Source organism: Hypanus sabinus, chromosome 4, assembly GCF_030144855.1.
Source record: "Hypanus sabinus isolate sHypSab1 chromosome 4, sHypSab1.hap1, whole genome shotgun sequence".
Classification (NCBI taxonomy): domain Eukaryota; kingdom Metazoa; phylum Chordata; class Chondrichthyes; order Myliobatiformes; family Dasyatidae; genus Hypanus; species Hypanus sabinus.
In genome coordinates, this window is record NC_082709.1 from 24,771,710 (window position 1) to 25,060,067 (window position 288,358).

Genomic DNA, 288,358 nt, shown 5'->3' on the forward strand with positions numbered 1-288,358 from the left:
GCAGCACACTGTGGTATTAACACCTGCAAACTAGTAGGTGGATTGTAGATGGAGTTAGAGCAGAATCTGGCCATGCCGTCAGGAGTATACAGGGAGTTGAGTCGGGGGGCTGAGGATGCAACCTTTGGGAGCACCAGTGTTTAGAATAATCATGGCAGAGATGTTGCTGCCTATCCTGACTGATTGCGGTCTGTTGGTCAGGAAGTCAAGAATCCAGTTGCAGGGGGAGGCATTGACTCTGAAAGTCTGGAGTTTTGTGATGAGTTTGCTTGTGACAGTATTATTGAAGGCAGAACTGTGGTCAATAAACAATAGTCTGTCATGGGTGTCTTTACTGTCCAGATGCTCCAAGGATGAGTGTAGGGCCAAGGAGACTCATCAACAGGGCATCTCAAAACACGGCATTCAGTAGCCTCTATGGATGCACCATAATTGGTAATACCATGGCTTGATGTATCCGTTAAACTACATTACTATTGTGACATAAGATCAATTTGAATTCAGTGCAAAACAGCATACCAAGAGCCAGGCCAGGCACTTAAATGCTTCAGCTTTGTGAAGCTGCAACAGATGACCACGTGTGCTTAATATCAAAACAGCATGCAATAGGGACAGCTGAGTGACCTCATAACTAGCAGATCAGATTGTGGCTCTTCAGTCCCACATCTGGTTATGAATGGTGGTAGCTAGTTAAACATCTAATAGGAGCAGGCCTCACAAATGTCCCCCCCTACCCCCCACCACTTCAAGAATGGAAAGGCCAGCACTCCAGCACTAGAGACAAGGCTGTTTGATGAGATGTGCCAAGTAGATGACCAATCACAGACTTCTTCCTGAGATCGCCACCACAGAAGCCATTTTTCAATCATTTTGACTCAATCTATTTATAAGAATAGAATAGTGGTGTAGTGGCATGCACACTAGACTTCGAGGTGAGTGGTCCCGGGTTCGAATCTGGCTGGTTTCTTGCACGCTTTCCATCTGTGCTGGGTTCTGCATCGAGCAAATGCCAAAGGTCGCTGCCTGATGTTCCACAAGGCATGGAGAGAAGCAACAAACATTAATAGAGAGCTTGGATACAACAAAGAATACGGGTAAAATTCTAGCTGTTGTACTAGAGAATGTGGAAAATTTACAGAAAACATAAGTCTAATCTAACTATCATCCAATCAATCTAGTCCCAATTATCAGCAAAGTACTAGAAGGTGTCAATACCAGTGCTAGATGGTGTATACTCAACAATAACCTTGATCAATAATCAGATGCCCTGTCTAGATTTCCTCATAAATAAAGAGTTAAATCCAGAAGTGAGGTGAAACTGACATTGAAGGAGAATTGGGATGGACTGTGGCACTAAGGAGTTCTGGTGGAACTGAAATCAAAGATCATCAAGCAGAAAGTACTCTCATGGTTGGGTTCACACATTTCACAAAGGAGTGCTGTGGTTATTGAAGGGGCATCATCCCACTCTGTAGGAGCTCCTTAGGACAGTATCCCAGGCTCAGCAATTGTTAATCCATTATATGGTCAGAAGCAGTTTATGCTGATAGTTGCACCATGTTCAATTCTACTAAAACCTGAAGCAAATTATGCAATCCACATACATATACAATGGGGTGATACATTATGTTACATTGGCATCATAATCTTGCCAGATAATTTTCAATGAGATAGTCTAACCACCTACTGTTGATATTTATTGTCACCCATCGAGATCATAACCAGCCACATAAATATTCTCAGAGACTGAGTGAATAACTCATGTCCTGACACCCCAAAATCCTTCCACCATCTGAGAGTCAGGATGGTAATGGGAAACACTTCTATGAATGAATGCAGTTCCGATCACTCTCAAGAATCTTGACGTCACCTTGGACAAAACAACTCATCCAAATGGCAACCCATCAACGTACACCCCCTTCACGTCCTGCTACAAAATGTCTGCTGCGTGTGTGATCTACATTGTGCACTTCAATTATATGCCAAGACTATTCTGAGTACATCCATAAAATTCTGCAAATTCTACCATCACCATGGGTTGCAGGAATCCAGGAACATCATTACTATTCTAATATAGAAATAGATTGCTACATCTTCATTGTCATGGAGTCGAAGTTCTAGATTGCCACATCTTAATTGTCATGGAGTTGAAGTTCTAGAACTTGTGCCCAAGTGTATTTTGTAGGAGTGCCTTTACCCGAAGGACAGTAACAGGTCAATTTAGCAGTTCACCACTATCTTCCCAGGGCCCATTGAGGACAGCACCATCTATATCCTGGAAAATGAATAAGTAAAAGCTAATGTAAATATCAGATAAGTACACCCAAGATGTTAGGGTAATTTAGCAGGTCAAGCAGCATCTATGGAAATGAATAAACAGTTGACATTTCAGGCCAAGATCCTTCATCAGTACTGGAAAGGAAAGGGGGAAGATGACATAATAAAGTAGGGGGACAGAATGAGGACAAGCTAGAAGGTGAAAGCTGAAGCCAAGTGAGATGAAGTAAGAAGCATTAAGTAAGAGGTGATAGTGGAGAAGGCACTGGGCTGGAGAAGGAGAGTGGGCCATGGAAGAAAAGGATGAAGGAAAGACACCAGGAGGGGGTGATAGGCAGGTGAGGAGAAGAGATAAGAGGCCAGAGTGGAGAAATGAAGGGGTAGTGGAAAAATACTGAAAATTGAAGAAATCAGTGTTCAAGCCATCAGGTTGGAGACTGCCAAGGCAGAATATTAAGTGCAACACACACACCATGCTGGAGGAACTCGGCAGACCGGGTAGCATATTTGGAAAAGAGTGAACAGTCGACATTCCAAGCCAAAAGCCTTCAGCAAGATTGAAAGGGGGAGGAGTCTGACTAAGAAGACGGGAGGACGAGAGGAAGAAGTACAAAGTGTCGGTTGCCAGGTGGAACTGGGAGAGTAGGAGGGCGTGAACTAAAGAGCTGGGAAGCTGATAGGTAAAAGAGATAAAGGGCTGGAGAAGGGGAAATCTGATAGCAGGAGACAGAAGACCATGGAAGAAAGAAAAATGGGAAGAGCACCGGATGATGAGTAGGTAAGGAGATGGGAGTGATCGAAAGTTCGAGAAATTGAGTGTTCGGAAGCACCGGACACAGTATGACCCCAACACACTCACGGGTGAAGTGTCGCCTCACCCGAGGGATTGTTTGGGACCCTGAATGGTAGTGAGGAAGAGGTGTAGAAACAGGTATGACAATTGTTCGCTTGCAAGGATAAATGCCAAGAGGGAGATCGGTGGGATGGGACGAGTGGACAAGGGAGTCGTGTAAGAAGTGATCTCTGCGGAAAGCAGAAAGTGGGGAGAGGAAGATGTGTTCGGTGGTGGGATCCCATTGGAGATTGCAGAACTTACGGAGAATTATGTGCTGGGAGTGAGCCGGGCGCAGAGTGTAGGGCCTGGGAGTGAGCCGGGCGCAGAGTGTAGGGCTTGGGAGTGAGCCGGGCACAGAGTGTAGGGCTTGGGAGTGAGCCGGGCGCAGAGTGTAGCGCTTGGGAGTGAGCCGGGCGCAGAGTGTAGGGCTTGGGCTCAGAGGGCTTAGGTGGAAGAGGGCACAGTAGGCTTATCTTTTAGTTCTTGTATTTTCAGTTATTTGGGAGGTATGAGTGTGAGGGCAGCTTGTTGTTCTCGGTGTCGGATGTGGGAGATCCTGGAGTCTCCGAGCCTCCCGGACGTCCACATCTGCGCCAGGTGCGCCGAACTGCAGCTCCTGAGGGACCGAGTTAGGGAACTGGAGCTACAGCTCGATGACCTTCGCCTGGTCAGGGAGAGTGAGGAGGTGATAGAGAGGAGTTACAGGCAGGTGGTCACTCCGGGACCACGGGAGGCAGATAGGTGGGTTACAGTCAGGAAGGGGAAGAGGCAGGTACTAGAGAGTACCCCAGTGGCTGTACCCCTTGACAATAAGTACTCATGTTTGAGTACTGTTGGGGGGGACAGCCTACCTGGTAGGAGTGACAGTGGCCGAGCCTCCGGCACAGAGGACGGCCCTGTAGCTCAGACGGGTAGGGTTAGAAGAAAGAGGTCCATAGTAATAGGGGACTCAATAGTCAGGGGCTCAGACAGGCTTTTCTGTGGAGGTGACCGGGAGTCCCGGATGGTAATTTGCCTCCCTGGTGCCAGGGTTCGGGACGTTTCTGATCGCGTCCAAGATATCCTGAAGTGGGAGGGTGAAGAGCCAGAGGTCGTGGTACATGTAGGTACCAATGACATAGGAAGGAAAGGGGAAGAGGTCCTGAAACGAGAGTATAGGGAGTTAGGAAGGCAGTTAAGAAGAAGGACCGCAAAGGTAGTAATCTCGGGATTACTGCCTGTGCCACGCAACAGTGAGAGTAGGAATAGGATTAGGTGGAGGATGAATGCGTGGCTGTGGGACTGGAGCAGGGGGCAGGGATTCAAGTTTCTGGATCATTGGGACCTCTTCTGGGGCAGGAGTGACCTGTTCAAGAAGGACGGGTTACACTTGAATCGTGGGGGGACCAATATCCTAGCGGGGAGGTTTGCTAGGGCTACAGGGCGGACTTTAAACTAGTAAGATGGGGGGGCGGGAGACTATTTGAGGAGACTGTGGGAGAGGAGGTTAGTTCACCAGTGGAGCAAGTAAATAGACAGTGTGTTAGGGAGGAAAGGCAGGTGATGGAGAAGGGATGCGCTCAGCCCGAAGATGTAGGGGAGAAGAAAGAAAAGGATAATAAATTTGAATGCATTGTTAGGGATGGAAAGAGAGGAGGAGATGGAGAGTATCTTAAATGTATCTATTTTAATGCTAGGAGCATTGTAAGAAAGGTGGATGAGCTTAAAGCGTGGATTGATACCTGGAATTATGATGTTGTAGCTATTAGTGAAACATGGTTGCAGGAAGGGTGTGATTGGCAACTAAATATTCCTGGATTTAGTTGCTTCAGGTGTGATAGAGTAGGAGGGGCCAGAGGAGGAGGTGTTGCATTGCTTGTCCGAGAAAATCTTATGGCGGTGCTTTGGAAGGATAGATTAGAGAGCTCCTCCAGGGAGACCATTTGGGTGGAATTGAAGAATGGGAAAGGTGCAGTAACACTGATAGGAGAGTATTATAGGCCACCTAATGGGGCGCGTGAGTTGGAAGAGCAAATGTGTAAGGAGATAGCAGATATTTGTAGTAAACACAAGGTGGTGATTGTGGGAGATTTTAATTTTCCACACGTAGACTGGGAAGCTCATTCTGTAAAAGGGCTGGATGGTTTAGAGTTTGTGAAATGTGTGCAGGATAGTTTTTTGCAACAATACATAGAAATACCGACTAGAGATGGGGCAGTGTTGGATCTCCTGTTAGGGAATGCGATAGGTCAGCTGACAGATGTATGTGTTGGGGAGCACTTCGGGTCCAGTGATCACAATAGCATTAGCTTCAATATAATTATGGAGAAGGACAGGACTGGACCTAGAGTTGAGATTTTTGATTGGAGAAAGGCTAACTTTGAGGGGATGCGAAGGGATTTGGAGAGAGTGGATTGGGTCAAGTTGTTTTATGGGAAGGATGTAATAGAGAAATGGAGGTCATTTAAGGGTGAAATTATGAGGGTACAGAATCTTTATGTTCCTGTTAGGGTGAAAGGAAAGGTTAAAGGTTTGAGGGCACCATGGTTTTCAAGGGATATTAGAAATTTGGTTCAGAAAAAGAGGGATGTCTACAATAGATATAGGCAGCATGGAGTAAAGGAATTGCTCAAGGAATATAAAGAATGTAAAAGGAATCTTAAGAAAGAGATTAGAAAAGCTAAAAGAAGATACGAGGTTGGTTTGGCAAATAAGGTGAAAGTAAATCCGAAAGGTTTCTACAGTTATATTAAAAGCAAGAGGATAGTGAGGGATAAAATTGGCCCCTTAGAGAATCAGAGTGGTCAGCTATGTGTGGAACCGAAGGAGATGGGAGAGATTTTGAATGATTTCTTCTCTTCGGTATTCACTAAGGAGAAGGATATTGAATTGTCTAAGGTGTGGGAAACAAGTAAGGAAGTTATGGAACCTATGACAATTAAAGAGGTGGAGGTACTGGCGCTTTTAAGAAATTTAAAAGTGGATAAATCTCCGGGTCCTGACAGGATATTCCCCAGGACCTTGAGGGAAGTTTGTGTAGAAATAGCAGGAGCTCTGACGGAGATCTTTAATATGTCATTAGAAACGGGGATTGTGCCGGAGGATTGGCGTATTGCTCATGTGGTTCCATTGTTTAAAAAGGGTTCTAGAAGGAAGCCTAGCAATTATAGACCTGTCAGTTTGACATCAGTGGTGGGTAAATTAATGGAAAGTATTCTTAGAGATAGTATTTATAATTATCTGGATAGACGGGATCTGATTAGAAGTAGCCAGCATGGATTTGTGCGTGGAAGGTCATGTTTGACAAACCTTATTGAATTTTTTGAAGAAGTTACGAGGAATGTTGACGAGGGTAAGGCAGTGGATGTAGTCTATATGGACTTCAGCAAAGCCTTTGACAAAGTTCCACATGGAAGGTTAGTTAAGAAGGTTCAGTCGTTAGGTATTAATGCTGGAGTAATAAAATGGATTCAACAGTGGCTAGATGGGAGATGCCAGAGAGTAGTGGTGGATAATTGTTTATCGGGATGGAGGCCGGTGACTAGCGGGGTGCCTCAGGGATCTGTTTTGGGCCCAATGTTGTTTGTAATATACATAAATGATCTGGATTAGTAAGTATGCCGATGATACTAAGGTAGGAGGTGTTGTGGATAATGAGGTGGGTTTTCAAAGCTTGCAGGGAGATTTATGCCGGTTAGAAGAATGGGCTGAACGTTGGCAGATGGAGTTTAATGCTGAGAAGTGTGAGGTTCTACATTTTGGCAGGAATAATCCAAATAGAACATACAGGGTAAATGGTAGGGCATTGAGGAATGCAGTGGAACAGAGAGATCTAGGAATAACAGTGCATAGTTCCCTGAAGGTGGAGTCTCATGTAGATAAGGTGGTGAAGAGGGCTTTTGGAACGCTGGCCTTTATAAATCAAAGCATTGAGTACAGAAGTTGGGATGTAATACTAAAGTTGTACAAGGCATTGGTAAGGCCAAATTTGGAATATTGTGTGCAGTTCTGGTCACCGAATTATAGGAAAGATATCAATAAATTAGAGAGAGTGCAGAGACGATTTACTAGGATGTTGTTACCTGGGTTTCAGCAATTAAGTTACAGAGAAAGGTTGAACAAGTTAGGTCTCTATTCATTGGAGCGTAGAAGGTTGAGGGGGGATTTGATCGAGGTATTTAAAATTTTGAGAGGGATAGATAGAGTTGACGTGAATAGGCTGTTTCCATTGAGAGTAGGGGAGATTCAAACTAGAGGACATGATTTGAGAGTTAGGGGGCAGAAGTTTAAGGGAAACACGAGGGGGTATTTCTTTACTCAAAGAGTGATAGCTGTGTGGAATGAGCTTCCTGTAGAAGTAGTAGAGGCCAGTTCAGTTGTGTCATTTAAGGTAAAATTGGATAGGTATATGGACAGGAAAGGAGTGGAGGGTTATGGGCTGAGTGCGGGTAGGTGGGACTAGGTGAGATTAAGGGTTTGGCACGGACTAGGAGGGCCAAGATGGCCTGTTTCCGTGCTGTGATTGTTATATGGTTATATATATGTGAAGGTTGGTGGGATGCTAAGCGCGGACAAGAGGAACCCTATTCCTGATGTGGTGTCGGGAGGATGGGGTGAGGGCCGATGTGCGTGAAATAGAAGGGAGGCGAGCGAGGGCAGCGTTGATGGTGGAGGAAGGGAAGCCCCTTTCTTTGCAGAAAGATATCTCAGTTGTTCTGGGATGAAAAAGCCTTATCCTGAGAGCAGGTGCGGCGGAGACGGAGGAACCGAGAAGGGAGTGACATTTTTACAATTGACAGGGTGGGAAAGAAATGTAGTCCATATAGCCGTGACAGTCAGTGGGTTTATAAAAAGATATCAGTATCTCCAAAGATGGAAACGGAGATCGAGAAAGGGGAGAGGAGTGTCGGAAATGGACCGAGTAAATCTGAGGCAGGGTGAAAGTTAGAGGCAAAGTTGCAATCGAGGAGCTCAGCATGGGTGCCGCAAGCAGCACCAATGCAGTCGTCGATGTAGCCTGGGAAGAGTTGGGGAGCGATACCGGTGTAGTCTTGGAACAGCGGACGAAAAGGCAGGCTGGAGTGCCGTGGGAGTGCCCTTCGGTTCCAAGGAAGGGGTGGGGGGGGGGGGGGGAAGAGAAGTTGTTGAGGGTGAAAACCAGTTCCGCCAGACGGAGGAGAGTGGTGGAGCAGGGAAACCGGTTGGGTCTGTCATCCAGAAAGAAGCGGAGAGCTTTCAGGCCCTCCTGGTGGTGGGGGGGGGGGGCATCCATAGTGAAAATGAGACAATCGGGGCCACGGAACGCAGTCATTGAAAAGAAGTGTCACGGACGTAGATAGGACGGGATTATCAGGAGTTGCTCCTTCAATTTGAGAATGGCCTCATTGTATTTCACTACAGATGTGTTCCTGAAAGTATCAGATAGCTTTGTTTCCTTGTGAGCATTCTATAATTTGTACCTTTTGTCTCGATTCGGATAGCTATCTGTGTAAATCTTCATTTGTTGGCAGTGTCTTTGGTGATCCAGATTGGAAGTGACCATCCGTCTGCCGGGGCAGCTCGAGCGTCGAACCCGGGTCCTGCGCAGGCGCGGGCGCGGGCGCGGGCGCACGGTCAGCTGGGCGGAAGTTGCGCGCGGCTCCATCTTACGTCAGTCAGAGCGGTGACTGGAACGCGTCGGGGCTCGCAGGTCAGTCAGGCGCTGGCGAACAGTTCAGATTAAAACCGCTGGTCGGTATCGCTGCCTTTCCCCAACCGGCCCCGAGCTATTCTGTGGGCCAGCGAGGTCAGGACGAGGCTCAGCGGGCCGTGTGCGCGGGAGCGCGCGCGCGCGCGCGCGACGCCGACAGGCCGGGGTGTGGCGAGCAGGGCGTCGGTTCCTGCACAATAATCCCGGTTTCCTTGTGGAAACTAATGCTTACTTCAGGGTCTTGTGTATGCCATTGCAACTACTTTCCTTTGCATGTTAGATGCTCGTTTATTCCATTTCGCAGAATTGTACGGTAGCTATTCTGATAACACCATCTGTTATCTACACCAGGCTGCGTTGGCCTTTTACACTGCTCCAGATCATCAGTTGGTTCCGTTCTGTTCCCTAGATCTTTAAGGCTTAAAGGATTCCTTGCAGCAATTTGAGGGGCATGGAAACCGTGGCTTGGTACAGTCTTTTTTCCCCCCGTAAGGGGGTCAAAACCTTGACATAGGTACAAGGAGCGAGGGGAAAGATTTAAAGGGGATACAAGAAAAAACTTTTTCAGGTAGACGGCTGGAAAGACGGAGCTGCCAGTGGAAGTGGGTGCAATTACAACATGCAAAAGACAGTCGGGCAGATACTCGGATAGGAGTGATTTAGAGAAGAATCAGGTGTAAATGGGACTAGTTCAGGTAGGCAGCGTGGTTGCATTGATGAATTGGGCTGTAGGGTCGATTTCCATGATCTGATAAAGGAAATTCAAAAGTCACTTCACAATGTACAAATAAAAAGTTATTTTATCCAAAGACATCCCCACTATTAGGAAGTAGTTGTACTTTACACTCTTTTAGAATGAATTTGTGAATGAAAATTAATATAAGAATGCGGATGTTAATGGAGTGCATCTATTTTAGAAAAGTGTGTGTCGGGGCGGGCAGTGAATGATGATGTGGATCACTTTGCTAATCATCTAAGGACGAAATACTGCCGTCTACATTTAAAACATTGGTTCTGTGGAATGCACCAGTGTAGACACATCACATGAGGCTAATGAGTGGAGGAATGGTTTGCTTATCCATCAAATTCCATACAAAGCCTGATTATTAGAATCAAAGAATGCTACAGCACATAAACTGCCCTTCAGACCATCTTGTCTATGCCGAACTGCCTAGTCCCATTGACCAGCATGTGGACCATAGCCCTCCATACCCCTCTCAGCTATGTACCTATCCAGATTTATCTTAAGTGTTGATATTAAACTCACATCTACCATTTTAGCGGATAGCTTGTTGCTCACCCTCTGAGTGTAAAAAATGACTCCTCATGTTCCCCTTAAACATTTCACTTATCACCCTTAACCAATGACCTCTAGCTCTAATTTCACCCAACCTCAGTAGAAAAGCTTGCTCACAGTTAGCCTATCTATTCCCCCCCCTCCCGAATTTTGTACACCTCTATCAAATCTCTCCTCATCCTTCTACACTAGGGAATGAAGTCCAAACCTATTCAAGCTTCCCTTTTAATTAGGTCTTCAAGTCATGACAATATCCTTATAAATTTTCTCTGCACTCTTTCAATCATATTGACATCTTACCAAAGCTGCACATAATACTTCCAAATTAGGCCTCACCATTGTTGTATACAATTTCAACATGACATTCTAACTCTTGTACTTAGGTTTATGAAGGCCAATGTGCCAGAAGCTACCTTTACAACATTATTATCACAGACAGATGGTGCGAAACTTGTTTTGTGGCAGCATACAGTGCAAGCATAAAAATTACCAAAAGTTGCAACATAAATAGTGCAAAAGATGAAAAATAAGGTACTGTTCAGAAATCTGATGGCAGAAAGGAACAAATTGTTTTTGAAATGATGAATATGGGTTTTCAGGCTCCTGTATCTCGTTTCAGATGGTAGTAATGCAAAGAGAGCAAGTCCTGGATGGTGAGGGTCTTTAATGATCAATGCTGCCTTCTTAAGAATGTCCTCGGTGGTAGGGAGGATTGTGCCTGTAATGGAACTGGCTAAGAGTATAACCCTCTGCAGCCTCTTATGATCCTGTGCATTGAAGACTTTGTGGTGTCTGGCTGTGGTGCAACCAGTCAGAATGCTCTGCACTATACATCTGTGGAAATTCGCAAGTGTTGGTGACATACCAAATCTCCTCAAGCTTTAGTAGAGCTGCCTGCATGCTCCTGGCATCCACGGCAAGTTATCAGCTTTTACTCCTACTGTATATAGTGAATTACCAAAACAAATGTTTCTTTGTTTCTCACTGGAATTTAGAAGATTGAAGGGGGATCTTATTGAAATGTATAAAATTCTAAAGGGATTGGACAGGCTAGATGCAGGAAGATTGTTTCCGATGTTGGGGAAGTCCAGAATGAGGGGGTCACAGTTTAAGGATAAAGGGGAAGCCTTTTAGGACCAAGATGAGGAAAAACTTCACACAGAGAGTGGTGAATCTGTGGAATTCTCTGCCACAGAAAACAGTTGAGGCCGGTTCATTGGCTATATTTAAGAGGAAGTTAGATATGGCCCTTGTGGCTAAAGGGATCAGGGGGTATGGAGGGAAAGCAGATACAGGGTTCTGAGTTGGATGATCAGCCACGATCATGAATCATGAATGGCGGTGCAGGCTCGAAGGGCCGAATGGCCTACTCCTGCACCTATTTTCTATGTTTTGCACCACCCAGAGTGTAGCTATCTTGGTATACCACACCATTTGCATGTAAATAATGAAATAGGATTCCTTTTATTTTTATGTGTCTTTCAGTTGTTTGTTTCTTGCACTTTTTTTAGGCATTGTATTTATTTAATTTTTAAATCAGGATTTGAAGAAATTGTCGTACATACTTTTTCCTTCTGTTGTGCTGATTTTCCCTTGTTAAGCTTTCAGTTTGTGTCACTGCTGAGAATGATCACACCTTTAAGACTGTAAAGCATGCTGTCTAATCCTTAATTACTAACTTGCTTTCCAGGTGTTCGCTTCTCAAGCTATCTCATCCCTGCTCTTCCAGTTCTCAATGCACATGATTTATTTTCTCTTGCTCTCAACACTGTTTTACAATCTAGGTAATCTTGATGTAACTCCATGGTCTTGTTTATATTGTATTTATATTGCTTTCTTTCAACCTTTTACACTAATAACCGTGCCCTCCTGTGCTTTTATCTAAAACCACATTTGTTTATTTAGGTTCCCTTGAGTCCATCTGTACACTTTACGCCAAATACTCCCTATTCTATAGTGAGTGCTACTCTTTGATTCTGAAGTAAATATTTTTATTCAGTTCATTATTTATTAATGGTTAGCTTGTAATGATGATCCCTTGTTCTAATCTTAACAGCAAAAAATAGAAGCATGATAAGGCCAACCAGACCTTTTAACCTGATCTTAATCTGCTCATTAAGATCACCTCAATGCCATTTTATAGAATTATCCCCATAACCTTTGATTCCCTTAATGTCCAGAAATCTATGTTTTGAATCAACAAATAGCTTCACCCTTCACAATCCAACTAGGTTCAGCAGTGCCCTCTGAGTGGGATAAAATACATTTCTCAGTCTTAAATGGTCTACCCCAATCTTAAACTGTGTCTCCTAAGCCACAAGAAACACCTTCCCTGCCTCTAAGCAGTCAGGATATTGAAAGTATTTTGTATGTTTCAATGAGATTTCACTGCATTCCCTCTAAGAGAAGTACATTATCTTTTTACATAAGGACCAAAACTACTCATTACTCTGGGTGTGTTCCCACCAAGGCCTGGTATGATTGCAATTGGACTTCCTTATTCCTGTATGGAAATCTTTTCATAATAGAAGCTAACATACAATTTACCAAGTGTAACCATTTCAACAATTTCATCAAATTCTTTCAGAATTTAGAGTTCTATAAAATAAGTTCTCAGTCTTTTCTAGAGAAAGCTATCATTTTCTAGAGAAACATGGTTGGTTGCATAAATAAACTTGGAAATTAGACCATAAATAACATGTGAAATTCAGTACAGAAAAATAAGTGTTTCATTTCAAGATTAAAGGAATTCAAGATTGGTTAACTGTTTTAGTAGAGTAGTACTAAATTGAAACAATTACATTTCCTTTTACAGTAAGTGAAACAAAACAGGTGTTTGGGGTGTGTTAAAGGAATCGGAATCAGGTTTAATATCACTGGCATATGTCATGAAGTTTGTTTTTTGCAGCTGTACAGTGTAATACTTAATACAAAAATGATTAATAGCGTGAAGATATATACACACAATCACAGTACTGTGCAAAATACCTCGGTACATTTACAGCTAGGGTTCCTAAGACTTTTGCACAGTATTGCATTCGTCAGTGTGGAGCAGAGGGCGAGTTTATAAATCTGGCAGGAGCAAAGGATGTTGAGAATGGCAAGGGTGGAGCAGAATGTGGAACAGGTGGCAGAAAAGGAGTGCCAGTGTAGGGGCTGGCGTGGATGCAGACAGACCTAGCCCTGAGAAACTAGGCAAGGTAATTTGACTTCAAACAATTTGTTTGATCATTACAGAATATGTCTCTGATGCAACCTGCTCTCTTCCCTCTCCCTTCCCCTTTACCTAACCATGATTCCCCTCTCTCCACCCTCTTCCCACTCTCAGTCCACAAGAGACCCATATCAGAATCAGGTTTATCAAAACCTCAAACACGAGGAAATCTGCAGATGCTGGAAATTCAAGCAACACACACAAAATGCTGTTGGAATGCAGCAGGCCAGGCAGCATCTACAGGGAGAAGCGCTGTTGACATTTCGGGCCAAGACCCTTTGTTAGGACTAACTGAAAGGAAAGATTGTAAAAGATTTGAAAGTAGGAGGGGGAGGGGAAAATGCAAAAAGATAGGAGAAGACCGGAGGGGGTGGGGTGTGTTGTGGTTTCTTGTGCCCCACAAACGACCAGGAAACGCCAGAAGATTCTTCAAGGAGTATTAAACTTTAATTTGCAAATCAAAGCTGAGACAGTCATTGAGCTAGTCGCTGATTGCCCACCGATCCTTGTACATAGCATTTTTTATAGCGATCTCCTGGTTTAGTTGCATTAGCATATCCAATCGGTCTATAGTTGCGTATCATAAGTACATCTGCCACTATTGACTTTAATTCTGTTCTAATCTACATCTCTTAGCTACCTCTCATTAACACACCATTGTCTACATCCTTCAGATTTCATTCTCCTGCTAAATTAGATACATGCATAGCAAATAGCAAGTTTCAAAGCTGACTGCATAGTTTTGGTTACACAGCAAACAATTTCAAATTTTATACTCCAATATATCCCCCCTTTGAGACCCAGAGGGTCTCACACAAAGAAAGAAGACTACGAGTCCGCGCACAAAAGCCCCAATAAACTCAAGCATTTATTCCCAAATCTCGGGTTAAACTATAATTTTCTGTGCCAAAACCTCAAAGTATTCTCTCCCTGTTACCCTGGGCCACTGAGCCAAAAACCTGTCCCTCTGTACCTGAGACAGGGAAAAAGACTCAGAAGCCCTTACAATCTACTCCCACACTGTCGTTTTGCTCTTGTTCATCCTGCAGGTGTTGTAGGCTGTAACGATATATTTTCAGTGTTTCTTTCTCCACTAAGCTTGCTTCAGTAATTGTCACGAGCATCAGAAATTGTTTGGTTGCAGCATGCACTACAAGAGACTTGAGACAAGGAAGAAAACAGCATAGCACAAGCGCATAGCTCAACAATACAATATTGACAGTAATTGCCATTTTAGTCAGCCATGCTCCCCATCCTCTGAGTCTACTTTCTAACCAGTCAAATAACTGATGTCCGAATCCTGCATTCTGTTTGACCTCCGTCCACAGATTCTTTAATTTATTCATTGCTCTGGTGAAAGACCCTTCTGGGCTAGTATTGTTCAGTATGAAAGTGCAGCATTGTTCTCCAAACATTACACACACACACCCTTTTTCTGCCAAAAGCCAATCCAGTACCTGTCTGTTTTGCCACGCCATCCTGCTAGTTGCATCCAGCTGTTGCCCTAAGGCCTCCATTGCATCATTGGTGTAGTTGATGAATCTCTGTTGATTGTAGTATATATAGTTTATCCATTCAACATTTTTGCTTACCCCTATCACAGGTATGATAGCTTCCCAGCCTGCAGCAATCTCATTCCGTGCCTTGAATTCGTTAGGTATACCTCTCGGCTATCCTATACTGTCAATCCGGATTGTCGGGTCAGGTTCATATTTTCTCTTCTGCCGTAGCAGTATCCGCTGCTCAGGGAAGTTAGCGTTGGACTGTACTTCAGGGGACAGTATAACTTCCTGAAGCAGCATGACACGCGTACATGTTCCTTCCCACCTGAGGGGGAGCGTAGATCTCAGACCTCCTTCCTGTCCACACAGCCACCAAGTGTCTGCTAATGGGATAGTCTGAGAGTCCATTGCACCCTCAGGAGGAGGAGAACCCGTTAAGTGTCTTTTACCTGGGGTTACATCCCACGTCTGAGTGCAGTTGCCTCGGAAGTGGCCAACCGGATGAGTGCCCACCTGCGTGAAACATTCATAATTCAGATGGTCCTGCATTATAAGCTATTGCAGTGTAGGTGTCTGGTTTCTTTTATTTATAGCCCGTGGTCTGCTGTAATTGCATTCAGAGGCAAGTTTGCTTTGATCAAACTGCGAGGAAGCCTGATATAGCATACACCAATAGGGGCACATTGGTGCATTGTTCATGCAGTTTTGATAGCAGGGATCTGCTTTAACGCAAATCCTCATGAAACAAGCCCTAACTGGACCTGGACACCGTCATTCGCATTGTTCCCTGTGCTCTCTTCGCCACCGCGTGCAGGTGGAGGAGTTATAAGGCATGGGAACTACATGGCTGAGTGGGGCTTTCCCTTGAGCACAGGTAACAATTCTGTCTCTTCATCATTCCTGCCGTGTAAGTTGCCCATTGATACCACTGATTAGTATGTGTCTGTAACCATGGCGAGGAGGTAAGTGTTGTGCTCCTCTTAATACTTTTCTGTAGGTTCTATGGGGACTTACCAGTCCCATTCCATATCTGCCACACTAATGGTTTCCAAGTCTGCACTGGAGTATGTGGGTGCTTTGTCCCCAGGGGCACGACTGGTCGTTCCGAGCTCATCCCCATTATCTGAAGAAGCCCGACTATCCACCACCACATCCTGAGGGTCTTCAGGCCCGTCCTCAGAATCAAAAATTTCCCTTACTAATTGATCAAACTCCTGCGGTGCAGTGTCAGCTTCTTGTTCCTCCTGTCTGTCTCCTGCTAACTGCTCTTCCACATTACTTACCTCAGACACCTCACCTGATTGCCCTTGCGGGACTGCTCTCGTGCAGTGGTTTAGATGGTACCAGGTGGAGCGTCCTTCTACCTGAACTGCGGTGGGTGATGCCTTGGTCACTGTAAAGGGTCCTTCCCTTCTTGGCTCATTCCACTTTTTCCTAAAAACTCGCACGTAAACCTGGTCTCCTGGTTTGATCGGTCTTTCCCCTTGTATGGTTTCCGGCTCTTTCTGTTTTTCCTGTGCATAAATAGACCTATGTATCATAGTTAGCTGCTGCATGTATTGTTTCAATTCTATTTCCAATTGTTCCAAACTAGGTCCTTTCTTTCTTTCTAAATCTTTTTATTAATATTAGTAATATGGACAGAATACAGATGATATATTGATAAAGAAATTACCAACATACACATTCCATTACATATGAAAAAAAACATACATAATAGTTACAATATAAATGAGTTTACCAAGACATAAGCCATAAGATATATGTATGGACATAGTAAATCTAAATATTTCATAATGTATAATATAAAAAAACAGAAAAAAGAAAGAAAAAAAACAAAAAAAAATTTATATAATGCAGAACTAGCTAATCTAATCTAATAACTATAACTAATAAGTAATATAAAAGAAAAAAAAACAAAAGAGAAGGAAAAAAAAGCGGGCTGTTTATAATATCTCACAAAAATAAGTATTCATCAATGCCGTCACTTCCGGTCCTCTCAAAATACATAACCTAAAAGCTGGGAAATCAAATGAACTTGGCACAGGGTCATATTACATCATATAAAAATGTTGAATAAATGGTCTCCATAACTTTTCAAATTTAATAGAAGTCTCAAAAGTACCACTTCTAATTTTTTCTAAATTTAAACATAACATAGTTTGAGAGAACCAATTAAATACAGTGGGAGGATCAATTTCTTTCCAATTCAACAATATAGATCTTCTAGCCATCAGAGTTAGAAATGCAATCATTCGACGGGCTGAAGAAGATAAATGCAGTGAGTCTAACACTGGTAAACCAAAAATTGCGGTAATAGGATGAGGTTGTAAATCGATATTCAAAACCGCAGAAATAATATCAAAAATATCTTTCCAATATTTCTCCAAAAATGAACACGACCAAAACATGTGAGTTAAAGACGCAATTTCAGAATGACATCTATCACAAATAGGACTTATATGAGAGTAAAAATGAGCTAATTTATCCTTGGACATATGGGCCCTATGTACGACCTTAAATTGTATTAGTGAATGTTTGGCACATAACGATGATGTATTAACTAATTGAAGAATTCTATCCCAATTCTCACTAGAAATACTAAAACTAAGCTCTCTTTCCCAATCCTGTTTAGTCTTATAAAGAGGCTCTGAACGTATCTTCATAATTATATTATAAAGTTTTGAAATAAGCCCTTTTTGAAAAGGGTCTAATTCAAATAAACTCTCCAAAGTATCTGAAGGCACAAAATTTGGAAACGTAGAGAGTACAGAACTTAAAAAATGTCTAATCTGTAAATATCTAAAAAAATGAAATCTCGGCAAGTTATATTTGTTGGATAATTGTTCAAAAGACATGAAACAATTATCTAAAAATAAATCAGAAAATTTTAGTAATCCCTTAGTTTTCCAAGCTGAATAAGCTTGATCTATAATGGAAGGGTGAAAAAAACAATTAGATACAATAAGACTATTTAAAACGAATTGAGTCAACCCAAAAAATCTCCGAAATTGAAACCATATACGCAATGTATGTTTAACTATCGGGTTGTCAATTCGTTTCGGCAATTTAGAAAGAGCAAAAGGGAGAGAAGTCCCTAAAATAGAACCTAAAGCATAAGCTGATACCGATTTAGTTTCTAAACTCACCCAACAAGGGCCAAAAGATCCACCCCCATCTTTCAACCAACATAACAAATATCTAATATTAACTGCCCAATAGTAAAATCTGAAATTAGGTAATGCTAACCCGCCTTCCTTTTTTGTCTTCTGTAAATATGTTTTACCTAACCTGGGATTTTTATTCTGCCATATATATGAAGAAATTTTAGAGTCAACATTAGTAAAAAAAGATTTCGGGATAAAAATTGGTATCGCTTGAAAAATATATAAAAACTTAGGTAAAATAACCATCTTAATAGCATTAATCCTACCTATTAGGGATAGAGACAAAGGTGACCACTTAGTAAACAAACCTTTAATCTGATCAATTAAGGGTAAAAAATTAAATCTAAATAAATCTTTATGGTTTTTTGTGATTTTGATCCCTAAATAAGTAAAAAAGTCATTAACTAATTTAAAGGGTAAATTTCCATAAATTGGGACCCGTTTATTCAATGGAAACAATTCACTTTTATTAAGATTTAACTTATACCCAGAAAACTCACTAAATTGAGCCAATAATGATAAAACTGCTGGAATGGATTTCTCCGGGTTAGAAATGAATAGTAATAAATCATCTGCATACAAAGATAACTTATGAATATCTGTCCCACGATTAATACCCAAAATATCCTGTGATTGTCTGATGGCAATTGCCAAAGGTTCTAAGGCAATGTTAAATAGTAATGGACTAAGAGGACATCCCTGTCTAGTGCCCCGAAATAGGCGAAAAAAAGATCTTTGATTATTGGTAACCACTGAGGCTACTGGAGTATGATAAATCAATTTAATCCATGATATAAATATCGGACTAAAATTAAACTTCTCCAACACATTAAATAAGTAAGGCCATTCAACTCTGTCAAATGCTTTCTCCGCATCTAATGAAATCACGCATTCTGAAGTATCATGTGAGGGAGTATAAACAATATTCAACAATCTCCTAATGTTAAAAAAAGAATAACGATTTTTAATAAAGCCAGTTTGATCATCTGAAATAATTTTGGGTAATACCTTCTCCAATCTAGATGCCAGTAACTTAGAAAAAATCTTGGAGTCTACATTCAATAAAGATATAGGTCTATAAGAAGCACAATTAGTAGGGTCTTTATCTTTCTTCAATATTAGAGAAATGGAAGCTCTATAAAAAGATTGTGGCAAATTCCCTAATCTAATGGCCTCCTCAAAAACCTTACCTAACCAAGGGGAAAGAGTAGCAGAAAAAAATTTAAAAAATTCAACTGTATAACCATCTGGACCCGGTGCTTTCCCAGAATTCATTGAGGAAATAGCCCCCTTAATTTCTACATCCGTAATAGGAGTATCCAATATCAAAAGATCATCAGATGATAACCTTGGAAAATTTAATTTTCCAAGAAAATCAGACATGGTATTATAATCTTGAGGAAATTCAGATTGATACAGGGAGGTGTAGAAATCTTGAAATGCCTTATTTATCTCATCATGATTCTGTCAGATTCCTATTCTGCTGACCAATCTTAGTGATTTGACGTTTAACCAGAGCATTCTTCAATTGACTAGCTAACAGTTTACCAGATTTATCACTATGTATATAAAAATCAGATTTAGTTTTCATTAATTGATTTTCAATCGAGGATGTAAGTAATAAACTATGTTCCATTTGAAGTTCAACCCTTTGTTTGTAAAGCTCCTTACTAGGAGCAATCGAATATTTCTTATCAATCTCTTTAATTTTATCAACCAATAAAAGAGTTTCCATCTTGATACGTTTCCTCAAACCAACAGAATAAGAAATAATCTGTCCACGTATATAAGCTTTAAAAGTGTCCCAAAGTGTTCCGCAGGAAATATCATCTGTAGAATTAGTTGAGAAGAAGAAGTCGATCTGCTCCTCCATAAATTTTATAAAGTCAGAGTCTTGCAACAAGGTAGAGTCAAATCGCCATTGTCTAGCATTAGAAGCTGTATCCGTAAATTTCATAGAAAGTAATAACGGAGCATGATCAGAGATAGCTATAATATCATAGTTACAACCGATTACCAATGGAATAAAACAAGAGTCTACAAAAAAATAATCAATTCTTGAATAAGAGTGATAAACATGTGAGAAAAAAGAAAACTCTTTGTCATTAGGATACCGGAATCTCCAAATATCAAAAACTCCATTGTCAGTCAAAAAAGAGTTAATACAAGTGGCCGACTTATTAGGTAAAGTCTGAATAGATAAAGATTTATCCATCAGAGGATTTAAACAACAATTAAAGTCACCACCCATTATTAACTTATATTCGTTTAGATTGGGTAAAGAAGTAAATAAAGACTTAAAAAAAGTCAGGACAATCCACATTTGGAGCATAAACATTAACCAAAGCAACCTTTTTATTACAAAGTAAACCCGTAATTAACAAAAATCTGCCATTCGGATCCGAAAAAATATCATGTTGAACAAATGAAATAGAGGAGTCAATAAAAATTGAAACTCCTTTTACTTTAGCATTCGAATTTGCGTGATACTGTTGACCCCGCCAAAATCTAAAAAAACAAAATTTGTCCTCCCTCCTCACATGAGTTTCTTGTACAAAAATGATATGAGCATTAAGTCTTTGGAATACTTTGAAAATCTTCTTTCGTTTAATTGGATGATTTAAACCATTAGTATTCCAAGACACAAAATTAATGGTCTGAGCCATAATTCTTTAATCAACCCTTTGGTATAGAAAGGGTTAACCAACTTATAAACTCATGCACCCGGAAGAGGAACAAAAGTAGTGAGAAGACCCGGAAGTGACGACAACACAGACATATTTGAAGTTCAAAAACAGCCCGAATAAAAAAACTAACACATACTGGTACAAAAAAAATAGAATTAGAAAACAGACCATCCCCCCACCCCCCGAGAAAAAGAGAAAAAGCCAAAATATGACTTAAAAAGAGAAAAAGTAAGACTAATCCTACCCCCATGTCAGCTGAAGAACACTCCATATAAAAAGGGTATATATAAAAGAATCACCCCAACTTTAAAAATAAAATCGCTCTAATAAAAACCATATTTCTAAGTATAGTTGTAAAAAGAATAAAAATATAATCACTAAAAAACAATTATAACTCGGGCTGTGGCCCAGACAAAACAAAAAATATTTAAGCTAAGATAAGCGATGCATTGTACGGAAGAAACGCGAAAAATATAAACATAATGCCATCTTAAGCAAAACCAAAAATCTTTTCCAAAAAACCACCATCTTAATCAAGGAAAAATTTACCTTCAAAGAATTAAAAATATACCTTCGAAGGAACAAAGTTAATAGACAAGTATGTAGTTAAATGATTAAAGTGTGTAAGACAAAACAATTAACATGACGCAAACACACTTTAACTTAAGTATAAAGTGTAGGATGAACCTACACCAATAACCAGATTTTAATTCTGGTTTAAGAGATCGAGAACCATCTTACACGATCAGAATCATTCATTTATTAAAGACTGGTGTCTGTAGCAGTAGGGAAGTTCTCCTCCAGATATTTTCTCGCTTCTGAAGTTGAAAGGAAAACCTGTCGTGGAGCATTCGACGGAGAAATTCGAAGCTTCGCAGGGTATAGAAGCGCAGGTTTCAGATTTTTCTCATAACATTCAGCCATCAACGGTTTAAAAAGAAGCCTTCTTTTTAAAAGATCTGGACTAAAATCTTCGATCAGGCGGAAGCAAAAATCTTTGATTTTAATCATTCCTACCCGACAAGCTGCTCTTATAGCTTGTTCTTTGTCATGTACATAATGGAACCGGACAATTACCACCGAAGGTTTGTCTGTAACACTCGGTGATCGACGCCGAATTCTATGTGCCCGATCCAATAAAGGGGGGTTATTCGGGAAAATCGTCGGAAACGCTTCTTTTAAAAGTTGAGCAAAATATTTCGAAGGGTCATCTTTTTCTATGCCGTCTGGAAGACCAAGTATACGTAAGTTCTGTCTTCTGGACCGATTCTCAAAATCGTCACTCTTGGCTTTAAGGGCTTCCATCAGCTTAATGGTCGAAATTAAATCCTGTTGCAGTTTTCCAATAGTCAAATCTCGCTTCCGAGCTTCTTCTTGCAGAGACGCAATAAGAGCTTGTTGCTGTTTAATTACTAAATCCGTCTTAACCATGTACTCTTGAAAAGCCTTTATATCTTCTTTAAAAAATTGTTGTAGTTCAGCAAATTTTTTATCCAAAACCTCCATAAACAATTCAAAAGTTAATTGTGTTTGTTGTGTCGGAGCCTGCTTTTTTCCGTTACCGTTTGGATTACGTCCGGGATCCCGTCCCTTAGACCTGAGAGACATTTCTGTTTGCATATCTTCAAAAGTTCACAACAAACTCTTGGCAGTAAATCCAAAAAAGAAGAATAAAGAAACTTTCGGTATAGGTAAAAATTAGCTGAATAAGGGTGATCAAAGGTTAAAAAAAGTAAAGGTTATGGAGCGAATCCAAAACGGTACTCACTCCATGAGCGTCTCCAGCTGACTCCTAGGTCCTTTATACGGCCCTCTCCACTGGGGCACTGGCATGGGCCTCCCAGTGAGCATCTCATGCAGTGTCAGGCATGTCATTGGATTAGTTTGCATGCGGTAACTCATCAATGCTAACGGTAAAGCATCGACCCAATTAAGTTTAGTGTCTGCAAAAATTTTGTTCAGTTTGGTTTTCAGGGTTCCATTAATTCTCTCTACCATGCCCTGCGACTGAGGGTGGTATAGGTATACACATCCAAATCTTTGCTTTATCCTCAGCGCTTGTAGTACCAATTTGACCACTTTCTGGATAAAAGCTGAACCATTGTCTGAGCTAATTTCTGTAGGTATTCCAAACCTTGGGATCACTTCATTTGTCAGAAATTTTACCACTGTCTTTGCCCCTTGAAGGTACCGCCTCCACCCATCTGCTAAATCGATCAGTTACTACCAGCATGTATCTTTTCCCTCTCACTGTCTTTATCATGTCTACGTAATCGATCACTAGATGTTTAAATGGTCCTTCAGGTAGGGGAATGTGACCAATTGGGGTTGTAATTCCCTTCCGAACATTATTCTGTGCGCATTCCTCGCACTGTGACAAGACAAAGTCCACTGAAGCCTGTAAATAAGGTGACCAAAAACCATCCTTCTTTACTTTCTTTATCACTTTCCCCCTTGCACAATGGTCAATCCCATGCGCTTCTGAAATCAGGATCATCAGTAGAGGGGTGTGTGCTACCAACAAACCGTCTTCCGTGCTCCACAAGCCTTCCGGGTTCTGCTTGGCCCCCCTTCGTCTCCACATTGTCTGTTCTGCCAAAGTTGCCTTACCTTGTATTTCAATTAGGTCCTCTACGTCAGGTTCTGGAGCTAGGCTTACCTGGGGGGCAATGACAGCTGATGTACACCCGGACGCTTTTCTGGCTGCCTCGTCCGCAGCTTGATTTCCCTTTGTTATTACATCATTTCCCTTTTTATGTGCCTGGCATTTTACTATAGCCAATGCTTTAGGTTTCATCATGGCTTTTATTGTGTAGAATTTGCTGACAATGTTGTATGGGATCTCCACTACTTTTTTTAAAACCTCTCTACTTCCACACTGCCCCAAACAAATGGCATACTCCATGAGCATATGCCGAATCAGTATAGATGTCTACTTTCTCCCCTTCCATCATTTCACACACAGCTGTCAGGGCTTTGATTTCCGCTAGTTGGGCGGAACACAGTTGGGGATAGGACTCCAACCTAATAATCTTATAGCTTGACTGATCCTGCTGCACTACTGAGAACCCTGCATGATTTCCATCATAATCCCTATAACAAGAGCCATCTACGAACAGAACCTTTTTATCTGCATCCTCTCGTGGTTCTGACTGTAAATCTGCTCTCAATTTGGCAAATGCCATCGTCTTCCCTACACAATCATGGGGTTCAAGGTGAAGGAGGCCCGGGAAGGAGGGAAGATATATAAAGAACGCCGCCTTAAGAAGCGGGCAGCGGAGTGAGCCAGGCGCAGATTGTAGGGCTTGGGCTCAGACGGCTTAGGCGGAAGAGGGCACAGTAGGCTTATCTTTTAGTTCTTGTATTTTCAGTTATTTGGGAGGTATGAGTGTGAGGGCAGCTTGTTGTTCTCGGTGTCGGATGTGGGAGATCCTGGAGTCTCCGAGCCTCCCGGACGTCCACATCTGCGCCAGGTGCGCCGAACTGCAGCTCCTGAGGGACCGAGTTAGGGAACTGGAGCTGCAGCTCGATGACCTTCGCCTGGTCAGGGAGAGTGAGGAGGTGATAGAGAGGAGTTACAGGCAGGTGGTCACTCCGGGACCACGGGAGGCAGATAGGTGGGTTACAGTCAGGAAGGGGAAGAGGCAGGTACTAGAGAGTACCCCAGTGGCTGTACCCCTTGACAATAAGTACTCATGTTTGAGTACTGTTGGGGGGGACAGCCTACCTGGTAGGAGTGACAGTGGCCGAGCCTCCGGCACAGAGGACGGCCCTGTAGCTCAGAAGGGTAGGGTTAGAAGAAAGAGGTCCATAGTAATAGGGGACTCAATAGTCAGGGGCTCAGACAGGCGTTTCTGTGGAGGTGACCGGGAGTCCCGGATGGTAATTTGCCTCCCTGGTGCCAGAGTTCGGGACGTTTCTGATCGCGTCCAAGATATCCTGAAGTGGGAGGGTGAAGAGCCAGAGGTCATGGTACATGTAGGTACCAATGATATAGGAAGGAAAGGGGAAGAGGTCCTGAAACGAGAGTATAGGGAGTTAGGAAGGCAGTTAAGAAGAAGGACCGCAAAGGTAGTAATTTCGGGATTACTGCCTGTGCCACGCGACAGAGAGAGTAGGAATAGGATTAGGTGGAGGATGAATGCGTGGCTGTGGGATTGGAGCAGGGGGCAGGGATTCAAGTTTCTGGATCATTGGGACCTCTTCTGGGGCAGGAGTGACCTGTTCAAGAAGGACGGGTTACACTTGAATCGTGGGGGGACCAATATCCTAGCGGGGAGGTTTGCTAGGGCTACAGGGCGGACTTTAAACTAGTAAGATGGGGGGGCGGGAGACTATTTGAGGAGACTATGGGAGAGGAGGTTAGTTCACCAGTGGAGCAAGTAAATAGTGTGTGAGGAAGGAAAGGCAGGTGATGGAGATGGGATGCGCTCAGCCCGAAGATGTAGGGGAGAAGAAAGAAAAGGATAATAAATTTGAATGCATTGTTAGGGATGGAAAGAGAGGAGGAGATGGAGAGTATCTTAAATGTATCTATGTTAATGCTAGGAGCATTGTAAGAAAGGTGGATGAGCTTAAAGCGTGGATTGATACCTGGAATTATGATGTTGTAGCTATTAGTGAAACATGGTTGCAGGAAGGGTGTGATTGGCAACTAAATATTCCTGGATTTAGTTGCTTCAGGTGTGATAGAGTAGGAGGGGCCAGAGGAGGAGGTGTTGCATTGCTTGTCCGAGAAAATCTTATGGCGGTGCTTTGGAAGGATAGATTAGAGAGCTCCTCTAGGGAGGCCATTTGGGTGGAATTGAAGAATGGGAAAGGTGCAGTAACACTGATAGGAGTGTATTATAGGCCACCTAATGGGGCGCGTGAGTTGGAAGAGCAAATGTGTAAGGAGATAGCAGATATTTGTAGTAAACACAAGGTGGTGATTGTGGGAGATTTTAATTTTCCACACGTAGACTGGGAAGCTCATTCTGTAAAAGGGCTGGATGGTTTAGAGTTTGTGAAATGTGTGCAGGATAGTTTTTTGCAACAATACATAGAAATACCGACTAGAGATGGGGCAGTGTTGGATCTCCTGTTAGGGAATGCGATAGGTCAGCTGACAGATGTATGTGCTGGGGAGCACTTCGGGTCCAGTGATCACAATAGCATTAGCTTCAATATAATTATGGAGAAGGACAGGACTGGACCTAGAGTTGAGATTTTTGATTGGAGAAAGGCTAACCTTGAGGGGATGCGAAGGGATTTGGAGAGAGTGGATTGGGTCAAGTTGTTTTATGGGAAGGATGTAATAGAGAAATGGAGGTCATTTAAGGGTGAAATTATGAGGGTACAGAATCTTTATGTTCCTGTTAGGGTGAAAGGAAAGGTTAAAGGTTTGAGGGCACCATGGTTTTCAAGGGATATTAGAAATTTGGTTCAGAAAAAGAGGGATGTCTACAATAGATACAGGCAGCATGGAGTAAAGGAATTGCTCAAGGAATATAAAGAATGTAAAAGGAATCTTAAGAAAGAGATTAGAAAAGCTAAAAGAAGATACGAGGTTGGTTTGGCAAATAAGGTGAAAGTAAATCCGAAAGGTTTCTACAGTTATATTAAAAGCAAGAGGATAGTGAGGGATAAAATTGGCCCCTTAGAGAATCAGAGTGGTCAGCTATGTGTGGAACCGAAGGAGATGGGAGAGATTTTGAATGATTTCTTCTCTTCGGTATTCACTAAGGAGAAGGATATTGAATTGTCTAAGGTGTGGGAAACAAGTAAGGAAGTTATGGAACCTATGACAATTAAAGAGGTGGAGGTACTGGCGCTTTTAAGAAATTTAAAAGTGGATAAATCTCTGGGTCCTGACAGGATATTCCCCAGGACCTTGAGGGAAGTTTGTGTAGAAATAGCAGGAGCTCTGACGGAGATCTTTAATATGTCATTAGAAACGGGGATTGTGCCGGAGGATTGGCGTATTGCTCATGTGGTTCCATTGTTTAAAAAGGGTTCTAGAAGGAAGCCTAGCAATTATAGACCTGTCAGTTTGACATCAGTGGTGGGTAAATTAATGGAAAGTATTCTTAGAGATAGTATTTATAATTATCTGGATAGACGGGATCTGATTAGAAGTAGCCAGCATGGATTTGTGCGTGGAAGGTCATGTTTGACAAACCTTATTGAATTTTTTGAAGAAGTTACGAGGAATGTTGACGAGGGTAAGGCAGTGGATGTAGTCTATATGGACTTCAGCAAAGCCTTTGACAAAGTTCCACATGGAAGGTTAGTTAAGAAGGTTCAGTCGTTAGGTATTAATGCTGGAGTAATAAAATGGATTCAACAGTGGCTAGATGGGAGATGCCAGAGAGTAGTGGTGGATAATTGTTTATCGGGATGGAGGCCGGTGACTAGCGGGGTGCCTCAGGGATCTGTTTTGGGCCCAATGTTGTTTGTAATATACATAAATGATCTGGATGATGGGGTGGTAAATTGGATTAGTAAGTATGCCGATGGTACTAAGGTAGGAGGTGTTGTGGATAATGAGGTGGATTTTCAAAGCTTGCAGGGAGATTTATGCCGGTTAGAAGAATGGGCTGAACGTTGGCAGATGGAGTTTAATGCTGAGAAGTGTGAGGTTCTACATTTTGGCAGGAATAATCCAAATAGAACATACAAGGTAAATGGTAGGGCATTGAGGAATGCAGTGGAACAGAGAGATCTAGGAATAACTGTGCATAGTTCCCTGAAAGTGGAGTCTCATGTAGATAGGGTGGTGAAGAGGGCTTTTGGAACGCTGGCCTTTATAAATCAAAGCATTGAGTACAGAAGTTGGGATGTAATACTAAAGTTGTACAAGGCATTGGTAAGGCCAAATTTGGAATATTGTGTGCAGTTCTGGTCACCGAATTATAGGAAAGATATCAATAAATTAGAGAGAGTGCAGAGACAATTTACTAGGATGTTGTTACCTGGGTTTCAGCAATTAAGTTACAGAGAAAGGTTGAACAAGTTAGGTCTCTATTCATTGGAGCGTAGAAGGTTGAGGGGGGATTTGATCGAGGTATTTAAAATTTTGAGAGGGATAGATAGAGTTGACGTGAACAGGCTGTTTCCATTGAGAGTAGGGGAGATTCAAACTAGAGGACATGATTTGAGAGTTAGGGGGCAGAAGTTTAAGGGAAACACGAGGGGGTATTTCTTTACTCAGAGAGTGATAGCTGTGTGGAATGAGCTTCCTGTAGAAGTAGTAGAGGCCAGTTCAGTTGTGTCATTTAAGGTAAAATTGGATAGGTATATGGACAGGAAAGGAGTGGAGGGTTATGGGCTGAGTGCGGGTAGGTGGGACTAGGTGAGATTAAGGGTTCGGCACGGATTAGGAGGGCCAAGATGGCCTGTTTCCGTGCTGTGATTGTTATATGGTTATATATATGGTTCTCCTTCATAGTCCAAAGGGAGAAAATCGGCTATATTACTGGTAGTGCATCTCTATATAGTTATGTCAGGAAATGTCAATAGCATCTGATACGCTGCTATCCTAGCTGGCGTCAGCACAAATTTCCCTCTTTCCAGCAATTCTGCTACTTTGTGGTGTGTGTACAGTCACAGGATAGCCCAGGGTTACAGATGATGCCTTTTCATATGCATAGTACAGCGCCGCCAATCCCTGATAACGGGTGGATACCCCTGAGCCACCTCATCTAGTCTCGTACTGTAGTATGCTATCGGCTGCTTTGCTTTACCTGTGCTTGTCTCTTGTGTTAGAACCGCTGTGACATAACCCTCCTGTCAGTTGGATACATACAAATGAAAAACCTCGTAGTCAGGCAAAGCTAATGCTGGTGCTGACTGCAATTCCTGCTTAATAGTATTGAAAGCTATCTCCACCTCTTCATTCCACTGTAAGCCGTTCTTCAAATTTGTATGTCCTGCTTCTTTCATTATCTTTCTCAAAGGTACCACAATCTCAGTATATTCTCCTATCCAATCTGAGCTGTACCCTGCCATTCCTAAAAACGTCGTCATCTGCCCTACAGTCTGGGGTTGTGGGGCCTTAGTTATTGCCTCAATCTGATCTGGTGCTATCGCCTTCACTCCCTTGGATATTACCCTGCCTAAGTATTCCACTTGCTGCGTGCAAAATTGCATTTTCTTTTCGGATACTTTATGTCCTCCGTGCGCCAGCTTCTCTAACAGAGTTATGGTGTCCTGCTCACACTGTTCCTTATTGTGGGAGCAAATCAACAAGTCATCCACATACTGTATCAATGTTCTTTCCAATGGTATGCCCTCTAGGTCTGCCTTCAACACCTGATTAAAAACGTGGTGAATGTTGAAACCATTGCAACATTCTGGTATAGGTATACCGAGCACCTCTGTAAGTAAATGCAAACAGATACTGACACTGGCCGGCCAGAGGAACGCTGAAGAAAGCCAAACACAAATCAATCACTGAAAAGTAATTTGCTTCTGGTGGAACATTAGTCAAAAGTGTGTGTGGGTTGGGGACTACCTCTACCACATTGTTTACCGCTCGCAAATCATGCACCAATCTCCACTTAGATTTATCTGCTTTTAAGACTGGCAGCAACGGGGTATTGCATGGACTGTTTGTTCTTTTAAGCATTCCTATTTCAAGCAAGCCCTGCACTGTTGATGCTATTCTCTCTTCTGCTTCTGGTCTTAGAGGGTATTGTGGTCTCCTGGGTGGAATTGCTCCTTTTTTCAGCCTTATTTCCACCGGACTAGCTGTTTTTATTTTCCCTATGTCAGTGTCATGCTGTGACCACAGAAGAGATGGCAACTCATCTAACCTATCTTTCTGCTGGCCTCTTTCCTTTCCAGCAATGGCATGTGTGGTTGGGGAGTTATTTCGACCTCTCTTACTGTCCCTACCATACCTACACTTAACATTATTTTATCTTTCTTTTTAAATCTTTTTATTCATTTTTAAGCAAACATAAATGAAACGTGAATACAAAGTGTTTGAGAGTACATAATTACTAGTTTAAGTAGACATTCAAATATATAATAATCAATATATATATAGCCTCCCAAACTCATAGTATTTATAAACAAAAGAAATAAAAAGAAAAAAAAACCCCAAAAAAATAGTTAGATATTGTAGGGCATGATAAAATAAACTTATTCAAACCAAAAAAAATTACGAAATTGAAACCAGATTCGCGATGTATATTTGACTATGGGATTAGTTATTTGTTTATTCAATTTAGCTAAAGAAAAAGGAAGTGAATATCCTAAAATTGAAAACAATGAAAAGTTTTGTACAGATTTACATTCCAAATTTACCCATTGTGGGCAAGCAGCTGTAGTCGATTCTTGTGTCCAAAATATTAAATATCATATATTAACTGCTCAATAGTAAAATCTCAAGTTTGGCAAAGCCAAACCGCCCTCCTTAGGCTTCTGTAAATATTTTTTGCCTAGTCTAGGATTTTTATTCTGCCACAGATAAGATATTTTGGAGTCAATAATATCAAAAAAAGATTTAGGAATAAAAATTGGTAATGCTTGAAATAAATATAAGAATTTGGGTATTACCATCATCTTAATAGCATTAATTCAACCAACCAATGATAAAGATAATGGAGACCACCTGGTAACAAGTTGCTTAATTTGGTCAATTAAGGGTAAAAAAATTAGCTTTAAATAAATCATTATGTTTTTTAGTAATTTTAATACCTAAATAAGTAAAATAATCTGTAACAACTTTAAATGGTAAATGTTTATAAATTGGAACTTGCATATTTAATGGAAATAATTCACTCTTATTAAAATTCAATTTATAACCAGAAAAGTTACTAAACTGAGCAAGCAAGGACGAAATAGCAGGAATAGATCTCTCAGGGTCAGATATGTATAGTAACAAATCATCAGCATATAATGATAACTTATATGTCCCCTCCCCACGAGTAATACCCAAAATATTAGGTGATTCACGAATGACTATAGCCAAAGGTTCTAAAGCGATGTCAAATAGTAAAGGACTTAAAGGACAACCTCGTCTTGTACCACGGAATAACTGAAAAAAAGATCTTTGATTATTGGTAAAAACCAAAGCCAAGGGTTTATAGTATATTAATTTAATCCATGATATAAATTTTGAACTAAAATTAAAATGCTGCAACGTATTAAATAAATATGGCCATTCAACTCTATCAAATGCTTTTTCAGCATCTAAAGAAATGACACATTCTGGTATTTTGGGTGAAGGAGTATAAATAATAATTAATTTTCTAATGTTAAAAGATGAATAGCGATTTTTAATAAATCCAGTCTGATCTTCAGAAATGATTCGATGTAATATATTTTCTAATCTAGTAGCCAAAATTTTACTAAAAATCTTAAAATCCATATTCACCAAGGATATAGGCCAATAGGATGCACATTCAATAGGGTCTTTATCTTTTTTAAGAATTAAAGAAATGGAGGCTTCATAAAAAGATTGTGGCAATTTGCCTATAATTAACGCATCTTTAAAAATTTTACAAAGCCAAGGAGAAGGTATAGAGGAAAAGGATTTTAAACATTCTGCAGTATAACCATCTGGACCAGAAGCTTTACCGGAATTCATTGAAAAAATAGCCTTTTTTATTTCGGCTTCCGTAATAGGTGTATCTAAGATCCTCTACTGTTAATTTTGGAATATTCAATTTCCTTAAAAATTCATCTATTATAGAAGAATCCTCAGCAAATTCTGATTGATATAAGGAATTATAAAAATCTTGAAAGGCTTTATTTATTTCTTTATGGTCGATCATCAGAGTGGCATCTTGTTTACGAATCCTAGTAATCTATCGTTTAACCGAAGCAGTTTTCAATTGATTAGCCAAAAATTTGCCAGACTTATCTCCATGTACATAAAACTGAGTTCTAGATTCACTTACCATTATTTTAATGCAATTTTTGTCTTCTGATATTCACACCTGTAGCGTGATTTTCCTCCACACTGTTATGGTTTCAGCACTCTTAACTAAGGGTCCTAAGTCTTTAGACTGATATCCCTTGTTTACCAACAACGTTACGTGGGGCGCAGCCTCCGATATCCTGTACCATTTTTCTAAAAAGGTGTTCCACTTAACTTGTAAAGCTGCCCCTTGCTTTCCAATTATCACAGCCTCCCCTTCCAGGTGCTGTTGGGTACATGCCTCCAGGTGCCATCTCTCCTCTAACTCCCTGTTCTGTCTCATCAAAAATCACTGTACAATGTAGCTCAGATTTGGGCATTACAGCCCTGGGTAATATAGCCTGCACGCCCTTTTTCCATTTTTCCCAGGTTTCCTGAATCTGATCTGCGATGTCTCCTATCCAAAAGACATTAGCCTTCTTGTCTTCTCGCACCATCAATTGAGCCCCTGCTCTTTCCACACTCAGCCCATTTCTGGTGCATTCTAATTTTAATTCCAGTTTCAATAAGGCATCTCTGCCTAACAAATTAATCGGAGTTCCTTTAAATACTAGCACCGGCAAAACAATTCCTTTATTTCCCATTCCCAACTGCACTGGAGCCGTGCACTGTCAACTGCGTTTTCCCCGAGAACCCTACCGTCTTAATAAACTTTCCTGACATGGGAAGGTGAAGGGCATACTGTGGCTGTACACAAGTGTACGTGGCTCCAGTATCTATCATCATTGGTGTCAGTTGCACTTCTAAAATAACCTGAACAATGGGTTCTTCGTCTGCCTCCCTTGTTATCATTGGGTAATGTCCCCAGTCGAGTTCTCGGGGCACCCCTAATACCTCGCATAAGGGTTCACAGGTCCGCTTGGGCCTGTGGGGGCCTGTCCTTGGCTAAACTTTAGTTCCCTTCTTATCGGTTCCTGCTGGTGTGTGACAGGCCATGGTGTAAACGGACAATCTCTTCTCATGTGACCTGGCTGATTACATCCCCAGCACAGTCTCTCTACCTCTCTTTCCCCCGTTTCCTCACTGGTCCCCTCTGCCCATAGCTCCCCTGTCCCCCTCCTTGGGACTTCCAGTCCTGTCTGGGCTGTTTGAATTTAGTCTGTTCCTGATAAGGCATTTGTGGGAATGCTCCCCAAAGACGTTGATTATTGGAATGGGGTTTTCCGGCCCTTGTCTTACAGTATGATCGGTTCCTCCATATAGCGGTGCTTCCTCCAGTTTGATGGCTGTACTCGGACTGGTGGTTCCTGGCAGCATCTTTTTGCTTTTCTCTTTTTCCTTCTTTGAGCTGCATTTGTATTAACGTTCTTTGCACCTCTTCCTGCTGCTCAGCCAACCTTCGTTTGTCTTTCCGGTATTTCTCAACCACATGGACTACGTGGTCTCTAAATTCTTGTGGGGTCATTGACGCCAGCCCAGCCACTTCCTCCAGTTTGGATTTTACTTGCGGAGGCATTACATCCAAAATGCTATGTTGGAACAGTGTGGTGATAAATAAACTATTTTCCACCTCTTGCTCAGTCTCCAGTCTCCACCTTTTCAACTGGTTTTCTACGTAGGCTGCTGGGTTTTCAGTGCCTTCCAGTGGATCCCCCTTTAAGGCTTTGGGGTCCACTTTGGGTGGATAAAGCTTCCTGTGGCCTGCCATACCCTCTGCCTCATTCTGTCAAACCTGTCTCCATCAGTTCTCGGGTCATTCGAGTTTACTATACCAGCCATTTCCATTAGTTCGTTAAATTTGGAGGTTCCCATCAACCTTATCAATAGTGCCTTCAAATCTCCCATAGCCAATAATCGTTCAGCCGTTTCTTCTTCAAAAGCTCTAATCCATTTCCCTGCTCCTTCATGTAGATTTGGCAGTGTTTTTCAGCCCTTCTAGATCCTGGGATCCCCAAGGGATATACTGCACTTGTCCTGATCCTTTAACTAACAACGGCATCATTCTTCCTCCTCCTTCCCACCTGCCCTGGCTCTCCTCCTCGCCTGACTCCCCATCTGTCTCAGGGTATGTCTTTACTGCCTCCCACACAAATTTCTCCGGGGTCCTCTTCTTCCCTCAGTCTCCCTGTGGAGTCCTTCCTTTCTGTCCTGATTCAATACTTGGTTGGCCCCTGGAGTATTTTTTGCATCTCCTCTGGCAATCCCCTCTCAATAACTTATCTGGCTCTCTCTCTCTACTTCCGCAAGTCGCTCCCCTACCGCCTCCTTCTGCTCTTCTAGGCTTCTGCCTCCTACCTCTTACCCACAAATTCTCGCATCCTCTCTCTCTCCACTTAACTCTTGCTCCTCCAATGAGTCACCTTCTCTTTCTTCCTGTTCGTGTCTGTACACCTGTGGCAGGGACTCCTCTTGATCCTTACTCGTGCTTGATTCCCTTCTCTCTTGTGTTTCTCCAAGACTCTCATCTCCTAACTTTTTTCCACTTCCTCTTGAATGCCTCATCTCTTCCTGCCCTGATGAGCCATTTTCTTTTCTAGTCTGTTTATTTCTATGGTATAACCGATACTCCTCATACTGCTTTCCCTCTCTCAAGTATTTCATCCGTTCAATCTCTTCTTTCATTTCTCGCTTTGCCTGTTCCACCTTTATCCTTTCTGCCTGTATCTCCTTCCATATCGCCGCTTTTTCCTTCTTGTATTGTCTTTTTTCCTCCTCATTATCCCAAACCTGTACTTCTCCCTGCATGTTTACTGTTCCCGTCAGCAGGGGGCACTGCTTAGGGGTTGCTTCCTCATTATAGGGAGGGGGCTTTACTGTTTCTTTCACATCCGGGTACGGAGCTGAAGCCAGCTTCTCACTGTACCTTCCCCTCTCTCTAACAGGCTGTTTCTCCAGTACCTTAGTGTCTTCCTCGCTTGTAATCAATATTCTACCTGTCCTCCTCAGCCTTTCTCCCTCCGTTCTGAAGAGTTAGCACTTCCATTTCTCGTTCTCTTTTTTGCCCTCTTTTCTTAGATTTATCTTTTGGTTTGTAATTTTTAATTAGTGCCTCCATTTCTTTGCACAAGCTTACATCAAACGTTCCTTCTCTTGGCCATTTTGTGACCAGGTTTTGGTTCTCTTTTCCCATTTTTCTGAAGTTTTTGTGATCTCATATTTATTTACCGGGATTTTTTTGCTCAGAATCTCTACTGCCGTTCCTTTAGCTGTAATGTTGTTCTGTCTTTTTAAGGTATTTCAGAGATTAACAGTTCATTTACTGGATATTATTATTTACTCTAATTCTATGCCTAGTCTATGATCTATCTACCAGCGCTTTAAACTATATTGGACTGTCCTTGTTTCCTATTGTAGCGGTGTGCTACAAGCAGCGCTAAAATTACGACACGGAGTCGGTAACTGCATTCGAAGGAAAAACTTTATTCGAAAACTTCAGCCTCACTTTTAAGCCTCTGTCAACCGGCCCCCCATGGCGAAGAGGCTCCAAAGCTCTGTGCTCGCAAACCCCCGTAGGCTATCTAATTGTGAGTCGGTTCGGATACGCTAGGAAATGAGGCGCTACATAACCCCCCCCCAGAACCGGCGATACACCCCCCAATGTCCACAGCCTGGGCCAGAACCTGCTTGGGAGGTCGGCCTCTGCGCCGAGGCACCGGAAACTCGGCCGGTTGCGCCAGGTCCACATGGGCCGGCTTGAGGCGGTCCACCGTGAAAACCTCCTCCTTCCCCCCAACGTCCAGCACGAACGTGGACCCGTTGTTCCGGAGCACCGTAAACGGCCCCTCGTATGGCCGCTGCAGCGGTGGCCGATGCCCGCCCCTTCGTACAAACACAAACTTACAGTTCCGTAGGTCTTTGGGTACGCAGGTCAGGTGCCGCCCATGCTGTGAAGTGGGTATGGGGGCCAGGTTACCGAGCTTCTCGCGAAGTCTGCCCAGGACTGCAGCGGGTTCTTCCTCTTGCCCCCTCGGGGCTGGTAGGAACTCCCCGGGGACGGCCAGGGGCGCGCCGTATACCAACTCGGCCGACGAGGCGTGCAGGTCGTCCTTGGGCGCTGTGCGGATGCCGAGAAGGACCCAGGGAAGCTCGTCCGCCCAGTTGGCTCCTCGCAGGCGGGCCATGAGGGCCGACTTCAGGTGACGGTGGAAACGCTCCACTAGCCCGTTCGACTGTGGGTGGTAGGCAGTGGTGTGGTGCAGCTGAGTCCCCAAAAGGCTGGCCATAGCTGACCACAGGCTGGAGGTGAACTGGGCGCCTCTGTCGGAGGTAATGTGGGCTGGTACACCAAAGCGGGATATCCAGGTGGCGAGCAGGGCTCGGGCGCAAGATTCGGAGGTGGTGTCGGTGAGCGGGACCGCCTCTGGCCATCTTGTGAACCGGTCCACGATAGTCAGGAGGTAACGCGCTCCGCGCGACACTGGCAGGGGGCCCACGATATCCACATGAATGTGGTCGAAACGCCGGTGGGCGGGATGGAACTGCTGCGGTGGGGCTTTGGTGTGCCGCTGAACCTTGGCCGTCTGGCAGTGCATGCACGTTCTGGCCCATTCACTGACCTGTTTGCGGAGACCGTGCCAAACGAACCTGCTGGAAACCAGCCGGACAGTTGTCCGGATGGAGGGATGCGCCAAGTTATGAATGGAGTCGAAAACACGTCGCCGCCAGGCTGCGGGGACGACCGGACGGGGCTGGTCGGTGGCGACGTCACAGAGTAGGGTCCTCTCACCTGGGCCCACGGGGAGGTCCTGGAGCTGCAAACCAGAGACTGCAGTCCTGTAACTCGGAATCTCCTCATCTACCTGCTGTGCCTCTGCCAGTGCCTCAAAGTCTACCCCTTGGGAAAGGGCATGAACGGTAGGGCGAGAGAGCGCATCCGCCACGACATTGTCCTTACCCGAGACGTGCCGGACATCCGTTGTGTATTCAGAGATGTAGGACAGGTGGCGTTGCTGGCGGGATGACCAGGGGTCGGATGCTTTCGTAAACGCAAAGGTAAGCGGTTTGTGGTCCGTGAACGCGGTGAAGGGCCGACCTTCTAGGAAGTACCTGAAATGCCGGATTGCCAGGTAGAGCGCCAACAGTTCCCAGTCAAAAGCACTGTACTTGAGCTCGGGTGGCCGCAGGTGTTTGCTGAAAAACGCCAGGGGTTGCCAGCGACCTGCGATGAGCTGCTCCAGCACCCCACCGACTGCCGTGTTTGATGCGTCCACTGTGAGGGCGGTAGGGGTGTCCATTCTGGGATGTACTAGCATTGCGGCGTCAGCCAAAGCTTCCTTCGTTTGAACGAAAGCGGCGGCGGACTCCTCGTCCCAGGTAATGTCCTTGCTCGGACCCGACATCAGGGCGAACAGGGGGCGCATGATCCGGGCAGCTGAAGGGAGGAAGCGGTGGTAGAAATTGACCATACCTACGAATTCCTGAAGGCCTTTGATCGTGGTGGGTCGGGGGAAGTGGCGGACCGCATCTACCTTAGCGGGCAGAGGGGCTGCCCCGTCTTTAGTAATCCTGTGGCCCAGGAAGTCAATGGTATCAAGTCCGAACTGGCATTTGGCAGGGTTGATTGTAAGACCGTACTCACTCAGTCGGGCGCAGAGTTGACGGAGGTGGGACAGATGCTCCTGACGACTGCCGCTGGCTATGAGGATGTCATCCAATAGATGAACGCGAAGTCCAGGTCCCGTCCCACCGCGTCCATTAACCGCTGGAACGTCTGTGCGGCATTCTTCAGGCCGAACGGCATGCGGAGGAACTCGAAGAGGCCAAACGGGGTGATGAGAGCCGTTTTGGGGACGTCGTCAGGATGCATCGGGATTTGATGGTACCCTCGGACAAGGTCGACCTTGGAGAAGATCCGGGCGCCGTGCAGGTTTGCCGCAAAGTCCTGAATGTGTGGCACAGGGTAGCGGTCCGGTGTGGTAGCCTCGTTCAGCCTGCGGTAGTCGCCGCACGGTCTCCAGCCCCCCGTCGCTTTGGGCACCATGTGCAGGGGGGAAGCCCAGGGGCTGTCGGACCGCCGGATGATCCCCAATTCCTCCATTCTCTGGAACTCCTCCTTCGCCAGTCGGAGCTTGTCCGGGGGAAGCCGCCGAGCACGGGCATGAAGGGGTGGTCCCTGTGTCGGGATGTGGTGCTGTACGCCGTGCCTGGGCATGGCTGCTGTGAACTGCGGTGCCAGAACCGATGGGAACTCCGCCAGGACCCTGGTGAAGTCGTTGTCGGACAGCGTGATGGAGCCGAGGTGAGGGGCTGGCAACTGGGCCGCGCCCAGGGAGAACGTCTGAAAGGTCTCGGCGTGTACCAGTCTCCTCCTGGGCAGGTCAACCAGCAGGCTGTGAGCTCGCAAAAAATCCGCACCCAGAAGCGGTTGGGCTACGGCGGCCAGTGTGAAGTCCCACGTGAACTGGCTGGGGCCGAACAGTAGCTGCACCTGACGGGTGCCATAGGTCCCTGCTGCCCTGCTGCGGGTGTCGTAACTCGTCGGAGGTAAAACGCTGATCTCAGCCCCAGTATCGACCAAAAACCGGCGTCCCGACCTGCTATCCCACACATACAGGAGGCTATCCCGATGGCCAGCCGCCGTAGCCATCAGCGGCGGCTGGCCCTGGCGTTTCCCGGGAACTTGCAGGGCGGGCGGCAACGGCGGGCTTCTGCGCCCCACCGCTGGTGGTAGAAGTACCAGTGGTCATTGGGCCGGGGGTTAGTGGGCTCTGCGGCCGGGCCTGGACTGGTTTGCTGCCGGGAGCGTGGCTGGGAGATCTGTGCGATGGACGCCCCGCTCACCTTTTTGGCGTTCCACAGCAAGTCCGCCCGGGCTGCCACCTTCCGGGGGTCACTGAAATCCGCGTCGGACAGCAGCAGGCGTATGTCCTCGGGCAGCTGCTCCAGGAATGCCTGCTCAAACATGAGGCCTGTGTGTCCCTTGGCCAGAGACAACATCTCATTCATTAAAGCCGATGGAGGTCTGTCTCCCAAGCCATCCAGGTGCAGTAAACGGGCAGCCCGCTCGCGCCGTGAGAGCCCGAAAGTCCTGAGGAGCAGGGCTTTGAATTCCGTGTACTTGCCGTCTGCCGGGGGCGACTGTACGAACTCCGCGACCTGGGCAGCTGTGTCCTGGTCGAGGGAGCCCACCACGTAGTAGTAGCGGGTGTCTTCTGAGGTGATCCGGCGAACGTGGAATTGGGCTTCGGCTTGCTGGAACCATAGGTCCGGGCGCTGTGTCCAGAAACCCGGCAGTTTCAACGAAACCGCATGAACAGAGGCGGCGTCGGTCATTTCTGGTCCAAAAATCGTTTGGACCGTCGGGGTCACCAATTGTAGCGGTGTGCTACAAGCAGCGCTAAAATTACGACACGGAGTCGGTAACTGCATTCGAAGGAAAAACTTTATTCGAAAACTTCAGCCTCACTTTTAAGCCTCTGTCAACCGGCCCCCCATGGCGAAGAGGCTCCAAAGCTCTGTGCTCGCAAACCCCCGTAGGCTATCTAATTGTGAGTCGGTTCGGATACGCTAGGAAATGAGGCGCTACAGTTTCCTATTCTGTTCTGCCCGCACAGACCTCTATTCAGAGTGGTATCCACAGAACTTTCTCTTTGTACCTCGTCTATTCAGACCCTTATCTCTTAATCCACGAGGATTTTCTCTATTTTCCTTTCCCTGCCCGTTCAGACCTTCGTTTCATACAAAGCGGTATCCACAGGGACTTACCAACATCACGTGGAATTTTTCTTCACTTCTTATTAGCTTATTTGTACTTACCCTCACTGCAGTGTTCTTGATCAATCCTCTGAGCCTCCTGTTAACCCCCAATTCTGCCAGATTCTTTGGACCGGAGACCCTTCGGCAGTGGTTCCACACTTCTGAGACTCCCAAGACCTCCCCAAAACCAACAAAATATTAGTCCAAATTGTCGCCAAAAGTGCTTACCTTTTGTTTGGGTGCACCCTTAATTCTGTTAGCCTTGTGGGGGTCCCTAGAGGACTGGGAAGCATCCCCAATCTGCCATTTCCTTTCCCCGGTTCTCTTTCCGGTCCTGTCACGGTCGCCAATTTTGTCGTGGTTTCTCGTGTCCCACAAACGACCAGGAGACGCAGAAGATTCTTCAAGAAGTATTAAACTTTAATTTGCAAATCAAAGCTGAGACAGTCATTGAGCTAGTCACTGATTGCCCACTGATCCTTGTACATAGCATTTTTTATAGCGATCTCCTGGTTTAGTTGCATTAGCATATCCAATCTGGTCTATAGTTGCGTATCACAAGTACATCTGCCACTATTGTTTTTACCTATTGACTTTAATCATGTTCTAATCTACATTTCTTAGCTACCTCTCATTAACACACCATTGTCTTCTACATTCTTAAGATTTCATTCTCCTACTAAATTGGATACATGCATAGCAAATAGCAAACTCAGACACCTTTCATTAACACACCATTGTCTTCTACATTCTTAAGATTTCATTCTCCTACTAAATTGGATACATGCATAGCAAATAGGAAACTCAGACTGCATAATCTACATCAAAGCTGACTGCATAGTTTTGGTACACAACAAACAATGCAACTTTTATATTCCAATAGGTGAAGCTGAGAGCCAGACAGGTGATTGGCAAAAGGGATACTGAGCTAGAGAAGGGAAAGGATCATGGGACAGGAGGCTTAGGTAGAAAGAAAGGGGGAGGGGAGCACCAGAGGGAGATGGAGAATGGGCAGAGAGAGAAAAAAAACTAAATATATCAGGGATGGGGTAAGAAGGGGAGGGGCGTTAACGGAAGTTAGAAAAGTCAGTGGTCATGCCATCAGGTTGGAGGCTACCCAGCCGGTATGGGAATGGGATGTGGAATTAAAATGTGTGGCCACTGGGAGATCCTGCTTTCTCTGGTGGAGAGAGAGTAGGTGTTCAGCGAAATGGTCTCCCATGTCCGATTCCCATTCTGATATGTCTATCCATGGCCTTCTGTACTGTCAAGATGAAGCCACACTCAGGTTGGAGGAACAACACCTTATATACTGGCTGGGTAGCCTCCAACCTGATGGCATGAACATTGACTTCTCTATCTTCCATTAATGCCCCTCCCCTTGTCACCCCATCCCAATATATTTAGTTTTTTCTCTCTTTCTGCCCGTTTTCCATCTCCCTCTGGTGCTGCCCTCCCCCTTTCTTTCTCCCTAAGCCTCCTGTCCCATGATCCTTTCCCTTCTCTAGCTCAGTATCCCTTTTGCCAATCACCTTTTTGGCTCTCAGCTTCACCCCACCCCCTCCGGTCTTCTATCATTTCACATTTCCCCTCCTCCTACTTTCAAATCTCTTACTACCTTTCCTTTCAGTTAGTCCTGACGAAGGGTCTCGGCCCGAAACGTTGACGGCACTTCTCCCTTTAGATGCTGCCTGGCCTGCTGCATTCCACCAGCATTTTGTGTGTGTTGCTGATCGAAACCTCAAATGTGATGAAATTTGTTTTTTTTTGTTTGGCAGCAGTACTGTGTAATACATAAAATTACTATGGAACCCTAGCTATGTGTGTGTGTCTAAGACTTTTGCACAACACACACACACCATATAATTAAACAAAGAAAGTAGTGCAAAAAGAAATAGTTCGTGCACATGGGTTCATTGTGTATTCAGAAATCTAATCGTGGAAGGGGAAGAATACTAAAACACTGAGGTTTAGGAACCTGTACCTTCAGGTTCCTGTATCTCCTCTTTAATGCAGCAATGAGAAGACGGCATGTCCTGGGTAATGGCGGTCCTTCATGATGGATGCTACCTTTTTGAGGCATCGCCTTTCGCAGATGTCCTCGATGTTAGGGAGGCTGGTGCCCATGATGGAGCTGACTGAGTTTGCAACTTTCTGCAGCTTTTCCCAATCCTGTACAGTGGCCTTCCATACCAAATGGTGATGCAGCCAGATTGAATGCTGTCCATGGTACATCTGCAGAAATTTTGCACGAGTGTTTGGAGCCATACCAAATCTCCACAAACTCCTAATGAAATATTACCACTGTTGTGTCTTTGTAATTGCTTCAATAAGTTGGGCCTAGTATAGATCTCCAATGTTGTTGATACATTGAAACTTGAAATTGCTCACCCTTTTCACTGTAGACCCCTAGATAAGGACTGGTGTTTGTTCCCTTGACTTCCCCTTCCTGAAGTCCACAATCAATTGCTTAGTCTTACTGAGGAATGTTGAGTGTAAGGTTGTTTTGACACCGCTCAAGCAGCTTATCTTTCTCACTCCTATACACCTCCTCATCTCTATCTGAAATTCTGCCTATGATAGTTGTGCCATCCCAAATTTTCAGATGGCATTTGAGCTGTTCCTAGCCACACAGTCGTGTATAGAGTAGAGCAGTGGGTATTCATGAGGTCTCCAGTGTTGACAGAGAGATGTTATTTCTGATCTGCACTAACTGTTGTTTTGCTGATGAGGAAGTCAAGGATCCAGTTGCAGAGGGATGTACAGATGCCAAGGATTTGGTGCTAGTTGATTAGTACTGAAGGTATAAGGGTGTTGAAAGCTGAGCTGTCATCAATAAACAGCAGCCTGATGTAGGTACTGCTGTTGGCCATGTGGTCCAAAGCTGAGCATAGAGCCAGTGAGATTGTATCGCTATAGACCAATTGTAGTGGTAGGCAAATTGCAGTAGGTCTAGGTCCTTGCTTAGGGAAGAGTTGATTCTGGCATCAGCAACCTCTGATTGCACTTTGTCACTCTAGATGTGAGTGAAACTGGTGGTAGTCGTTGATCAACATGACCCAAAAATAATGTAGTAATTTTGATGTTTTATATATTATTGATGCAAACCACATTTAAACTAAATAAGTAAGTGCTGTATGAAAAGAAGATAGCAACATTGAAGAGGTACAGATAGGGAAAGATAATTGTATTTTAAGAACTAATTAGTGCATTATAGAAAGTTAAGAGGTGATGTAACAGCTGTTTTTTTCAGATTGTAAAGGGACTAAATGAAATAAGTTGCATCACTGCTTCTATGATGGTGGAGTAGGAGAATGCTGCTTAATATGATCGAGAAATTAATGATGTTAAAATAGTATTTCAGCAGATGGTCACTTTATGAACCAGTTCCCCAAGCATGATTGCAGTTAAAATTGATTAAATAGAAGTTAAGTGATTCTCTTTTTAAAAAATGTACAATGAGCTGCAGTATAGTGCGGGAAACTCATGAAAAATGGATTATTTGGACCTTAAGTCTCAAAATCCTTAAGCAGATCTCAATATTTTTTTCATGTAGTACGTCTGGATTGTTAGAGATTTACCAAAGAGTTGATCATTGCAATTATTCAGTAGTTCTGTTATCGTGTGAGTACCGGGATGGTTTTACATGAATAAGCTGGACCCCTATCAGTTTTTATCCAGTTCTTTTGTGACACTTTGATTGGCACTTGTGAAAAGTGCATAACTGCCATTGACAGATGAACTGATATCACATATTGAAAATAAATTGAATTTCATAATATGAACTATATTAAACATCTCTCCTGGAACGTTACATGAGGGTTTTTCTTCTGCATAGGCACACAAATTTCTTTATACCAGCTTTTGAAATATTGATAATATATAGAACTAACCAGCAATGTTAATCCTCAGATTAGAAGCAAAATTAATTTTGATATATCATTTGAATTCATGCACCTGAATACCTTGGTTACTGAACACCAAAAGTGAACTAAGAGTGCAAAAAAAAATCTTTTTACTTTTGGTAGTAACTAGGTACTGAAGTAACAGTAAGTGTGAACTATCCATTACTGTTCACTTTGAGAGGGCCAGTTGCCTGCCTTCCTTCACCTGCAGCCATTGTGGAAGACTGCCACTGCCGAGTGGGACTCCTCAGCCATCCTAGGAAGTACACCACCATGAGCTGTCTACCCCACTGTCTTTCGAGCCAACAACTACCAACTACACTTTGAATGATAAAATGACAAGGATTCATTTGTAATTTTTCATAAAGAACAATTGTATTTTGTTAACCTTGTTGACATCACCCTTGTATTCCTTATTCTGGGCCAAACATTTTTCTGCTATATACCAATTGCCTTTTCTGGTGATTCGCATGACATGATACTTCTGTTCTTGAGAATGTTTGAAACATTGAGGGCAAAACATAGTGAAGCCAATGAAATGAGCAGGTAAATGAATGATATTTAACACAGGTAGGAATCAATTGATATTGATAATTAAAGTGAATTTAAATAGTGCTATTTTAAATAGTATGCAAGAATAGAGGCATATTCTTGAGGATTAGCCATTTTGAGGAAGCTATTTATAACGGCATTTGGGATTTCTGAGCAGAAAGGTAAGAGGAGAGAAGCAAAGAATTTGTACTGAAGGCTCAGCTGGACATTTAAGGTCAATTCTAGGCATCAAATTTTAGATGTATACTCAAAGTACACTGCTGATGCTGTGGTCAAATCAACACGTACAAACAAGCTGGATGAACTCAGTGGGTCGGGCAGCATCTGTTGTAATGAACAGTCAACGTTTCGGGCCGAGACCCTTCGTCAGGAATTTTAGATGTACAAGGGCTGGGAATGCTGGGATTTTCTAGAATGCACATAATTCCACAATTCCTCAGATATATGGAGCAAATAGACAAATGATTTTCATCTGTCTAGGATAGAGGGGATAAGGAGAGATTTGATAGAGGTATTCAAAGGTTTTGCTAAAGTAAACAAAGATTTCATTCCTAGAAAATTCAATAACTAGACGTAGGTTTAAAGTGGATAGCAAAATTAACAAGAGATGAGAGAGAGTTTTTAAACACTCATGATGTTAACATAAGTCATTAATGACTTGGAATGGCAGTGGAAGTTGACTTATTTATAACCGAAAGGAACCTAAAAAGGAGAAATTGAAGTACTGCAGGCACAAAGTAGAGAATTAATTCCAATTCGAAGGCTCTTTCACATACTAGACATATGCACAGAGGACAAGATGGCAGCTGCTTGTGCTCTGCCCTTTATATTTTATGTATCTCTTTGATGACTATGTAAATATATACAAGACTTTTACCTGTATTCTTCCCCTTAAAGCCATTTGTATTATAAATTGTTGAAAGAAAAGCTGATTAATGTGTGCCAAGGGTAAGAGGATATCTGGAAATTTTTGAATTATGAACCAACAAAATGTCTTCTTCACCAAATGTGATTTAAGGATTGGGAGGTGAACATTAGAAAGACTAGGGAGGAAGAGTCAAAGTTAGTGAATTACTTGACCCGATCACCTGACCCAGTGGCTGGCAGTTAGTTTTTCTAAGCACAGTAATTAATAAATTTACATTTAGTTTTTGTTTAATTAATAATCCTTTTTAAGCTTCTACAGTCCATTTTTGCCTTTATTATTGTGTGGCCTTTTATAATCTGGCAAAAATATTAATCCAGCAAGGCTCAGAAACCAAGGATGCCAGAAATTCGGTGGTCAACCTGTAGTTTATAACTATTGAGCATTTTTCTTACCATAGAGTTAAACGTGCTTTGGTAGCAACTGATTTTCTCTTGTAAACTACTAAAAATTTAGCAAGTACTGCGCATAGATCAGCATTTTAAAGTTTTTTCTTAATTTAGGCTGTGAGGTACATTAATAAAAATATATTGTACTTTTGAATATGAAATACAAATACAAAAGTGCTATTTATGATATTCTGCTGATCTCTTTTTGTTTATAAACAGAGCTACAGTCATGTCAGACAAAGATAAAAGTGAGCTTAAAGCAGAATTAGAGCGTAAAAAACAGCGGTTGGCTCAAATCAGAGAGGAAAAGAAAAGGAAAGAAGAGGAGAGAAAGAAAAAGGAAGTAAGTCGTAAATTTAACCTGTACATGCATTTCTTCTATTGATGTATTCTCTATGTACATCCATGATTTGAATTATTTTTGTATTATCTATTTCCTGTGCTACAATCCAATTTATTTTTGTGTGATTTTATGGAGAATACCCATTTACCTGCTTTTTAAGAATAGCTTATGTATTTCAAAACAAATGGGAGTTAAACAGAACATACAGCCCCAGAAAACAAGAACTGGAGAAAGCTATTCTTCTCTTTGAGATTGCACTGACATTCTGTTAATCATCTAATTTCAGAACCCTGTTCCAGCCTTTTCTGTGCAGTCAATGAACAATTTGCTAGAGCAGTGTTTCCCAAAGTCAGTGATGGGAGTTTGTAAGGGGGATGATAAAGATAAAGGGGAGGTTGTTAAGAATATAGGAAGTGTAGGAAGGTGCTTAAAAAGTAAATTAGAGAGGAATGGAGGGGTCATGAGAAGTTGATGACAGACAGGATTAAGATAAATCTGGAGACATGTATATTAAGGGTATAAGAATAACCAAGGAAATGTAGGGCCCATTAGAGACAACAGAGGCAACCTGTGTGTAGAGCCTGGAGGTATAGATCTAAAATGAATATTTTTCAGCAGTATTCCCGAAGGAGACTGCAGTTAGAAAATTCATTGAAGGGGTAGATGGAAGTAGAAATCCCCAGGACCAAATGGAATTGAGCCTTGAGATTGCCTGTACTTTGGGTAAGATTTTAATATCTTCAGTGGCCACAAGTGAGGTACCAGGTGACTGGAAGCAGCAAACATGGTCCTCCTTTTCAAGATAGGTTCCAGGAAAAGCATGATAACTATAGACGTGTAAGCCTAACTTGGGGTAGGGAGAGGACCAATGATCACATGGAAAGACAAGGATGACTTAGAGTTTGCCAACATGGCTTTGTTAGGAGCTGATCCTATCTGAGCAATTTGATTAAAATTCAGTGAAGAGGTAGCACCAGTAATCACCAATCAGGGTTTAATTTCCATTGCTGTCTGTAAGGAATTTGTAGATTCTCCGTGTGACCGCGTGGGTTTCTTCCAGGTACTCCAGCTTCCTCACACAGTTAGTGAGTTGTGGGCATGCTTCATTGGCACTGTAAGCACAGCAACACTTGTGGGCTGCCCCCAGAACAATCTTTGAAGTGTGTTGGTTGTTGACATAAAGCAATACATTTTACTGTATGTTTCAACGTACATGTGAAAAATAAAGCAGCTCTTTTCACAAGTAGATGTAATTTACATGGACTTCAGTAATTCCTCTACCTGTCACACATGGGCAACTGGTCTAAAAGGTTAGGGCCCATTGAATCCACGGACAAATTGGCAAACTTTATAGAAGTCAGAGCAATGTCAAGTATCCCATCATGTTTTGGAAGGATGCTGTACTGGCTAGAAAGAGATGTTGGGAACCACAGAACAAAAGTGAACAGTGAAAGAAGGTCATGTAATTGACACCTGGTCAGTATCAATTGACAGATTAGCTGAGATAGGTGTACTGCCCTGTGAACTATCCCATTGTAAACCATGCCGGTGCAAGCTATCGGGAGGTAAATGGGAACTTTTTAGGAGAGGACAATGTGATAAATTACAAGAAGCTCAAACAAACACTCTGATAATAATTTCTGTACCAGCAGAAATTTCAATAATTGAAGAAACACACATGAGGATTAGGATTGGAATTGCAATTATATCAGTGCTGGAAAATATATATAAAGGTTGATCAGCAGCAGTCACTTGAGAGACCATACACTGACAAAAAAGACCTTAGGTCAGAGACTCAGAGAAAAGCTTGCCAAAATCGAATCCCAGCTGGGTTCACCAAGAGTAGGTGACATCAAAGTGTAAGTAGTGAATATTGGAAATTGCAAGAGTTATGAACAGTTAATGAAACTTGTTTGAAGCTAAATAGTGAACCTTTGAGCTATTTGAATTAATTGGGATTAAGAAAGAAGTGTAGCTGTTAGGCAAAGTTATTGCTTGATTTGTTTTATTGTGTACTGCATTTAATTGGCAAAAAAGTATAAGACTTGGCTCTATCAACTCACATTTGTCTAGGAGAAACTGCCGTCTGCCCACCAAACTGTGTCTCACGTTTGAGTAGATGCTGTGTAATACACCCCGGTACAAACCCACAATGTAAAACAGCAGACAGTACACAATATCTGATTGAATTATTACACTTTATAACTCTTATTTTGTACTGTGGTTAGTAGAAAAGCAAAATAGTAAAGAAAAGAGTGACACTTCAGTTGATTTTAACCTGTCTGTCCACAAGTAAATTCATTGGAGCTCACGGAACCAGGTCTCCTTTCCACCAATCGATCTCCTCCGAACTCCGGCGACTCTCGGCTGGGACCACAGGGGTGGTCTACCAGAGTGCTCCACACGCGTCCTTCCTCATCTCCTCGACGCAAGCCCATGCACTAACTCCGGTTCCCACACATACAAGATAGAACAACATGACTTCCATTGGCTAGTTCCCCGTTATTCGTAGTTATAACTCAAACATTGCAGCTACAGAGAAATATTAACTCATCAGTTAACGATACAGAGAAGCCATTTCATTATAGCACTACAGAGAAGCCATTTTATAACCTTAGCAGTTAACATTACTGAGAAACCGCCCCCCTCACTTAGAAGTAGATCCAAAATTGGCTTTGCAATAGGAGATGGGAGGTGATGGTAGCGATTTTGCAACTGGATGTCTATGACTAATGGTAATCCATTTGGATTGGGGCAAGAATCCTTTTTGATATATTTATGTATGACTTGAATGTTCCTGTGGAAGTCAAGATCTGTAAGTTTATGATGGACATGAAGATTGTTGGAGTTGTTGATTGTATGGAAAGTTCCTTTTTAAACTGCAGAGTGATGTTGGCATTGATAAATTGGGAGTGAAACATGGTAGGTGGGATTTCGTCCCAGCAAATTAGTATTTTAGGATCACTAATGAGGTTAGGACATGCATCATGAATGATTCGCTGGGTTCCTCCAGCATCTTGTTTGTTGCCGTAGAATCCAGTATCTGCACATTTGTGTCTGCACATCTCTCTTTTTATTACGTCCGTGCTGACCATCAATCACTATTTTCACTACTCCTACACTAATTAAATTGTATTCTCTCTACATTCCCATCGATTCCCCTCAGACTCTACCACTCACTTTCACTCTGGGGGCAATTTGCAGCTGTCAATTGGCCTGCCAACCTGCATGTTTTAGGATGTTGGAGAGACCTTGGGAAATGTTTGCAGGGAGGGTGTGCAAGCTCCACACAGACAGCATCACTCTTTGTGTTCACTTTTGGGATCTGTGAGTCATCAGGTTCAAGTTCATTTTTGTTGTTGCCATAGGCATACATAACCAGGGTGTGGATGCAATGGGGGTTGACTTTTTACAGCAGCACATTATGTTACAAATATCACAAACATCAGATAACAAACTTTAACTTATGGACATATACATTGTCTAATATATGCTATCGTTTGAGAGGGTAGTGGATGATAGGAGCCTGAAGATCCACGCTTGGTAATTCAAAACAACTTATTCTTGTCCATCACAACCACCTCCTTATTCCCTTTTTTTGCATTATTTATTGATTAGGTAATTTATAAGCTTGTCTTTGCACTGCACTGCTGGTGGAAAAATAACAAATTTCATTTCCTATAAGAAAGTGACAATAAACCTGATTCTGAATCTGACTTTTGTGTACTGCATGAGGAGTTGTGAATAGAATTAATTATCTCCACTAATGAAATTTGGAAGGAAGATTATTGATAAAGCAGTTGAAAAATGGTTGGGACTAAGGTACCTACCCAAGAAACAACCCTGAGGAATAAGGAAAGATGTGATGGGCCAGAGGAAGCTCACAAAATAGTCCTGGGAATAGGGCGTCGAGCACCTCCACTCCATCTGCCACAACAGACAGGATCTCCTGGTTTCCATGACTCCAAACAGTCCTTCCAGGTGAGGCAACACTTCACTTGTGAGTCTGTTGGGGTCATTTATTGCTCATTATTATTGGCCCATACTGCTTCAAGCTTCCTCCCTCCATATAACACTTCAATTGCTTCTTAAATCCCATCTAGTCACTACACTCTGCATGGGAAGGTCCCTCTGTGCAGCTTCTCCCTTTCGTCCTAAACCAATGCCCTGCAGTTTTGGTCTCTGCTGCCCTAGGGAAAAGGCAGTTACCATCCACCTTACCTGTCTCTTATGATTTTAAACATTTCTGTAATGTCGCTCCTTATTCTCCTGAGTTCCAAGGAATTAACTTAATAGATGAGCTTGCCTAGCCAACCTCTACCTGTGACCCAGGCCCTATGGTCCTGGCAGCATCTTCACAAATCTTTTCTGCACTCTCCAGTTAAACCCCATCTTTCCTATAACAGAGTGACCAAAACTGTATGTAGTCCTCCAACTCCAGGTTCACCAATGACTTAGACAACTGCAACAAAAACGTCCCATCTCCCATGCCCAATGCCCCGGCCAATGAAAGCCAGCATGCACAATGCCCCCTTCACTACCCTGTCTACCTGTGATACACTTTCAATGTACTTTGTGTTTATACTCCTCAGTCATTCTCTTTCATTACTCTCTAGTGCCTTACCTCTCACAATATGAAGACCTTTCTTTGTATTCTTACCCTTTTTCTGACTCCATTGATCAGAGGACTGATACAACTTACTCCCATGGTAACGTAATTTTATCACACATACTCACTTTATCCTATCCATCCCCTCCAGCTCCATCTTCATTCTCCCTCATAGCCTTTTGTGCAATTTAAAACTAACTTTTCTATCTTTCCTTTTTCTGTTGAAGAGTTTTCAATCCGAAGTATTAACTGACGATTTTGATCCACAAAGGGAGAAATAGCTGATAAAATTCTATATTTGGGCAAACCTGATTACCATATGATGTGATTACAAATAACCATCATAAATTTGCTAATGCATTAGACATCAGTGGATCATAAAAAAATGTTCAGAAAAGTATATGATAATGAACCAGATCATACCCCAAAAGAGAAAAGATGCTTAAAAGAGTCAAAAGCAACAATTGAGGTATTGGGAAAATGTTAAGAGTAAAGGAAAAGACAGATAAAAAGGATGCAGTTGTGTTAAACCACAAGCACAGATTTTGAAGGCTGAGGCAGATACGCAGATACCCAAATCAATGGTGATAAAACAAAACACATGCTTAGAGCCACAAGAGAGGAAAAATGATAAAATCAAAGGATATAAACATTTAACTACAAACATATTTACTAAATTACAAACTAACAGGTTGCCAGCAGTGATATTAGGCTCCATAAACTGAAAGGCAAGGATAGAATTGAAAATAAGGAGAAGATAGATATGATGAATAATGATGAAACCTGCAGACCCCACTCGGTATGGATTGGCAACACCATCTCCTTCATAATCACCATCAGCATGGGTACACCACAAGACTCTGTGTTTAGCCCCTTGCTCTACTCACTTTATATCCTTGGCTGTGTGTCTAAGTACAACTCTGATGGCATATTTAAGTTTGCTGATGGCTGAATTGGTCACCGGCTGTGTTAAAGATGGTGTTGATCCGGAATATAGGAGGAGGATTAAAAATCTGGTGAATGGTGCCACAACAACATCAGCAAAACCAAAGAGCTGATTATTGACTACAGGAAGAAGAAACTGGAGGCTAATGAGCCTGTCCTCATTAGGGAATAGAAGGTGGAGAGGGTCAGTGGCTTTAAATTTGTTGGTATTATCATATCAGAGCATCTGTCCTGGGACCAGTACATAAATGCCATCACAAGGAAGGCACCACAGTGCCTCTACTTTCTTAGAAGTTTGCACAGAATTGGCATGTCATCCAAAATTTTGATAAACTTTTGTAGATATATAATGGATAATATCCTGACTAGTTGCATCATGGCCTGGTATGGAAACACCAATGCCCAGGAACAGAAAGGCTTATAAAAAATGGTGAATGCAGCCTAGTCCATTGCAGGCAAAGCCTTATTCAGCATTGAACATATCTATAAGGAGCACTGTCACAGAAAAGCAGCTTCCATCATCCATAGCCCTGACCATCCAAGCCATGCTCTCTTCTTGCTGCTGCCATCATGCAGAAGGTTTGGGTCCCACAGCACCAGGTTCACGAACAGTTTGACCATCAAGCTCCTGAACCAGTGTGGGTAACTTCAAAGTTCAAAGTAAATTTTGTTACCAAAGTACAAAGCGATAGATAGATACTTTATTGATCCCAAAGGAAATTACAGTGTCACAAGTGCATAGATATAAATATTAGAAGAGAAATAGAAAGAATAAAAAGTAAGTTACCTCAAACAGACTAACAGGAGGGGGTCATCACTTTCCTGGTTATCATTATAGAGCCTAATGACCGAGGGTATGAATTATCTCAGTCTGTTACTAAAAGTGTTCCCCTGTTCATCAAGGTGGCATGCAGTAGGTGAGAAATGTTGTTCAGAATTACCAGGATTTTCTGTAGGGGCCTTCATTCTACCACAGTCTCCAGTGTGTCCAGTTTAACTCCTATAACAGAGCCAGTCTTTCTAATCAGATTATTAAATCTGCTGGCATTACCTATGTTGATTCCATTGCCCCAGCACACCACCACATAGAAGATTGTACAGACGACAGCAGACTGGAAGAGCGTGTGAAGGAGAGGCCTGCATACTCCAAAGGAGCTCAGTCTCCTCAGGAAGTAGAGGCAACTCTGGCCCTTCTAGTACACAGCCTCTTTGTTGGTACTCCACTCAAGTCTGTCATGTAGGTGCATGGTTAGTATTCCTGAACTCGGTCATTGCCATCTCCTTTGTCTTACTAATGTTGAGCTGCAGATGATTCAGCTTGCACCGTTTGACAAAGTCCTTCAGCAGTCTTCCAGTCCTTCATCCTTCCATCCTCCTTTTATACACCCAACTGTTGCTGAGTCATCAGAGGATTTTTGCAAATAATATGACAATATTGTATCTAAGGTCCGAGGTATAGAGGGTAAACAGGAAGGGAGCCAATATAGTCCCCTGTGGATGGGGCCCCAGTGTTGCTCGTTGCCATGTCTGACACACAGCTCTGAAGCCGCACAAACTTGGCTGCCAGTCAGGTAGTTGATTATCCAGGATACAATGGAAGTGCTGATCTGCATTGAACAGAGCTTCTCCCCCAGCAATGAGGGCTGTATGGTAGTGAAGGCACTTGAGAAATCAAAACATATGATCCTCACAGTGCTGCCCTGCTTATTTAAATAGGAGTAGTCTCTGTTTCACAGGTAGATGACAGCATCGTCGACTCCAGTGTGCTTCTGGTAGGCAAGCTGCAGGGGATTGAGAGATGGTCTGACCAGGGTTCGGAGGTGAGCCAGGACCGGCCTCTCTTTGGTCTTCATGATGTGTGAGTTCAGGACCATGGGACAATAGTCATTTAAGGCTTTCTGTTGGCCCTTCTTAGGTACTGGGACCACACATGATGTTTTCCACACAGTCGGGATCCTTTCCAGGCTGAGACTCAGATTGACAATGTGCTGAAGAACATACAACTGCTCAGCACACTCCTTCAGGACTTTGGGGTTCACACTATCTGGTCCCAGTTCTTGGCCATGTCTGAGTTTCCCCAGAGCCTTTCTCACTTGCACAGTAGTGAAAGTCAATCCATGATGACTGGGGAGTTGCTGGAAGGTGGGGGCTGATGGAGGTGAAGATTGGGATGATAGCAGTTGGAATGTGGAGGTGCGGATGCTAGGTCTAAGGCAAATAAGGGATGTTGACGGTGGTAGCCTGTGTGGTTCATTCACATGTAGAATTGGAGGAGGGAGGAGAGGAGGCATTGGTACCGAGGGAGTATTGCCTGCTCCCATATTCAGTGTCACCATATACAACTCTTGAGATTCATTTTTTCAAGTCAAGTCACTTTTATTGTCATTTCGACCATAACTGCTGGTACAGTACATAGTAAAAATGAGACAACGCTTTTTCAGGATCATGGTGTTACATGACACAGTACAAAAACTAGACTGAACTACGTAAAAAAACAACACAGAAAAAAACTACACTAGACTACAGACCTACCCAGGACTGCATAAAGTGCACAAAAGAGTGCAGGCTTTACAATAAATAATAAACAAGACAATAGGGCAGTAAGGTGGGCATACTCAATAAGTCTATAGAATAATAACCATAACAGAGTCAATGAAAGACTGCCCAACTAGGGCATTCAACAAGAGTGCTGAAAGCAATAAACTGCAAATACAAAAAGAAGAAAATATAATAATAAATAATTAAGCAATAAATATCGAGAACGTGAGATGAAGAGTCTTTCAAAGTGAGTCCATTGATTGTGGGGACATTTCAATGATGGGGCAAGTGAAGTTGAGTGACATTATCCCCTTTGGTTCAATGATTGAGGGGTAGTAACTGTTCCTGACCCTGGTGGTGTGTGTTCTAAAGCTCCTGTACCACCATCCTTTTAGTCACACACTTCAACTGTGAATTGATTCTATAACTTAAAGACTCACTTTCAAGGGGTCTACTGTGATCAGTTTGGTTTGTTTGTTTGTTTATTACACATTTTGTTTTTTTGTGCATATTGCTTATTTGTCAGTCTTTGTACATAGTATTTCTTTGTTTTACTGTGAAAGCCTACAAGAATTTGAATCTCAGGTAACATGGTGACACATACATACTTTGAAAATAAATTGACAATACTTTGGACTTTTAGTACATTTATACATTTGTATCAGAATAAAATCTTGGGCATGGTGAGAGAACTAATTCAGAGTCATTGGCAAAGACAGACCAAGATTAGCATATGGAAATTAATGGTAATTAGAAAATAGTTCAAAATACATTTATTATCAAAGTGTGTATGCTATATACAACCTTGATATTCATCTCCTTACAGACAGCCACAAAACAAAGCAACCCAGTAGATCCCAATAATAAAGACCATCAAAACACCCAATGTGTAGAAGAAATAACAAATGGTGCATACAATAAAAGGAAGCAAATAATATTCAGAACTGAAGTTCACTAAAGTGTCCACAGCCATGAAGCCAGTTGCAGCAGATCCAGGTGCCTTTTAGTTGCAGAAGTCTCAGTTCAGCTCAGAGACAATAAACCTCACAGAGCAGGGAGTTGAACACCAGCCTGTCCTTTTCCTCTGGTGCTGATACTCTGACCTTTTCTATTTGGCCCAGCACTTAAATTGGCCAAACAGCACGCTGTTCCTTGCTGTCAGACCCTGCCCTGCCACTTCAATATGCTCTTGGGCCCAGGACCTGCCACCTCAATTCAGCCCATAAATATCCTTTCCAATTTGGCGCAGTGCTTAAATTGGTCAAACATTGGCTTGTTCTTCACTGTGGGACATAGGCCTTGTTGCCTCAATTCTGTCTCGCCTCAGTTCTGTCACTATAAATCGGCTACAAGTCTGCTCCAGCAATGTTCAAACATCGGCTCATTCTCCACTCTTGTGCCCAGACCCTGCAGCCCCAATTTGGCCTGTACTCGCCATGCCACACCACAACTGTTCTGCACCTTCATGACTTTTGTTCAGACTGCAAAAATGCCAGGTCATGCAGGCAGTTCGAAAGCTCAACTCCGAAGGGGAAGTTACAGGCTATTGCTTGCAGTGAGCATTTTCCAGAAAAAGTATGATTAACAAAGTAGTTGGTAGTTTTGTTTGCTGCCAGCAAGTTGTCACTGAGCTTGACCAGCACCATCTTAAATCACAAGGTGCTGTTTGAGAAAGATGAAACCGCAGGATCAGATGGTTTAGCTTTCAGGTTTTAGAATGAAGCAGGTGAGAGAAATGTAAACCCTAGTAATATAATTTTGTGAAGTTCTTCTGACTTGGGTACTATTCTTCTATAAGATGATCTGTTCATGTCTGTACTCTAAATAAGAAAAGTAGTGGGATGTACGAGGTGGGTGATGTCCAGAGAATTATAGAGGAGTCAGTTTAACATCTGTGTCAGAATTTACAACTCTAGAATCTACAATTAAGGTAGAATGACAAGAATTTTTTTCAGCTGGACTGAGAGCCAGGGTAAATTTGTGATGGTATGTTAAGGCTGAGAATTTTCTTGAGGTCAGATAGCAAAATGCCAATTAAAGAACTTCCAGAAAGTTATAATAAAGTTTCTCATGCGGGACTGTTTGCTTAAGTTGAATCTCATTGAGCTGAGGTTGAATTATTGACTTGTGTAGGGAAGGGAATAGGAATATTTGGGCAGAGGCACACTTAAGTTGTCAGGATGCATTATGATGTACAGAGTGTGTTTAAATATCACTTTTAAATGTACTGATGAAATTAAGTGGCATTGGTATAAAGTAATAACAAGCAAAAAGACAAAAGCAGGCAAATGAAAAGTGATTCACCTTAGACCTAAAAATGACTGAACAATAATGGACTTTCAAAATGATGAAAAGCTGAAGCTAATGAAGGTTGTAAGAAATTTGGGGATTCAGGTAAATAGATTATTAAAATAACAATTGCTGAAAATAATTTTAAAAACTACAGAAAGCTAGCCTGCCTTTTCTAGAAAACTGACTATGAGGAGGTTATAAACTGTTTGAGCAGATCTATGTCCAACATTTGAATATTGGCTTCTGAGGGAGGTAGTGCATATTTACCAATATAACACTGAGCTTCAAAGAATAAATTACAAAGAGAGGTTAAAGAAACTTGGGTTGTATTTCCTGAAATTTGATTTGATTGAAGCTGTTAAGATGAAAATCATAATTGGTAAGATAGATAAGCTATTTCCATTGATTGGCAAGTCTTAGAATTGGGGTGAATTGGAGCCAAGCTTCTCAGGGGTGGTTAGTCTGGTAGATATTTGGAACTCTCTTCTACACATAACAATTGAAGATTAATCTGTTGTTGATTTAATAGTTCAATTGTGAGCAACTACTGTCCAAGAATGTATGGAATCAACTGAATTATATTCTATCTTCTTTAAGAAAGACACAAAAAATTAATTAAAAGCAATAATATTGATAACATGACTTCTAATACAGTAATTATAGATCAAAAATAATGTAATCATGTAATCCTATTCGGTGTTTTTTTTTCTAATGTTATATTTTGTTTTAGGCTGATCAGAAGAAGGAATTGCCACAGAATGAAGAAACTGATATTGAGAAGAAACGAAGGGAAGCTGAAGCCTTGCTCCAGAGCATGGGCATTACATCTGAGCCCTCTGTTGGTATGTATGTGGATTTATTTTACAAGGTATGTTTCTGTTAAAAGTATAATTTGAGTCACTGCAGTTTTGTTTTATTTCTTTGAGGCTATGCTGAGAGACATGCAGCAGTTGCAACCCATTCTCCACAACACCTCCAGAGCCTGATGGATTGCTTCTACCAGGCCTACAAGGAATTTGGTTGAACTGTCAGCCTGAAAAATACAAATGTCTTGGGACAAGATGTGGAGGCACCATCAGTCATTACCATTGATAACTACAAACTGGATGTTATTCATCCGTTCACATACCTAGGGTCCATCATCAGTGAAACCTTTCCTTGAGCACAGAAATCGACAAGTGCATCAGGAAGGCTGCACCAGCTCTTCCCTGCTTCACCACACAAGCTCTCAGTCAAAACAAAAATGGTGGTGTACAACACTTGTGTCATTAGCACACTGTTGTACAGCAGCAAGACCTGGACAACATATGCTAAGCAGGAGAAAAGGCTCATTACCTTCCATTTAAGTGATTTTGTTGCATCTAGGGCATCTTCTGAAAAAAACAGAGTACGGTGCTGAGGTTCTCTTTCATGCCGACCTCCCTAGTGTGTACACCCTGCTCCAGCAGCATAGCCATATCGGGCCTTGTCTGCCACATGCAGAATAGCTGCATCCCAAAAGATCCTCTACGGTAAGCTGGCTTCAGACAAGAGAACCACTGGTTGCCTGCAACCGCACTACAAGGATGTCTGCAAGCAGGACATGAAAGAGTTGGACATAAATATTGAGTTCTGGGAGGAACTTGCCAGGTGCACCCTGAAACACCACCTTAAATCAGGCGAGGAAAAATTCCTGAAAGCAACAGAAAACAAATGGACCCACAGAAGTAAACACTGCATCTTGCACAGACTGCCACTCTCATTAGCCACACCAACAACATAGGTAGCTGGACACAACAATCATGGTCGATCTCAACCAACTGAGGGCCACATTGAGGCCAGTTCAAAATGCAAGTTGAATTTGGATTGTAATGGGGATGAAACTGTTATTTAAAATACACAAAGGGTATAGCAAGGTTTGTTGCATTTCACCGATTCTGCAGTTAGGATATGCTTCTTTGCTTGAATTGTTGAAAGACAACAGAAATTATGTTTTAGATCAGCACAGATGAATTTTATCTCAGGTTTCTTTGATGTAACTGGCCAACCATGTGAAGTGTTCATTGAAGTGAAAACTTTTCCTTTTTTTCTTTTTATTTTATTCCTTTCTTAAAATTTGTCAATTTTTCAGGCATTAAAATTTCAAAACCCTTTATTTTCTAATAATTCTAGGGTATCAGTAGAGGGCAGTAGAGCATCATTATGTTTATCTTGTCTCAGTACAGAATTTGTTCTGGGGAAAAAAAGTGCTTTTGTAAAGTCCAGCTAGAGAACTTGTAGCAAAAATAGAAAACATTATCTTGTGATATTTCATTTAACTTTATCAAGTAGCAATTTATTGTGAGTTAAACCACAAACTTAGCAATTGTTTGAGTTGATTGTGTTAATTGAGTTTGATAGTGATATAGATTTATTTTTGTATTGGTTGCTACAAAGACATGAAGTGATACATGCTTGTTGCTCATGGTGAGTCAGATTTCATGCTATTTTTAAAGAAAGGTTGTGAACAGTTTGACAGCAAAATATTATTTTTACAATATAGAAGATTTCCAGTGGTCTTAAGGAAGTAGTGATATGTGTTTAAGTAAATCCCTTGTACTGCCCCATCTTTGGCAGATAGTGCACACCTTTTTCAGATTAGTTCTACTTCCATCACCTGCAGTCCGTTGTTGCCTCCATCAATCACCTTCCAGCATCTGTCACTACTTCTACTCTTTTCTCTTCCATCTGCTTATCACCCCTCCTTGCCTGGATCTTGCTCACCCCCTTCCCCTCATTTATTTATACTGGCTATTTCCCCTCTATCTTTCAGTTCAATTGAAGAGTCCTCCTGAAACATTGTTGTTCATTTAACCATACCCCCCCCCCCCCCAACCCTGATAATATGAGTTACAGAGTTCCTTCAGCAGTTTGGTTTTATTTTGCTCTTTTTCTACTTGCTTTTCAATTTCAGATGAGTAATTGGACTCTTGATTATGGATAAGAAGGAAATCAGATTCAAACTGCAAAATTTGCAGGCTGTAGCCAACTGTGTGGTTTTCTTCTTGTTCTTATGTCACAACTTCCATAATAATCCATTCATTAATTTTTTAGCAGTCCTTTTTCTTTATATTGATACCTTTATCAAATATCATTTTTATTTTTGAATCTTGCCCCTTTTCTCTACACTCCACTGTATTTCTGTATCAATTTAACTTTTCCATTTATACTCTCTTGCTTCTCAATTACTCTATTGGCAATTCTGTCCGAAAAATTGCCCCGAACCTCTATCTCAACTTTTCCATCTATTTGTTAACTCTCCATTCACTTATTATTCCACTCATTAGCCTTTTCACTTAACTCACTGTTCTTTTCTCTGCTTTATAACCATATAACAATCACAGCACGGAAACAGGCCATCTCGGCTCTCCTAGTCCATGCTGAACTCTTAATCTCACCTAGTCCCACCTACCTGCACTCAGCCCATAACCCTCCATTCCTTTCCTGTCCATATACCTATCCAATTTTACCTTAAATTACACAACTGAACTGGCCTCTACTACTTCTACAGGAAGCTCATTCCACACAGCTATCTCGCTCTGAGTAAAGAAATACCCCCTCGTGTTTCCCTGAAACTTTTGCCCCCAACTCTCAAATCATGTCCTCTTGTTTGAATCTCCCCTACTCTCAATGGAAACAGCCTATTCACGTCAACTCTATCTATCCCTCTCAAAATTTTAAATACCTCAATCAAATCCCCCCCTCACCCTTCTACGCTCCAATGAATAGAGACCTAACTTGTTCAACCTTTCTCTGTAACTTAAGTGCTGAAACCCAGGTAACATCCTAGTAAATCGTCTCTGCACTCTCTCTAATTTATTGATATCTTTCCTATAATTCGGTGACTAGAACTGTACACAATATTCCAAATTTGGCCTTACCAATGCCTTGTACAATTTTAACATTACATCCCAACTTCTGTACTCAATGCTCTGATTTATAAAGGCCAGCGTTCCAAAAGCCTTCTTCACCACCCTATCTACATGAGACTCCACCTTCAGGGAACTATGCACTGTTATTCCTAGATCTCTCTGTTCCACTGCATTCCTCAATGCCCTACCATTTACCCTGTATGTTCTATTTGGATTATTCCTGCCAAAATGTAGAACCTCACACTTCTCAGCATTAAACTCCATCTGCCAACGTTCAGCCCGGCATAAATCTCCCTGCAAGCTTTGAAAACCCACCTCATTATCCACAACACTTCCTACCTTAGTATCATCGGCTTTGTCCATGCTTTTAACAGGAAATGTTATTGCTTGAACAAAGCCATCTCATCTATGTCCTCTACGTGTACAGTTCCCTCCTCTCATCCTCTATGTTCTTTGCTCCTCACACTTGCATTCCTTGTTATTTTTAAACTTGCCCCAGCACACTCCATATTCTCTGCAGCATGCTTTACTCTGGTCATTCCAATTGATAACATGCTGCACCTTCATTGAAAAGTAATGTGCAGGGGAGATTAGTCAGGAAGGCAAACAGTATGCTAGTCTTTGTAACAAGAGTATTTGAGTGCAATAGCAAATACATCTTAGTCCAATTATTTAGATCACTAGTAATACCTAGAATGTGTTCAAGATTGGTCTTAAAGATGTAGGGAGTATAATGAAAATTCAGTAGATTAATTCCTGGTAAGAGGAGAGATTAAGCAGACTAAGTATATACCCTAGAAGAATGTCAATTATATTTGCAAGATTCTGATGGAACATTGACATCTTAGAAACATAGAAAACCTGTAGTGCAATACAGGCCCTTTGGCCCACAATGCTTACCTGAACATGTACTTTCTTTAGAAATTACCTAGGGTTACCCATAGCCCTCTATTTTTCTAAGCTCCATTTTAGATATAGAGGTATATTTTTTCCTTCCATTAATATGCCTAGAATTTGGAGTTTATAACCTTAAGACAAGGGGTCAGTCATTCAAGATTGAGTTGTAAAGAAATTTCTTCACCAGAGGGTAGTAGGTCTTTGGTTTTCTCAGCCCTAGAAGGCTTTGGAGGTTCAGTCACCAAATAAATTTAAGACAGTGATTTGACCATTTTTTACATATTGAGGGAATAAGGGGATATGGAGTTAGCTATATTACAGTTCAGTAGTTGTGCAAACACGAGGGGCTGAACGACTTGCATTTGCTTCCATTTCTTATTTTCATATGACCTTGTGTTCTTTCTCAACATGAGAAATGTTGTGGCTCCTATCAAAATACCCTTTCTCCTTGTCAAACTCTACTACATTAACAAAGCTAACTAACCAGGAGTAAGCTGAAAATCATTAAATGGTGCACATAATGCTAGAGCGTTTAACAGGCCGTTTGTTCCCAGCTTTATCTTTAGGAAGATTTGAAGAAAATTAGCAAACACTTTTGAGGAAATTGAACACAGTGACCTTAAGACTTATTAGAAAGTAAAATTAGCAGGTCAAGGGAGCTAAAATGGAGCAGCAGCAGCACAATATGAGACAATTGATTGATGATAGTGGAACAAAGAGCTACTTTTATAAATTAACTTTAATGTAAGAAAATGTCCTAGGGTAGTTTATGTTGGGTTTGGACAAAATTGATACCAAGCCAGAGAAACATACTAGAATGGTTGGTCAAAATTATAATCAGAGACATGGAGGTTAAAAGAAGGAAAAATCTGTAAAGGCACAATGAGGTTATAAGAGGGAATTTAAGTGCATTGTGTCTATACTGCTGAAAGCACAATTGTGAGCTGAAGGGAATATTGATAGTGTGGGGAAAACAAAGAGTTCTTGAGGTTGCAGGGCTGAAGGCAGGGGAAATGTGAGCTGAGGCCTTCAGAAGGTTTGAATGAGTGAATGAAAATTAAAAATGTAAGATGTTGGTGAACTTGGAGCTAGTTTGGGCCCGTGGGCATGAATGTATTTATGAGATGGAAACTGCAGGTTAGAAGTGTGAACAGTAAAATTTTCATCTGGAACTTAGAGATTGAAAGATGGAAGTATAAATAGGAGAGCATTGGCATAACTGATACTGGAGATCACAAAATCATGGATAGGTTTCAGCAGTGGTTATATACTCCTAATAGCAAAACTATATGGTAATAAGCTCTGCTGATGGCCATAGAGGGCTTTGAAATTGCAAGTAGTTTTAAGAGAATGACAAAGAAAGAGAACAGTATGCAAAGTGAAGAGTGTGTGAGATTTAGGCTGAAGAATGTGTTTTAGCTCACCTTACATTTAATTGGAGGAATTTAAGGTTTTATCCAAAGGTGAATGTGAAATAAATGTGTAAATAACTCGCTGTGGAAGGATTCAGAGCTGATAATGAGATAGATCATAATACCTTTTTGTTAACATCTGTAGTCTTATTTTATGTGTATCTATGAAGTTGTTGAACAGCAGTGAGCAGATAAGAGGAGAAAGGACAGTGATCCATCTCATTATCAGCTCTTAATCCTCCCACCGTGAGTTATTAACACATTTATTTCACATTCACTTTTGGATAAACAGGTGCAATCATGTCAGTGTCCAAGAAAAATAGGGTGAGCTGCCCCAATGACTTTCCAGTGGCACTCACATCTACTGTGATGAAGTGCTTTGATGGGTTTGTCATGCGGACCAACTGCAATTTGCCTATTGCCACAATAGGTCTAGAGCGGGTGCACTCTCTCTGGCCCATACTTGGCCTTGGTTCACCTGGACAACAGTAATAGCTACATCAGGCAGCTGTTTATTGACTACGCTTCACATTCAACACCATCAGTCCAACACCCAGTTCTAATCAACAAGCTCCAAAACTTGGGCCTTTATCTCCTTCTGCAACTGGGTCCTTGACTTTCTCACCAGGAGATCAGACTGTGCAGATCAGAAATAATATCTCCTCCTTACTGACAAGCAACACTGGCGCACCTCAGTAATGTGTGCTTAGGCCACTGCTCTACTCTACACCCACGATTATGTAGCTAGGCACAGCTTGAATGCCATCTATAAATTTGCTGAGGACACACTATTTTTAGCAGAATTTTATTTGGTGATGAGGAGGCATACAGGAGCAAGCTAGATAGTTGTAAACTTAGCCAGCTCCATCATGGGCACTAGCCTCCTTAGTATGGAGTGCACCTTCAAAACGCTATGCCTCAAAAAGATGAAATTTTTTTTAAGTACAGTTGCAAGATTGATATCTGTTTGACTATGTGGAAACCTGCCATTCACCCTATTAAGTAAATGCAAGACAAATCCAATTTAGCCAACAAATGCCCAATCAGGTACCTATATCAGGAAAATGATGGAAAATGTCCATGTAGTTCTGTCCAGTGGCATAGTCTTGGTTAGCCTGATCACCATTTCTGTATCTGGGATTTATCTCCAGAATCTGAATTCCAAGGAGGGGCATGATTGTCCTTGACGTCAAAGTAGCATTTTACTGAGTATAGCTCAGTGAGGCATGAAACCATAAGACACAGAAGTAAAATTAAGTCATTGGGACCATTGAGTCTGCTCTGTCACTCAATCATAGCTGATTTTTTAAACCTCATTCTCCAGCCTTCTTGCTGTAACCCTTAACCCCCTTACCAATCAGGAACTCATCAATATCTGTCTTAAATGTACTCAGTGCTACTTGGTCTCCTAAGCCCTCTGTAGCTATAAATTCCACAGATTCACCATCCTCTAACTGAAGAAATTCAGCCTCATTTTAGTTTAAAAAGGATATCCCATTATTATGAGGCTTTGCCTTTGGATCTGTGACAACTATACTATTGGAAACATCCTCTCAGCATCTATTCTATCCAGGCCTTTCAGTATCTAGTAGGTTTCAATGAAATTTACACCACTCCCATCTTTCTGAACTCAATCCTGTACAAGCCAAAGCAACCTTTTGATCCTTGTGCATTAAACCCTGGTAAAACTAAATGTCAAAGGGAAATCACTCCCAACAGTTGGAATTGAATCTTGCACAGAAAGAATCTTGCAAAGGAAGATGGATGTTTAAAAAAGAACAGAAAGTGCAGGAAACACTCGTTAGGTTAGGCAACATCTGTGAGAGGGTGGGAGAGCGAGCAAACTGATTCAAATTGCTAAAAGAATGTAGTGGCGCATGTGGAAGTCAGTTATTTTAGCCCTAGGATATATCGACTTGATTTTTTTTAAATACAGTGTTTGAATTTGAATTATTTCTCATTGCTTCATTAATAACCTTAGTCATAACATTTGAATTGGAATGTCCACTAATAATTGCAGAATGTTCAGGTCCATTACCATCTCCTCAGCAAATGTGGTATTCCACAACTGCATGCAACAAGGTGTAAATGATATTCAGGCACAGGCTGATAAGTGGCGATTAACATTTGGTAAGCAGAAGTGCCATGCAGTGACCATTTCCAATTGAATTGTGTTTAGCCACTTTCCCACCTTTGATATTTCATGGCACGTTGCCAAGTGGTTAAGGCATTCGTCTAGTTATCTGAAGGTCACTAGTTCGAGCCTTGCGTGTGTGTCCTTCAGCAAAGCACTGAATCACACATTGCTCTGCAATGACACCGGTGCCAAGCTGTATGGGTCCTAATGCCTTTCCCTTGGACAACATTGGTGGCGTGGAGAGGGGAGACTTGCAGCTTGGGCGACTGCCGATCTTCCATAAAAAAAAAACCTTGCCCAGGTTTGTGCCCTGAAAACTTTCCAAGGTACAAATCCATGGTCTATTGAGACTAACGGAGGCCTACATTATCACTAATGGAACCCTCACTACTAACATCTTGGCTAAAAATTCAACTAGATCAATCACAGAAACACTGTGACCAAAGATGCAGGCTGAAAACTATGTAACTCACCTGCTAATACTCTGGTGTCATTTCACCATTTACAAGGGATATCAGAAATGTTTTGGAATAATTTAAACTTGTGGGGATGAGTGTAGATTCAGCAATACTCAGTGATAAACTTGATATTGTTTAGGATAAAGTAGCCAGTTTTGCACCCCTCCACCATCCTAAATATTTATTCCCATCGCTGGCATACCTTGTCTGTAGTACATAACATCATTTCATCTTCACTTTCCAAGCCCACAATTTCTATTTCCAAGAAAGAATACCACTACTTGCAGGTTCCCTTCTAAATTACACATCCTGCTAACTTGCAAGTATCATATATCATGATTTTTTAAAAATATACTGCTGTGCTGAAATTCTGCAATTCCAATAGGAATACTGTGAGCAGAAAAAACTGTTCATTCAAGATAATGGCTCACCACCAATTTTTTAAATATCCCCATAAAATCCTTTACTGTTGGACTTGCTCCTCTTTTCATCCAGTTTACCATGAGCAAAGATATGAGCCCTAATTATATCAGAGTCACAGCAAAATAATTTGTCTGGCATGTATAAACTTTTAGCTGGAAATTCTGTGGAGAATTATCAGCTAGCAGCCAGGGATATGTCAGCTCGTCTATAATCTGCGCGTGTGTCATGGAAGTTGGGTGAGCTGAAAATCAGACCATACTTCATCTGATTTCCCATTCTGGAAAGTTCCTCACCTGAGGGACCGATGCATTTAGTTTATTATTTTATAGTGTTTTAATGTATTTCAAAATAAATTTATTTTTAATATCTTTCTGATAAAATATTTCCATCTATAACAAGTGTTATGAGTATGTGACACACAATTCAAGCACATGAGTTCATTGGTGTAACTTTACGTAAGATATTCATTTGGCAAGAAAATATAATGAAAAAATTAAATTCTTGTATGATCTGGAAGCCTACTAATTGCATGTAATTTGTGTATAATTTTTGTATATGTCATCACTTTCTATATTAATATGTTATTCATGATGATGAAGATAGGATTTTCTGTGAGTTGTTCTATTTTACACATTTTACATTTATTCTCCAATCTGTAAGCAAAACCTTTTGTCACCTTTGTAATACCTGTTTTTGAATTCACCTGATTGGCAAAAGCATGTTAACAGAACAAAACAAACTTTATCCCTTTTCTCTGACTGCATTTGAAGCATTTGGTTTTTAAAAGGAAATATTGCATACTTCATAAAGATATTCATAGGTAATGCACAATATTTAATTCTGTGAATTGGCAAATTAATACAATATCTAGTCTGAACATTATTTTTCTTATAAAGTAAAATGCTTAAGAATATGGCAGTATTAGTTTTTGATTTGTCCACAACTGTATGTCAGCAAAAGGGATACTACTTTTATTAGGCCTTTCAAATGACCAGTGGCAATACACCTTTCCCATATTCAATAAAAGCATGACTAAAGTACAGAATTCGGGTTTCTCATCCACCAACTGAATGCTTACATTGTATTGTGCATGGAAATTCAGCATGGAATTTAACTGTGGCTTTTCCTTTCTCTCTCTTAAATTTCATTTCATTCATGTATTTTTCTTTAATGCCATCACATTTTTGTTCAATACTTCATGTAAATTAATTTTGAAACATCATTACCAGTGCATCCACTACGGGTAGTAACAGCGGATACCTGTCTGTTTCACTATTTAGTCCCTCCTACGTCTCCTCCCTCAAAATCGGTGAGTACACCAAGTGAGGCTGGAAGCCAGGATTCTGCTGATTGCACTCTTGGACCAAGGTATGTCAGCATACTGTATATTTACCCTTTGTATTCTTAAGTACTAGTAAAATGTGTGATTCATACTGTTTGTATTCTCCATTATTGTTCCATTCTCCTGATGTGAATGCTGCTGTTTGATATACAGCAAGCCTCCTGAAATTTGTATGCTCCCATAATTTTACTCCAAGTGCAATTCTCAGAGGTCTCTTGTGATTTATAAGTGATTATGAATGCCGTTCTTCACACTGCTGCTAGATGATATGGAATGTGAGCCTGATGGTAACTTTCTTGTTTGTATTTATTTTCCTTTTTTTGAGAGGTACCTTTCTGCAGTATTAAGAAAGTTGGAGCTTAAAGCAACTAAGTTTGTGAATAATCCTTCATATTTATTTTAATTTAGGGTTCCTTGGTGACATATTTCCCATAAATATTTTATATAGCTATTCTTCACATATAAATGCTGGGGACCAAAATAAAATAATTTGTTGTTCTGTTATATGCATATTATTTTTGACCTCTTCCTTAATCTGATGCTTAGAAATAAAATCATGGACAATTGGTGAACTAGATTTACCATCTTTCACAATTGGTCATGTTAAATTAAAGCAGGAATAAACATTGAGATCAATTTTGGTTTGTAAAATCACATCATTGCTTTCAACTTGTGACATAACTATGATGGGGCTCTTACACTTAGGGTATAATCCAGGTAGATGTCATGTCAGCTGGTGCATTAGATATTTGGAACAGGGAATGGTAGATTTGCATTATCATAGCTTAGCACGATAATGAATGCTCCCTCTATCAGACTAGAGTCTAATTAATCCAGTAAGGTTACCATGTTGTACAGATAGTGTCTGTTCTATCAACATTTCCTGCAGTAGAAAATACAACGGACAGTTCAAGAAATATGATTTGATGGATCCTAGAAGCAAAATGTTCACCTCTCCAAGAAACTTGATCCTTCTGCCTTTCATCAAGATTAAAAAGGAGGCACATATGTATTTAGTGTCACCATTTTTCATGATCTCTCAAGTCAACTAAGAGGTGCAAATAAAGAAAAGCTAAAACTATTAGCAGGATGCAAAGCTGATTTTGTAAGCTGTGGATCTCTTAACATTCAATGAGCACAAGATCCTACTTCTATTTATGATAAAAGGAGGATCATGTGTTAAAGCTGACTGTTCTGCTTGAACCAGAACATTTTAGTTGAGAGGCTGGTAATTGAAATGCAATGACTTAGGGTGAAATGTCACTTTGTAAAGTGCGTGTATTTCTGTAAAGTGCTTTGCATTAAGTGCAATGTAATTTTCAGAAGTCAGAACACATCTAGCAATTTATTTCTTGTGATACGAAGACACAAGAGAATTGATGACAAAGCAGCTTCAACCTGGATGGTTAGATCCTTTCTGCAATGCTGCTATATTTCAGGGAAGCTGCTCCAAGTCTAGTTCTTGAGAATCTTGATTAACTTTTCAATTATAGTATTAGAAAGCCTATTACCATGCTGTTTTGAAACAGAGGAAGACTGAAATTGGTGGACCACCCAGTATTGACCTTGTTACCAAATTCAGATGAGCAAACTTGCTCCCAGATTATTTGACTTTGCAAAATTCTCATCACAAAACATCTGGGCATTTTGTCTAAGTTGGAAGCAACATCCCACGTATTACTCAGGCAGTAGCCTGACATGATTATCCTCACACAAATTAAGAAATGGAGAAAAGCAACATAATTTTGAGAATTATTAAGTAACGTTGGTTTGATTTTATTTCTGAATCTGTTGTAGTTACTGGATTTATTGTCTCTTTAGTCATATTGTGTTGTAATCTCCTTGAGAACAGTTAAATAAAGATGAGAGATCTCTTCCTTCCATCCCCTTCAGTGTCATTGGGCTACCTCCTCAGGCTCTGCAGGGCCTTAGGAGTTTATTGTAAATTAGGTACAAACAATGCACATCATTTAGTCCCAGGTCAGAAAAAAATTGGTGACTCTGAAGCCAGGTGCAATGCTGCATAGATTCCTAGAATTACAGATCATAATGCAGCATTACATTTCTGCAATATTATGAAAATATATTGAACTTGTGGTAGTGCATAATTTCTCCCAGGGCAAGAATATCAATCACATGACAATATTCTTGATATAAACAAGTTGAAGGTCAACAGCAAATGCCACGTTTTGGCTTTTCACTCAACCCTGGAATACCTGTGTAGCAAAGATCAGGATGCACTTCATTGACTGCAGCTTAGCATTCAATACTATCATCCTTTCAAAACTCATCAATATGCTTCAAGACTTAAGCCATAATACTTGCTTGTGAAACTGGATTCTCAGTTTCTTCACTTGTAGACCCCAGTCAATTTGGATTGGCAACAATATTTCCACAATCTCTATCAGCACAGGTGTACCACAAGTCTGTGTGCTTAGCCCCTTGCTCTACTTGCTTTATACTTATGAGTGTGAGGCGAAGCACAACTCCAATGCGGTATTTAAGTTTGCAGATGATACTGCTGTCGTTGGCCGAATCAAAAGAGGTGACAAATCAGCATATAGGAGGGAGATTGAAAATCTGTCTGGGTGGTACCACAGCAACATCTCACTCAAAGTCAGCAAGACCAAGGAGATGATTATTGACTTAATTGAATTGATAAGTAATAATTGACTTATTGATGATTGAGAGTCAGCAACTTTAAATTCCTCAGTGTTATAATTTTGAGATTTGTCCTGAGTCCTGTAAGTACCCTTACAAAGAAAGGACAGCAGTGTTTCAACTTTCTTAGAAGTTTGTGAAGATTCAGCAGGTCATCTAAAATTTTGACAAATTATTACAAATGGACTGGTTGCATCATGGCCTGGTATGGAAACACCAGTGCCTTTGTATGGAAAAGTCTACAAAAAGTAGTGGATAGGCCCAGTCCATCATTGGTAAAGCCCTCCTCACCAATGAGCACGTCTACATGGAGCATTACCCTGAGAAAGCAGGATCCATCATCAAAGATCCCCATCTTCCAGTCCGTGCTCTCGTCTTGCTGCTGCCATCAGGAAGAAGTGCAGGAGCTTCAGGACCCACACCACCAGTTAAAGATTAGTTATTACCCAACATTCATCAGGTCTTGAACCAGAGTGGATAATGTCAAGCAAATTGACTTGTCCCATCACTGAACTGTTCGTTCAATCTATGGCACCACTTTCAAGGACTCTACAACTCATTTTCTTGATATTTGTTTCTTATTTATTTATTATTGTTATTTTGTTTCCTCATTGTTGTCTGTGGTATTGGAGGCAGTCTTTCATTGATTCTGTTGTGTTTCTTACATTTACTGTGAATGCCCATAAGAAAATGAATGTCAGGGCTATGTATGGTAACATGTATGTACTTTGATAATAAATTTACTTTACTTTGATCGTTGAACTTTGAATCTAATTTATCATGTGTAAAGGAGATGGCTTCATTTTAGATAACTTATTTTTGGTCCATCAGATTTTGAAATGTGTACTGAAGGTTTGTATTAAAACACTTTCTGCAGACCTGAATATTTACATTACTTAACAAGAAGTTAACTTTTTTTTTATAAATACTGGATAATTTTGTAGTAAGTATAAAATATAGTGAATAACATTGCTTCATTTTAAAATAAACATAACTGAACATTATTGGCATAATATATATTTTATGTAAGGGTTAAGACTTTTAAGTGCTAATTTGTGTGAGAAGTTCTTAAATATTCTTGAAAGTAAAATTCTGGTTGATACTTTGTACCATCTATATAAGTTCTATATCGATGATGGAAATACAGTAATCAGTTTTTGGTCTGCCAAGAAAATTAAAAAAGACATAATTGTAAAAGCAAAGTATTTAAATTTACCAATCAGGACTAAAACTATTGGAAGAGTATTATTAACTTGCATCCTGGTTGCATATCTTTTAATTATTTAGATAACTTTCATTGGAAAACCTAGATTCTACAGAGTACTTTAACATTTAGAAGGGAACCTTGGCAAGAGTGCAAAAGCACAGACATTTCTGCTAATGCCTGGGGCTATAGTTAACCTATAATTACACCAGTGTCACGACTTGGCAACTGTTAACATATTTTCAAAAGCCAGTCAAGTCTCAGAGATGCTCTTTACCTGTGGGGTTACTTGTTAACCCAGTTCCTGTACAAATGTTACAATTTCCTGTAAGCATTTTTAAAAATGGAAACAATCTGTTAATTCCGAAGAAGATAGAATGCATTTTTCGCTGGGACTGAGAAGTTAATTTAGATATAGGTCCATTTTAAATGCACACTTTTCAAAGCTTAAGTATAAAGTATTCAGAAGAGAGTTTTAATCAGTTTTAGCAACTTTAAATAAATACAGCAGTCAATTGTGGCTGACCATTTTAACGAAAACCACATGTTAATTTTATGAATATTTCAGCATACGTGGATGGAGAAATTCAGCATTGTGTTTTAAAATGTGAAACAAAGCAATATATTTACCAAATTATAAAATAGCAATAATGTCCAGAGAGTATATAGAAGTATTTTCTGGAATTAGCAGACTATGTATACATTTTAAGATTCTTATAAGGGTTTATTTTTCTGAATCTTCATCTAAGTTCATGCGGTGGCACAATGAATGTAGGAAAGTCAAATGTTGGAGAAAGTGCCTGCCTGATTCTTCTTTCAATTAAAATTGAAGGAAAATGTTTATGCTGCAACCTATTTAATTTTTTGATATTCGTTGTCTGAAGATACACGTGTCAAAGATTCTAATTGCTTAACCTCTTGTTCACTCATTGGCATGGCAAAATAACTTATAAATGTCACATATACATTTGCAAATTATTGGTATTCAGTGTCATACTTTATTTACTGATTGAAATTATAGTACAGTGCTCATTTGTTGTTCCTTTCCGCGCCTTGTGGCCTATCGGGTAGCAACCTTGCTGTTTCGTTAGTATTATTGTCTAATTTTTACAAGGACGAGTTGCTAGCTTGATGCTCACCCCAGTATGGATGGAAACGTGCAAGCAGCTGGCCTGATTCAAAGCTGGGACCATTCGCCTCGATGCCCAGAACTGATGCCAGTGCCACACCAGCTGGTGCACAATAGTTCTAGATGTCTGAAAGATGAGCTATGTAGTTTCCAAACAAGTTTGAACAGTCAATCCAGTTAGGATGCTGTAGTACCTTCATTCTAAGACAACCACAGAGAAGCATAAATCACTAGACTGGACTAAAATACACGGTGAGATTCAAGATGATACAGTGATGAGCTCACCGAAAGTAGTTCCTACTTTGGTGAAAATTAGAGACAGGGCAGTATAATTGTTGCACAGATTGCTGAACAAATTATAACAGTAACTATCATACATTACTTCAGTATCAGCTTTTAATCTAGCCCAATGTATTGCTACCACAACTTGCAAGTTTAGTGGTAAATTTCACCTAATGAAATAGCCAAAATGTCTTAGCAAAATATAATTAGAAACTGAACAATAGTGGGTAAGAAGATAACAGATATTAACTGAAGGAAAGATTAGAGGAATTTTTGAGGATAATATTGAAGTTGAGAGAAGGCAGTTTTGTAGTGAAAATGCAGCTTTGGTGCATGCTGATTGTATGAATAAGCCATCAATTGGAGATGAATACACAAGGGAGACTGATGCTGGATAGATGAAAGGCAGATACTTGAATAAATGCCAGTGCTAGATGTCTGGATAGGTTTAAACTTGTGCAGGATTATTCTGAAATTACTCTGAAATTTGTGTCAACTGTCTGTCGGTAAAGAACTAGGGCAGCAGTAAGTTGTCAAAAGGCCATCAAAACCTTGCTGGCTCCACACCACACAAAGTTATTTAATCTACCAAAAGGCATTTTTGTTTAATGATTCAGCACTTTGCATGTTAGTGAGATTAGAATATTGTTAGGTGTTACCTTTCTACACTTTTGCTAACCTGAAATATAGTATGGGTGAATTTCTAGGAACTCCCTGGTTATGTAAGTGCTTTATTTTAAAAATTAGCTGGTTTGGTAACACATACCTTTAGCTTATTTGAGTTTGATTCTGCTTTGCATTGAATTTGCATATGCTATTTGTGACCGTGATTCTTTATTTCCTACTATATCATAAAGAAGTACTGGTGGGCTAATTGGTTACTGTGAGTTACCATTAGTGTAAGTAGGAGTGAAATGGGGGGGGGGGGTGATGGGCACATTACAAAGAATAGGTTACAGGGAAATATGTGGAGAGATGGGAATGCTCTGGTAACTAGTATTTATTTGGTAGGTGTCATGGCAGCCTCCTTTGCCTTGAGGTAATAAGATATGATCCATTGATATAGTTTGTTCAAACCATTACACTGTGATTGGTATTGGTAAATGGAGGAAAAAGTTGGGGAAAGTCTGTATCTTAACTTTTTGGGTGTGGCCAATGCATACCTTTTGAATTAATCATCTAGATTTTGGCCAAAAAAAAATCCTGTTTTTTTGTCAAATGGAATTTCTTTAATTTTAATAGGTGTTCAGTTGTTAAAATTAATAATTGGTTAAAAACTCATAAGGAAGCTTCTTTTAAGTCATGAGAACTTAATATTTTAATGAAACAGATTATCCCTTAGTATTTAACAAAAGTGTGACAGTAAAAAGTGTTTGAAGTTAGCTGCAGGAAATTGTATCTGGGTTAGTTATCTGTAAGTTCAGTAAAAGAAGTTTGAATAAAAATCTTATTATTGGATTAAAAGAAGGAGAGGGTCAATGAATTTCAAACCTAGTGCCCCAGTTGAAATGTCGCACTGGGAAATTTTATTTGTATATTAGTATCTCTCTTTCCATATGTGCCAGAGCTGATCATTCACAACTAAAGGACGCAATTCAAAACCTTTAAAAAAAAATTTCAATTTGCTGCATACCATATTGGATAGCCCTTTATTGAGGCTTATTTTAATCTATCATTGAATATTTCTTAACCTACTTGACCTAATAATTTTCACATTCCATGCTGCTTTAACTCTGCTACTTTTTGAAGCTAGTCTTTTAAGTTCTTTTCTCTGATGGTTAAGAATTTATCTGTTAGTTTTGTTTTTCTTTTAGTTGATTTTATCTTAATTTTTGATACAAATTCCTTAGATTATTATTTCTTCCTGTATAGCTTGGAAGTTTTAACATTATTGATTGCTGTAACATGTATTTGTGTGAATGTACATTAGCAAATATAATATTCAATTTGTAATTGTCTGTAATATGTTCATCAATACTAACATCATTAATTTAAACTCTTTTTGATAATGCTGCATGGTTGACTTGTCAATCAATTAGGACCTTTCATTGGGATACCGATCCTTCAGTTCTGCAGCTTCAAGCTGAATCTGATCTTGGGTATTGCTTACTCATTCTATTTTTTCTACTTTTTAAGAATTAGTTAACAAATATTTCTGATTTCATTTGTGCTACTTTATGAAAAACTTGAATATAACAGCTACAAATTGTACATTTTAAAATTTTAATCTGCACTCTTACTGATGTTTTGTTAAATCTTCAAAATGCTCACATGATTATTTTACAACATAAATTTCATTTCCTATCCTGAACATTTGTTGACAGGCGTGGAGCAATCAAATTGGAGATGGCAAAGATCACACAGGTAGATTTTCTTCCACGGGAGATTGTCAGTTATACAAAGGGAACACAAACTCCAGTTATTGCACAGAAAGCTGAAGGTATGTTGATATTTAAAATAAAAATACTAATTTTAGATATTACTGAAGAACTATAAAATAAAAAATACTTTTCCTTTTTAAAAATATTGTTTTTCAGTAATGTGGCAGATAAGGTTTGTTGTAATATTTTTCAAAATCATATTCTTGCATTTTTTTTTACAAATGATATATGCTCATAAGAAGTAAAATATTCCAGATCATGATATTACTGTACTAAAGTGCAATTTACAGCAAAATCCACAGAAGTTAGATTAGTTTAATATAATAAAGCACATAGTGGCTGCACAGTGGAGCTGCAAGTAGTGCAGCTGTCTCATAGCTTTGGTGATTTCAATATATTCCATTTATCTCAGTAATAGTCCTCACATCACATTGCCACTAATGGTGAATTTGGTAATAGCCATGACTTTATGCATGTTACTTTCTGTAGTTTTGTAGTTTGCCATACACAGTTGCACTTTATTTGAATAGGTGAACTATATTTAACTATATTTCATAATGTAATGTAAGCCAGTTGATGCCCCATGTTCTTTTTGAATTGTCTGTAACTAGATGTGGTAAGACTATAGAGGTTCAGTTTAATCTGATTCATTGGTTGTGTTCCTGTTTATTTCTTGCTACTTTTGCTGTTTAGTAAGTGTTCTGTATTGCACTTTCACCAAGTTGGCAGACCTTTTTTGTTTAAGTATGTCAGATGCTGCTCCAGTAAACCCTTTTGCAGTCTTCACTAAACCTTTCTACTGCAGATTATTCAAACTGCAGATGGATGCTTGCTTTTGAGCTGCTAGATCTACTTTGAATCTATACCACTTAGCACAATTGTATCGCCTTACAACAGAATGGAGGGGGTGCAGGTGTGACGAGCTTCACAATGTTTTTGCAGTGGACGCTTCCATTAATGCTGTCATGGACATGTGCACCAACAACAGGTAGATCTGTGAGGATGAAGCCAAGTTGATTTGTCCCTCATGTTGAACAGACAATCTGTTTTGGACGAAAAGGAATTGTTATTGTTTCAGATCACATCTTGCATCTGGGTTGAAAGTGACAGGGGAGATGGCCAGTATAAAGAGGAGTAGGGGAGTGGAGACACAAGAGTTCAAAGTGATTGATGAACTGAGGAGGGGTGAGGGATCAAAGGCAGGAGAGGTCAGGTAGCGGAGGGCAGAGGAAAAGAAAGGAGTGGCAGATGGAGCAAGGTGGAGGGGAGAAGGGAGGGTGAAGTTGGAGATAACTGCTGGAGGGAGATAAACAGGAATGCAGAAGATTAGATTAGATTCAACTTTATTGTCATTGTGCCAAGTACAGATACAAAGCCAATTAAATGCAATTAGCATCTAACCAGAAGTGTAAAAGAATAGTGTTATTTACAAAATAACTGCAAATAAAAAGTAAGTGCTACAGCATACCAACTATAAAAGTACTGAGACAGTACAATATGGGTGCAGTACTGCTTAGTGCTGTGATGTGAGGTTCAGCAGGGTCACAGCTGTAGGGAAGAAGCTCTTCCTGTGCCTGCTGGTGCAGGAGCAGAGTTTCCTGAAGCACCTACCGGATGGGAGGAGAGTAAAAAGTCCATGGTTAGGGTGAGATGTATCCATGATAGCTTTAGGCCCTGCCCAGGCAGCATTTATGGTAGATGTTCTCAATGGTGGGCAATTGGGTAATGATAATCCACTGGGCAGTTCTCGTCACCCGCTGGAGTGCTTTGCGGTCCGTTTCCGGACAATTGCCATACCACACTGAGATGCAGTTGGTGAGTTTGCTGTCAGTGGTACAACAGTAAAAGTCCGTCAGTATCCTGGGACAGAGGTGAGCTTTCTTGATGCTTCGTAGGAAATAAAGGTGCTGTTGCACCTCTTTGATCAGGATGGAGGAGTTCAGGGACCAGGTGAGATCATCGGAAATGTGGACACCAGTAATTTGAAGCTTGATACACACTCCACTACAGCTCTGTTGATATAGATGGGGATGTGAGTGTGGCTCCTAGCATGCCTGAAGTCCACAATGATCTCCTTGTCTTTTGGGTGTTAAGGGCCAGGTTGTTGTCGGCGCACCATGTGGTCAGGTGCTGGACCTCGTCCCTGTAGGCCGTCTCGTCATCCCCTCTGATCAGGCCAACCACCGTGGTGTTGTCGGTGAACTTGATTATGGAGTTAGAATCATGTACAGGAAAGCAGTCATAGGTGAAAAGTGAGTACAGAAGAGGGCTCAGCACACAGCTTTGAGGCACACCGATATTCAAGGTGAGAATTGAGGAGGAGAGGTTTTCTAATTTAACAGATTGTGGTCTGTTGGTCAGAAAGCTACTAATGTTGGAATCTGATAAGTAAGGGAGGTGATAATGTGAAACATGAGGAGAGAGGTGAATGACAGATGGAAACAGATCCAGGTGGGAGCTTCTGGTGGATCCTGTGGGTGAACTGTGTACTAAATAGATGGAGCCAGAAAGAGTAGTAGGTTAACAATGGGTACATGGGCCAGGGGTGGAGTGAGGTGGAAGGAATAAAAATGGGAGGATGGACAAGGATCGGAAGGAGAGGGGTGTGGAGGAGCAAGAGGAAGAAAGTTGCTTAGTTCATGCTGAAACTCAATATGGGAGCCATGTTCTTCAATCAGCTATGTCAATGATAGTACTGCTAAACTGTTTCTGGTGATGAGCATTTAAGTCCTCCATATATTAGTATCCAGGTTTTCTTTCCTGGATCTACAAGTTTCCTCTAAAGTTGCAAAAGATCTTCTTTGTGCATGCATACTTTTTCATGTTTATGATGTCCTCAGTAATGTCATTTGACAGCACTGTATTCTACTTCTTACTACCTGTTTTGACTCTTCCATTGTCTCCAAATTATAAGACCATAAACTTGAATTCCCATCATCATCAATGGTAGAACATAGCATGTATGTGCTAAAGGGAAGGCTGAGACAACAATGATTGTTCAAGGAGAACGATGAACAAATGATCCATCTTGACTTACTCCTGAACTCATTTGCTCTTTGTAAAAATGAAGAAATCTTATCTGATTTAGTTTATTGATATCCTAACAATCCTCACCAAAATATAATATCTTCTTCCTTTTGATATTTTATATCATCAACTAACTTGTTCACCATTTGTTGAATTTTTAAAATATTTTATGGAGATTCTTTGTAATTCTGAACATTCTATCAAATCTTGCCTTGAATTTCTCTGCTATATAAAAGTTTCCAGTGCCTCCAGTGTCGTCTTAAAACCAAAACCTTAACCATCTGATCATCTTGGTTAACATTGTTTGGACTTTATCACCTAACTAGAATAAGTTGCCCAAAACTGTATGAATATTTCAGCCTAAGCTAATAGTGAATTGATTTATCATTGGCTTTATTTTTGTACATGGCACTCTTATTCAACGGAATGTAGAACTTCCACACTTTGGCAAACAACTTTATAAACTTGGCCTTTTAATTTTATGTATTTTTGAATTATAAATTAATGCACTTTTGCTTGGGGCTACATTTTCTCCTGTTAGCATGTATTTGCATTGCTTATTCTTCCTCTCAGAATGTTTCTTCTTTTCTCTGTATTAAATGCTAATTGACATTAATCTTTTCAAGTTCCTAGATGATTTGTAACCATACATTCCTAGTCTGAATATTTCATGGATTACAAAATCAAATCCTAAAATTGAGATGTATTTGTTAACTGTTGTAATTAGGGGGTTTTATCTACAGAAGAAGAAACCAAATTAGCTCATAATGGAGACTCTTCAATGTTGCAGTGTTGATTAATGCTTTGAATCTTGTGTGCTCTTTACTTTTTAATCCACCTACTGTACTTCAGCTGTACCCAAAAGCAATTGCTTTCGATGGTTCTGCTAACTAGATCTGTTGGCTTTGGAAACCTGATACAATGACTAAACTGTCATATAGTTCCCAAAAGTAAAGAACACCTCCAGTCATTGAACTCATCTCAAATCTGAAAGACCAGGCCTAACTTTGATATTTACAAAGCTCCATGGACTGTGAGCTCAAGGCACGTTATGGTGATCACTCATCTTAATGACTGTGTTCTGGATCAATGTTGATATAAATGGAATTGACGAAATTATTGTGGCTTACCTTCCTCCTCCTGCTACTTGAGAAGAATCAGGTTTACTATTTCTGATGTATGTTGTGAAATGTGGTGTCTTGCAGCAGCATTACAGTGCAATACATTAAAAAAACTACAAATTACAATAAGAAGAACAATAATAAGAATAAGTCCTTGTGGTCGCGTTGCTGGTGGCCGTTGGCAGGGGTGTTGCAGTGTGCTTGGAAAAGGATGGTGCTCAGAGAGGCTGTGCCGGAGGGGATAGATGGAGGCTCAAAGGTTCGACAGACTCGGAGTCCGCTGTGATCATGGTGCTTTCATTGTGTGCTGCGGCTGCAAGGCTGGGTCCGACGGTGCCTTGGAAGTCCATAGTGGGGGTATTCCCTTGTGCCGCCTGCATGAGATGATCAGAATATTGGGACCCTAAGGACGTGTGGAAACTGTGTGGTGGTTTCTTTTGAACTTGTAGTCTTTTAACATCTTTGGACTATTTTTACTGTGCCCATGGTCTGTTTTTTTTTATCAGTTATGGTATTGTCTGCACTGTTGTAACTATATGTTAACTATAACTATATGTAACTATGTGGTTTTGTGTAGGTCTTGTAGCTTTAGTTTTTGGTTTGTTGGGTGGTAGACTTGGTCTCCTGACTTGATGTGTCTGGGTAGTCTTGTTTTGTCTGGTGGATTTGGAGCTCCTTTCTGGGGGATGCGCTAAGATGGTAGCGAGATATTAATATGCAGCAGCCTCTCTGGACTCTGGATTTGGGGATTACCAAACGTTATGTGGATTTTCTGGTGTAGTCTGTTTTGTCGTGTGGTTTTGTGATTTTATTCTGGAGGAACGTTGTCTCATTTTTTAACTACATTACATTTGTGGTTTCTAAATGACAATAAAGTGAAACTGAACTGAATATTATAAAGATAGAATTTGTTCCTGAAACATTGAGTATGCATCTTCAGGCTCTTGTACCTCCTCCCTTATGGTAGTAATAAGAAGAGAGCACATCAGGTATTGTGGGGGTCCTTAATGATGAAAGCTGCCATTTTTAGACATCGCATTTTGAAGATATCTTCATTGCTTGGGAGGCCAGTGTCCATGGTGGAGCTTGGAAATGTGAGATGATTAAAGCTGCATTTTATCAGAACTGGTTTTTGTAGTTTAGGATGTGACTGTGAATAGTGCTGTAAGATTTTCAATTACCACTTGAACTTGTAAGCAGACAAGTAGGCCCTCAATTTAAAGCTCACCTGAAATAATTAAGGTTAAATGCCGATTACATAAAGTCTTGGAACTACAACCCAGTTTCCTAAATGAAGCATTATAAACATTACAAGTTTACACACTTAAACTGAAAGATGCTCTTTCCAATAATAAGTTTTAATTTATGATTTTGAACTGCATTTATAATTAATTTCTCAGCTAAAATCATTCAGTGCTGCAAAAATTTGTATGTTTGATTGTGTTGTGATTGTAGGAAATAAATTGAGCCAAATGCCTTATGCCTAGAAGGGCACAAGGACTTATGAGTTAACAAAACAACTATTTCACAGATGATTTAACTTTGATTAACCCACTCCATAGAAGCTCATCATCTAGACAGCTGTAACTTCAACTCCTGGTTATTGTTAGATGCACTCTAATTTACAGCCATACTTTTCTTTCCACCTCAATGCAATACATCACAATTTTGATGTTAAGACAGAGTTAAAACTCAGTGGTTGATTAACCCTGTGTTCAGTGTTCATTGACGACAGTTGATCACTTTGGTAGTAACTGCTATTTCAGTACAGAATCTTTATTGTAAAGTCTGCTGGAGGTAAATCTGTTGATGAAAGCTAGACTGCAGTAAATCTAAAAGCAAGTGGCATTTTATTTTAGAATTGACAATATGGCACAAAACTGCTTTGATGGTAGCTGCCCTCTTGTACTCTAAATTTGTTAGGTATGTTATTATTTCAGAAAAGGAAATATTTTCTTCAGCTCCTGCAATATGGTATTTTCATGTACTTTTCTGTGCAAAAGACTGAAATTGTGAATATTCAGCAGCAACCAATATTAATGTTGAACTGATTATCATAGCTAATTACTGAAAGCTCTCAAAACAGAATTTGAATGTTTGCAATTTTGTAATGTTTTAATTTGAAAGTTAGTGTACAAAATAGAAGTTTAAAAAATGGCTGTCTGCATGGTTCTGAAATTAAACACCTCTTCTGTGATTAGAAACATGAAAATAGAATTTGTTGAGGGATTGAATAACAAAATCAAAAGAATGGAATTAGATTTTTAAAAAAGTAAAATAAAATTATTTCATTACTTGGCACAGTATTTGCATATGAATAGTGACTATAGAAATACTGTCAAAAATATACCTAAGTACATTCAATTTTCTCTTAACACCAGTAAAACTATTGACAATATATCTCATTATATCATCAATAGTTTTTGTTTTGTTTTTGCTTTTCCAAGAATTATGGCTTCCCTGTGCTGTGGTTGACAGAGCCCGCTCTTGCATCATCTTTGTTTCTCATACTTTTCTCACCACGCCTCTTTCCAGACAGAATAGAGATATATCCCTTGTCTTTACCTTTCACCCTATGAACCAGGATATCATCCTTCACTGCTATTAACTGCAATGAAAACCACATCACCAGCTACATCCTGACTCTGGTTCTCATCCCTCACTGAACCATGTCACTTTCCCTTGCCATTGCTGTAAGTCTAACCCTTGTCCTCCCTCTCCACCTTCCAGGTTGCTTAATCAGCCATTCCAGGTGAGACAGAGGTTCATATGCACCTCCTCCAACCTCAACTACTCCATTCAGTGCTCCTGTGGCCTCCTCCACATCATTGAGATCAAGTGCAAACTATGCATCAGTTCCGCAGAGCACTAACAATTGGAATCACACTGCCCAGCTTGAGCTCCATTGCATGTCATTTAAATTCCCTTTCCCAATCTCTCACTGCTGTGACCATCCTTAGCCTTCTCTACTGCCAGGATGTGGTCCAAGCTGGAGGAACAGCACCTCATATTCCACTTGAACAGCTGACACCCCAACTGCATGAATGTTGAGTTACTTTTTCATTTCTAGGTAACTTTCTCCTCTGGTATGTTTTTTTACTTATCCCCCTCCACTGTTGCCCCACCCATTGATCCTCCTGCAGTCCTCTCGTTTTTTGTTGTCTTTACCTCATGACTCACCAACCCCACTTCATCCATCTTTGTCCTGTCCCTTTCCTGTTTCCATCCACCCACTACGTACGTACTGTTCACCTACAGTTGCCCCACCCTTTCAACTGGTTCCATCTGCCATTCATATCTCTCAGAATGGTTTCCATTCTCAGCACCTTATCAGAGTTCAGCACGTAGCCCTTTGTGTCACTGTTTATTTCCTTCCAATGGGCTGCTTCCAGTCTCACATTCCATTCCCCTCACCTTGCTCCATCTGCTTTTCCTTTTTCCACATTCCTCTCTTTATTTGCCTCAATTTGTTATTCACCTGCTGCTATTTTCCAACTCTACCTCTGCTCCCCTCCCCTAACTGACACAACCTGCCTGTTATCGAACTCCGCTTTTCAATCCACCAATCATCTCACACTCCTTTTCCGCCACTCCCCTTTTCCTCATTATCCTGTTTATCTCACCTCTCCACTCTCTCTTGATGCTGGGTTTTGACTCAAAATGTTAATAATTCCTTTCTTCCTGCAGATAATGTTTGACCTGCTGAGTTCCTCCAGTAGATTTTTGACTGGTGAAAAAGCTTGAAAGTTAAAATTTCTTGAGCCGCTTACTGTTTTCAGTATTATTTTGACCCCTTGCAATCTGCTTCCTATTTGGATTAAAGTCATAGTGTCTATCGCACGGAAAAAGGCTCTTTGGTCCACCTTTTCCATAACCCTCGAAAACTCTCTTCTCCAAGTACTTGTCTAGGTTTCTTTTAACTGTTGCAGAAGTCCACCTCAACCACTATTTCTTTCAAAATAGGCACCACTTTTTGCTTGAAGAAGCTGCTCCTGATTTTCCTTTTAAATCTATCGCCTCTGATCTTAAAACCATGTCCTCTCGTTTATTGCATCCCATTCCTGGGGAAAACACTGTGGCCTTTCACCCTCAAAATCTTCTGTATCTCTGTCAGGTCACCCCTTCACTCCAGTCTCAAATTAAAGGGAATAAAGTCCTAGTCTACACAACCTCTTCTTGTAACTCAGGCCCCCAAGGCACCATCCTAGTAAATCTTTTCAACACTCTTTCTAGTTTAATAACATCTTTCCCATGAGAAGGCAACCAAAACTGTACACAATACTCCGATACTTCACTAGCATCCCATTTAACTGCAACATAAGTTCCCAGTTCCAATGATGAAGGCCAGCATGCCAAATGCTTTCTTTACTACCCTATCTGCCTGCGATGCTTCTTTCAGCCATCTTTGCACTTGGACTCCTCGGTCCCTCTGCTCTAAAGCACTCCTGGAGCCCTACCATTCATTGTATAATTCCTATGCTGGTTTGTTTTCCCAAATTGCAAGTACCTCACATTTGTCTGGATCGGAAAATATTTGCCAATCCTCAGTCCACATACTAAGCTATTTGAGATCCCCCTGCAATTTTTCATACATTGTACACTGTCTGCAACACCATCTATTTGAAAACTTACAAACCACATCCAGATCATTTATATGTGGCATAGCATTAGACACCAGTGTGAATAACCGTTGTTCATTGCCTGCTGCTGTTTCATATCTCTTATTTCTTTAACCAAAACTCAGGATTACAAAAGTTGCCTTTGCCAATATTAGGATTTCAGAATTTGTTCAGGTAATTGGTCAGTAATTGAAAGATCAGATTTCAACCCTATGAAATCTGATCTTTCAACCCAGGAATTTCACAGCAAAATTGACCCATTTGACCTGATGTTTCTGTGCTGGTACTAAGAGGAAATCCCTTCCTACAGCTTGTGATCCATTACACTGCAGATCACATCCAGTAGTACTAAAATGTGAGTGGTGTTTCTACCTCTACCACCACTTCAGATCATGAGTTCCAAAGCTCTCCAATTTTTGGAGTCAAAAAATTATTTTCCTCATTTCAGTCTACACAGTCTATACTGCCACCTATTTTGGTATTCATAGACTTAGTAACTATGTCTTGTATATTCACATCCAAATAGCAAAGTTTTCAGTACCAGCTACATGGCACAGCACTAGACATAGGTCTCTAATCCAAGAACAACCCTCAACCATCAACCCCTGAACCAATTATGAATCCAGTTTGCTATCTTCCCCCGAGATCCCATGCAATCTGACTTTCCAGACTAGTCTGCCATGACTGAGCTTGTCAAAGGCCTTGCTAAAGTGTTCTCTGAAAGTGGCCTAATGTGCTTTAGAATTCCCTGTGCTGTAGTCATTAGTGTTTCATGTGTCAAGTTAGCACAGAAAAACAAACTTGCCATAAAAACAGAAAATGCTGGAAACCCCCAACAGGTGTCTCTGACCTGAAACCTGTTCTTTCCACAGATATTGTTCAGGCATGCTGAGTTTTTCCAGCACTTTTTTAATTTCAGATTTACAGCATTTTTAGTTTTTTTTTAGATTTTTTTCCTGTAACTTTACTGTATACAATGTGCACTACTGAAAATAGTATTTTTGGTTGTTTGTTCAACAAATCATTCACAGTTATGTGTTCTTGCATTTTATGATTGTTGTCCTTTCAGATCTCTTATAATAATAAAATAACTTTCTCTTTCAGATTAACTTCAGAATTAAATTGGCTTTGCTTTATGTAATTTCAAATATGTATTCTATTATTAGAAACAGATATTTTATGATGATGTGTACAGAAATTTTGAAGTGTCACTGGTCAGTTTCAACAGAGATACCACTATTACAGGGTAATATTGACTTAAGGTAATCATTCTGTCTCTGTGTATATATTATTTTTCAATAAATGTATCTGTATTTCCACTTTAAGATGATTCCATGTGATGTAAAATATAGTTATTATAGTATAGAGTTTCTGGTCTTGAGAAAATGTTCATTTTAAAATTATGTAATGTTAAGGTTTTGGCTTTGATTTTATGTAAAGCTGTCAACAAAGTGACATGGGGTGGCAAGCACACCTGCAGAGATTATTTTAATCTTTGGTGTCGCGTTTCTAGTTTTGTGCTTGAACAGCTTTGGACCCCTACTATGACAGACTGCTTTCAGATTAATAGATTGTTCAGTGTATAAGTGATTTCTGTGAAAGGATGTGCGTCTTCTGTGTCTCAGTGTGATTATTTTTGAAAAAAAAGCTTTCATTTTTAAGTAGCACAAAAGCTATAATTGGTACACTTTGTACGGAAGTGTCAGTGTATGAGAGATTGGAATCACTATGAATTCTTTTTAAGCATTTCTTCCCCTCTGCACCACCGCCTCCTCAGTGGGGTCATGCAGATCACTAGCTTCTCCTGAAATGGCCATTTTCTCTGGCAGGTGTATTATACCCTGTGTTTTCAGATTGTTTTTTCTTTCTGAATGGATTGCAGGTTGATTGCTCTGGCTACATTCTCAGAGAAAGGGCTGACAAATGCAGCAGTGCTTGCTCAAAAGGCAGTGATTACTGTTTTCCTTTGCAGCTGATTGAAGCCCTTGAAAGGAAAAATTTTAACTTTCCAATTTGGTTGCAAGTATGAGCATATCTGCAGGATATTGAAATTGTTCATGTTATCAACCCATTTCTGTAAACTTGTCAGAATGGTAGGCAAATTCAATTTATATTTACTGTTAAATTTACACATACGATTATCATTTTTATAAAGCAAAAGTTAATACCGTAGTGTGCATTTCACCACTATTTTTCTAAACTCTGAGGGTGGCTTAATTACATTTATTGTCTGCATAAATGTGTTTGTTGTAAGGACACGAAAATCCTTATAACAAACACATTTGTGTTAGTGTGGCTTGGCAGCTGTTGTCGCCTTCATGATGTATTTTATTCAGTCTTCAGCCTGAATAGTTGCCTTTAACTCCCCTGGTGGGCCAGTAATTACAGTCTTGCTGTTGGAGAAAATGTGATTGGAGGCAGTCAGGCAGAAAATTTTGTGCCATCCCAGTGCCACTTTGTACTGGAGAACATAATCTCAGTAGTACCATCTGTTCTTTGTTGTCTAGTCATCTGGACTAGCTGCTGAGACCTGATTTGGGCAGCTGGTTCCCATTCTTAGACCAACTCATTTCATGTAGCCCTCAGTAATAAACTGACTTGTCAAACCAATAGCTTCCAAAAATCTTTGTATTCAGTTTCTTTAAGTATAGGAAACCTTCTAGGAGGTAGGAGCAATGAGAAACACATAATGAACTAGTGTGGAATTTGAAATTTAAACCACATGAATCAAGGCAACAGAAGGAGGATGGCAAAAGTAGAGCTAAATTTTAATAATAATAAAATTTGGTCATCTGGATTGATTATATGATTATCAAGATTGTCCAATAGAGACTCATTTTCTGCTTGCTTTTTGCTTAACAATGCAATGAATTCCATAATTCCCACGATCAAGGACAATAAAAGCATCAAATGGAAAACTTTTGCTTCCAAATTGTGCTTGTGAAATTATAGCTTCATTTTGGCTTGTTGCAAATTCTAAAATTCTTTATCAGTGTTATGAGAATATTATCAACACAAGAATTGCAGCTCTTAATAAGAGGTTATATATTCCCAGTGTCACTAAGAATGTTTTGCATTACACTCATTTGCAAGGGATTACTAAGACAATATTAGTAGAGGGATTCATTCGTTTTGGTTCAGATTTAATTCCTTTAAATCTACCAAGTGATCATGGTAAATTTTGAGAAGTTGCATGCTTTAACAGGCCCTGAGGCATTTTGTAATCACATTGAAGAAAGTTTGACATGGATGCTGTGTTCTGTGGATTTCCAGTTAAGTGCCAGTATTCCTGGAACACCAAAGCAGGAACTGTACTAAAAGAGTCTTTGGACTCCCAAATTAGAAGCAGACTTCAACTGAAGGACTCTGATCTCAAAGACAAAGATCTCAAGAGAATTGAATAAAGTGATAGGATACTTCTGTGGCAGTTGGTCAAAGAAATGGCAGCATTACGACAAGCTTTCACCCCTCTTCCCATTGAATGATCGAATACTTTTATTTCATTCTGTGGAGTTTGCTTCAGAGAACCATGTGGAAATTTGAGATGGAAAGCAGATTGTTTTAATTATGGATAGCCGATGCAAATTTTTACCTTGTATTGATTGACAATGATTTCTCCTCCAATTTTTGCTATTCTAAATTGACCTAGTTATTGCCTTTTCTAATAAAACTAGAACTTGTTTTATCAACCAGATTTCAATCAATTAACCAAGTTCTTTTTAGAACATCAGCTCCAGAACACAATTAAGTAGAATGTGCTGTTCAGAAGGGATACCCTACTAGAAAGTCTCCTTATTGGTGATAAAATTATTTTTTTTTAAATTGTAAGTTGAATCCTGGAACACCATTTTATAAAGAGTAAAAGCTGCCCCTGATGTTCTACAACATACCATGACCTGCTTTCATTTGGTTAGTATAAATCAGAACTAGGTCACGAGACTTAATCTTGAGTATGGGTAGAGGGCTGTTGTTTAAAGCATTAAACATTATCATGTGCTTATACCTTATTTTATATTAAATGAGAGGTAATGTTTGACTGTCTTTAACTGAAAGCTGAAGCTTCTGCTTGTTGATTTTGATATAAAAGGTTTTAAGAAATCTAATAAAGCAGAATATAAGAATAGAGAAATATTGAGGTTCTGAAAGATACCGCACATCTGGAAAATCTTTGCTCAGTCTGTCAACCCCAGTATTATTGGGTGGGGGGGGAGCTGATGGCTAGGTGCTATATTCATAAGGAAAGGTACTTTTCATTACTTTCCTCAGTATGAATCTGTGTCATTTGCTCGTGTCGAGAAATGTAAATTGATAATACATAAAATTTGTGTTTAAAACATTCCTCGAAGCTGAATTTTACAAAGTTTCAAATTTTTGGGTAAGATTTGTAAATTCTATAAGGTAGAATTTCTGTTATCCAAACAGCCGTATGCAGAATTTTTGAAGAGTTTCAAAAGGCTTGTTGAATATTGTTTGTTAAAGCATTACCTGGCAATAAGTGCTTTTATCCCAATACTGAAATGACTGGATCCAGCTCCATTACGAGTGCCACCCTCCACACCATCGAGCTCATCTTCAAGAGACAATCCCTCAAGGAGGTGGCATCCATTACAAGGGTCACTCAGCATTTAGAAGATGGCCTCTTCTTGTTATTAACATGAGGGAAGAGGTACAAGAGCCTGAAGCCTCATACTCAACGATTTAATAACAGCTTTTTGCCCTCTGCTGTCATATTTCTGAGTCATCCATGAACACTACCTTGTTAGTTTTATGTATTTTTTATAATTTATAGCAATTTTAAGTTATTGTTGCTACCGAAAAAAAAAACACACCATTTATATCAGTAGTAATAAAACTGATTCAGATTCTGAAAGGATAAGAATTGTCAATGTGCATGTTGTTTGACATATTTTTCTTCTGACAATTTCCTCTTTCCTCTTATCAGTACTTCTTTCCTATTGTATTTGTTTATGGTGCTGCAATGATAACTCATGTCTATAGAATGATAAAATGATAGAAGTTCAAAAGCCATGTTTGAAATTCTGAAGTATTTTAACTTATGGTACCATCAGAAAATTGAACATATTCAGATTGGCTTCTTTGGTGTTTTTTACATATCGTAAATGGAGTCCAAGTGTATGGTGAAACATACTTTTTCCCAATTTTCAAATCTATTTGACTTACAGCTAATAAGCTGTGAACAAGATAAAAAGCTGCTAAGTGTCAGTACATCTGACAATAGAAACGTCAAATGAAGTGATTGTCATGCCATTTTCAAGATAGAATGAAGCTATTAGATAGTTCATTGCCTTGACATTGATGGCCTGAAGATTATGAGTAATCATGTAGCTCTTCAGACAGTTGCAATTTATCTTTCTCCATTTTTAATAATGATCTTAGAAATATTTCTTGAGATAATCAAAATTTACATGATATTAACTTCAGAAAAGGCACATTTAATATGAAAACTTCAGGACAATATCAAAACAATGTAATGGGAGATGAGGTGTTTCAGGATGTCTGAAGGGCTACAGTATTGAATTTCATGATTGTTATGTTTCAGCAGAAGAGGAGGAGGAGGAAATTGTACCCAAGCAAGTAGTTGAACCAGAACCAGCACAAGTACAGAAAGAAGAAGATAAAGAAGGTATTTTGGGGTGAAAATTGTTTTGAAATGTTCTTTAAAATTGAAATTTGTTTTAAATGCTTTGGGTGCTTAGTCCATAAAAGCTTTATACCTAATGATGACCATGTACCATCTGTTGCTAATAGTAAATATTTTATACAAAACTAGAGCTCTCAACAATGAAAGAATATTTTTTGCCTCAAGATTATCCTTGGTTGATATTATTTTCCTTTAGATCTTGTGTAGCAATTCTGTTTATCCTTTAAATTGTACCGAATTACAATTTTGTGTTAAATGGTTTCATTTCACATTAATACTGGCTTTCTCCATTTTACCTTTGGTGCCAAAGCCAGTTAGGAAACTCAGTCAGTCCTATGACTGATCAGGTGACTCAGTGCCGATAAAAGCCAGACTCTTATAATTACAGGGCATGATGAGGAGAAGATGATCTTTTTCTGTTTTTCTTACCTAATCTCTGAACTATAGATGTAATCCATTGCAACGCATACAAAATGCTAGAGGAACTCGGCAGCATGAATGGAAATGAATGCGAATGAATGCACAAACTGATGATTCGGGGTTGTCTGGAAAGGAAGGGGACGAAGCCAGAATAAGAAGGTGGTGAGAGGGGAAATAGTCCAAGCTAGAAGGTGACAGGTGAAGCTGTGGGTGAGGGGAATTATTGGAAGTTGGAGAAATTGATGTTCATGCAATCAAGTTGAAGGCTACCCAGCAGAATATGAAGTGTTTCTCCTCCAACCTGAGAGTGGGATCATTCATTCATTCATCACTTTATTTCATCCTTCCTTCCCTCCCTCCTTCCTTCCTCCTCCCTCCCTCCCTTTATTTATCTATCTATCGCTCTTTATTTATCCATCAATTAATTAATTAATTGATGAATTACTTTTTTATTGTTGCCAAATAATTGAAATTCACATTAGGCAGAAAATGGTGTTGGGTAGACTGATGGGACTGAAGGCTGATAAATCCCCAGGGCCTGATGGTCTGCATCCCAGGGTACTTAAGGAGGTGGCTCTAGAAATCGTAGACGCATTAGTAATCATTTTCCAATATTCTGTAGATTCAGGATCAGTTCCTGAGGATTGGAGGATAGCTAATGTTATCCCACTTTTTCAGAAAGGAAGGAGAGAGCAACAAGGGAATTATAGACCAGTTAGCCTGACATCAGTGGTAGGGAAGATGCTGGAGTCAATTATAAAAGATGGAATAGCGGCACATTTGGATAGCGGTAACAGGATCAGTCCGAGTCAGCATGGATTTACGGAGGGGAAATCATGCTTGACTAATCTTCTGGAATTTTTTGAGGACGTAACTATGAAAATGGACAAGGGAGAGCCAGTGGATCTAGTGTACCCGGACTTTCAGAAAGCCTTTGATAAGGTCCCACATAGGAGATTAGTGGGTAAAATTAGAGCACATGGTATTGGGGGTAGGGTAATAACATGGATAGAAAATTGGTTGGCTTAACGGGTCCTTTTCAGAATGGCAGGCAGTGACTAGTGGGGAAAAGAAGCTAGACTGCACAAGCGCATGACGCAGCGCGCCTAGGTTTAAAAGAAAGACCGCCATATACAGCGGCCATCATCGGAGTGGACTGAGTCAGAGTGGGAAGGCTTCGGCGAGAAACAGGCAGAGGTGAGGGTAGGTTCCGGTAAGTTTCTGTTTTCCTTTATTTTGGTTCAGACTAGAGAATACGCCAGGCAGGATGTTGCAATGCTCCTCTTGCAGGATGTGAGAAGTCAGACAGACATCTGGTGTCCCTGACAATGATACCTGCAAGAAGTGCATCCAGCTGAAGCTCCTAATAAACTGCGTTAGGTAGCTGGAGCTGGATGACCTCCGGATCATTCGGGAGACTGAGCAGTTTATAGATAGTAGCTTCCAGGAGGTAGTTACACCTAAGAAACAGGGCACAGGTAATTGGGTTACCATCAGGCGAGGGAAGGGGAAAGGGCAGGAAGTGCAGGGTTCCCTGTGGTCATTCCCCTCCAAAACAGGCATACCGATTTGGATACTGTTGGTGGGGATGGCTTACCTGGAACAAGCTGCTGCAGCCAGATCTCTGGCACTGCGTCTGGTTCTGCAGTGCAGAAGGGAGGGAGGAAGAAGAGGAGAGCGGTAGTGATAGGGGACTCCATAGTCAGGGGTACAGACAGGAGATTCTGTGGTCGTGACAGAGACTCCTGGATGGTTTATTGCCTCCTGGGTGCCAGGGTCAGGGATGTCTCTGATCGTGTGCACAGTATTCTAAAGTGGGAGGGAGATCAGCCGGCTGTCATGATACTCATCGGTACCAATGACATAGGTAGAAGGAGTCAGGAGGTCCTGAAGAGTGAGTACAGAGAGCTTGGTAGGAAATTGAAAAACAGGACCTCAAGGGTAGTAATCTCTGGATTGCTGCCAGTGCCACGTGCCAGTGAAGTTAAGAGTGGGATGCTGTGGCAGATGAACACGTGGCTGATAAACTGGTGTAGGGAGCAGGGTTTCAGATTTCTAGATCATTGGGACCTCTTCTGGGGCAGGTGGGACCTGTACAAGAGAGACGGGTTGCACCTGAACTACAGGGGGACCAATATCCTTACAGGGAGGTTTGCTAGTGTTATTGGGGAGGGTTTAAACTAGATATGCAGGGGGATGGGAACCCTCTTCCCAACGGGGGTAAAAGTAAATGATGTTAGTAATTCATGTAATGTCACATATCATAAGGTTGTGTGTGGTGGTAATAATCTTCTGAGGTGTGTATATTTTAATGCAAGGAGTATTGTGGGAAAGGCAGACGGGCTGAGGGCCTGGAGTGACCTGTGGAATTATGACATCATAGCCATTACTGAAACTTGGGTACAGGAGGTACAGGACTGGCAGTTCAATGTTCCAGGGTTCCAATGTTTCAGACGTGATAGAGGCAGAGGGATGAAGGGTGGGGGGTAGCTTTTCTAGTCAGGGAAAATATTACAGCAGGGCTTCGGCAGGACAGATTAGAGGGCTTGCCTACTGAGGCCATATAGGTGGAACTGAAAAACAGGAAAGGTATGACCACATTAATAGAGTTGTATTATAGACCACCCAATAGTCAGCGAGAATTGGAGGAGCAAATCTGCAGAGAGATAACAGACAGAAAGTTGTGATTGGAGGGGATTTTAAATTTCCACACATTGATTGGGACTCCCATACAGTTAAAGGTCTAGATGGGTTAGAGTTTGTGAAGTGTGTTCAGGAAAGTTTTCTAAATCAATAGATGTACCAACTAGGGAGGATGCAATATTAGATCTCCTATTAGGAAATGAGTTAGGGCAGGTGATGGAAGTGTGTGCAGGGGAACACTTTGGTTCCAGTGATCATAATGTCATTAGTTTCAACTTGATCATGGATAAAGATAGATCTGGTCCTCGGGTTGAAGTACTAAACTGGAAAAAGACCAAATTTGAAGAAATGAGAAAGGATCTGAAAAATGTAGATTGGGACAGGTCATTCTCTGGCAAGAATGTGATTGGTAATTGGGAGGCCTTCAAAGGAGAAATTTTGAGAGTGCAGAGTTTGTATGTTCCTGTCAGGGTTAAAGGTAAAATGAATAAGAATAAGGAACCTTGGTTCTCGAGGGATATTGGAACTCTGATGAAGAAGAAGAGAGAGATATATAACATGTATAGGAACTGGGAGGAAATAAGATGCTTGAAGAGTATAAAAAGAGTAAGAAAATACTTAAGAAAGAAATCAGGAAAGCTAAAAGAAGACATGAGGTTGCTTTGGCAGTAAGGGTGAAGGATAATCCTATGAGCTTCTACAGGTATGTTAAGAGCAAAAGGATAGTAAGGGATAAAATTGGTCCTCGTGAAGATCAGAGTGGTCGGCTATGTACGGAACCAAAAGAAATGGGAGAGATATTAAATGGGTTTTTTGCAACTGTATTTACTAAGGAAACTGGAATGGAGTCTATAGAAACAAGGCAAACAAGTAGGGAGGTCATGGAATTTATACAGATTAAAGAGGAGGAGGAGGTGCTTGCTGTCTTGAAGCAAATCAGAGTAGATAAATCCCCAGGACCTGACAAGGTATTCCCTCAGACCTTGAAGGAGACTAGTGTTGAAATTGCAAGGGCCCTGGCAGAAATATTTAAAATGTCGATATCAACGGGTCAGGTGCCAGAGGATTGGAGGATAGCTCATGTAGTTCCATTGTTTAAAAAAGGCTCAAAAACGTAGGCCGGGAAATTATAGGCCGGTAAGTTTGACATCGGTAGTAGGTACATTATTGGAAGGAATACTAAGAGATAGGATCTACAAGTATTTGGTTAGACAGGGACTTATTAGAAAAAGTCATCATGGCTTTGTGCGTGTTAGGTCATGTTTAACCAATCTGTAAGAGTTTTTTGAGGAAGTTACCAGGAAAGTGGATGAAGGGAATGCAGTGGATGTTGTATACATGGACTTTAGTAAGGCCTTTGACAAGGTCCTGCATGGGAGGTCAGTTAGGAAGATTCAGTTGCTAGGTATACATGGAGAGGTAATAAATTGGATTAGACATTGGCTCAATGGGAGAAGTCAGAGAGTGGTAGTGGAGGATTGCTACTCTTTAGTGGAGGCCTGTGACTAGTGGTGCGCCACAAGGATCAGTGCTGGGTCCATTGTTATTTGTCATCTATATCAATGATCTGGATGATAATGTGGTAAATTGGATCAGCAAATTTGCTGATGATACAAAGATTGGAGGTGAGGACAGTGAGGAAGGTTTTCAAAGCTTGCAGAGGGATTTGGACCAGTTGGAGAAATGGGCTGAAAAATGGCAGGTGGAGTTTAATGCGGACAAGTGTGAGGTATTGCACTTCGGAAGGTCAAACCAAGATAGAACATACAAGGTAAATGGTAAGACACTGAGGAGTGCAGTAGAACAGAGGGATCTGGGAGTACAGATACATAATTCCCTAAAAGTGGTGTCACAGGTGGATAGGGTCGTAAAGAGAGCTTTTGGTACATTGGCCTTTATAAACCAAAGTATTGAGTATAAGAGTTGGAATGTAATGGTGAGTTGTATAAGACATTGGTGAGACTGAACTTGGAATATTGTGTGCAGTTTTAGTCACCTAATTACAGGAAGGATATTAATAAGGTTGAAAGTGCAGAGAAGGTTTACAAGGATGTTACCGGGACTTGAGAAACTGAGTTACAGAGAAAGGTTGAATAGGTTAGGACTTTAATGATGGAGGAATGGAAACCCAGTCCTTTTAAGAAGGAGGGCATCTCTAATGTCCTGGAAAGGAAAGCCTCGAGCTGGGAACACTTGTGGAGATGAAGGTGCTGAGAACAGGGACAGCGGTATAGTCAAGGTAGCAATGGGAGTTGATAGATTTATTAAAGATACTGGTAGACAGTTTGTCTTCAGAAATGGCTGATAAATTTCCCCCTTCCTCTACCCTCCTCTTTAATTCCCACTCTGGCTCCTTTCTGCTTATTCTCTTCTCCTTGTCTGCCTATCAATTCTCCTGGTGTCTGTTCTCTTTCCCTTTCTTCCAGGGTTCACACTTCTGTCAGATTCCTTCTTCTCCAGCCCTTTACCTTATCTACCTATCACCTCCCAGCTTCTTACTTCATCCCCCCCTCCCACCCCACCTGGCCTCATCTATCACCTTCTAGTTTGTATTCCTCCCCCCTCCCCCAACTTCATATTCTGGCTTCTTGTCCCTTCTGTTCCAGTCCTGATGAAGGACCTTGACTTGAAAAGTTGACTATTAATTCATTTCCATAGATGCCGCTTGACCTGCTGAGTTCCTCCAGTATTTTATAAGCGTTGCTTTGGATTTCCAGCATCTGCAGAATCTCTTGTGTTTACGATGTAATGGAAAGGATGGTTCCTGATTTCTTGGTATTTGCTATTGTGCCCCAAAGCATTATGTTTATGTCGGCAGAAAAATCCTTTATAAATCAGGCAAGCAAAAATATTGCAAATAATGAGTATTTATTAGCTGGGTTTGAGGTTCTTAAATTCATCCTGGGGAAGACAGATTTTGAAATTTTGCAAAATAATGTCAGGAGTTAGAACGGCCATTTTTCTGATTGAACCTTATCCAAGTAGTATTCTCCCATGAGATTGGGTTTAAGTGACCCCAGTATATTTGCAAAGCATCTTATAATTTCCCAAGAGATCATATATTCCCTGATTTGTTGTTTGGAAAATTATTTGATACTGATTTCCTTTTAGTTTGTATTTCCTTGGTCTACTTAATTTGACTTTTTTATTAGTTGAGATCATATTTGTTGTTCTTATATCTTTGCATTAAAAAATGTTATATTTCAGTTAAGCTATTTTAAATGTCTCAGCAAAAAATCCATAGATTTCCAGTTGAATGCAATATTGCATTAACAAAGGCTGCATTAAACATTTTGTGCTGTTACTGAAATTAAGCAATGTTTATCTTTTGAGTTTTAACATTCCCTGTTCCTCCTTTTAATTTCCATCAATATTTTGTGATATGGTGTGCTTTCATTGTTGCCAGTTGTTGCATTACGCAGTAGCGTAGTGGTTGCCACAGTACTTTACAATACAGGTGACCTGGGTTCAATTCCTGCTGCTATCTGTAAGGAGTTTATACATTTTCCCTCTGTCTGTGTGGGTTTCCTCTGGGTGCACTGGTTTCCTTCCACAGTCCAAAGATGTACCAGTTGACAGAGCTCAATAACTAAATAAATTAGTCTAAGTGGCAATTCAAAGCTTGGAAAGGACATGAAGAATGACTTGGGAGTACAGACCAGATTAGAGATTGGATGAAAATTCTAATTGAATCTAATCTTATCTTTTCCTTGATATTCACAAGTTTAATTGCTAAGGCTTTGTAAGGCATTGGTCAGACTGCATTTGGAGTATTGTGAACAATTTTGGGGCCCTTATCTGAGAAAGGATTTATTGATATTGGAGAGGGTCCTGAATAGGTTCACGAGAATGACCCCAGGAATGAAAGGAGTGTTTGATGGCTGTGGGCTTGTACTCATTGGAGTTTAGAAGAATGACAGGAGATTTTGTTGAAACCTATCAAATACTGAAAAATCTAGATTGAGTGAATGTGGAGAGTATGTTCTCAATAGTGGGGGAGTCTAGGACCAGGGCACAGCCTCAGAATATAAAGGACATCCCTATAGAACAGAGATGAGAAGGAATTTCTTTAGCCAGAGGTTGGTAAATCTGTAGAAGTCATTGTCACAGATGGCTGCAAGGGCCAAGTTATTGGGTATATTTAAATGGAGGTTGATAAATTCTTGATTAGTAAAGGTATCAATGATAATGGGGTTGAGAGGGAAAATAATCAGCCATGATGGAATAGTGTGGGCTGAATGGCCAAAATCTGCTCCTGAGTCTTATAGTCTAATTTTTAGGGCTGGTCAATAAATTTTAAAATAGCTTTAATTCGGTACTTCCTTGGTAACTTCTTAAAGTTCCGCAGCCTTGAGATTGCACACACCATCAATACTTTCCTTTGCCTCCTGCCGTTGGCTTGGGACCATGTTGCCCGTCATCAGATAGGTTTCTTCATTCATTGCTGTTTTGTCATAAATCAATATTGCAAAAGGAGAGAAGCAAGGATGTTGCAGAGCGGTGTCAGGATTTGAATAAGAGGCAAGCTTGAGAGTTAATGAGATCATGTTGGATGAGGGTGTACAGAAAGAGAGAGAAAATGAGGAGGAGAGAGTGAAGGTAGGAGAGAGCCTACTTTCTTCCATCTGTTCACCCACTGTGTTTGTCTGCCCTTCTTTCCCTTCTTTCTCACTTCACCTGCCCATCAGTATCGAACTACGTATTTCTACTATATTGCAGGTTCTAAAGGTTCATCCTTGTTGTGCACCATCACATGGAGACACTTATGTAAGGACACTTTTGGCTAATTAGTATGGAATAACACAACGATTAAGTTCCTGGGTCCATCAAGACTTGAATTTAAAATCCGCGGTGGCAGCTATGGCTTTCAACCTGGCAATTAATCTGAATTTTTATTAAATGCAGTTTGCCTTATAGTTAATTATTATAAAATAACTAGATCATCATAAAAAATCCACGTAGTTCAGTAACGCAATTCGGGGGGGGAGAACTGTCATCTGGTTTTTAAGATATATTCCTGACTGTTAAAATTTTGGTAAGATTAAGATGCTAAATAGATTTAATAATTATATAATGAAAACTGTTATGAGATTCTGAAGGAGGAAAAAAGCTTTTTTTACCTCATTTTATAGGTGTACCTCATGAACTTACAGAAGAAGAAAAACAGCAGATAATTCATTCTGATGAATTCCTCACATTCTTTGATCACAGCACTAGAATAATTGAACGAGCTCTTGCAGAGCATAAAGACTTGTTTTTTGACTACAGTGGCAAGGATTTAGAAGAAAAAGAAGGGTAATATTTAAATCCTTTACTGCATTTCTAGTGTATACAGTGTTTCTGATCAACTAATCAATGGTTTTGACTGCATTTTGTTTCCTAATAGAGAACTCCAAGGTGGAGCTAAACTATCTTTAAATAGAGAGTTTTCTGATGAACGCTGGTCAAAACATCGTGTTGTTACATGCATGGACTGGTCACCTCAGGTAAATTGAAGATTTTTTCATGCATTTGAATTGTACAAAATATCTTTTAAAAGTGGGTCATTTTTGAAAAGTCTTATTTTTATTGTTGATCCAGAGAAGTTTTAGTATTTATTATTTTGGATAAAAATGTCAAGATAACTAAAGTCTAGTCCCAAAAAAACTTTTAAATTGACATTATTTCACATTGCTTAAGTAATCCAACATGATCCTAAATTTAAAAAATGTGTGAAACCAACTTTTTGCATTACACCTGTCTGGAATCCTGTTTTATGTTTTTCTTATTGTTAAAAATTAACCATTGCTTGGAACTCTGATTGTTTAACTGAAGTTAAACAAAAACCAGCAATGAATCAATCTGGAGACCCTTTTTGCAGGTACTAGTTAAAGTCAAATTGATCGACTATCATTAGAAGTAATATTCCGTCTGGTTTTGATTCTGTTGTTGATTTGACATAAAGCACAGAATTAAATAAAATAACACAATTATTTCTATTTTAATATAGCTTAAATCCATGTTCAGTATAAGAATTTTAGAGCTTGTATGTCAAAGTGGAATTTCCACTTTCTGGTATAGAAATTGGTGATTATAAAAACTCAGTTTTGCACATTTGCTGCCATCATATCAATTAAGAGCTCTATTATCTAGATAAAATTAAGTTTAATCTTTCATAGACTGTGGGATTGACTTGTCTGAACAAAAAGAATAAACATTAATGGACTGAGTAGACTTTGTCCAACTGAAAAAGAATTTTTGTGCTTTTAGATAGGTTTCATAGACAGAGAACATTACAGTACAGGTCCTTCAGCTCACGAGGCTGTGCTGAACTAATTAAACTAATGATGCCTAATTTCACTAATCCCTTCTACCAACACATGGTCTGTATCCCTCCATTCTCTGCATATTTATATGTCCATGTAAGTGCCTCTTAAATATCTGCCTATCTAATCATATCTGCCTCTACCTGGCAGCACATTCCAGACTCCTACCTGGATTCTGTTTCAATATTACTCATTTGTTCAAGAAAAAAAAGGAAGAATTTCAAAGTTCTGGTTGGTTATGGGTTGACAGTGCTCATTTGTAGGGGCAAAAAGATGCATCAAATACAAATGCCTGAGAAAATAACAAATATGAAATAAATTTATTGTACTAATGTCATTTATATAGATTTTCTAATAACATTTTTTTTAATCACAATACTTGTGCATTAAGGGTAAATTTGTAAAAGGTGAAAAACAGTTTGATGATTAACAATATCATTTGAATGGGGCTTGCAAGCAGTTTAGTTTCAAGGTTAGTGTTAACCATCTTGAATATAGAGCAGTGCAGTATAGGAAAAGGCACTTCAGTCCACAGTGTCTGTACAGAATGATGCCACATTGAGCCAACTCTCTTCCGGCTGTATGTGATCCTTCATTTCCTGTATATTCATGTGTCTTATCTAACAGTCTCTTAAAATATGACTATTGTATCTGTTTCCATTACCACTCTAGCAGCCTGTCCAGACACCTACATCATCTTGGCAAAATGAGAGCTTGCTCAATGCTTCTTCGTTTTGCATTTCTTCCCTCACGTTAAATGCATATCCTCCAGTACATGATATTTCTACCCTGGGAAGCAGATTCTGACTCTTTGCCTTTGCCTCTCATGAATTTTATAAACTTCTGTCAGTTCTGTCCTCAGCCTTTGCCACTACATAAAAACAACATAAGTTTGCCCAAACTCCCCTTGTAGCTCATACCCTGAAATCCAGGTAACATCCTGGTAACTCTCTTCCCCTTTCCAAAACCTCCACATCCTCTCTGTAACAGGGCTACCGAGAATTACATGCAATACTCCAAGCATGGCCCAACCAAAGCATTATATAGCTACCACATGATTTCCTGGTTGTTAAACTTAGTGCTTCAATTAATGAAGGTAAATATACCATATATTTTCTTTACCACCCTATCTGTTTACATGGCCACTTTAAGTGAGCTATGGACCTGAATCCAAAGACCCATCTGTATATTAGTGCAGCTAAGTGACTACTTTCCCCTTATATTAGATCTCCTAAAATGCACATCTCCCACACTTGTTCAGATTAAGCTCCCAACAACCATTTCACCACCTATATATTCTGCTGTAACCTTGCTGCTTTGAATGTTTTTAGAAACATATAGAATCTGCAGCACAATATAGGCCCTTTGGCCCACAAAGCTGTGCCCAACATGTCCTTACCGTAGAAATTACTTAGGGTTACCCATAGCCCTCTATTGATGAAGGCCAATACACCGTATGCCTTCTTAACCACACAGTCAACCTGCGCAGTAGCTTTGAGTGTCCTATGGACTCGGACCCCAAGATCCCTCTGATCCTCCACACTGCCAGGAGTGTTACCATTAATACTATGTTCTGCCATCGTACTTGACCTACCAAAATGAACCACCTCAGACCTATCTGGATTGAACTCCATCTGCCACCTCTCAGCCCAGTTTTGCATCCTATCAATGTCCCACTGTAACCTCTGACAGCCCTCCACACAATCCACAACACCCCCAACCTTTGTGTCATCAGCTTGTTTATTAACCCATCCCTCCACTTCCTCATCCAGGTCATTTATAAAAAGCACGAAGAGTAGGGGTCCCAGAACAGATCCCCGAGGCTTACCACTTGTCACCAACCTCCATGCAGAATATTTAATTTGTGCAGCAAATTGTATTAGAAATGATATATTTTTTAAAAAAGTTAAGTGAGATTGAGATTAGGTAAAAGGATGTAAAGACACTTCAAGGAGATAATCACAAGATGAGTGAGTCAGCAAGAACACGGCAGATACAATTTGCTGTGTAATTTCCAACTGTAATTCCTATTGGGAATCCAGATGGCTTGGCATCAGAAATATCAGGCAATATTTGCTGCACTCCCTTGACACTATAGGATCAGCTTCCTGTGCTCCCCTCAAATTTGTCAGGACCCCATTTCCTTGTTCTCTTTCAACAGTGGATTCATTTGAGAATGTATTATAATGCTGCACAAATTAAAGATGTGTTGGGTTAGGGTTAATCCAGGCTATTGGATATTATTCCTGTCAGAGGGCTTCATCTGATGAAGTAGCTTTCAAAGTCTAGCAGACATCAGACAGCATATTCTGAGGCGCTATCCCTGGAACACTCTGATTACTTTAGTGGCTTAGTAGCAGAGAAAAGATTTTGATGCATTTAGAAACTATTTACAGATATTTAATCACGAAAAATTTAATTTCGTAAACATCCAACATACTCTGGCATTATCTTTGCAAAAAGGATAGGCTATAAAATGTAAATGGTGGTTTTGTACTGATAGCCACATCATGGATGACTTTAAAAAATGTCCCAATTATGATCTAACACTCAATATCGGCCTAGATTCAGATTTTAAACTTCTAAAGTGCTTTGTTCTTTATTGGTGAAAGCAATAACAAAACCTAAACCATAGTGTAAACTGTAGTTGTAATTCTAGCAACTGAAGATCACATGCTAAATTTTCAGCTTTAATGTTTATGAATTTCATGATTATCTTTAGCAATAAACAATTATTTTATATTTCTTATGACTCAACATGAATTCTTTGAATTCCTCAAATGTTTTCTTTTGCTCATTTTAATATTTGCAGCAGACTTCAGCTACATCTGTTTGAAAGTGATGCACAACAAAGTTTTAACTACCATTCAGAGTACTCTCTCTATGACTGAAGCAGTTCAGCTTTCCAGACATCCATGCTTACCCCATCTTCCCGTTGCCTTAACAGGGAAAGAATGCCTTTTGGCCTCACCAACCACCCATGGACCTCTGCATCCAACACATCATTCTCTGCAACTTCCACCATCTCAATGGGGCCCTGCCACTAGAGATATCTTTACTTCACTGTGTTCTACAGGGATGCTCCTTCTGTGATGCCCTTGTCCACTTGTCCTGCCTTATAACAGAAATGCTACACCTGCTCATTCACTTCCTCTCTCACTTTCATTCAGGGCCCCAAACATCCCTTCCAAGCGCGGCAACAATTCAGTTGCGAATCTATTGGACTTGTCTATTGTATCCAGTGCTCCTGATGCAGCCTCCTCTACATAAGACAGAAGAGCAGAATTAGGCCATTCAGTTCAAAGTGTGCTCTGCTATTCTATCTTAGCTGATTTATTATCACTCTCAACTCCATTCTCTTGCCTTCTTCCTGTAACCTTTGACACCCTGACTAATGGAGAACCTATCAATCTCTGCTTTAAATATACTCAATCACTTGGCCTCCACAGCCGCTTGTGGCAATAAATTTTACAGATTAACTCCCCTCTGGCTAAAGAAATTCCTTTTCATCTCTGTTCTAAATGGATGTCCCTCTATAGTCTGAAGCTGTGCCCTTTGGTCCTAGACTCACCCACAAGAGGAAACATGCTTCTTACATCTACTCTGTACAGACCTTTCAATATTTAAAAGGTTTCAAGGAGATTTTTTCTCCCCCCCCCCCCCATTGTTCTAAATTCCAGTGGGTACAGGCTCACATTCATCAAAGGCTTATCATATGTTAACCCTTTCATTCCCAGAATCATTCTTGTGAATCCCCTATGAATCCTCTTCAATGCCAGCACATCTTAACTGCTCACAATAGCCAAGTGCAGTCTGACTGATGCCGTATAAAGCCTCAGCATTGCATCCTTGCTCTTATATTCTAGTCTCTCAAAATGAACGCTAACATTGCATTTGTCTTCCTTACCACTGATTCAACCTGCAAATTAATCCTTAGGGAATCCTGCACAAGGACTCCCAAGTCTCTTTGCACTTCTGATTTTTTGAATTTTCTTCCCATTTAGAAAACAAGCCTACACCTTTATTCATTTACCAAAGTGCATGACCATACACTTAACTACACTATATTCCATCTCCCATTTCTTTGCCCATTCTCCTGATCAGTCTTAAGTCCTTCTGCAGCCTCCCTGCCTTCTCAACACTACTGCCCTTCCACATCTTTGTATCGTTTGCTAACTTGCCCAGAAAGGCATCAGTTACATCATGCAAATCACTCACATATAATATGAAAAGAAGCAGTTGCAACATTAATCCTTGCGGAACACCACAAGATACCGGCTGTCAACCAGATAAGACCTTATTTATTCTCACCGTTTGCCTCCTATCAGACAGCGGATCTTCTACCCATGCTAGTATCTTTCCTACAATACCATAGGCTGTTAAGTAGACTCACGTGCAGTACCTTGTCAAAGACATTCTGAAAATCCAAGTAAACAAGATCCACTGATTCTGTTATGTCCTGAAAGAGGAAATATGCGGTAATGAATTCCACAGATTCACCATCGTCTGGCTAAAGAAATTCCATCTCATTTAAAATGATGTCCTTCTGTTCTGAGGTTGTGTCCTCTAATCCTATTTTGCTTATTATTTCCTCAAAGAATTCCAACAGATTTGTCAGACAAGATTTCCCCTTTAAGGAAACCATGCTGACTTTGGCCTATTTTATCATGCACCTCCAAGTACCCTGAAACTTCCCCCTTAATAATAGACTCCAACATCTTCTTAACCAGTTAGGCTAACTGGCCTGTAATTTCCTCCTACTCCCTCCCTCCCTCTCTTTGTAAAGAGTGGAGAAGTATTCCAGAATCTCATGGTTCTTGAAAGATGATTACTCATGTCTCCACAATCTCTTTAGCTACCTCTTTCAGAACCTGGGATGTAGTCCATCTCTAGCTAGCAATTTATCTACCTCCAGAACTTTCATCTTCCCAAGCACTTTCTCCTTAAGAGCATCAACATATACTTCTGTATCAACCGCCACCCCCCCCCCCCCCCCGGCACTCCTAATTTTTGGTGCACTGCATAATATAATCTCTGCTTCCCAAGGGTTGCTTTACCTTAAGCTCCCTAATCAATTTGATTCATTACACAACACCCAGTCCAAATTTGTTTTTCCCCTAGTGGGCTCAACCAGAAGCTGCTCCAAAAAGCCATCTCGTAGCATTCTACAAATTCCGTCTCTTGTAATCCAGCACCAACCTGATTTTCCCAACCTACCTTCATATTGAAATCCACCATGACTATCATACATTGCTCTTTTTACATTCCTTTTTTGTCCCCCATTGTAATTTATATCCCACATCCCGGTTACTACTTGGAGACTTATATACAACTCCCATCAGGATCTTACATTGCAGTTTCTTACATTGGTGAGACCCAACGTGAATTGGGGGATCTCCGTGCTTTGTTGAGCACCTCTGCTTCATCTGTAAAGAATGGAATTTCCCGGTGGCCAATTATTTAATTCCTATTTGCATTCCCATTCCGAAAGTTAGGTTTGTGATCTCCTTTTTGCCACGATGAGGCCACTTCAGGGTGGAGGAGTAACACTACATATTCCATCTAGGTAGCTTCCAACCTGATGGCATGAACATCGATTTCTCCTTCTCATATTTTTTTCTTTTCCCTTCCCTCTTCTTCTATTCCCCACTCTTACCTCTTCTCCGCACCTGCCTGTCACCTCAGCCTCATATCCTCCTTCTTCCCTTTTTCCCATAGTCCACCTTCCTCTCCGGTCAGATTCCTTCCTCTCCAGCCCTTTACCTTTCCCACCCAGATGGCTTCACCTGTTACCTTCTAGATTGTCCTCCTTTCTCCACCCCCCCCCCCCCCCACCTGTTTATTCTGGCACCTTCCCCCTTTCTTTCTAGTCTTGATGAAGGGTCTCAGTCACAGTCAACTGTTTATCATTTCCATAGATGCTGCCTAACATGCTGAGTTTTGCCAGCAATTTGTGTGGATTTCCAACATCTGCAGGATCTTATGTTTAGCGTTTAAGTTAATTTTCCTTTTCTTTCTTGGTTTCACTATCAATAGTACCCAGAACTCCTTGTTGCTTCGTACAACAATAATGAGGATGCTCCCCATGAACCAGATGGTGTAGCTCTTGTATGGAACATGAAATTTAAGAAAGCAACTCCAGAGTATGTCTTCCACTGCCAGGTATAGTACATCTTGTCTGGGTATGGTGTCCTTTGAAGAAAAACTGGAATTTTGCTGGATAGCTTTTAAAGAAGACTGGACTGTTGCATGAGATTCTTGAATGATTGTCAATGTCATTTCATCAGTATAGCATGGTAATTTTTAACACTTAAACATTTTAGTATATCTATTAGGAATGTTTATCAACATGCAAGACTTTATCAGACTTTAATAGCAATGAAAATAGATCAGATTGATGGACGTACAGATAATATTAGACATTCTAATGTTAATGACATTATCAGGACTAAGCATGCAGATTATAGTGTCACTTTTCCATTGTTGCTTCGTAGTGAATGTAGAAAGATTACCCAATGACAGCAGTTTAGATCTTAGACTTGCATTATAAATTTACTGGTGTTAGTTGAGAAGTGCTCAATGTTGTTAACCTGTTTCCAACCACCAACAGAGTATAATTGTAGCCTTAGAGATCCATTAGTTGACTAAAAATCTAGAGACTAAATGGTAATTTAATGATGTTCATAAAAAGATAAAGCAATTAATGTTTTATGCATAATATATATTACTATTTTCTACAGATAAATAGGTAAAAATAAAATTAAATACTTCGTTGTTCATAAAAATACATTTTTTTAAATGATTTGATTTCAAAATAGCAAGTGCAAGCGAGATGATGTTTGGCCAATGAGCAATTACTTCAATTTTCCGTGTCAGTGTTTTAAACTTGTTAAGATTTTTAAACTGTAGAAGTCTGAATTTTCCCTTGTGTTGTTTTACTTACATCCCTAATTTTCTTTCTGAGGAATAGGTAAATGTTGCCTTTAAAGTATTGGGACTCTGATTAATTTGGCATGATTGTTTTTTAATAGAATTCACAGGTTACACAAATAAGTTTTGCAATGTAGCCAATAGAATTTCCAAAATATGAACATCTATTTTACTAAAATTAGAAATAACCAGTTGCAATCGAAGAATACTTTCAATTCCCAGCTGGCAAAGAATGAATATGAAAGAATGAAAGTTTCTTTTTTCTCTTCCATTCTGCTATTCTCATTAAATGGCTCCAGAAAGTTGGTTATACCACAAAAAAAGGATCACACTGACCAAAACATCACCTTTAGGGTCTTCAGAAAAACTATAAGTTTTAAGTATATTCAGTTCTTGAAAATTGTAATATTTTTACAATTTTACATAGAAGACCATGGACCAAATGCAGGAGGTGGAATGTGGAAGACTGGTATGGACAAGTTGAGCTTAATGGCAGATTCTGTGATTCAAAGAGCAAATTACTGGAATATGTTTTATAAAGGGAATGAATGTTGGTGGAACAAAATGTAACCTAATAAATTTTAACAGGCTGTTTTTATGCATTAGATGGGACATTGAATGAGTTGTAAGGAAATCATATTAGTGAACAACAGGTTCTAATTATTGTATCTACCAATCACATGATATTGAAAAATACTGTTGCTGATATAAAACTAATTTTGTTTTTCAACAGTCATCTGTAATGTCAGCTTCTTTTGCACGATTTCATCCAAATCTGGTCGTTGGAGGAACATATTCTGGTCAGATTGTGCTATGGGATAATCGCAGTAACAAAAGGACACCAGTCCAGAGAACACCACTCTCTGCTGCTGCTCATACGGTACAGTTTAGAACATTCAAGCATTGAAAACTGCTCTTTGCATTCTGAAGTATAATTATAATTTTAAAAGTCACAGATTAAAATGTATTTTGGAAAAACTGATGAAGTAGATCTTCTGATGCTTTACTTTGTAAAATGAATCAATAATGAAACAAAGTGTTGGATCTTAGAAGTCAGGCAGCGTCTGTTCAGGAAGAAATGGAGTTAACATTTCAGGTGAATAATGTTTCGTTGGAAAATGAACATAACTTAAGATGCAGCAAAGGGAAGTGAAGAACAAAGTGAATGTCTGACAACGTGAAGACCAAGAGTATTCAAATGTGTTGTTGGTGTTGTCTGAAAGGTGAAAGAGAAAGTTGATAAATCTTATCCAATCTGTCTGGGAATGTTGTAAATAGAAGGAAATGATGACAAAGTAAGAGAAGAAAACGTTTGCTGGAATTCTCAGGTGTAGCATATGCCCATTGCTGGAAATCTAAAATAAAACAAAACATATGAAAGACTCAGTTGGGCAGGTAAAAAACTGAGAAACACAAGCAAAAATGCTGAAGGAACTCAGCAGGTCAGGCAGCACCTATGGAAAGGAAAAAAATAGTCGATGCTTCAGACTAAATTCTTTAGGCTTTTGGAAATATTTTTCAAAGTGGGATGGAAGCAGAGGCTTGGAATGCTTATAAAGGCAGAGTTAGCTAGATTCTCGATGTGCAATAGATTAATGAGTAGCCTGGAATGTGGAGTTAAGGTCACAGCCTTATCAGCCATGATCTTAATAAATGAAGGAGCAGCTTGAGAGACTGAGTGCCCTACTGCTGCTTCTAATGCATATATACATAACTTTTGGGAACTGCAATGGATACGGTTAAGGACCTGTCTGCTGTGGTAGAGAGGAAACCACTTATAAAGAAAAAGATAGTCCAGAAGTAGTAGAGTGGAAAGTGTCATCAGCTGATGAGACTTGATGGAGCAGGGGGTATTGGGAGAACAGAACAGAAATCTTTGTAGGTAGCAAGTTAGTCAAGATAGCTCTGTGAGTTTGTTGGCTTGTAATGGTTATTAATATCTAGTCCATCCTTTTAAATGAAGGTAGGTGAGTTAAAAGGAAGGGAAAATCAAATGAGGACCATGTAAAAGTGAGATTAGAGCAGAAAGCAAGCTATCATCTTGTTAGACACACAGCAGCTCTTGGGGACTCGATATTGAATTCAGCAGTTTCAGATACTGTTTTTGTTAGAACTGGCCAGTTCAGATACCAGTCCATCAATATGTAAATTCACTTAATTTGTCTTTCTCTGCAGAGCTATCTGAGCTGCTGAGTTTTTCCAGAATTCTATTTTATCTCAATATCCTTGTTCATCACCATCTAAGTACAGTTGCTCCAGAATGATCAGCTATAGTTAGACATCTTTCATCTCCTCTTTCAGATAACCAATACAGGCGTCCCCCGTTTTTCGAACGTTTGCTTTACATCAGTTCGCTGTTATGAAAGACATTAATTACCTGTTTTCGCTAACAGAAGGCGTTTTCACTGTTACGAAAAAAAGCAGCGCGCGCTGAGCAGCATTCTAGCTGGCATTGCTTAAACACGTGCCTGTGAGCATTGTGCTTTATGTCGATTTATTTTGTGCATCTGTTAGCAAGATGAGTTCTAAGATATCGGAAAAGCCTAAAAGAGCGCATAAGGGTGTTACACTTAGCGTAAAACTAGACATAAAAAAGCGTTTCAATCGTGGTGAACGAAGTAAGGACATAGTGAGTTTGGCTAAGGGTTTGTGGAAGTTGACGAAGATGATGTTGAAGCGGTTTTGGCATCCCATGACCAAGAACTGAGAGATGAAGAGCTGATGAAGAGGAAAGGATAACAATTGAAACAATGCTGTAGTGAACGGCCCGAAAGTCAAGTCGTCCAGGAACTGAACGGGAAGCAATTGCGTGAGATTTTCGCTGGAATTGACAACGCTGCAATGATTGCAGCAAAGTATGACTTCAAATTTTAAAGGGTACGTAGGTTTAGGGCGTATTTGCAGTATTGTTTGGGTGCTTACAAAGAGCTGTATGGTAGAAAAATACACGAGGCTAAGCAGTCAAGCATACTGTCGTTTTTCAAGCCTTCCACTTCAGCCATAGCCAACGATGAAACGCGACCTTCGACATTGAGGCAGGCAGACATAGAAGAAGATGACCTGCCTGCCCTGATGACACCCCAGTCTCCTCTACCTCCCACCACCCAACCTCCGACGACTCAGCCTAACACACCATCATCAGTCTGCTCACTGTCTTCCCGATTCCAATAAAGTAGACTGGGCGTACATTATTTCTACTTTATATTGGCCGTGTATTTTTATGTGTTATTTGGTAGCTTCATAGCTTAAAGGTTACTGGAAAGAGTGCTTGCGCTGTGTGTTTTTGCCGCGAGTGCTGCCAAGAGCGCTTGCGTGAGATTTTCGCTGTGGTGGGCAGTGCTGCAATAATTGTAGAAAAGTATTCTTACATTATATATATAGGCTGTGTATTTATCAGACCATTCCTGCTTTTAATGTATGTTACTGTTAGGTTTTATGTGTTATTTGGCATAATTTGGTAGGTTATTTTTTGGGTCTGCAAACGCTCACAGATTTTTCCCATATAAATAAATGGTAATTTACTTTACGACATTCCAGCTTATGAACCATTTCATAGGAACGCTCTACCTTCAGATAGTGGGGGAAACCTGTATCTGTATCACTTAGATTCTTGTGACCATTCAGGAAGTTCCTTAGTTCTCTCCATCCCTCTTCTCTTCAACTTAAGCATGCCTATTCTCAGTACTGAAAAGTAATCAATCTGAAATGTTTTCTGTTTCCCTCTCCACAAATGTTGCGTGCCTTCTGTTATACTTAAGGATTTTCAGCATCAGTTGTTTTTTTTTGAATCATTGAATGATTTTGCACTAATCAGATTTTTAAAATTATTAAACTTAATAATAATCTTCTGCAGCATCCTGTCTACTGTGTGAATGTGGTTGGTTCTCAAAATGCCCATAACCTGATCAGTGTTTCCACTGATGGGAAGATCTGTTCCTGGAGTCTGGATATGCTTTCACAACCACAGGTAATGTAAATAAATTAATTAAAAGCAGATGGTGTTAACTTTTAGTCGGTTTATTTATTTCTGTATATAATCCTTTATTACATACACTCCTAAGCATTTTTAGGATTAAGAAAAATATTTGGAAAATCACTAAAGCTAAAAAGGCTGAAATGATTCACAAAGTTAGTCTTGTATAAAGTAATTAATATTAAAACAGTAAGAAATATGTGTATTTTTCTGCCTATTTACTTTGGTTATAAAAAAAGACAGGTCTCTTCCTGAGGCACACATCTGTTATTTAACAGCTTTTGCTGATGGAAGGGTTGCAATCATAAATTCTCAGGATGAGATCTATAGATGTGATGCTGTGTTCTGTTTCCTTCTGATAAAATGCACTGAAACACTAATTTATTGTGCCTTTATTCTGAGAAAATATTTCCCTTTGTGCTAATTTGTAGAACTAGGGGGCACTGTTGTTTCAGAATAACGAATTACCCGTTTAAAATGGAGATGAAGAGAGGAATTCATACTTTTGGTCATGATACTTTGGATTCTGTACTAGACAACTGTGGAGGTAGTTATCAAATATATTTAAGGAGGAGAGTCATGTTTGAACTACAAGGGAATCAAGGAATATGGGAAGAGTGGGGAAATTTTATCACGGCAAAGATTGGATCAGCCGTGATTTTGTTAAATGGTGTGGCAAGCTGAAAGGACTTTGTGTTACTTTTGCTTTTTTTTCTTGTTTATGCTGCTTTCAGTTATTCAATACTAAATGAAAATCTTTCCTTTTTAGCAGATAACTGAAATTTAAATTCAAGATCAATTTTTCACTGTGCTAAGTGGCTTCAGCGGACTGCAATTTTCATTAGTATTGTTTAGATAGTTTATTGTGGAAATTGTAGACCATTGGACTCAGTGTACATTACGCTGATTACAAGGCAAACCACTTAACCCCCTTTTCAGCTTCTAAACTGTAGACATTCTATCGGCAAGTCACCCTACTTCTTCCTCTGGAATTTCCCTATCTACATTCCTGCTTCATTTCATCTATTGCTGAAACTGTCCTTGGCATTATATCAATAATTTCAGTTCTCTGTTAGATGACTTCCATAAATTCAAGTTTACTTAAAACTGCAGTTCATACCCTAATCAGAATCAGGTTATTATCACCAGCATGTGACATGAAATTTGTTAACTTAGCAGCAGCAGTTCAATGCAATACATAATGTAGCAGAGAAAAAATAAAATTAAAAAGTAAAATCAATTAGTGTATGTATATTGAATAGATTTTAAAAAACATGTGAAAACAGAAATACTGTATATTAAAAAATAGTGAGGTAGTGTCCAAAGATTCAATGCCCATTTAGGAATTGGATGGCAGAGGGGAAGAAGCTGGTCTTGAATCACTGAGTGTGTGCCTTTAGACTTCTGTACCTCCTGCCTGATGGTAATAGTGAGAAAAGGGCATGCCCTGGGTGTTGGAGATCCTTAACAATGGACACTGCCTTTCCGAGATACCACTCCCTGAAGATGTCCTGTGTACTTTGTAGGCTAGTGCTCAAGATGAAGCTGACTAGATTTATAACCACCTGCATCTTCCTTCAGTCCTGTGCAGTACACCCTCCATACCAGACAGTGATGCAGCCTGTCAGAATGCTCTCCACAGTACAACTATATGTTTTTGAGTGTATTTGTTGACATGCCAAATCTCTTCAAACGCCTATAAAGTATAGCTGCTGTCTTGCCTTCTTTATAACTACATCTATAACTTGCATTAGATTCTAGTCATTCATCAACCATATATTTGCTTGCTGACTGGTGTTGGCTCCTGAATAGATCTTGCCATCATTTGTAAATTTTCATCTTTCGAACTCTTCCTAACCACCAACCAATATCTCCATCACCCTATGATATCCTCATTTCTGAATTTCCATACATATTTAGCATTACTATTGGGCAGTATTGCAGGCTTTGCCAGCAAACAACTTACTCTATAAATGAGAACATTTTCTAACCTTTTCTGATTGAATCACACGAGGAATGAAATGTTTCCCTCTATGTTTGAATTTAACTAGCTTACAAGAACTTTCTGTATTGTTTGACACTTTTCTAAGAGAGACATAGCAAAATTTATGTGTATTGCTCACTCTTTGTAATCCAGTAAAATCAAGAATGATGGAATTGGGTTAAAACCTTTTTGCTTTCCAAAGACTATGGGAAGGTGAGGATGGGCATATGAGAAGACCAGTGGTGTGGGTCTGGGAGATGGACTGATGAAGATCATGCAATCCCAGATGCCGTTTCCTACTGGAGTTGGTTAATTACCCAAAAAGTAAGCCTGGTACTGTGGCACAATCAGTGATGTTAGAAAGGCAGAGTAGACTCAATGGACAGAATGACCTAATTCTTCTCCAATGTCTTGAGGTCTTATAGAATGCATTGAAATAGCTAGTATGGTCAAACCATAATTCACATATTCTAATAATGAAACAACTTGGTATTGGCTCCATAGAAAATTGTGATCTAGTTTACCTAACTTGTATAAATATAAACTCTTTTGTGATTAATCAACTCAGTATTGTCCCTTGTAGCAAAATTCCTGAGTAGAAAGACAACATTTGAAAACTTTGGACAGAAATGTGAATGAAGTAGTTGAGAATCAGGAATCACATAATTGAATCAGATTATGTCTGTAAGGGGACACTAAGTTTTGGTACCTCTGGGTTTTATATATACTTAAGTTGTGCTTTTCTCTCACTTTTGTGATTCCTAACCCCCCCCCCCCCCACCACCACCCAATCCCCCAACTTCCCCCTCACATTTTGTCTCAACAACAGCTTGGAATTCAGTAAAAAAAAAACTTCTATTTCATTTGAATTCATGATTCTGGAACAACAAATGAAACAAAATGTTGTATCTACAAATTCTTTTTTTTTGCAGGATAGCATGGAATTGATGCATAAGCAGTCAAAGGCAGTAGCTGCTACTTGTATGTCCTTCCCATTGGGTGACGTCAACAATTTTGTAGTTGGCAGTGAGGAAGGCTCTATATACACTGCATGCCGTCATGGAAGGTAAGGTGCAAGTGGTGTTTAAAAAAACTTATAAAATATTTCTAATATTTCCTCGCAATGGCTATTTGGCTGACTCCCAGACTGATTCCCATCAGTCTCACATCCACAGCCCTTTCCAGTAATCTGTTCTCTCTGATGTCCGTCATCTCTGTTTCTCCTGCCATCTGCCTTTATTAGGGGCAATCAACAATAGCTATTTAACCTGTCTCTGTTTGGAATGTGGGAGGATACCAGAGCAAAGGAGTACACCCATGAAGGCACCCAAAATGTGTATATTCCACACAGACGGTTCTTCAGTTCAGAATTGAGCTGGATCACTGGAGTAGTGACAGCAATACTAATTCCTGTGCCAATGTGTTACCTTTATTTTCCCATACCATTTCATAATAAAATGGTGTGCAGATTAGGGTTGATCACATTATGATGTAAAATAAGTTTCATACAGAAATACTACAAATACCAGATATTGTACCAGAATTTTATGATTTTTAAAATTTGAATCTTATAAAATTAAATGAATAAAAGCTGTCATTAAATAATTGTTTAATTTTTAATTTCCTCAATCCTTGCCCACCCTCCTCTTTCCAAATGGAAAACACAAATCTCTGTGTTGATTGTGTTGCCTAAATTTGCTGGTATATTCATTGAATGCAGGCATAACAGCACTTCGCAAAGGACACCATTTGTGGTTACACACTTTGGAACATTGCAGGTCAAGAAAATGTCTATATAAATGCTATTATGATCTGATAGTCATTATAAAAGCACAACTGCAGGTTGAGGAGGTTTGGGACTGAATATTCAAGGATGCATGACAGGAAGCTAGGAAAAGGAGGGGGTGTGTCTTTGTTAATTAATGATCTTTGTGCAAAAGAAAGATGAACTTAGTTCAGGAAACCAATGTAGTGTATATACACAGTTGGGTTGAAATGAGAAAGACAGACAAGAAGTCACTTGTGCAAGTAGTTTGGGATCCCCTAACATAAACCAGACTCTGGAACAGGCAAGAAGTGATGGGAGCTTGTGGAAAGAATACAGTAATAATTGTGGGAGATCATAATCAACACGGGGTTTGGGAAAGTTAGATAGGCAAAAATAGCCTAGATGACTGATTAATCGAATATTCTCAGGTTAGTTGAAACCAAACAGCAGGTTATATGAGACTCAGTATTGTCAATGAGATGTGATTAAAAGATGATCTTGTATAGGTGGCAATGACTATAAAGCGTTTGAAGTTTACTTTGAGGAATTAGCCAAAAATTATTAAATGAAAGCAGAGCTAGCTAAAATGTGCTGACAGCTTCTTTAATGAAACCTATCTAAACTTTTCCTTCCTAACCCACAATCTGATTTGCTATTGAAATTGATGAAGTCTTGGATCCTGCATTTAGTCTGAGCTGGAAGATGTACTAAATCTGAGTCTGGGATTTGTTTCTGGCAGTGAATATACAAAAATTCTCTATTTATTTATTTTGCATCTTTGAGTAAGGATTGCGCAATCTTTGCTTTCCATGACAGACTAACAAGTCCATCATTTAGTTGATAATTTTTTCAGTACAAGAGCAACACAAGTTGTTTACCACTGCACTGTTTATATTATTACATTAATGTAATCGTACTGTTTACTTTTTAGAACTTTTATGGATCAGAGATCTTAAGTTCACAAGTGTGATCAATTCATTAATTATCTCCCTCCTTTCATCTTGATTCTTTTAATCACTAATGTTGCCATGTCCATGTTAATTTTCCTGGTAACTAATTATAATTATGCATATTTCATCATATCACTGCTATTAGTGAGGTCATCTTGTCTCTTTAGTAGTCATGTAATTTGTTTTCAGAATACATTTTTATATTCAATAATATAATTTTGTTTATCAGCTTTTCTGTTACTTTTACTTGTTTCTAACCTCGCTGCACTTCCTAATGCTACTGTGTCCATAGCTATGTACTTGGTCTATTGCTGTTCCTTTAAAATTATTCTGCCTGTACCTGGACAAAGAAGGTTGTTATTTGTAATTTTAAGAATATAGTGATTTCAGGCAGATGCGACTTGATGGGTCATCTAGGAGAAGGACCATTCTGGACTCAAATGTCTGCTGCTTTGCACTATACCCACTCATAGGGAAGGCTTCGGAGTAAACCTGAATGAAAACTCCTGAATTGGGAGTCCCTTGGGCAGTCTTAAAATTGAGTTCAATGCTGACTGGCAACACTTGTGACGCCACTGGTCTCAAACTGTGTTGGTCTCTGCCGTTCTTTTGGATTCATCAGCTGCATGGAGGGGGAGATCTTGCTGCATGGTCAGCAGCTTGCTTTCCATATCATAGTGACTTGTGTATTATTGACTGATCATAGACAGCTAGTGTACAACATCCATGGTTGACCAGACCAACGGAGGCCTCTCTATACAGTGATTTTTTTTTAAACAACAAAATTGATCAGTTGGGGTACATATCAATACAATCATAGCATTTTATAGTGCAGAAAGAAGCCAGCTATTCACCCTTTACAACAGCTATCCAATTCATTTCCAGTCGGAGAATTTTTCCACCCATGTCATGCAGATTTCAAGTCTTTCAGGTTTGTGTCCAATTCCAAAATTCATTTGGAATCTAGTTTATTTCTAATCTATTTTTTTCTAATTTAATTTCTTAATGGCTCCCAGGATAACCATATTCACGAACTGTAAATTTATATTCTCTGATTGTCTAAGGAAAGTTTTACTCTACCTAATATAGAAAGCCATTTATAATTTTGTATATGTAGATATATCTATACATGCCTTCTGATACAATGAGAAAGATGCAATTATTTTCCAACTTCCCTGCATGAGGGTGCTCCCATTTCAGTGGATCATTGCAATAATGACCTCTGTATCTGCACACGTTGACATTTTTCTTCAAAATGGGTGTCAATTATACCAACTATTTCAGCCGAGGCCTTGCCAGATTTGTAAAAGCACAAAGTTCTGTTTTTTTGTATTAATCTGTCATATTTACACAAAGTATCATATCCTATCTTAATGACTTGTTCCTCTGCTGCTTGAGATTAGTGAACATACATCTTGAGTCAGTTCCTGTAGCAACCTTGGAATAGTTCCATATTTCAAATGTTCCCTCACACTCCTCTCATATTTAATTACGTATACCCCGTGTCAGTCCATTTCAAACCTCATGTCCTTGTGAAATGTGCTCATATGATTTGGTGTCAGTTTGATTTACATAATTGACTTTCTACCTTTTGCAGCAAAGCTGGAATTAGTGAGATTTTTGATGGTCATCAAGGACCAATCACAGGTATTCATTATCACACTGCAGCTGGTCCAGCTGACTTCTCTCATCTTTTTGTAACCTCCTCCTTTGATTGGACAGTCAAATTATGGACAACCAAGGTAGGTGTATATTACTGTTCATATTACTAAACTGAATGAGAACTTGGCTAACGAGAATCTTGTGCTTAGTTCATTAAAAATATTTGTCTTTGGTTTGGGCTAGTACTTTATCCAGGTTGGTTTTGACACATGGTGCCATCATGGATTAGAGTGTAGAATTGTTAATTTTTCTTGTAATCTAACTTTTCTATGTTTGCTTATAGTTTGTATATAATCATCTGTATGTGTATAATTGTGCAGTGAATTTTCATTAATTGTAGTATAGCTGATTATGTACTTTTTTTAGAAGTTTCCCTGCACCCTGTGTTAGACCACTGAATCTATTTCATAGGTTATTTATCACTAGAGAGGTAACAAGAAACTCCAGTCTGGACTAATTTTCAGCACAAGGTGACAACAACCATTTTGTATTTTCTCTTTCACTTCTTTCTCCCTTACAGTAGAGCGAATTGATTACTGTAGAGCACCAACGAAGCTTTTGGCCCATATAGTCTTCACCAGCCTGGTCTTTATCTACCTGCACCCAGACCATAAACCATCATGTGCTTGTCATCCATGTACTTAATTCAAATTGAATTTCCATCTAACACTTCCGTTAGCAGCTCTTTCCACTCTTGCACTACCCTCTGAGTACAGTGTTCTCCCTCAGATTCCCCTTAAGTATTTCTCCATTGACCCTAAGCCTAATTTCTGGGTCTAGGCTCACCCAACCTGAGGGGAGCCTGCAAGCATTCGCCCTATCTATAACCCCTCATGATTTTGCATACCTCTATAAGATCTCCCCACATTCTCTTGCACTCCAGTGAATAAAGTCCTTACCTATTCAATGTTTCCCTATAACTTAGCTCCTCAAGTACCAGGAACATCCCTGTAAACTTTCACTGCATTCTTTCAAGCTTATTGACATCTTTCCTGCAAGTAGTTGATCAGAACTGCACACAGTGCTCCAAATTTGGGTTCACCAACATCCTATGCAACTTCAACATAACATCCCAACTTCCCTACCCAATGCCCTGATTCATGAAGACAATGTGCCAAAACACTATCTATGTGTGATGCCACTTTCAAGGAGCTATGAATTTGTATTGCGATATCCCTACAATTCATTATGTAAGTCTTAACAATGGTTTGTCCTCCCAAAGTGCAACACCTCACACTTGTTTGCATTAAAATCCATCTGCTATTTACCAACTGGTCCAAGATTAGATTAAATGTGATCTATTTTGACCTTACAAAACCCTTTGACCCTCAGTCAAGAGGGGGTGTAGAATATGACTGTCCTCTGATATAAATTGCCACAAAACTTGGTTCCATTTTACAGCTGCAGCAGAATGACAATATGGGCCAGAATTTTAAATCAGTGTGAACCAGTGTCGAGCAATGCCCTATAGTTTTCTTAATTGTTCCCATTATATTGATGCAGTTAATCTACAAATTACTGCTGATATGAACCTTGAAGATGTTTTCCATGTGGGCTTGAAGTGCCTTTTTCATCTCAGGAAGGGAATAATATGATTCTAGCATGGGCTGGAGTTAGATTTTAATTTTGTGTCCAAGAAGACTTTGGTTGTACAACAATGTTCTATGGTTATATTTTATATGCAGTATTTTACATTAACATCAGGTGGTGCAAGGAACACAAGCTAAAACTGTATAAATTGCATGTAGGTAGACGAGTTTGCAGTGTACCTTTACTTTGAACTGGTTATCTTTTTTTTGTTTTGAGAACAATATAATTTAGTTTCTAACTGATGTCAAAACTTTTTCAGAATAACAAGCCTCTGTATTCCTTTGAAGACAATGCTGATTATGTTTATGATGTTATGTGGTCTCCCACCCATCCTGCAATGTTTGCATGTGTTGATGGAATGGGAAGACTTGATTTATGGAATCTAAATAATGATACAGAGGTAAGTAAAATCTATTAGTTCATGCCATCAAAACTATTTTTTCGACTTGTATGAATGTGATTTCAGATATAGCTGCAAAGATTAAACAAAATCAGTGTGAAATAAAAGCATTTTTCAACACTTTTCCTGGTACATTTTGTGAAACCTTATTGTATTTCAAGCATTAATTTCTAATCTACTTCTCTAGGTACCAACAGCAAGTATAACAGTGGACAAAAATCCTGCACTGAACCGAGTGAAATGGACTCAAACTGGAAGAGAAATTGCTGTGGGTAACTCAGAAGGGCAAATACTAATTTATGATGTAGGAGAGGTGAGTATCTCATTCTTGCTATTAGATTGTATATATAACACAGCAATGCAGAATAGGTTGAATTTGGTCGGTAAAGGTAGACACGTATGTGAGATTCTGCAAAAAGAGTAGGTAGGAAATTGTTAGCAATGATATTATAAGCAGCTTTTTCACTTTGAACTCTCTTCATTCTGGGGGGAGAAATTAAATCATCTGTTTATAAAGGATAGTCCTTTATTTTGAGACTGTGACCATTGATTTTTCAGATAAGTGAAACATTATCTTTAATGCCTCTTAAGAATTTTGTACAATTCGGCAAAGTTACATCTCATTCTTTTAGATTTGAGAATATTAGTGCTAACTAATAGAATAAACCTATCATAGCAGAAGTCAAGTGAATCTTTACTGCACTCTCTCTTGCAAGTATATCCTTCCTCAGGTAGGGTATCAAGACTTGTACATTATATTTTGGATGCAGCCCCACTAGGTTCCTTGATAATTGGAGTAAAATTTGTCTACTATTGTACTCAATCCTCATGCAACAGAAGCTATTATAGTTAGACTGCCCTCCTAACTGTTGCTCTCCATGTTAACTTGTGATTTCTATACAGATACTCTTAGGTTCCTCTGAATACGAAAACCTTTCAAACTCTCTTCATTTAAAAAAGTTCTTTTTCTCTTGGTATTGCAGCTGCCCATTCATTTAATCTGTTTATATCTTCCTGAAGCCTCTCCCTATCCTGCTTTCTGGCTCACTGCAACATGCTTCCAATACAAAGAAGACCCTTTACTTCCTACTCACTTTTTCTGTCCATTAACAAAACCCTCATTCAAGGTCAGGACATCACTCATCATACCAAGGCTGTACATTTGTTCAGTAGTCTCAAAGACTTCTTTTGCAAGTCCAAATCATCACATTTTCTGCATTGCTTCATTTTTTAGTTACTTCAATTAAAAAAACATTGAGTAATTTGTAAAACATTTTATTTTAATAAATCCATGGTGACTCTGCCTAGTACTATTATTTGTTTATATAATTCCGTGTTCTCCCACCCTTCTTTATTTAACAATGAGTTTACATTTGCTACCTTATAATCTGTGCAAAAAACTTGGTTATTGATGGAATTTTGAAAAATGACAACCTTATGCATCCATTGTTTCCTTACCTGCCACCTTCTTCAAAGTCCACAATGCAGGTTATCATGTCCTGGGGATTTACTATTACTCAATCTCATTGATTTCTTTGACCTTTCCATTCCCACAAAACTGATAGATCTATTATTTCCTGAGTGACTTTTTGTGAAGATACACATGTTTGGCTAGTTTCTCTACTGATTACTCCAATATAATTTCTTTAATCTACATGGGATATTAATGTTAGCAAATCTTTTCATTTTTACATATTTACAGACTTTTTTGTTTCTCAGCGGACTACCCTTGTTTTCTGCTTGGTCTTTTGGTGAATTCTGAAATCCTCCCAGTCCTCACACTTGCTTCATTTTTTGGCAGCAGAATAAGCCGTCCTTTTTAATTCAATAACTACCTTTGAATTTAGGTAGTCACAGTTGGAGCCTGGTCCATGTTGCAATCTGGCAGTATGACCTCCTTCATTCGCTTAAAATGACTAATTTTTATCTCTTAAGAACCATTTCTTCCCCCCCCCCCCCAAACTTTCTCATTCCCCTCTATTCAATTTAAAGTTTTATTGAAAACTTGGAGCTATTTAATTCAAATGTAGTCCTTCCCAATGGAACAGACTGCTCATCAGTGAAATTGCCAATATCTTATGAATTGAAATCCATTTCTTTCATACATATTGAACTCTTACATCATAGTTAATCTGTATCAATTTCAACCCTTCACTGCTCATGTCCTTTCAGTAAAAGTTCTTTTCTATTCATACCATTGGTCCCCCACAAATCATTACAGCTGGATTATACTTCCATTATCCAGCCTCAAGAAGACACTCTTAACCCTAACACAAGGCACTGGCACTTATCACTGTAGAGAACAGTATTTGTTCTCTCAAAAGTGCAGCATTATCATTATACCTTTTCAGTCTTTCAACTTGAATTACTCCCTGTACTAATGATTTGTTTAAATTGGCTCATAGTTTACTAGGACAGGCTACATTTGGGATCCCTTTACCTGCCTCATTTTTAATTACACTTTCTGTCTGTCTTGGAAGACCAGTTCCATTGTACTTTAATCTAACAAGAATGACTGCCTCCTGAGCAAAGAATATTACCCTGGGCTGTCTTACAATACTTACTGTATTTATTTAAGTCTGTCTCTTTCACCTGACTTCATTTATCCAGTTCCAGCTGATTTGTCATTTGCCTAGGAGATGTAAGGCTACATTTTTTACCACTATATATCAGTAGACTTTAAAATTACATGGTTTAGATCACTTGCCTGTGAACCTTCATTGGCTCCTTGTTAATTCACCAGAAGTGCATTATTTTCACAATTAAACAGGTCAATGAGTTCATAACTTTGCTACCATACAGTCTCTTTTGAGTAGGAATGCTAATGGGCAATTAATCTGATATGTAGTAAAGGATGATTTATCTATGGTGGGCTAACTGTTCATTTGAGTTAGCTCATCATAATGAGATTTCATTTGAATGGTAGAGTACAGGAAATCATTCAGCCAATTGTGCCTCAAGCTTTATTACCAAAGGCATCATAAAATTGTAATTCACTCAAGTAACTGGATGTATTTCAAATTATACCATTAGAATTTAACATTTCTAGACACTTCCTTTGTTGGAAGATGATACCTTGTCTATTCTTGACTGTTGGTTCTGTCATTTTAAATTGTCCACATACCCATCTAACTGAAGGATGTGAGAATTTAAAACTTTCCTTTCTTTCTGAACAGCAAATAGCAGTTCCTCGAAGTGATGAATGGACACGCTTCGCTCGAACTTTGGCAGAAATAAATGCCAACAGAGCTGATGCAGAGGAAGAAATTGCAGCATGAATAGCAGATCAGAATTCAAGCCAAGACCTGTATGTAGAGTAGGAAACAGCAATTCAATTAAGTGTCCAATTAAATTTTGTATCTTGGTTGGTAACAATGAAATGGCACAGGAACTTGTGCAACAAATTTCTTAAATTTCATTTTCCCCATATTTCAGTGAAATAACCCCATCACAAAAGTCGAATAAATATTTAAAGTGTCACCAATATGTGCAACGGCAGGTGATAGGGAAGAATTCTTAGCAGTTTTATAAACATTCATACTTCGGGAACTAATTATAGCTGTTGTATTTTTGACAGCTACAACTATAAAAATTGTACTTTCCTGTATTAGATTTGTAATTTTTAAGGCAATAGGAGCAGAATTAGGCCATTTGGGCCCATCAAGTCTGCTTCGTCATTTCATCTTAGCTGATCTATTTCCCATCTCAACTGCATTCTCCTCATAATCTTTCAAGCTCTGAATAATCAAGAATTTATCAACCTCCACCTTAAATGCATCCAATGACCTGGCCTCCACAGCCACCTGTGGGCAATGAATTCCACAGATTTATTATCCTCTGGTTAAAGAAATTTCTCCTCACCTCCATTCAAAGTGGAGATCTCTCTATTTTGAGACTGCTCTTTGGTCTGAAAATCCCCCACTATAGGTATCATTTTCTCCACATCCACTCTAACTATTCTTTCCACAGCCTCCATCTGTACACCAAATTTATCCCATTGCATGTAGACTGCAGGAGTTGGCCACAAAAGCAAGTGTCATTGTGGGAAGTTTGTTCTCCTGTAGTTTTGGAAATATCACTTATGCATATTGGTCTTGTAATTAATGTCATTTTAAAAATTATTTTGATCTAATGTGGTTTTAACAATAGTTACAAAAATTATGTAAAATTAGCATTAAAATTGCTACAAATAATAAATATACAGGAAAGTAAATATCTGATGTGATGTTTTATATTGAACTGCACAAGCATTTACACACATATACTATCCTTTTCATGGTGTAACTTGATCAGTTACCCCACCGAGTTTGTTGTTTTAGCATCAGATGAGAGTATATGTGCTCATTTTGTAAAGTAATTTATGGCTCTCCTTGATGCCATGAGTTTTTTGTACTATTACATGGTACCTTTAAATGGAATTTAGAGTACAATAAACAATATTTTTCAACAGGCAATATCAAATTTACTGTTAATATATTTGAGTTTACTACAGAAACATCAAAAATGCAACTGGTTTTATCTGCCATATATACAGTTTAATTGTAGAAATGTCACATTAGGTGTATTCCTTCTCACACAGGTAAACTGCTGGTGGTTAATGTACATACTTGAATAGTGCCCAAGGAAACAATCTGTACATAGTTCAAATGTAACTTCGTATCATTGAGAAACTCCCAATTACAAAATTAAAGAATTTTTTTCAGCAAATATGCTGAAGTATACATAATAATAAAAAGCAAATTTTTGGGCTTTGCTGATGTCCTAAAATTAGCTTAGTCAGATCGAGTTTTCCTTGCAATTCAGACACCAAATATAGCACATTTTCATAAAACAAATCAATGCAGTAAAAATAATTCTTTAAAACAGTAATATGGTAACAGTTTATAGTTTAAATGCCATGATTTAACAAAACAATCTGTACAATATTTTTCAGCAACCCTTTAACTCAAGCATATTGCCCCAGTGTCAGGTGATCTATTCTGTCTTCTATGATGTGTCTGTACAGATGTACAATATGTACAGGTTTATTAAGTGCAAGCTGTGCAAAGCAAAGACTAAAGTAACGCCGCAGATATTTTAAATTAAAGATCATACATGGATAATAATTTTATTTAAAATCAGCTATAAAGGTAAACACAAAGAATAATATCAATTTATTTATTTATCTTGCAATTACTGGCTTTAATAGACTTGAAGTGACCAACTTTTCTACTATGATGGGTATACTTTTCCACCAAAGACAATACCCTTGATGAATGCCATAAGTCACAACATCTTGAACCTGAATATTTCTACCTTCCTCTTAGAGTAACAAATCAGTATTATTATTATTACCTCTGCCTCATAGTGTAATTACCACAAGGTCCATGAATTGGAATCCTCCTTAAACCTAGCATGAAGATCATGCTTTCACTGTATGTCAAACATGCAGATTTTGTGCAAAATCCTAGAAGTAGGCAACTCTATTACACAGGATAAGGTGAAGAGCGTAAAAAAGTTAATGGCAAAATATTTTGCTGCAACTGTTCTTTGTGAAATGCCATAACTCATTGCCAATAATTGGAGAGTGTTCTTTAATCGTGATCCATAACTGAGCTGGAATCTTGATATCTAAAACAACATAACCAACCTGCCACATTCACAGTTTATTGTTCTTATTCACAGTTTCAAGAAAGCAGGTGGATTTCAATTTTGTAGGTATTTTTCTTAGATCCAGTCATATTACTGTGAAACTATTTTTATAACTTTGTATACCACAATTTTAATAAACAGAAAATAAGCCATTGAGACAACAAAATAAGATGTGCATTAGTCTTTGTAACATTAGATATTTTTTCATGAATACCAAGTTTAATATAGTACTGTTCTCAACAAGTACTGTTTTGAACTATTTCTGATGCATCAATAAGCAACAGAGGAAAATGACTGACCAAGGAAAAGCACATCAATAATTTTTTGTTTAAAGTGATCATGAGTTAGCATAACAGAAGAATTAACTCTTCAAACCAGAATCACCGACTGTATACACTGCTTTCTGAAACAATCATTACTTAATTTGTTTTAAGTATTTCTAGCTGCATTAACTTTCCTTGTTTTTGTCTTTTATGATTTCTAAAATTATACAAATAATGTCTGATGACAATTTTCTGCAATGCAAACAATTCAGACATATTAATACAAAAATTTAATTAGGAAATACATGATTTCAATCAAATTTGAACTGACCTCCACCAATATGCAGCTATTATTTTCAACATTGCTCCATGTTACTTGATTGCACCTCATAAAAGAGATCTCCTAAGACTTTGGAGAAACAGCCAATACCTGTGGATGGTCTGAAGATCTAAATTTAGGCAGGTAAAGCCCAAACTTGTTTTCAATACCAGCAAAAGTAGCAGCAGCTAGTTTGTATCCTCCAATGTGATTAGGAGAGACTGGAGGAAGGTCAGAAATCCTAGATTTTGGTGTAGGCTCAGAACCAACTGGTTTGCTGTTAAGTAAATATGTAACAGATTTTAGTAAATAGCTCTTAGCAAAACAGGTCCATTCAATAGATTGATCTAATTAACAATATTTTTTTTTGCGAAGAGAATGGCATCAGACTCAGCTATGCAAATTAACATTAGCAGGGAAAATGCTACAGTGAAACAGGAATAGTGAACCTCTTCCCCATAATGAAACAAAGAGTACATTGGTACATTGTCTCTTCAAAGCATTAAACTGTAAATATTTTAGTCACACCTTTCATAATTGCATTTCTTCCACTGCTGGTCATACACAAAGTTGCAGTTATATTGTTCAGCTGAATTACTCTCAAGATCAATTTCCCCAGATGAGGGGAACTGTCAGCTTAAATAATAGTTAAAATGTATTGATTAATGCAAACCACAATACTTGTTGAGAAAAACCAATGTGTTCATCAACACTTTCAGGTCTGGGATTTGAGCTTTGGAGAGAATGGAATTCTTATAAAACTGTCAACTGATGGTCCTTGACATTAAAATAAGTGATATGACATAGGCCAAACTTATCCATGAAAATGCACCAATTTAACCGGTTTTTCATCATTTTTGCCTCTAGTGAATTTGTACTATACCCTTGTCCTCAGTTTTTATATAATTCAAGATTAAACCAAAATAATAAGATTTTAGTTAGAATTAATTAAAAACCTGCTGTAAACAGTTTCTAGCTTTAATAAAAATTCTGTTTCAACATTTGTGGCCTTAGTTACTTGTGTGCTCCTGTATAAATATATTGCAAAGTATGATGTTTTGTTTATAGATGGCGCTGAGTTAGGATCAAACACAGCTATCTTAATGAACTTTTATATCTATGTATCTTCTGGTTCAAACTTCCAAAACATTATTGTCAGAGAGATGAATTGGAATTCTACTGTCACATGTACTGATACAGTGAAAAGCTTGTCTTAAGTACTATTCATAGAAATCAAATCAATATACAGTGCAAAGAGGTAACACAAGGTAAAACAATATTAATGTGGAATAAAGTGCAACAGCTGCAGAGGAATTGCAGTACAGGTAAACAAGGTGCAATGTCAACAAGGTAAATTGTGAAGGCGAGAGTCTATCTTCTTGTACTAGGGAACTACTTAATAGTCTCAACAGTCAGATAAATGGTATTCTTGAGCCTGGAGGTATGTGTTTTAAGGCTTGATGGATCAGGGAAAAGGAGAGAATGCCTAGGGTGGGTGGGAACTTTGATGCTCGCTGCTTTACTGCTGGATGAAGCGAGAAGTATAGACCACAAAGGAGAGGCTGATTTCCATGAAGTGCTGAGCTGTGTTCACAACTCTGCAGTTTCTTGTAGCCACATATTGAAGTAGGAAGTGGTTAAAAATGTCTGCCAATACCGCTGTGCCAGGTGATCTGTGAAGGATTTAAGGACACGCCCAGAGCCATCTGAACCGATGTTTTTCACATGTTCACTCTATGGAATGACTAGTTAAACTCAAATCCCCTACACAGTAATTTGCTCATTTTGTAATTCAATTATATTTTGCAGTCCCTCAGGATCAAGGATGTCTTGCTGTCATTCACATTCTGGGGTGTTTGAGAGACAATTGAGATTTAGATATTTCGGAATCAGATTTAATATCACCAGCATATGTCATGAAATTTGTTAACTTTATGGCAGAAGTACAAAGAAATAGATGATAAATATAGAGGGAAAAAATCGGGTTACATTAAGTATACATGCCTATTAGTTAAGTTAAAATAAGTAGTGCAAAATAACAAATACAAAAAGCAGTGAGGTAGTGTTCAGGGGTTCACTGCCCCTTTAGAAATCAAATGGCAGAGGGGAAGAGCTGTCCCTGAATTGCTGAGTTTGTGCCTTCAGGCTTCCTGATCGGAACAGTGTTGAAGAGGGCATGTCCTGGGTGGTGGGGATCCTTAATGATGGATGCCGCCTTCTTAAGGTACCACCCCTTGAAGATGTCTTTGATACTACAGAGGCTAGTACACATGATAGAGCTGACTATTACAAGTTTCTGCAACTTATTTCGATTTTGTGCAATAGCCCTCCCCACACAGTACATTTGTAGAAGTTTTAAAGTATTTTAGTTGACAAAAAATCTCTTTGAACTCTTAATGAAATATAGCCACTATCTTGTCTTCTTTATAGCTGCATCAGTATGTTATGTCCAGGTTAGGTTCTCGGAGATATTCTGGGTTGAGTGGCCCAGTTGGCATTTTGGAGCTGGTCCATTCTATCTGCCATTTAAGTTTCTGGGTGTTCCCCTCCAAAAACAAAAGGTTCTCAATGCCATCCTCTCTGCATTTTTGAGTAAACACTGTCTAGAATTCTCATAAATATTGTCAATACATTTTCACAAAAGAGCCTTTGAGGATATCCCTGAATCATTTTGCACAGCTGGAGATCTCTTGCTGGTGCTGGACATCTAAACAATATGCTTTGTCCTTTGGAGTCGACTCTAATTTAGACTTCAAAGCTGAAGTTTTAGTGCGGTTTAAGGACATTATGGAAGCAGTATTGGTGGTATCCGGTGCTTAGATGCACCTGTTATAGGTAGACAACAACTCATAACATAAGTTTTAGAAAGGATCACTGCTACTCAATAGACCTAAACAAAGGTGGCAATAGAAATGTTGCTGCATGGAATGCAAAATTAATGGTCTCAACATTCCAGTATAGCTCTTCTCAGATGGCAGCTAATAGACAACTTCATGACCTCAACTAACTGGACACATTCTGTCTCCATGAGGACTGGGCTGTCTCAACATTGGTCATCTTGCTTCGCCACTAGAAAACACCATGAATTATCCGATGAGATTAAGTGAGCCAAGTGCTAATTAACTAATGTAAACTGGACAAAAGGTCAAGGTATGACCTATAGAAGAATATTTTAAGGGTGAAAAACAATTCCAGTTGAAGTTAGAGACGGAAATGAATGCACTTAAGCTCAGACAGGGTTTGCAGGCCATTATTCCTACAAGCAATACTCAACTTCATGAAGAGCTGTGATGTTTCAGTCCTAGATGAGCTTAATGTCTGTTATGTGCATTTTGAAAGGGAGAATAAAACTACACCTGAGCAAATCCCAGCAGCATCTGATGACACTGTGAACTCTGTCCTGGGGGCTGGCATCAGAACATCTTTCAAGTTGATGAACCCTTGCAAGGAGTGAGGCCTGATGGTGTTCCTGGTATGATTCTGAAAACCTGTGCCAACCAACTGGCGGGAGTGTTCAAGGACGTCTTCAATCTCTCACCATTGCAGTTGGAGGTTCCCATCTGCTTCAAAAGGGGGACGATCATACCAGTGTATAATTGCAGAGTGAGCTGCCTCAATGACTATTGCCCAGCAGCATTCGCATCTTCGGTGATAAGTGCTTTGAGAGGTTAGAATCAACTGCTGCCTAAACAAAGACCTGGACCCACTGCAATTTGCCTATAGCCACAATAGGTCTACAGCTGATGCAATCTCACTTTGCCTTGGATCACCTGGATTAAAGTAATACCCATGTTAGGGTGCTATTAATTGACCACCACTTAGCATTCAACATAATCATACTCTCAGCTCTAATCAACAAGCTCCAAAATCCTCCCTCTGCAACTGGTTACATGACTTCCTCACCAGAAGATCACACTGTGCAGATTGGAAATATCATCTCCTCACTGACAATCAACACTGGTGCACCTCAAGGATGCTTGCTTAGCCCACTGCCATACTCTCTCTACACCCATGATTTTGTGAATATGCATAGCTCAAATGCATTCTATATATTTACTGATGAGACAACTATTGTTAGCAGAATTTCAGATGGTGACGAGATGGTGTACAGGAGCAAGACAGGCCAGCTGGCTGAGTGGTGTCACAACAACAACCTTGTACTCAGTGTCAGTAAGACCCCGGAACAGATTGTGGAATTCAGGAGGGGAAATTCAAGGGAACACACACCTCATTGAAGGAAGGACAGTGGGAAGGGTGAGTAGTTTCAAGTTCCTGGTTGTCAACATATTTGAGGATATTTTTTGAGCTCAACATATTGATGTAATTACAAAGAAGGAACGGCAGTGGATGTATTTCATTAAGAGTTTGCAGAAAATTGGAATGTCACCAAAGTCATACACATTTCTAAAGATGTACCATGGAGAGCATTCTGACTGGTTGCATTACTGTCTGGTATGGAGAGGCCATTGCAAAGGATTGGAAAAAGCTGCAAAATGTTGTAAACTTAGCCAGCTTCATTGTGGATACTAGCCTTCCCTGTGTTCAGGACATCTTCAAATAGCAATGCCTCAAAAAAAAGCAACATCCATGATCCAAGACATGCCCTCTTCTCATTCCTACTGTCATATTCTAAATTTGCTTCCTCCATTTCCAAGCCTTTTTCTGGATTGGAAAATGCACAATGCTTTAAGGTGGACAAACAAGTTTCAAAAGGACCAAAAGGCATAGGTATAACAGATTACTTGTGACCAAAATAATAGATTGTGTTCATTCTCTGTGCTGGAGGTCCAGCAACTTGTTAATAGCCATGACCTCATACATCTTAAGGTTATTGCTCCCAACAGCTCATTATCCTGAGGGAGACAGGCACCTTCTTCAAAGAATTCCTCAACCTTGATTCATTTATAACAGCTCAGTAAACTGTTCTGACAAGATGCAACCAGTCCTAACTACCATCAAATATAAACCCTCAGGAGCAAATGTTATCCCTGCTGAAGTTGCAAGTTCCTGGCAGAGAAGAACTTCATACATTAAGAAGCAATGAAAACATGTTACAATTCTGTTTTATGTTATAATGCAAGGCAAGTACATTTTATCCAGAAATTTATTTTAAAGATTAGAAATTAAGAAATGGCAAATACTGTATTTTGTGAAGTGGATTCAAAGCATACTTACATTCCCCCGAAGTCAATATTAAGCCATCTTTGCAAAAGTTCATATGTCAATAGAGTTACACCAAACTGAGGAGAAGACCGACAGACTCGGGCTATGAGAAAAAATGAAAAAGCAATTATAGTTGGCTGTTTGACTAATATATAGGTAGATGTTTACTATTTCAAGACTTGCTTAATTATTTTGATAGCGTATGTATACCTCCTGCTCCCTTCCAAAATGCTCTAGGACCTTCTTCTCTAAAGATCTTTCGGAAACAATCAATAACACCACTGTAGGTAGTTTGCCCAGCACGAGCTGCTACTTGAAGTCTTGTTTTGATGACATCTGCAGGAGTTACTAATGAAGCAGCTGGAACACCTAAAGTAAAATAGAATAACCATGTTATACATACATAGAAACCCTACAGCGCAATACAGGCCCTTCGGCCCATAATGCTGTGCTGAACATGTACTTTAGAAATTACCTTGGGTTACCCATAGGCCTCCATAGCCCTCTATTTTTCTAAGCTCCATGTACTTAACCAGGAGTCTCTTAAAAGACCCTGTTGTATCCTATTGTTATAGTGTGTTAATTAACTATGCTCAGTTTTAGTATCTATTTTAATACTAAAATCTAATTATAAAATGTAGACAAAACAAATTCTTAAGCTGACATTATTCAGGTTGACCAAGTAAGATGTGATAGCCTTGTGGGACTAATGCCACTGATAACTATATAAATGAAAATGTTTTGAATGTTTCCCCATTTACAAAGGAAAGAACTAGCATTTCAAAAGAACATCATTTGGTTTGAAAAACACCAAAGTACTTCAATAATGTAGTGTCACTACTGGAATTTTTTTACATGGCAGGGGTACCATCCGATAAATGACCTGGCAACATATTTTAATGATGTTGACAAGAAAAACTGTTGGCTAGGCTAAGGAGGACTCAAATAGCCTGGAATCAAAAATTGTTAAGCAAATACTGACAAATTTTAATTTAGCAGCAATATTAATCTTGAGTTATCATATTCACTATAAAAAGTCTGAAACACATAGTACATTCTCAAGTTGCTAAACTAAAATGAAAGGTTAAGTACCTGATATTAACAAGTACAATGCAATTCTGATACAGAATACAGAAATGTAATATTAACTCCCAACCTAATTTGAGGTTTGTAGTAGTCTGACATTCTTACCTGCAATAGCACCAGCTGCAAGAAGTTGCAATGGACCCAACCTACCCTGCTCATCTGCAAAGGATAGCTTAGTGTGAGCATAAACAGGAAAGTAGATTGCAGAGAATGGGATATCACGAAGGAAACACGCTTTAGCACCCTACCATAAACAAACAAAAAAAAAATCAAGATTTAGGCACAAGCTGCCACTTCTTAGCAAACAAGTAATCGTCAACTAAACATGTTCAAATAAAAATGTTAACCCAATATTAAATGCTAACTTAAATTTCTGGTCTTTAAACCCATGACAACCTGAATTCACAATTAAACAGTATATTTGTATGGTTACAACAGGCCATGCCCAAATTGACTATCAACCAGGGAAACTCTAGTTACACTCACTGGCCCCTTGCGTTCATAGCTTTGGATTTATTTTCACCATTCATTTATCCAATTACCTCTTAAAACTACAATGGAACATCTGCAGGCAGTGCATTCCTGATTCCAACCCTATACTGTGCCTTAGATTTTCCTCATGTCACTCTTAATTATCCATTCTATAAACTTAAACAAAACTTAGCTTTATCAGAACACTTAAAGAGGTTCTTACTTCCATATAGGATCACAGTTCCAGAATAGGTGAAGATTGCATCAACAGCACAAATTTTAAATATTGGAGAATAAAATGACAAACTTAGGAGGACATGATTAAGAAGTAATTTATATATTAATAAATGAGAGCTTAATACTTTTGGAATGAACAAACAAATGAGAGCATGGAAAAGTAGCAAATAGAGAAATATGTGCATCCAAATATTGCAGGTAGATGAAGCCGAAATATGCAGATTAAAAGGCTAACATGGGTTTTATATTTCTTCACTCATGGAGACCTAATGAACATTGGTAAGGACAATGCCCTTTTTGGGAAATTTTGAACCTCCTTTAATGTAAAAAAAAGCCACTAAAAACAACAATGATGTACAAATAGAAGACTGATTAAGTTGAAAAACTTGAAATACAGAGATGAATTCCACTAAACCAGAAATCCTAGTGGAGAATTAATGAAAACTTTATTTGCAAGTTTGTGTCACCAACTGAAACCTATCAAAAAATGATTTTTAAATATCCATTACTTAAAAGATATACAAGTGATACTGATGTAGTTTAGTGCACTGACCTATACCTTGCAGAGATGAGATGGCAGCTCTCGACATTTCCTCACACCCTGTCTTGGAGCATGACAGACACCAGCCCACCATCTCCTGGACCATTACAGATCTTATCAAATCAAGAGATCTACCCTGTACAGCTTCCAATCCGACAGTGCCCCAATCCTGCACTGTACATTTCTATGTCTTACTCAAGATCCACAAAGGTACTGCCCTGGTAGATCCATTGTTCCTGCTTGCCCCGCTCAACTCTTCATAGCTAGTCCCTCTCCTGTCTCCCCTTGTCCAATCCTTTCCTACCTATATCTAGGACACCTTTTAGGCTCGCCACCATTTTGAGAACTTGCAAAACATTGAATTTGTCAATTTCAGGTAACCCACTCCCCACTGTTCCTTTTGCACCCCCACCAATCCGCCAAGGTCTCTGTTATCTTTTCCATCTCCTCACCTTGTTGATGAGACCCATCACCACCCAATATACCTACTTACCTGTTTTTTTCATCCTCAGTTTACCTCTCCATCCCCTCATCTATCTAGTTTCATCTGCTCATCATCACTCCCTTATGGATTCCACTCACACACCAGCTGTTAACTCAACACACACTTCCCACAGCTGGCTCCATCTACCCATCATCACCATCACCTCCCTCTCATCTGGTTCCACCCATCACCTACCAGCCTCTATCTCACACCTTCCTCCCAGCCACCTCTTTACGCTAGTTACCTTCACTTTAATCCTTTACACTGATGTGGGGTATTGACACAAAGTTGGCCACCCCTTTATCCCTCTCATCTGGTTCCACCCATCACCTACCAGCCTCTATCTCACACCTTCCTCCCAGCCACCTCTTTACGCTAGTTATCTTCACTTTAACCCTTTACACTGATGTGGGGTATTGACACAAAGTTGGCCACCCCTTTACCTCCAGAGATGCTGCTTCACCCAGAGTTCTTACAGCAATATACCAAAAATGCGGCAGAAACTCAGCGAGTCAGGCAGCATCTATGGAGACAAATGAACAGACATTTTGGACTGAGAAGGAGCTGTGCTGGCAGATGATAGATAAATCCATCAAGAGGGTGAAGGTAGGTAGATGGGGATATGGTATGAGAAGCTAGGAAGAGGTAAAGGGTTGAAATAGAAAGGATCTTATATGAGAGGACAGTAAATCCTGGAATAAAGGGAAAGAAGAGGTGAGGGAGGAAGGTGTACCGTAGATTCCGGACTACAGAGCGCACCTGATTAAAAGCCGCACGCTCTAATTTTAGAAAATCAATTTTGTACTTGTACAGGCCGCACCAGATTTTAAGCCACAGGTGTCCCACGTTGTAATATGAGATATTTACACAGAAAGATATTACACGTGAGGATTTTTTAACTTTTAATTAAATCTGCATGGTAACATAAACAAATACATATTGCAAATGCTTTTTTTTTTGAACAGTGCCTGTAACACAGCTACTTTTAAATATACATACGTATATGTATATTTATATTTCGGTAACACACAAATTACGTTGCGTATACTTTTTTACTGAACAGTGCACGAACAACATTCCAATATCTCCTAACGACTGGTAAAAAAAATATATATACTGCAGCCTACCAGGAAAAGTTATTGATCGCCTTCTTCATCTTCCTCCTGCGCACTAAAACCATCAAAGTCTTCTTCTTCAGTGTCCGAATTGAACAACCTCAGGATCTCGTCACTCACTTCAGTCTCTTTGTTGTCGCTCTCACTTGAGCGCACGCGGTCCTCTTCATCACGCAGCAGTCCAGCCTTTCGAAACCCGTTGGTGATGGTGGATGTTGTGACACGGCTCCACGCATTTAGGATCCACTGGCAGACTTGAGTTAAAGATGCTCTTCGCATGCATCCTGGTTTGGTAAAGGATTTCTCGCCACTCGTCATCCAAGCCTCCCACTCAACGCGCAGCGCCGTTTTTTTCTGTGAAAAAAATCCCCCTGGTCGCTTGGCGTAGCACTCTCTCAGCCAATCCTTCATTAGACTCTCCATCATCCAACCTTTCTTATTGACTTTCACCATGATTTCTTTTGGGAATTTTTCCTTTGGCATTGTCAGCCGCTTAAAAATCACCATCGGTGGAAGCTTTAGCCCGGATGCTGTGCAGCTCAGAACACAAGTAAAATGCGTTCTCTCATGGCCACTTGTTTTCAGTGTGATGGACGAGTCACCTTTTTTATTAACAGTCCGAGTGAGAGGCAGGTCAAACGTCAAAGGTACTTCATCCATATTTATGATATCATCTGGCCCGATGGAATTCTCCGCTATCTTTGTTTGAGTGAATGTGCAGAAGTTAGTAAGTTTTTCCTCGTGGTCGGGAGGGAGCTGCTTACACAGAGTCGTGCGTACCCTGACGGACAGGCCTTTTCGTCTCATAATTCTAAAACACCACGATGGCCCACCTCTAAAATCTTCAATTTTCATTTTGGTGGCGATTGCTTTAGCCTTCAGTCTGATCTGCACGGTGGAAACACCACGGCCGTCTGCTCTCTGTGTGTTAACCCAGTCTTCAAGAAAGTTTTCAAGTTCGGGCCATCTGCTATGATTACCTCCGAAAGGTTTTGTCGTCTTTTTGCATTGACTCAGTTCTTCACGCTGGCGTCTCCACCGTCTCACCATCGATTCATTTATGCCAAGATTATGTGCAGCAGCTCGATTTCCTTCTTCAACCGCCAGATTGATCGCCTTTAACTTAAAAGCTGCATCATATGCTTTTCTTCGAGTGTTTTCCATGTTGATGAGGGTGAGTATAAATGACTGATTTACAATAATTTAATTGTGAAAGTGCGCTTGATTTATCGTACAATTTCATTGGACCTCTGTGAACTACTCATCAATTTTATTGGTCTACTGTTATGAGGCAAAATGTTTTTGGCGGCATGAAAAAAAAAACATGCATTAGCCGCACCGTAGTATAGGCCGCAGTGTTCAAAGCATGGGAAAAAAGTAGTGGCTTATAGTCCGGAATTTACGGTAGTTGATGGACAGGTTATGAGGTTAGAGAGGGGAAAAAAGAAGAGGCGAAGGGGCCAGAGGGACTAAGGAAAATCCTCGCAGACTACCAAGGCAGAATGTGGTGTTGTTCCTCCAATTTGTATCTAGCTTCAACTCAGCTGTGAACAGACATGCCAGTGTAAGAATGGGAAATGGAACTAAAATACCAGGAGATCTTGGCTATTATGGCAATCAGAGAGAAGGTGCTCAATAAGGTGATCCCCCAATTTGCATCAGATCTCACTAATGTAAAGGAGGCCACATGGGGAGTACCAGATACAATAAATGAAAGAGAGATTCACCTGCAAGGGCTGTTTGGGGCCCTGAATGGTGGTGAAGGAGGAAGTGTAGGGACAGGTGTTAACACTCAGTGGAGTTGCAGGGATAAGAGTCAAGAGAGGTATTGTTTGGGATGGACAAGCAGATGAGGGAGTAGTAGAGAAAGTGACTTCTACGGAACGGGGAGGGGAAGATGTGCCTGGTGATGGGATCACACTGAAGATGTCGAAAGTTGCAGGGAGTAATTACATAGGTTTAAAACCAACAAAAATTCACTCCTGCCACCACCACACTCTAAACCAGAACCAGATCCATTTATTGGACTTATTTTCTGTACACACAATGCCTTGGGGTCTAGCCCCTTCCACTATTTTGATGTTGAAACCCTATGGTTTTTACCTAGCATATTGCTATCCATGTAAAGGCTGCCAAGTTTCTAGCTTTGCAAGCCTTTCCATCTGGATTGCAATTTCCCCACACTGGTACTATGTGTAAAATCAGCAGCTCACTATTCTGTGGACTCCAATCATTCAAAATTTAAGTTACTAAAAATGTGAGAATGGGACAGTGAATTTTATCCTCTGGATTTCACAGAAACATTAAATGAAACTCACAATGAAAGAAATGCAACATTAATTACCAAAAATCTCTCTGTTGGAAGATAAAAAAAATATTTTGATGACCAAAGATAGAAAGGAACAGAAATTTAAAAATGAAATAAAAGCAAACTGAAGAGTAACTCAAACATCAGCAGATGAATTCCAAAATAATCTAATACTTCAAAGCAGATAGTTTTCTGGTTTACTGACAATAGCAGGAAAATGGCTGAAAGTATCAAAGAAGGCAACAGTTTGCACATAATGTGGGTAAAGCTGATGCTATTCCAGTAGGAAGAACAGAAAACAGTAAAAAAAAGTATAGTGATGTCTGGGGGGAGCTGGATGTAAAGATGCAAAAAAAGTGTATAGCAATCAATTAGAAATGCAAATGATGTACTGTATTTTACAAAGGACTTGGAATTCAAAAGGTAAGAAAATCTGGATGCAATTATGCAATTACCATGAATAGTGCATATAGCTTTGATCACACAGATTAGGGTGCAGCATCAATTCATTAGAATTACAGAATGAAGAGTTTATGCTATTGGAAAAACATACTGTACATCTGCAGTCTCCACAGGACAGACTTCAGTAGGATGGGACTACAATCAGTAAACTTCATAAGATTCAGAAACCCTTAAGATTCTGAGAGGGGCTGGCAAGACGGATGTTAAAATAGTGTTTCCAATGGCTTCTGAGCCTAGAATTAAGATCAGACGCTCCAGACAAAGAAAAATGTGGATCTTTGAAGTTCTCTTTTCAGAGAAATGTGAATGCTCAGTTTATTCAAGCTGAACTTCAGCACACTTTAGGCTATTTAGAGAATCAAGAGAGATGGGAATTAGCTAGAAAATCAACAAGATAGAAGATTAGCACTGATGAAACTAAGCAGCAGAACATATCTGAGGAGCAATGTAAAAGGATTTTAAATGTGTGTTGACTGAATGTTGTGTGCTGGTGAGATATCATCCAATAAATATGTAATAAATAAATTCACAAGTGATAATAAACACTTCAGCTATTACTCTCCAAGTAACCAATAAATTTAAATGTTCGTCCACTTGCATGAGGACAGCTATGTTATCACAAAGAACCACCCACCTTGTATAAACCCAGAAATCCAAGGTCACGCATTACAGAAAGTGCACTGACTCTAGGACCAGTGGTAATCTCTCCTGCAACTTGCAATCGAATTTTCACTATTTCCAATGGATTTGTAAAGATTACTTGAGAGCCTCCAGCCTGAGAAAATTAGAAAAAGAATTAGATGTTAAAGCTTGCATTTTACTTTGATTCATTCCAGTTTCCCCATGTTTTATCTTATTAATATATAATTTTACTTAATATATTTTATGACATCCTACTAAACAATATGGAGATAAAATGGTAGAGTTGCCAGAGCAGTAGTCAATGCATCATTAATCTTCCCTGTGATTAGATTTCACAAAATGGTGACCAAGAATAAAAGAAAAAAAATCTTCATAACACATCCATTTGAAATGAATCATACCAAAAACAATGAGAACTGTAAGATAAACATATTCCAACCAAAGAAGACCCTAGGAGTTGCTGACATCCATTGTTACAACTGAAACTCGTCTTTCAACAGTAATTCAAAGTAAATCTGTGACAATGAAATAACACAATCTTAACAGGAAGAATTTATTAGATCAGGCAACAGTAGCTGAGCAGAAATTTTCAAAACAGCTAATAAACATATAAGGGCAGCAGAGGACAAAAGATCAGTAAGTTGTTTTGCAATCATCACCAACAGTACCTCTAATATTGGACCAAGCATAATTCAAGAAATCAAAGAGATACTGGATAACATAATCAAGAGAGACTAGAGGTACACTGGACTAGTAAAAAAGAGGCGTATTAATTCACAGTATGTATACACGATGGATTTCTACATCAACACATTGAGCAACCAGATGGGAAACGGCTATATTAGAACTCAAATTGTGTACTGAGAAAGTATGATAAAATTTTACAATGTGTATGAAATCAACACCATACTAAGGTCGTAATCTGAACACAAGCGGAATTATGAAAGTATGACCAGAGAATTGTGTGTGGCTAAATGAGTCAAACGTTTGACAGTTGACTGAAAATGGCCGTTTAAATAAATAACATATTTTGTAAAATAAAACATATTCCTTAAAAGAATAGAATTCAAAGCAGTACAGTGGCTCATGGCAACAGAACTAAAAGACAGTATTCAAATTTAGAGCCATATAGAATGCCGGAAAAATCAGTAACCTAGAGGATTGGCAGCATTTTAGAACTCAGCTAAAGGAAACTAAGTAATTAACTTAAAATCATATGGCAAAAAACAGAATGTGAAAATAAACTGGCAATTAAAAAAAGACCTTCCCTAGGTATGTAAAAGGAAGTCTATTGAGGGTAAATGTGGCTCCCTTATGCAGGAGAATTTAGCATAATAAATAAGGAAACTACACAGGAATTAAGCAAACACTTTGTTTCTGTTTTTGTGGAAAACACAAACCTGCCAGAAATATAGTAGAAACAGGAGTCTAGCAAGGTTGAAAATCTGAAGGAATAAATAGTTAAAAAGACTAAAAGCTGAAGAACGTGATGAACTGCAGCCTAGAGCTTTCAAAGAGGTGCTAAACATTCTGGTTATAATCCTCCAAAGTCTGATAAATTCTGGAAATATTCCAGCAGACTGAAGAGCAGATACATATCCTATTTCAGAGAGAGAAACCTTAATGTCAGTGGTGGGAAAGTGCCGGAATAGAAATTAAAGGATGTAATAACAGAACACCTTGCAAAGAATAATAATATTAGAACACAGAATAGTACAGCACAGTACAAGCCCTTCAGCCCAGGAAGTGGTGCCACCCTTTTAACCTACTCCAAGATCAATCTAACACTGCCCTCCCACAGAGCTCTCCATTTTTCATCCGTATGCCTAAGAGTCTCTTAAATGTCCCTAATGTATCTGCCCCTGAGGAGCTTGCCATACATTCACCACTTTGTGTAAAAAAAACACCTCTGAAATTCCCCCTATGCTTTCCTCTAATCACCATAAAATTATACCCTCTTGTATTAGCCTTTTCCACACTAGGAAAAAGATGTTGGTCAGCCATTCTATCAAAGCCTCTTATCATCTTATACATCTCTATCAAGTCACCTTTCCTCCTCCTTTGCTCCGAAGAAAAAAAAACTCTAGATTGCTCAACCTTTTCTCATATTACATCTGCTCTAATCCAGGCAGTATCATGGTAAAATTACTTTGCATCCTCTCTGAAGATTCCTTATCTTTTCTATAATGAGGTAACCAGAACCAAACATGATACTCACAAAGTGTGGTATAGCCAGAGTTTTATGAAGCTGCATCATTACCTCATGGCTTTTGAACTCAATCCCCCGACTAGTGAAGGTCAACACACCATACACCTTTTTAACCACTTGATCAACTTGTGCGGCAACTTTAAGGGACATGGACCCAAAAATCCCTCTGTTCCTCCACACTGCTAAGAATCCTGCCATTAACTCTGTATTCTGTCTTCCAAGATGTAGCTCTTCAGTTTTCCATAAGACACAGGAGCAGAACTAGACCATTCAGCCCATCAAGCCAATTCCACCATCCTATCATGGATGACCTATCCCTATCGTCTCCATTCTCCTGCATTCTCCCTGTAACCTTTGACACCCTGACTAATCAAGAACCTATCAACCTCCACTTTAACTATAACTAATGACTTGGCCTACACAATGGGTCGTGGAATGGATTCCACAGATTCACTCACCTCTGGCTAAAGAAATTCCTCATCTCTGTTCTAATTGAACAGCCTTCTATTCTGTGCTCAACCCTTAGGTCCTAGACTCACCCACCATAGGAAACATCTGCTCAACATCCACCTTATCTAGGCCATTCAATATTCGATAGGTTTACCTTCGTATCATCAGTAAACTCGGCCACAAACCATCAATTGCAAATTGAATGCCATCTGTCAATTTTCTGCCCAGTTCCAATTCCTATGTCCCACTGTAACCTACAACAACCTCTAAACTATCCATAACATTAAAAACCTTGTGTCATTTATAATCTTACTAACCCACCCTTCCACTTCCTCATTCAAGTCATTTATAAAAATCACCAAGAGCAGAGGTCTCAGAACAGATTGAGCAGTCAACATGGATTTATTAAGCAAAAATTATTTGACTTACCTACTGCAATTTTTTTTTGGGGGGGAGGGTGGTGAGGGGGGAATCGAGGGGGGGCATAAAGAATTTGTAGGCATGCTGGAAGGTTGGCCTTACATGTGTCATGCAAAATTTGAGTAAGTGCAGTGTTATATTTGGTGTAGGAAAATAAAAACTGGATATATCTAACAACTAGTAATTTATATGACTAGTGCACATCAAGACTGGAGGTAACAATTGCTGCTGAAAACATTTCTTCCATCAAATTGTTTTTTCAAGTCTATTCAGGAAGTAATGGTTTGAGCACACAGGTGTATCTTCTTGGCACAGATGATATAGTTCTCAAACTATCTAACCTTTTATTATTTAGAGCAGCAATTCTCTCTATCAGTGAGAGTTTAAATTCATCTCTAATGAAAGTGTTTGACTTTTCTTCACAGCTACCATTTATATGTGTGAGGGAATGTTTTCTTGAGTACTTCCTTTAAGATCAAGCAAAACAGAAGATTGGATGGCAGAATTTATTTGTGTAGCCCTGGCAACAGTCAAATCCACGAGTAAAAAAAAGTCAGTTTGCACACTGACCACTCCGTGAATTTGTCCTCAAGGAAGATCTTGATTATTAAGCATTACTGATACTATCAGTGAGATAATGGAGATAAATGAAGCAAAATACACTCAGTGGCCACTTTATTAGGTACCTCCTAAAAGTAGCAACAAAGCTAGACAGGCTGACGAAGAAAGGCACGTGGTGTGTTTGCCTCCATTAGCCAAGGCTTTAAATACGAGAATTGTAACATCATGTTACACAATATGGCTGGCTGCAGGTTACCGGCGGAGTTCCACAGGGGTTGGTGTTGGGACCGCTGCTTTTTACAATGTATGTCAATGATCTGGACAATGGGATTAATGGATTTGTTGCTAAATTTGCTGATGATACAAAGATAGGTGGAGGAGCAGGTAGTGTTGAGGGAACAAAGAGACTGCAAAGAGACTTAGACAGTTTAAGGGAATGGGCAAAGATGTAAAAAAATGAATACAATGTTGGAAAGTGTATGGTCACGCACTTTGGTGGAAGAAATAAATGGGCAGACTATTATTTAGATGGGGAGAGAATTCAAAATGCAGGGATGCAAAGGGTCTTGGGAGTCCTTGTGCAGGATACCCTAAAGGTTAATCTTCAAGTTGAGTCAGTGGTGAAGAAGACGATTGCAATGTCGGCATTCATTTCTAGAGGTATAGATGTGACGTTGAAGCTCTATAAGGCACTTGTGAGACCACACTTGGAGTATTGTGTGCAGTTTTGGGCTCCTTATTTTAGAAAGGATATATTGATATTGGAGAGGGTTCAGAGAGGATTCATGAGATTCCAGGAATGAAAGGGCGACCATATGAGGAACGTCTGGCAGCTTTTGGTTTGTATTTCCTGGAGTTCAGGATAGTGAGGGGGATCTCACAGAAACATTCCAAATGTTAAAAGGCCTGAACAGATTAGATATGGCAAAGTTATTTCCCATGGTAGGGGAGTCTAGGACAAGAGGGCACGACTTCAGGATTGAAGGATGTCCATTTAGAACAGAGATGCAGAGAAATTACTTTAGTCAAGAGTGGTAAATCTGTGGAATTTGTTGCCACGAGCGGCTGTGGAGGCCAAGTTATTGGGTGTATTTAAGGCATAAATAAATAGGTTCTTGATTAGCCGGGGCATCAAAGGGTATGGGGAGAAGGCAGAGGAGTGGGGATGACTGGAAAATTTGGATCAACCCATGATTAAATGGTGGAGCAGACTCAATGGGCGAAATTACCTACTTTTGCTCCTATATCTTATGGTCTTATGAAAATATGACTGTGAGCAGTTTGGTTGCCACACTACAGGAATGATGAGATTTGTTTAGAGAGAATGCAGAAGGTATTCATACAGATGTTGCTTGGAATAGAGGGCTTTTAGTTACAAGAAGAGATTGGATAAGATGCAGGAAGACATAATAGGTACATCAAATTATGAGAGGCAATGATAGGGTTAACAGAGTGTGTTCTTGATGGTAGCATTGTCGAAAACTAGGAGGTTTAAAGGGAATCTGAGGGATACATTTTTATGCAAGGACTAACTGGTAGTTGGGATGAGCTGCTGGAGGCAACAATATTGGTATCTGGACACATATTTGAATGAGCGAGGATATGATATTAATGTAGGTAAGCGACATTGGTGCAGATAGATATGATGGTGAGCAAAGATATAGTGAACTGTACGGTGGACTGAAGAGCTTGCTTCTATACTGTATAACTCTTTAACTCTTCACAGCAGGTAAAATGCAAAATTAAGTTAGAGGATTATGCAGACTGTCACCAGGTTAAAAAAAAACGTTCCATTTTTACATGTTTAATTTTGAGTGTTAGTCAGAAAACAATTAAAAATTACTCGATGCGGTAACCACACCTCCACCGTATTGTTGTGAATGGTATCAAAAATGTAAAAACTCTTAAGAATAATTACGCTACGTGGAGAGAGGACACTATATCTTCCATTTGTAGGAAAGAATATATGTATGAACAACACTTCTGAACTTACTATTTTTTGAGCTTGTTCATATGTAGGGTTTCAAACATTAGCCTTCATAACTTGGGACACTTCCTGCTGCTTGATAACATGTCATTTATAGCAAATTTGACTGACCCCAGAGGAAAATATTTTACTCTGAACCAATTTTGAAAAGATAGAACCATTCAGAAGGAGCAAAACTGAATAACTGAAGAGTCATATGCAATTAAACAGTCTGGAAAACACTGAAAAATAATTTTGCAACAATGGGGCAGGAGAAATTAAATTTATTTTCTAGCATGAAAAATGCTGGTATTTAGTTTCCCACAGGTGGTTTGCTGGAAGAAAGCAGGATGTGCAGCTGGGATGACGAGAATGTATTCCTTTAAGCTGGTTATTTTCAGCTGTGAAGCTACGGAAATTGCTGCTGAGTGTCAGGGTGGAGCCATTCATGTACACCAGTTTCACATGAGGAAGCTTATTACTAATCCCAGGGTTTGTTGTTTAAAGCAGCATCAGGGATGGGAGACTTGACTAGAAATAGAGCCCAGATAACTGCCTTGTAAATCACATATGAGGCCTCTAGATGAGAGGCAGACCAACCGCAGGATTGGAACCAAATTCAGGGTGAATCATGTTGGCATGGACGCACACACAACATCAATGAAGCCCTTAAATATCAAGAACAGGGACAACAGACATTGGCAGTACACTCAGAATAAAATCACCAGGAAGCATCATCAGATTCTGCTCTGATCACAGGAAACTTACTGGAGGAAAAAGATAAATAAAAAGGAAAGCAAAAAGAGAGGGAAATTTGTTGTACATTTAGATGTAGGTGTGTCGGGTAAAGCAATGTGAATTGGTTTGCTGAATTAGATTTATATCCAAATTAAAACTCCAGTTTATGTTGACACTTGAATTTAAAAATGTTTCTATCCTCAGTTTTAATAATTTAAGAGCCAATATGCTTAACAAAAGCCCATTGTAATTCTTTTGCTAGCTTTACATAGCAGTTTATAAGCAGAAACATTCAACTTTAACTCAAGTCGAGTAAAGTCACTTTTATTGTCATTTTGACCATAACTGCTGGTACAGTGCATAGTAAAAATGAGATGTTTTTTCAGGACCATGGTGTTACATGGTACAGTACAAAAACTAGACTGAACTACATAAAAAACACAGAAAAAAACTACACTAGACTACAGATCTACCCAGGACTGCGTAAAGTGCAGAAAACAGTGTAGGCATTACAACAAATAATAAACAAGACAATAGGGCAGTAAGGTGTCAGTCCAGGCTCTGGGTATTGAGGAGTCTGATAGCTTGGGGGAAGAAACTGTCACATAGTCTGGTCGTGAGAGCTCGAATGCTTTGGTGCCTTTTCCCGGACAGCAGGCGGGAGAAGAGTTTGTATGAGGGGGGCATGGGGTCCTTCATAATGCTGTTTGCTTTGCGGATGTAGCGTTTAGTGTAAATGTCAGTATTATTAAAAACATACATCACTAATTTCCCAGTTCATCAGAATAACTTATAGGTTCCAAAATTATAATATTCTAAATACACATTATAGAAATGTAACATAACCATATACAATACTTACACAGCCACCAGCCAAGATTTCTGCAAGTACAGGAATTGAGCCATCTCTTTGTGTGAACTTGTCTCTCACAAAATCATTTACCTGTTTAAGGGGAAAATGGGCAATAAGAAATATTGTTCATAGGACAATGCATTCATGCAAGATGGCAAACTTTTAATTAAAAAATAAGTTCCCTGTCTGTCTCCTCCTTTACCAAGCCTCCCAGCACCACAACCTGTGCTGAACCCACTTACCAAAATATGAAAATGCACTATAAATTCCCCCATATTACCTTCTTCCAAAAATCAATGAGACGAAAGGTTGCTGCTCATTGGCTGTGTTTCTATTAACACAAAGGCCCATTGCTTTGCATTGTTTAAATTCCAAACTGGTGCAATGAAATATTTTTCTTTTCAAGTTGTTTATTTCACAAATTGAAAAGTGGACAAAAAGCAATATCAAAAAGATAAATAACTAAACTGAGCATTTTTATAACCTTTCAGGAAACAAGCAATTAGCAAACCGGAACACCCATAGCAACTGACATTACAGGCACAAAATCATGGAATTGCATGGTACAGAAGCCATTTAACCCAAAGGGGCCAAAAAATAAACTAAAGCACGAAAGGATTTCTCTCTGTTTTGTATGTGACTTTTAAAATGAATTGAATTGTGCAAATGATGAAAATACAGGCTACACTATTCTCTGGGTTATACGCTAGTCTTTTTTAAAACCATTTAAATATTTACATTGACACAATGGAATTTGCCTCTTTCTGGATGATGGAGCTTACAGAATAAATGCATCATATCTAAAGTTTTAAATTCAATTCCAGGCTATAATTATAATGAATTTAAGATGAACTTTAGTATCAAAAACCCATGTTCAATCGTAACCTTGGGTGTGCCGCCTTTGTGAAAATTGCACATTCTTAATGAGACCCTATGTTTCCCCAAGTAATTAATTGGAGTGTGGTGAGAATAAACTTAAGAGTACAAATGTGGAATTAGTGTAAATGATAGCTGGCACGGACCTGGTGGGCTGAAGGGCCTGTTCTGTGCTGTAACTCCCACTATAACTTTAAAACACAAAGCTCTCCAAGAGTTCCACAACCATCTGAACAGTATATATCCAAACATTCAATTTACAATGGAGAAGAATGGCTGCCTCCCTTTGCTGGACATTCTAATACATCAGAAACTGGACTGTAGCCTCGGACGTGGCACCTATCAGAAACTCTCTCTCACTGCTTATACCTCAACAATAACAGCACCATCATGCCTCCCAGTGCGAAGTTTATTTCAGACCCAGAGTCTCCCCAAGGACGATTACACACGACATTTCTAAAGAATGGCTACAAGGTATAGGAAATCAATCGGGCCCTTAAAAGGGCTGACCAAAGAAACCAGGAAACTTAACAACGAGAGGGAACCCATCGCTACAACCTGTCTTCCCTGTATTTCCACGGCTTCTGGAAGGATCGCCAGGATCCTGAAGAAATATCCACAAACCTGTAAGGAAGCTTAAGTCACAGCTTATGCAGGTCAAAGATGACCTGGGACTCAAGACAGCTGGCATTACAGAATTCCCTGTGAAGGCAGAGTAGTGCATATGGGCCAGATGGGGTGCACGGAGGAAACGGACATCAAGGAGCACAGGAGGTGCCTCTGTTTGAGTTACCTGAAGAAATCACTGGTGGCAGAACATTGCATTCACAATGGCCACAGGATCGACTTCAGTGGCACAGAACTAATGTGCTGCACTAATGGCTTTTGAGACCGCCTGGTAAAAGAAGCCATTGAAATAAAAATAAAGGAAAAGAATTCTGTCATCGAAATGTCAATTATAATCGATATTTGTACCTGGCTAGAAGCCAGGGAAGATTTTATTCATCATTTACGCCGGGAAAGCACTGGATCCTTTATTTCTAAAGTTGTTCAAAAATTAACACTGTGCAAGCAATTATAAGCAGCCAAAGACACTTAAAGGTCCCATTCTCTAAAATGAGCTTCTGTGCAGCTGTCCTATGTTAGGCTAAAGGTTGGATAGGATTTCAACAACCTGAAGTGAGCGGTGATGTTGCTGATGGGAAGGTGGCATGAGGAGAGGGCAAAGTTGCAACTTGTAAAAGATGAGCAAACCACAGAAGTCACACAAAGGGAACACTTGGAGGCATCCTGCCAGGAACTGATAACTCTATTATGACTTTTGAGGAAAGAGCTCTTTATTTTGAACCATTTCTTATAATCTAATTCAAACATTACAATCTGGGACACATGTTCATAAAATCCTAGTTGAGCTTTCAAAATTTCTACAGCTACAAAGATACCTAATTAGTGATTTAAAAACAAATGCACAATATATTAGAATAAGCCCCATAAGTTAAGAAGTGTTACAAAAAATTATCATATCATCTCTTTACAGGTTCAATGGGAATAAACTGGATATGGGCAATGGAAGAAAGAAGTTTAGCATGCACTTGGTGATAATCAACAATCATGCTCTTTGGCTATTTTCACTCAGAACATTTTATGAGCTATTTTCATAACGATAATACAGAAAACATAATTAGTTTTGCTTTTGAAAAGTCAAATGCAAGTAGCACTATATATTCCTATGTACAAGCAAGACCTACATAACAATGGAGAGAAACTCAAATGACCTTACAGGACCTAATAAAGTTGTAGAATTCCTAGTTATTGTATTATGATGCAAACAACAAATAAAAATAAGACAAAACAAAGAATTAAATACAAAATAAACACTTACAGTAAGTTTAATGGCTTTTTCCGGAGCAACACCCAACAACTGTGGTAAAAGACCTAAGGGTAGAGACATACATCATAAAACCAATTGATAATAATGGAGAATGAACAGTATTTGTAGAAGTCTTAATTTTAAGATTGGAGCTGCCTCAGACTATTGTTGTAATTGCATAGGTTATACAAATGAAATCATTTTTTATTTTCCTTACTGCAAGGTTTTATACAAATCTGATGATTCTATTATTGAAAACTCAAGTCTAAAAGCAAATTTGAATTATTTTAACTGTGCTATGGATAAACAATTATCAAGTCTCATGTTATCCCTTAAGTCTACCACAATTCAGTTGACTATAGAAAATATCAATAAATTTAGATAACAAGTATAGCTATATGACAAGTGAAAAGACAGCAAGGGATAAAATTTGTCCTGTTAAAGATCAGTGTGGTCATCTGTGCTTGGAGACAAAAGAGATGGGGAGCTCAAATGCCTTTTTTACCTTTTGTATTTACTCAGGCAAAACACATGGACTATTGAACTGAGGCAAAAGAGTAACGAGGTCATGGATTGTATCTAATTATGGAAGAGGAGGTGCATCCTATCTTGAGGTAAATATACACAAGATGCATAAATCCTCAGGGCCTGATGAGGTGTCCATAAGACATAAGAGCAGAATTAGGCCATTCAGCCCACTGAGTCTGCTCTGCCATTCTATCATGGGTGATTTATTATCCCTCCCAACATCCTTCTCCTGCCTTCCTGTAACTTTTGACACCCTTAATCAAGAATCTCCACTTGACTATACCAAATGACTTGGTCTCCATCTATGGCAATGAATTCCACAGATTCACTACCCTCTGGCTAAAGAAACTCCTCCTGTGAAAGGCTAGTGTAGGAATTGCAGGGGTTCTGGCAGAAATATTTAAAACATCCTTAGCCACAGAGGAAGTGCTATATTGAAATAAAAAGATTAGCTTTATTTGTCATATGTATATTGAAACATAGAGTGAAATGTGGTTTACATCAAGTCAAATCAAATCAGGAGGACTGTGCTAGGGGCAGCCCACAAGTGTCACCACACTCCCAGCACCAATATAGCAAGCCCACAACTCACTTAGCCTAACTGTACAGCTATGGAATGTGTGGGGAAATCAGAGCACCCAAGAGGAAACCCACACAGTCACACACAGAACATACAGACTCTTTAGAGAGAGCAACAGGTATTGAACCCGGATCAATGATCGCAAGTGCAGTAATGTGAATGTGTTCATTGCTACACTATCGTGCTGCCCTATTGAATACTTCTAGATGTCAGTTAGCAACTCTAATTTCTTTCATAAACAGTGTCAACAACTGCTCTTAGCTGAGAATCAGATGCAAGATTTACATTGAACCTTGCTCCAATAGGTTATGGCTCTTTGATTAATTTTTGCTATCAAAGGGATGTGCTATGAAAAGAGGTTGAATAGAATGGCCTGTATTTCTTGAAGTTTAAAATAAAATAAGAGGCAAAATTATGGAAACACAAGTTTCTTAATAGGCTTTGAACTGCTAGTTGAAGAGGTGATGAATGGAAGTTGGCCACTTAGGATTGTGATTGGTGGTTGTTTGGAAATCTCTGCTTCAAATGGCTATGTAAATTTAGATGAGTAGTCTGTGAAATCACTTTAGAATTCTAGAGACAGGATAGGAGAAATCTGTAGAATTTTATTCACTATCTTATTATAATTAGGCACTATTCCGCCCACCTCTATCATCATTCCTTACTGCTATCCAAGTAAGGTTCCTGGGGTATTCAAGGCTGAAAAATGGGTTTGTCTGTAGCAGTCTCAGGCACTCAAGAAGTTCAGGCATTTAAGTAGACCTGCCACAAGTCCATTGATAACTCTTTTTTTCTGAACAATTTATACACAAAGAACAAATGATAGTAATCCAATTAGGTGGCTTTTGGATGAAGCTTACTGCAATCAAACTAATTGTCCTTGGAATAGCATAAATAAAATTGTTGCACTGCTACTGCTAAATAAGTAAGCAACTTGCCAATAGAGATGTTGCCAAGTCACTTTTTGTTTAGCAGTAGCAATGAAAGTTTTATTTTGAATTGAGGGCCTATCACTAAACTCCTTCAGATCCTGCTGAACAGGCCTTGCTTTGTCCATTATAGTGGAAATAAAAACTACCTCTTATGTCCCTTGTTCTTCATGAAGATGCAATTAAACACATTAATCATATTCAAGAAAATGTTCAGTCAACATAGAGACAGAAAGAAGATAAAAATGCTTAGAACAGCAAGTCTTAAAATACAGCATAGGATGCTGGCCTTTGGCCTACACTGTCCGTGCTGACCCTGATGCCAATTTAATCTAACCACATTTGCCCACATATGGTCTGTACCCCTCAATCCCCTACCTGTTCATGTGACTATTTAAATGCCTCAAACATGCCTCTCATATCTGCCTCCATCATAACCCCCACAGCACTTTCCAGGCACTTACTGTTGTGTTTAAAAAAATTTGCCTCACAAATCTTTAAACTTCTCTCTCTCACATCAAATCTATGCTCTTTGGCATTTGAGGTTGCCAAAGTTCTGATATTAGCTGCCTTGGTAAATGAACATGATATTATTTTTAAAGTTACAAAGTCATGAAGAAACAAGTTCATCAACTTAAAACAAAAAAAATTACACCAAAATTTTATAACAGCCAGCTCTGACAGAACATTTCCCGGTGACTAACGATGGTTTTCTACCTTTATGAAGCACCAATTCTGTTTAGCATTTGTATTTTTATCACTTATGTGATAAGGAGAAAGGAACAAGGAGGACTCAAGTAAAGTCACATTAACCAAATTAACATTTTTTGGGACAGCTGAACTTAACTTAGTCAAGAACAAATAAAATACCGAAATTCAACTTTACAGTAAAACTTAAAGAATTGCTGCAATATTTCCCTATGCAGCAAGCCTGCTTTTTTATATAAATGCTGCACATAAATGGACACTTTGGCCACCATATCTGTCCCTTTTGCTCATTTACTCTAACCCCATAAGACTGTATTCTTCTGCACCTTCTTCTTCTATTTACACGTCTGTCTAAGCGCCTCTGTAATATAGTACATGTAATCAATTCCACTACCTCCTCTGGTAAAACATTCTAGATATTAACCATTCTCAGTATAAGAAAAACCTATCCCTCAGATCCCCTTTAAAAATCCTTCCTTGCATCTTAAACTTATAACCTCTTGATTTTGATACCTCTCCCAAGGAAAAATGTTTTTGACTTTTTACCCTATCTATGCCTCTCATACATCTATCAGGTCACCCCTAAATCTACTTCACTCCCAGAAAAACGAGACAAACCTATCCAATCCCTTCCCATAACTAAAGTCCTCCAATCCAGGAACCATCTTGGTGAATCTCTGCCTTCTTTCAAATGCAATCATATCCTTCCCTGTCATGTGACAACCAGAAATAAATATAATACTTCAAGTGTGACCTAACCAGTGTTTTGGTCTTTACTTGTTTAATGATGTCTGCCAGTAAACCTGATCTGCTTTTGAAAACAAAACGGTCAAGTGATTTTTGCTGCTACTCAACCAATGCAGACAATACCTGTGACTGCCAGTCAAAGGTTCTCAGTTATAGCTGAACGTGCTCAGATAACTATCAGTGCAACAATTAATTAAATAACCCATCAGCGAGTGGCAGTCTTTCCTTCATTTGAGCATACAACTAAGGCCATGCATCCTAATTTATCATGTTGCTGATTTATTTTTCTCCAAATGAAACAACTGTGGTCTTGGCAAAATACCTGCTGGTCTACTCAAATGAAGGGACACTTCGACTACAGTATCATGGTTACCTTAATAGTGGCGAACGTTTTAAAAAATTTTTTAACCTCATTGGCACAAATGAGTTATCTTAATGGCCTGATTTGGCAAAAACAACAGTTATCTGCATCTCTTGAAAGCATCTTGTTAAGGGGCTGACTTGGGACAGAACAAGACAATGCATATGAGACTCAAGTTGCATATATCTACTTTATCCAGTGAAGATAAATTTGAATCATAATGAGACTGAAAAAAAAACAACTTTTAATATGTGGTAACAATTTGAGTTATATTCTTGTTTATTATGTTACCACTTTCTAAATGTTGCTTTTTCAGTCTCATTATGATTCAGGTATCTTCACTGGATAAAGTAGATTTATGGAACTTGAGTCTAATATGCATGGTGTTGTTCTGTCCCATGCCAGTCCCTTACAAGATACTTCTAAGTGATTCAGATAACTTTTGTTTTTGGTGAATCATGCTATTCCCTGAATTCTAACTTTTACAAGATACCCAACTCTGTTACTGTAGCTAATAAGTAGCTTTTAGAGAGCTACATAAACGTGCAGGGAGTAGAGGGATATGGATCAAGTGCAGACAGAAGTGATTAGTTTATATCGTCAGTTTCTATATGCCCCTTTTTTATTCGCCTGCATTTTCATCAATTGCCTCCCCCAGTCTGCTCCACTAGCTGATTCTCTAACTGTAATATTACACTAGGCATCATTTGCAGTGGTTAATTAACTTCCCAACCAGTAGACGTTTCTGAGATATGGAAGGAGGCTGCAGCACCTGGAGGAATCCCAATTAGTAAAAGGGAAAAATGGGCAAACTCCACATAGATAGCACTGAGGAAAAGCATCAAACGCAGATTTGCAAAGTTGTGAAGCAGAAGCCCTACATGTTGTGCACACAGAGTATGAACTTACAATCAAATACCTTCCCATTCTAACAATAGTAAAGCTTTGTACTCAATAAACCAGATAGTTGCATAACTCCACTACAGACCTACCTCTATAAAGGCCAAAAAACCCCTCATAACGCACAACTTTCTGGAAACAGTCAAAACTATTTTTGTACATCAGTTCTCCAATGAAGGATCCTGTAGAGCGCTGGTTCTGCATTCGAGTCTTCACTAAATCAATAGGATAAACTGCAGTTGCTCCCACCGCTGCAAAAGAGATAAAGGCCAAAGCAAGTTTAATAACAGTACTAATTGTCACTATTTAAATATTATCCCTACCTACAATGCCCATGTTTACAGCAAGTAACTTTTTACAATAGTTTTCCATGATTATAGAAACTAATTACAAAGTGGTAACCTGGGTATCACTAGCAAAGCTGACATTTAACACTCATCTCTATCTTCCTTTGAATTGAGTAGCTCAACAGGCTATTTCAAAGGGCAATTTTGTGAACAAGACTGGTGGCACTGAAGACACACATAGATGAGTCCATGCAAGGACAGAAGATTTTCTTCCCCAAAAGCCATTAAGGAAACAGACGGGCATTTACAAATTTTAGTAGTTCCATTTTAATTTCAATATTAGTAACTAAATTTATATTCAGCAGTTTAGATATGAACTCAGTTTCCTAGATTATTAGTTCAACCCCTGGATTACTGATCAGCTCATTTAACTGTTGGGCCATGCCCATATCTTTGGGCCATAACCATATCTTTGCACCATGCCCATATCTTTGCAAGATATTAAGTGCAGCAACTATTTTGAGCAACTCAATAAATTTACTGCACTTTTTAAAGGGATATTTCCTTAGTTACTTACTCTTTACACTCAAATTTATATACTTGTCATTTGAAATTGCTTCAAGGCAAACTTTAGCGTTAGTTCTTCATATACATTGTGAACTAACTAATTTCAAGCCTCCTAAACTACAACAAACACCTTTGAAACAAGAAAATTTTAGGTACTATGTAATACGACAGCAAGGCACATACTTAATTGCTAGCACTATTTTGTGTAGTTTTAGTAAATGAGTTACATGCTGCTAGCTTTAACCCAACTGGATTTACTTAATAGCTTTCAATTACACACTAAATTCCTTGCAGTGTGTCTTGGGCAACGATGATTTTGTCCAATAGTGGTAATGTGTCCGTTTTAAAATATGCAAGCTGTACAGGCATAAACAAATATATTCTGTCTTGAAAAGTTATTCAGTCCCCCAACCCTTTGATAAATGAGTATTACAACTAGGGATTTTGATCAATTTAACTGAGAATTTTCAGTTGTGAATCCAATGCTCCTATTTTCATAGTACAGCCAAAATAAAAACAGGGAAAATTGTAAAACTAAAAATTCAAAAACTTAAATGTCAGCACTTCGAAAGTATTCATCAGTACTTAGTTGAACTACCTCTTGCCTCTACCATACTTTACATTACAAATGGTGTTCCTTGACTGATGTGCAGTATTAGACTTATACCACATGTACTGCTTTAATGGCTCCGAGGGTAGTCATAGCCGAAGGATGGTAGTGGGGACGAGCTCCCACTGCTAAACAGATGCTCTTCATGCCATGTGTCTCAAACAGCCTCTGACAACCAAGTCCAACTCCCAGCCTTCACGTGTGGCATAGTTCTTATGCCTGGCGGAGCTGTTCTCACTGACAGAAGTGACAAAGGTGGACCATTGGCGCCTTAAAACCAGCTGCTCCAGGCATTTGGGGCTCGTTAACCACGGATGGTAGCTCATCTAGGAGAGGGAAAACTCCGATTTCAAACCTCCACTGCCTTGCAGTTATATCCACTCACGGGAAAGGCTTTAGGAGTAAACCCCGAGGAAAAATCCGGAGTGGAGTCCCAAAGGCAGCTGACTGCTGTACCCAGCACCAGCACGGCAACTCCTGCGATGCTGCTGGCATCAAACTGTATCGACTTTCGTCGTTCCTTTGGACCTGTCATCAGCATGGAGAAGTGGGGGGTCCCACTGCATAGGCAAACAGACAGATCTCCATGTCAACTCTGCCCTGGCTTGTGCCCTGGAGAAGCCACCCTCAGTGACTACCAAAGGCACAACACCCATGGTCGACCACGACCAACAGAGGCCACACACACTGAAAAAAAGCATATCCTTGCCCATAAAGATATTGCAAAGCATCACTTAGAAGATACTGTAAAGATGTGGAAGAAGGTTTTATGGTCAGATGAGACTAAAGTGGAACTTTTTGGCCTCAATACTAAGCAGCACTTGTAGGGTAAATCTAATACTGTTCATCAGCCAAGTAACACCCTCTATTGTAAAGCATCAAGCTCTGGCGATGCTTTTCAGCAGCTGGGACTGGAAATCTGGTCAAGATTGATGGGAAGATGAATGCTGATAAATAAAGAGCGATCTTGGGTAAAAACCTGCTTGCCTCTGCCAGAAAGCTTAATCTGGAGAGGAAGTTCATCTTTTTGCAGGACAAGGACCCAAAGCACACTGTGCAAGAGGAAGAAAAATAATAACAGCTATTGCTGCATTCTTTACAAGAATTAACAAAATTGCACTACTAAATCTTGGTAAGGACCGAGAATCAGTGCTGCTAAGATCAAAATACGGCCTTCAAACAGGTACAACACTCTTTAGTTCAGTTACTGGGATCAAATTTATCTCTGAATAGCAGTACTGCAACCTGGCATCAACAAAGAAGCAAACACCAGCTACTTGTACTGTAGCCTCCTTGACCTTCCTGTAATTGCTACCATTTCTTGGCTGTGACACTTGCCCTTGCAGGTCTCCTACCAAAGTTAAAATGCTACACTAATGTCAGTTAAACACCAGACAAACACCTTAATATGCAAATTCTATCCTGCAGGAATGATGACCAACTTCAATCCAGTAAACATAAAATGCAATCTTGCAGTGACTGGGTGGTAGACAGAATGATGACTTTTAAGATCCAACTAGCTAAGCTGTCTGGAGAATTCATGCAATTATACAAAACACTAAAATACCAACAAGAACCAATATTCTAGAAATGGAAAATTATACATGCAACAAATCAAAATGAATGGGAAAGTTCTACTCAAAAGTTTTACAATTTCTTGTTCAAGTTGCAATCTGATAAATCTCAATGAAACTCTTTCCTGAATCCAATTAGATTAAACTGCACCTTTAATGAAACTGGCTTATAAAAATTGGTACCAATTCCAGTTTTTCCTCAATGTAATGTAGACAAGGCACATGCAAAATGCAAGGGAAACATGAAGCCAGAGAGGAATATCTGTGTGCTTTAAAAAAGACTTCACTTGCATATCATAATACAGATTTTTTTTAAACAGCACACAAATCTAGATTTTATCTTAATCCTTGGATTTTCTTTTAAATTCATCTTGAAACACTTGAGATAATTTTTCCCATTAAGTATAATTAATATGCTTCATAACTTGATCCGGAAGTCTGCTGCAATTATTGAGCTTTTGCCCCAAAGACAGTCTGGAGCCAGAAGTGGAATTGCAGTATTATATCAATCCTCTGATCACAAATACATATAAAAGGAACTTTACAAAGCCTTCCAGATACGTCCCTTTATTTCAATGGCTTGCACCTTAGCTGATTTGGACAGGACTGGATTGATGAAATCCTGTTTTATTAGCCAAGGTTTTTGAACAACATTGCGACATATCACTCACCTCCAGCAATTGAGCCCAAAGTGAACCTGTAAACAGATTCAGCAGCTTGGAGCCATATAGGCCTTCTAGTATCACTGAATGATTGCTGGAACAGAAAAGACAAAGGAGTGGAATGTGGGAAAGTTAGCTGTTCTACATGTTTCTGCTTAAAAATTACTGCAAATCTTGTTTGGAATTACACAAGTTATTATAATATAAAACCAGGCAACTTCACATTTGGATTAACTTCAATTTATATAAAAACTACTTCTTTAGTAGGAGAATATATTGCAAAAAGCAGCAATAATCATCTTAACTAGTTATGCTCATTTCATTTCCATAACCAAGTTTTATTTAGACAAATGAAAAGCACAAACCAACATACAATACTTTTGCCTTGCTGAATACAGCCGTCCTAAGGATAAAACCTATTCTTTTGGAACCTTCTTTCCATGTGGATTATTTCAAGCAAATGAAAAATATATCTAAAGCATTTAAGTATGCTGAATTTTATTCTTTTATATTTCTTCAATACAATTTTCAACAGGCTTACAAAGCTATCATTACCGTGATCAGTAAAACTGAGTACAGCAAGTTGGTTGAAGGGATACTGGCTGTATCCAAATTTTCCATTAATAAGGCATATCTTCTGTGAAAGCAACTCAAGCTGCAAAAGAAATAGTTTTGACTTATTTACACCCCATCCCCACACTAATACACATAGAATTTCTGTGAGAGTGATTTGGTACCTCAAATTTTTGGACAGCAATTTGTCAGCTGTGTAAGGGTGAAATCCATGACCTGAACAGCTGTAACACACGGGTGGTGGGGGGAATATCTATATGTGGCTTGAGTGAATTTGTGGCATTGCAGGTTCTCAGGGCTGCCCACTGGTTTGTCCATGTCAAACCTTTCTAATCTCTCATCTCTGAACTAAGTAAGCAAGTGAGTTCAGTTTTCACCTTTTTCATCAACTTGATGTTCCATAAAACAGGCACAACATCAGTAATCCACAGCAAAAAGTATTTTAGAAAGCAGGATAAATAAACTTGAGCAGGATAAATAAAATGAATATAAAGCAGAGTAAAACAGTCCTAAATGATATCCTCATACCAATCATATCCTTAGTTCTGATCAACAAGCTCCAAAACCTGGACCTCCATACCTCACTTCTGCAACCAGATCCTTGACTTCCTCACCCAAAGACCAGAGAACGTGCAGATCAAAAATAACATCTCCTCCTTGCTGACAAACAATACTGGCACAGCTCAAGAATGTGTGCTTAGCCCACTGCTCTACTCACTCTACACCCACGATTACGAAGCTAGGCACAGTTCAAACGCCATCCATAAATTTACCAATGATACAATGATTAGCAGAATGTCAGATGGTGGTGAGGTGGTGTATAGGAGCGAGATAGATCAGCTGATTGACTGGTGTTACAACAACCCTGCACTCACGCCAGTACAACCAAGGAATTGATTGTGCACTTCAGGAAGTGGAAGTCAGAGGGTTCAGAAGTGGAAAGGGTGAGCATTCAAGTATCTGGGTGTTAACTTCTCTGAGGATCTATGCTGGGGCCAAACAAATTGATGCAATTACAAAGAAGGCACAACAGCTGCTATATTTCAGGAGGAGTTTGAGGAGAATTGGTATGTCACCAAAGACTCACAAGTTTCCTTAAATGTATTTTAGAGAGCATTCTCAACTGGCTGTATCACTGTCTGATATGGAGGGGTCAGTGTACAGGATTAGAAAAAACTGCAGAAAGTTGTAAAATCTGCCAGCTCTATTATAAGACCATAAGATATAGAAGCAGAAGTGGGCCATTTGGACCATCAAGTCCACTTCACCATTCAATCATGGCCGATACAACTCTTCCAGTTATCCCAACTTCCCTGCCTTCTCCCCATACCCTTTGAAGCCCTGGCTAATCAATAACCTATCTATCTCTGCCTTCAATTGGCCTCCACAGCTGCTTGTGGCAATAAATTCCACAGATTTACCACCCTCTGACTAAAGTAATTTCTTCGCATCTCTGTTCTAAATGGTCGTCCTTCAATCTGAAGTCGTGTCCTCTTGTCCTAGATTCCCCTACCACGGGAAATAACTTTGCCATATCTAATCTGTTCTTGCCTTTTAACATTCGGAATGTTTCTATGAGCTCCCCCCCCTCCCCCCCCATTCTCCTGAACTCCTGGGAATACAGCCCACGAGCTGCCAGACATTCCTCGTACGGTAACCCTTTCATTCCTGGAATCATTCTTGTGAATCTTCTCTGAACCCTCTCCAATGTCAGTATATCCTTTCTAAAATAAGGAATCCAAAATTTCACACAATACTCAAAGTGTGGTCTCATAAGTGCCTTATCGAGCCTCAACATCACATCTCTGTTCTTGTATTCTACACCTCTAAAAATGAATGTCAACATTGCATTCGCCTTCTTCACCACCAACTTAACCTGGAGGTTAACCTTTAGGGTATCCTGCACAAGGACTCCAAAGTCCCTTTACATCTCTGAATTTTGAATTCTCTCCCCACCTAAATAATAGTCTGCTCGTTTACTTCTTCCACCAAAGTGCATGACTTTACACTTTCCAACATTGTATTTCATTTGCCACTTCCAACTTCCCCAGCATCAAGGACACTTTCAAAAGGTGATGCCTCAAAAAGACAGCAACCATCATTAAGGAACCCCATCACCCAGCACATGTCCACTTCTCAATACTACCCCAAGGTGGAGGTAAAGGAACCTGAAAACACACACTCAATACTTCAGGAGCAGCTTCAGATTTCTGAATGGACAATTAATCCATGAACGCTACCTCAGTATTTTTACCCTCTTTTTGCCCTACTATTTAATTTTTTATGCATACTCATCATTGTAATTTATAGTTTTTATTATTATGTATTACAGTGTACTTCTGCCAGAGAACAACAAATTTCACAACATACACCAGTGATATTAAACCTGACTCTGATTCTAAAGGGTAAACATGACTGCAATCAAATAAGAGTTGACACAGAATGATACAAAGATATATAACCATAGATGATCAAATGTTGGTTTTAAGTAACATCCTCGAGAAGCAGATAAACTTTTGAAAGAGGATTACCAAGCTTAAGGATTTGACAACTCTCAGTATAGGCGCAAAAGCTTCAGCAGTTAAGACAGGACCTGCTTTAGAGGATGGAACTGAAGAGTGACAAGTATCTAAAAGGTATGGGAGATTTGCAATGAAGATGAAAATACACACACAAAAAAAATTACAGCTTAACCAGAAGTTACATTGCTCTGAAACAGCAGCATGGAAATGGTTAAGATAACAGGCAGCAAACTGCAGCTGTACAGGACAGCTGCTGGGACGCTAAGCTTCCATGTGAACAGCTATGAAGTAGCAAGGAGAAACTCAGCAGACCAAGATGAAATTATGGATGCAAATGAAAAATTGCAAGACACACACTAACTAATGGGCACTAAAATATAAATGGCCATTAATGTATAGTTTCTTTTGGTTATTAACACTTGAAGAATGTATTGTGACTGCTACATATTAGTAAATAAATAATTAGAAAGTGCACAAAGTTTTCAATTGGGTCAAACACTGACCATTCTGAGCAGTTTCAGAACGGTTTGATGACAAGGGCTGGACTGTTCTCCCTGTGCACAAAAAAATAAAGCATGATTGAGAAATGAGAGCAAGTTGTCAAAGTCCAGTTAATCGCTAACAACAACAGCTCCAAATACATGTGCAAAATGTGCAGCAATTAACATGGGGGCTCTTTTTGAGGTTGGAATTGGAGAGTGGCAAACATGTAGACGTATGGAGGAATTACAATAACGATGAAAGTACACACAAAAATGATAGCAGTGCTCTGAATTAGGACCTTAAGCTTATGAAGCATTGAACTGGGAAGCTGGCTAATCAGGCATTGGCAGTGCCAGTTTTAGAAGAAAGAAGGGCATGAAGTGTTTAGTAGCTGTGCAAAAATAGATTCAAAGTCCAGTGATGCTATACAGATGGAAATAACCAGTCTTATGTGCTGGAGCACTTCTATAAATAAAAGTTCATCTTGGATGCAATACTGTATCATATTTGAGCAGGTAAGTTAAGCCTCAGTCAGATACCATGGAGAAAGATAGAGGAATGAGAATAATGGCCAATAACAGTGAGGTAGAAATAGGCATTCTCATATACATGGAAAATTATGCATGTTCAGACACGGTCACCAAGAGTAGCAGGCAGATGATAAATAGAACAAAGCAAGGTAGATCCGAGGGAGATAGCAAAGGTAGCTGTAGGAATTTAGAAACAGAATCCATTACAGCTGATCCTCTTGCTGCAAGCAAACAGGTAAGAATACCTTCAAGTGTAGGCAGAGTCAACTAACTGACAAACCAAAGGCTATGGAGTGGGATGGTACGATAAGCTGCATCAAAATATATCTTTAAGATCAATGAAGTCAAGGAACAATAATTTACATAGGATGCAAGCTATGAATTTGAATTGATAGATTTCTAGAGAGGCTCAGTGAGGGACAATGATAGCAAATCTAATTTCAAAGCCTGCAGGTTCATCTTAAAAGATGTAACAGGCTATAAGGAGTGTTATTGGACTAAAGTAGTTTGTAATATCTTGACTATTAAGGTCACCACTATTAACACTATATAATCAAATAAAGAGATCTCCTGACTGAATAATCTTAATATTACTCTTAACTAATACTTCTATGAGATTAAAGTAGTAAAATAATATTCCAGGACACCGCAAGTCTAAAAACACAAAAAAATTCTCTATTGAGTTATTTGCTTACATCTCAACCAGCTAATATAGTGAGAACAATAAACTTTAAGCTGTTTTCACTCTATTTCTCTCTCTTTTTGATCTTTTTCCTTCTCCTTTTGATCACTGGAAGATCAGAATGGGAATCTATGCATGGAGCCAAAAGAAATGCGGTAGATCTTCAATGGATTTTTGCATCTGTATTTACTCGGACACATAGTCCATTGAAGTGTGGCAAAGCAGCAGCAAGTTCATAGACCCTATACAGATTACAGATGAGGAAGAGGAGGAGGTGTTTGCTGTCTTGAAGCAAATCAAGGTGGATAAATCCCCAGGACCTGACAAGGTGTTCCTCTGACCACATGGAAGGCAAGTGCAGAAATTGCAGGGGTCCTAGCTGAGATATTTAAATTATTCTTAGCGACAAGTGAGGTGCTGGAGGATTGGAAGATAGCTAACGTTGTTCTGCTGCTTAAGAAAGGCTCTAAAAATAAAACAGGAAATTATAGGCTGCTGAGGCTGACATCAATAGTGGGAAGGTTATTGGAAGTCATTCTAAGGGACCACATATATGAATATTTGGATAGACAGGGACTGATTAGGGATAGTCAGCATTGCTTTGTGCATGGTAGGTCTGGTCTAGCCAAACTTAAGAGTATTTTCAAGGAAGTTACTAGGAAAATTGATGAAGGCAAGGCAGTGTGTTGTCTACATGGACTTTAGCGAGGCATTTGACAAGGTCCTGCGTGGAAGGTTGGTCAAATCAAGATAAGGTAATAAATTGGATTACATATTGGCTTTGTGGAAGAAGCCAGAGGTAGTAAATAGATGCTTCTCTGACTGGAGGCCTGTGACTAGTGGAGTGCCACAGGCATTGGTGCTGGGTCCGTTGTTGTTTGTCAACTTTATCAATCATCTGGATGATAATGTGGTTAACTGAATCAGTAAATTTGCAGATGACACCAAGATTGGGGGCTGTAATAATCAGCAGGGAAGACTATTAGAGCTTGCAGCGGTAACTGGAGCAGCTGGAAAAAAAAGGTTGATAAATGGCAGATGGAATTTAATGCAGATAAGTATGAATTGTTGCACTTTAGTAGGACCATCCACAGTAGATCTCGCACAACAAACGTAGGGCACTGAGGAGTGTAGTAGGACAAAGGGATCAGGGAGTACAGGTCCACAATTTCTTTGAAAATGGCAGCACAGGTGAATAGGGTCGTAAAGAAAGCTTCTGGCATGCTGGCCTTCATAAATTAAAGTACTGAGTATAGGAGATGGGGTGTTATGTCTAAGTTGTATAAGATGTTGGTGAGGCTTAATTTGGAGTACTGTGTGCAGCTTTGGTCATCTACCTCTAATAAGGTTGAAAGAGTACAGAGAAAATTTACAAAGATCTTGCAGGAACTGGAAGCCTGAGTTATACGGAAAGATTGAATAGATTAGCTCTTTATTCCTTAGAATGTAAAAAAATGAGGGGAGATTTGAAAGAGGTATAGAAAATTATGGGGGGTATAGATAGGGCAAGCAGACTTTTTCCAATGAGGTTGGGTGGGACTACAATTAGAGGTCACGGGTTAAGGATGAAATGTGAAAAGTTTAAGGGGAACATAAGGGGTAATTTCTTCACTCAAGAGTGTGGAACAAGCTGCCAGCACAAGTGGTGCATGGACGGCAGGGGTATGAAGGACTGGTCTGGGTGCAGGTCGATGGGACTAGGCAGTTTAAATGGATCGGCATGGATTAAGTGGACCGAAGGGCCTGTTTCTGCCCTGTACTTTTCCATGACTCTATAACTTTCCTCAGTTACCTTGTTTTAAAAGTGGCAGCTGAAATTGTAAATTAAGAAACTGTAGAAACATAGATCCAAAAGGAAAAATAATGAGAGCATGTGCATTTCTCTGCAAATGCTTACCGCATCCACAGAATTTAAACCAATAAGACACCGAAAACTGCAAAATTGAAAAGAACATGCAAAATAACGTGATAACACCAGGGCCTATGGGAATACAAGCTAGTTAATATCTAATGTTTCCAAGCTTCATTCCAAAAGTAACACATAATTATCTTACATTGCCAGAGGAAGTTATGTCAAAATGTGGAGATGCAACAATGAAATTCTCAATTTGCTGCAAGTCTGACTGGTTAAATTGACTGAACATATTAGAACACTTACTTTCAATCTTAACTGGTTTTGCTGTTATTACAGCAATTCTGCTCATTTGCTCTAGTGGACTCAGTTACTGTTTTTATTTCATCTGATAACTGGGACTAACAACCAGACTAAAAACCTTTTATGGTTGGCTCATTAATCTCCTCAAAAGAGGCTGTATTCTTCTCTAATGCTTATCCGGGTTTGAGAATAACCTTAATTCCTTGATAAATACACAACCAATTCAGGAATGTGTTCAGCTAAACCCTCTGCTGACAACATACAATTTTATGAAGGAAAAATTCCATTGCTAGTACAAACTTGTTACACTCACAGACACTCAACCTGAAGTTTTTCCCTCACTTTGCTTTATACCCTCTGTTTGCTTTCTCCTAGCCAGGTTTTGCCTATAATTCTTCTCTGCCACCAGTTATCTGCTTTCCCCACCCTCTAATCCTCACTCTTCTCCAGCAAACTTAAACTCCCTTGATTCAACTCCATTTCTTGCTCTCCTTTCTCAGCCCATCTACTCTTCTGTCCAATCTACCCTTTCCCAACATCCAAAAGCATTTTGTTTAAATTCTTATTCTAAATCATCCTGTTATTTTTGCATGGATTGCATATTTGCCTTTAATGCATGCCATTATTTGAATGAAGGCATTCAAATGTTAATGCAAGCTTCAAAACAAAATGACCATGGATTTCAGAATATTTACAGTCATTTACTCAGAGTAAATTAAGTAATACAATTCCAAGGCCTTATTAAATACCAGTAGTATAAATTCATAATTCTGCTGTCCTTTTAATATTCTCCATCAATATTGTTAAGCAACTGTATTCGTCTCAATTTGCCTCTTACCTGCCTCTGGATTTCAGCCAGGTTATAGGGTAGGGCTCCTTCCTCCAATGGTGCTATTCTTTCAATATCTGCCAGAGAGACTCGTCTGAAGACAAAACCCAGGTATTAAAAGTGTAACACACACTGAGCTCAATATGTCTTATCTTTGTTTTGCTGCAATAATTATAACACAGAACAAATTTGATCAGAGAAAGATGTTTTTTTGCTATTTAGAGTTAAGATTTTAATTGTAATTGATATCTAAATACAACTTATTTTGTTATCATCCACCAAGGTTACCATACATTCAAGTGAAACAAATGAATATGAAACTAAAAAAATTAAAGAATATCCTTCTGTTTAAAAAATGCTTTACCCGGTTGGACTATACAGAGCCACAAGCTGGAAAAGGATATCAACTTCCAGAGGTGTAATCTGTCCAAATTTATTGGCAGCATGAGAAAACTCCTCTAAATTTCAAAAGAAAATAAAGATTATATAGGTCATTTTCAATGACAAATATAGTACATAGTACAGATAAAAGCAATTAGCATTTGGGATAAAACTCTTCCTGAAACCAAGACAGCAAAGCGCTCCTTGGTATGAAATTAAAGAAGCAATGGTACATTTCCAAGTCTGCAAGAAGTTGGGAAACCTGCAATTGGGTACAGAGCCATGAACCTACTCCTTTTCAGAAGGTGCTATCAAAGTAACTTGTATGAGTAACTGCAATACATTTTGTGGATAATATACAGTGGAGAATCAAAGCTTAGGGTGATTTATGGGATGCCAAACAATCAGATTACTTTGTCCCAAATAGCATCAATGTCTTTTATAACAGTGGTACTGCTCCTGATTCATGAGCCTTGTGGATGGTGGAAAAGCATGGTGGTGTTAGGAGGCCAGTCATTTGCTGCGTCAACTTCTGATCTTTACGTGGCTACACCATTTGACTCTCCAGTCAGAGGACACTCAGGATAGTGAGGGAGATACACCACTTTATCTGTCTAGTGCTACAATGATAATACCTAGTACAATTCTAAAATAAATGCTATAAAAATAGCCAAGACCCAATTTTCCAAAGTCATCAACATCAAAGTTCTTCTATAATATAATTTGCAAGTAAATTAGATTTAAGTTTAATTTAGCATGAGTACCTGTGCTGGGACCAGATTATTCAAGTTCATACTGAGAGCAACTGCAGGTTCATGAATGATTTAAAGTTGTGAAGTAACAATGATATTCTGGCATATTATCAAGTAGGACCCATGTCATTGTATAGAGTGTATTTAGTAAAACTGCACAGGACAAAATCATTTAGTTTCTACTATAGTTTTTAGATTCCTTTAGATTTATGCTTTCTTTCTCCAAATGCTCTTATCCAAAAGTATTTAAGTTCTTTATTGACATTCTTTCTCCTTTTCTGCCTTTATTAACCTATCAATTGGATGTCTTCATATTTAACATGTCCCCTGATTTTTCCCATCCTTTCCATTATAAATTTACTGCATTTTCACTTGTCTGGAGGAGGGAAATCAAAGAATGCTTTTACCTTTAGTAACTTCCACATCTTTTCTGGTGCCTGCCAAAGTGCTGTATATCTTCCTAATCAGTTCCATATTATTCAACAAAGAGTTGAAAGCATTGAAATAAGAAAAGCTGACATTATGAGAACTAGTTCCACCTGCTACCTGTTGAATAAAAAGAATAGTCTTGTTTTAAATAGCTGTAATCCAAACCCTCCAAAAAAAATAAAAGAACTTTGAGAAATCACTATTAATGCTGCTCAACTAAAAGTGATAAAAATTCTAAATTATCAGAGTATTATACCATATAATATAGACCCATTATATTAGCAAATCCTTTTAAATGTCTCAGGCAATTCAGTTTAATTACTGCTTGGATTATAATTAGAATATGCAGCTGATATTCATGATGGATTTTAATTTAAAAGTATTAATACTGAGAATGTATTGTGTCACATACATTATCAGTAAATCGGATGTTGGCATAATAATTTCTCTCATCGCAAATGGCACAATTAATTTGTATTTGTGTTGAATAATTGTGGATAGAGCTAAGGAATGGCAAGGGTAAAAGGACACTGATGGGAGTTGTAAAAAAAAAAGCTCCTAACGGTAATAAGGATGTGGTCTACAAATCTACAAAGGGAGATAGAAAATGCATGCCAAAAGGGCAAAGTTACAATAGGCATGGGGGACTTCAATACATAGGTAGTTTAGGAAAATCATGCTGGTGCTGGATTACAGGAGAGGTGGCTTTTTACAGCAGCTTGTGGATTAGCTCACTAAACGACCTACTATTCTGCATCGAATATTGTGCAATGAACCAGAATTGATTAGAGAGAACCCTTAGGGAAAAGTGATCATAAGTTAAAGTCAGATGTATCAGTATTACAGTGGAGTAAAGGGAATTACAGGGACATGAGAGAGGAGTTGGCCAGAACTGAATGGAAAAGAACACTGGCAGGGATGCAGCCAGGGCAACGATGGCTGGAATTTCTGGAAGAAATTCGGAAGGCAGATGATATATACATCCCAAAGAGGAAAGTTAACAGAACAGTGTTAACAACTGTTAACAACAAGAGAAGTCAAAGCCAACATAAAAGCCAAAGAGAGGGCATATAATAGAGCAAAAATCAGTGGGAAGTTAAGAGGATTGGGAAACTTTTAAAAACCAACAAAAGGCAACTAAAAAAGTCACTAAGAATGCAAAGATAGAATACAAAAGTAAACTAGCCAATAATATTCAAGAGGATACCAGAAGTTTCTTTAGATACTTAAAATGTAAAAGAGAGGCAAGAATGGATATCAGAGTGCCGGAAAACAACACTGGAGAGGTAGTAATGGGGAACACTGAAATATCAGACGAACTGAATAAGTGTTGGGATCAATGTTCACTGTGGAAGACACTAGCAGTATGGTGAAAGTTCCAGGTGTCGGGGGCATGAAGTGTGTGAAGTTACCATAACTAGAGAGAAGGTTCTTGGAAAACTGAAAGGCCTGAAGGTAGATAAATCACCTGGACCAGATTTCTGAAAGAGGTGACTGAAGAGATTGTGGAGACAATAGTAATGATCTTTCAAGAATCGTTCAAATTTCAAGGTTCTGGAAGAGTGGAAAATTGTAAATGTCACTCTACACTTCAAAAAGGGAGAGAGGCAGAAGAAAGGAAACTGTAGGCCAGTTAGTTTGATATCAGTGGTCAGATGTTGGAGTTGATTATTAAGGATGAGGTCTCAGGTTACTTGGAGGGACATGATAACAGAGGCCTTGGTTTCCTCAAAGGAAAATCTTGCCTGACAAATCTGATGGAATTCTTTGACAAAAGAAGCAGAACAGACAAAAAAGAATCAGTTGATGTTCTGCACTTGGATTTTGACAAGGTGCCAACGTGAGGTTGCTTAACAAGCTACGAGCCCATTGTATTACAGGAAAGATTCTAGCATGGACAAAGCATTGGCTGATTGGCAGGAAGCAAGGAGTGGGAATAAAGGAAGCCTTTTTGGGTTGACTGCCAGTGACTAGTGGTGTTCCACAGGTGTCTGTGTTGGGACCGATTCTTTTTATGTTATATGTCAATGATTTGGATGATGGAATTGATGGCTTTGTTGCAAAGTTTTCAGACGATATGACAACAAGTGGAGGGGTAGGTAGCTTTGAAGAAGTAGAGAAGCTACAGATGAACTTAGACATATTAGGAGAATGGACAAAGAAATGGCAGATGGAATAGTGTGTTGGGAAGTGTATTGTCATGCACTTTGGTAGAAGTGAAATGGCTGACTGTTTTCTAAATAGAGAGAAATACAAATAACTGACGTCTGAAGGGATTCTCTAAAGGTTAATTTGCAGATTGAGTCTGTGGTGAGGAAGGCAAATGTGATGTTAGCAGTTATTTCAAGAGGATGAGAATATAAAAGAGAGGATGTAATGTTGAGGCTTTATAAGGCACAGGTGAGGCCTGACTTGGAGGATTCTGAGCAGTTTTGTGCCCCTCATCTTAGAAAGGAAGTACTGAATCTAGAGAAGTTTCAAAGGAAGTTCATGAAAATGATTCCAGGATTGGATGGCTTGACTTCTGAAAAGCACTTGAGAGCTCTGGGCCTGTATTCACCGGAATTCAGAAACATGAGGGATGACCTCATTGAAACTCATCAAATGGTGAAAGGCCTTGATGAAGTGGATGTGGAAAGGATGTTTCCTATGGTGGGAGAGTCTAAGATCAGGGGACACAGCCTCAGAATAGAGGGGCATCCTTTTAGGACAGAGATGAGGAACTTCTTTAGCCAGAGAGTGGTGAATCTGTGGAATTCTTTGCGAGAGGCAGCTGTGGAGGCTAAGTCTGTATGTATATTTAAGGCAGAGGTTGAGATTCTTGATGAATATGAAGGGATAAAGAGAGAAGGCAAGAGGTTGAGAGTGTGAGGAAAAATTGGATCAGCCACAATGAAATGGTGGAGCAGAATGGGCCAAATGGCCTAATTTTGCTCCTATATTTTATGGTATTGATTTAATACATTAAACTATGTGATTGTTACAGCATATTGTGCAATTATAGTTCTGATTTTAAATTAGTGCCTTTCTTTTTTTCTCAGAAATGCTACCAATACTGTGAACTGCCAGCATTACTGTCCTTGAGAGAGTTTTATCACCATATTGGACAGTGTCCAGTGAAAGTCAGTTACTGTTGGTTTTTTACCATCCGTTTTAAAGGTTTTAAGTGTTTGCTAATGTCAGAGTTATCCACATGCATATATTTGGCCAAGGCTTATGCTGGTCCTGCCACGTTGAAGCACACATGGTCAGAAGGTCAGCAGTGCTCTGCCTGTTATTTTACAGCTGACTGCTATGGAAGCTGCTGCCAGAGAATTTGCTCCAGATAAGTGTGGCCCTAGCCAGTAAGCAGAGATGGCTAACTGCGAGGACATTTCATGTCTGTGGTTATGTCACTACCTTAATTGTTATTAAAACTCAAAACCCAATTAGAAATGAAGATTTCATTAGCAGGCTTTAGGCAAAAGCAGTTAGTAGCAACTGCGTGCAGAGGATTGTGTGATTTGATAACATTCAGCGGTGCTGATATTTGGGAGAATGGATTATAGGTTACAGAGAAATAAATAAGTAGGAATGGAGTTAAGAGAGCTAAACATGTCTACTTTGATTCAAGACTACCATGATCACCCTCAAGACAATTACTACTAGTTCCAAAATATCAAGCATCTACCTTAGTAAGATCTTTCTACAAATTCTTACATCCCAAAAGCACCCATGTTTAACCCATGTCACTCCAGACCTGTGTTCTTTCTTTCCAAAAGTGAAGAAAACTTTAACAACACCACAGGCATAACCTGACTTTAAACTTCCCTTACCTGGATGATTACTCACATTCCCTGAAAACTAGCATCAAGATCCTCAAACTGTGTCAGTTATTACTAAAGAACTTTCAACAAGTTCTCTAAAGAAGCCAAAAGCAGGACGTATACTCTAGATCGGATTCAGCTAGGGGGTTACAGCAAACGAACATACCAATACATTGGCTGTTTGCACATTGAGTTGTATTTATTGAATTCTGGTTTCAGATGAAATGCAAAGTATTTAATATTGTTTTGCGTAACATAATAAACCGGTGCACTATGTATACTAACATACAGAAAACAGCAACAATAAATCACAGACTGTATTGAAGATAATTTCCTAAAGCATTATGCTCCTAAAGCAATGTGTGAATTTTAAATTTAGCAACACAGAATGAGGCAAGTGTAACTTCAGAGTACACGATCACCTAAGGTCATGGTGACCATAGCAGGATAGAACATGAGAGTAACAAAAAACAAACTGTATCAACTGTGTTAAACTTAAATAAAATTAAAAGATAAAAACAATATATAGATAGAATTAGATAAAGTGGAAAGGGAATTAGTTAGACAATTAGTAACAAGTTAGACAATTAATTGGGAACATTTAAGGAGGTGAAGATCCTCATAATGTGAAGATTCTAAATGGAAATTAATGTGAAAAATATGAAGTTTTTCATTTTGAAAGGAATTATGATAAAACAGATAACACACACAAAACGCTGGGGGAGCTCAGCAGGCCAGGAAGCATCTATGGAAAAAAAGTACAGTTGACAGCCCAGTCTTTTCTTCAGGACTGGAAAGGAATGGGGAAGATGTGAGAATAAAATGGTGGGGAAGGAGGATAGCTAGATGTTAGGTGAAGCCAGGTAGGTAGGGCTGGAGAGGAAGGAATGTGATAAGAGAGGAGAGTGGACCACAGGAAAAAGAGAAGGAGAAGGGGACCCAGGGAGAGGTGATATGCAGGTGAGAAGAGAGAAGAGCCCCAAAGTGGGGAATAGAAGAGGGGAGGGGGGAGGGTTTTTTTTTTAAACGTGGAGAAATCAATATTCAAGCCATTTGGTTGGAGGCTACCCAGATGGAATATATAGTGTTGCTCCTCCACCCTGAGGGAAACCTCTCTGTTGTACAAGAGGAGGGCATGGAGTGAATGGGAATCTGAACTGAAATGCTTGGCCATTGGGAAGTTCCACTTTTGGTGGATTGAGCAGAGGTACTCAAAAAAAAGAGCACCCCCAATTTACAATGCCTGCCACCAATGTAGAGGAGGCCACATTTGGAGTACTAGGCACAATAGATTACCCCAACAGATTCACAGGTGAAGTGTTGCTACAGCTGGAAGAACTGCAGCCTGCTGGCCACTGGCAGGGATAAGTGCCAGGAGGGAGATTAGTAGGGAGGGAAGTATGGACAGGGGAAATCACAGAGGGAGTAATTCCTGTGGTAAATAGAGGGAGGGGAGAGGTAAAAATATGTTTAATGGTAGGATCCCTTTGAAGACAGCAGAAGTTGCAGAGAATGATGTGTTTCATGCAGAGGCTCCTGGGGTGATAGGTATATAGCCCACTGCATGATTAAACAAAGGTAACAAACTGGTGCTAATGATCAATGACAATGGGCTGAATGAACTAAACTGGTTAACTCAAACAGAAAAGGGTGTAGAAGGAATCAAACTGGGTGAAGGACAATCAAACTAAAAAGGTGAGGGTGTGGTGGATGTGACAGTTTAACCGAATGAGTATAGAAACAAGCATTGTTAGCACAATGATTTCAAACATACAACCAAGGTCACCAAGAACTATTTTCAGCAAAAAGAACAAAGAGTTCTGCAACAGATGGTATGGCCTCCACAGAGCATCAGCAAGGTATCTTCCAAGCAGAAGTTTTGTGGCAGACAGGAGTGTCAAGATGCGCTGTCCAAGCTCTTCTAAAGAAGCCTAAAGAAGCAAGCAAGATTGAGGAAGAGAAACAGAGTGGGCATGCAGCTAACTGCAGCAAGCAAGAGATGCATCAAACTAACACCCCTTTTAAATCAGTAGTCCAACACTGCTATTGGCTCTGAACTCACAGAAACCTCTAGAACCCAATCCAACCCTTTTACAATATGGAGAAGCACTGAGCATCTCCACTTCATCCGCCAAAAGCTGAACTTCCCAGTGGCCAAACATTTTAATTCTAACTTCTATTCCTATTCTAACATGTAGGTACATGGCCTCCTCTTGTGCCAAGATGAGGCCACACTCAGAGTGGAGGCACAGCACCTTATTCCGCCTGAATAGCCTCCAACCAGATACATGACTATCAGTTTCTCCTTCAGGTAAAATGAATTTTTCTCTCCTCCTCTCTTCCTCCATTTCCCACTCTGGCCTTTTACCTCTTCTCACCTGCCTAACATTTCCCACTGGGTCTCCTCCTCTTTCCTTTTCTCCTATGATCCACTCTCCTATTCCTCCTTCTCCAGTCCTGAAGAAGAGTTTCAGCCTGAAGCATCAACTGTTTATTCATTTCCATAGTTCCTGCAGCATTTTGTGTGTGTTGCTTTGGAGTCCTGTCAGAACTCTTCATGGAAGAGTTGCTACCAAAAAGCCATTCCTCTGAAGAGAAAACAAAGCCAAGAGACTCGTCTATGCACATAAACACAAGAACAATGGCAGCAAATGCTCAGGACTAATGAGTTGAAATTTGAAATTTTTGGTTCAAACAGGAGGCAGTTTGTTATGTAGAGGAGCTGGAGAGCGCTATGTGGTTGAGTGCAGCCAGCAGTGAAACACAATGGAGGTTCCCTGAAAGTTGGGGGCTGTATTTCTGCAAATGGAGTTGGTGATCTGGTCAGAATTAGAGGAATCCTCAATGCTGAAAAGTACAAGCAGATTTCTCAAAATGCCATCAGGGAAGTGTCTGATCAGTCCCAACTTCATTTTGCAACAGGAGAATGACCCCAAACACATGGCTAAAGTCATAATGAAGTATTTTCAGCAAAAAGAACAAGGAGTTCTACAACAGATGGTATGGTCTCAACAGAGCCCTGATATCAACATCATTGAGGCTGCCTAGAATTATCTAGAGAGACAGAAGCAAGCAAGGCAATGAAAGTCTGTAGAAGAACTGTGGCAAGTTCTCCAAGATGCTTGGAACAACCTACCAATTGGTTTTTTTCATAAAACCGAATGAACGTGTACCCAAGAAAACTGGTGCAGTTTTAAAGGCAAAAGGTGGTCACAACAAATATTGATTTGCTTTAGTGCTTTTACCTCTTATTACTCTTTATAGTAAATTTTTTGGTATTTATAAATTTTTCATTTCAGTATTTTAGAAAGCTTCTTTACTTTACAGAATTTTTTACATATGCCTAATACTTTTGCATTGTACTAAATGTATGTACTACATTTGAAGCACTATGTACAGATTTTGTCCCATTTCTGGAAAGATATGTATTCATTGCAGGCATTTCAGAGAAGGTTCACTGCAATGATTTTGGCATGGAAAGATGATTTTATGAAAAAAAGACTGAACAGGTAGAGTTTGCATTCATCAAGGATTAGAAAAATGAGAGCTAATTTTACTGATTTCTGGGTTTTGACAGATTAAATGCTGTATTAAATACAGAACGAGGGGCACTGATTTAAGAATGAGACAAGGAGAAATTTTGCTGAAACTCCCTGATCAATTAAAATGTGATGTCTGAATTCTTAAATATATTAAAATCAAGGATCATACGGATAGGGTAGGAGACAAGATCTTATGTACATCATTTTCACACTGTGCTCATGGTGATCCAGTGAAATGCTTAAAGGACTGCTGAGATTTTCCAGCATTTTCTGTTTTAATTTCAGATTCCATCACCTTCACTTTTTTTTAAACTTAAAAACTTCATCACAGAAATGAATCCTGCAGTGTGCTCCAACAGAGTACAAATAAAAAGATAAAGTTCTGGAATTACTCATGGGGTAACAGTATTTGTAAAGCAAGAAAAACAGGGTCAATCTTTCAGGTAAATAATCACTGTTCTGAACAAATGGTAACCTGAAACATTATCTCTATTTTCTTTCCACAAGTGCTGTCTGAAATATCTAGTATTTTGTTCCAAATTTTTTTTAAATATGCATTGAATAACGTTAAATAATTAAGTATAATGGAAGATGAACTTGTAAGAGTTGCAAAGCTGTCAAGATTCTCACTAACTGCTGTTCAGACATAACTTTCAGTTTTAACACCATCTTAGAGGAGCCTGCCAATGCTCACAAGCTTAAGAAACAGCAGCAATTGCTTGAGTAGGATTGATGCTGGCCACTGTACCCAAGTAACTATGGAGAATATGAAGTACTGTCTTGAGTAAGATTGATACTGGCCACTGTACCCGAGTAACTGTGGAGAATATGAAGTACTGTCTTGAGTAAGATTGATACTGGCCACTGTACCCGAGTAACTGTGGAGAATATGAAGTACTGTCTTGAGTAAGATTGATACTGGCCACTGTACCCGAGTAACTGTGGAGAATATGAAGTACTGTCTTGAGTAGGATTGTTGCTGGCCACTGTACCCGAGTAACTATGGAGAATATGAAGTACTGTCAGGAGTGGAGGACAAACGAACACAAATAAAGTAACTAAACAAAAAGATGGCAGAGAAGAACTTCGACCACTTTCATATCTAACATGATACATTAAATACCAATCACATAATAAACAGCTATGAAAAGAGTAAAGAATAGAAACAATACTATTTATCCTTATGCACCATGAAATGTGACAATTAGGGGTTGAGTAGGAAGCATCCAATTCTACTATATTCAAATCTGCATAAATACAGCTTTATAAATTCCTGTCAAGCGATGTGACAATCTCAAACTGTTTGCAATTAATCTGAAAAATTTCAAATGAACAAACACATGTTTTTAATCTCTAAACATTAATCCGTCAACATTACCAAATTAACTGAATATTCAAGAAAAGTGGGCATTTTTTTTAAATTTGCTTTCCTGTATTCAAAGCCTCATTAAATGCCAACCAATCCACATGTTTTGGAAATCTTCATCAGCAGTTCCTCAGCAAAGAAAATCCTTTTAGGCCAATCTTATTGATACTTGTAGTAACCATTAAATTCTACATCTCAAAAAGCTGAAGCAAGAAGTTTAAAATGACTTCCAATATTTAAACAGTATACCAGCAGTGATGATTATTCACACAGAATATTAAAGGGAAAATCTATTCTACTCCTGTCTAAGGGTTTGTTATATTTTTGACTAGAGTTGAAGTTGATGATGTTAATTTAGAAAATTGTGATCAATTAAACAGTTGTTTAAAATAAATCAAAAATTGATGCTACTCATATTTAAATATTTAAATCAAGAAACAAGTCTGAAGCTAACCCAACCATACGAAATTAATAGTTACTGTATGGAATGCAGCTGTTCATCTTGTGAAGTGCCAGGGTTGTCCATAATGTTAAATTTCATGTGATTTTAGAAATTAATCATTGTGACTAACAGAAAACAAAAGTGTGAATTTTCCACATGCTTGTATGTATCCCCCAATTCATACAAGTGCTGGCAATTCAAAGCATAATCTCTTTGGCAGCAGATTACCATACTGGAAGACCAGAGAATGAAGCAACAAACAACGTAATAATTTATGGCATTATTCTTCCTGAAATATGACAATTTTTAAAACAAAGTCTGATGTTCTATTTCAAATTGAAAACGGAATAAAAGCTCAGTGAGAAAACAGTATTAAGTGGGGTTTCATTAATAAAGAACAATCAATCAGTGGATTATTCTAAGAAAAATAAAGCAGGTTATTTCAACTAGGATTTAACTTCAATTTACAGGTCTTTTCTCAGAGAAGAATTTATTTCACTTACTGAAACAAGATTCTCCTCAACAAAAGGAGTGAGCATATGTGAACGAATTGTAACCATGATATCACTGAAATCTAATGCTACAATTGTACCACTTTTGTTTTTGTCCTTGAGTGCAAAAGCTTGCCTTGCATGTTCAAGTTGTAGTTCCTGCAAAAATGAAAATACAATTATTTTTAAGAAATTGAATTATTTCACAAAAAAAAGGATTTGTTCAATTCATTGGGGTGATATCCATTACTGCCAAGAAAAATAATACAACAAAAAAATTATAAGTTCAACTCTGTCTTCAGCATACATCATATCAATTATAACAAATCTCACCAAGGAATTGACTATAAAAAGAGAATGGGGGAAATCAACTTCCAAAAGGAAGGTAGCATCCAGACAAAAATGAATCTTTAAGCCAATTAGCTTTAGAAGCTGCTGCTCGTTCTACAGAACTCACCCTTACATAAATGCATTCCTTTTTCTCTTTGGAGAGAGATGTGATGCTCTCATTCAAATTATATCAAATCTCCATTACCTTCCATAACATGATACAAATTTCCAAAGATATTTCTGTATTTGGTGCCATCATGTATATCTTAACCTTATGTTCCTGGTATCTGAGTCATTCACCATTAGAACTGGAAGGTTGTCGCATGTACCAACATACAATGAAAAACATTTGCTTGTGTGCCATACCAACAGTTTTCCATATATCAGTACATCAAGGTTGTTCAACTTATTCCATTTCATTCCATTAAAGAGCAAAAGCATTAAAATAAAATTAATAAAATGGAGCTTGATGAGGAGAGCCAGAAGAGCGTGAAGGATAGAGAGCACAAGATGAGCAGTGTGAGGCTTAGGGAGGAAGGCAGGCAGTGAGATCAGGAGAGATACATATACATAGGTAAAGGGAGCAAGACGGGGGCGGGGAAGAGCGAAGATGGGAGCGGGAGAGAGTGAACACTGGAGCGGGAGATAACACTTGAGAAATTACAAATTCATGAAGTATTTCTATCTAATACATGCATCACAGCCTAATGTACAAGTGTTATTGGTATTTTACAATTAAAATACAAGATACTTAACAGCCAATTAAACAAAGCCAGGTCCTAGTTCAGTGGAGAGATAAGTTGTTTTTTTTTTCAGCAATCTTGATTCAAAAATAACACTGGCTAATACTCCTTTTAAGCCCCACTTGAGATTTTCAGCATTTTGAATGTTTATTTGTGCATGAGATGAGATAAATGCAACTGTCCTTGAATGATATGAATAGGAGAACCCCAGAGATATGTGATAAATGACACTGAACCTAATTCTTTGATTAAGATTTTTTTAAGCACAGAAGTTTAATATACTAAATTTAAGGTCACCAAAGTAGCTTTATATTTTATGAAAGCAAAATGCAGTTCTGAGGTAAAGTAAATGAGACACCAGAAACCTGAAATAAATAGAGGATACTAGAAATACTCTGCTAATTAGGCAGGCAAAAAAACAAATTAGGCTTGTGGCAGTAAGGAAAATGATTTGTTATAGATTAACATTTAAAACATAGATTACTTTAAACAGCTTCACTATAGGTTCAAAATAAATTATAAAAATTGTAACTTGCCTGTAAAAATTGTGTAAATTCAGAATAGCTGAGGTGCTTTTTCCTGTCAAATCCAAAGTGGAGCCGTATAAACTCACAATCCCAATTAAAAGGGATATGATGATGAATAATTGTTTGGCTGAAGATCTCTTTAACATTTTCTAAAAATAATATTTAAAAATTAATGTCATAAATTTCACATTAGTTCCAAATAATTATCATGCATGTTACCAATTGTTAAAGCTGTGATTTGTTTAGGCAATGGAAAATGCTGAAGGTAAATCTGTCAAATATCTTATCACAAAATTAAATGTATTTAAAAAAAGTAAGCGAAGAATTTTAATCCCCAAAGTCAGAGCCTATTTTACTGCACAGCTTAGGAGGAATGATGGCGACTCCTTTGCTTGTCTCTTCGGAAAGAGCTCTACTTCTACCTTTAATATCTTTAATTTTCACTTTCAGGGTTCTTTTGAAGACCCTGACCTGCTAGTTACACTCAGTCTTTGGTTCTTTGCGGGAATGGGACCCATTCTCCGGGTTCCACGACTGGCCACTGCCTGAGAGTCTTGATCACGTTCAGAAGCCTAAGATTTTGGGGCTCTGGAGATGGATGGATCGAGGATTGGTGTCATGGCCAGAGACTTGTTTCTCATTGAGGAGGCCGGAAAATTTTCCACTGTGGCCCCAAAGATCCAAGGTCTTTGCGGTCTTTGGACACAGAGCTCAAAAAAGCGACAAAATGGACTTTTAAGATCATAAACCAGTGGGTTGTTGTTATGTCTCCCGCTCGCTGTGAAAATGAGGGACACGTCCCTCTCCCTTGCTAGGAAGAGAGAGAACCTGTGATTTGGCAAATTTCAAATGAAATGCAAAGCTTTTTGGGTAACTCTGGTCTGTGTCTTTGCTATCCCTTAGCTCATGCTTGGGCTTGGTGATGGTACCGATGGGCTTTTTTTAACAAAGGGGATCATTGCTTGCTGCCGCTTACATGCGGAGGGAGGAGCTGGGGGTATTTCCGGTTCTCACGTTTAACTGTCGTTCATTCTTTGGGGCACTTCTCTGTTTTCATGGATGTTTGTGAAGGAAAAGCATTTCAGGATGTATATTGTATACATTTCTCTGACATTAAATTTGACCTTTGAATAGTTAGATAGCTACAATAATATTCCTTAACAGTAATTTTAAAAAGATGAACAAGAATATAAAAATTAGAAATGCCTTCACACACATAAACAAAAGTGCAACAATTCAAATTGAATTTGTCTTTGCATTATTACACCTGAGCTATAAAATGCTAAGGACAATCATTATTACTTTAAATAGTCATGTTTCTGACAACAGGAAGTCAAGATTGAGTTAAGATTCACATGTGACTTGTGGCAAAGGCTGCATACCATCACAGACTTCAAAGTCAAACACCATGGTGCCGCCAACATCGCAGCCTCTCTCCCAGATGAGCTCAAACGCTTTTATGCTCAGCTCGGTGTCGCTAACTCAAAGCCTCCAAGGAAAGATGCAACCTGGTCATCTCCAAGGCTGAGGTACGCAGATGTTTCCAAAGAGTGGACAGTCGCAAGGCTGCGGGACAGGACGACATCCCAGGGCGAGTACTCAGGATGTGTGCAGCATAGCTGGCAGGTATGTTTACTGACATTTTTAATCTCTCCCTCTCCCAGTGTAGAGTGACCCCCTGCTTCAAATCATCCACCTTTGTCCCTGTACCAAAAAAAGACCAAGGTAACATGCCTGAACGACTGACATCCTGTCACACTCACCTCAATAATAAGCAAATGCTTTGAGAGGCTGGTCAAAGACTACATCTGCAGCTTGCTACCACCCACACCGGACCCCTACAATTCACGTACCAACACAACCGATCGACAGATGATGCAACAGCCACTTCTCTACATACCATCCTTAAACATCTGAAGAAGAAGGATGTTAATGTGAGAATGCTGTTCTTCAACTACAGCTCAGCATTCAACACTATAATTCCATCCAGGCTTGACAAGAAACTCAGAGACCTCAGCCTTGACCCTGCCTTGTGTAGCTGGATCCTGGACTTCCTGTCAGATCGCCAGCAGGTGGTAAGAGTGGGCTCCCTCACCTCCACCCCTCTGACTCTCAACACAGGAGTCCCTCAGGGCTGTGTACTGACTCCCTTCTTTTACTCCCTGTTTCCCCATTACTGTGTCACCACCCACAGCTCTAATCTGTTAATTAAATTTGCCAATGACACTACATTGATTGGCCTTATCTCAAACAATAACAAGGTGGCCTATGGGGAAGAAGTCGTTTCTCTGACACAGTGGTGTCAAGAAAACAACCCCTCTCGTAATGTCGCAAAAACAAAGGAGCTGGTTGTGTATTACAGGATGAATGGAGACATTCCTATTAACATCAATGGATCTGGGGTTGAGAGGGTAAACAACTTTAAGTTCCTCAGCATCCATGTCACTGAGGACCTCACGTGGTCTGTACACACAAGCAGTGTGGTGAAAAAAGCACAACAGTGCTCTTTCATCTCAAACGGTTGAGGAAGTTTGGTATGGGCCCCCAAATCCTAAGAACTTTCTACAGGGGAACAATTGAGAGCATCCTGACTGGCTGCATCACTGCCTGGTATGGGAACTGCACCTCCCTTAATCGCAGGACTCTGCAGAGAGTGGTGCGGACAGCCCAGTGCATCTGTAATTGTGAACTTCCCATGATTCAGGACATTTATAAGGACAAGTGTGTAAAAAGGACCCAAAAGATCATTGGGGACCCGAGTCACCCCAACTACAATCTATTCCAGCTGCTACGATCCAAGAAACAGTACTGCAGAATAAAAGCCAGGACCAACAGGCTCCGGGACAGCTTCTTCCACCAGGCCATCAGACTGCTTAACTCATGCTGATTTGAGTGTACTCTATATTACATTGACTGCTCTATTTATTATAAATTACTATGATTGCACATTTAGACGGAGACATAACAAAGATTTTTACTCGTGTGTGAAGGATGTAAGAAATAAAGTAAATTCAACTCATGTCAATGGTACAAAGTCTGTACAGAAGTTATAAAATTACTAAACTGAATCAAGAAATGCAAGGGTAGTAGAGAACTATATACACAAGACCATAAGATGTAGGAGGAGCATTAGGCTATTCAGCCCAATGGGCCTACTCTGCCATTCCATCATGGCTGATTTATTATTCCCTTCTGATTTATTGTCCTGCCTTCTCCCCAGAATCTTTGACATTCTTACTAATCAAGAACCTATCAACCATGACTTTCAATATACTCAATGATTCGGCAATGAATTCCACAGATTCACCACCTTCTGGCTGAAGATATTCCCTCTCCTCTGTTCTAAAGGGATGTTCTTCTATTGAGGCTATGCCTTCTGATTTTAGACTCATCCACTATAGGAAACAACCCCTCCACATCCACTCTATTTCAATATTTGATCGATTTCAATTACAAGCACAGGCCTAGAGCAATCACACACTCCTCAGACATCAACCCTTTCAATCCCAGAATGATTTTTGTGACCCTCCTCTGGACCTTCTCCAGTGCCAGGAAATAGTTTCTTAGGTAAGGGAGACTAAACCGCTCACAGTACTTCAAGTGTGGTCTGAATGCCTTATACACCCTCATGATTGCTCTTGTATTCTAGTCCTCTTGAATTTAATGCTAACATAATTTACCTTCCTTACCACTACTCAACCTGCAAGTTAACCTTCAAGTTAACCTTCAGGGAGCCCTTGTGCAAGATTTGCACCTCTGATTTTTGAATTTTCTCCCCATTTTGAAAATAGTCTACACCTTTATTCCCTCTACCGAAGTGCATGACCATTCACTTCCCTACACTATACTCTATCTGCCATTTCTTTGCCCATTCAATCTGGATGCAAGGATTTAACCTGAAATATTAAGTTTCTTTCTTCCCACAGATGGTTCTCAATTGGCTGAGTTCTTCAGCAAATTAGATTATCAGATCTTTCCTTTCTGTTATCATCTATTTAGATTTTTTTTATTCTATTGGAGTAAAACTCAAGTTTGGTTGGCTGGGAATTTTCAGTGACTTATTTTTAATTATTAATTTGTAACTCAATTAATTGCAATTTTCCCACAAATGTTCCTGCTGTTTTAAAATCACTCAGACAAAATTAGCTTTCAGCATCTCTGAACATGTTCATACTTCTGCCTTTTTTTTTAAAAAAAGGAGACATAAAACATTACCACACAGAAACAGGCCCCTCGGCCCACCTAGTCCATGCTAAGCTATTTCAGGTCAAATTCTTGCATCCAGATTGAAAGTGGAGAATCAAGATAACCAGTGGAGGGAAGAAGGGGAATAGCAAGAAAGGATTCTGAGGTGATAGGTGGACTGAGAAGAGGTGTGAAATGATGGGCAGGTTGTGTCAGGTTGGGGAGGAGAGCAGGAAAGGTGTTGAAGATTGTGGCAGGTGAATGATAGATGGAGGTAGAGAAAGGAAAAAGAAAACAATAACAGATAGAGCAAGAGGCAGGGTTGGGTGGGGAGGGAGTGTGATGATAGAAGATAGCTGCTGACAGACAGGAACACAAAGCAGAACCAGTGCCACATTCTGATAAATGTGAGAATAGAAACCATTAGAAGAGGGCAGAAATGAATGTCAGGTCAAACCAGATTGGAATGTGTATGAAATAGGAGGATGGATCAGGAAGGGAAAGGGGGCAAGGATGGGTAAAGAAGGGGGTGGGGCTGGAGGATAAAAAGAGGAAGATCAGAGGACCTGGAGGTGTTAGGGCAGAGCGAGAAACAGAAGTGATACATGACTTACAATTTAGAAACAGAGTCTGGACATAAAGCAACTTCCTGCTTTAATGCAAGCAACTATATTGTTAGCGTTGATCTTTTTAGAGTAATAACATTCAGCTTGTGAAATTGTGTAATCACTTTATTAAAAGCAATATATGAAAAAGAGGACAAACAAATACAACCAAAGGTCCCATCGGTCTGCTTCATAATTGCTTCTCATACACATTTTTTACCCTTGCCAAGACTTCTTGAAACTCCTTGCACTATATTTGCCTCCTAATGAATTTGTCCAGCTCCATATCACTCTCAAAAGCAACCTGCATTTTTGACATTTAAATTGAGCCTTTTGATCAAAACATACTCCCTGCATAGATTCAAGACACTGTGCCCACATTCTAAGAAAAGCCGACTATATCTTCCCAACTCACTGGGGGGGCGGGCATGTGAAATTGAATATTGAAAACTCTCATGTCAATGCCCATAACTTTCCATTCCCACTACTCTTCTTTCTATCAATTCCTCTCTCTATCCCCCAAGTACATGCCCAATAAATCTTGAAAGATCACTATGGAATAACCTGCGATCACTTGTATATAGCAGTTTCCATCTTAATCCTGTGTAAAATGAATTGCCATTCCGCCTCTAGCTCTTTTGCTACTTATTTTAAATGTGACGCCCAGTTATGAACTCACTTATCAAAGAAAGCCATTGATCCTTTCTTTGTTCTATTAAAATCCTGTGTCATTTTGAGAATCGAAAGGAATTCCCCTTGGGCTTTATACTCTACTGATAACAATTCCAGTTGTTCAAAAATCATCTCAGTACCCTCACCTTGATATTGCATAAGCTCTGAGCACAATGGCCCAGAGTTAAATACAATACATAAGAGACCTCATCAATGATTTGTAATAACTTACCATGATGGTTTTGTTCCCTTCTTCAATGCTACTATTTAATAGGCAGGTATGCCATATATCGTAACCTCTCGGTCACCTTCAAAAAACCTTGTGGATATGTACTCCTTCATCTTCATAATATAGAGTAATCTATATTACATAGCCTTTTCATTTCAGTTTTCCAAAGTGGATTACTTCAAATTTAAATATATTGAAGTACAGCTGCCATGTTTGTCCCTTTCACTTCCCCCATATTTGTTAAGAACTTGGTCACTATTTTCCTATTGCCTAACTTATTTTAAATTTCTTAACTTTATCTAATTACACTCCTCCGGGAGATCCACCACATGTCTCAACCAGCAGAAAACTATCGCTATATGTTGTCCACTACCCTTACCCGGCTTTTTGCCTCAGTTACCACATCCCTGCAAAATGTTTCAGGATTATATCCCTATTCATTAACAGGAAATTAACATCAGAAGTTCCTTACAACATTTTCCACCTATAACTTCCCCTTTATCACCCCTACACTCTTCAATATCCCTACCACCTTTAAGCAACAAGAATGAAAAGATAAATTAAATCACATGATTTGCTATTTATATGAAGATAAATCTGTGCATTAGTATTGATAGAAAATATGTTCTTAAATCTATTTAGTTGGCAGTTTTCTTTACTTAATGTGTGTACTTTGAAATAATAATTATATTTAACACAAATAAAAATGTTAGATTATAACTGGAAAAAATAACCAACATAATACACTCAGTGACCACTTTATTTAGGTACACATATACACCTGTTCATTTATGCAAATAGCTAATCAGCCAATCATGTATCAACAACTCAATGCACAAAAGCATGGCAGTCAAAAGGTTCAGATCAAACACAAGAATGGGGAAGAAATGTGATCCAAGCAACTTTGACTGTGGAATGATTGTTGGTACCAGAAAGGGTGGTTTGACTATCTCAGAAACTGCTAACCTCTTGGGATTTTCACATGCAAGTTTCTCGAGTTCACAGATAATGGAGCAAGAAAGAAAAATCATCCCGAGCTCTAGGTCAGTGGGCTAAAATGCGTTATTAATGAGGTCAGAGGAGAATGGCCAGTCTGGTTTAAGCTGACATGAAGGTGACAATAACTCAAATAAATATGGGTTACAATAATGGTGTGCAGAAGACCATTTCTAAATGCACAACACAGAGAACCTTGAAGTGAATGGGTGACACGAACATAGATTCAGTAGCCATTTTATTAGGTATTTCCTATATCACTGAATATATGACTGGTCATATTGTGATCAGAATTCCTTCAATAAATTTTCCCAGACACAGTCTGTTCTTCGTCCAGTTGTTGACAACTACCAAAAACATGCAAATTACTCAGTGCAATATGTCTTGGTATCCATATAGGAATTTGATTGGATTACAGCTCAAAGGTTTATAAAATACCAAATTTAGCAATACTCTAAACCTTTTTCCATATTCATGTAAAACATCCAGATGAGGAGAAAGAACTTTTTCATCCAGAAGGTGGTTGGAATCAGGAATGTACTGCTTAAATGGGTGACAGAGGCAGATACTACTGTGACAATCAAAAAATATCCTGATGAACACTTAAACCACTAAGGGACAGAAGAAGACAGAAGAAGGTGGTATTTTAGGAAGGGACTGATTAGTGTGGACACTGGTGAACTAAAAGGTGTGTTTCTGGGCAAATTCCATGTTCAGGCACAAACACTTCCGATTTGATATTACATAAAATAACAAGAACTAATAAACCACAAATGTAAAAAAAAAGCACTTACTCTACCCATAAAGATTCAAAGACCCACTAGTATGTCACATTCCACAGCTATTTGGCCTCGGTATCAATAAACTCTGGCATGTCCTCCCAAGTGATCTAGGCACTCCACCCACTTATTACTTGTCATTTTCCTCTTCAAAGTAAACTTTATTATCAGAGTACATGCATGTCACCACATATAACCCTGAGATTCTTTTTTGGTGGTCATACTCAGCAAATCTATAGAACATTAACCGTAAACAGGATCAATGGACAAACTGTGCAAATGCAGATATAAATAAATAGCAATAAATAACGAGCATGAAATAACAATATAAAGAGTCCTTGAAGTGAGACCATCGGTTGTTGGAACACAAATACAATGAGTATAGCTATTCCTTTTTGCTCAAGAGCCTGATGGTTGAGGGGCAGTATCTATTCTTGAACCTGGTGGTACAAGTCCTGAGACACTTGTACCTTCTACCTGATGGCAGCAGCAAGAAAAGAGCATGGACTGGATGGTGAGGATCTTTTAAAATCTTTTCTACAGCAACGTTTCATATAGATGTGCTCAATGGTTGAGAGGGTTTTACCCATGATGTACTGGGCTGAATCTGCCATTTGTCGGATTTTCCACTCAAAGGCATTGGTGTTCCCATACCATGCCATAATGCAGCCAGACAGCACACTTTCTACCACATATCTATAAAAGTTTCCCAGGGTTTTTAATGACATGCCAAACCGCCACAGACTCCTGAGAAAGTAGAGGCGCTGCCGTGCTTCCTTTGCTGTTATATTTATATGATGGGTCTAGGACAGGTCCTCTGAGACAGTGACACCCAGGAATTTAAAGTTACTGACCCTCTCCACCTCTGATCCTCCAATGATTACTGGCTCATGGACCTCAGGTTTTCCTCTCTTGAAGTCTACAATTAGTCCCTTGGTCTTACTTACATTGAGTGAGAGGGTGTTGTTATTACGTTACTCAGCCAAATTTTCAATCTCCCTCCTGTATATTGATTCATCACCACCTTTGATACAGCCCACAACAGTGGAGTTGTCAGCAGACTTGCATATGGCTCTTAATCCCAGGCTCAGCGATTCTGATACAAGCTCCCCCTCTCTTCCCCTCTTCCCCAATAATGCTTCAGATACTGTCATCTCATTTTCCATCACCTCTTCAATGTCCCTCAACTTGCACCTGTGCTAATATTCCCCTATTGTTCCAATCTAATACAAACCTTATGCTCTGGAACCTGACAGGCTTGCCACTCCTTAGAATCCTCTTATCCAGTACTGAAACAACATGCATCAACCCCCCTCAATTTTCCATCACCTCTCCCATGCCCAAACACAACAAGTCTGGTTCAACCTCACCAACATCTGCAGACCCAGGAATTATCACATCAAAAAATATTTGAGAATCTACCGTTTAATCACTATTCAAACATCTAAAGTACACTGCACACTTATCATTTTCAACAAGTAGCAACAAATTGGAAGTTAATGTATACCTCTGCTTACAAACTAAAAAGTGAAGTCAGCCACACTTGCAAAATCATGGAAGCAAATACAGCACCTTGAAATCAGTAACTTTTATCTTCTGTCTTTGTTTGACTAAATCCACGCACTTTTCTAGTTCTAGGAGAATGTGAGTAAATAATAACTCTACAACTGCCCCACAGCACATCTTTAGGCTCACTGAATCCATTTTAATTCTCCAAAAAAAAGCAAAATGCTTGAATGCTAAATAAATGCAAGAACACTAAATCAAGGAAAATTCGACACTCAGGAATTTGCAACATGCAACAAAATTATATAAAAAATAAACTTAAGAGATTGGAAAGTTAAAGCAACTTGAAAGAACAGATCATTTTCTTCATTTATTAAGCTACTCAATTTTTGTGTTGAAAAACACTTAAAACAAATACAAATTTTCAGAATTGAATTGTTCTGCTCAATCTTCTTCTAGATTCACATTTTCCCTATCTTTTTATACACCTTGTAAAAATTGCAATCATTTTGTTACCAGCAACCATTTTAATTAAAACAAAATAATTAATGAAAAATTGTTTCAAAAATCAACAGTGTACTAATAGACATGTCCAACAAGAATAAAATGATAAAACAAGTATGCACTCCATTATGGTAAACCTATACAATTCACAATTCTACTGAAATTCCACTAACCTACATCAGCTCTGTTCCCCTCACCAGACACTGCTTAATCTACTGACCTTTTCAGACACATGTTTATTGCACAATTCTCCCAGGGTTTCAGTAGTTCTGATCAAGGATGTCTACAACCATGGAATAAATCACTTTGTAATAAAAGTTGTCAAATATATACATGGAAACTACTGAACGACGACTGTGTTCAAAGACAGTTAACTGGCAAAATGGATTACAGTTGACAGATATAACAATACCCCTTGGCTGTTTATTTGCAATTCTTAAACAACTAAATGAATTCTTGTTGCTCTTGATGCATATTTAATCATTTACTCCACAACATTCAGCATGGTATAACATTTACTTCAATTAAGGCATTAAGGCATACGGTGTATTGGCCTTCATCAATCGTGAAATTGAATTCAGGAGCCGAGAGGTAATGTTGCAGCTATATAGGACCCTGGTCAGACCCCACTTGGAGTACTGCGCTCAGTTCTGGTCACCTCACTACAGGAAGGATGCGGAAACCATAGAAAGGGTGCAGAGGAGATTTACAAGGATGTTGCCTAGATTGGGGAGCATGCCTTATGAAAACAGTTTGAGTGAACTCAGCCTTTTCTCCTTGGAGCGACAGAGGATGAGAGGTGACCTGATAGAGGTGTATAAGATGATGAGAGGCATTGATGTGTGGATAGTCAGAGGCTTTTTCCCAGGGTTGAAATGGTTGCCACAAGAGGACACAGGTTTAAGGTGCTGGGGAGTAGGTACAGAGGAGATGTCAGGGGTAAGTTTTTTTACTCAGAGAGTGGTGAGTGCGTGGAATGGGCTGCCGGCAATGGTGGTGGAGGCAGATACGATAGGGTCTTTTAAGAGACTTTTGGATAGGTACATGGAGCTTAGAAAAATAGAAGGCTATGGGTAACCCTAGTAATTTCTAAGGTAGGGACATATTCGGCACAACTTTGTGGGCCAAAGGGCCTGTATCATGCTGTAGGTTTTCTATGTTTCTACGCACATGAATATCAAAATGATTAACTTACCAAATGTCACCTCTCCATTGCCATTCTTGTCAAATAGTTGAAAAGCCACCATAAACAAGGCATCAGGGGAACAAAGGACAGATTCAAATGCCAGGAATTCTTGAAAAGAGATCAACCTACAATTTCAATATTAATAGTTATTAAAGAAAACTCAACAAAAATGCTGATGTCTCAAGGATTTTTTTTTTGTTTATAAAGCAAAACAAATAATATAACTCTCATGTTTATCTTTTTAACTTCAAAGACACAATAAATATTGCAGTGGGAGAATTAGATTAGTTGTCCGATGAAGCTTTAAATTACAGGAAATGCCATCTATGAGTAGTACTCAAACGTCAGACAAGAAATGCTATTTTGCAGTGAGTGAGCTAATTACAGTGCTCAACTGCAGTCTGATCACCAAGATGTGATGTAGTTAGCTGGTTAAACTGATCAATTTAAGTAATCAAAGCAGAGTTAAAGTAGGTTGAACTAATTAGATAACATGCTCATTATATTTTAAATACCTTCACGAAGAAGAGGAATGCATTAAAATATAAAATTTGAGGTGTCAGAAAGGTTATATTTGTCTTGATGGTTCTCAGTGCTCAACATAGAGTCATAAAATAAAACTGTAGGGAAAATGGGTCTTTCAGTCCAACTGGTCCATGCCAAGCACAGATTCCTCCTTGTGAACCCAAGTTGTATGCGTTCGGCCCATAATCCTCCAAGACTCTTCCTTCTGTACCTCTCCAAAAACCTCTTAAATGTTGCTACTATACCTGCCTTGACCGCTTCATCGGGCAGCTCATTCCAGGTACTCACTCCCCTGTGCGTAAAGAAGTTGCCCCTCAGGTCTCTTTAAAGCTGTGTTCTCTAGTTTTATTCATGCTGCTCATGATTTTATTAACTTCTAAGAGGTTACCTCTCAGTCTCCTACACTCTAGGGAATAAAGATCTAGTATGTATAACGATCAATGAGTAAATGCCACTTGACCACAATGTTGGCAAACCTTCCATCAGTATGCTGATGACAAAGTTCACAGTCAATAGTGTCCATTAGCCTCATTCCTGTGTCCAATTATACTTGCACAGTTACTGTTTTGCTGAAATTTCACCCCTTAATCATGACTAATATTTTGATCATTCTATATTTATATTAAACTTATCAAGAACCATTCTTCAATTAAGAAATCAAGATAATGGAAGGTTATTCAGTAACTGAGAAGAGTGTTAACAATATTGAAAAGAAATAAAGTCAAAAATAAATTAATGCAACAACAGAATAAAAGCAATCTTTCTAATTTGTTGAATGCACTACTGATCTTGAATGAGGGCTGATGATTTGTTCTTAGCATTACCACCTCAACCAAGATGTGGCAATCTTCATCATGTAGTATCTGAACCATCAGGGTTCAATTTCACCTGGTGTCTTCTTTCCAAATTAATGAGAACAAAACAAATACGGTAGCTCGGTCATTTTTGTTAAGCTCTTAAATAAGACTGTTAAAATATATTCCTCTGAAATGATGTGAACATTAAAAGTAATAATGGTAAAAACTCCATTAAGGTATCAAGCCAACTCTCCTGCAGAATGAAATTCAAAAATTATACTTCAGGTACCAAGTGAAATGATAACTTTTTTGGAAACTTATCTGAAAACTTTCTTGCAAAAGAAATCACATTTTCTTTATTCTGATAATTATCAGAATATTTAAGTAAAATAGACAAAATGAGAGAACATATCAAATTCAACATACTTTGCTACAATTTCGATAGTTTAATTAGACTGTTGCTTTTCATATGTTTGTGCCAACAACTATAGGTTTTGCTTTTACTGTAATAGTAAAATCAGAAATTTAACTGACTTCATGCTTCCAAATTCCCCAAAGGTCCAGTGTTGTTTACACTGTATTCCACCATTTTTTTTAAACATTTTTAAAAAACATTTTAGTGCTTTTCTAAAACTAGCTATTAATTTAGCATCTTACCCATCTTTAGTTTGATCTGCCACCCCAGCTAGAAGCTGTACAGTCTTTGGGTTATATAGTGGATCTGTGTGTAAGCCCAAATATCTCTGCACGAAGTCTGTCGGAGTCATGAACTGCTCCCCATCCTTGGTCACGCTGCAAAACTATAAAAGAAATTATAAAGTTGTGATAGCAAATAATTGATAATGGAAGGATTCTAGGATTGTAGAGAAGTAATGTTCAATACATATATAAGCTGCAAATAGTACTTTGATATGAGGTAGTTTAGTCATTAATTCAGGAACCATGAGCTAACCTCCCAATGACGTCAATCAAATGTTCATGCTAACTGTCTTATAATGCAGTATCTTCAGAGCAAAATGACTGTTTACATATATTTTAGTATTTAACTCTTAAGAATTCTAACATGAAAATACATATTAATATTTGCTTTTCAGTATTCTTCATAATGAATGCAAATATTCTTTGTTGTTAAAAAAAATCCAATTATCCTTAAAAGCACAGTTTGATCTACTATGCTGTTATCAACTAGTTATCAACCTATACGGTATAAGAATGGAATCGACACTTTAGCTTATAAATGGCAGGGCATTAATAAGTTTATTTATAGATGGCTTTGAAGAAGCCCCAGCTAGTTGCGAGGGAGCAGATAAACTACAGCATGGCAAGTCAGGAAGTACAGGAATCAAGACTGGCCAGATGGAGGAATCAGCAGCAAACATTACCTGATCAGATGCCATTTCCAGATGACATATTAAGAAGTTGTGTTTTCCAAATTGGTCACAATGAACAATTTTTTGCATATATCTCTTCAAAGGATGGAGATGACACCGGGAAGGCTGGCATTTATGATCACTTGAAGCTTAAATCCAAACTTTGAATCACTTTGAATCCAAACTTCAAAGGATTGTTCAAAGTCAATCCATTGCTGAGTGCCAGATTTATTCAACAATAAAAATTGAAGGTTACGATTTTGAACAAAGTGGGTTTTGGAGAGAGTTGGCAATGTTGGTAGAGATTTCACGTTTAGGGAATCTGGATCTGTCACTTTTTCCTCAAAATTTTTTTTTTAAAAAGGTTTTCTTTTCCGCACTAGCTGGAATGAAAGTTTAGCTGACTTTAGGATTGGGAAATGTTTCAAAACAAAATCCCTACAGCCTAAGATGCTTTGGACTTGGTGGGAAGATATTATGAAAGGGCATAAATCATGAAGCTTGAAGTGGCACTCAGGGAAGATTATGCAGAGGGTGTCTGTGATACCACTGCAACACCAAATGAGCCTGATATTCAGATGAAGGATGACTTTGAGCCCAAGAGGATGTGGGAGAGGTGTTCAGATTTCACCACAGTAATGAGGAAGTGGTGCACTGTAGGAGGTGCATCTTTTGTCAGACCCTAGCAATACCATCATGAATACTTAAAAAGTGATACTATTTTGAAGATCAATGGTGGGAATTAGTCCTCAAACAACATTATGAAGAGAGATTATATGGTTAATATCAGATTACTTTTTGTGGATGTTCAAGACACTGTACTTCACTTAGCACCTATGACATATTCCCAGTACTAATGGAGTCAATGTTAAAAGCTATTACAGCATTATACAGTGACAGCCCTCTCCACTGCCATATCCTGCTGTGTCACAAACCTGGGTGCAGGAGTACCTGGTATAAATCCCCACACGGATTGCAACTTCTTTCTTTCCTTCATATTGCTATCATTTTGAGAATCGTCTGCTGTTAGCAACTATGTTATTTGGAAACGAATAGAACCTGTTCTAATCATCTATACAGTGCACAGCAGATATACAAATCATTAGCCAAGACAAATCAAATACAACATGAAACTGCTTTTCCCAATGATTTCAAGGTCATACACATAGGGAATGAAAGAGCAAACCTAAACATATAATTAACAGCTAAATCAGCATTAATCTAAAAGATTCCAAAGAATTCATGTAAACATCACTGCTCCAAGCCTTAATCTCAAACAGCATATTTTACATACAATATACTGATCATCACCATTATTTTATGCAGTCTCTCAATAGAGGATGACTTACTTCTACTCCACATTTGATTCAGCTGTTAGTGGGGCAGGAGGTTAGAAATGGGGAGGGCAGGGTGTGTAGTTTAGGAGGTACTATGCTATTTAGGCCATTTTTGCTGGGCTTCTATGTTCCCTGACTCAAAAAAACTAGAAGTTCTTAATACCATCCCAAATGCTCTTTCTCCGTTTGAGTGATCATAGGCCAGAGATTCTCACAAGCCAGTGATGGTGTTATACTCAAAACCATTGAGCAATAAACCATAGATACAAGCCATTTGATCAACGAGTACATGCAACCAAGGTACCCAGAAAGCTAGACCCAATTTTCAGTGTTTTTTTAAGTTTTTTTGTTTTGAATTTTCTCATTGAAATATCCCTCTTAATTGACAAGTCACATTTTGATAGCTAGGACAAGTTATTTTCATACAGTGATTAAAGCTACTTTTGTTTAAATCGCAAGCTAAGAAATTATGGTGTTTTTGAATTATACACTCACATTGCACAATAATATTTTTCTGCTAAAATAGAAGTGTTCCCTAAAACAGTAGTTAGTATTTACTAACAATTCTCAGGAAAGAGAATAAAGAGACATATGGGAGATTGAGAAATGAAAGTGTGAAGCACAGCTATAGGCTGAAACCATTAGCACTGGCTTTACATCATTTCCCAAATTCAAAACTACCCAGAAACAGCAAAGTGAGCAGAGAGAAAGAGCACTGGCATGGTGGAGAAAGCCAAGATTATGCTATAATTTAAAAATAAAGGAGAACAACAATTTAAAGAAATTAGATTGCACTTGAAATTGTACAAAGAATTATCGTGTACTTTTACAGGAGTGCAATTTCATGAGATGGATGCTTACTCAAGTTCACTGAAACCATGACTTAAAGAAGCAACATTTGTTGCTTTCAAATATTATTTCAAATCCTCGGTAAGATAGTTAAAAAGCCATACCGAAACACACGTTTGAACAAGTGCCCCAATTTTGTCATGCTGCTCTGACATCTCAATATATGAGATAGAAAAGAGTTTCTATAACCTTGATGTACAAAAGCTGGATGAACTCAGCAGGTCAGGCAGCATCCGTTGAAAGGAGCAGTCAACATTTCGGATCAAGACCCTCCGTCAAGACTTCTATAACCTTGAATCTCCAGGTTGCCATCACTAAGTACCAATGAATGGAAATGGTGAATGAAGTTAAAATCTGGATGCCGCGCCAAAAGATTAATAATCTCATAGGAAAATACTAAAGAAAATCTCATCTCCCAGTTACAGCTCCATTGCAAACTTTTGATCCAGTCTCATCAAGACACACTAATTGAAGACATGGTTGCTCTACTCTGGAGTTCACAACTTAACATACATTCCTTGTTAATCAATTGTGGCTGGAACATCATTCGGATAAACTGCAACATGAGCACGCTCATATAAAGTAGCAGTAGCTCAAAATCTCTTCCAAGAATTGACTTTCAGTGAACAATGTATCCCAACAGTTCATCGACAGAAAAGCATTCTGGTCATTATTGGGAAGATCACTGAATTCTCACAATCTATTTTAATTTATAACATGAATATTGCGTAAGCATGCATCACATTTTTCCCCTCCATTTCTGCTCCTCTCTTCAGAGTTTGTGGCCCGTCCTTTCCAGCACTACCAGCTCCTGTAAAGTTTGTAAATTCAAATCAATGAAACATTTGACAGCTGGTATTTCAATGTCCCAGCTGATGCCCTCCAATCACAGAGACACAGGGGAGAACTGCATTAGTGAACTGTGGTCCTCACAAGCTGAGATAGGGAATAATAACTGGAATGCAAAAGCATAGAAACATCAAGCAAATATTCTGTATATCTTCCTAGCAAAATGCAAAAGCTACTAAAGACATGGATGAACCAGGACATCTGTAGTCTGCTGAAGGCTTGGTCTGTAGTATTCAAGACCAGTTATCCAGAAGTATACAAGTAGACCAGTTATAACCTAAGATAAGTTAGTTTAAAACAAAGTAACAATTCCAATGGAAATTCAGAGACAAAATCAGATGCACACCAGCTGTGGCAGGATTTTTAGGCCATTACTTCCTACAAGGCGAAACCTAACATCATGAATGGCTGTGATGCTTGAATCCCAAATAAGCTTAATGCCTTTATGCACTATTTGAAAAGGATAATAAAACTACACCCTGCAGCATCTGGTGACCCTGTGATCTTTGACTCAGGTGCTGACGTCAGAACATCTTTCAAAATGGTGAATCCTCGCAAAGCGTCAGGCCCTGATGGTGTACTTGGTAGGGCACTGAAAACCAGGAATATTCAAGGGCATCTTCAATCTTTCACTGCTGCAGTTAGAGGTTCCCACCTGCTTCAAGAGGGTGGCAATCAAACCAGTGCTCAAGATGAGCAGGGTGAACTGCTAAACTACCCAATTGCACTCACATATACTGCAATGAAGTGCTTTGGGAGGTTAGTCATGACCAGAATCAACTCCTACCCAAGCAAGGATCGTATCGCTCTACTATGTACATACCGCCTCAATAGTTCTACAGCAGATGCAATCTCACTGACTCTCCACTTGGCCTTGAACCACCTAGACAGCAGCAATGCGAACATCAGGTATCTACTTTTTAATTGGAGCTCAGTGTTCAACACCATCACACCCTCAGTATTAACCAACGAGCTTCAAAACCTGGTCCTCTGCCCCTCCCTCTACAACTGGATTCTTGACTGATCACAGTCAGCGTAGATCAGAAGTAATATCTCCTCCTCACTAACAATCAACACTGGCGCACCTCAAGAATGCATGCTTACCCACTGATCTACCCTCTCTACACCCATGACTGTGTCGCTAAGCACATCTCAAATGCCATCTATAAATTTGCCAATGGCACAACTGTTGTTGGCAGAATCTCACAATGATGACATGGAGGAATACTAGAGCGAGATAGGTCAGCTGATTGAATGGTATTGCAGCAACCACCTTGCAGTCACCATCAGGAATTGATTGTTGACTTCAGCACAGGAAAATCGAAGGGCCACACACCAGTCCTCATTGAGGATCAGCAGTGGAAAGGGTAAGAAGTTTCAAGTTCCAAGTTCCTGGGTGTCAACATCTCTGAAGATCTTTTGTTATCAATCTTTTTATTAGTTAAATTAAAAGGTACATTATATATAAACAAGGAGAATTATCACAAATATCTATATCAATAACAGTTCCAATAAAAGGAAAAATAAACATTATCAAGATCAAACATAGTATTAATCTAATATATAATAGAAGAGAAAAGTAACTGATTCTTCTCTTATCCATAAAAAGAAAAAAATATAAACTTTTATAATTGAAATGTATGGGGGAAAAACCCCAAAACACAATAAAAACAGGGGGGGGAAAAAAGAACTGGGCAGCTCAAACTGATAGTGAAAGCAAAAAAGGAAAAACTTTCTGATCAAATCCAAAACTTCAAAAGATAACTAGAAGGGCCATAAGTCAAAGCATATGAAAATATTGAATAAAAGGTTGTCAAGTTTCCTCAAATTTAGAGGATATATCAAATGTCCAACTTCTTATTTTCTGTAAATTTAAACAGGACATAATGGAGGCAAGCCAATAAATAACAGTAGGTGGATTAGAATCCTTCCATTTAAGCAAATGTCTCTCCTAGCCAATACAGTTGTAAAAGCTATCATCAGTTGAGCCGAAACAGGAATATGTCCTGCTTCCGATGGAATGATCCTGAAAATTTCTGTAAGTAAATTTGGTTGCAGGTTCAAATTCAGAACCTTTGATAAAGTTTTAAAGACTTCTTTCCAAAAATTATCTAACTTGATACAAGACCAGAACAAATGTATTAAAGTAGCCACCTCAATATTACATCAATCACAAATAGGATTAATATTAGAAAAAATACGGACTAATTTGTCCTTTGACATATGCGCCTGATGCACTACCTTGAACTGTATCAAGGAATGACGGGAACACCTCTGAAGATCTAACTGGGACCCAACATATTAATGTAGTTGCAACCATCACCAAAGATTCTTGCAAACTTCTGCAGATGTACCATAGAAAGCACACTAACTAGTTGCATAACCAGCTGGTATGGAGAGGCCACTGCAGAGGATTGGAAAAGCTGCAGCAAGTTGCAAACTTAGCCAGCTCCATCATGGGCACTAGCCTCCTCAGCATCGAGGACATTTTCAAAAGACGATCCCTCAAAAAGGCGGCATCCATCATGAAGGACTTCCATCACTCATAACATTCACTCCTTGCTAACATCAGGGACTGTTGGGAAAGACTGATTTTAAAAATGACTCATTCAATATTCCAGCCATACTTACTGAATCAAATGATAGACCTGCCTGAAGACACACATTTAATGTTTTAGGGACAGCTTCTTCCCCTCTGCCATTCAGATTTCTTAACAGAAAATGAGCCAATCCACGAACATTACCGATTGTTTGCTCCCTTTTTGCACCACTTTACAGCTCTCTACAGTTGTTTATAGAGTTTTTAAAAATATATTGTACTGTACTGCTGTCATAAAATAACAAATTTCACAACATGTGCCAGTGATATTAAATCCAGTTCTGATAAACACATCCTCTGGATTTGAAGCCCTATATTGCACTTTTTTTAAATGGCTGCAGAAATTGTGGAACCATTCATTACCTTCTTCTAAAATTCTGCTGTGACAGAAACGGGAAAGCATAAACTGGTTACCACCATCCAAGAGTGGTGGGAAAGAGAAAATGCATCTTCACCCCCTCCAATCCTGACTTCAACAACTCTTGACACACACAGGTTTACCTACAAATCCCTCCCCCATCTAGTCTGGTCCTAAATGCAATTCACTTCGCCCCTAATGGTTCCCATTCTCAGTTCCTTTACTTAATTGAATCCGGCACTGGTAGCCCTTTATGTCCCTGCCTACCTGCCTGCAGCAGTTGTCTCCAATCTTTACACTTGCCTTCTCCCGCCTTTTTTCCTTTTCTCCCCCCTCTCCCTTTCATCTGCCTCCAACTAACATTCACTTGCCACTGTCCTAACTCCATCCTTGCTTTCCTCCCCTACATAGCACAATCTGCCTGTCTCTGGGCTGTATATGGTGACGTATATGTACTTTGATAATAAAATTTACTTTGAATTTCACTCCTCCTAAATTTATTAATCACCTCAGACTCCTGTTTCACCACGCCCTATGTACTGACCATCTCTCTGTCCCAATACAATTGTTGACCCGAATGTCAAAACTTCTTTTCCTCCCAAAGATGCTGGTCAATCCACTGTGTTCTCAACAGATTGTTGGTAAACAATAAAACCAATCTGGTGCAAAATAAAAAGCAAAAAAAAAGAGGAAAGTTAAAGGAACCAGACTCAGAACATGAGGAAAAAGTAAAAGTGATGAATAATAGACAGGTACAACTGAATAAGCCTAATGTGAAAACAAGAAAAATAAAACATTAAATATCCAACATAAAGACAGAAAATGCTGCAAGTAGCCAGCATCTGTGGAAGGAAAAAATGAAAATAAACATTTTAGGTCAATGATCTTTCATTAGAACTCAAATGGTTAGTAATATCAACTGTCTTTCTCTCTCCACTCATGTTGCCTGACCTGCTAGAAAAGTCTCTATAGGTATAAAAAACTCACAAATTGGTTTTATGAGGCAAACTGATTAAAGACTGGTCTATCTTTTGATACAGAAAGTATGGCTGGGATATTGAGTCATTTTTAAAATCAGTCTTTCCCAGGGAAGGAGATGTTGTCAAAACTTTAATGCAGACTCAGTAATAGAGTGAAAGGATGGCATATTAGAAAGGCCGGCTACCCTTGAAATGTACTAGGATGCATCCTAGGTGTTTGAAAGAGGTTACTAGATGTAGAGGCTAATGAAAGTCTTGCCATAATTTTCAATTCTCCCTAGACAAGAGATGTGCCAGAGTACAGGAAAATGACAAAAATAAAACCTATATTCAACCAGAGTGCAAGGACATGGGCAGACAAAGGCATGCTATGCAATTTTACTTCTATTCCAGGAAAGCTTTTGTGAAGGATAATAAAGGGAAATATTAAAAGGCACTTGAAGTGTGAATTGGCAAAGGAAAGGCAGCCTAATATGTTAAATAGCGAACAGTGTTTCAGAAAACATGATAGAATATTTTTGTTGAGGCAGCAGAAGTGGAAAAGAGAATGTAACAGGTGTTTTCAACATGGATTATTTAATGAAGTCCCACAGAAAAGGCTGGTTGGCTCAGGAATGTTGTTCCTTGCAGACACCACCTACCCAGCTGCAAATGTACATTGTCCATCAGCCAGGATAAGGTACTCATAGACAGACGCAAAGAACATGTGCAACAGCCATGATTTGACATTTTTTCTCCATGTTTCAATGTTTATTGATTATCTGCTGTGGTTTTGTATTCATAAGATGACGCTGCCAGGGTCAGCAACAGAAAGAAAGTAAATTGAGGACCATTTAATAATGACAAAATTTATTTCCTTCAACTATATATTCTTAAAATTAATTATCCACTTCTATTAATTTAGTCATTTGAATAACAGCATTTTGTTTTAAATACTGAAGTTTAAATATCACTGAAACTCTGTCAATGTGCTCCCTATGGAGGAACAGTATTATGACACAAATTTACAGATTTCCGCCATTAAATATTCACACATGGGAGCCGCACAACATTACTACTGCAAGCTCAGAGCCATTGCATGTTTATTACTTATTTCAGCAGAATACCTTTATTGTTATATTTTATGTAATCAATACCTTTCTTGTGAGAAAAAGATTAATAAATTTAGCAGCATTGGGATAGTGTGAGGTGTTGCTTGTGACGAGTGTGTGTGAGCGGAACCATTTGGGATATTCAATGGGCTTGAAATCATTGGGTAATTAGGCACTTGGCAATGACCAATACAAAGAAGTTGGGTTTAGGCGGAGCAGCCAGGGTTAGAATAGGGCGCTTGTTTGGGAAGATGCTGGAGTACATTATTAAGATGAGGTTTTGGATACTTGGAGACACATGATAAAATAGGCCAAAGTCAACGTGGTTTCCTTGAGGGGAAACATTGCCTGAGAAATATGTTGAAATTTTTTGAGAAAATAACAGGCAGAACAGGACAGGCTGTTAAAGGACAGAACCTCCAGGTTCCTGTGCCATGTGCTAGTGAGGCCAGAAATAAGATGATAATACAATTTAATACATGGTTAAGAAAATGGTGCAGGAAGGAGAGCGTCAGGTTTTTGGGTCATTAGGCTTTCTTCTAGGGAAGGCTCTACAGATGTGATGATTTATACCTGAACTGGAGGGTAACCAATACCCTCGCGGGAAGGTTTGCTCATGCTGCTCCAAGGGGTTTAAGCTAGAGTAACAGGTGATGAGGACCAGAGTTCCAAGGCAGATAGTGGAGTCATTGTGTGAAAAGATTATGTTAAGTCTACATACAAAGACAGGAATCGATAGGTGGAGCATAGTGGAAGTTATGTCCTGAGTTTTATCTATTTCAATGCACGGAGTACTGTAGCCAAGGCTAATGATCAGCATGTGGAATTATGACATTGTAGCCATTAGTGAGATTTGGTTGCAGGAGGGACAGGACTGGCAGCTCACTAGTCTTAGATTTCATTATTTTATATATGATTGAGGGAAACGTATTAAAGGGGGAGGTGCGGCATTACCACTCTGGAAAAATGTCACAGAGGTGCTCAGACAGTTGACAGTATTCCAAGTGCAACCTGACTATTCTTATAAAGAAAGCCTCAGCATTATCTCCTTGCTTTTATATTCAATTCTCCTTGAAGTAAGTGCCAACATTACTTTTGCCCACTTTAAAACAGACTCAATCTGTAAATTAACCTTCTGGGAGTCTTGCATGAGGCCTCCTAAATCCCTCTGCAACTCTGATGTTTGAATTTTCTCTCCATTTATATAATAATCCACACTTTTGTTTCTTTTACCAAAATGCATTATCATTCTGTCCAATTTGTCCAAGTCCTACTGCAATCACAGTGCTTCCTCAGCACTACCTACCCCTCCACCTATTTTTGTATCATCCACAGACTTTGCCACAAAGTCATTAATTCCATTATTCAAATCATTGACAACCATGTGAAAAGTAGCAATCCCAATACTGACCCTTGAGGAACACCACTAGACTTAGGCAACCAGAAAAGGCCCTCCTTCATTCCCACTCATAGTCTCCCGTCTGTCAGCAATTCCTCTATCCATGCCAGCATCTCTCCTGTAATGCCATAGGATTTTATCTAGTTAAGCAGCCTCAAGTGTGGCACCTTGTCAAACGCCTTCTGAAAATCCAAATAAATGACATCCATTGCCTCTCCTTTGTCCACCCTGCTTGTTACTTCATCGAAGAATTCTAACAGATATGTCAGGCAAGACTTCCCTTTACAGAAACCATGCTGACTTTGACTTATTTTCTTATTTGTCTCCAAGTACCCCAAAACCTCATCCTAATAATAGACTCCACTTTCTCAATCACTGAGAAGCCAAATGGCCTATAATTTCCTTTCTTTTGCCTTCTTCCCTTCTTAGAGAGGAGAGTGACATTTGTTATCTTCCAGTCCTCCAGGACCATGCCTCCACTGCACTCACAGAACTCTGGCACACTGCTAGTGTGTTCCACAGTGAAGACAGGTGCAAAGTACCAATTAAGTTCATCTGCCACTTCTTTGCCCCCTTGAAAATGCCGTCACAGGTAGATATGGCTTTTGGTAGATTAGCCAGGTAGATTAGCCTTTCATAAATCAAAGTATTGAGTACAGGAGCTGGGACATTATGTCAAAGCTGTACAAGACATTGGTGAGGCCAAATTTGGAGTATCGTGTGCTGATCTAGTCACCTACCTACAGAAATCAATAAAATTGAAAGAATACAGAGAACATTTTAAGGATATTGCCAGGACTTAAGGATCCGAATTATAGGGAAAGGTAGACTAAGTTAGGATTTTTTCTCCTTGTACCAGAGAAGATGAGAGAAGATTCAGTAGAGGTATACAAAATTATGAAGTGTATAGAAAGGATAACTACAAGCAGGCTTTTTTCACTGAGGTTGGGCAAGACTATGACTGCAGGTCACAGGTTAAGGGTGAAAGGTAAAATATTTAAGGGGAACGAGGGGGAACTTCACTCAGAAGGTGTTGAGAACGTGAAATGAGCTGCCAGTGGAAGTGAAGGATGCGGGTTTGATAGCAAGAGAAGTTTGGGTAAGTACATGGGTGGGAAGGGTATGGAGGGCTGTGGTCCAGGTGTAGATTGATGGGACTAGGCAGAACAATAGTTCAGCATGGGTTAGCTGAGCCAAAGAGCCTGTTTATGTGCTGTAATGTTCTGGACTAACAAGAAAAAAAAATTCAGACTCCAATAGCACAGAGTACTTCATAAGTTCCCAAGTCACCATTGGTACAGAAGGTCAATGACAGAAATCCAGCTGCCTGTTCATAAATAATCTGAGGATAGAAAATAGAAATTGGCTTTTCGCCAGCTTTGATATGTATATAGCCACTAAATAAAGTTGTTAACCTTTCCTTCACATCTTGGTAACCTTTAAGTAATAATCCCACTCCACAATAACTGCTTTGAATGCCACTCTAAGAGTAACACCTGTTTTTCACAAACCCCTAAAATTACAATTTTATCTCTAGTATGCTTAACACTTAACTTTCTTTGCTTTGCCTGCTGAGTAGCATTTTTAGTAAATCTCATGCATTATTCTCCTTGCAACTACAATTACAAGAAAAGAAGGGATACTGCTGTCTTGGTATAATTGTTAAGTTGTAGAACATGGCTTGTGGTTGGCACCTGCAGAAATAGTGAAGGCAGTTTCACAGTGCCCTTCAAAGCAGGAATTGGATAAAATATTTAAAACTTTAAACATTTGCAAGGTGAAAGGTCAGGAGATGAATCTAGTGAGTTGCTCCAAAAGACAGGACACATGGAAATACTGGACCAAATGATCACCTTTTCTGTTGTGAACTTTCCATGAATTTAAGTATACTAATTTAAGTACTGGAAAATTACCTCTCTGATCTTTCCTCTATCAGTAGAGTTATTTCTCCTGTGCCTGATGATATCACAGATTACTGCTACACGAAAATCAATAACTATCACCATAAAATTAATCCGAAAGACTTTATGAATATGCCTAATAGAAATACATATGACACTCTTCAAATGCAATTTGTGGTAGCATTTATGGTTAAAAGGTCATAAATGCAATTAATTTGGACTGTTAAGTTTCATATTTTCAGATTTTAACTGATGAAAACTTCAAACACATTTTACTTCTCCATTGTCTTCTTTTATCCGGAGCTATTTTAATGTTGATCTGTCTTTTCCTAACTTGTTCTTTATACAATCTGGCACTGAATTCACTTGTTCTAATTGACACTTCCTTATCAATCTATTGCTTAAGGAGATAGTTAACTGCTTAACTCTTTGGCTTATGTCCCAGATCCATGTATTTCCCTGCGACATTTTCAACTCTCACTTTCAACTGTTTGTCCTGGAAAAGATGTAAAAAGCTATGCATGCAAGGGAAATTCTAATTATTGTTTTATTAGATTACTTCCAGCAACAATGGTAGATCATTACGATGAATTGTAAATGACATTAAAATTTCTCTATTTACATTCAAATACCACACGATTAAAAGTGATGTCAAATTTGCAGAGCTATGACAAAAGAGCACAAAAATGGGATGAACAAGATAGCTCTTATTCAGTCAACACCACTATTATAAGCCAAATATTTTTATGATATTCAAAGCTGTTATTACACAATAACCGTTGATCATCACCATTAAATGTATGGGTTACCCTTCAAAAAATGCATAACAAATCTACATAAGCATTTTAGAAGCTCATTTTTAATTAGTATTTATCTTTTAACTACAAATTTTACTAATTTAGACTGATAAGCAATACCAGTAACCCACTATTCATTCACATTATTTAAAACAAGAAAACCAAGGATTAAATTTGTAAGTCTCATGAGTTACTTTACGATGTACTAATTCCATAGATGTATTAAGCAATGCTTACAACCATTAAACTTCCCAGATCCTCTCTTTCCTCCCAAACTTCTCCAAAAGCAATGGTTGCTGAAAACAAGCAGTCACAGATGTCATCAAACCTCTTGCCAACTGACTGCAATTTAATAACAGGTCATAGTGCAGCTGGTCCATATTTTCATTTCCCCCATAATCAACCATCTTACTTTGATATGCCATCCAATTCAGTAGCCAGTCAAGTGCAAATGGCATACATCCAGCTCAGCGGGCTTGTTGGCACTTACATCCGAAATAACCAATTTCAAATAACCCTGCCACCAGGCTATTTTAAAGGTATAGTTTTAACGAAAGCATTACAAATAAATTTTTGTTGATATTTCATTTTTTCTCCCGATTAATATTTTGAACAGTTTTGCACTTCCCCCAGTGACAATTAAGATTCAGAAGATAGGCTATTCTAGATTTTTACTACATACTAAATTGGCTTCAGCAACTTGTGTACAATGCTAAACTCAGACCAAGCACACATGTCCTTCTAATAAGCAATATACTTAGCCTTATGATCTGAGGTTCCCAACTTGGGGTCCATGGATCCCTTGTTTAATAGTTTCAGTCCACTGCATTAAAAAAAAAGGTTGAGAACCCCATTTCTAGATCAAAGCACAGCCAGCTAGCTAGAATTATAAGGAATAGGCAGGAGTTGGGATGTTATGTTGCAGTTGTAAAGACTTGGTGAGGCCAAATTTGAAGTAAACACAAAGTACACTGCAAATGCTGTGGTCAAATCAACACATACAAACAAGCTGGAGGAACTCAGCAGGGGATGAAGGGTCTCGGCCCAAAACGTTGACTGCTCGTTTCAATGGATGCTGCCCAACCTGCTGAGTTCCTCCAGCTTGTACGTGTCCAAATTTGAAGTGTTGTGTGCAGTTCTAGTAACCTACCTACAGGAAAGATATCAATAATAGTGATAGAGAACAGAGAACATTTAGAAGGACATTGCCAGGACTTGAGGACCTAAGTTATAGAGAAAGACTGAATAGGTTAGGACTTTATCCCTTGGAGTGTACAAGAACGAGGGGAGACTTATTAGGGGTATACAAAATTATGAAGGATATAGATAGAGTAAACGCAAGCAGGCATTTCTTCTGAGGTTGGGTGACATTAGAAATCATAAGGGCAAAAGATAAAATATTTAAACGGAACTTTAGGGGTAACAACTTCTTTCAGAAGATTGTGATTGTGTGGAACAAGGGGCTAGAGGAAGTAATGGATGCAGTAACAATTTCAACATTTAAGAGAAATTTGGACAAATTTGGATGGGTGGGATATGGAGGGTTATGGTACAGACTAAATGGGTCAAAGGGCCTATTTCAGTGCTGTCTTGGTCTGACTCAATAATATTGTATTTAATCAATTTTGACAATATGCAAATAGCTAAATATAGTTGAGATGATAATTGCTTTCATACAATTTAAAATGGCATCAAACATGCCTATTTACAAAAAAGTAAAATAACAGTGATACATCTACCAGAGTACTAGAGATCTGGCTTTAGTCTTGATCCGAATGCTGCCTGTGAGTTTGCAGATTCTCCTCATGCTTTACTTTCATCCCACATAGATTAGTTGATTAATCAGTCACCACAAACTACTCCTAGTGTGTAAATAAGTGAAAGAATCTGGGGAAAGTTGATGAAAATGTGGGGGAATTAAAAAAAGACAATAAGATTAAAGTAGGATTACTGTAAATGATTTGTTCAGGATTGGTGTGGACTCTGGATTAAAGGTCTTGCTTTCAAGTTTATCTCTCTATGATTCTAAGACTAATCAAGACCATACCACTAGAATTTCTGAGACTATCTCAATTGTTGATTTCAATAAGTTAATAATTTCCAACTATGAAAGTTTAACAGAAAATACAATTCACTGCAAACGCTCACAAAAAAATAACTACACTTTAAATAATTACTATTTCCCGTGCTAAAATAAAGTCCCAAATGCTTCATCTGTAATTAAATATACCACTGCAGCATAGCAGTTAACATGACTTTAATACAGCTTGGGGGGTGGAGGGGGAAGGGTGGTCAGAATTCAGAGTTCAATCCTGGTGTCCTCAACAAGGACGAGCTGTACATTCATCGCATGGAATGCATGGGTTTTCTCCAGTTTCCTCCCACAGTCCAAAGACATACCAGCTGGGCTAATTGGCCATTGTAAATTGTCCCGTGATTAGGTTAGGATTAAATTGTGGTTGCTAAGTGGTGCTGCTCAAAGGCTGTATTCCACTCTCTATCTCTGAATAAACCATGAAGGACTTCCTGCACAGATCTTAACCTCCAGCAAATGTCCCTCTCACTGGTTTCACTTTTTCTAAATTATACAACCTAAATTAGGTTGGCCTTTTACAAATCCACACTGTCTGAGTATGTGTCTGACAAATAACTATCACAAACCTGGACTCTCCAGCAAAGTTTACTGGTCTAAAGTCATCCATATTATTCTTTCCAGCTTGTGAAACAATTCTCAAAATTAATTTTGGAAAATTGTTAGCAGTGGCAATAACTTATTAATCCTCCTTGGTCTTGCAGCAATGATTAATTTACTAATTTGAATTTCAATTAACAATTTTAGTCTATAGTCTTTTTAATCCTCTTTAGTTATTCAACCAGCTCCTCCCCTTTGTAAATATATCTGCTGAGCACTGTCATTATTTTCTTACTACAAAAAAAAATTTCTCCTGCCCTCAGTGTTCCCATTCTTTTTTATAATCATGTATCACATGTGCTGTGAAGAAATACTAGAAGCACTGATGTACTTACAAAGTAAAAGGAGGCATGGAAACAGGATTTCGTTCTTATTTGAAGTTTTGTCCATTTTTAATTTAGCTATAAAATCAAGTAGAATACCAAGAAATTGCACACTGCAAACTTAAGATTTTGGTCACAAAGGGACTGCTTTGATCAGATTTTGATCAGAAAGATGCAATCTCCATGGCTCTTCACATGACTTTAGACCACCTAGACAACACCAACACCTACATCAGGATGCCGTCTTCAACTATTGTTCTGCGTTTAATACCATTATTCGTATAATCCTGATTGAGAAGTTACAGAACCTGGGCCTCTGTACCTCCCTCTGTAATTGGATCCTCAACTTCCTAACCGGAAGCCCACAGTCTCTGTGGATTGATGATAACAGATCCTCTTCGTTGACAATCAACACTGGCACACCTCAGGGATGTGTGCTTAGCCCACTGCTCTCCTATCTGTATACAGATGACTGTGTGGCTAGGCATAGCTCAAATACCATCCACAAATTTGCTGACGATACAACCATTCTTGGTAGAATCTCAGATGGTGACAAGAGGATGTTCAGGAGTGAGATATGCCAACTAGTGGAATGGTGCCACACCAACAACCTGGCACTCAACATAAGATGAAAGAGCTGATTGTGGACTTCAGGAAGGGTAGATGAAGGAACACATACTAATCCTCTTAGAGGGATCAGATTCCTGGGTGTCATTCTCTGAGGATCTAACCTGGTCCCAACACATTGATGTAGTTATAAAGAAGTCAAGACAGCAGCTATACTTTATTAGGAGTTTGAAGTGATTTGGCATGTCAACAAATACACTCAAAAGCTTCAACAGTTGTACCATGGAGAGTATTCTGACAGGCTGCATCACTATCTGGTATGGAGGGGCTACTGCACAGGACCAAAAGAAGCTGTAGAAGGTTGTAAATCTAGTCAGCTCCATCCTGGGCACTAGCCTACAAAGTACCCAGGACATCTTTAGGGAACAATGTCTCAGAAAGGCAGCATCCATTATTATGTACCTCCAGCACCCAGGGCATGTCTTTTTCTCACTCTTACCATCAGGTAGGAGATGCAGAATCCTGAGGGCACACACTCAGCAATTCAAGAACAGCTTCTTCCCCTCTGCTATCTGATTCCTGAATCTTTGGAGCTTTGGACATGACCTCACTTTATTAAAATATACAGTATTTCTGTTTTTGCACATTTTTAATAATCTATTCAATACGTGTAATTTACTTGCTTATTTATTATGTTTTATTTTATTTATTATTACTATTTTTTTCTCTCTCTGCTAGATTATGTAATGCATTGAACTGCTGCTGCTAAGTTAACAAATTTCACGGCACATGCTGGTGATAATAAACCTGATTCTGATTCTGTTCACACCAAGACGCTTTTAAAGACCCCAGACAAGTTTCCTGAAGTACAGCTAAACAGAGTGTTAAACATCATGCTTCCTTGGGTGTGAAGGTTACAAAACAAAATGACCTTTCTTCTAATAGATAAGCCAGCTGTCTATTTTGTAATCTAATCATCAACAATCAGAAGGAACTATTTTTATATTTCCAGGTAGGGATATAAGAAAAAGAAAAGATAATTACCAAAACTACCTTCCTACATATTAACTTTAGAAAGGATTGGTTCTGTGCAACATTGTATTAGAGGTAAAAATTGTTACAAATAAAATAATCCCTTTGCTATAAACCAACCTCTATCACAGACTGAATTTAAATCTCAAACACTGTATTCAAATACTGTATTCTGATGTGCATTAAAAAATATCTCTCTACTTTTAACATTACAAACATTAGGTTAGAAGTGAAATCATAATACTAAATTACTCAGTGTCAAAGTGTAACACCATAAAACATAGGAGCAGAATTAGGTCATTCCACCCATCAAATATGCTCTGCTATCTGAATATTTCCCTCTCAAGCCCATTTTCCTTGACTTCTCCCCATAGTATCTGGCACTCTCACTAATACCACCTCAGTACGTGACAATAATAAATTTGCTTACCAATTTGACATTAGCTACAATGATCAACAAGATAATTAAACTCATCCATCTAAACTAATTCACAATCTAGATTACAGAACTAGAAATATGAAAAAATTAAAGCACTACAACACAACTTAAAAGTATGTTACTTCAGAACGATATATGATTTCCATTGTTTTCCTGGTGTGAAAGCAAAACTACACATTAGCAGCGAAAAAGTAGTTTATTAAACACCATAAATATGTCAATTACCTTCAGAAATACTCCCTTTAATTCGCTGACCTCTGCCCTTTTTGTTGACTGCACCTGAGGGAAAAAAACCATTCTTGTCATTGTCAATAAAAATGAACACAGAGATAAAAGTGTTCATTTCCTTGGAATACTCCATTTCTCAATATTCAGTTGTAGTGTCTCGCCATTCATATACAACAGATTACCTTATGTATGTGAACGGCGAGGTCAGCTGTTGCCCATAATATACAACTAATAACTCAAGCTTAAAAGTAATACATTTTCCCCTTAATAAAAAGATTCGCGAACCATCTCTCGTCAAGCCTAGCCGTTTTAAAATTACCCAAGTACTGCCAAATATTACAAGCATTCTTATTTGCAAAACTGGTGTTTGAATTTCTCCCCGACAGTCGAAAGACAGTTACACTATCGTCTCGGAACCATAAGGCATTTTAAAGAACTGCACAGAAACAGTCCGTTGCTGGAAGAAGATAGCGAAATGTCAAAACAAAACTTGCAATATCTTGACTTTACATTCAGGCGTTAAAATCAATTAACAATCTCCTTCACTTAAAATTATTTTAAAGCTAATTCAAGGCCAGACTAGCGCGAGGCCTGTAAACGATAAAGACCAACAAGCTTTAAGAAAAAAGATCAGCATTCACTTTTCAATTAAAATCTGATACAAGGCTTGACAATACTACCAGCTTCATCAGCTTAGCAAATCAACCAGCAAATTATTCAGTTCCAACTATTCTAAAACCTAATATCATAGTTATTCTCAGTTGTGTCACCTTGACCGCCATGCTGCAGCTCTGATGTCACAAGAAGCTGTGACGTAAGCGCGCGAGCGTCGGCGTGTCAGGGGTCGAGGGGTCAGCGTCGGGGTCGGCCGCTCCGCCGGCCCTGCGGCGGGGAATTCCGGCTGCCGGTAATGCATGAGAATTTGCGGGCAACCGCAAGAGGAGTTTCCGGTCGAGGAGGATTCTCCCTTCTCCGACCGTATCTTGCACGTCCATCTTTCGTTTGCAGTCTGCTCACCCACTGCAGTTGCAGGATTTCATTTTGAGATTAAGAGCGTAACGCAATTCCGCAAATAATATGGACGATACAATTTACATATAGGCTACATCGTGGTTAAGGCTTGAATATCTATCTAGTAAAGATATTTAATACGTCCTTTAGCCACGGGTGAGGTGCCAGTGGAGGATAACGACTGTTGTTTCGTTGTTTAGACAGGCTGCAAGAATAAACCGGGAAATTATAACCCAGTGAGCCTGACATCAGTAGTGGGAAAGTTATTCTAAGAGACCGGATATTTTAAGATTTTGCAGACACGGGAACTAATTAGGGGGTCGTCATCGAGGTAGGTCGCGTCTAACCGATTGTGTTGTTTTTCGAGGGCGTTACCATGAAAGTTGATGAAGGCAAGGCATGGGTATTGTCTACATGGACTTTAGCAAGTCCATTGACAAGGTCCAAATGGGAGGTTGGTCAAGAAGGTTCAGTCACTTAGCATTCAGATGAGGTAGTAAATTGGATTCGACTTTGGCTTCACGGAGGAAGCAAAAGACTGGTAGATGGCTGGCTCTCTGACTGGAGGCCAGTGACTGCTGGTGTGCAGCTGGGTTTGGTGGTGGGGCCATTGCTGTTTGTCATCTGTATCAAGGACCTGGATGGTAATGTGCATGACACCAAGATGGGGTTTAGTGGACAGCAAGTAACTTGCAGTGACATCTGGAACGGAGGGGAAAATAAATTGAAAAATGGTAGATAGAATTTAATACAGATAGAATGTGAGATTAGGACAAACCAGTGTAGAACATTGAGGAGTGCAGTAGAACAAAGTGAACTGGGAATACAGCTCCATATTTCCTTGAAAGGGCATCACAGCTTGATACGGTCATAAAGACAGCTTTTGGCACACTGGCCTTCATAAATCAAATTATTGAATACAGAACTTGGGATGTTATGTTGAAGTTGTATAAAACATTGGTGAGGCCTATTTGGAGTACTTTGTGCCATTTTTGTCACCTAGATTGAAAGACTGTAAAGAAAATTTACAAAGATGTTGCCAGGACTTGAGGAAAGGTTGAAAAGGTTAGGAATTTAATCCCTAGAGTGTAGGAGAATGAAGGGTCATTTGATAGCAGCGTACAAAATTATGAGGGGAATAGACAGGGTAAATACAAGCAGGCTTTTCTCAGAGGTTGGGTGAGACTAGAACTAAAGGATGTGGATTAAGGGTGAAAGGTGAAATGTTTAGGGGAATCTTATTCACTCAGAGAATGTTGAATGAGCTGCTAGCAAAAGTGGTGGATGTGGGTTTGATTTCAACATCTAAGAGAAATTTGGATAGGTACATAGATGGGAGGAGTGTCGAGGGCTATGGTCAGGGTGCAAGTCGATGAGACTAGGCATTTTAATAGTTTGGCACAGACGAGGTGGGCCAAAAGGTCTGTTTCTGTGCTGTAGTATTCTATGACTCCATAATGTGAAATGTTTCTGTTAAGTTATTAAGTGGATTAAATGCACTGATTTATTTCTTGACGGATAGTGGAAACAACTCAAAGAATATACTGGCTAACTCCTATATCTGCTGTACAACTATTTGGAAATCCTGATAATCTGACATCCGGGTCACCAGGTGAAGTTTGCAGAGTTCTTTTTCAATTCACTGGGCCCCAGTTTTCATGTTTCCATTAACTTTACCAGGTTCACTGGGAAAAAAAATTATTACACTTGAATTATTACAGAAAAAAAGAATTAAAATTGAGTTGGGAAGTACCACCCATTAGTTCCAATTATCTTCTAGAGCAAACAACTGAGGTTCTTGAATTATCAAAGTTTTACTGTAAATGGATAAATGTAATTAGATCTGCTGTCTGTCTTTTTTGAAATTAATGCTATTTTTACACAGGATAAAATGACTATTGTCCAGTAGCACTTACATCAATAGAGATGAAGTGTTTTGAGAGATTGGTCATTAAAGATGTTAGTTCTTGCCTGATAAGCAATTTGGATCCTCTCCAATTTGCCAACTAGGACAACAGGTCCATGGTTTGAGAAGGTTTGGCAAATTTGGCAATGTCTAAAACTTTGACAAATTTCTATAGCTGTGTGGTGGAGAGTATATTGTCTGGCTGCATCACAGACTCGTATAGAAACACCAATGCCCTTGAACGTTAAATCCTACAAAAAGTAGTGGATACAGCTCAGTCCATCATGGGTAAAGCTCTCCCCACTATTCAACACATCAACACAGAATGCTGTCGCAGGAAAGCAGCATCCATCATCAAGGACTTCCACCACTCAGGTCATGCTTTCTTCTCACTGCTGCCATCAGGAAGAAGGTGCAGGAGCCTCAGGACCCACAACACCAGCTTCAGAGCAGTTATTACCCTCAACCATCAGGCTTTTGAACCAGAGGGGATAACTTCACTTGCCCTCTCATTGAAATGTTCCCACAACCTATTGACTCACTTTTAAGGACTCTTCATCTCATGTCCTCAATATTGTTTATTTTTTTTTGTATTTCCACAGTTTGTTGTCTTTTGCACCTGTTGGGTGCACTCTTTCATTGATTCTATTATGGTTATTGGATTTATTCAGTGTGCTCACAAGAAAACAAATCTCAGGGTTGTACATGTACATCGATAATAAATCTGAACTTTGAGGGTAGTGAGTACCTGGAATGAGCTGCCAGAGGAAGTGGTCAGAATGGATACAACTGCAACTTTTAAGAGGCATTTGGAAAGTAACATGAACAGGAAGGGCTTGGAGGGTTATGGGCCAAATGCAGCGAACTGGGACTAGCAGGAAAGATGCAGTGGCTGGCATGGACCTTTGGGGCTGAGGGGGCCTGTTCCATGCTGTATTACTTTATGATTCTTAATGATATCCATACCTGGACATAAAGATGAATGTGAAAGTTTAAAAATAATTAGAATATTAACCAGTAGTTTTTCAATAAAATGCTCAACTACATCTGAAAACAAAGTCAACTGAAACACTCACGAATTACCTGATAGGTAATGTGTGTTAGGTTGGTGATCTAAATATATTATGAACAAAGTGCATAGAAAATAGAAAATTTTCTGTTACAGACCAGTGAGCCTTACGTCTGTGGTGGGAAAGCTGTTGGAAAAGATTCTTAGAGACAGAATCTGTGGGCATTTAGAGAATAATGGACGGATCAGGGACAGTCAGCATGGCTTTGTGAAGGGCAGATCGTATCTAACAAGCCTGATAGAGTTCTTTGAGGAGGTGACCAGGCATATAGATGAGGGTAGTGTAGTCGATGTGATCTACATGGATTTTAGTAAGGCATTTGACAAGGTTCCACATGGTAGAAAATAGTGCATAATAAAGGAAAACCCCAAGGCATTCTTCAATTGCGTGAAGAACAAAAGGTTGACAAAAGTGAAGATAGGACCAATTAGAGATAAAGGTGGGAAGATGTGCCTGGAGGGTGTGGAGGTGAGCAAGGTCCTGAATGAATACTTCTCTTCGGTATTCACCAATGAGAGGGAACTTGATGACGGTGAGGACAATATGAGTGAGGTTGATGTACTGGAACATGTTGATATTAAGGCAGAAGAGGTGTTGGAGTTGTTAAAATACATTAGGACGGATAAGTCCCCGGGGCCTGACGGAATATTCCCCAGGCTGCTCCACGAGGCGAGGAAAGAGATTGCTGAACCTCTGGCTAGGATCTTTATGTCTTCATTGTCCATAGGAATGGTACCAGAGGATTGGAGGGAGGCGAATGTTGTCCCCTTGTTCAAAAAAGGTAGTAGGGATAGTCTGGGTAATTATAGACCAGTGAGACTTACATCTGTGGTGGGAAAACTGTTGGAAAAAATTCTTAGAGACAGAATCTGTGGGCATTTAGGGAACCATGGACTGATCAGGGACAGTCAGCATGGCTTTGTGAAGGCCAGATCGTGTCTAACAAGCCTGATAGAGTTCTTTGAGGAGGTGACCAGGCATATAGATGAGGGTAGTGTAGTCGATGTGATCTACATGAATTTTAGTAAAGCACTTGACAAGGTTCCACACGGTAGGCTTATTCAGAATGTCAGCAGACATGGGATCCAGGGAAATTTAGCCAGGTGGATTCAGAATTGGCTTGCCTACGGAAAGCAGAGGGTCGTGGTGGAGGGAGTACATTTGGATTGGAGGGTTGTGACTAGTGGTGTCCCACAAGGTTCGGTTCTGGGACCTCTACTTTTCGTGATTTTTATTAACGACTGGATGTAGGAGTGGAAGGGTGGGTTGGCATGTTTGCAGACGACATGAAGGTTGGTGGTGTTGTAGATAGTGTAGAGGATTCTCTAAGATTGCAGAGAGACAGTGATAGGAAGAAGAAGTGAACTGAGAAGTGGCAGATGGAGTTCAACCCGGAGAAGTGTGAGGTGGTACACTTTGGAAGGACAAACTCCAAAGCAAAGTACAAAGTAAATGGCAGGATTCTTGGTAGTGTGGAGGAGCAAAGGGATCTGGGGGTACATGTCCACAGATCCCTGAAAGTTGCCACACAGGTAGAAAGGGTAGTTAAGAAAGCTTATTGAGTGTTAGCTTTCATAAGTCGAGGGATAGAGTTTAAGAGTCGCAGGGTAATGATGCAGCTCTATAAAACTCTGGTTAGGCCACACTTGGAGTACTGTGTCCAGTTCTGGTTGCTTCACTATAGGAAGGATGTGGAAACATTGGAAAGGGTACAGAGGAGATTTACATAGAACATAGAATAGTACAGCACGTTACAGGCCCTTCGGCCCACAATGTTGTGCCGACCCTCAAACCCTGCCACTCATATAACCCCCCACCTTAAATTCCTCCATATACATGTCTAGTAGTCTCTTGAGCTTCACTAGTGTATCTGCCTCCACCACTGACTCAGGCAGTGCATTCCACGCACCAACCACCCTCTGAGTGAAAAACCTTCCTCTAATGTCCCCTTGAACTTCCCTCCCCTTACCTTAAAGCCATGTCCTCTTGTACTGAGCAGTGGTGCCCTGGGGAAGAGGCGCTGGCTGTCCACTCTGTCTATTCCTCTTAATATCTTATACACCTCTATCATGTCTCCTCTCATCCTCCTCTCCAAAGAGTAAAGCCCTAGCTCCCCTAATCTCTGATCATAATCCATACTGTAGTCTAGTGTAGCTTTCTCTGTTGTTTTTTTTTATTACGTAGTTCAGTCTAGTTTTTTGTACTGTGTCATGTAACACCATGGTCCTGAAAAACGTCTCATTTTTACTATGCACTGTACCAGCAGTTATGGTTGAAATGACAATAAAAGTTGACTTGACTTGATACTCTCTAAACCAGGCAGCATCCTGGTAAATCTCCTCTGTACCCTTTCCAATGCTTCCACATCTTTCCTATAGTGAGGTAACCAGAACTGGACACAGTACTCCAAGTGTGGCCTAACTAGAGTTTTATAGAGCTGCATCATTACATCACGTCTCTTAAACTCGATCCCTCGACTTATGAAAGCTAACACCCCATAAGCTTTCTTAATTACCCTATCTACCTGTGAGGCAACTTTCAAGAATCTGTGGACATGTACCCCCAGATCCCTCTGCTCCTCCACACTACCAAGTATCCTGTCATTTACTTTGTACTCTGCCTTGGAGTTTGTCCTTCCAAAGTATACCACCTCACACTTCTCCTGTTTGAACTCCATCTGCCACTTCTCAGTTCACTTCTGCATCCTATCAATGTCTCTCTGCAATCTTCGACAATCCTCTACACTATCTACAACACCACCAACCTTTGTGTCGTCTGCAAACTTGCTAAGCCACTCTTCTACCCCCACCTCCAGTTTGTTAATAAAAATCACCAAAAGTAGACGTCCCACAACACACCCTTGTCGCACACCACTATGCACAACCCTCCAATCTGAATGTACTCCCACCACCACAACCCTCTTCCTTCTGCAGGCAAGCCAATTCTGAATCCGCCTGGCCAAACTTCCCTGGATCCTATGCCTTCTGGCTTTCTGAATAAGCCTGCCGTGTGGAACTTTGTCAAATGCCTTACTGAAATCCATGTAGATCACTTCCACTGCACTACCCTCATCTATATGCCTGGTCACCTCCTCAAAGAACTCTATCAGTCTTGTTAGGCATGATCTGCCCTTCACAAAGCCATGCTGACTGTCCCTGATCAGACCATGATTCTCTAAATGCCCATAGATCCTATCTCTAAGAATCTTTTCCAACAGCTTTCCCACCACAGACGTAAGGCTCACTGGCCTGTAATTACCTGGACTATCCCTACTACCTTTTTTGAACAAGGGGACAACATTCGCCTCCCTCCAATCCTCTGGTACCGTTCCCGTGGACAACAAGGACATAAAGATCCTAGCCAGAGGTTCAGCAATCTCTTCACTCACCTCGTGGAGCAGCCTGGGGAATATTCTGTATTTACCCGTGGGACTTATATGTCCTAATGTATTTTAACAACTCCAACACCTCCTCTCCCTTAATATCAACATGCTCCAGAACATCAACCTCACTCATATCATATTTACCAGGATGTTGCCTGGTTTAGAGAGTATGCATTATGATCAGAGATTAAGGGAGTTAGGGCTTTACTCTTTTCAGAGAAGCAGGGTTGGAAGAGACATAGAGGTATACAAGATATTAAGAGGAATAGATAGAGTCGACAGCCAGCGGCTCTTCTCCAGGGCACCACTGCTCAATACAAGAGGACATGGCTTTAAGGTAGGAGGTGGAAAGTTCAAGGGGGATATTAGGTTTTTTACTCAGAGAGTGGTTGGTGCATGGAATGCACTGCCTGCATCAGTGGAAGATGCAAATATACTAGTGAAATTTAAGAGACTACTGGACAGGTATATGGAGGAATTTAAGGTGGAGGGTTATATGAGAGGCAGGGATTAAGGGTTGGCACAGCATTGTGGGCTGAAGGGCCTGTACTGTGCTGTATTGTTCTATGTTAATATTGTCTGTACTGAGCACAGATTCTTATAAAAGAAGTCATTTGTGTCATTGTGCCTTTCCTGCTTGGAATGGAGATGTGGTCTGGACATAGAAGCTTGACAGGGTGGCGCTGTTTGTATGCTTTACACATTGAGCCAAATTCTTTTGTGCATTACATGCATGGATAGAACTAGCCAGAGGGTGAGGGAGAAAGGGGGATGTAAGAAAGAGGCTGGTGGTCTTGAGAGAGGGAAGGAACTGGGAAAGGACATTAAGGAATAGGTCTAAGGCTAAGTGTGCCAATGTTCTGTGGCCATCTGTATTTGTGAATATGAGTAGAGTATATGTGAGTGTTTATGCCCATTATACAAATATCTATGCAACAAAATGATGCTAGGAATTAGAATTTCACATCTAATAGTGCCAGAACTGAGCATCACACCACTAATACAACCTAGAACTTAGACACTTCAGCACTGACATTGCTGCCTGAGTGAGTTACAACAAGTGAAAGAATGCCAATATCATTAAGGCTATGAAAACGTCCTGCATGGAAGGTTGGTCCAAAAGGTTACAGCCCCTGGTATTCAAGACAAATTGGCAAATTAAATCCCCTGTTGGCTTAGTAATAACAGACAGCGAGCGATGGTGGAGGGTTGCCTTAGTAATTAGAATCCTGTGACCAGCACCATGCAGATTGTTATCCTGCCTAATAACTATCAGATTACAAATCAGAGAATATTTGGTTGGAACATTTATAAATTGCATACAACAGAGGAAGAAAACATAATCCATTTGCACTAGTTTTCTTTTGAAAGAACTGTCAGATTAGTTCCACGGTCCTACCTTTTTCCTTTTGCCCCACACATTTTCCACATCAAGGATTTGTGAAATCCCATTGTGAAAATTGCTATAGAATCTGAGCCTGCTTCCACCTCTTCTTTTTAGGCATTCTGTTGGGGTCTAAGTTGATTTGCTTTCACTCTATTTCTGTAGGGATTATGTGGTTGATGAGTCCCATGAAGGAGCTGCAAACACTGTCACAAATTAAGGCAAGAGGTGCTTGACAGAGGTGGATAATATAGAGGTATTTCTGATATATTTTCACTGAGCTTCTGCATGCTCCTGACAAAATTACACCAGTTTTTCTGGATGTCCTTCATCATTTTGATTGGATATAGCCCAAGAATTCCCACAAGGAGGTTAGCCATTATGTTTTGTCAAGGAGACTTCAAGAACATCCTTGAATCAATTTTACTTTTCTCCTCATAATCTTTTGGCTGGAAAGGCATTGAAGTGAAGAATCTGCTTTAGGAGTTTGGTGTCGGGGATAAAAACAATGCTGTCTGCTCACTAGAACTGGCTCTATATGATTTGAGCTTTGATGGAGGAGCAGATACTGGTTTGTCAACTTTGCCGATACATTAATTGCACCTCTCCAGGTGCGGTATTCCAAAGTACTGTATTCACATCCAAATCTGAAATGGTAGAGATAATTTTGCAACTATTTCCTTAACATTTTTAACAGAGTTATACTAATATAACCAGAAAATAAAATGTAATATGTGAAATAGTTAAATGTATTGATAATTAAATTAATATTTAAATCTTTGCTAGCCAAAAATGAAGTTCCAGAAGATAGCAAATGTGGTACAAGAAGCTCAGCCATGAAAAAGTATGTAATTATAGGCCAGCAAGTCTAACATCAATGGTAGGGAAATTACTGGTAAAAGCTTTGAGGATCAATATTAATTTAGTTGTGAAATGTCAGGAATGGTCAACGTGGAGATGCTACTTGACTAATGAATTTTTTGTAGAGCTAACTAAACGTATTGATGAGGGCAGTGTGATTGATGTGGTTTATGTGGCTTTTGGCAAAGCCTTTGTCAAAAGAGGGTTGGTCCAAAATGTATAGATGAACCCAACTATAGATGAACAACTATGTCCGCTTTGAAAGGGAGAATACAACTTCAGCTGTGAAGATCCCTACTGCACCTGATGACCCAGTGATCTCTGTCTCAGAGGCTGATGTTAGGCTGTCTTTAAAGAGAGTGAACCCTTGCAAGGCAGAAGGTCCCGATTGGGTACCTGGTAAGGCTGTGAAAACCTGTGCCAACTGGCGGGAGTATTCAAGGACATTTTCAACCTCTCACTGCTACAGGCCGAAGTTCCCTCTTGCTTTAAAAAAGAAACAATTGTACCAGTGCCTAAGAAGAATAACGTGGGCTGCCTTAATGACTATTGTCCGGTAGCACTCACATCTACAGTGATGAAATGCTTTGAGAGGTTGGTCATGACTAGACTGAAGCAAGGACTTGGACCCTTTGCTTTTTGCCTATCGCCACAGTAGGTCAACGGCAGATGCAATCTCAATGGCTCTCCACATGGCTTTAGACCGGCTGGACAACACAAACGCCGATGTCAGTATGCTGTTCATCGACTATAGCTCAGCATTTAATACCATCATTCCCACAATCCTGATTGAGAAGTTGCAGAACCTGGGTCTTTGTACCTCCCTCTTCAATTGGATTCTCGGCTTCCTAACCGGAAGACCACCATCTGTGAGGATTGGTGATAACATCTCCTCTTCGCTGACTATCTATACTGGTGCACTTCAGGGGTGTGTGATTAGCCCTCTGCTCTATTCTCTCTCTATACCCATGACTGTGTGGCTAGGCATAGCTCAAATACCATCCGTAAATTTGCTGAGGATACAACAGTCGTTGGTAAATTCTCAGGTGGTGACGAGAGGTAGTACAGGAATGAGATATACCAACTAGTGCAGTGGTGCCGCAGCAACAACCTGGCACTCAACGTCAGTAAAATGAAAGAGCTGATTGTGGACTTCCAGAAGAGTAAGACAAAGGAACACATATCAATCCTCATAGAGGGATCAGAAGTGGAGAGAGTGAGCAGTTTCAAGTTCCTCTATGTCAAGATCTCTGAGAATCTAACCTGGTCCCAACATACTGATACAGTTATAAAGAAGGCAAGACAGCGGCTATACTTTATTAGGAATTGGAAGAGATTTGGTATGTCAATAAATACACTCAAAAACCTCTACAGATGTACTGTGGAGAGCATTCTGACAGCTGCATCACTGTCTGATGTAGAGAGGCTACTGCACAGGACCGAAATAAGCTGCAGAGGGTTGTAAATTTAGTCAGCTCCGCCTTGGGTACGAGCCTACAAAGTACCCAGGACACCTTTAGGGAGCAGTGTCTCAGAAAGGCAGTGTCAGGCACTCTTTCTTTCTTTCTTTTTTATATAGGGATGTTAGGGGGGAGGGGGTAGGGTATATATATATTTTTTCTCTCATATTTTCTTTTATTTCTGTAATTATTTGAAAACTCAATAAAAAAAGTTTTTAAAAAAAGAAAGGCAGTGTCTGTTATTAAGGACCTCCAGCACCCGGGGCATGCCCCTTTCTCACTGTTACCATCAGGTAGGAGATACAAAAGCCTGAAGGCACACACTCAGTGATTCAGGAACAGCTTCTCCCTCGCTGCCATCTAATTCCTAAATGGACGTTGAACCCTTGGACACTACCTCACTTTTTTAAAAATATATTGAATTTCTGTTTTTTGCAAGAATTTTAATCTATTCAATATCCATATACTGTATAAAGTATACTGAAAACGTATTATTATTTTATTTTTATTATTCTATATTGTGTATTGCATTGAACTGTTGCTGCTAAGTTAACAAATTTCTCGTCACATGCCAGTGATAATAAACTTGATTCTGATTGTGGCTTGCTTATAAAAGACAGAATTAAAAATGGCAGCAAACAATTTGTGTTTGGCATTGATAAGCTGCAGGAAGTTCCACTGGAATTTCTACCTTCTAAATATTCTTTAGATCAATATGCTGTCATGTACCCCGTGACCGGGTTACCAAACCAGCAGAAATGGAATAATATGTTGGAGTCTGGTGGTACTGTAACTAAAAGTGTTTATTAGTAAACAGTAATACAGTACACTATAATGCAAATATACATATAAAACAGGTTAGCAATGATATATACAGAAATGTGGAAATAGGAATCAATACCAAACTCTATCGAAGTCTAGGGGTAAATGAATAGTCTTATGATGGTGCAGAGTTCAGTTTAGTTTAAGTCGAGGCAGTTGCTGTTGTACCTTTGGGGGGAGAGAGAGAGAGCGAGCGAGAGGTGAGCAGTTGCAGCAGGCAAATCTTCTGTTGTCTTCTTGTCCTGTTGTGCTGTTGTGGTCACCGACTGTGACCCCTCCGTTCCTGGCCAGACCATTCTTCAGTGGTGAGCATGTCACCCAGGCGAGGGTGGACACAGACACAAGCCCCCACTGGTCTGCCTTCACACACTGTGAGCCTCTGACCAATTCCCCCGAATCAATCCTCGAAGACCCCACCTTCCTGTGGGTGCACAATGCTCCTTCAGTGTCCTGTGGCGTGTCTGCCTGTGTCTCAGCAGACCTGCCTTTTATCTCCCCTGCCAGGGTACCAGCCATCCATCATGTCCATCACCTGGTTGCACCTTGCTGTCTCAGCAAAAATCTTACAAGCAGGCAAAGAAAGTGTCCTTGGAGCAAAATTAAAGAATCAGCTATGGAGCCATAACTTTAAATCTTTGTCTCTCTCTCTCACATCTGCGCTGGGTGCCCCCCCCCTCTCTCATTAGCAACACAAACGGTGTCCAAAAGCCAGTATCATTCTCCTGCCATTTTAAAGTGGTTGTCCATAGAAAATATGAAGCCTAGGGGTATCTAACAATGCCAAAAACCGCTCAGTTTAACACCTCTGATCTCTAGTTTTAAGTTCTCAGTTTTCAAATTGAATTGGTGTTCACTTCCATTAAGTAAGTGTAAATGAATGTGTTTGGGGGGGGGGGCGGCGTGGTAGAATGGATATTACTGTGATTTTTGGAGCATGCTGAATGGAGTTTTTCACTGGTTACATCTTGGGTACAGGAAACAGCTGCCAGTGTGTACATAAATATATGGTATTTGCTACTTTCTGTCATTGTGAAAATGAAAAGATTTCAATTTCAAAATTATTGAAAAAAAATATTTCAAAAAATATACTATTGACGTTAAGTCCAGATGGAGATAAAAATACAATCTGAAACATCATAATTCATCTTTTTCTGACTGAATAGATTACAGGTCTGTATGCAAAACTAAACTTTTTTTTGCTGTTTGGGTATAATTCATAGTGTAATTTATATCGGAGCTTATGATAGCAATGAAAAGTGAAAGCTTTATTATAATTTAGAAGAATAAAAGGGCCCAACAATATAACACAATCTCAAAGTCACTCTCCACCATATATAATTTCTTATAATGGATACTATATTCTCGTTGAAATTATCATAGTGCTTATGGCAGTTAAATCCAGTACTGAGTTGATGTTGAATGAAGATTGTGACAAGCTGTTACAATAGACAAAGGAAAATGCTAACATACTGAAAAGATTTACTGAAAGTAATGAATGACATCTACTTCCTAATGTGGCAGCAGAGAACCTCTACTGATTAGATTCATCGCTCTAACAATTTGGATATCTTGTATAATTTCAATCATTCAGGTTTCATGTGATAATCATGTATATTTTTGGATATCTCAATATGAGGGACGTAAGTGCAGGCGGTGGAATATTTGTAAATTTCCCTCTGTCTTCGTTAAGTTCCCTAAATCAGCAACACAGCCTTAACTTTCTTAACACTTAAACTGTAAAAAATTTCCCCAAACCAAATTTTTAAATAATTAGAGTATAAAAATGGAACGCTGAGTTGAAAGAAAATTATTCGAAGAGTTAAAACTTAGGCATAAAGAATTGTTTGGGAATGTTTCGACAAATGAGAAAGAAATTGGAACAGACAACCCATTTAACTGAAAAGACTATCACAAGTAGTGAAGCAGAGAGACATGGCTGCACAGGAGACCAGGAAACATCAATGGAAAGTAAAGAGGGGTGATGAAGCAAATAAGAACTTAAATGTGTTGTGGAAAAAGTATTCAGGCAAGTGTGTGCACAAAGAACAACCAGCAGAGCCAGAGACCTTCACCACAAATAATCATTGAATACATTAAAAACACATGCTTATGCAGATAGGTGGATAAAGCAACTGTATGAAGTCCTTCTCCAAATGTGATTAGGTTTAATTTCCTGTGCTGCTGTTCAAGATATTTCTGAGATGGGAATGATGAACTTTGGTACTAACTACCAGACAGGAAACATACAACTACATTTTGTTTGGTGCTTGTAAACCATTAGGGAAGGAACACCAATGAAATGAGCATTGAAAGAATCAAGTGTGGGATGGCAGATCATTTGTTCATTTGGGGATAATCATATGTCGCTGATTACCCTTCAACTAAGCAGTTTGCTAGGCCACTTCAGTCAACACTGTTGCTGGGATATGGAGTGGTAGACAGAACCTTTCTAGTATGGATGCATATTTCCTTCTCAAGTGTTAAGTGTAAGGCGGCACAGATAGGAGTCACCTACCACATTTCCAACTCATCACCTGCAGCATACTTAAACCCAATCCTCATCCTCAATCCTTGTTCACTCATTGAACCAGTCAGCCTCGACCAGTTGCTCAACACCTTCAGTTATCTTGTTGCCTTGTTATGGTAAATGTCTGTTCTCTCTTGTTTTGTGGCTCCTTGTGACTTACTATTTTTCAATTTGTTAATAAAATACTGTTTACTGCTAAATTGTCTCCACTGCTCTGCTTTTGGGTCAAGCCTCCTTTACAATTCCTGACATTAAGGAATTTAGCTAGAAACACTTTTACATCAATGCAGGTGTTTCAATAACAGCATTTAAAAGACATTTGGATAAATACAAGGATAGGAAGGATTCAAAGGGATAAGGGCCAAATGTGAGCAAGTGAGACTATCTTTGTGAGCACCATGGTTGGCATGAATGACTTGGGCCGAGGGCTTGTTTCCATGTCATATTTTTTAATGTATTAACATTATTGTTATTATCTAATTTTTAAATCTTGAGTATGGGTTAGAATAAATTGATTATGTGAGGGTTAAAAAAGTACTACTTTCACTTTATGAAAGCTGAAAGCAGTTGAAAAGAATAAGCATACCATGAATCAAATAATCTCTTAAAAAATTATTTCCAAAATAGAATGTGCTATATTTTGATTTGAGTCCAAAAGTCTTTGACTTGTCGAAAAAAGTGGACATTGTGTACTATATTTTCTATTATTTATGAAATTTCCTATAGATAACTGCAAAAATCATTCTCAGTTACAGGAAATAAACACTAAACAGGAATTCATTATGGAAAACCACACTGCTAATTTATCTCAAACTGAGATAATTTGTCTCATTATTAATTTAGCACATTCTTTAACTCCTACAGGGAATCTCCTGAAAATTTGAACAAATATGCATGAGTTTTTTCATGTCAGTGAGAACATAATGTAAAATGGTTGGTCACTAATTTAAATATTGTTTACTATGATAAAAATACAAACTTTTTTATGTTGATCATTTGAACTTGCATCTACTGTACCTGGCAAATTATCTGCTTCCAGATGCTGACTGACTTAATCTGAATGCTGTTAACCAACCAATAAAAAATGAGAAACTGCAATCATAAGAATTAAATATATCTTTACTATTTGCAGTAAAGACTGAGAAGTCAACAGAAATAAAATATGACTCTCTATAACTACAAATTGCCATTGTATAAGAATTAGGAGCAGGAGTAGGCCAATGGGCCTTTTGAACATTCCTAATCATTAATTGCTCAGGACTGATCTTCTCCCTCAGCCTCATTTTCATATTTTGGTCCTATATCCCTTAATTCCCTGAATGTTCAGAATCCTGTGAATTACAACCATAAATCAATCAGTCTTCACAGCCCTTTGGGATAGAGAATTATTTTTAAAAAACCAACAGCCTCTGAATGAAGTAAACAGAAAATGCTAAAAACATTTAGGCTGTACTGGGGAAAGAGAAGCATGGTTAAGATTTTAAGTTAAAGACCTTTTGTCAAGACCAGTAAAGAGTGAAAACAATTTAGCTTTAAGTTGCAGAGAATTTAGGATTTATAGATAGAACAAAGGAACTACTCCTGGTTGAAGCCACATTTACCATAGGGATAATTATGGATATCATCAGTTGAAAAGTTAGTCTATGCCAAACTAGTCCCATCGACCTGCATCTGGACCATAGTCTTCTATACCCCTTTCATCCAAATACCTATTCAAATACTGTATCTCAAATATTGAAATCAACCCCAAATCCACCAATTGCACACTCTTAGCACCCTTTGAGTGAAGAAGTTCCCCTTAAACATTCCACCTTTCACCCTTAACCCATGACCTCTAATTCTAGTCTCACCTAACCTAGGTGAAAAAAGCCTGCTTGCATTTACCCAATCTGTACCCTTCACAATTTTATATACTGCTATCAAATTTCTCCTTAATCCTCTACGTTCTAGGGAATAAAGTCCTAATCTATTCAACATTTCCCTCTATCTCAGGTCCACAAGTCCCTGCAACAACCTTGTAAATTTTCTTTGCACTCTTTCAAGTTTATTTACACATCTTTCTTGTAGGTAGGTGACCAAAACTACACACAATACTCCAAATTTACAATACTCAGAAGTATTTAATACAATGTATTAACGTATTAATTCAATGTAACATTCCTACTCCTGTACTTAATACATTGATTTATGAAGGGCAATATGCCAAAAGCTTCTTTACAACCCTATCTACCTGTAATGTCACTTTCAAGGAATTATCATTTGTTTTCCCATATCTCTCAGTTCTACCACTCTCCTCCATGTCCTACCTCTCACTGTGTAAGACCTCTCCCTCGATGGTCCTCCCGAAGTGCATTAAATTCCATCTGCCATTTTTACAATTGGTCCAGATCCTGCTGTAAGCTTTGATAGCTTTCATTGCTGTCAACCCAAATTTTGGTATCATCTGCAAATTTACTGATCCAGTTTACCACATTATCATCCAAATCATTGATATAGATTATAAACAACAACAGGCCCACCACCAATCTCTGTAGCATGGTGCTAATCCAGTTTACTACCTTATTTTAAATGTCAAGTGACTGAACCTTCTAGACCAACCTCCCATGCAAGACCTTGTTAAAGGCCTTACTAAAGTCCATGTAAACAACATTCACGGTCTTGCCATCATCAAATTTTCTGGTAACTTCCTCAGAAAACTTTTTCAGATTAGTTATACACAATTTACCATGCGCAAAGCAATGTTGACTATCCCTAATCAGTTCCTGCCTATCCAAATATGTCTGATGTTGGGTTCACCAGCCTATAGTTTCCTTGCTTATTCTGGGAGTCTTTCTTAAACAACTGAACAACATCAGCTATCCTCCAGTCCTCTACACCTCTCCCATGGATAAGGATGTTTTAAGTATCTCTGTTAGGGCCCCTGCAATTTCTGCACTAACCTCCCACGGGGTCTAAGGGAACACTTTGTCAGGCCCCGGGGATTTGTCCACCCTAATTTACCTCAAGATAGTAAACATCTCCTCCTCCGTAATCTATATAGGGTCAATGAACCCACAGCTGCATATCCTCACATCTATAGACTCTGTCCGTCACCCAATTAAATACAGAAACAAAAAATCCATTTAAGATCTCTCCCATCCCTTCTGCTCCACACATATATTATGACTCTGATTTTTGCTATCCTTTTAATGTATCTGGAGAAGCACTTAGGATTCTCCTTCACTTTGTTAGGGCAACCTCATGCCTTCTTTTAGCCTTCCTGATTTCCTTTTTAATTGCTCTGTTGCATTTCCAATACTCCTCAAGTACATTTAGTTCCTGTCTATCTATTCCTGCTATGCACCAGGGCCTCAAAATCTCTTGAAAACCAAGTTCCTATAAATTATTAACCTTGCTTTTATTTTGGCAGGAAAATAAAAATTCTATACTCCCAAAATTTCACTTTACCAAGTACGCCTTTGCTAGGAAACAACCTACCCCAATCCAACATTTAGGACTTAGAACATAGAAATCTACATTACTTTACAGGCCATTTGGCCCACAACGTTGTGCCATGCAATCTACTCTAGAAACTGTCTCGAATTACCCTACCACATAGCCCTCTATTTTTCTAAGTTCCATGTACCTATCTAAGACTCTCTTAAAAGACCCTATTGTATCTGCCTCCACCACCATTGCTGGCAGTGCATTCCACACACCCACCACTGTCTGTGTGAAAAATTTAACCCTGACATCCCCTCTGTACCTACTTCCAAGCACTTTAAAACTATGCCCTCTCATGTTATCCATTTCAGCCCTGGGAAAAAGTCTCTGGTTATCCACAGGATTAATGCCTCTCATCATCTTATACACCTCTATCAGGTCACCTCTCATCTTCAGTTGCTCCAAGGAGAAAAGGTTAAATACACTCAACCTGTTCTCCTAAGGCACACTCTCCAATCCAGGCAACATCCTTGTCAATCTCCTCTGCACTCTTTCTATAGTATTCACATCCTTCCAATATTGACTTGACCAGAAATGAACACAGTACTCCAAGTGGGGTCTGACCAAGGTCTTATATTTGCCAGATCTTTTTGATACTATCAAAATTGCCCTTTCCAATTTAGAATCTCAACCTGAAGACCAGACCTATCCTTTTACATAATTGCCTTGAAACTAATAGCATTATAATCACTAGATGCAAAGTGTCCCCCTACACAAATTTCTGTTGCTTGCCTCTTAAGGGAACGATACCTCCCTTAATCGCAGGACTCTGCAGAGAGTGGTGCATACAGCCCAGCGCATTTGTAGTTGTGAACTTCCCATGATTCAGGACATTTACAAGGATAAGTGTGTAAAAAGGGTCATTGGGGACCCAAGTCACCCCAACCACAATCTATTCCAGCTGATACCATCCGGGAAGCAGTACCGAAGCATAAAAGCCAGGACCAACTGGCTCCAGGACAGCTTATTACACCAGGCCATCAGACTGATGAACTCATGCTGATATGCATGTACTCTATATTATATTGAGTGTTCTATTTATCATAAATTACTACGATTGCTCATTTAGATGGCGATGTAACATGAAGATTTTTACTCCTCATGTATGTGAAGGATGTAAGAAATAAAGTCAATTCAATTCAATTCAATTCCCTAAGAGGAGATCTAGTTTCACATTCTATCTAATTGGAGCTTCTTCGTACTGCTTAAGGAAACTTTCCCAAACATATTTGACAAACTCTTTCCCATCCAGCCCTTTTACACACTTTACAGCTAATTAGGTACATTTGAAATCCAGTCCAAATTTGGCTACAGGTCAATCAGCCTAGTGTTAGTGATGGAAAGGATAAAACGAGCTCAGAGCTAAGATCCTAACTCTGCTTCTTTCCGTGATGCTGACTGACCTGAATAATTCCAGCACTTTTGGTTCTTATTTCAGATTTCCAACTCTACAATTTTTTTTATTTTCAAAATTAACTGTCACTTGGGTTCATCAGGGAAAGCTAGCATAGATTTGTAGCAGATACCCCAGAAACGTGTGCATTAAGAATTTTGCTTTCTTATCACATTGAAAAAACCTGAACTTCAATTTGTAGCGTACACTTCTGAATTTTTTGTTTATTACATAACTTTGCAATGTGATAACTATTAAACAAGATTGAAGGAGACCAGAAAGACATTGAACAAACATTTGGCATATATAATTTAATCAAAATACATTCAAGAAGTCATAATATAAATGGTAGATTGGTGCAATATCCCAGGGATGCAATTCACAAATCATTGAAGGCAACTTAATTTGATGGAATCCAGGCCCCACGCGTTTCTTGATATCAGGTCAAACATAGGCAGGATATCTTCATTTGATTACCGCCTACTGTCATATTTCAGCTGATAAATCAGTATTCCTCCATGTTTAATAACATTTGGAAGAAGTCCTGAAAATAGCAAGAATATAGTATTCAATCTGGATGGGTGCCTCAATGTCTGTTACGAAGCATGGTTTGGAAGCATGACTGTTGACATGAGCTGACTGAATCCTGAATGCATACTGCAAGACTGGGTCTACAGTATATTGTGAGTGACTGAATACAAGGAATAAAACTACTTAATTATGTTCTAACCAAAGTAGCTGTAGCAGGTTAGAAGTGACCAATCTACAGTCCTTACAGAAGAAAATTCCTATCTTCTCACCAACCATTGTGCTATGAGAAACTACAACCATCTGAAGTAGCTAAATGGGAATTTTAAAATGGACATCCACAAGACACTGTGAACTATCAGTAGCAAAAATTCATTCTTGCTACATATTGTCCAATCAGTCTTACAGCTAGCTTCTTATAATCATACTATACTAATAACGTGCAGATTTCCTCATTGTGATCACCGGATACATCCCATCCACCAGACTCACTCAATCATCAGCACAATGATGGAAGGTATGATAACGCTATCAGCTGCTTTTACTCTCCAGTAATCTACTTACTGATATTCAGTTTGGGTTTTGGAAAGATTATTGGGCTCCAGAAATTATCACAGGCTTGATCCAGATATGGACCAAAGAAATGAATTCTAATGATGAAGCCAGAAGAATTGTTCTTGAAATCAAGGCAATACTTAACTGAGTGTGATACCAAGAATCACTGACAAAAATTAAATTAATGTGGCTGGAATCAAATTTCACATTTAGAAAGATGATTGGTTGCCAATCATCACTCTTCCAGGATATCAGTACCAGAATTTTGTATGTTAGATCCAACTAAGATTGCCCTTGTCCTTGATGCCTATCTTCCAAAAAAATGAATAACAAAAAGTTGGTACGTGCACAGTGGGTGGAATTGCCTCCTTTTAATTTTAAAATTCTTGAGTCTATTGTAAATATGATTAGTAATAATTAACATTTCAAGAATTGATGAAAATTTTACATCTGTTGGATTAGGAAGATTTTTATTCTATGCACCGAAGAGGAGATGTCCAGAGAACCAGGACAGCACAGAGTGGCACAGTGGCACAAATTGTAGAACTGCTTCCTTGTAGTACCAGAGACCAGCTTCAGGTGCTCAATGCTCCTTATGATCACATGTGTGGTGGATGATCAGCACCAAAGGCTCCATTTCCATGCTGTATCTCTGTGACTAACCATCTCTCAGTGCTCCAAATAGAAAGTTTAATACAAGATATATCATGAGTCAGATTTACAAAGAGGAAGCCATGAACACTTTTACTATGATTGAGTTTGGAACAGCTGGAAGATAGTAAAAAAAAATCATCAAATTTAAGTCAAATAATATTAGTTAATAACATGGGAATCATGACCTGAACTTCATTTTATTATATAAGGTAATTTGTGAAAATGGACATAATTGAGCTTAATTACAAGTCTTTTTGTTCATGTGAAATGAATCAACTTATTATTTTTAAATTAGGTCTTGTTTTAGTTGGTGAATTTTTAATCATTTTTTGAAAAGATTAACCTGCCAGCCACATGAGCATGAACATCCAGTTCACATCACAAGGGGGAACTGTTGTCACACCACTATGTTCTGTTATTGTACAAATATAAATATGGCACTGTGAGTTAGCTCCCAGAAAGAATTGTTCAGAATTCTTAGAAGAACACTGTTGATGTTGATCCCAAGAAAATATCCGGGAATTTTTAAATCTATAATAGTCACATCACAATGGCTTTGGCTCCTTTGTATATCACTCATTTCAAACGTGCATTAGGTCTGACCAAATTCAAAATTAAGACTTCTGAAGATTCACAGAAGTCATGGTGTTAATCGTTAATTTGACTGTAAAATTAACTTATAATAAAGCAGAATCAGAATCAAGTTTGCTATCACTGGCATGTGTGGTGAATTTTGTTAACTTAGTAGCAGCAGTTCAATGCAATACATAATATAGAATAAAGAAATTATTATAAATAAATAAGTAAATCAACTACAGTATATGTATATTGGATAGATTAAAAATCATGCAGAAAACAGAAATATATTTAAAATGTGAGGTAGTGTTCAAGGGTTCAATGTCCATTTAGAAATTGAATGGCAGAGGGGAAGAAGCTGTTCCTGAATCACTGCAGGTGTGCCTTCAGGTTTCTGTATCTCCTGCCTGATGATAACAGGGAGAAAAGGGCATGTCCTGGGTGTTGGAGATCCTCAATAATGCAAGCTGCCTTTCTGAGACACTGCTCCTTGAAGATGTCCTGGGTACTTTGTAGGCTAGTACCCAAGATAGGGCCGACTAAATTTACAACCCTCTGCAGCTTCTTTCAGTCCTCTGCAGTAGCCCCCCCCCCCCCATACCGGACAGTGATGCAACCTTGCAACCTGTCAGAATGCTCTCCACAGTACATCTATAGAAGTTTTTGAATGTTTTTGTTGACATACCAAATCTCTTCAAACTCCTAATGAAGTATAGCCGCTGTCTTCCCTTCTTTATAACTACATTGATATGTTGGGACCAGGTTAGGTCCTCAGAGATCTTGACACCCAGGAACTTGAAACTGCTCATTCTCTCCACTTCTGGATACGCAGACTACTCTGGAATAATACTACTAACTTACTCAAGTGAACAGTTACAACACTTACAAACTTCAATATTCTGAGGTTTGGAGGAGTTTGGGGGAAATAGGAGGTCTCACATTGAAATTAAATGCTTACTCTTTTACTGCTGCTGTATTACCTTGTTTATCTTCCAATTTTGGGTTCTTTAATGTTGGGGGGGGGGTGGAATAATCATAAACATTGCTCATCTTGAAGTTAAAATCATAGAATTATTTCTGCACAAAAGGCCATTTGGCCCATCAAGTCCATGCTGGTGAATCTGCCATCTACTTGTATATTTGGCTATTTCAATTTTGTGTTATCTGTGAGGAATACAAATTTAAAGCTCAGGTGAAAGTACCTGTGTTCTCAGATCATAATTCCTTTTAATTTGCCCCTGATCTAGTGCAAACTATATTTGCATTTATTTAATTTCCCCCAATATTAAAACAAATAGATAAGGACACTGCGGAAGCATTAGTCTTAATTTTTCAAATCTCTCTAGATTTTTGGAAATACCACTTCAATATTTAAGAAAGGTGTGAGAAATTAGTGGACTAACAGACTTGTCACTGTAGTGTCTGTTGAGAAAAATATTAATGATAAATATATTTTGTCAAGGGACCATTCTCAAAGATAATTTCCATGCAGTTGTTAAGTATAATCAATGACTGACATATCTAGTTGAGTATTTTTGAGGTGATAATTAATATGCCCCAGCAAGTCAGACATCCATACTGAAGGACTAGTTATCAAAGTTGTCAATATACATCAGCAAGATACTTAATGAGTTCTGAATACTTATTATACACTAATCTAAAATCACACAGGCTTAGAGACAATTTCCTGGGAAGAAAGTTAAGATATACACCCTAATAAAGGCATAAGCCCTTATGGGCAGGATGTGACAAGTGGCATAAAAAGAAAATTGGAAACTAAAAAGACTGCAGATACCGGAATCTGGAGGGAAAACAAACTGCTGTAGGAACTGAATGGGTGAAGCTGCACCTGTAGAATTGGCCTATCAATGTTCTGGGTCAAGACCATTCATCTGAACAAGACAAGCAAGCAACATTAAGACTCACCTTTCCCCTTTTCCTCTTTATAGTTAGAATCAGATTTAATATCACTGGCATTATTCATACAATTAGTTGTGTGTGTGTGTGTATATATATATATATATATATCTATATAATTAAATAAGCAGTGTTAAAAGAGAGGGAGAACGATACAGAAGTAGTGTACATGGGTTCATTGTCTGTTCAGAAATCTGATGGTGGAGGGAAAGAAGCTGTTCCTAAAATGCTGAGTATGTTTCTTCATGTTCCTGTACCTCCTCCTTGATGTTAGCAATAAGAAGATGGCATGTCTTGAGGTGGATTTTTGAGACTTGACTTTTTAAAGATGCCCTTGATGCTGGTGAAGCTAGTGCCCATGATAGAACTGGTTGGTTGATTTTGCAACTTTCCACAACTTCTTTCAATCCTGTGCAGTGGCACCTTCATACCATATAATGATGGAACCAGTTAGAATTCTTTCCACAGTATACCTATTACCTATAGTAATACCTATAGTAATTTGCTATATATAATAATCAATATGTTGAGCCCAGAATAGATCATCAAAGATGTTGACACCAAGGAACTTGAAACTGCTCACTTTCCTGCCGATCCTTTGATAAGGACTGGTGTGGGTTCCCTCAATTTCCCCTTCCTGAAGTGCACAATCCCTTCCTTGTTCTCACCGACCTTGAGTGTAAGGTTGTTCTTGCGGCACATTTCAACCAGTTAATCTGTCTCATTCCTGCATATCTCCTCATCACCATCTAATTTCCCACCCACAATAGTTGTGTCATCAGCAAATTTAAACATGGCATTTGACCTATGCCTAGCCAAACATTCGTGGGTGTAGAGAGCATAGAGCATTGGGCTAAGCACGCATCCTTGAGATGAGCTGGTGTTGAATTTCAGCGAGGAGGAGATGTTATTTGCAATCTGCACTGACTATGGTATCCCAATGAGAGTTAAAGATCCAGTTGCACAGAGAGGTACAGGGACCCAGATTTTGGAGCATGTTGATTAGTACTGAGGGTATGGTAGTGATGAATGCTGAGCTGTAAGCAATAAACAGAAGCCTGACATAGGTATTGCTATGCAACACACACAAAATGCTGGTGGAATGCAGCAGGCCAGGCAGCGTCTATAGGAAGAAGTACTGTCAACACTTCGGACCAAGACCCTTTGTCAGTACTAACTGAAAGGAAAGATAGTAAGAAGTCCTGACGAAGGGTCTCGGCCGGAAACGTCGACAGTACTTCTTCCTATAGATGCTGCCTGGCCTGCTGCTTTCCACCAGCATTTTGTGTGTGTTGCTTGAATTTCCAACATCTGCAGATTTCCTCATGTTTGCTTTAGGTATTGCTATGGTCCAGGTTGTCCAAGGTTGAGTAGAGATCCAGTGAGATTACAACCACTGTAGATATTTTATAAGCAAATTGCAGTGGGTACAGCTTCTGACATAGGCAGGAGTTGATTCTGGCCACGACCAATCTCTCAGAGCACTTCACCACAGTAGATGTGAGTGATAGTTGTTGAGGCAGCCCACCCTGCTCTTCTTTGACATTGGTATGATCGATACCTTTTTGAGCAGGTGGGAATCTCTGAATGCAGCAGTGAGTGATTAAAGATGTCCTTGAATACTCCTGCCAGTTGGTTGCCATAGCTTTTCAGTGCAATACCAGATAGACCTTCGGGCCCGAGGCCTTATAAAGGTTCGCATTCTTGAAAGACGTTCTGATGTCAGCCTCCAAGACAGAGATCACAGGGTCACCAGATGTTGTAGGGATTTGCACAGGTATAGTTTTATTCTCCCTTTCAAATCATGCATAAAAGGCATTTAGCTAATCTTGGAGTGAAATATCACAACCATTCATGATGTTAGGTTTCACCCTGTAGGAAGTAATGGCCTGCAAACTCTGCCAAAGGTGACATGCATAAGTCTTCCATAGGTCATACACAGCCTTCTTGCATAATTCTCAATCACTGGTCTTAACCCTCAGCAGATGCGAATCTCCTGGTCTTGATGAAGTTGGTCATTCAGATTCAAAGATGAATCTCTGAATTTTGTCGAGGTCACTGATTCAAAGCAGTCCTATAAGCACTCCTCCACTTCCCTTGACCATATATACCATTATGGTCCTCACCACTGGTACAGTGATCCTCAGTCTTGGCCTGTACGCCAGAAGCTGAAGTACAATCAAGTGATCAGACTTTCCAAATTGCGGGCATGGGATGGCACAGAAGCGTTCTTAATGGTGATGTAACAGTTGTCAAATATGTTGACTCTTCTGATTCTGCAGGTAACATCTTGATGGTAGTTTGTCAGAGACTTCCTCAAGCTGGCCTCATTACCTCCTCTCTGCACTTTCTGTCGAGATAAAGAGTCTCAATGCAAAACATCCACAGTCCTCATACAGTTGGTGCCTACCCACTGAGTTCCTTCAGTAGTTTGTTTTTTTTTGCTGAAGGAATAAAGAAATGCGTATCAATTTTTAGATAATGCAATATAAACTATAATAGGTTGTGTTGAAGAAAGATGAGCCATGGAAGAATGGACTTCACTGCAGGGAAGTGCAGTTACCTAAGTCATTAGAAGATGATACATTGTTCCAAAAATTAATAGAATACCACAGTGAACTATTAACCATCATCTCCAGAGTTCTGAAATAGAAAGAAAATTAAGCAATGCTTTAAAAATTCAGTTTTGCTAACAAAATCTGGAGTATGACGTACAATACCTTGGGAATGATATTGACCAAATCATATTTGAACTGGCTAGTACCATTCATTCATCGCCAAGATCACAATTGTCTTTTGAGGCTGCACAACTCCATACATCTGGAACCTTTGATGTCATGGCCATTCCCCGAAATGGAGCATTCCTCAAGTGACATTTAGGTAATAAGCAAAACGGATTGAGGGCCTGACCCCAGGCAACCTTGATGGCTTTGAGTTAATCTTTCAATGATGCTCATGATCAGATATATTTCCAGACAATTAAAATACCTTTAATGATATTAAAACTTCTAAACTGCATTTTTAAAGAAAAATATAATCAATTTATTTTAGAAAGTAGCTAATGTACATTAATTGAATGAAAGGAATAAGAAACACTAAGCTCATTTACTGTTTCAATGATAGTCAATGATTCAATTCAGATGAATGGAGCTGGGCTAGTTATACCACCCAGGACTAGCATAAAGCTGAGAAGTTAGATATAAAATGTTTCCTGCCCTGTAGCTCAGTGTAATCGAGAGCCTCCCATGGACTACTGAGCCTAGGGCCGGAGCAGGAGGTCAGATGTGTATCTAATCTCCAGAGCCTTCCGTTTTTGTGCACTGCAGTATGGTGTATTTAAGTTTCACCACAATTATAAACTGACTGAAATGATTAAATTGTGAGTCTAGATACATAAACTTGGCATATATTCCTTTCAGAATCAGGTTTAATATCATTGGCATATGTTGTGAAATGTGTTCTTTTGCGGCAGCAGTACACTGCAATACATAATGATAATAAATTATAAATACAATAGTAAATATATATATAAATTAAATAAATAGTGCAAAAAGAAAGCAAAAAAAAGTTAGTTCCATGTGCATGGGTTCATTGTCCATTCAGAAATCTGAGGTGGAGGGAAAAAGCTGTTCCTAAAATGCTGAGTGTGTGTCCTATATTTGTTCTTTTATGGTTGCAATGAGAAGAGGGCATGTCCTGGTGATGGGCTCCTTAATGATGGATACCATCTTTTTGAGGCATTGCCTTTTGAAGATATCCTCGATGCTTGGAAGGCCAGTGGCCATGAATGGAGCTAGCTGCATTTACAATTTTCTGCAGCTTTTTCCAGTCCTATGCAGTGGTCTCTCCATACCATATGGTGATGCAACAAGTTAGAATGCTCCCCACAGTACATCTGTAGAAATTTGCGAGAGTCTGGTGACATAAAAAAGTCTCCTCAAACACCCAGTAAAATATAGCTGCTGTTCTATCTTCTTTGCAATTGCATCAATATGTTGGACCAGGATAGATCTTCAGAGACGTTGACAACCAGGAATTTGAAACTGCTCACCTTTTCCACTGCTGATCCCTCAGTGAGGACTGGTGGGTGTTCCCTCAACTTACCCTTCCTGAAGTCCACAATCAATTCCTTGGGCTTACTGATGTTAAGTGCAAGGTTGTTGTTGTGACACCACTCAAACAGCTGATCTATCTCACTCCTATACACCTCAGTGTTGCAATCTGAAATTCTGTTCGTGATAATTATGGCATCAATAAATATATAGATTTAGACAGTTGATGCAGTTAATGGAGGAAAATTATAATGGAATGTTTTTCTTATGAGAAAATTAAGAATAATGCTTTATTTTAAAATTAGATCTAGATAACTAATAATAACATTTTATAAAAGCATTTTTTCATACAAATGGTCATGGAAATTTGCAAAACATAGCCTCTGTTATGCTGTGATTGCTGGATCAATTGAAATTCATATGACTGAGTCTGCCAACTCAATGTCTAATGAACAAGTAGCACATTAAAATCTTGCCTGGCTTCAACAGTGGAAACCCTGATCAAACCGCAATACTCATAAAAATATTTTGCCTAACGCAAACTTCAGATGCAACTTGGAGTTACGTTTATTCACCAACAGGATATCAGACTAGCTAAGTGAGTAGAAATTAAGATTGTGATTCACATTTTCCAATCCTAAAGTCACTTGAAGGAAGTTTTTAAAAGTTTTCATAAAGGCTATTCTGTCTAATGAAGGAATGTGCAAGGCAATATGAAGACAGCCAATGCGCTCCAAACTTGAGGTAATCCTGCAAAGTGCCTCTAACTTAATCAAATGCCCAAAAGCACTTAAAAGCTGTTCACCTAAAAGTATGATGCTGAACCACAAAGAGACCACAGGGGAAATGGAATTTCAGGTGTGTGAATGAGGAATCAGACCAGGCTAGGAAATCCACATGGATGAACTTGTAATTGAACATTTTCACAGAGAGAGACAAGCCTGACTGTAATAACTACAAAGGGGTCTCCCTGCTATCCAGCAAAAGACATTGGCAGGGTCCTCTTTAACTGCTTCCTCCTGATGGTTAAACAGCTGTTCCCTGAATCATACTGTAACTTACAACTAGAGGCAGAATGGACATTGTCTTCAGCAAAAAGAACTCAAAAAAATACAGGGAGCACCACCAACCGCAATACGTGGCCTTTGTTGATCTTGCCAATGTGTTGGACCCGATTAATCACAAGGAACAAATTCTTTCTTACCCTTGCCTCATGACAGAATGCAGGCTATATTAAACAACAGGATCATATAAGGCTGTAACAACAATATCAGCTTCAACAAACTTCCCATATAAATGGGACTAATTTTCAGAACTAATTGAGAGCTGTTCAACCCTCAGTGACAAAAGTCCAGATCGGAGGTTGCCAAGCTTCTTTGTGCAGATGACTCTTGTCTGAGCAGGCGCATGCTCAGAGAACAAGTTCTAAGACATCACTGCTGTTATCACCAAAGCTTGTGAAAGGATCAGGCTTTCACTCTACATTCACAAGGCAAAGTTCCTCTACCAATCTTCCTTGCTGCACCACATTACCTTCTGACAATAAAGGGTCACACACAACCCTCGTAAACAGGCTACTTCCCAATTCTAAGAAGCTACCTTTCCTTGAAGGCAGATAAAATTCACCACCACTTATAATGAGCCAATACAACCCTTACTCCATTGTGGAAAAGATCATTTGAAAATCAAAACCTCAGACCTGACACATATCTCAAGGTAGCAGGACTCAGGTCCCTGGACTACCAATAGCAGACATCTCAAGATATCGAAAGATGCCACTAACACTGTATCTGCAAATACTTCCAAATTGGAAGGACAATTGAACCAAAATCACTTTCCTTTCTCAAGCCAGCATCCTTATTATTAAGGCCCTAGGTATAGTCAGTAAGCTAGATTAGGCAATTCATCTTATTTGTATATCTAACCCCAGTCACCCACCTCAAACATTCTGTTTTGAGTTCTGTCATAGGTAGATATTTGCAGGTGGGCAGAGGAAAATATTCTAGGATAAGTTCAAAGCCTCACTAACGAAATGCAACATCACCATTGAGTCTCGACCCAATCAAAATGGTGAAGGAACAACTGGGATGGTATTGAGAACTTAAAGTCCTTACATTGCTAGCACATAAAAGCTACGCATAATCAATGGAAAGAGTGCACCACCTCACACACTAGCCACACACCGGACCACTGGTGGAAGAGCTTGTGGTTCCAACATTGAGCTCATCAGCCACCTCACAAACCTGCCACCTAATAAAAAAATCAAACAGAAAGCAAGATTGGGGATGTAGTGGACAGTGAGAAAGACTATCACAGCTTGCAGAGGGATCTGCATCAGCTGGAAAAATGGGCTGAAAAATGGCAGATGGAATTTAATGCAGACAAGTGCAAAGTTCTGCACTTTGGTGGTACCAACCAGGGTAGGTCTTACACAGTGAACAATAAGGCACTGAGGAGTGTGGTAGAACAAAGGGATCTGGGCATAAGGTCCATAATTCATCGTAAGTGTTGTAAGGGTTGTAAAGAAAGCTTTTGGCACACCTTCATAAATCAATATATTGAGGACCAGAGATGAGATGCTATATTGAAGTTCTATAAGACATTGGTGAGGCCTAATTTGGAGTATTGTATATAGTTTCTGTCATTTACCTACAGGAAAGATGTAAACAAGGTTGAAAGAGCACAGAGAAAATTTACAAATATGTTACTGGGTCTGGAGAACCTGAGTTATAAGGAAAGATCGAACAGGTTAGTACTGTATTCTTTAGAATGTAAAAGATTCAGAGGAAATTTGATAGAAGTATACAAAATTATGAGGGGTGTAGATAGGCTAAATGCGAGCAGGCTTTTGGCAGACTGAGATTGGGTGGGACTACAGCCAGAGGTCATGGGTTAAGGGTAAAATGTGAAAAGTTTAAGGGGAACAGGAGGGGAAACATCTTCATTCAGAGGGTCTTGAAAGTATGGAATGAGCTGCCAGCAGAAGTGTGCATACGAGCTTGATTTCAACAGTTAAGGGAAGTTTGTATAGTTGCATGGATGGTAGGGGTATGGAGGGCTTTGGTTCCAGTGCAAATCAATGGGAGTCAGCAGATGAAATGATTTTGGTATAGACTAGATGGGCTGAAGGACCTGTTTCTGTGTTGTACTTCTCAATGGCACCATGTGCTTAGTCCATCTCAGCTTATCTGACTTCTCTCTCACATTTCTTCTTACTTGAAAGTAGTGCAAGTAAACAGACAATCTCCATTTTCCACAAGTTATGAAACACTTAAAACATCTGTCCCAAGGAAAGCAAACCTACAGGGAAAAAATTGGAAGACAGATATTCAGAAATCGAGTAACAACACTTCTGGAAACTTTACATTCTTTTGATCTATTTCTATTACTAAACATTGTCAACAGATCTACACTCAGTGGTCAATTTATTAGTCACTAATACAAATAACTAATTGGCCAATCGTGTGGCAGCAACTCAATACATAAAAGCATGCAGACATGGTCAAGAGGTTCATACCAAGTAACAGAATAGGAAAGAAATGTGATCTAAATGACTGGAATGATTGTTGGTGTCAGGCAGTATGATTTGAGTATGTCAGAAACTATTGATATCCTGGGACTTTTACACACAAGTCTCTAGTGTTTACAGAGAATGGTGTGGAAAAAACAAAAAATTATCCGGTGAGGGGCAATTCTGTGGGCAAAAACATGCTAATAAGAGAGGTCAGAGGAGACTGGTTCAAGCTGACAGAAGGTGAGAGTAACTCAAATAGCCATGTTACAAGACTGGTGTGCAGAAGACCAGCTCTGAACACACAACCCATCGAACTTTGAAGTGGTTGGGCTACAGCAGCAGAAGACCACATGTATGGCTGTATGTTTGTGGCCTTCTGCTGCTGTGACCCCCTCATACAAGAGGTAACTAATGAAGAGGCATGGAATGTATACCTAGCTAAGTAGAATCAGAGCACATAACTAACCAAACACTTACAAACATTTTTGGCTGCAGTACAAACTGCATCAAAAATGGATGGGATACTAAAACTGGAAAAAAATGGGAATAATGGATCTCATTAATCTTCTAATCCACTAAATCACTTCGTATCATCTAATTGAACCAATGTTCAAATAATAGTAATCAAAATTTGTGATCTAAATCTCATTTAATAAATTTATTTTAAATTGTGTTTTGAAACTAAGAGCTTTTTTGTTAGTTTGGAGCATTCTTCCATGATACTTAGTGAAAATGGGAAGAACTAAAAAATAATTGTGAAATTCTGATGTTATTTGTAATATGATCAGTTGGAGAGGCAAAGTCAGGGCATGTTCCTACTTAGGAAGGTAGAGAAAACAGGACAGACGGGTGGGAGAGGGGATGCATTGACAAGGGAGTTAGTGGGAGATAAAGCTGCTGCAAATTTATTTGCAAAAAGTAGGGAATTGGGATATTAGCTATTAATGTAAATATTTATAAATATTCCTTCTGCTTAGAATGAAAATAATTAACAATTTTGTGTTTGAATATTTGCCATTTATGTTATTTCATGTACCAAATAGTATCTATTTCCTTAACAATGTATATTTCAAGATGCATGTCCAAACATCAACTGTTAAAACAAAAGAAGCCTTTCTCATGATAATCATTTAGATACATTGTAAGTTGTAAATAAGTAGCTTTTATATAATCTCCTACCTTTTGCTGTCTCTGTAAGGTCAGAGATCTTAAGCCTTTATGTAATTACATTCTCTAATATGTATTTTCACACATCAGGAAGAAACTCTTTGTACTTGGTAAATCTGATAATTCCATGGTGAAAATTAATGTGCTAGTTCTGTAAAAAATTTTTATAGTTTTACAGTATTGGCATTTTTATTGAAGAAAAAATCGTTAAGTGCTATTATTTTAAAAAAGATGGTAAATAATTAAATGGCATATTGTAATTTTATCCCATCTTTAAGCATTTCTTCATCATTTTCCATCTCCTAATCATGCTAAGAGTGGGACAAATTCGCTATATCAGTGCCTATATGTCCATCTTGAAATACTTGTACCTGTTGCAACAATAATTTTAGAATCCCATTTATGATAATTTTTAATTAAAATCATGGTTAGAGATTTCTTGGTAGTACATAATTGGTTCCATTCTACCCTAAATTTGGTTTTGTTTCTGTACCAAACAAAATGTTACATCTCAAACATGCAAACTTTTTGAAGATTGTCTTCCTGCTTCTGACTTCCTATTTTCTTTTAATACACATTGTACTATTTTGTATCCCAAAATAGCACACCAGTTATTATAACTACCTTCCAAATGATTTGAAAGCAAATATACCTCTCGACATCTCTATTCAAAGGAAAGCTATTAAGACTTTTCAGAAAATTCCCATTCAATCTAAAGGATTTCATGGGTAAACTCCTCAATCTAGATCACAAAAGAAGATGGTCAATCATCTCACACCCAGGATATTGCTACAAGAATTCCTCAGAGAAAGGTCCCATGTCCAACCATCTTAAACTGTTAAATTAATTTCCTTTCATCCTTCCGATGATTAAGGCCTGAAACATTTATGGATGACTCAATAATGTTAAATTCTATTTGCGACCCATTGAAAATTAAGTATCCCATGCATGCATTTGGAATGACAAAGGCAACATTCAAAACATGGGGTCTATGACATTCAAGAGCTTACCTTTACCAAGGTTCTCACCTTCAATCGACTTACTACTTCCATTGTAATCATTCTACTCTTTTATTCTAAGTTCTCTGTCCACACTTTATTATGCATTGTTATTATTTTAACTTATTCTAGCTCTATGCACTTAACTGTATAATGGTTTGATCAGCGTGAACAGAATGCAAGACAAACTTTTCACGTTATCTTAGTACATGTGACAATAATAAACAAATACCAACATCATGGGAACACCATTGACTAGAGTTTGAATCTGACGTAGTTGCTATATTGGTCAGAGGCAAGGAATGGTGCAGAAAATGACTCACCCCTGATTTTCTAAAGCTTTTATTTTATCTATAAGGCTTATGGTATGTAATACTCTGAGACCTTGGATGTGCATTTACAACAACCCTCAAAAAACTTGACATTGTCCAGAAAAAGTAGGCTGACTGGTACTCCAACTACTCAAAACTCCCATCAAACTGTGTTTGGAGTCAAGTATCTTTTGCAAAATATACAATAGGAGCTTACCAACACTACTTCAGAAATAGTATCAAGCCTGTAATCTCTTTCACCAAGAAGGAGAAGGCAATGGGACCAACGCTATCTGCAGATTACCTCCAGGTTGTACACCATCCTGACAAGGAAATAAACATAGATCAGGCAACATATGTGGAGAGAGAAACATATTTAATGTTTCAAATTCTGATGAGAGAATTATTTCCCTCTGCGGTACTGCATGGCAGCCTGAGTATCCACAATTTTCAGTTTTATTTCAGAATCTTCAAATGGTGCTTTGGCCTCCTTGAAATTAATCAACATTCTTTTATCATTGCTAGAGTGAAATCCTGGAGTTCCCTTTCTACTTGGAAAACAACTGTAGCTGTTGAAATAGACAAATCACTGCCACCTACACAATGATAAACCTGGATAGGCAATAGATGGTCCAGCCAGTAATACCATATCCTGCAAAAAAGAAGTTAAATATGGTGGATTTAATAATATCCAGATGAGTATCATTCAATGTCCTTTGATCTAAGGTAGCTAACAAGCTAACAAGATTAAGTTTTTTTTTCAATTCTTGGTCATAAATGATTTTGGAGATTTTTACCCCAGATCTAATGATCATTGCACCATTCATAAAATCATTTGTTCTATGGCTTTCCAAAATGATATTTGAAATTTTAAAACATATCTGAGAATAGAAGAGGGACATGTTATTAGAACAGAAATGGTAAATGTGCATGCCCATTCAATCTTCTGCTTACCAGAAAGATGAAATGTGATTGGTACCAGAGACATTGTAAAAAGATTATTTCTTTCTGCTCACTGGTCTTTTGTGATCTACATTGTCAGTGTACTTACAAATCAGATTATTCTTATTGAGAGGAGACATTATTGCTTGCTTCTGTTTGGAACAAGGCTAAGCGCAAGAGCAATGGAAGCAGTATCACAGAATGCATCACATCAGAAAACAAATGAGCACCATCTTCAATGTGCTACCAAAACGGTAGTACATGAGGAAATCATAAACACCAAAAGATACTACAGACGTTGGAAATCCAGAACAACACACTCAAAATGCTGGAGGAACTCAGCAGGTGAGGCAGCATCTATGGAGATGAATAAACAATTGACATTTCGGGCCAAGACCCTTCATCAACCCTGTAATACCAGAAAAACCTAAGGCAGAAACAATTTTGAATACACAAAAATGTGATTGACACTAAACAGGAAAATATTACATTTTGGCTATGCATTTACTTTAGGATCAATCATTTGTGTGATGTAATTATACTAATTGTCTATCTAGAATATCTACTATCTATAATAAACCCTAGCTGAATTTATATTGATGTGATCCTATTCCTGTCTAAGTACAGTTTTACCAACACACCTATATATTTATGTCTACATTAGCTCTCATTCCCAAAAATGATTGTGCTTAAATCCATTTATGGTCCCTCTCTATTTGTTAGACCATAAGACCATAAGATATAGGAGAAGAATTAGGCCATTTGGCCCATCAAATCTGCTCCACCATTTCACCACAGATTATTAATTTTTTCTCTCAGCTCCAAACTCCTGCCTTCTCCCCATATTCCTTCACGCCCTGACCAATCAAGAATCTATCAACTTCCACCTTAAATATACATAAAGACTTGGCCTGCACAGCTGCCTGTTGCAAAGAATTCCACAGATTCACCACTCGCTGGCTAAAGAAATTCCTCCTCACCTTTCAAAAAGGACCCCCCCCCCCCCCGTATATTCTGAGGCTGTGTTCTCTGGTCTTAGACTCTCCCACCATAGGAAACATCCTCTCCACATCCACTCTATCAAGGCCTTTCACCATTTGATAGGTTTCGATAAGGTCACCCCCTCATTCATCTGAATTCTAGTGAATACACAGGCCCAGAGCCATCAGACACTCTTCATATGACAAGCCATTCAATCCTGGAATGATTTTTGTGAAGAACCTTTGAACCCTCTCCAATGTTAACACATCCTTTCTTAGATAAGGGGCCCAGACCTGCTCACAATACTCCAAGTGAGGCCTCACCAGTGCTTCATAAAGTCTCAACATTACAACCTTGTTCTTTTATGTTCCAGTCCTCCTGAAATGAATGATAATACTGTATCGCATTTGCCTTCCTCATCACAGATTCAACCTGCAAATGAATCTTTAGGGAATCCTGCACAAGGACTCCCAAGTCCTTTTGTGCTCATTTTTAAAATTTTCTCTCCATTTAGAAAATAGTCAACCCTTTCATTTCTTCTACCAAAGTGTATGACTATAGACTTCCTGACACTGTATTCTATCTGCTATTTCTTTGAACATTCTTCTAATCTGAGTTCTTCTGTAATCTGACACAAAACTACCTGCCACACCACCTATTTTCATATTGTCTGCAAACTTTGCAACAAAGACATTGATTCCGTAATCCAAATCATTGGCATATAATGTAAAAAGAATGGTCTTAACACAGACCCCTGCACAACAACACCAGTGACTGGTAGCTAGTCAAGCAAGGCTCCCTCTATTCCCACGCTTTGCTTCCTGTCAATCAGCCATTGCTTTATCCATGCTAGAATCTTTCCTGCACTATCACAGGCTTGTAGCTTTTTAAGCAGCCTCGTGTGGCCCCTTGTCTAAGGCCTTCTGAAAATCTAAGTACACAACATCCATCAGTTCTCCTTTATCTACCCTGCTTGTTATTTCGTCAAAGAATTCCAACAGATTTGTCAGGCAAGATTTTCCTTTAAGGAAATCACTCTCACTCTGGCCTATTTTATCATGTGCCTCTAAGTACCCTGAGACCTCATCCTTAATAATCGACTCTGACATCTTCCTGACCACTAAGGTCAGAATAACTGGCCTATAGTTTCTTTTCTTCTGCCTCTCTCCCTTCTTGAAGAGTAGAATGACATTTGCAATTTTTCAGTCTTCCGGAACCATTCCAGAATCTAATAATTCTTGAAAGAACACTACTAATGCCTGCACAATCTCTTCAGCCACTTATCTTTCAGAACTCCAGAGTGAATGCTATCTGGTCTAGGTAGCTTATGTACCTTCAGACCTTTCAGTTTCCCAAGAACCTTCTCTGTAATAATCGTAACTACACATACTTCATGCCCCCTGACACCTGGAACTTCCACCATACTGCTAGTGTCTTCCACAGTGAAGACTGATGCAAAATATTCATTCAGTTCATCCGCTATTTCATTGTCCCCCATTACTACCTCTGCAATGATGTTCTCCAGTGGTCCAATATCCACTCTTGCCTCTCTTTTACACTTTATGTATCTGAAGAAACTTTTAGTGTCCCCTTTAATATATGGCTAGCTAACTTTCATATTCATATTTATCTTCTTAATGACTTTTTTAGTTGCCTTCTGTTATTTTTTAAAAGCTTCCCAATCCTCTAACTTCCCACTAACTTTTGCTCTATTATATGCCCTCTCTTTGGCTTTTATGTTGGGTTTAATTTCTCTTGTTAGCCATGATTGTGTCATCTTTCCTTTAGAATACTTCTTCCTCTTTGGATGTATGTATCCTGAGCCTTCCAAATTGCTTCCAGAAATTCCAGCGTTGCTGCTCTGCTGTCATCCCTGCCAGTGTTCTTTTCCCATCATTTCTGGCCAGCTCCTCTCTCATGCCTCTGTAATTCCTTTTACTCCACTGTAATACTGATACATCTGACTTTAGCTTCTCCTTCTCAAATTTCAGGGGTATTTGATCATATTATGATCACTTCTCCCCCAAGGTTTCTTTCTCTTTAAGCTCTCTAATCAATTCTGGTTCATTGTACAATACCCAATCCAGAATAATGGATCCTTTAGTGGGCTCAATGACAAGCTGCTCTAAAAAGCCATCTCGTAGGCACTCTAAAAATTCCCCTCCAGCACCAACCTGATTTTCCCAATCTACCTGCATATTGAAGACCCCCATGACTATTGTAACATTACCCTTTTAGCATGCATTTTCCATCTCCCATTGTAATTTGTAGACCACATCCTTGCTACTGTTTGGGGGTCTGTATACAACTCCCATCAATATATTTTCACCCTCACAGTTCCTTAGCTCTATCCACAATGATTCAACACCTTCTGACCCTATGTCACCTTTCTAATGATTTGATTTCATTTTTTTACCAAGGGAGCAACACTGACCCCTCTGCGTTCCTGCCTATCCTTTCAATACAATCTGTATCCTCGGGCATTAAGCTCTCAGCTATAATCTTTCAGTCATGATTCTGTGATGCCTATAACATTACACCTGCCAATCTGTAACCGTGCTGCAAGTTCATCTACCTTATTCTGTATACTGTGCATATTCAGTTACAAGACCTTCGGTCCTGTATTCACCCTTTTCAATTTTGTCTGCCTTTTATGTTGCAACTCATCCTGTTGATTGCAATTTTTCCCTATCAACAACCTCTCCTCACTATACATTGCCTGTTTGTAAACCAGGTACCTCATCTCTAGTGTGAAGGCATAGCTGGATATATGGAACTCTGTTGCATAAGAATCAAGGTCTCAATGACTGGTGAAACAGACTCAGTGATCTATATTGGCTAGTATTGTGCTTCTGCTATTTCAAATTTCAGCTGCCTCTGCCCCCCCCCATCCCATTCTTGAATTCCATTCCTATACCCATTTGTCACTTCCTTTTTCTTTCAGACCCTTCTTCAAACCTATATTCCTGACAAAGTTCAGTTCGTTTAACAATATTTCCTGCTTTGGATCCACATGTACTTTGCATTGCCTTCTCTGTAAAATACCTTTTTTTATATTGAAATGCAATTTGCTATTGTTAGTGTAGAGAGTAAATTATAGAGACACTAAGGTCTATTGGCTACCACATACTCTCAGCAACCACTTTATTAGGTACTAATAAAGTGGCCACTGAGTGTATGTCCATGGACTTCTGTTGCACTAGGCCATCGTCTTCATGGTTTGAAGTGTTACGCATTCAGATATGGTCTTATGCATATTACTGTTGTAATACATGGTTATTTAAGTTGCTGTCGCCTTCCTGTCAGCTTGAACCAGTGTGGCCATTCTCTTCTGACCTCTCCCGTAAACAAAGCATTTTTATCTGCCGAACTGTCATTCACTGGATGTTTTTTTGTTTCTCACACCATTCTCTATAAACTTCAGACTGTTGTAAATGAAAAAAACCCAGGAGATCAGCAGCTTCTGAAATACTGATACCAGCCCAATTGGCATCAAAAATCATTCCACTATCAAAGTCACTTAGATCACATTTTTCCCCATTCTGATGTTTGGTCTGAATCACAACTGAACTTCTTTCTTTACCATGTCTGCATGCTTTTATGCATTAAGTTGCTGCCACATGGTTGACTCAGGGGATATTTATATTAAAAAGCAGCTGTAGAAGTGTACCTAATAAAGTGGTCGCCAAGTGTATACGAAGCAGTTTGTCTGGCACTTCAGCTTGCAACCATATAACACTAATAATCTTCCATACTGAGCTAGCTGACTTCATCAACTTTGCCTCCAACTTCCACCCTGCCCTCAAATGTATCTGGTCCATTTCCGACACCTCCCTCTCCTTCCTCTGTCTCTATCTCTGGAGACAGCTTATCTACTGATGTCTATTACAAACCTACTGACTCTCACAGATACCTGGACTACACCTCCTCCCACCCTGTTACTTGTAACAATCCCATCTCCTTCTTTCAATTCCTCCGTCTTTGCCACATCTGCTCTTGGGATGAGGCTTTTCATTCCAGAATGAAGGAGATGTTCTTCTTCTTCAAAGAAAGGGGCTTCACTTCCTCCATCATCCACAACTGCCCTCACCCATCCTTGCACCACCCAACCAAGGATAGGGTTCCTCTTGTCCTCATCTACCACCCCTCTAGCCTCCGCATCCATAACTTCTACCATCTCCAACGGCACCCCATCACCAAGCACATATTTCCCTCCCCTCCACTTTCTGCTTTCCGCAGGGATCACTCCACTCTCTACATGGCTCCTTTGCCCATTCATCCCTCCCCACTAATCTCCTTCTTGGTACTTATCCTTGCAAGCAGAGCAATTGTTACACCTGCCCCTACACCTCCTCCCTCACTACCATTCAGGGCTTCAAACAGTCCTTCCAAGTGAGGCGGCACTTTACCTGTGAGCCTTTAGGAGTCATCTGTTGTATCTGGTGCTCCTGAAATGGCCTCTTTTATATCGGTGAGACCCAAAATAGATTGGGAGGCCGCTTTGCTGAGCACTTATGCTCCACCTGCCAGATAAAGAGGAATCTCGCAGTGGCCAGTCATTTTAATTCCACTTCCCATTGCCATTCTGACATGTACATCCTTGGCCTCCACTACTGTTGTGATGAGGCCACACTTAAGTTGAAGGAGCAACATCTTATATTCCATCTGTGTAACCTCTAACCTGATGGCATGAACATTGATTTCTTAAACTTTCAATAATGCATCCTCCCTTCTCTATTCCCCATTCCCATTTCCCTGTCTCATCTTATCTCATTGCCCGCCCATTACCTCCCTCTGGTGCTCCTTCCCCTTCTTCTTTCTTCCATGGCCTTCTGTCCTCTCCTATTAGATTCCCCTTTCTCCAGCCCTGTATTTCTTTCACCAGTCAACTTCTCAACTCTTTACTTCACCCCCACCCACCACCAGTTTCACCTATCACCTTGTGTTTCTCCCTTCCCCCCCCCCCATATCCTTTTACTCTGACTCCTCATCTTTTACCTCCAGTCCTGCTGAAGGGCCTTGGCCCGAAATGTTGACTGTACTGTTTTCTCTGGATGCTGCCTGGCCTGCTGAGTTCCTCCAGCATTTTGTGTGTGTTATGAATAATCTTCCTGTTGATTTTCCAGAGAATTTATGTTAGGTCATGACAGTAAAAACTTCAGAAATAAAGGCTTAGTTCTTTGTAACATGATAAAGGCAAGCATCAAACCTGCACATGAGAGCATGCTAAATATTTGGCCTCAATCAGATTTCCATTTACAATATAATAGAAATCCCATCTTATTTGACAGAAGAACTACAAAAAACAACAAACACTACAGGGCTAACTCATTAGGTTCTTATATAATTGGCTTGGACAAAAAAATACGCTGACCAAGAGAATACGTAATGGCCATTCAGTACATGAGCTGTCCTTTTCACTTTAAGTGTTAACCTCTTTTGGCAGAAATCTGCCTCACAGCTTGTTTCAAGATCTTGTACGTTGGCTGAAACCTCTTTTTCAATGTGCTGTGTAACTTTATACAAGAAGGGAAATTGACTGAATAAAAATCCTAAACACAACAATTTATCTTCCATTAAGATTCATTATTTGGAAACATTAGGAAACAAAAGTAATTGCTTCTGATCCTATGTTCATGGAAGTCAGAATAGTTCAAAGTTTGAAGTGTACTATATAAAGCCCTGAGATTCATCTCCTTACAGACAACCACAAAACAAAGAAACCCAATAGAATTTGTTAAAAAAAAATAAACCACCAAACCCCCAATGTGCAGGAAAAAAAACAAAACGTGCCAACAATAAAAGTGAGTCCACAGCCATGAGGCCAGTCATTGCTGCAGCTGATCTAGGAGCCCATTATTTGCAGGCCACAGCCTAAGTTCTGCCCAGAGAGGATTAAATGCATAGAACAGCGAGTTTAACAAGGGCTGTCCATTGTCTCTGGCCCCAACACCCCTACCTTCCAATCTGGCCCAATTTGGCAGACCTCAGGTTGTTTCCCATTCTCAGACCTGCCACCACAATTCTCCCTTGCCTTGGTTCTGCCACAATCAATTTACCTCCAAGTCCACTGCAGCAATAGCCAAACATTGCCTAATTCCCTACTCTCAGGCCGGGGCCCCGCAGTCTTGATTCAGCCCATACCTGCCACACCACAACCACTCTGCACCTTCAAGTCTTCAGCACACTGCAAAATTGCCAGATCGTACAAGCGTTTCAAAAGTTCAACTCCAAAGGGAAGTTACAGGCTATTGATTGCAGTGATATCTAAGAAAAAGGGCATTTAATACAGTAATTTATAATTTTGTTTGCTATTTAGCACCACCTTAAACTGAAATATATTATTATCCCCAGGTTCAATGTATCTCTATAAATATTAGTCAGACTATTATTCTGTCTTCCGTCAATTTGTAACTTCTAGCTATTAGTTAGATAGAATAGTGAACATTCTGTTTCTTTCCAATAAGTTAATTGTTTGGTATATATCTATGCTGGAAGCATTAGAGGGCCAATTCAACAATGCAAGTAGCCCTTAACAGTTGGGTTAAATGGGTGGTGTAATCTTCCCTATGTTCTCAGAAGTTTGTTAAAGAGCAACAGTGGTCAAAAATGGGTACAAGCCAAGAAAAATATTTTCAACTATGTTTGAAGAAAAATAGAGGTAAGATACTTCTTGTTTAACTGCAAACCCTTGCAAATATCCATTGATTACTGATTCTCCTTAATTTCTTTAATGATCCTCTTATTCTCTTGGTGTTCTTAATTATAACCTATCCTCACAATAGCTCTCAATTGCTTCAAAGATACTTCAAGTACCACTTTAAAAATCCTCTCCTTTCCCTGAACAAAGCTTTCCTTTTCAGTGACCCAAAAGTGCTATGCTTGTAGATGATCAGATAACAGGTTCCAGTATTAGTTAGTCTATGGCTCTGGCCTCAGAGGAAGGAAATTGTTGGACACATTATTTGATGTTGAGCTTGTCTCTCAACAATTCCAGAATTTGTAGCCAAAAATAACATTCTTGCAGCTAAACATCTTGGCACTAACGTTCATAGCACCAGGATGACGCTAGTATAAGTGTTCAGTCTTATTACAAAAGCACCATTTCTGCTCAAGGCAACTTAGAGCTTCAGTCTGTAAGTTAATATCGGCTAATGCCAATATTCAACAGGCAATTATCAAGGATAATTCAAGATAATTGTTAATACTATCTGCAGATTTCATATTAAAAAGTAAGTGGTGATGACAGGACTTCAGTTTGTCTGAATTCCAGTTAATCTATGGTTGTGTATGGTAACAGCATTCAGCAAAGTGGAGAAACAGAAAATGTGCAGGAATAAAAACAAGAGTTGTTGTTGCTACAGCATATTTTTTGTTAATAAGATCAGTTATAGTGGAATAGGAGACAAACTAGCAGTTTGATAAAATCTTTCTGTCTTTTTCCCTTCCAGTTCAAATTTTCAGAATGTTAATTTGGAAAAAAATCCTTTTGTCTATTGATAAGATATACAAAACTAAATTAATTATAATTGTTACACATTCCCACTACTGTAGGAGTTCCTACTGTTGCACCTCTGATTTTTGAATTTTCCCCATTTAGAAAATAGTCCATGTCTTTATTTCTTGTGCCAAAATGCATGACCACACACTCCCTACACTAAATTTCATCTGCCACTTCATTGCCCATTCCCCAGTCCTTCTCAGACCATCTGCAAACACCTGCTTCCTCAATGCTACCTGCCTCTCCAATTATCTTCATATAGTCTGAAAACATGGCCACAAATGTGTCAATTCCTTCATCCAAATTATTGACATATTACGCAAAAAGAAGCAGCCCCAACTCTGATCTCTACAGCCTAATTCTAGTCGCTAGCAGCCAATCAGAAAAGTCCCCCTTTATTCCTACTCTTTGCATCCTTTATTTCATGTTGATCGACATGTAGAAAAGTAACCATTGACCCTGTGATCTCTGTCTCAGAGGCTGATGAACCCTTGCAAGGTGGTAGACCTTTTTTAGAGTCACCGGTAAGACCCTGAAAACTTGTGCCAACCAACAGGTGGGATTATTCAAGGACATTTTTAACCTTCCACTGCTATAGTCGGAAGTTCCCACCAGCTTCAAAAAGGCAACAATTATACCAGTACCTAAGAAGAGTTGTGTGAGCTGCCTTAATGACTACCACCCAGTAGCACTCAAAACTACTGTGATAAAATGCTTTGAGAGGTTGGTCATGGCTAGAATGAACTCCTGCCTTAGCAAGGACCTGGACTCACTGCAATTTGCCTATCATCACAATAGGTCTATAGGTGTCAAGATCTCTGAGAATCTAACCTAGTCCCAACTATAAAAAAGGCAAAATAGTGGCTATATTTCAAATGGGGTTTGAAGAGATTTGGTTTGTCAACTAAAACACTTGAAAACTTCTTTAGATGTATTGTGGAGAGCACTCTGACAGGCTGTCTGTGTCTGGTATGTAGTTGGGGGGCGGCATACTATAAAGGTCCGAAGGAAGCTACAGAATGTTGTAAAATTAGTCAGCTGCATCTTGGGTACTAGCCTACGTAGTCCATAAAACGTCTTCAAGGAACAGTGCCTCTGAAAGGTGACGTCCATTATTAAGGACCCCTATCACTCAAGGCATACCATCTTCTCATTGTTACCATCGGGAAAGAGGAACAGAGCCTGAAGGCACACACTCAGTGATTCAGGAACAGTTTCTTCCCCTCTGCCATACGATTCCTAGGTGGATATTCAACCCATGAACACTAACTCACTTTTAAAAATTATATATATAATTTCTGTTTTTGTGCTATTTTAAAATTTATTATATATATATATTTACTGTAATTAATTTATTTATTCTTTCTAAATTATCATAAATAGCATTGTACAGCTGCTGCTAAGTTAACAAATTTCACAACACATGCTGGTGATAATAAACCTGATTCTGATTTTAAATAAGCTGTACTACAAAATGGCTGTCAAGTCGCTAAATATTGTCATTCCTTGACTTCTTAAAAGCCTAAGTTTTAGTAGAAAAAAATCCTATAAATTACTGTTAGGCATTTTTAAGCAATGAAAAAATGATTTGGATTATGATAATTCATTATTATTTATTCTAATAATACATTGGGCAGGTCTGGGAGACCACTAACTGTCACAGATTATGGTTTGCGGAACTTTCTAATTAATCCTTCCAAGTGTTTGTCCATTTTTTTTGAGTAGAACTATTTGGTTTGCTTCCACTTTCAGGACACAATCATAGGGACATGCTGTAGAAACTAAAGTTTAATCACGTTGTCATTGCTTCTATTGATAGACTACTTAAAATCACCATTATCTAATTATTGATTTTGCTGCCTTTTTTTAGTGGCTGTTAGAGCTCGTAGTCAATGGGTATGGTAGTGTAATGGTTATCACTGGACCAGAATTTGGTATGTTAAACTATTGAATGGACATATCAGAAAGGCAATTTAATTTCAACTAAATCAATATGGAATAAAAGTTACTTTCAGCAAAACTACAAAACTATTGAACTGCTGTAAAACTAATCTGATTCAATAAGGTCACATTCTTTATCTGGTCTGATGTCAATGTGACTCCTCAACCAGTGATATTGTTGATCCTGAAAATGGCATTTACAAAATTAATTGTGGAAGAATTAAAATAATTTAAATTATATATTTATAAGTAAGCAGATATTTTAATTTATGTGCTTGGGTACCTTTGATTTGCTAGACTACTGGCTTATCAGAGTTTGCAAACAACAGGAATATGGTGAAGAGAGGAATAGTGATGACTGCACAAAGTGTATAGCTCAAATTCTTGCTACTATTATAACTAAATATGTAACAATGGTCACAAAGAGGGAATTGACTAAAATTGGATAATGCAGATGTACCAGTTTTTTGCCCCAGCAACAATGTGGTTTTGCAAATGATTGTCTCCACTGCAAATAAAACAGCAACAATTAGGCAGGTACCACAAATGGTTCGTACTTAGACTGAAGTCAGCAATACCAGCCCTTGCAACACAAAGAATACAGGAGTGGGCTCTGACTTTATTTGGCTGATAGCTACGACATTGTTCACGGATCCTCTCAGGACCAGGCAAACACCAGCACATTGCCCCAACTGCCATGTAAAAATCACACAAGAACTGATGATGGTGAAGCAAACATTAAAACACTGATTATCTGCTATTCAACTATTCAGAAATTCTAATGCTTTGACATTTAGTGCACTGAGTGCAGACTCATGTGCTCTTTTCCACTCACTATAGCTCTGTTACTATTCTCTCATCCAGTCACTGGAGTCTCAGTTCATGTGCTCCCTTTAAACTCAACCACACTTGTTCACTGCCTTTTATTCATACTTATCTAGTTGTGTCCCCTATGTTCTCTTGAAACTTACTGGAGACTGGTCTCCCATGCTGCCTTTAAACTTCATGAGTTCACAGGAAAATTGTTTTTCTTATGTCTTAAAAATACAGTTAAGTGTTTTGGAGTATGAATGGAGTAACATACGATTATCTGGAGAATTTGCTCAGAATCGTCAAAGTTGTGAGCTTGCTGAGTTTATGGTTTTACTGTATTTCAAGTCACCAGGTGATATTATGTCAAAAATAAGCAAGGATCTTGTCCTTTTAAAAGTCTTGAAATTAACCTTAATGGACAGGCCCAACTCCCCAAGAGACATAACCTGAAGAGGCATCCTGTGTTTCTCAATTGTTATTCTTTAACCTATGAAGAACAAATGAAAAGTTGTGGACCATCTCTTACCTTCAAGAGCTCCAGCATCACTAGCAGATGTTCTTGCAGATCAAAACAAAGCTATAAATAAAGACGACTTTGCTCCTGCTCATGAGACTGCAGCAGAACCTGTTCCACATTCTAAGAGATTGTTCTATCTCACTATCATTCATTACTCATGATACATTCCACAGTAATTCCATAGAGAAAACCTTTAAACTGAAATTATCTGTGTTTTCTCAGTAGACATAATAACCCCTGAATTTATTCTAGAGCTGAGTAATCTATTTTTTTGCCCAGGCAGCAAAATCAATAATTAGATCATGGTAACTATTCATGAATATTTATGACATGCATATTCTAGTTAAGGGAAGTTTAGTGTAAGGATCAGCAATGTAATTTATTGAATTGTGTATTCATATTTTGTTTGCCTTTGGGTTGCTGTACTGCTGGCTTATCAAAGTTCACCAAATGGAGCGAGGGGTTGTGGGACATAGTGGTCTGGAGGAGTAAAAAGAAAAGAAATAAGATGGTTGCTTCCAGGTTAACACAGCACTTGTCTCATCCTTTCTCTATTTTTATAACTTTATTACTGGCTGGATTAGATATAAATATCAAAACAGTGTGTCTTTCATGATGTCAATTCTGGAATCATTATTAGACCCATAAAACATTTCTGTTTTCTAAGTATCATTCTCTATTTCATTCATTCCACAACCTAGCAAGTGAAAACCTGATCATTTTAATGCCAACTCAAAAGAAAAGTTTAGTTTTATAAAAGTGTTTGCTTTGACTGAAGTGATCAACTGACATAAACTGCTTAAGGGCACATATTGAAACCATTAGTTTTCCCATGTGGACATCTATAATTACAGATGCCCCCCTCAAATAACTTAATCTCCTATTTGGATTTTAACTAAATTTGTTATGTGTTCCCTTGATCTTTCATTGGTATGAATACCTGTTCTGTACTTGTATCCATAAATACTGGGAAGATCTATGTGAGCAGCACTAATTTCAATTCATTGGAATACATGTACTCAGCAAAGTGTACTAAAAAGTTTTCTTTTTACCATTAAGGTAAAAATGAGTAATTAATACTCATTGGAACAAACAGTTGCCATAAAACAGGATAAAAAACTGCTGAAGATTTTAAACTGGTCTATAAAACCTGTAATATCCATATGTGGTGGATAACAGTTTTAAAAGGTAATGCCTTTAAGGGCTTTTACAGAACACCATTGTTGCAGAGCCACCCTGATGATATTGTTTCATGGAAATCAGAATGTTTACAGCACATAAAGGATTTGTGATAGTCACACGTTATCATTATCATTAATTTTAATGATGAATTATGCCATGGAAAAACAGTCTGGAGTACAGACCATCTTGTGTAGTAGAGCCAATTAAATTCCATTGCCAGGTATTGCATTACAGTAAATATTTTGAATTAATTAACCAAAAATGACAATTTAACATTCATTGTAAGGGACACTGAATAGTTTTTTTTAAATCGTCTTAAGTTTGAGAAAAAAGGAATAAAAAATACATTTCAAAGTGTTTTCTTTTGTCTCTTATGATAAATTATAAACAGAAGAAAATTACTTAAGATTCCTGTTACAAATGAAAACTTGCTATCAGTCAAGGACTTAACGGGTGTAGGCAAAAAGATTTCACAATTATAATGAAAAACAGAACACTGGAAGATCTCAATCTATTAAACTGTATCTGTGGAGGTGAAAGGCTTAAGCGCTTTTCTGATCCAAGATTATGTCCTTACTAAGACTTATCACATGTCCCTCTCACACACACTCACCTATCCACCTAGTTTTTTTCTCCTTTTGTTCATCTCTTAAAACACCCCCTCCCCATTTGGTCTTTCTATTACATATCAACCTCTATTCCATCACCTTTCTGCCATCTGGTTACATTTGCCCATCATTCCCCTCCCCATCTGGTTCCACCTATCACCAACCAGCCTCTCTCCCATCCTATCCACCGTGTTGCTATATGCTGACAATATTTCCTCTTCTCTCTCAATCCTGATACAGGGTCTTGACCTAAAATGTCAAACTACACCTTTTGCTTCAACAGATATTGCATGACCTGCAGAGTTCTTCCAGTGATGTGTTATTTTCTCATTCCAGATTTTAACACCTATGTTCTCCTTTGACTTTTCTGAGAGAAGACAGATTACTCTTAATACAAGCTTGAAGAATGAAAAATTGGCTTAAGAAGTTCAGAGAGAAAGTATGATAAAAATTGTGAATAAAGCAGGACTTGACCAAATGGGGTGCATAACGATTGCAGACATAAGATAAATTGCAGGTTCTGGTGACCTACAGCAAGACACACAAAATGTTGCAGGAGCTCAGCAGGTCAGGCAGCATCTATGAACGGAAAAGAACAGTTGGTGTTTGGGCACAATACCCTTCATGAGGTCTGCATAGGAAGAGGGCGGTAGCCATAATAAAATGGTGGGGGGAAGGGGAGGAGCACTATCTAGCAGGTGCTACGTCGATCCAGGTGAAAGGAGGAAGTTAGGTAAACTGGGGTTGGGGAAGTAGAAATGATGTGAGAAACTGGTCAGTCAAAGAGATGCAGGGCTGAAGAAGATGGAATTCCATAGTGGATCATGGAATAAGGGAAAACAAAAGGGGAAAGGGGATGGCTAATGGTGGCATTAATATCAGTTCCTCTTATTTCCTATTACCACTCTCCTCCATTTGTTTCACATCCTCACCCAACCCTTTTATTCTATCTTCTTCCTTCTTTCTTTTCAGTCCTTATAAAGGGTCTTGGTCTGAAACATTAACTGTTCATTTCATTCCCTAGATGCTGCCTGACCTGCTGAGCTCCTCCAGAACTCTGTGTAGATAGCAATTGCAGTTCTCTTTCCTGGTCATTTCCTGTATAGAAATTGAACCATCTATCTTCTCTGACCTTTAATCTGTGATTTCAGAGCAATATAGTTTTCTGAAGATGTCTATTCTGCATTAGCAAAATGTTAAGCATTGGCTTTCTTAACTTACTAATGGAGAGGGAGGATTTTGCAAGTAAGGATTGGTAGTACTTCTCCAAAGATGGCTTTGAGATCATACCTATAGATAGTTCGAGTCCCCAAAGTGCACAAATAGGTTCGGATCACTGCTACCCATTGGATTACAACCTTAGAGCAAAATTTTAAGTTTTGAACTTCAGAACATTCTTTCCTTATGAGGAAAAAAGGTTGTGTTGCACTGGACGCAGAGGTAAATTTCAACATTGACATCTGCATTGAGAATTGGCTCACAATCTATGAAGAGTAAATACATGTTTTTCGGGGTATTATCATGAAACTGTATCATCAAAGGCAATATTGATGGGATAACTTTGTTTATATAGCTTAGTACACCATTTGAAAACTCATTAAAGGCCCTACATAATTAAGCATAAGATTTTTAGGGATTTTATGGTAAGATTATTTCAAAATTCCCTTAATTTACACATGCTCAAATGAACTCCATTGACTGCAGGGAAGAAGCTGAAATATAGAACAGCTGTTGAGGAATGTTGATTGCTCACAGCAATTTTGTTAAACTACACTGATGTAAATTTAGACATTGCTGCTAGTTTCAGAATTGTGGCCAAGATGTCCAAAAACTGAAGCTTATAATGTTAACCAATAATTTTGTGTTGAGGGATAAAGTTTCATTCCTTACATTAAATCTGACCATCACTGACTGCACCAAGTAAGATGTCAAAATGATTCTTTTATAGTAAAGTAATTTGCAGACATACAGGGGAAGACCAGGGGAATGTAACTGACTGGACTGTTCTATTAAAAAAATGCAGCAAAAAAAACCCCAGAACTTTCGGAAAACCATTTGGTTTTCCTCCTGATTCCAGATTATTACTCAATCCTCTGTTTGGACATGAATTAAATAATATTTTGTCTTGAAATAATCCTAATGCTGTCAAGATCTCATTTTGCCCACAGCCACATAAGTCCACAGCAGACACTATTTCCCTAGTCCTACATTAATTAGGTGTGTTCAAGAAGGATTCCTGACACAGTATGTGGACAGGCCGACAAGAGGAGAGGCTATACTGGATCTAGTTCTGGGTGATGAACTTGGTCAGACCTCTTGGTGGGGAGCATTTTGGTGAGAATGACCACAACTTCCTTAGCTTCAGCATTGCTATGGAAAGGAATAAAATCAGATGAAATGGTAAAGTGCTTAACTGGGGAAGGGCTATCTTTGAAGGGATGAGGCAGGAACTAGCAAGAGTAAATTGGAAACAGATGTTCAAAGGGGAAAGCACAGAAGTAATGTGGCAGAAGTTTAGGGACCACTTGAGCTGGGTTCAGGATAGGTTTGTCCCACTGAGGCAACGAAAAACAGTAGGAAAAGGGAACCGTGGCTGATGAAACATGTGACACAACTTGTCAAGAGGAAGAAGGAAGCATATGTTAGATATAAGAAGCAGGAAGTAGGAGGGGCTCATGAGAAATATAGGGTAGCCAGGAAGGAGCCAAAGAAAGGACTTAGGAGAGCTCGAAGGGGGCATGAGAAGGCCTTGGCATGTAGAATTAAGGAGAACCCCAAGGCGTTCTATGCATATGTGAAGAACAGGAGGATGATGAGAATGAAGGTGGGACTGCTAAAGGATAAAGAGGGCAACATGTGCCTGGAGGTGGAGGAGGTTGGGGAGATCCTAAATGAATACTTTGCTTCAGTATTCACAAGTGAAAGGATCTTTATCAGGGTGAGGTCGAAATAGAGCAGGCCTGTGCGCTGGACAAAGTGGAGATTACAGAAGAAAAAGAGCTGTACCTTCTTAAAAACATCAAGATTAATAAATCCCCAGGGCCGGATATGATACACCCCAGGTTGTTGTGGGAATTGAGAGAAGAGATCGCTGGAGCATTAGCTATGATCTTTGAATCCTCTTTGGCTACAGGGGAAGTGCCGGAGGACTGGAGAATGGCAAATGTAGTTCCCTTGTTTAAAAAAGGTTATAGGGAAAAACCTGGGAACTATAGACCAGTGAGTCTTATGTCCATGGTCTGCAAACTACTGGAAAGGATTCTTAAGGATAGGATCTACGAGTATTTGGAGAAGTACAGTCTACTCATGGATAGTCAACATGGCTTTCTGAAGGGAACATTGTGCCTCACGAGCGTGATTGAGTATTTTGAAGAGGTAACAAAAGAAATTGATGAGGGTAGGGCAGTGGATGTGGTCTACATGGACTTTAGCAAGGCATTTGACAAGGTCCCTCATTAGAGACTCATCCAGAAAGTCATGAGGCATGGGATGTGGAACCTTGGCTGTTTGGATAAAAAATTGGTTTAAAGGAAGAAAGCAGAGGGTAGTTGTGGAAGGAAAGTATTCTGCCTGGAAGTTGGTGACTAGTGGAGTGTCGCAGGGATCTGTCCTGGGACCCCTGCTATTTGTGATTTTTATAAATGACCTGGATGTAGAGGCAGAAGGATGGGTGAGGTTTGTGGATGACACAAAGATTGGAGGAGTTGTGGATGGAGCTGTAGGTTGTCGAAGGTTACAAGAGGATATAGACAGGCTGCAGAGTTGGGCAGAAAAATGGCAGATGGAGTTCAATCTGGACAAGTGTGAGGTGATGCATTTTGGAAGAACAAACCAGAAGACTGAGTACAGGATTAATGGTCAGTTACTTAAGAGTGTGGATGAACAAAGGGACTTTGGGGTTCAAATCCATACATCCCTCAAGGTCGCTGCACAGGTTGATAGGATAGTTAAGAAGGCCTGTGGGATGCTAGGCTTCATTAACAGAGGGATTGAGTTCAAGAGTAGAGAGGTCATGCTGCAACTCTACAAATCTCTGGTGAGACTGCACTTATTGTGTTCAATTCTGGTCACCTCATTATAGGAAGGATGTGGAGGCCATGCAGAGGGTGCAGAGGAGATTTACCAGGATGTTGCCTGGTTTGGAGAACAAGTCATATGAGGCAAGGTTAGCGGAGCTGGGACTTTTCTCTTTGGAGCATAGAAGAATGAGAAGGGACTTGATAGAGGTCTACAAGATTATGAGATGCATAGATAGTGTGGATAGTCAGTACCTGTTTCCCAGGGCACCAATAGCAAACACCAGAGGGCATATGTACAAAATTAAGGGTGGGAAGTTTAGGGGAGTCATCAGGGGTAAGTTTTTTTACACAGAGGGTTGTGAATGCCTGGAATGACTTGCCAGGGATGGTGGTGGAGGCTAAAACATTAGGGGGTATTTCAGAGCCTCTTGGACAGGCACATGGATGAAAGAAAAATAGAGGGTTATGGGGTAGTGTGGGTTTAGTACTTTTTTTTAAAGATTATATAGCTTGGCACAACATGGAGGACTGAAGGGCCTATACTGTGCTGTAAGGTTCTATGGTTCTGTTAATCAATGGAGCATCCAAATAGTAAAGACATCAATGTCAAACTACAACTTATTGACTACATCTTTGCCTTCAATAATATAATTTCAAACAAAATCCATCTCCAAACTTCTAGACCTGAGACACAACATCTCCCTTTGCAACTGTATCCTTGACTTCCTGGTGAACAGACTCCAATCTGTAAGGACAGGCAGCAATAATTCCACCACAATTATCCTCAACACTGGTGCTCCATAAGGCTGCATCCTCAGCCCCTACTCTACTCCCTAAGACTCTCTGATGGTGGTGTCTGAAAAGGATGCTGTCCAAGTTGCATGCCATCTTGGATAATGTCTCCCATCCACTCCATAATGTACTGGTTAGGCACAGGAGTACGTTCAGCCAGAGACTCAGTCCAGCAAGACGCAACACTGAGCGTCATAGGAAGTCATTCCTGCCTGTGGCCATCAAACTTTACAACTCCTCCCTCGGAGTGTCAGACACCCTGGACTGGTCCTGGACTTATTTCCACTTGGAATAATTTACTTATTATTATTTAATTATTTATGGGTTTATATTGCTATATTTCTACACTATTCTTGCTTGGTGCAACTGTAATGAAACCCAATTTCCCTCGGGATCAATAAAGTATGTCTGTCTGTCTGTCTGTCTGTCTAAACACGCTCAACTGCATGGCCAGATTCTACTCTAACTCCGTCTGCAATTGATACAACTGCAGCGGACAGTCACAAATAATGATGTCAGAGTACAGAAAGGAAACAGAGAGCCTAGTGACATGGTGTTACTTCAAGTACTTTTTCCTCAATTTCAGCAAAACAGAAGAGCTGGTCATTGACGAAAGGAGTCAGTGCACACACTCCTGTTTACATCAATGTGCTGATTGTTGAGAATGTTAAAAGTTTCAAGTTCTTAGGCGTGTACATCACTAGTAGCCTGTCCTAGTCCAATCTCATGAACACCACGGCCAAGAAATTTTGCCAGCACTTCTACTTCCTCAGGAGGCTAAAGAAATGTGTCATGCCAAATATGTCATGGATATTTACAGATGCACTACAGAAAGCTCTTATCCAAAAGCTTCAAACTTGGTATTGCAACTGCTCTGCCTGAGACCCCAAGAAACTACAGAGAGTTGTAGACACAAATCAGCACGTCAAGGAAACCAGCCTCCCCTCTATGGTCTGTCTACACTTCCCATGGCCTCAGTAAAGCAGCCAGCATTATCAAAAGCACACCCTCCCTGACATCTCTTTTCTCCCCTACTTACGCTATGCATAAGATACAAAAGCTTGAAAGCATATACTACTAGGCACAAAGACAGCTTCTACTCTCTGTTGTTAAGACTACAGAACACTTTCCTAGGATGGTAAGATGCAATCTTGACTTCTCTATTTACCTTATGACCTTGCATCTTATTGTCTATTTGCACTGCGTTTCTCTGCAGCTGTAACTCTTTTTTCTGCACTCTTGCTTTTTTTATATTAAGTCACTGAAATATTTGATGACAAAGTATGGGGTTTCTTGTCAACTTAATTTGGAACTAGCAGGGTTGCACTGTGAAAATAGTGAGGCTAAGGATGAGGATAGTGATTTCTTTCTATAAGGAGCATGGGTATTATTTAAATAAAGAAACTACTAGTCTTGGTCCCAATATAACTGCAGACTTCCTTTCCTAAAGGATGTGAATGAACCAGTGGGGTTTTATTGATTTTACTTGCTTATTAAGTTTTATTTAACTAACTGTAATTAATTTCCGCAGCTGTCATGAAGGCTTATTTTGAACCATTTATCAGACCTCTGGATTACTGCTCTAGTAATATAACCATAATGCCAGAATATGCTGTGTGACATATGAATTTATGTCAGAAATAAAATCCTATGTGGGAAACAAATTTTATTTATTACTCTTGAATTCAACCTCATGATGTTAAGCATTAGTGTTTGGAATATCTGATCTTAAATAAATCATATGCTAGATTAAATAAAACATGCTGGAAACACTAAGCAGATCAAACATCACCTATGGAGAAAGGAATAACATACCCTGTGCTGTTATTATGAGGTCCAATGAAGGCTGGAGAACAGCTCCTTATCTTCCATCTGGGCACGATGCCACCTTCCAAACTCAATACTGAACTCTTCAACTTCACATAAATTGCATTCTCTATTGTATCAGACCTAATATTTCCACTGTATGTCATCAATCTGTAATATTGGCTCAGTTTTGCTTTCTTGATGCATGGAATGGCATAGTTTGGTGCTGTAAATTTCAAAATCAGAACTAGATTTATTATCACTGACATATGACATGACATTTGTTGTTTTGTAGCAGTACAGTGCAAAGACATAAAAATCTGTAAATTACAAAAATAAATAAATTGTGTAAAGACGAATGAAGTCTTAGTGTTCATTGGTTCATTTATCATTCAGAAATCTGATTGAGGAGGGGAAGAAGCTGTTCTTAAATTGTTGATTGTGAGTGTTCAGGCTCCTGTACCTCCTCCTGATGGTAGGAATGAGAAGAGAATGTGCCCCGGATGGAGAAGGTCCTTAATGATAGATGCCCCCTTCTTGAGGCACCACCTTTTGAAAATGTCCACGGTGTTGGGGAGGTTAAGTCCATTATGGAACTGGCTGTCTCTGTAACCTTCTGCAGCCTCTTGCAATTCTGTGCATTGGGGGCTTCATACCAGGCAGTTATGCAACAAGGCAGAATAATTTCTACCATACATTTATAGAAATTTGAAAGAATCTTTGGTGACATTACCTGACCAGTTACATTATTGAAGCCTGATGCCTTGCGAGGGTTCACCACTTGAAGGATGCTCAAACTTTGGCCTCTGAAACACAGATCACAGGGTTGTCACGTGCTGAAGGAATTTGCACAGGTTTTGTGTTATTATCCCTTTTAATGTGTGCATAACGGGCATTGAGCTCATTGGGGAGTAAAGCATTACTGCCAATTACAGTGTTAGGTTTCACCTTATAGAAAATAATGGCATGCAAACCCTGCCGCAGTTGTCATGCATCCAAATATGTCTCCAGCTTCACTTGGAGATGCCTTTCTGCTCTCAGAATGGCTTTCCAGCTATTCCACCTGAACTTTGTTCCAGAACTAGGGTTCTGGATTGCTGGTCTTGAATGCAGATTGTAAATCTCCTGGTTCATTCAGAGCTTCTGGTGTGAGAGACTTGCTATGTTCTCAAAGGCACATACGTTATCTACACAGTGTTGGCTGAGGCACATTCATTCAAATAAGCAATGAATCTCTGCACATGGTCCTGAACACTATTTCAAAGCATCCTTGCGTATGCTCCTCCACTTCCTTTGACCACACCTTTGCAGTCCTCACCAATGGTGCTGTGCTCCTCAATTTCTGTCTATATCTTTGCTGATCTCAGTGCTCAGCTCCTACAGTGCTAGCCTGAGTTCATTTTACAAGCAGTCTTTGAGGAAAATTCTATCTTATCATCTTAATCCAAAAACATGCATTTTTTTGCTGTTATATAGTATATTTACACCACTTCTCAAGAGATGCAACATCTTTCACAATTGTCAAGTTAAAAAGAGATTGCAGAATGACATGAAAACAAAGACATGAATTTTCATGCCCCTTAAGAGCAAAAACTCCAAATCTATTTACACTTATCAGATTAGCACCAATTATGTAACTTTTCACTCTCTGTATGATGAGAAATGATGTCACCATTTCAATAGCCTCAAGTTCCTTGCTTTTATGCATTTACTTTAACTACAGGGAAGCATAGCATTGGCTGCTATAGTATCCAAAACTTGGAAAAGTGTCAGTATTTGTAGAAATTTGTAGAACAGATTGTAATAATTGAAGATTCCAATGCGGTTATGTAGGATTTGAAGTTTCTACGTGCCTGTGTTACTGTGGTGCTAAAAAGTTTGTGAACCCTGTAGAATTTTCTCTTTTTCTGCATAAATGACCTAAAATGTGATCAGATCTTCACATAAGTCCTAAAACAAGATAAAGGGAACCCAATTAAATAAATAGCTCAAAAACATTATAGTTGTTCATTTATTTATTGAGAAAAATGATCCAATATTACATGTACTTGATGGAAATAGTATTTGAACCTCTGGGGTAATACTTTCTACAAAAGCTGTTTGGAATCAGATGTTCCAATCAATGAGATGTGATTGAAGGTGTGAGTTGTAGAGGTGCCCTCCCCTATAAAAAGACATACAAAGTCAGGTTACTGACAGAGCCTGCTCTTCTCAAGAAAGATCTGTTTATTGCACCATGCCTCAATCAAAACAACTTTCAGAGGACCTTAGAAGAAGATGCATTAAGTTGGAAAAGGCCACAAGACATTTTCTAAAGACCTGAGTGTTTATCCATCCACTGTGAGAAAAATTATCTATGAATAGAGGAAACTCAGTACTACTGATACTCTCCTTCGGAGTGGGAATCTTGCAAAGATCACACCAAGAGCACAATGTGCAATATTGAGGAGATGCAACAGAACCCAAGGATAACAGCAAAAGACTTGCAAAAATCTCTAGAACTTACTAAAGTCTCTGTTCACGTGTCTACTATAAGAAAAACACTGAACAGTAGCATTCGTGAAGGACACCACTGCTCTTCATAGGAAAACATTGCTGCATGTCTCAAGTTTGTAAAAGACCACCTGGATGTTCTCTGATACTTCTGGGACAATGTTCTGTGGACAGATGAGACAAAATTTGAACCTTTTGGTAGAAATGCAAATTGCTATGTTTGGAGAAAAAAAGATGATGGACTCTATATTAAAAGACTTAGGGTTTTCTTTTTGTTTACCTGGATGACATACTTGTTGCCAGTGCGTCCAAGTCCGAATACGTATCTTATCTCCATGCACATCTTGAGCACTTGTTGGTCTTCTACAACTCCACCCCAGTAGTTTGACACACCTTCTTACCATGGTGGACCTTAGCACTAGGTGGCCAGAGGGCATCCCTCAAGCATCAACAACGGCCGTAGACATGGCTCAGGTATTCATCAGCACCTGGGTGGCTCAGTTTGGCACCTTTCTGATATTTCATCTGACTGTGATGCTCAATTCATTTCAGACCTTGGGCTGTGATGGCCCAGAATCTCAGTGGTAGGAGACTTCACACCATGGTATATCACCTGCAATCCAACGGCCTATGTGTGCAGTTTCACTGCTTCTTAAAGGCTTCTCTGAGGGCTTCCCTGACCAATGTGTGTTGGCATGATCTACTCCCATGGGTCCTGCTGGGGTTCAGAACTGCACCGAAAGAGGATCTGCAGTCATCTGTGGCAGAGTTGCTATATGGGCAGCTATTATGAGTGCCAGCTGGTTTCATTCCTGATGCCGAAATCACTTGGTTGGCCTCTTAATAGCGTTCCACCCTCTTCAGTAAATGCAATTCCTTTGGATCTATTCCTACCTCCCATCATGGTATACAGCACTCTTCATTTCCTGTTGACCTACATTCTGCTTCATTTGTTTTCATCCACCATGATGCAAACCAACATCCCCTTAGGCCTCCTTACGATCGTCCATTCCACATTTTAGAATGGGGAGAAAATATCATAGATAAAAGGGGTAAACTTGAATGTATTTTGGTAAATTGCCTTAAACCAGCCCACGGAGATTTGGAGTCTTCCACTGGCATGCACCTGGCATCACAACATAATGTCAATGCATCACTGAACAAGCCAGAGGCACCTGCAGTTCCTCCACCCATGGAATACAAGACCCCAGCCGAGTGGCTTGTCTGAGCACAGGCAGGTTCACATTGTCAGCCTGTGCAGGGTAATGTAATTGGGAAAAATGTACATAATGTACACAATTCACAACCATTGACATTGAGATGGGATTTCACTTTAAGAGGTAAGTCTGACAAGATGACATTTAGTGCATTTCCTGTTTAGGTTTTGGAGTTCATTAAAATGTGTTATGGGTTTCATTAAACATAAAACACCTCACCTTGTTTTATTGCGAAAACCTGCAATACAAATGTCTGTTTTTTCGGGAAGCAACCATTCTCTTCTTGCCAAAGAAAGGAAATATTGTTTTTCCAGTGACCACAAGTGGGAAACATGAAAATCCACCATCTCAAATAGTGGAGATTTAAAAAATTACTGTCCAAACCCTTGCAAACTTCTCCAAGGGATGAAGTTAAAGATTAAAGTTTGACCCTGTAGCTGAATGTTTAATGATAAATCTGGATCTTTGTGACTAATACTTTGGGCACATACTTCAATACAAATCACATTTTAGGTTTCTTAACAGTCTAGAATGGTACATCAGAGAAAAAGGAGCCAACTTCCATTAGTTATTGACAAATATGTAGAACATACCAGTTTGCAGTACAAGGATTACCTGAAAAATGTTCATTGGAGGGACATCTTCATTTAAAGACTTACCATTATGAGAGTGCTCTGACCATCACACAAGCAGGAAGATCAACACTGGGAAGTTGGTACAGTAGTTAGAACTTGTGGTACCAGCAGCTATGTTATGAAATTCAAAGAATCCTTATCAGTATTCCACCATTCTCCCTGACAAGCAGGGAAACTCACCAAATTAGAACACGTCAATACAAATCACTGTGTCAACATGTAGCAAAGAAGAATGACAGAAATGCATTGCATTATTCCATCGATTATCTAGATGTAGACAGAACTAAATCATTTTTCCCACTGGATATCTGTAATAAAAAGAAATCCATTTAATTTACCAGAAAATATTTATTATCTTGCAGTGTTCCTGTTTAACTAATATGCAATTCAATTAGTTTAAATTACACATTTTTAAAAATCAGCTTTCCAGTTTGTCCAGTAGTATCAATTCAAAACTTGGAGTATTGTAAACTTGCCTGGTTTGCGTTTCAGATTAAATGTTCTATCCCTGATTGTTGTCCTGATTTTATTGTCAAACATTTCACTTTGGAATCATTTTGTCACCAATGATATCCCAAGGAAGAAATCAGTTAACAAATACTGTACATTCCTTTTTATTACTAATACTAAAATCTCTCATAGAAGAAGAATCCAAGTATTTCAGTTTTGGAGATTTATTATCCATTATTTATATTAGCATAAAAATCAATTTCTTAACAAACTGCTGTACTTCAGTGAGATAACTGATCAGCGCTAAAAAGAAACACAGATGATGTATTATCACTTTATTGTGTGTCACTAGTGTTTGCAACATAAATCATTAAACAGTAAAATAACCTACACTAGTCCTTTATTTTAGTGAAAATTTTGTTTCATTTGGACATAAAATGTAGTGAGATCAGACTTTTAGCTTCTTATTAAAGTGGTTTTACAAACAATTTTCAGTATGCTGTCATATAATCGATCTTGTAATCACGGCATAAAATAGCAGCTACTATAAGGAAAAATAAAAGCTGGCCCTTGCTAAACGTTGTATCTTTTGTATTTCATCTGTTAAATTGTTAAATTTTTTAAAGCAAAGAATAAATTAAATAGAAGTGGTGCAAAGGATGAAACATTAACAAAAAAACTTTTTTGTTCTTCAACTCTCTGTACAGTTTTCTACTCTAAAATTGGCTGAAGAAGAATAATAAAGTGCTATTCATCTGCAGGTGCAATACTTCCACTTAGAAATGGGATGATGTTTGAAAGGAAAGGAATTAGTAGCATGTTGTATTAGTCTTTTGTAGTACATTTTGTTCTGGGCCTCTTAATTTCCCTGTTTTGAATGCCAAGCAGCCAGGGTCTTGGTTTAGAACTAATAACCATCATGCATATAAATGCTGTGAAAGAGCTGTTTAGCAAGTTAATAAAAAGTGTTCTTATGTCAGCCCTTGTGGAAATGGATACAATACAAACATTACAGCTGAACTCAGTGCAAATTCTACTGAGTAAAACCAGGGGGTTATTGTTCAGAATCTATGAATAATAGACAAGTTCATTTCATTGAATATGCTGTCAAGCATACAGGAGACTAGTGCGGCTGTGCAGGGTTTTGTTAACTAAAATCAATTCATTAAATTTTATTGCCCAGTGAGAAGCAGATTTACGTTATTGTGAAAACATCATCAAATATTCATGGTCAAAGATAAGTAGTTAATGTATTTAATTAATTATGTGTTTTGGGACTTAAGTATAAATCTCTGCTCAACTAATTTTTGAAGCCTTCAGAAAACCATCTGTAAATTAAAATACTTCTTCAATATTATAGTATAATATTTTAAATTTTTACCTTTTATTTGGCCAAATGATTTTGGAGGTAAAGTAAGAAGATTAATTCAGTCCAAACTTGCATACAGATGATATTTATTGCACTGCTAGATCAGCCAGTCACTTTATAACTTCATTCATACATCTGGCCATTAAAAAATGAAGCAGGTGAAAACATTACTATCGATTTTTAAACAGGAAATTTGCTTTCACTTACCTAAAATGTGTATCATGAAGAAGAGAGAAGCAGAAAATAGAATAAAAACTCCTTTACTTTGGTAGGTACATAATAACCATTTTGAAATGTGTTAGAGTTTATAATTGTCTATTTACATACTACAAGCTTAAATATTTAAACTTATTGGTTCCAATAGTTCCCCTTTACAATGACACTGCATTAATTTGAGAATTCTCATATTATACTGTACATTTCCCCAAAAGGAATATCAATCAGCTAACCCAGACCTGATTTTGTTTCCATGAGTTTCAGCCGATATTAGACACATTTTTCCCTCGGCTAACATGACACATACTGGTTTTAGACAGCACCTTGATAGGTCTCCAAACTCCTTAGTTTGATACATTGAATTTGTTAGCTTCATTGATGTTGAGGATGAAAGGTAGTACCACTCTCTTCTGTAAATACAGTCCTTAAGTAATTGTGGACCTTATTGCTGCAACAAAGCATCTGTTTTAATTGTGGCAACAATTGCTGTACCAATTACTGGAGCCAGTTTAATGATATTTTTCCCAGGAACTGCTACATTGTTTGTTAGGCACAATTTGCTTTCTTTATATACTGGAAGACTTTCAAGATAGAGCTGTATTGAGTGCTGTTGTCTTTTGAAGCACAGAACGTGGGCTTAAACAGTAAAATGAGCTCTACTGGTGCTTTCTTTTACTTGCCACACATTCATCCCAACAATGAGCAAGTGCACTGAAGTGATTTAAAGAGGCCTGATTTCACTAAGTTGCTGCACACCAATTAACTGTAGTGTACATTCAGAGCATAGCAGGTGTACACATTCGATCTGTATGGAGTAGCTTGCTGATACCAAAAATTCAGTTACAAAATGAAAATGGACACAGCATGGAAGTATGATTGAAAGTGACCTCCTTGGTTGTGTTCTATGTAAAGGTTTGAGATGTATGAGAAGACTGGATCACTGCTCTCTGCATTTGTTGGACTATGTAATTGTGTACAATTACTATATATACCCAGTCACAGCCACATGTAAAGCAATAGATAGCACTTTACTAAATGTAAAAAAATAGGGCTTAAAATATATGTCCTGACCTCTATTATTTTTCACTAGAGAAACAATTTGGTAAATTTCCCCTATGTCTTTGATTTTATTTGTCTAGCTGATATGTGAAATTAAAACAATAATGTTACCCTTTATGCAATATTATATTCATAGTTCAGTACTACTTTAAGGATTGAAGTTATATTTCAGAGTGACATTTTCCATATGAACTTGAAAGGACACTGTTAATGTATTAGCAATAACAACTGAACTTGTCCATATGATCCCAGTTTTATTTTAATTTACAAAATCTTGAAAAGCAAGACTGCAAATGCTATGTAAGTTATCCTAGGCTGCTCTATTGTTCAAGAACAAAGATTCAGAAAGAGTACAAAACAAATGTGAAGCTAATCGAACATACTACAAGATACTCTTAAGATTATTTGTTTTCTTAATAGTCTTTCCTCTTCTCTTGCTTAGCTGTGCTTAGTTCTCCTCCCCTTTTTGCCACTTCTCACCTTTCACCTTCCTCTTCTGTCATTTGACTTCTCTTCCTTTCATCCATGCAACTCCTATCTTCCATTTACCTTTCTGTTGTCCTGCTTACATTTCCCACTGTCTTCTCTCCAATGTCATTTCTCTCTTTTCCAACTGTTCTCTTTCACTATATTCTTCTGCTTCCTAATGCTTTTATTCCTCTCCACAACCTTCTTCAGCCCCCGGGGAGAGCCACCAATGCAACCTGCAGCTTGGTCATCTTGGGCTGAAGTATGCAGGTGTTTCCAATGAGTGGACAGCCGCATGGCTGCATGACTGGACGGCATCCTAGGGCTGGTACTCAGAATGTGTGTGACACAACCGGCAGGTGTATTTGCAGAAATTTTTAATCTTTCCCTCTTCCAGTGTAGAGTGCCCTCTTGCTTCAAAACATCCATCATTGTCCCTGTACCTAAAAAGACCAAGGTAACATGTCTGAATGACTGGTGTCCTGTTGCACTCACCTCAATAATTAGCAAATGCTTTGAGAGGCTGGTCAAGAATTACATCTGCAGCTTGCTACCACCCACACCGGACCCCCTACAATTCACCTACAACTGATCGATAGATGATGCAATAGCCACAGCTCTATACAGTACCGTTACGCACCTGGACAAGAGGGATGCTTATGTGTGAATGCTGTTCTTGGACTACAGTTCAGTATTCAACACCATAATTACCTCCAGGTTTGATAGAAGGTCAGAGACCACAGCCTTCACCCTGCCTTTTGCAGCTGGATCCTGGATTTCCTGCCAGATCAACGGCAGGTGGTAAAAGTGGGCTCCCTCATCTCTGCCCCTCTGAGTCTCAACACAGGAACCCCCCCCCCCCCCTGAGAGCTGTGCCCTAAGCCTCCTCCTTTACACTTTGTATACCCATGACTGTGTCACTACCCACAGCTCCCAATCTGGTAATTAAATTTGCAGATGATACTACATTGATTGGCCTTATCTCAAATAATAACGAGGCAGCCTACAGAGAAGAAGCCATCACCCAGACAGAGTGGAGTCAAGAAAACAACCTCTCCCTCAATGTTGCAAAAATTAAGGAGGTGGTCATGGACTACAGGAGGATTGGAGACAGACTCACGCCTATTGACATTGATGGATCTGGGGCTGAGAGGGTGAACTGCTTTGTTCCTTGGTATATACATCACCGAACACCTCACTTAGTCTGTACATACCAGCTGTGTGGTGAAAAGAGCACGACAGCGCCTCTTTCACTTCAGACAGTTGAAGAAGTATGAATCCCCAAATCCCAAGTTCTTTCTACAAGGGCACAATTGAGACCATCCTGACTGTCTGAATCACTGCCTGGTATGGGAACTGTACTTGTTTTCTTGACACCACTCTGTCTGGGTGATGACTTTTTCTCTGTAGGCTGCCTCGTTGTTATTTGAGAAAAAGATCAGCTATCTTTTTGGTGATTGCTCATCGTACGGTGTGTCTTGGGCATCTGAAACCTGGCGGAGCCCATCCCTCTTCAGGTTTTTTTTTACAAGGTCAAGTTGCTAGCTCAACACTCAACCCAGGCACAGAGGAGCGTACAAGGGAGCTGGCCGGATTCGAACTTGGGACCTCTCGCCCTGAAGTTCAGCGCAGATGCCACTACGCCACCAGCTGGCACTGTACATACTATTTATTACAAATTACTATAATTTGCACATTGCACATTCAGACGGAGATGTAACATAAAGATTTTTACTCCTCGTGTATACGAAGGATGTAAGAAATAAAGTCTATTCAGTTCAATTCCTGACCCCTAACCCTTCTTCCCTCTTACTCCTTTGACAGTTTCAGCTATTATTAATTTCCTTTTATCTTAGTTTATCATATTTGCTTTTCACTCTTTTCTCTCCTTTTCCATTTGCTTTTCTTTCTCAAGTCATATTTACAATTTCCAAGAGCCATAAACAAAATGAGTGTTTTCTTCCTTTGATATTATGTCTCTGGTATTAACTTTATTATGTGTTTCTATTTGTTTGTACCTATACTATAAAATTGTAGGCCATATTTCTTCTTTCTCTGTATCTCTCCCATCCCTGCACCCCCCTCCCACTTTATTTCAGAGTGGCACAGTAGTCGTTCAGCACAAGTCAGCCAACAAAACAAATGCTGCTGAAGTAATTGATAACTGAGCAAGGGTGTAGTCTGGGATAGAGAAGGAAGCTGAAAGCAAGACATGCCTCTGTGAATTAAGGGGTGATGTTAACGGGAAAGAGAACAGCTAAATTGAAGAAAAGTCAGACAGAAAGGATTACCTCTATAATAGGGAAGGGGTTGGTGCACTGTGTCACTTAAGGTAATGCCTGGGGAAGCAGTGTGCGTATTGGTTGAACTCATGAATAATGGATAAATATAAGATTATTTTTTATAGATTGAAAATAATAATTGCATTGTAATAAGCCCTTACATTGAATCAATTAATAACTTGAATCCAAAAAAATGGACTGCTCTACACCCTCTAACAAGAATAGGGAAAAAAGGGACTAGAAAAATTATATATAATTTGAAACTGCTGTATACATTTTTAATATAATAGTGTTGGTTTTGACCTTATAAGAAAATTATCTCAGATAGAGCTCCTTATACCATTGCTGCCTTGACTTAAGGTTGATTCTTTGTTCCTTTCAGGTAGAGCTCATGGGAGATATAAAGGAGGGCTTTTCTTTTACTTATTAAATGAAAAATGTATTTCATATGTACCATTTACTCTATTTTTTAATATCAGATTTTGCTCCAAACTGTAAAGGATGGTGAACAATGTGATTACATTGAACACCATACAAAATATAATTAGATGACTTCATGTTTAAAATGCAATGTGGTTTCCTGGTTCATTACATTATTACAAGTTACATGTTATTGTACAAGATTTTAGTCATGCACATCAAAATTAAAAGTTGAAAAATAGCTTGTGAACTTCTAAAAGAATGTGCAGATTGTACGATTTGTCTCACCTAGCAATCACTATGAAAACAGAAATTTGCCAGCTGCACCTTGAAGTAAACTTGTGACAAAAAATATTAAGGAAATGCAGGCAGTATCTGCTGAGAGATCACATGTCAGCTTTACTTCTATCCTGGAGCTTGTTATAGATCAAAAAATTCATATCAGGTCATCAAATACACATGAAAAGATTTGGCAAAGTACATGTGTTCCGTCAGTAAACATAGCACCAGGATATTTAGCATTAGAGAGGGGTAGGAACAGACAAGTTAGGAAAACATTTAATTGGAGTAAGGGGAAATATGAGGCTATCAGGTAGGAACTTGGAAGCATAAATTGGGAACTGATGTTCTCAGGGAAATGTACGGAAGAAATGTGGCAAATGTTCAGGGGATATTTGCGTAGAGTTCTGTATAGGTACATTCTAATGAGACAGGGAAAGGATGGTAGGGTACAGGAACTGAGGTGTACAAAGGGGATCTAGTCAAATCTAGTTAAATCTAGTCAAGGAGAAAAGAAGAGCTTATGAAAGGTTCAAAAAACTAGATAATGATAGAGATCCAGAAGATTATAAGGCTAGCAGGAAGGAGTTTAAGAATGAAATTAGGAGAGCCAGAAGGGGCCATGAGAAAGCCTTGTTAGACAGGATTAAGGAAAACCCCCAAGGCATTTTATAGTATGCAGAGCAGGAGGCAAAGACGTGAGAGAATAAGACCAATCAAGTGTGACAGTGGGAAAGTATATATGAATCCGGAGGAGATAGCGGTGATACTTAATGAATACTTTGCTTCAGTATTCCCTATGAAAAAGGATCTTGGCGATTGTAGGGATGACTTACAGTGGACTGAAAAGCTTGAGCATGTAAATATTAAGGAAGAGGATGTGATGGAGCTTTTGGAAAGCATAAGTTGGATAAGTCACCAGGACCGGATGAGATGTACCCCAGGCTACTGTGGGAAGCGAGGGAGGAGATTGCTAAGCCTCTGGAGATGATCTTTGCATCATCAATGGGGACAGGAGAGGTTCTGGAGGATTGGAGGGTTGCAAATGTTGTTTCATTAGTCAAGAAAGGGAGTAGAGATAGTACAGGAAATTATAGACCAGTGAGTCTTACTTCAGTGGTTGGTAAGTTGTTGGAGAAGATCCTAAGAGGCAGAATTTATGAACATTTGGAGAGGCATAATATGATTAGGAATAGTCAGCATGGCTTTGTGAAAGGCAGGTTGTGCCTTACGAGCCTGATTGAATTTTTAGAGGATGTGACTAAACACATTGATGAAGGTAGAGCAGTAGATGTAGTGTACAACAATGCATTTCAGCAACGCATTTGACAAGGTACCCATTCAAGGTTTGTTGAGAAATTAAGGAGGCATGGAATCCAAGGGTATATTGCTTTGTGGATCCAGAACTGGCTTGCCCACAGAAGGCAAAGAGTGGTTATAGAGGGGTCATATTCTGCATGGAGGTCGGTCACCAGTGGTGTGCCTCAGGGATCTGTTCTGGGACCCCTAATCTTCATGATCTTTATAAATGACCTGGATGAAGAAGTGGATGGATGGGTTAGTAAATTTGCTGATGACACAAAGGTTGGGGGAGTGTGGATAGTGTGGACAGCTGTCAGAGGTTATAGCGGGACATTGATAAGATGCAAAACTGGGCAGAGAAGTATTAGATGGAGTTCAACCCAGTTAAGTGTGAGGTTGTTCATTTTGGTAGGTCAAATATGATGCAAGAATATAGTATTAGTGATAAGACTCTCGGCAGTGTGGAAGATCAGAGGGATCTTGGGATCCAAGTCCACAGGACACTCAAAGCTGCTACACAGGTTGACTCTGTGGTTAAGAAAGCATACGGTGCACTGGCCTTCATCAATTGTGGGATTGAGTTCAGGAACTGAGGCGTAATGCTGCAGCAACATAGGACCCTGGTTAGAACCCACTTGGAGTACAGTGCTCAGTTCTGGTCTCCTCACTATAGGAAGGATGTGGAAACCATAGAAAGGGTGCAGAGGAGATATACAAGGATGTTGCCTGGATTGGAGAATGTACGTTATGAGGATAGGTTGAGTGAGCTCCGACTTTCTTCCTTGGAGCGACAGAGGATGAGAGGTGACCTGATAAGAGGTATATAAGATGATAAGAGGCATTGATCGTGTGGATAGTCAGAGGCATTTTTCCAGGGCTGGAATGGCTAGCACGAGGGCACAGTTTTAAGGTGTTTGGAAGTAGGTACAGAGGAGCTGTCAGGGGTAAGTTTTTTTACACAGACAGTGGTGAGTGCATGGAATGTGCTGTTGGCAATGGTGGTAGAGGCGGTGGTGATAGGGTTTTTTTAAGAGACTCCTGGATATGTACATGGAGCTCAGGGAAAAAAAGAGTGCTATGTATAACCCTAGGTAATTTCTAAGGTGAGGACATGTTTGGCATGGCTTTGTGGGCTGAAGGGCCTGTATTGTGCTATAGGTTTTCTATGTTTCTATGATATTAAAATATCATAATATATATATAATGATCAGGATATAATATATAATAATGATCAGGATTTGTTCTGAATTATATGGTATGATAAATCCTACTGGGGAACTGTGCTAAAATTCCAAGTCAAAAAATAACCATATGCAAATCAAAAAGAAAAACAAATGGTTTCTGGGTTATGGAACTGTTTTGTTTCTGTACACTGATTTTTACATGCATTTTTCTATAGGTACTAATATTTTATCACTCTTCATACAAGTCCTAGAAGTCTTTTATTTAATTGAATACTCACTGTAACACTACTCAAAATTAAACTAATGGAATATGTGCTGTATCCAGTTGTTAATGAATACTACAAAACATTTTACTATTATTAATCAAGAGAAAATCTGTAGATGCTGCAAATCGAAGCAGCACACACAAAATGCTGGAGGAACTCAGCAGGCTAGGCAGCATCTATGGAAAAGAGTATAGTCGGTGAATGATCTCTTTCTGAAACGTCAGCTATATTCTTTTCCATAGATGCTGCCTGGCCTGCTGAGTTCCTCCAGCGTCTTGTGTGTGTTATTATTATTACTATTAGCTTGAAAATTCTTTAAAAATTCATGGGAGAATTTGTGAAGTCGAATTTCTGTGTCAGCTCTTCAGTAACCTGGGGAGTCCCTGTATACTGAAATGATTTTAGTGGAATTCATAAAGTATGGATAATGCGTCATAAGGGGGGCGTTGGGAGTAGACCCAAATGCAAGACACAGACACTGAGCTACCAGGAACAGGACTAGGTGTGAAAAAGAAGCAAGGGAAGAGAGGAAGAGAAGACCCTAGACATGACACCGGCCCCGGACGAGACAAGGACTCTGGGCCTGGGCTAGGACCTGACTAGGATAGGGAACCAGGACATGGAACTGGGGACTAGGAGCCTGGGCTTGGACTCTGAGCCAGAGACAGGACAAGGACCCAGAACCTGGGTCTTGACTTGGGCTCGGACTCCAGAACCCGGCAAGGACAAGATGTGGCTACAGGACGAGGAGAGACAACAGGACTGGACATGAGACTCCTGGACAAGGGAACCCCAGCACAGGATGAGGGAATCCCAGCACTGGGCTGGACAAGGTACTCCTGTGCTGGGCGAGGCACATGGACATGACAAGAACCCAGAGCCTTGGTTGAGGGAGAGGCAACAGGACAGGACGTGAGACTCCTGGACAAGGAAACCCCATCACAGGACAAGGGAATCCCAGCACCGGGCTGAGCAAAGTACTCTTGTGCTGGACAAGGCACATGGACATGACGAGAACCCAGAGCCTCGGTCGAGGGAGAAACAGGAACATTGAACACCGAGCCGGGACCCCTCCTTGGGTACAGGACGTAGGGCCAGGACTCATTACACAGAACACCAAACACGATGAGACAGTTCCCAATGCTAGGCAGTGGCAAAACAGCCGGACCTACTTAGCGAAGGCGTGGACACGGACAGACAGTTCCAAACAGGGCGAGGCTCCGGGCAGAGGCAGGGCCCCAGTCAAGGTGAGGCAAGGCAAGGCAAGGCAAAGCTAGGTTAGGCTCCAGAAGGAAGGTGAAGGGAAGGACTACAGACAGAGGGTTAGGCCAGGAACAATCCAGCAACCTAAGGCTGCATCCTGCAGCTATTATGAAGCCAGCCCAAACAAGAATCAGGGGCCTCAATAGAAACTGGGAAAACCCAGAAAACCTGGAATAAGGTACATGGACCGGACCGTGAACCGGAATGCGGATTTCACGGACTGGACCATGATGTAATGAAGTCTTTGAGTTGCAACTATCCTAAATATGATGTCCAAAATTATAAATGAAGCTGCAACACTGAGGTAATGCCAAAACCAATATCTTCCAGACTGTGGCTGACAGCCTGCATTGCCCATTCCCTGAAATTATCTTCCTTGGATTTGGAAGACTGACCTTGTTTTGTCAAGGTCTTGAGCCGTGGTCATTGACATGTGTCACAGAGACAACCAGAACAAGTCCATGGAAATCTTCTGCAAGGCACAGTTTAGCTTTTTCAGATTTTAAAACTGACTAATTTGTCAATGCATTCAAAACCCCGCAAGTGGTACCATGTCTAGAATGTTGGCTGAATCTTATTTTTGTAAGTATGACATAAATTTTAGGTATTAGGATTGTGCAAAATGACGACTATCTGGGTCAAGCTGGGTGTTTTAAAATTATTTTTAAATTCCAGGTACTGGGATTGTGCAAAGTGACTTGAATGTCTGGGTCAAGCTGGGTGTTTTAAAATCATTTTCATAAAGTAATATTTAAAATATTTCAGTCACTTTGCAGGAGTATTTCAAGACAGACAAGAGTCAACTATATTGTTTTGTTGTTAGATACTGGGCACAATCTGAAAGGATGCCAGATTTCTTTCCTTGAAGGATCATTAGTTACACATTTACAATCCAATAGCTGTATTTTTGTTACTAGCTTTTATTTTGGAAAAACGCATTTAATTTCCTCCGTTCCTCATATCCAAAGGATTGAACATACATTTCCTGATTATTAATCTAGGACTCTAGATTATGCTTCTATATTTGCCAATTTTAATATATAGAGAATTCCAAACCATTTCAACTCCTTTCATTTTGTTGTGTTGCATTACTGAACCAACATATTTGTCTTATCAAGAATACCACAAAATTAAATAAAATGGGTCTTCAATTAAATTAATGTTTACCTTCTCAATTCTCAAGAAAATAAAATAAGTGTAATAATTGTTTATCAACAATTATCAAAAGGAAAAGGCAAAGAACAAGTATTCAGACTGAGGTTCCGAGGGTATCACAAGTTATGGATCTGACTGACATCTTGCAACGCTATCACTTCTAGACAGTGGAGAAATAGACGTGCAAGGTGGTGGAGGAGGCTCTGAATTTATCCCCATGGTCGATCATGGCAAGACACAGCATTTGGATGCTAAAGATAAAGCTGAAGCCTTTGCAACTATGCCCAGTGAGAAGTGCTAAATACACAATTCACATGGACTTCCTCCCTAGGCCTCCACTGTCACAGATGTCAAGCTTTCAGCATTCATTTTTTTAAATCATTGAGATACAGCACAGAGTAGGCCCTTCCAGCCACACTGCCCAACAACCCCCAATTTAACCCTACCCTAATCATTGGACAATTTACAATGACCAATTAACCTACCAACTGGTACGTCTTTGGACTATGGGAGGAAACCAGAACACCCGGAAGAAACTCACACGGTCACAGGGAATGTACAAACTCCTTACAAGCAGCAGTGGGAACTTGCTCCACATGTTGTCAAGAAACAGCTGAGAAAATTCGACACACGAAGGCAATGGGACCAGACAATGCACCCATTATAATACTAAAGTATAAAACGAGCTGCACCTGAAACAAGCTGTTCCAGTACAGTTACAGTGATCTGACAATTGGAAAATTGCCCAATATGTCCTGTTTTCCAAAAGGGTACAACCAATCCAGTTAATTATCATGCAATTAAATTACTCATAATGATCAGCAAAGTGAGGAAAGCTGTCTTGGACAGTGCTACCAAGTGGAATTTGTCAAAAATCTGAAAACCAATGGATTAGGATTTTGCCTTGGATTTCTCAGCTCTTAATCTTCAAAACCTTGGTCCAAAAGTGGGAAAAAAGAGCTAAATTCCAGTAATGAGAGACTGCTCCTTGCATAAATATAGTATTTGACAATCAAGGAACCCTGGTAAAACAAGTTAATCACTATCAAAAGGTGGAATACTCTGCACCCTGTGACTCTATCACTCTGGTTCCAGTGGTTGCTGATAGTGAGGAGGATAGTGTTAGGCTGTAGGATAACAATGCTTAGTTGGCAACATGGACAGAGCAATGGCAAATGGAATCTAATCCTAATAGGTGGGAAGTGATGTACTTTGGGAGGACTAAAAAGGATAAGATTTACACAGTAAATGGATAGACCTTACGCAGTATTGAGGGAAAGATGAACCTTGATGTATAAGTCTTGAATCCATAAACATTGTCACATAGAAGACATCAGGGACATTTCCCAGGACATAGAAAATAAGATCAGGCAAGTTAAGAGTACAATTTCATATAACATTGACTAGGCTACAACTGGAGGACTGTGACCTGTTCTGGTTGCCATACCATAGGAAGGATATGATTTCACTGAAAAAGTGCAAAGGATATTCACCAGGATGTTGCCTGGCAGGAAGGATTTCAGTTATTAGGGGAAACTGGATAGGATGGATTTGTTTCCCCTGGAGCAAAGGACACAGAAGAGTGACCAGATAAACATAAATAAAATTATTAAGGAATAGATATGTTTGATAGTAGGAAATGTTCTACTATCTGTTTCAGAGCAGAGTTATCTGAAACAAGAGTGCACAGATTTAGAACATACAACAGTACAGCACTGTACAAACCCTTTAGCTCATGGTGTTGTGCCAAGCTTTTAGCATACTCCAAGGTTAAATTAACCCTTCCTTCCATCACAGTCCTCCATTTTTCTTTCATCCATGTGCCTATCTAACATTTTCTTAAAAGTCTCTGATGTATCTGCCTTTACCAACCCCCCAGCAGTGTGTTCCATGCACTAGCCACTCTCTGTAAAAAAACTACCTTGAACATCCCCACTGTACTTTCCTCCAAACACCTTAAAATTGTGCCCTCTCATATTAGCCATTGCTGCACTGGGAAAATGCAAAGGCTGTCCACTTTATCTATGCCTCTCATCATTTTACACATTTTTAGAAAGTCACCTCTCATTTTCCTTCACTCCACAGAGAAAAGTCCTTGCTTGTTCAATCTTTTCCAATAGGGTATGACCTCTAATCCAGGCAGCATTCTTGAAAATCTCCTCTGCACCCTCTCTAAAGCTTCCATATCCTTCCTATAATGAAACAACGAAAACTGAATACAATACTAACATTACCTTGCACCTCTTAAACTCAATCTTCCAACTAATGGAAAGCCTGTGGTGACCAACTTTCTGTGCAGGCGAACCAGCTCACAAATAGCCAGCGCGCGGGGGGAGACTTCGGTAATGCACCTCTGATGTCATTTCCGCCCAGCTAGGGATTAAATGCCAGCGCCGCAAAGTTTGAATAAACTAGTCTCGAACCAACTTACCGACTGCGTGTCATTATTTCAGCGCTGTGTGTAGCACATCGCTACAAGCCTGTATTAGGGTCAAGAGTTTTGAAGGGATTTGAGAAGGAAGTTTTTCATCTAGAGGATGGTTACAATTTGAAATGCACTGCATTTATGGAGGCATGCAATCTTGCAACAATTCAGCAGCATCTTGATGGGCATTTGAATGACAAACCATAAAAGGCAATGGGCCATGTGCTGATAAATGGGATTAATGTAAATGGGTACTTAATGATCAGCATGGGTATTGCCCTATTTCTTTTTTCTATGATTAAGGACAGCTGGCAAATTGGAACCAGATTGGCTTGGCAACGGGAGGCAGTGGGCGTTGGTAGTGGTTTCTTTATTGATTGGAAATCTGTAACCAGATTCAGTGCTGGGACCTTTGACGTTCTTACAATAATAGGTTGGATGTGAATGTAGGAGGTATAATGTACTGACAGATGAGACAAAAATTGGTGATGTTATAGGTGGCAAGTAAGATTGTACAAAATAGATCAGTTGGAAAGTTGGCAGAAAAATGGCAAATGGAATCTAATCCTGATGTGCAAGTTGATGTATTTTGGGAAGGCAAACAAGGAGAAGATATATACATTAAATGGCAGGACCCAAGGGAGAGCTAACTAACAGAGGGATGTTCATCTTGTTACATACCCCATAACTGAGTCACTTACCAGCAAAGATAGAGAGGTCCTTTGAAGTCTGATGGTACTATTTTTAATAGTATTTATTGATAAAAATACACAAAAATAATATCAATGCAAACATACAGATAATATACGTTGTCACTACTAAGTCTAAAAGCGCGGGTATAATAATAATCACTGAGAAATAGCTCTGTCGTTGTCTAGGGGATAATGTATTGTCTGATGGAAATATAAAAGTCACTCAAGTTCATGCAGGCTGCAGCCTTTGGTTGGAGTCAAGAGGGAGAGTTTAAAACTTGCCCATTCCTTTTATGATGTCAATCCTTTGAGAGTCATTGGGGCTGAATTCTCCTTTGTTTTAGCTAAAGCCGTTCTTCAATGGTAAGGCCCACCAATTCCAAGACAAATGGAAAAGGACGCACGTGGGCTTTCCACCGGCTGTCGCTATTATGCTGCTATGGGATTTCTAGCATTTCTTCTGGTGCGTCTAAAGGGGTTGTTCCCCAGACCCTCTTTTATCCTTACTCACGGGGTCTCAGATGTCAATCAGGTGGGGATGATGCAATCCCTCAACCAAACACCTCTGATCATTCCCTGAGGGCTTCCATGAAGTACAGTACTCAATACACAACTCCGTCTCCAAGAGACAATGGCCGTTTTCCGTGGCTTTGTATCGCTGAGGGCTAGGACATTCAAAACGTCTCTCTCTCATTTCCTGGGTATCCTGACCTGAATTAATAGCGATCTTGCGATTCTCAAAAAGGAGGGGGCTACTTTGGACCCTTTGGCCCCTCAGAGTTGGGGCACAGGCATAACAATCTTTAACCATGATGGAAGTGTCTGAAGCACACAGGTATAAGGTGAGAGGTAAGAGGTAAAGAGAACATCTGAGGGGAACTTTTTCATCCAGAGTCTGGAATCCCTGTCTTAAGAGGTGGTGGAGGCAGTTAACATACAACATTAAAGCAAGCCTTGGACATGGTGCTGAACATTAGGTTGCTAAACAAGGTGAGAGACCATGGAAAGATACTAGCATAGACAGAATATTAGCTGACTAGTAGGAGGCAAAGATTGGGAAAAAGGGGGCCTTTTCTGGTTGGCTGCCGGTGAACAGTAGTGTTCCATAGTGGTCAATATTAGGATTGGTTCTCTTGAAATTTATATGTCAATGATCTGGATGACAGAATTGATGGCTTTGTGGCTGTCTGTAGATGATATGAAGATAGGTAGACAGGAGTCTGCAAGGAGTCTGCAGAAGGCTTGGCGGGAAGTGTACGGTCATGCACTTTGGTAGAAGAAATAAAGGCACAGACTCTTTTCTAAACAGTGAGCAAGTTCAGAAATCAGAGGTGCAAAGGGGCTGGGGACTCTTTGTGCAGGATTTCCTAAAGGTTAACTTGCATGTTCAGTAAGGAAGGTAAGCACAATTTTGCCATTCATTTGGAGAGGACTAGAATATAAAAGTAACAATGAACGTCTGAGGCTTTATAAGGCATTGGTCATACTATACATGGAGTATTATGAGTAATTTTGGTCCCCATTTCTAAGAAAGGATGTGCTGGAAATGGGGAGGATCTGGAGAAGGCACAGAAGAATTATCCCGGGAATTAAAGGGTTAATTTATGAGGCGCATTTTATAGTCAGTACTTGCTGGAGTTTCGAAGAATTAAGGGGAATTTCAATGAAACCTATCAAATATTAAAAGACCTAGATAGAGTGGTTGTGGAGAAGATGTTTTTTATTGTGGGGGAGTCTAGGTCTAGAGTGAACAGACTCAGAATAGAAGAATGTCTCTTTAGAACAGTGATGTGGAGGAATTTCTTTAGCTAGGGAGTGGTGGATCTGTGGAATTCATTACCACAGATGCCTGTGGATGGCAAGTCATTGGGTATATTTCAAGCGGAGGTTGGTACGTTCATGGTTAGTAAGCGCATCAAAGGTTACAGGAAGAAGGCAGGATATTGGGGCTGAGAGGAATAACAAAACAGCCATGATGAAATAGTGGAATATATATCTGATGGGCCAAATGACCTAATTATGCTCTTATGTCTTATGGTCTAAAGAAGCATATTTTAGAAGTACTTCAATAGACAAGACACAGAAGATTATGGACCTATACAAGTGAATGGCATTAGCATAGATAGGTACAACAGGTGACATAGACATAGTGAACTACAGGATCTGTTTCTATGCTGTTTTATTCTCCAGCTCAATAATCAGAGAGATTTAGCTAGAGTTAAAATCAGGCTGAGAAATGTTAAAAATCATATATAAACAGCACAGAAAAAGGCCTTTCATCCCAACTCATCCATGCTGAATGAGTCCCATTTTCCTTCATTTGGCTCATACAGTATATCTCTAAACCTTTCCTCTCCATGTACCTATCAAAATGTCTTTTAACCCTTGTAATTGTACTTCCCTCTGCAAGCTCATTCCTTATATTCACCATCCTTTTTGTGAAAAACTTGCTCCTCAGATCCCATTTAAAAAAGTTTCTGGGTAGATTGTGACCATCCACCTTATTTATGTCCCTCATGATCTTAGAAATCTTTAGGTCACCACCTTTTAAAAATGTAGTTAATGACTTTGTTAACAATTGTACAGGCGACGCTATGGCTCAGAAAGACAGAAAGTCTTATCAGGGAAATACAACAGAGATGAAGGAACTCAATGAAATCTACCAAATATTGAAAGACCTAGGTAGAGTGGGTGTGAAGAGGTCATTTCCAATAGTGGGAGTTTCTAAGACCAGAGAGCACAGCTTCGGAATAAACTGACATCCCTTTAGCCAGAGGGTGGTGAATCTGTGGAACTCATTACCATTGATGACTGTGGAGGCCAAGTCATTGGGTGTATTTAAAGCAGAAATTGATAGGTTCTTGATTAGTAGGGACAAAAGTTGTGGGGAGAAGGTAGGAGGAAGGTATGGGGTTGAGAGAGAAAATAGATCAGGCATGATCTAATGGCAGAGTAGACTCAATGAACTGAATGGCCTAATTCCTCTCCCCTTTCTTATGGAATTGCAAGAGTGGTATAGAGTCCTTGGGGTAAGCAGCGTGGAAGAGAGTAATTAAGATAGCTATGGGAGATATTAAGCCTATCTCCCGAAATGAAGTCAGAGAGATCCAGGAAAGTACATGTCAGAGGTTGACCATGTGGTGAAGCCTGGGTGGAAATTAGTTATTTAAAATACAAGTGGGGAGGGACTGGACCACAGGGGGAAAGAAAAGGATAGAAATCAAGGTTAGGCGAGTCTGCTACTGCAGTCTTGCTTATGGATTAGGATTTTGGGTAGGTGATAGAAGTGGGCTGTGCAATGTGAGTGCACTATAAGGCTGGAAACTGTAGGAAAAGATCTCCCCAGGAAATTAAGTCCATGATTATCTGTGTGACCGTCACACAGATAGTGAGGTCACAATCAAAAAGGAGATATGAAGATCAATTCACCAGACCACAACAGCACCTTCTTTGTCAATGGGTTAAATGATAATATCAAGTTGGTATAACAGTGTTTGGAGTGCTGCAGTTTCAGAAAGGAGAAAGGGATAATTTAGACCATGAGAAGAGAATGGAAAAAATGATCAGTATCATGTTGACAGTTAGCAATGAATGAATGTGGAGAGAATAACTGGCTACAGTGAGGTGTCCAGGTGTATTGAGTACTGAAAGTAGATAAAAGTGTCCAAAGAAATGGGCACAAAGGAAGAAGGAGAAGAGTTCAGTATCACACCAAGATCAGAATTACCTGCCATGGGGACATAGTGGAATCGAGTAGAGTTCTCTGATGGAGACTGGACATTCAAGATCAGAAAGAAATAAAGATTAGAAAGGATGTTGAGAATATGCAAGGGTTGGGACTACAGTGAGGAATGAGGTCTGAGAAAAGTTAAGTGAGTGAAATATCTAGAGGGATATTTGAATGCAAAAGGTTTTGAGGTCCTTGGTGACTGAAAGTCATCCATTGCACCAGCAAATGCAACAAAGAATAAACTGGAAATGCAGAATATATCAGCTCAGCATTCAGTCGTGGGAATGGAAGGAGTAATTGTAATACAGGTTGATTATTTCTTCACAGAAATGCTCCAGGCCAGATGTGTTTCAGGTTTCAGATTTTGGAATATGTTGTGTGATAGCTTGAGATCTCCGTCATTTCTGACTCTGAATTTATGTGTTACTGGTAAATGGTCTTTGTTTGACACTTGTTCATCACACATATATACTTAAAGAGTAATAATGATTACATACCATTAATATAATGAAAATATAATGTGTGCAGGGTAACAAAAGCAGCTCAGTATCAAAGAATACCTGAATCAGCTGAAGAACAACAATGGCAGGCTTTCAGTTTCCACCTGTGGTGCTATGTTTTGATTTAAAAATTGTAGTATACTGTATTTCTACCATTTTTTTAGATTTTATGTAAGGTATAAAAACAGCAGCACTGCAGACTTGTTCTGGTGCTAGATTTTCAGCAGCCACAATCTTTGCAAACCTATCAATGAATTTTTCTGCTGCTTTGTGATCAGAAGATGCTTTATCTTTAAAAATTAATGCTGTGATTTTTCTTAAATTTCTGCAACCAGCCCACTAAATATTCACAATTGCTTTCAGTTTGCTGTGATAGGATGTTTCATAAACAGCATACTGTTAAGTAGCATATGTTCATTCCAATGCTGACAAATTCATTCTTTCAATGCATGATTGAGATCTTCATTTTTAAAAATTTTATACAGTTTTTCTATTTTGCCTGTGATGTGCAGAGACCTGGGAACCTTCCCAGCCCCATGTGGAATTTTCCATTTGTGATGTTATGCCAGTACTCAAAAAGAATTTGGATTTTGGAATTTCAGATGAGTGGTACTCAGCCTGTTTCTGTGATAGATGGAAGCCCAAGCAGAAATGCTGAGAGAGAATGTCTGCAGGGGGTAAAAGAGTTAACCGAAAAAAAGTGCTGTAAGAATGAAATGTAGAATATTAGATGTCCAAACTCCAAATAAAAAGGAATGTTGGAAATATGCACTGGACATGTAGTCAGAACAGTAAGATTTGTTACAGGGTGATAACCCTTCACACAATCTCTCCTCAGAATTCAACAATTTCAGATTGGGCGACATAGTTTATAAATGTAACTGTGACAGTTTCTCTGAAAGGCCATTGAGCTGAAAAGCTAAGCTTTTCACATATATTACTACCTGGCTTGCTGAGAACTTCCAGTATTTTCTGATTCCACCTCAGATTTCCAGCAGAAATTTTATTTTGTTTTCCTATAATCGTTTCACTGAATTGGCTGTGATTTTCTGCAAGTGCAACAGAAAGATTAATTGTACTTTCTGCTCGCTTTCTTAAAACCTTGCCCTTCAAACTGCACCAGAATACTAACTTAAAGAAAATAGCATGCAGGTCTGCCAGAAAAAAAAAGACATTACAAATCTGTAAATTTGCAAAGAAATGGCCTCGGATTTAAGGACTGGTTATCTTTTGCCACTAAACTCAGTAATATAGCAACCTTACTCCAGTAAAGGAGAAAACGTTATGGCATTCTCTCTCCCCAGGGGCATTAATCTACATTTGAAGAAGTGAGCTGGCACCCAGGGCAGGTGACAGAAATGACCGTTCCCCGTTGCTGCCTGATCGGGGAACCTGTGAGCGGCTTTGCCCCGGGCGAAGTACCGCTGGTCGCCCGCCCGAACGACGGACGGACGGCCGGCCCCACATGGGGAATGCTGGGACATCCGCCCCAACTGTCGCCAACATGGCGCCCGGCGCGCTGCTCAATCTTCGCCGAAATATAGCAGGTAAGCCACTCGTCACGCTCAACGCTACCCCCGCCAAAGCTGCGGGCAGGCGATTATCTAGCCAGGAAGGCTTCTCCATGAACTAAACTCCGTAGACACCTGCCAGACTTTAACGGGGCGAGACGTTTTCTACCCGCTCCGCCCCGCTCCCCTGCCGCACATGCGCACAATATAACAGCTGCCACTTGGGTAGTGGGACTTTACAGTTAATAACTTGGCGACTACAGTAGTTAATTCTGCTGTATGACAAAAACATCACAGTTAAGATCTATGTAATAATAGTTTTGAACTTGCTTTAGGACCTTAAGAATTATATTAATTGCTTACTGGGCTGCAGTAATATCAAAAGACAGTATTGAGGCAGTGTGCTGGGACCCATTGAATTAAAAATCGAGCTTTTTGCTTTTTTTAAAAAAAATCTGCAAACTCAACAAATTGGTTTTATTGCATGTTTGAAACCCAAGGAGAAAACTTAAATTGCTGGCATTAAGGATGGGATGTCAGATAAGGTAACCTAGTAATTCTGTGCAGTAGGTGCAGCAGGCAAACGCATTCAATTATAGTGTTGTGAGGTACGAACTGGAACAGGAAAATAAAGATTGTTGGACTAGTGTAAAATGGTTGGACAGTATACAGAAATGCTTGGTTTCTCTTACAAAACGTAGCTGTCCTTCAGGATAGTGAAATACTGATAACGTTTCACCAGGTAAATAATATATTGAGGATAATGGAGAAGATAAGACTATATGCAAAATTGAGGTAATCTCAGTGGGAATGAGGCCAAATGTTATTAGATTCCTCCTTCTTCAGCCCCTTAATACCTCTATCTTTCACCTTCTAGCTTCTCACTTTATTCACCCATCACCTCCTTGCCCCTATTTGGTTTCACTTATTGCCTGCCAGCTTGTACTCCTTCAACTTCCCCACTTTCTTATTCTGGCTTCTGCCCCCTTTTTAATCCTGATGAAGGGTCTAGGCCCAAAACAGTGATTGTTTATTCACTTCCATGGATGCATCCTGACTTGCTGAGTTCCTCCAGCATTTTGTGTGTGTTACCATTTAACAAAGTTGCCAAAGCTTCTTCAACCCAGGACATAAGAATTCCTTTAGAGTTAAATTATGGGATCTGCGATCAGTTGTCAGGGAAGATGATCAGTGACTACTTGGATGTTTTGAGAAACATGTTCTATAGCGCACAGTACAAATGCACAGATGTTCCATGGATGAGGTTTATATGAACATCATGAAGCAAGTTACTACATATGCAATATCTTAACATTCAGTTGGGCATACAGAATAGCCACAACTTGGGAAATGGCCCATAAATACATTTTTTGTCGATGAAGCATGTTAATACAAATATAGCATGCAAATCAATAGCAGGATTAAAGGCAGGGGTTTCACTCCTGAGAATGGCCTACACGAGCATGTGAAGTGAGAATAATTGTATATACCTCTGGAAGGCTGTGATTGCACTGGAGAGGGTGCAGAGGAAATTCATCAGCATGATGCCTGAAATAGAACATTTCAAGCACAACAATAGACTGCATAGACAGCAGAAGATGTTGAAGGGGATCTGATGGATATATGCAAAATTTTTACTGACACAGATAGGGTGTATAGTTAGAAATTTGCAGGCCATCTGCTGGTAAATGGGTTTAGTATGCATAGGCATTTGATAGTCCACTTCGAATGTGGTAGGCCAAAAGGCTTGTTTCTTTTGCTGTATAAGTCCTTGTTTCTTTGACTCTGTAAATAGTGGAAAATGTTGTTTCGGGTACCATGGCAATCACTCAATTCTTGCCTGTCAGTTTAGAGTGTATAATTGCTTACTTTAAGCAAGAGTGCAAACCATTTGTAACTTAACAAACCATCAGAATGAAATCTTTATGGAAGGAAATGAGTTGGAAACAACAGAAGAGAGGTCCACACAACATTTAGATGCATAAGTGTTGTGAGGAGCACCATATGATTTTTTTTTTGTGTGCTAATTTTACTACCTTTGGCAGTATGGCTTGCAAATACAACTTGCTTTGTGAACTAATTGTCAAATAATGTTGATACCCTACACTTAAATTTACCTGTTCATAAACATGGGACAAGTATAGCTTTATAACCACTTGCCCTTGACAAAGCAGCATAGAAATTTACAGCTGTATGCAGAGGGCATTGCTTGGGATTTGCTGCTTTATTGAGATTCACTTGAAATCCTTGCAAAGCCATAAAGTTTTGTCCTATCACTTTTTTCCTATTTTCACCAATATCAAATATCCATCAATCTTTCAATTGTATTTATCACTCAGATTTTATCTGAGCATTATGCGCAGAGGCAAAAGTTGTGTTTTAGCATCAGCTTTTATGTAAAATGTAACTTTTATGTTCCATTTTCCTAGTATGAATTTATTTTACTGTAGAAGTCCATCATGGGTTAATCTCTCCCCACCACTGAGTATATCTACTGTACAAGGAGAACTGCCAAAGGAAAGTAGCATCCATCATCAAGGGCCCCACCATCCAGGTCAGGCTCTCTCCTCGCTGTTGCCATCAGGAGGAATGTAGAGAAGCCTCAGGACCCACAACACCAGGTTCAGGAACAGTTATTATCCCTCAACCATCAAGCTCTTGAACCAAAACACAAAAATACAATTGCAGATGTTGTGGATCAAAGAATACGAACACAGTGCTGGAAGAACTCAGCAGGTCAGGCAGCATCTGTGAGAAAAGAGTAGCTAACGTTTCGGGCCGAGACCCTTCATCAGAAATGGGGGGGGGGGGGGAAGAGAGGACTGAAACCCAGTAATAGTGATAGGGGAGGGGGTAGGGTCTAGAGGCGCCAGGTGGAAAACCAATCAGAGGAGAGATAAAGGGGGGAGGGGAAGGGGATAAGAATGAAAGAACTATAGAGATAAAGAAGCAGAAAGTTGAAAAGGGAGAGAGGCAGAGAGGGATCTGGGATAGGGAAAGGGGGAGGGGGAGGGAATTACCAAAAACTGGAGAATTCAATGTTCATACCACCAGGCTGGAGGCTACCCAGACGGTAGATGTGTTGCTCCTCCAACCTGAGTTTGACCTCATAATGGCAGTAGAGGAGGCCATGTATGGACATATCTAGATGGGAATGAACTCTTGAACCAGAGGGGATAATGTCATTCATCCCAATACTCATCCCACAACCTATGGACTCATTTTCAAGGACTCTTCATCTCATGTTCTTGATATTTATTTCTTCTTATTATTATTATTGAGGCCCTCTGTTGGTTGGTATTGACCATGTATGT

At 39.4% G+C, this 288,358-nt stretch overlaps 3 protein-coding genes across 5 annotated transcripts in view; 2 read left to right on the forward strand and 1 right to left on the reverse strand.

The window, feature by feature from the left end:
* The first annotated feature begins 8,685 nt into the window (after positions 1-8,685).
* On the forward strand, positions 8,686-121,907 carry LOC132392580 (cytoplasmic dynein 1 intermediate chain 2-like). 3 transcript variants are annotated; one of them, XM_059966644.1, is made up of 16 exons: positions 8,686-8,780; positions 45,182-45,305; positions 56,420-56,531; positions 66,187-66,274; positions 73,849-73,964; positions 88,233-88,316; positions 96,530-96,692; positions 96,784-96,883; positions 103,739-103,864; positions 105,366-105,512; positions 108,486-108,599; positions 111,522-111,655; positions 114,905-115,049; positions 116,819-116,959; positions 117,147-117,272; positions 120,136-121,907. In XM_059966644.1, the coding sequence occupies exons 2-16, from the start codon at positions 45,192-45,194 to the stop codon at positions 120,235-120,237; spliced, it is 1,812 nt and encodes a 603-aa protein (XP_059822627.1). In that variant the 5' UTR covers positions 8,686-8,780; positions 45,182-45,191; the 3' UTR covers positions 120,238-121,907. The 3 variants fall into 3 exon arrangements, with proteins under 3 accessions (XP_059822627.1, XP_059822629.1, XP_059822628.1); XM_059966646.1 differs by having other exon boundaries at positions 88,236-88,316; XM_059966645.1 differs by lacking the exon at positions 8,686-8,780 and adding an exon at positions 10,972-10,993.
* Positions 121,908-122,052: 145 nt separating this feature from the next.
* Positions 122,053-206,282, reverse strand: slc25a12 (solute carrier family 25 member 12). Its single transcript, XM_059966643.1, has 18 exons — positions 206,226-206,282; positions 205,453-205,506; positions 187,302-187,444; positions 185,332-185,447; positions 174,670-174,809; positions 173,073-173,219; positions 163,392-163,530; positions 162,216-162,309; positions 161,861-161,945; positions 154,087-154,171; positions 150,470-150,628; positions 145,637-145,689; positions 142,888-142,968; positions 135,674-135,814; positions 129,527-129,665; positions 128,546-128,704; positions 128,348-128,438; positions 122,053-123,449 (listed from the first exon to the last, which is right to left on the reverse strand). The coding sequence occupies exons 1-18, from the start codon at positions 206,235-206,237 to the stop codon at positions 123,257-123,259; spliced, it is 2,031 nt and encodes a 676-aa protein (XP_059822626.1). The 5' UTR covers positions 206,238-206,282; the 3' UTR covers positions 122,053-123,256.
* A 78,716-nt stretch (positions 206,283-284,998) lies between these two features.
* Positions 284,999-288,358, forward strand: part of metap1d (methionyl aminopeptidase type 1D (mitochondrial)) — a 133,125-nt gene continuing 129,765 nt past the window's right edge. The window contains exon 1 of the mRNA XM_059966647.1: positions 284,999-285,080. Coding sequence (XP_059822630.1) covers positions 284,999-285,080 — 82 coding nt within the window. The remainder of the gene's footprint in view (positions 285,081-288,358) is intronic.

Bases quoted from the DNA above. Each gene is read 5' to 3' on its own strand.
- LOC132392580 (XM_059966644.1), top strand. From the start codon at position 45,192: ATGTCAGACAAAGATAAAAGTGAGCTTAAAGCAGAATTAGAGCGTAAA. The intron at 88,317-96,529 runs GTATTTTGGGGT...CTCATTTTATAG, and splicing joins GAAAGAAGAAGATAAAGAAG to GTGTACCTCATGAACTTACA. The intron at 111,656-114,904 runs GTAAGGTGCAAG...TACCTTTTGCAG, and splicing joins ACTGCATGCCGTCATGGAAG to CAAAGCTGGAATTAGTGAGA.
- slc25a12 (XM_059966643.1), bottom strand. The intron at 163,531-173,072 runs GTAAGTGAAATA...TTTATTCAACAG, and splicing joins TTGAGGAGAATCTTGTTTCA to GTAGCAGGTGGAACTAGTTC. The intron at 150,629-154,086 runs GTGAGTGATATG...TCTCTTTTGCAG, and splicing joins TTTGGGCTCAATTGCTGGAG to CGGTGGGAGCAACTGCAGTT.